The sequence below is a fragment of the Kogia breviceps genome, chromosome 10, assembly GCF_026419965.1.
Source record: "Kogia breviceps isolate mKogBre1 chromosome 10, mKogBre1 haplotype 1, whole genome shotgun sequence".
NCBI classification, from domain to species: domain Eukaryota; kingdom Metazoa; phylum Chordata; class Mammalia; order Artiodactyla; family Physeteridae; genus Kogia; species Kogia breviceps.
Window position 1 is genome coordinate 79,382,585 of NC_081319.1, and position 288,358 is coordinate 79,670,942.

A 288,358-nucleotide genomic window follows, 5' to 3' on the forward strand; every position below is an offset into this window, starting at 1 on the left:
TTTTTACAATTTTGAATTCTGTTGCTTATTTTAGGATCTTCTTGGCAAAGAGCAGTGGCTGAACTATGTGTCTTGCAGTTGAGCAGAAAACCAGCATTTATTGTATTTCTCCAATGTTTTGTTTGTATAGCTTTCCTGGAATTTGGATCCGGCTCTGTGACTTGAAAGGTGGGAGGTACATGCACACGTGTGTGTGTGTGTGTGTGTGTGTGTGTGTGTTGGGGGTAAGTGAACGTGCCCCCCCCACCATGTTAATGAACGTGGGCAGAGAGCCAGATCCACATCCTGGGGAGCCCTGCTGAAGGTTCCTGTCATTACAGAGGTCCCCTTCACAAAGTCAAACACAATGATTCCCAAAGGATCCCTACAGAAGTGGGTGGAAGGTCAGCGTTTCTTGTCACTTTGTGGTTTTGAACATGAGACCCACAGCCTCCAGTGTGCTGTACTTTCCTTGGCCGATCATATCAAGGTGGCCGTGCTAACATACTGTCTAACCCTGCCTCAGTCCCCACTGATACAACCCCAGAGACCAAATCAGTAACGCCGTTTTTCCCCTAATAGCTAAATCTAATTCCGTTGATTCTCCAACCTAACCTCTGGGCCTGTCTTCTAAGTACCAAACTCTGCTCAAAGGTGATCATTCCCTGAAAAATGTTAAGCCTGACAATCATTTCCTTTAGGGACTTTAAATAATGAACTGTTGGGCTTCCCTGGCGGCGCAGTGGTTGAGAATCCGCCTGCCGATGCAGGGGACACGGGTTCGTGCCCCGGTCCGGGAGGATCCCACATGCCGCGGAGCGGCTGGGCCCGTGAGCCATGGCCGCTGAGCCTGCGCGTCCGGAGCCTGTGCTCCGCAATGGGAGAGGCCACAACAGTGAGAGGCCCGTGTACCGAAACAAACAAACAAGAAATAATGAACTATTCAGCTGGGATAATGATGTGACAATTTGCAGGCAAATGTGGGCGTAGATGTCTGCCTCGTTTGTGAATAGGTATGAAAAAAAGAGTTCATTTCCTTGAAACATTACGACTTCTGTCTCACCTCCCCCTCTCCATATAGAAAAGAGAGATGAAAATAGAATTTAAAATTTAAAATAAACGGAAGAGATTTTAAAGCGTTAAAACATTTACAGAATATCCTTTCGAACCTCAATAAATAAATGGTTGCTGAATCTTGGACTCTTTTGCCCTTTCTTCCTGGTGGTTGGACATGTTTAAATTTGTCCTTATGAAGACCACACAAGCCACATTTTCAGAGAGGCCCCACATTTTTATTCTGTTTCACTGTCTCCCTGGGATCCGACTGTGATTTGGGATGTATGGTTGCTGTGGCTACAATACATGGTTAACATTTTTTTTTAATTAATTTATTTATTTTGGCTGCAGTGGGTCTTTGTTGCTGTGTACCGGCTTTCTCTAGTTGTGGCGAGCGGGGGCTACTCTTCGTTGCGGTGTGCGGGCTTCTCATTGCAGTGGCTTCTCTTGTTGTGGAGCACGGGCTGTAGGCACACGGGCTTCAGTAGTTGTGGCACGCGGGCTCAGTAGTTGTGGCATGCGGGCTTAGTTGCTCCATGGCATTACATGGTTAACTTTGATAAGGATGCTATTTTAATCTTTGCATTTTTATGAAATGCACACACACAAGCAAAATACACACATGCACATAATTCACAAACAATCTTCACCATCTGTTCATCAAGGTAAAGTGTCATCAGGAGCACAGACTAGCCTGTTATAAAATTTCTTTCTAGAAGATTTCCAGGTGGTCGGAATAAACACAAATTAGACAGTAGAAAACTCTTAATGTATATTGGTCTAGCAACTTAGGAACTGAACGAATTAATACATAGAGAGCTATACAACACACCAAGGGCCCCTAAATCCACAGTAACTACAACAATAATAATATACAATGCTGTAAGTTCATTAAAATCTATTCTATCATGCATAGAAAAGTACCTGGTTAAAGCTGTTAAATATATGACAGTTGAGGGGGGTTCTGTATTTCAGTGCAATATATCACATTTGGAAATGAATGGATATAAAAATATATATTTTTTGCTTTCAAAAAGTGGAACAAAGCAGAACATAAGGCTTTTCTGCTAAACTATAAAAGTGTAATCAGCAGTTGGTCTGCTGTGATCTAATGTATGTATGTATGTATGTGTTTAGCATCAGGAGAATCATGTCTTCTTCTATGAAATTCTTGTAAATATTATCATCCACTTGAAAGCATCTTTGTTATAATTTCCTCCCTAATTTTTTCATTGCCTTTGGTTTTTTTTTTGGTCCCTCTTAATTAAGGAAATACCAGGAAGATATTGAAGTTTCTCCACAGCTAATTTTCAATTTCTATTTTGGAGTCATTTTTGAATTTTCAGTGTTGCAGCACCTGAGAAGCAACTGTATTAGTTCATTAACATGGAAATCTTAAAATGTGGTCCTTATGTTGTTCTCTATTTTTTTCTTTTCCTTCTAGTTTCCTCCATCCCTCCCTTCTTTCTTCCTTTCTTCTTGCCTTCCTTCCTTCCTTCCTAGAATTCACTGAAGTATTTTCTAGGTCCTAGCCTTTCACTTATTATTTTAATCAAAGCTTATCTTTGGGCCCAGGGTGTGAAAAGTAAAAATGTCTCTGAAATTCTATTTTACAATATAGACAGAGAAGTTGGCTTGAGTTTCACTTAAATACTATACACATTCTGTATCACACAAGGGGTGGGGGTAGGGCTGCAATATGAATGTAACAATTCCTTTTAGTCTGTATTTACAAAAGAAAGCCCCTTCCCTAATGAAAAAGTCTCTTCAGCATCTGCTTCCTGAAGCCTGTGGAGAAAACATTTTATCCATGGCTTGGAAACAATCTCTTTTTCAGAGAACGTCCAGTGTTCCCCAAGAGGTTCCATGGGCTGGATCTTCCTGTTCTTAGTTGAGCAATGAATAAGCACTGGATGTGTTTTCCAGGGATGAACTGGTTATTTCCGGGGTGGAAACATTGTATGTTCCTGAAAAACAGAACAGCAGCTCAGCTGAAAGCCAAGTCTTCAAGATTACTGGGGTGTGAACCTCTGCCAATGGCCCAGGGGGCGCTCTGCTCCAGGAGCCAGGTAAGCTCAGGCCATGCCTGGATAGGAACACATGCCTGCCCTCCTCCCCAGACCCAGAAGTCCTGGAGAACAAACAAAGCTGTTCTCAAGCATGCGTGGCAGCCGACAAGACAAGCACTAACTATTTCACATCATACCAGCAGCCAGATTTCTACAAAAGACAGGGAGACGGCGACAGGGGCAGCCCTCTGCATGCTACCACATGCACTGGCCTGGGAGCATCCGTGGGAGGGAATATCCCTGGTCCCTTTGGGTTGGTGTGACTTTGGGAATCTCTTGGGAGGGGCCTGGGGGCTGAGCCGAGGAAAGGGAGAAAAGGAAAGAAAAGAGAAAGTTACAGGAGAAGAAAAGGCAGGACCGAAAAAGCAGCAGGAGTCAGAGAATGCCAGCAAAAGTGCTGAGGATAAGTGTAGCAGGGCGGGTGGCCCGCGAGCTACTGCACAGGCTTGTGTCAGCAGGTGAGTGGGGACTGAACACAGGGACAGTAGGGGCTGTGTGTTGGGCAGGGGGAGCGACACAGTGCCCACCCTACCATCAGATGGGTGGACTGCCACGGCTAACAAGGTTTCCATCATTGCCTGGGGGGCCCTTTGTCGCTGCTGACAACACAAACCAAAGTTACAGTGATTATGGAACCCTCAAACAGGCCAACCTGGATCTGCATTAATGACCCTGAAAAGCTGAGTGGCAATGGCCAGGGCTCTCAGGCCCCAGGACCTCGGCAACAGGACCCCAACTCTTGATCTGACTGGTTCAGAAACAATGAACACATTTTATTGACCTTACATATTGCATCATTCTGATTCTGTGGAATCGTTTCATAGAGTTTTCACTGTTCTTGCTTTAATGCAAATGGTAAACATGATCCAGGGCCAGTGCTGGCCAAAGGGAATAGTTCTAACATACCCTGGAGATTTGATCATTTCACAACAGGTTCAATCAAAAGTGAAGGTCCTCCAGTTTCATGAGGAATGCATCAAAATGAAGCTCAAAACACCAAGTTCTCCGGAGTTTCAATAATTAATAGGCATTCTCAAAATTTGCTTTATATGAAAAGCTTTAGTCAGGAAGGCTTTTGATACATTTCTTCATTTGTGAGATTTGTTCAGTTTTGAGGAGCTAAAAGGAAGTCTGGTGCCTATTTTCCTAAGGGGAGGAGGTGGTGGTGACATGGGACAGGAGTTTCAGCTTGCCAGAAGAGCTGAGACCCACTGCCCAAAGTCCTTAACATTCTTTATCTTATGTCTACAAGGAGGAAATGTTCACTGCGCCATGCCCCTAATAGAACAGCTAACTTGGGTGATCCCTCATATGTATGCACAGTTTTATAAATGTCGATGTGTAAAAGAAGCACACTCCAAAAAAAGAAAAGGCAAAAAAAAGGGAAATGAAACTCACAGCATGGGATCCTATGGTAGGATTCTCTAAATATATTCTTCACTGCCCTGTAACCCATAAACATGACCTACCTATTCTTATATAACAGGAAGAGAAGAAAACTCCATGTTTGACCAAGCCAGCAATTTACAGTTCCCAGTTTTATGGTGGATGCAGTTTTTATGGAGAGCTCTCCACAGGTTGAAGGCAATTGCCCTCTGTACCAACCTCTTGGTTGTTTGGGAAAATATAAGCAAGTATTTAACCTCTGCCCCAAATAAGGCCATCATGGGTCAATGCCATGACGTGGGTAGTAGGACAGTAGGGCTGTGAGGTTCCCCCCAGGGCAAATATGTTTAGGTCAGCCCAGGAAACATCTAGAGGTCAGCACGTACCTGTTTTACCAAACAAATTGTTAAATCTTCTTGATATTGGAGAACTCATAGAAAATATGGGAGTAGATGAACCTAGGGATGTTGACTAGAAAAGAAAAAAAGAATTACAAAGCAAGCGTGTTAGACCAAGGCCCAGTTTTGATCTGTAGGATGACTCGTTTGCTGCCTGCTAGTGGTCGCTGACTGCTATCTTTCATCTCACTTTAAGGAGAGATCCTGGATGAGCGTGAATTTCTATTTCAGACAAATTAAGCAGGGGAGCCACTTTCTGAAATACTGTAATATCACCACCCGTATTAGGGAAATAGCTTCCAAATACATTTTTCACTGTTTGATACGGTTTATTATCTTTTGACATAGGAAAACAAATATATTTAAGTGCAATCGTTATTTTCCAAGATGAACTACAGAAAATTCTATTCATCATTATTCTTCAAATTTTGTTCTTTACGGCCTTGAGTTTCCCCAGAAGAGTGCTTCTCATCGAAATTTGGTTTTAACCTCCAGTTATCTGTGCTATTTGTAACCTCTATTTAAAGATTTGGGGACAGCATCTTAATGCTAGTTCCGTTCCATGACTATGTTTAATAGGCAGAATCAGGTAAGTAGCAAACACAGTGGAATAATCTATGTTATAATTGGTGGAGAGAGAGGGGTTTGTGAAAGTCTCTACAAAGGAAGTACTTACCTTTGAGTGCTGTGAAGACCATCTCGACAGTGAGAACTTATTCAGCAAGGCTTCCTGTACCTGCATCATTTAAAAGAAGCCATTGTCAACTCAACGTGTCACTGCAGTTTAGACTTTTCTAGGATCATGAATATCACTGTTCTTACCTTCTGATCCCAGAGGCATCCAAAGAGTAAAATGAATAATCCCTGAAAAAAGAATTGGGAAGAAGTGCATTTTAATCATATTAATTAGAGTAATCATATTCTAGTCTAGCAAAATAGGAAGTATTGTTCACCTGCCATAGAATTTGTACTACCTCTTTCCACATCTGCATTTATGGTCCAGTAGATGACAATGATGTAGTAGGTCCACACCAAGGGACCTTTGATGTTATAATGTCATAAGGATATTTTCAATTTCCCTATTTCCACCCAGTTGTGCACTGGAGATCCTGCTGGTTATGTTATTAAACATACCTCTTATGTCTACAGTAACCTTCATGTAGTTGTGATGAGAACATAAGGCGTGAGGTGGAATAATCAGTCCCTTCTAGTCAAGGCATATTATAAACATCATGAGACATGAGCCTTAGAGTTTGGAGCCGTGGACCCAGGAGCAGAAGTTAGGATTTGCATGGTCTTGGCATAGCATCTAGGGCAATGTCTTGGCATCACCTCCAGATGCCCCGGATCCTCACCAGCTCATGGGGACCTAGGCCTACCACTGATGTACTGGTTGAATCAGAATGAAGCCTCCCCTTCCCTGTGCTCCAAAGGCTTGCTGTCTGTACCTCTGCTAAAGCCCACCTAACAATGTGGCTTGTATTATAGTTACGTGCTGCTGGAGAGCAAAGAGAATGTCTTTTTCATTTTCACATAATGGAGCAAAATGTCTACCTTACATAGAGCAGTCATTCTTTCATCCTTCAGATAAATGTTTCCTGAGAACCCACTATGTGGTACAGAGCCTTCATTTCATTTGCCAAATGGTTACTGAGCACCTAGTCTGTGCCAAGGTCTTTGCAGGCACTAGGAATGTACTGATAAATAAGACAGATGCTGCCCCTGACCTCACCAAGGCAGAGCGCTCATTTAATGCTTGTGGAAATTAACTGGAGAGATTGTTTGGTTTAATGGTGGTATTTTCATTTAGGAGATAATAAACAGCATCAAGATAATGTTAGACAAATAGCAAAATCCAGTGTAGGGAAGGGACTTTCCTCCTATTTGTATCATCAGGGCATTTAGAAGAGAGGTGCATATGCAACTAAATTATAATGCAGGTGATAAGAGGCGTGAGGTTCCATGGGAGCAGAGGAATGTGCCCTTTCTATTTCATTGAGTTCTCGTCATTACCGTTCTTTAGGGCTAGGGCCTCCTATGAACAAAAGTCCTTCCCCGTTCCTACCCCTGTTTGTGTTTCTATCATTATAGATCCTTCCTGAGAGCGCTGCCCTGCAGAACGTACCTGGAAGGCATTGAGGAGGGTAAATACAATATGGAACACAGCATTGCTCCCCTGGAACACGGTGGCGAGACCGAAACCCCAGGTGAGCCCCAAGAGAGGTGTGAGGACCCCAATGCTCTTGGTGATCTGGAACAGGCTGCTTTTTTCCTGCTTGCTTGGCTTGTCCCCGATGGAAGGTCTCAGGATCTTGGTGATGACCACGACCGTGACGGTCACGTTGACCACCACAATGATCAGTGCTGGGATAACGAACGCCAGCAGGGCCTTGGTGTCCTCCCAGTTGAGCCAACAGGCGTTTTTCCTTGTGTAGACCTCCCGGGGCTGGGTGGCCCCCACCGTGATGACGGAGATGACCAGAGGACAACCGTAGCCGAGAGAAAACGCAATAGCCTTCTGAATGGACTTGCTCGTGTCATGCAGGATGAAAACCAAGCGGTAGAAGAGCATGAGGCCCAGAGTCAGCATCCAGAAGAAGACGCTGAGGTAGGAGAAGTGGATGAAGAAGGTGGCGGCCACACAGGCCGTCTGGTTGAGTGGGTAGCGGTAGTTGTGGATGGCGGCGGCCACGATGAACCAGACGTCGGCGACCAGAAGGGAGGCGGCAATGTTCACGATGCAGATGTGGCGCATGGAGGAAGTCCGGTTCTTCGTGACCGATTTCCACACCACGGCTTCCACAGCGAGGCAGGCTGCCAAGCTCAAGATGGAAAAGCACAGCCCGATGTAGGAAATGATATCCAGTAGTATTTTCAGGAGAGAATCATGGTCTGGAGAATCAGGCGACATGAGGATGGAGAATGATGTGAGGTGGTCACAGCTGCAGGACACACTGTCCTCGGTGACTTCTTTAACGTAACACCCACTGCTGTCCCAACCCCCCGTGCGGTTGGCGAGGTTGAAGTTCCAGAAGACACACCTTGGTACCCCGCCCGAAGGGTTGTTGATTTTGAAAGTCATCGAAATTCTGAATGGCGTGGTTCTATTGTGGCTGACAGTGGTTGTCATGACCAAGCTGTTTGCAAAAGTCTTTCCTGGAAGGTCCTGGGCGAGGATGGCTTTGAGAGTTGGGAAAGCCACAGTGACGATAAATGAATCTGGTTGTACGTGTTCCAGCTGGCATTCATCAATGGTCACATTGCCCCAGAGGTCAGAGTCTAAGAAAACAAAGCTCTGTGTGTAGGATTTGGGGTGGCCAGATTTTATGACCATGCTCTTCATCTGAACATTAGGTTGGGAGATGGTGCTATCTTCTGACCGCAAGGCTCGGGAAAATCTTTCCACTGAATCCAGTAACTGTGAGCTCTGATTGGTCTTTTGCTGTTGTGACGTCATCCAGGTATTCAAAATGGGTTTGCCGAGGATGACGTTGACCGTGGAGAGGACGTGCTGTAATTGACAAGGCATGGGATCAAACCAACCGAATGTTTTCAATCATAAGAGAGAAAAAGAGAACATCTCCCTGGCAACTGGTTAAGTGGGTACAGGGAAGAAGAAAATAGAAGGCATGGGATCAAACCAACCAAATGTTTCCAATCATAAGAGAGAAAGAGAGAACGTCTCCCTGGAAACTGGTTAAGTGGGTACAGGGAAGAAGAAAATAGAAGAGAAAAATGCAGCATCACAGGCTGTGGAGGCCTGTGATCCACCTTCTTATGGAGGGAATTAGCAGGGGACGGGTCCTCACAACTGCAAGACTTACTAAACATTTAGCAGTCGTGACGGTGAGAACGGCCCCCACCTCTCACTAAGGTCGACTCAGCAGGCTGACAGAGCTCTTTATTAATTGTTTTATTTTATTTTAAATCTCAAGCCTGTAAAGGCTTTTGGGTGGGTGGTATCTCACGAGCAAGGGTGAGGTAGTCTCAGAAGACCCTCGCAAATGCTGAGCATCAAATAAGCCATGGGAGTGTCGTTAAAGGCATTTTTCTTTCTAGCTCAACATTTTGATTCTCTCTCCCATAAACTTGGAATTGTCATGTGTGGCTTCTCTCCATGGAGAGAAGTGGCTTTTTCTCTCTGCCCTTCTTTGCCTTGTTCTGTTATCTGAAATGATGAACCCTGCAGTTAGTTGAATGGTGGCCCTTATTTGGAGAAAACCTTATTTGGAGAAAGCGTCTTTGTAGATGTAATTAAGGATCTGGAGAGAAAAATCAACCTGGATTATCTAAATGGGCCCTAAATCCAAGTATCCTTATAAGAGACAGAAGAGGAGAAGGTAAATGGAGAAGAAGAGAAGGTCATGTGAAGACAAAGTCAGAGGTTAGAATGAGGCAATTTGCTACAGCAGCCCTGGGAAATCTGTATAAGCTCCTTGGACCCCTGGTACCCCAGATGCTTGCCAGTTACCTCTGGTTGGGTTTGGCCAATGAGAAGCATCGGCAGGAGATGAGAGGGTGAGAGAAGAAAGAAGCTGAGATATATTTTTCCTGCTACCCACTGCACCTTCATTTCACTCTCAGCACACCTTTGGTGATAGTTACGTACTTCCAATACTGTAGCTCCTGCTCGGTAATCCCTCCCCCCAGTGCTCTGGGTGTACTATGTCCTCTCCTTTCCACATTAATCCTCAGGGTAGTAAGGCCTTCTAAATGTAGCTGGTCTCTGGGTGCCTTATACCATTTTTAAAAAAAATTCCTGGTTTTACCTCTGTAAGTATCCCCTCATTAAAGTCTCTTCATTTGAACTCTGGTGGGTGAATTCTCTTTCCTCTCCGAATGCTGATTGCTTCAAAGATCATGTCTTGTGAGAGACCATTGAGAATCCCACCTTGCACATATTCTGAAAACCTTTCATTCCTAGTTTTCCTAGAAAGCAGGTAAGAATTCATTCTCTTTTAATGAAGAAACTAAAACAGACCTTCTCTAAAGAAATCTTCTTAAGATCCCAAAATGTACACTGAAAATATTCACTGACATGCTAAAAGCCAGAGCTGGCAGAGTGTTGCTCGGGAAAAGACAGAGAAGAAGTTGCAATGGAGAGAAGTTATGTTTCTTGACCCCAAGTCCTGAGGGATGAAAAGACAAGACCCCAAACTCCTGCAAGGCTTAAGCAAACTCACCATCATCATTTCTGAATTCACTTGGGTTGGAACTGTTGAGAGCAAATCAAGGATGTTAATAATGGCTCCCAGGCTCCCAGGAAATGAGTTGACTTCAAGTTTCACCTGGTTTGTGCTAATGGAAAGATTCTTTAGGTATGAAGGGAGTTTCTCATCCTGAGAAGGGCTCTTCATCAAAGCCTAGTAAAACAAAAGCCGACACAGACAGAAAAAAATCAAAAAACTTGCCCATCAGTCATCAAATACTGCTGATACATCCATGACAAAAATCTCTCACATCTGAGTTTCCTTTTTGATTCCTCCATTCTCATAAGTATATCCCATAAGGTAATGTACTTATCTCTTAAAACTGTGCTTGCTCTTCAGAGTGCAATATTACATGAGACCTCACACATAGAAGAGGAACAGTACAGCATATGTCAACCTGATGACTAGTTGAAAAGCAAAAGGAAGGGAAGTAGATATGATTGCTAGAGAACTAGATTAAAGTTGCATAAAATTGTCACTTGATTGTATGAAAGCACATTTGTCACTCTGTTTTTTCTCATCACTTACCTCGCTGACCATGAGAGTGGTTTCTATCCCAAATTCCCTGCGACACTTCTGGTTTATATCTGATGTCCCAGTGTAATTATAAATAGTGCCGTCTTTTATTTTCAAAAATGATACAAATCAACTTACATACAAAACAGAAATAGACCCATATACATAGAAATCAAACTTAAGGTTACCAAAGGGGAAAGGGGGGGAGGGAAAATTAAGACCAACAAGGACCTACTGTATAGCACAGGGAACTATACTCAATATTTTGTAATAACCTATAAGGGAAAAGAATCTGAAATATTCTTTTTTAGATTCTTTTCCCTAATACAACATTGTAAATTAACTATACTTCAGTAAAACAAACACACATGCACACAAACAAAAAAACCAAAAAGCAAAAAGTATCCTTGTTTGGATGATAAATTGTATAGTCACCTTATCTATAATGATCACATTTGCGTTTTCTAACTATCTGACTCCTCACTATAATTAAAGAATGAACTAAAAGTTGGTCTTCTCCATAAAGAACTTTGATGAGTGTTCTAACCCAGGGGAGTTTCTTCCTCTGAATGCAGAAGTATTTGTTTTACTTAACAGAATTTACATTTGTGACATCTCTACCAATGTCATCCTGTGTTTTAATTTCAATCTCTCTCCCATTAAATGATAAGCTCCTTAACAATGGGAACCATGAGTTGCATTTCTTTATATCCTTCTCATATCCCATAACCCCTAACATAGGCATTTAACTTCATATGTAGTAGGTATTCAATAACATATGTTGAACAGATAAATTAGACGGAGCATGATAGGTCAGCATGCCCCCTTTCCATTGAAAGGGTATGTATATCTAGAATTGGGACCAGGGCCTAATGTTGAGTTCAAATTATAATTTCTATCTTCCTCAATTGGGATAGTTTATATTCCCGATGCTTTACCCGTCAAGGTCTAACTCAGATGCCAAGTTTTTCAAGCAGAACTTCCTGATTATCCTAGCCCAAATTAATACATATATAATATCTATATTCTGTATCCAATCAGAGGTCAAGTTCTGATTTGGCCTCTTTACCCTGATGGCATCTATAATAATGCTTTATACATAGTCGGTATTTTAATGAATTTGATGTGAGACAAGAGATAACTAGATAAAATGCAAACCAATATCACCTTTTTTACTCAGTCCTTCTTCCCAGGATGCGAGGATTTGGAGCTAACCAGATGTTAGCTCCAAATATAGCTCACGGTCTGAAGATGTTACCATAAGCTATAACCCCAGTAATTGCCTCATTTATTGTAACTCATGGAATTTTAGGAGTCTCGAACTTTCAGCAACTTAAGTATGAGAGGTAATTTATATTTATTTTGATGAAGTGAAACATGTTTTTCCTACCACATGGCAGTATCTCTATTCTAGGTAAGAGAGGTCAGCTAGGCCCTTCTATAACTATAGGTTACCTCTAAGGATTAAGGAAATCTCAGACTTGTAAAAACGTAAAGCCCAACTATTTTTTTTGACTGATGAACCTTACTTTTTGTGTTGCTCCCCTTTCTGAAAAGATTAGCGCTATTAGCTTGATATAAAAAAATTTTTCAGGGCTTCCCTGGTGGTGCAGTGGTTGAGAGTCCACCTGCCGATGCAGGGGACACGGGTTCGTGCCCAGGTCCGGGAGGATCCCACATGCCACGGAGCGGCTGGGCCCGTGAGCCATGGCTGCTGAGCCTGTGCATCCGGAGCCTGTGCTCCGCAACTGGAGAGGCCCCAGCAGTGAGAGGCCCGCGTACCGCAAAAAAAAAAAAAAAAAAAAAAAAAAAAAAAAAAAAAAATTCTTCAAAGGAGAGCAGTTAGAGGAGATAACACGACTTCCATCTTGGAGGTAAAGGAAACAAGGTATTAAGAAGTCAAGGTGAAGCTATACAGCTGGTCCTAGGGCAGAACACGTATTTTGCTGCCTCCATATTCGGATTCAAGCAAAATATTCAGCATTTCTAGGGGTGCATCTTCTTTGGAATTAAATAAGTATAACTTTGAGAGCAACACAAAGCAGCTCAAAGCCCGTTTTCCTAAGTGCTGAGAAATAGGATCAGCTAGACACATCTCCCCACCAAGAGTTCAGAGTCAAGTGTTTAAGAATCACCTCAGCCAGCTGGAGCAGAGTATTTATTGGGGCAGAGATGCAGTCGTTTTTCTTGACCTTCCACTGGGAGCCCACACATCTGTAAGTTATGACCCCGCCAATGGGACTCCCAGGGACTCTGGGAACATTAGAGAACTGGCAAAGCTTCTGGATGACTTTTCCGGGTTCCCCAACACCTATGATAGGATCTTGGCATGTGATGTTCTCCCCTGCATTGGAAAAATGGGCATAAAAAGGACAATTGAAAAGAGGAGAAAAGATAGTGGAAATAGGGTCAGGCTTAGTTAGAGTTTTGATCTTTGAACTCCTCTTCTTTTTTCCTTTCAGTGACCTTTTCGGAGTTGCCCAAATTCCTTATTTTGCCCCTGATTTTCTAAAGCCCCTTAGGGCTTTCCATGCAAATCCCATTCTAATCTGCGCTGGCTTTTTCGAACAGAATTGATTTCCTCAATGCCTCATTCCCTCCTCTGACCTCCAGGAATCTTCTCTCTGATGCCTGTAAAATCTAAGCCGTGGAAAATAATGAGAGCTTGATGTGTACTCATCCAGATAAAAGATAGGCAGGTTAATAAGGGTCTTAGGGACATAATGAGTTAATCCAAGGGCTTCTCAACTCTGGTGTATTAGAATCTTCAGAGGAGCTTGGAAAATTCCAATGTCCAGGCTCACTCCAGCCCAAGTAGATCAAAACCTCTTGGGCCGGAATTCAGGCATCAGCAGTTTTTTAAGCTTCCCCAGTGATTCTAGGGTGCAGCCAAGTTTGAGAAGCACCATCTTAATCCAAGGATATAATTAGTAGTAGGAATTCCAGGCACCCATGACCTGAATATTCTGGGCAAAATTCCTAAGCATTTATTCCTTCTGGTGTCCCTAGAGGATGACTTTTCTTTACCTCTACTCAAGACAGACTTGAATGGGAAAATGGCATTTATTGCAGAATCTCTAGTCTCCAAGGGACCCTGACTCTCTGATGAGCAGACCCCCCTTTCATCATCTTTTAAATTTAGCATGAATTGAGTTCTTAGCCACTGTGTAAAATCTTAGAATACCTAAGTAATGTTCTATTAGGAAAAAGAAGAGGAATCAGACTTGGTATGAAGAAAGAAGAGCAGAACAAAGGTAAGTGAATAAAGCATGATGATGTTTTATCATCATGGAGGGACAGTGGAGAAATGACCTTGGCTGCCCCCTGGAAGAGGTGTGCTTGGTGGGGTCCAGAGGACAGTGACTCAGAGAGATAGGGAGCTCTAAACTGCTTCCTACTTTGTTGTCTAGGGCTCAGATACCAACAGACGTTGAGAAGGACCTCAAATCCCTCAGTAAACTCAAACAAGCTTGGTAATGGAGCCATGGATCCTACAGACATCACGGGTTCTATTAGAGAGAAGATTTCTGGGGGGAGGGGATTGCTTATGATGCAAGCCCAGAAGCATCCTTTATCCACTTGCCCCTCTGTTGATACTGAGGAGAGCTCTTCGGTATGGGTTATTACAGAGATGGCTCCACAAATCACGACCTTTTACCTTGAAAATAGTATTTAGGGGAATATTGGCTCAGTGGTGACAAAGGATGGGAAAGACAGTTTCTGATTCTTTTTACGTAGCCCTTTTTACATAGTTTCTGATACTTTTTACATACGGAAATATGGCTTCATCTGCAAGGCTTTCCTGATCAATTTCTCCCCACCTAATCACTAGCAGAGTTAAACCAGGCAGCCTCTTCTAGCCACCCACAACTGTCTCTAGTTTAGAATCTACCACATTATATGTGATAACATTTTAAAATCACATTTATCTCTCCCCGAGGCTTGAGGCCAAGAAACATAGCTTATTTCTTTTCAAAGCCCCATGCTTAGCTCAAGGCTTGCTACATGAACGTGATGAACATATATTTATTGATGGATGAATGAGGGAGTGAATGAATACATGAATCCCTGCTCGTGACTATACCATTTTAAAATAATTTAAAATGCTCTCACCAGGAACCAGATAAAGCTTCATAGATGGGCTCCGGACTGAATTATTAGCAGCATTGGTAATATGACAAAACACATCCATATTTTCTGGACAGGAAATTGAGTTTGCCACGAAATGGTGTTTGTAGCACACTTGCTTTCCATTAACTTCTTTTGCTAAGGTACAATGAAACAATGAAGTCACAGCATTAGTATTCAAAGCACAAATTTTGTTAAAATCATTCAATGTGGATAAACTGGTCCAAGCTTTTCCCAAGAATGTGCTGCATTCATTTTAACGTGGTTTTCAAACTGCCTCTAGCCTAGAAGTAAGTAAGCCCACATTGGCATGTGTGCTAGCCAAAACCTTACCTTCACCATTCATGGCTCCAAATCTGTGCCTACCCAGTTCTGGACAATCAGAATGCTTTCTCAACCTTCCTCTACCTATCAAAATGCCACCATGCTCCGTGCCTTTATTCTATCCTGCTTTTGCCACATAGGTTTAGAGGTCATCTTTTTACAGATGTCTCCTCCGTCAGACCCTAAGATCTTGGAGAGAAGGTACCTGGTCTTATTTATCTTTGCGTCTCCTAGTGCCTAGCTCAGTATTTGACACAAAGAAAGCAGTGAATGCATGCGTGTTGAACACAGAATGTTACAACGCTTCAATAGTTCGGTACCCAGATTGATTTCATATCCCCCCTACCATGCAGCCTTCTCTAAATTGTCCAGTCTTTATGGGATTCCCATTTTTCTGAACTTCCATTGTTCTTTCTATCTATAGTGCTCATTTTATATATTTAATGCTCTATGTATTGTCTTTTACGACATATGCCCTTCTAGATTTTGACATATATGGCCCACTTCTTTCGTCTCCTTTTCATTGCCTACTGTTATGTTTTGTATTAAGCATAGGTCCCGAAGAACGTTCTTGAAAGTATGAAAGAGCTTATAAATCCCTCGTGAATGTGTCCATGCATTACGATTTGTGGTTGTGAGTTCATATTTGGTTGACCTTAATCTACAGGAATCCTGAGTGATCTGGATGGAGGGTACATTCTACCAGAGAGGATTTAAATTTTTTGGCCAGGTACCACTGAGTGCTACCAACGGACTACTTTAAGTCAATTAGTCCTCAGCTTGGAGTTATTGGACCACATAGGTAGTATAAATTCAAGTCCCAAACCTGAATGAAGGCAGGACAGTTATATTTCTCAGGGGAAATTTTTGCCCACCCAGCACTGAGGCCAAGCTCTTAACTCTGGCAGATGAATTTTGTTTTTCTAGCTTCTTCTTTTATTGAGCATGTCATTGTCTGAGGGTCCTGACATTGTGCTGATGGGGTAGGTTGCCTTAGTTACTGTATTGGGAGCAAGGCCTTTTCTTTCATACACTTCAGAGCCTTAATATTCAAATTCAGGATTCTGAGGTTTCTGATATTGGCAGATGCCCTCAGGGAAACTCCAGCATTAGTTAAAGCATTACCTCTATTTTTCTTTTCTTCTGTTTTTGACCCTTGGTTATTTCTCTTACTCTCTTGCCTGCTCAACTGTGCATTTAAAAGGATTTTTGCCATACTTTTCTTTCATGCTGACTCATAGCATAGAGGGAGGGGTGATCAGAATATCGAGTCTACTATACTGAGTGCATAGAAGACTTGTGCCGGTAACTTAATGCTATGTTCAACAGCGGTCATTAAAAACAGTGGGCTCCACCTTCACAGACTCTCAAGATTTTGTCACAAACCAATGAGCCACTGGTCACATAGCAAAATAGAAGGCAATAAAGCCTCATGGGCTTCCCTCTGTTACATTATGTCTCTGAAGCAATTCCTCTGTTTCTTTACCCCTATTTTAAGAGTAAATTTTTAGACTCCACATGTATGGAATTATGTGTCCTTACAGTTCAGCAGTGGGCATCTTACCAGCCGGAAAGGACGCGGAACCAGCTTGGAAAATGACCTTGTAGTCTCTGTCCTCCTCAATGCAGCACTTGATGTGACGGGAGCTTGTGCATGGAATGACAGCTTCCAAAGGATCAACCATGATATCAGGCTCTAGGGGCAGCGGGTGGACGGTGACATCTTTGGCCATGACACTGTATGAATTCTTGTATCGAAATATGCAGTGATAGGTTCCTGAGGGGAAGGAAGCCAAGATGAGATGGAACGAAGTCATCCCTCCAAACAGACATTTGCTGAGAAAGTTGAGAAGAGGCTTGGTTTTCCTTGTCAAGCTGGGGCAGAGGCACAGCACCCGCTCCTGGACCCTGGACTGGAAAATGCTCCATTGGTTCCCCTCCTGGGTTCGCCATGCCTTTGAAGGACTAGCTCATCGCCACCTAAATATTCACTTACTTTCGAATAAAATCAAGTGGTGTGTCCAGAGTCATATAGCCTGTTGGGGGTGGAATTGAGTTTCAAATCTGGTTCACCATACCTACTCCAAAGCTCTTTCTTTAATCGGGGTTGCAGGGGGGACGGAATGCGAATTTTGGTGTGTGCTGGGCTGGGGAGTTCTTTGAAGACAGTTGCCAATAAGAGGGAGACAGCGCACCATGGTCTTGAGAGGCCCCCTCTCCCCATCTTTAAGGGAGTAGGTGCCTCTGGTCTGGGACCTCATGGCACCACTAAGGAATGTGGGGAGGGAGCGGGGAGGGAGGGAGAGAGGTTGACTGTGAGTTCTTGGGAGAGCTTGCTCTGTGGGCTCTGAGATTAGATGTCTGACTCTTATCTAGAAAAGTCTAAAGAGGAGAGCGGGCCGACTTTGCAGGAGTGAAAAGAGAAGGCTGCAGCAGGAGTTGCCTGCACGCCCAGTGCTTGGTGAAGCAGAGTGGACTGCGGACAGGGCTTGGGTTGAGCTTCATGAAAGGAACTTTTCCTATTGGACTTCACACCAGAGCCCATCAGAGGATGAACCACCATTGGATCAGCTGTTGTCGGGACAGTGGAAGATTATAACAGCATCTACAGTTAAGTAGGACCTTTCAATGTTCCTGACATTCCTTCTCTTTGCCCTGATTCTGGAGGAGCCAGAGTAGCTGCTAGCCAGAGGGAAAACACGTAGAATGAGAACAGAGAGGAAACGCTTTCTGATTCCTACTGGGAGGTGGGGGGGTGGGATTTACATTGAATATAAAATAAAAGTGTAGTTGATTTAGTTGAGAATAGATGATTTTTAGCACCTGAGTCTGGGACTGTTTAATAGTTCAGTGTGACCAGAACAGCCACAGCTCTTCCTAAGTTATTGCCTGATAGTAGGAACTCTCCTGTGTGAGTTCAGCACAGGAGAAAAAGACTCCCATTTCCTGATTGTATCTACCAAGTCCAGCCAGATGATAAGTAGTTATTTCTACAATATTGCCTAGGCCTTATATGAAAAAGTAAAGAACTCACAGGATCTGGACTGATTAAGCTTATAATGAATGAAAAGCTTTAGAACAGAGTAGTTAAGAGTTGGCCTCTGTAGCAACACAGTCTCTGTTTCCCTTTGACTTTGCTGTCTACTAGATGTATAACCTCAGGTAGTTTCCTTAACCTCACTGGGCCTCAGCTTCCTCATCTGTGAAATGGAGATAATAATAGCACTCTCGATTCCTGGAGTGGAGCAAACAAAGAAGCAGTGAAGCAAAGCCCTTGTCCTATTCCTGTGTTTTCCTGGGACAGCAAAAAGAATGACAAGGACTCGTGGAGTCAGCTTTTCACCGAGGATTCTCAGGGCCAGTGGGTCATTGCCCACAACTCTAGAGCTCCTTTCCGAGATGTAACCAATGACCGGAATCAGGGCTTAGGACAGCTTCCTAACAGCCCTTGGGCTCAGGGCCAGGATAGGACCACTCAGTTCAATCTGCAGCCTGATTTGCTCTTTACCCAGGACTCTGAAGGTAATCAAGTTATCAGGCACCAAGTCTCAATGTCTTTGCGAGGGTTTGGTTCTCGAAGTATCTTGAAATGACATATAACAAAGTATCTTCAGGGGGGTGAGTATATTGGAGTAGGGGAACGTAAGATCTTTGTTTTAGAAAGATCATTCAGGAGAAAGATCTTGGGTGGGAGGGAGGCATGGGGTGATGCTGTTATTATTGAGCATTTTCTTTGTGTAAATAAAGCAGGTGGTGGCGCTTGTTGAGACGGTATGATTGGCATCATGCTCCTCCCTGAGGAGGAGGTGGCTGGTATATTCCCTGCATGAGTCTATGGTGAACACTGAGGAGTCAGGGCAGGTGCTCATCTCCCCACTGAAGAGCCTGCTACTCAGCCTGCATAGAGCCACCTCTCTGCCCTTTCAGATGCCTGGCTGGGATACAGCTTCTTATGGTCTTTTAATCTCTGGCTGTAATCTTACCCAGGCGACCTAAGCTGTGACCATTATTCTTGACACTTTTTTGAGTGATAAGGCAAATCTCCCACACCCAGGTGTACAGGGGCAGGGAGGATAGAGAGAGAGGTAGAATGATTAGGTAGTTTTGTCATTTTATTTTTGTGGTAACTTTACAGCATTTTAAAGTTATATACTATATGTTTAAACATCTCCCTGAAAAATGCTGGCCTATATAACAATCTAATTGGGACTATATCATTCTTCTACTACAAGGTGGGAGAGAACGCCCTTTGTAAAACTATGAATCCAAATAAATGACTGTTTTCCAAAAAAAAATAAAAATAATAGCACTCTCCTCTAGGTTTATTGTTTTAAATTAATTCATACACTTAAATACATAAGACAATATCTATCAAATAGCAACAGCTCAAGAAATGTCAGCTATTATTGAAGCAATTCTATCAAATTCCCTCTTCTTTCAAAAATTTGCACTTCCTCCCAACCTGAACAATGTCTAGGGATAAGTAGAAAACAAAAATGTGTTTTTCCCCCCTTTGGAACAAGGCATATAAAATCTTTAGGCAGAATTTTTGTACCTCAGTTGGGTGAAACACAAGAGTCTGGTAAAAATACTTAAAAAAAACAATCCTCTTAAGACTTTGGAATTAACATATACAAATCACTAATACAGTAAGTCCCCTACGTACGAACCTTTAAGCTGTGAACTTTCAAAGATGTGAATGTGCCCCTGTATGCCAGCTGTTGTGCTGTACTACTGTACTTTTCAAGGTACTGTACTGTAAGATTAAAAATGTTTTCTTTATTTTTTGTGTTTTTTAATGTATTTTTTGTGTGAAAAGTATTATAAACCTATTACAGTACAGTACTATGTAACTGATTGTGTTAGTTGGGTACCTAGGCTTAACTTTGTTGGACTTATGAACAAATTGGACTTACGAACGCATTCTCAGAACGGAACTCGGTCATGTGTAGGGGACTTATTGTATATAAAATAGATGAACAGCAAGGACCTACTGTATAGCACAGGGTACTATACTCAATATCTTGTAATAACGTATAATGGAAAAGAATCTAAAAAAGTATGTGTGTGTGTGTGTGTGTGTAAAACTGAATCACTTTGCTGTACACTTGAAACTAACACAACATTGTAAATTAACTATGCTTCAATTAAAAAGAACAATCCTCTTAACTTAATGGCAAAGCACAGACTCTAGAATCAAAGAGACTAGTTCTAATCCTGGCTCTACAGCTTAAGTTGTGGAAACCGAGGCTCACTTTGCACATTGTAAAATGGGAATAGTGACATCTTCCCCCAGAAGGCTGTTGCATTTAGTGTGAGTATACAATGTCATATAGAGTGGCTGGCACAGGCACGGCCCAGGGCAGGCCCTCCATGGATGGTGATGATTACAGTGTGTTTCCAGGGGTCCAGGCAGCAGGGTCCAGAGTATCTGGGCTTTCACTCACCGTTCCACTCCCTGGTCGAGGTCTTGACTGTCAGCACCGACTCTGCTCCATTAGAATACCTCCTCGTGGTATAAAACCTTTTGTATATTTTAATTCCAGCAGAAGTGTTCCAGTACACCTCATCATAGCTACTCACATCACTGATGCACTTTATAGAAAAGCTTTGTCCCTCAGAAACAGAAATTGGGTCCGGGGTTATTTTTAGGTTGGCTAAAAGAATGCAAACAAAACAGACAAAAGAAAACCAATAACAAGTAAAATGTTTAGTCTTTCTGGTGACATCAACACCTGAGTGAAATTTCACATAGAGACAGAAAGCATGGGCTGTCCTGACTCTACTTGGGTCAATGTGGGGTTGGTACCTTGCTGCTCCGGAGCTTTACTTGTTTCTAGGCTGTTCTCGGTGGTGCTCTGAACTGTACCCATTTCCATCACATGCCTTGGGAACTCGCGCACTTCCCCTTTGTGTCTGGAATTATCTCCTAATGATCAGCAGGGCAAAAGGTTGTAAACTACAGTGTTGAGTTAACCCAAACTCCCCTCCAACCTTTTCCAGGTACCTCAAGGGGGACTAGATGGCTCAGATCTTATAACCACATCATTCTCTACTCTTTTAAAATAACTTCAAAAAATACTATACTGTATTTTAATTTCTTTCTTCTGTATCTCTTCTCCATAAAAATGTGAGCCTCTTAAGAGTAGGACCCTCTCATCTGCGTCTTCACATCCCCAGCATTAGCACTGGGTCCAGCACCCAGCCAGTGCTTTCTAAGCAGATGAGTGGTTTTTGGAATTACACGTTAAGTACAGGGATCACAGTGTTTGCTGCCCAAATAAATATACCTGGCCTGGGAAGTACAGGCACCCTAATTTAAGTCCCTATTTACTCTTATTTCTGAGAATTTCCTTGTAAGTTCATGAGGAACTAGTCGCTGAAACTGTTAACAAGACCCTTATTAATATAAAAGCTTCTATGAACATTCCACTGGTTTTGTCTCTGGTTCTCTTTCTACTCCTCTTTGAGTATAGCTGTCATTTCAAAATGCCACTCACCCTGTCTTCTCTACGTGAACAATGTCATACCTTGAGCCCACAGATGCTGGCCAGCTTCTCCAATCAGTGTGAAATCTTATTCTTAGTCATAAACAAAAGAAATCAAGGCTTTCCCTAGTACCTTCCAGAAGTTGGGATTCAAATGTTCAGATGCAGCCCCAAAGTAACAGAGAAGGGATTCATATGCCCTTCTTGTTGCCCTCCCTGGCTATAAGGATCTTGAGATGGTTTTCTAAGGCTGAGTTGTTTCTGAGGGTGGAAAGGAAAAGGTGCACGGAAGCCTCAATCTGGTTCTCTTGATTCTCAGATGAGAATCAAACTACCAGACCAGTGGTTTTCCGTGAAGACTAAGCATATCCCTGCGACAGCCAAAAGCCCACAGAATCAACACAACTCTCTGAGCTAAAACTTGCAGAGTATAACTGCTCTCATTCTAGAAAACCGCAAATACCTCAAAAGACCCTGAACTTTTCTACAGTAATAATGTTTCAGATAAATCTAATCTTGATCTTTGTAAAAGTGCTAAATCACGATAGTAGAAAATGGAAACAAGAGTAACAAGTACGTTTATCTCAGTCCTTTCTCCAAATTGTTCAGAAGGGGGCACTGAGGATTTATCTAAATATAATAGCTTGGTTTTGTATGATGGGTGGGTAGAAAAACACGTTTGTCTGCCCCACTTTGGCAGATAGGGATGAAGTTATAATGCTTTATGATATGAGCAGAAGAAATGATACTTTTAAAATATTTTTTAAAACCCACTTGTTACAACTGTAAAATAATCACAAAATACCGGACTCTTAAATCTTCCTGCAGCATTCTCTCTGGAAAAGATGAAATGGGAGAGAAAGAGGGGGTGAAGGATGGTGGGGAATGAGCCAGGCTATTGGAATTCAAGGGAGGGAGAATGGGATTATGGGAGGAAAAAGTGGGAAATTAGCGGTGTTATCCTCATTCAGTGACTACTCTGAGTGTGAAACCCTACTTCCCATCCACTTTCTGTCTTTCTAGTACAATGCAGGCTGTTCCTTCCCTGCAACCGCTGTTTCTTACCCCTACCCTTCGTGCTTTTAAAGACTTTGTAAGAATTTAAATGGCAGAGATGGAAATACCATTATGTGGTTGACCCCAGTCACACTCTCACTACCATGGAAGGCCCTGCTTCACTGCTCATGGATATTCCCAGTTGATTGGCAGCCCTTAGTTTGAAGTGCAAGGCAAAACATTCCAGTGAAAGAATCCTTACCCACAGAGATGAATGTCACTTTTATGTCTTTACTGCCTCTGGCTCCGTGGGCGCTGATGAACTCACACGTGTAGATCACTGTCGTTCCAGATAATCGGCTCGGACACTGAGTGCCATCGGCCATGAGGGTGTATCTGCTGCAGCCAGGGTCTGTGTCTGTTTCAGGGCTTCCTGCAACAACATAAGAGGTTCTTCTACTGTAACAGTTGGCTGACTGTCTGATTTGGTAGCAAAGAAGCCAAATCAGTGAAAAAGAATTCTTATTTCATTCAAGTTCTTCTCTTTGAATGGAGAGGCAGGATGGTGTCATTGTTAGCCCTGCCACCTCAGGATCCAGGTGGCCCGGCTGCAGATTCCAACTTTACTACTTACCAGTAGGGTGTTACTGGGAAAGTCACTAAACCACTCTGTGCCTCAGTTTCTCCAGATGTAAAATGAGAATGAAAAGAGGAAGCCCTCTTTTTCCTTTTTTAAGCCCAATTTTGTGTGCATTCCTACAAGTAGAGAAATCACTATTTAAAATCAGATTTGTCGGGCTTCCCTGGTGGCGCAGTGGTTGGGAGTCCGCCTGCCGATGCAGGGGACACGGGTTCGTGCCCTGGTCCGGGAAGATCCCACATGCCGCGGAGCAGCTGGGCCCGTGAGCCATGGCCGCTGAGCCTGCGCGTCCGGAGCCTGTGCTCCGCAACGGGAGACACCACAACGGTGAGAGGCCCGCATACCGCAAAAAAAAAAAAAAAAAAAATCAGATTTGTCTACGGCATCATTAGGAACACAGAGGGAGGCGTGGAGGGGGAGGAGAGAGAGTAGTGGGTGAGAAGGGGACCCCTTGGTGCTCTCGGGGAGATGGTGGGCAGCTCACAGAAAGCCTCAGTCTCCTCATGTGTAAAATGAGGGATGGGATGAAATCTGTGGTTCTCACAATAACATCTCCTGTGAAACTGAAGAAAATTAAATGTCCTGGAGCCCAAACGTGGAGACTGTGAAAGAGTCGCTCTCAGGTGGAACCTTGACAGCTGGTCTTTTTCAAAAACCAACTGTGGGCGCCCCGAGGGGCAGCCAGGCTGGAGGAGGCCGCCTCTGACGGGGCTGTTTGCCGCTTCTAGCTGCTTCTCTAGCCCTCGCCTCAGCCCCCGGGGCAGGCCTGTTTCTAGCGGCCCTTTCTAAGGTGACGTCAAGGCCACAAGACCGACTTCTACTCAATAAAGAAAATCAAAGTCTCACTTATCTCTTACTTAGGCCCTACTGGGCTACAAACATAACATTTCAGATGGCACAGAAGCATAAATAATAACACGCAATGAAAAATGTCAGTGGGGTCATGGGGAAGAAAAGACACAAGACGGGAGACCGTGGCGTTTGAGCCTGTCTCCCCAACCTGAGCCACTCAGGGGGCTGTTCCATATTGTCCTCTACACCCTGACAGTCGGCCAAGAGAGCTGACTTTACCCCCTCTTGTAAGGACTCAAATCTCTTATGAATACTGCGTGACCATGGGCCCAGGGGGCATGGTAGGCAGGGCAAAGAAGAAGTTGACGAACTCGGCTGGAAACTGTTCTGTCAAAGAGGGAATTAGACTGTTATCTTTTCATCATCACATAACAAGAGCTACGGCGAGAATACGAACGCTGTTGCCTTTAAATTTCCCCAAGTGGGAAATTTAAAGTACTTTCCCGTGCAGGCAAAGCCAGCGCTAAGTACAGGCGAACTAGAAGCTGCACTAATGACTATTAGTACCTCTGTTATTACTACTAGTAGTACTATTAATACTATTACTTCTGTTACCATTACTGTTTATAGCATCAACCCACGCCCCATGATTTGAAATAGCCTCAGAAAGCCCTCCCTATTCGAAAAAGAGCGCCTTCTTAAAGCTAGAAATTCTGTCACTGCAGATTACTTCCTTTCGGTCTTATCCTGTGCCAGAAGTGCTTTGAAAATCCAGTGCAACCGTTTCGGAGAAGATGTAATACGTTCACTCTTAGATGCTTTGGTGTGAATTATCTAGCTAGACTGCTTTCTGCTGAGCTGGAAAAACGGGTGATAAAGGAACTGGTGGAATTTGGAGAAAGACCGCCGCAGAGAGGGGACGGCAAGGGAGGCGGAAGGAGGGCAGGGTGTTGAAAGCAGGGGCTAAATTCATCAGAGAAACAACACTGCGGGCCCCCGGCGGCCAGCCCTGTGGCAGGAAATCCACTGTTCTGCGGTCGGTTCAGCCCACCCTGGGCATTACGAACGTCTGTAGCAGCGGTGGCCACAGCGAGGTTCCTGAGCATCTGCACAGCAGACTTCCTGGTTCTTCTGCCAGATGGCGAGGCTTTTCACCTCTCACAGTTGAAAGTGTCTAAGTCAGTACTCCGGGAACTGTGCAAGGTCCTTCTCCCATCTGGCAGCTCCTCCAGGATGCCCACACCTCCTCTTCCTTAAAAATTAGGGAAGTGACTAAATGGACCATATGTCAACATGTTCAACAGTTACCAGATGCTTTTCCTATTCTCTGGAGCACTTTAAGGTAGAAAACAAATGTGCTTTTCAAACTAGATGTGCTCAGAAAATATTACATCTAAATTGATCCTTATTTTATTTATGATTTAATAATGTCTGAGAGCAACGGCTTTGTAAAATAAAAGCTCCACCACACTGATGTATTCCATGGGTAAAGCCACATTTTCCTTTAAGGATTTTTTTACTAAAAAAGGTGAGCAGGGCTTCCCTGGTGGCGCAGTGGTGGAGAGTCCGCCTGCCGATGCAGGGGACGCGAGTCCGTGCCCAGGTCCGGGAAGATCCCACGTGCCGCGGAGCGGCTGGGCCCGTGAGCCATGGCCGCTGAGCCTGCGCGTCTGCAACGGGAAAGGTCACAACAGCGAGAGGCCCGCGTACCGCAAAAAAAAAAAAAAAAAAAAAAAAAAAAAAAAGGTGAGCAAATAATACTGTCATTTCTTAAGGGAAAGATTGGATCTTGTCATGTGAAGTTTCTAGGCAGAAAACAGCCATCTGTTTCAATACAAATTCTGCCGGACCAACTCACTCTAGTGCTGGCTCACCAGGCATGTGTGATACAGTTTGACCAAGGCAAAGGCTGTGAAACAAGCCTTTCTTTTCCTAATTATGACAACCTTGGATAAGTCATTTCATTTGAACCTCAATTTCCTTATTTGAAAATGGGAGGCAAAAAAAATGCCAGCTTCAAACTTGTGGTCAAGTTTAAATGGGATTAAAAGTGATAACATATCTTTTAAAAATTGGTTGATCATAAACTAGCATACAAAACAGAATCACCAATGCTATTTTAATTTCTTCTTCTTCTTATCATTCACCAGTATAAACTGGAAGGTGGGGAATTTCCAGTGATATCTCAGATCTGCAAATAGGATCGGAAATTGACATTGGTTGAGAGACACACAGGTTGACAGAGAAAGATATAAAACCAGAGGCATGGAGTCAGATAATACAGAAAGAGACGTGGTTACAAAGGCAGAGAAGTGGGAAGGACAGACACCAAGGGAAGAGACACAGGAATGAGACTCTCAGAGTCAGACCCCAAAGCAAAGCCAATGACCTCATCCTTGGCTCTTTGCTGAAGAGGGAAAGGAGAGGGCAGGGGGGACAAGCTTGTCTTGTCTCTAGGCAAGACACCATGGACCTCCATCATCCTGTCCCTCCCTCTTGGGTCTTCTCTGCCAGAATCTTGTCTACAACCCAAGCATGAAACTTGTGTGTATATATTTTGGGAATTTTGTTTTAGAATGGCTAAGCTGGAGCTGGTGTCAAACCTCATACTTTTTCAGTCTGGAAAGAAACCCAGATGCCTGACATGTGCTCTTTCACCGACCGCATCTCCCATTTTCACTTGGCCAAGAGGCAAAAACCTGTTTGCAAAAGGGCTTCTAACAGTCTCACCTGGAATGCTTATAGTTCCCTCTTGCTTCCATTCAACTTGACTCCAATTCACCGCCATCTCACTGCAGCAGCTCAAAGATACAGGATTGTTGTCACACATCACCTTCATGTCTTCATTTGCCAAAATCCGGATGGACGTAACATCTATTTTTTTTCTGGACCCATATTCAAAAATATCTAATGTCAGTTTGCAAATATATTCACCTGTATCGAATACACAAAGGCATTTATTATTACTATTACATATGTAATAGAAGAATGAGAGCCTCATCTCATGTGTCATGATGGTACTTCATGAAACATCACTTTCAAAAGCATCTGAGACTTGGTCTAAACAACCCTAAAGGAACATTCAGGAAGTGCAGAAGGTCAAGGCAGGTATTTCTGATGTCGTAAGGTAAAAGAGTAGAGAGCTGTTCTCAGGAAAGAGCAGAAATCTGAGTCCTTGCTAGTAAGAAAAAAAGTGTGGGGATGCTTCAGAGGTAGAAACGGAAAATGGGAAAACCTTGGAGAATTAGGAGATTATGGATAATTTTGGCATCCTATTTAACTCTGTGGCAGGTCAGAGTCAACAAACATATGATAGAACCCATGTGTCTGCAGCCCAGTTTCTCATTCAGAGAAAAAGAGATACTCCTGTTGACATCATGCTTATGATGGGGTTATTAAATTCTAGAATGTCAGGTATAAAACTTATGCTTCTGTGGTTGCTGGGGAGGGACAAGAGGGAGGGATTAAAACAGAGGACAAGAAAATGGAGAGGGAGAGAGCAGGGACCCCTATGTTCACTACCTTGATTGTGGTGATAGTTGTACGGGTGTACACACACGTCAAAACTTATTCAATTATACACTTCGCACATGTACAACTTATTATACGTCAATTCTACCTCCATGAGGCTCTTCTAAATTTTTTTAATGTTAAAAAAAGGAGTCTACTTTTTATCTTAGGTTCCAACTCATAAGCTTCAGTAAATGTGGCAAAGTATATGTCTCCCAAGGCTAAATTTGCTTGGCTCATTCATCCTGGGATTAATTTTCAGTTTTGCAAAGGTGAGCTCGGTGACTTCTTTTTGAAGAGGAAAAGGCTATCTACACACACCACCACGGTTTGATTCTTTCTTAGGCCTTCATTCCTTTCCTCGCCCTGGTTACAGGATGGCAACCCACCCGCGTCATCCTGAGTGATGTTGTAAATGGTGAGGCGAGACACGGAGGTCATGTTGTTGAGCACGTAGGTGTAGATGGAGAATCTGCTGCTGTTCTGGATGTCGAAGCCTGTTTCCACGTGCTGCCAGGATACGTTGGAGGACAAAACTTCGTTCTCACACATCAGAGTTACTGTATCCCCTTCGAGGATGATTTCTGGGGTGATGGAGAACTTCGTTTCATCTGGAAACCCAAACAAAAGATATTAGGGTCCCAAAGCAAATAAATGGAATGAATGCTACTCCCTGAATGCCACCACCACCGGGGTTTTCAAGAGGTCTCCATGGTGATGAATGTGGCATCGCATCTTCTTCATTCCACCCCTGGGCAGCTGGGATCTGAGGCCCCAGAGTGACAGTGTGTCAGCTACTAGGGACATGGTTCCCAGTTTGGGATCTTTGCACGCTTAACAGTCCTCAATGGTACTAATGGGGATCCCAAAGCTATTTTCAATATTTCAAATAATCTGCCACAGACATAGAGAACAGACTTGTGGTTGCCAAGGGGGAGGGGGGGGGCAGGGATGGACTGGGAGTTTGGGATTAGCAAATGCAAACTATTATATACAGGATGGATAAACATCAAGGTCTTACTGTATAGCACGGGGAACTCTATTCAATATCCTGTGATAAACCATAATGGAAAAGAATATGAAAAAGAATGTGGAATATATATGGATAACTGAACCACTTTGCTATACAGCAGAAGTTAACACATTGTAAATCAACTATACTTCAATAAAATTTACAAAATAAAAATGCAAAAAAATGTTTAAATAGTCTGGTAGAAAATTACACATTTGCTTATGAAAAAGCCACCCCAGCTAACCTAAACATCAAGTTTCTTTGCTACTGATTTGAAAGATATCAACTGCTTCTTACTGATAACTGGCACCTCATGCTGACTGAAAGCTCTGCCCTGTGTCTTTGATGAATTAAGAGTGGGAAAATAAATTAATTTTTTACAATAAAGTATGCTTGGGAAATAAGAATTTTTTTTTTTTTTTTTTTTTTTTTTTTTTTTTTTTTGTGGTATGCGGGCCTCTCACTGCTGCGGCCTCTCCCGTTGCGGAGCACAGGCTCCGGACGCGCAGGCCTAGCGGCCATGGCTCACGGGCTTAGTTGCTCCGTGGCATGTGGGATCTTCCCGGACCAGGGCACGAACCCGTGACCCCTGCATCGGCAGGCGGATTCTCAACCACTGCGCCACCAGGGAAGCCCAATAAGAATGTTTTGAAAGACCTAACACCCATGGGCCCATAAGAGTGGGAGCTTATTATATACACAGGTCTGTATTTGAATCCTGGTTCTGTACCAGGCATAGCTGTGTGGCCCTGGGGAACTTGCTTAGCATCTCTGAGCCTCAGCTCCCTTGTCTGGAAAATAGGAGCAGTGAGCACTACGACGGGAGGTGATTTGGAGGAATAGTAAGTATTCTTATTGTTTTCACAGTAAAATTCTGGGGAACCCTGGTATTAAGCCATTTCACAGAGAGAAATGAAAACACAGTATTTGCTATTTTTGTGTGTGCTTTTATGGCTGTCCCTTGTTTACACAACATGCAGATTTTTCCCTCTAATCTGTGCTGTGTCCTTCATGACCTCCATGTGTTGAGAAAAATCAGAGGAGCTGGGGAGGGAGGTTTGGCAACTCCTCTTCTGGATGGTTCTTTATACTCATGCCACACCCTGTTCATACTGTAAACGTGGGACTAAAATACCATACGATTAAGTTAGGGTGCTATGATGTTCTGGTCAAAATATCAAGGTATCTAAATATTTCTTATCTGGTTTTTTAGGCTCCTGGATAAAATAAGGTTTCAGAAAATTGCATTCAACTGTTAGGAAGCAAGGCCATCTGTGAATATTTCATGTAGTGAACTGACCAGGAAGGCACACAAACTTATGTTACTTACTATGTGGCCTTGAGCAAATGATTTAAATCTAAGCCTCCATTTCCTCACCTATAAAATGGTGATAATAGTATCTACCTCACAGGATGTAGGAAGATGAAAAATGTGTAACACACTGGGTTTAACATAGAAAAGATACAATAACAGCGCCTGCTTTTCATGAGTACCATTGCTAATTACAATGATCAGGAAAACTGCCGGTTTTCCATGGTTATATGGAATTGATCATAAATATATTGGGAGTGATTAAAGAAAGGGGTGTTCTGGTTAAGGGACCCTGCTGATTGATCAAACATCACCAGAAGATTAATATATGGCAAAATAAAAGGGACTATTCTGAAGATTGCCATGTGCCTTTCCTGTTTCATGAAGATAGACTTAAAAATAATTTCCTGATACCACCTCATTCATTCAGCATTTTTCTTTCTTTTTCTCTTCCTCTCCCCTGCACCCCACACTCCTGCCGCCAGATAAAATTATAATTTAAGAAAAACCCACCCAGGGACTTCCCTGGTGGTCCAGTGGTTAATACTCTGTGTTTCCAATGCAGGGGGCGTGGGTTCGATACCTGGTCGGGGAACTAGGATCCCACATGCTGCGCGGCCAAAAAAAAAAAAAAAAAAAAAAAAAATCCCTACTCAGCTACTTGACTTTTTTGGATACTTGTATTCTGGATAAACCCCACTAACCCTATGGAGAGCAGGCTGGTATTTAAGCTCCCAGGGGGTGGAGTTGCATGTGACATAGTTCATGGTCATTGGTCTAAGGCTGTGCATATCAGGGACAGAGATGAATGTAGATTCTCTTGCAAAAAGGGGCATCGAGTGTCATATACAACAATGTCGTGGCTCTTTGGAAGAATAAGCCACAGACACTAGAGCACTTTTGTGGTTTTGGACTGACTGTCAGCCGCCGGTCAGGAAAACTACTGGATACTTATTCCTGTAAATGGCTGACTATATTCAACACAATTGAAATTTGGGAGAAAGACTCATAATTGAAGCTCATATATGCTAGAGCTTGCTATTCTCCTGTGCCCTCAGAACCATAAAGAAAACAATTTTTTCAGGCCAAAGCATCTACCGGTTGGTGGGATGCGGTTAGGGGTCAGGAAGGGGTTGGCGATGCTGGGATTACTTCCACGTTGAGTCCGCACCTGGAGGCCACTTATTTCCCTGCCTTGAATTTTTCAGTTTTCATCTATGTGGTTGCTGCCTTATTCATTCTGAATTTTTATCTTGCCGTTTTTCTCTTTCTTATGTTATAGCACTTTCTTACCGTTGTGTATATTCCTTTCAATATTTTATTTTTAAAAATGATCCGATGTCTAAAAATATTAGCAGCGAATGTAAAGAGAAAGAGTATGAACCTGTTGTAAGGATGGTCTGACTCCTGAGAAGGGGCACTTTTCCTTCCAGCTGTGTCTCAGACAATCCCTTCGGTGCCCTCCTCATGGCGAACTGTGCCGTTCCAAAGAGGGGTCACCCTCACTCTGGAACCATGGACCTGAGTTAGACAGAACACCTACTGGCCGGTGCTGGTCCACCAAATCTCTGCTCAATTGGATCCCCTTTCTATCCCCCAAGAAACAATCGATCCACCCACCTAATTATACAACAGAGCTCAACTCTATACCCCATTTGTAAAATGAGGGAGAACATCTACAATACCAGGACTCTTACCACTGCCACGTCTGATCCAAAGCAGTGTTTCTCAAACTTTCCATGCATCAGAATCCCCTGGAGGGTTTGCCGAAACACAGATTGGCCCAGGTTGGTCTGGGGTGGCCCCAAGAATTTGCTTTTCTAACAAGCACCCAGATGCTGCTGATGCTGCTTGTCTGGGGGCCACACTTGGAGAACTACTGCTCTAAAGTATCAAGGGTCCCCCTAGTCAATATCAATGCATTTCATGAATATCCCCCACTTCCACCACCACAACGTTAGTTCTACTTTTTGGGATGTCTTGGGTTTGTTAATTTTTAAAAATCCATAAACCCAGGTGGCTCTGTGGCCCCCTTGTAAAATCTCTCCCTCCTGGGACCCCCCCCCCAACAAACCTTCCCCAGTCGCAGTGATATTAGCAGTGTAAGGAGTCTCTGAACGGGCCGAAGATGGGGAGAAGGCACCAAAACTCTATGCCAGGAACTGGAGAGTCTCTCTCCATGGAGGACACTGTAATGTGATTTCACAGGTTTAAGCATCATGATAAATGCCGTTACCATATCTAAGTAGAATCTACATATTGGAAAAATGTAGCGATGTTCTACTTACTGCTGTAAGTAACCTGGAAGGAATTGCTGTCCATCTTGTAGGTCTGATTGAGGTTCTGTGTTACTTGCTCGTTTGCTTTGCGCATTAATTCAGGTGATGCTGCTGCTGTCGTGACTTCATACACCACAACCACACTTCCAGGCCTGGATGGAGAACACTCAGTTCAGTAAAGCAGTAAGTGATCCAGAAGAGTCCTTATGGTTTATTTGCATAAGAAAACAAAATGGCAGGAAGAGCCTAGGGACTTTAACTTCAAGGGTCCACTGAAATCCAACCTGTTTCTAAGCTCTAGCTGAAAGCCTGAGGCAGGGCTCGAACACGCAAATGTCTGCAGATGGGTCACATCAGTGACTGGAAGAGCGAGATGAGGGCGGAGTGAATTGAATCCTGCAGGTGGGTCAACGGATATAAGCCACAAGGTAGAGACTGTTGTCACACAGTCTGCTGGCCCAGGTTACCAGCTATGCTGAATATCCAGTAAAGCCAAAATCCTCAATGTTTCTGTAAACATTCTTTTTTTTTTTTTTTTTTTTTTTTTTTTTGCTCCGGACGCGCAGGCTCAGCGGCCATGGCCCACGGGCCCAGCCGCTCCGGGGCATGTGGGATCTTCCCGGACCGGGGCACGAACCCGCGTCCCCTGCATCGGCAGGCGGACTCTCAACCACTGCGCCACCAGGGAAGCCCCTCTGTAAACATTCTTTTCGAAACACTGTGCAAACACACTTAGGGCTGCCCGGTGCCTAACTCCACAGGGATGCATTCACACGACAGTGTGCAACTCTGTGGCCATGGCTAGCTGGCTAACTTTTATTAATAAAGGCATCATTGCATGCATGACTTTATTTCATTTTTGTATTTCTGACTTCCCTAGATGGCAAACGTATCCCACATCTTTGTTTGCAAAATTCTTGCGTGCATAGAATGAACACAAGTCTTTTTCTCACCTTCCTTCTAAGTAGGTACATCTCTAAGGAGTGAGCTACTGTTCTCAGTATTTCCTTTCACTTCAAGCCCTGGGAATCTGACACTGTCTTCACCTTTACCCCACTGCTCCCATTGGGCATACCAGATGGTGCCCTTCTAACGGGGCCTTTGCTTTTTCACTAATGTTTTGGTATCTGCCATTGGATAAAAATGACCCAGTTATAGCATTCTTACCTGAACTCTGTCACTGTCACCAATTTGAAGCCTGGTAAAATACTATAACCCTTCCAGAACTGGAAAATAAAGCAAGACAAGTGTCACGGATCAAGGTCCACTGAGAGACGGGTCAACAATTTGAAACAGGGTAAAAAGTGTCTATTTCTTATGACCCTGGGTAAAATGCTCTCCTGTATATTTTGTTAGTGCTAGCACTGGCAGATCTTTGAAGAAGTAATTCCTATCTACCTAGGTCATTTTGGGTTCTCCAGGAAGCAAACACCAGAGCAAATGTGCAAAAAATTTACTTAGGGAAATGCCTAGGGGGAAAAAATGGGAAGGCAGGGAGAGCCATCAAACTCAAGTGAAATTGTACAGGAGGAGATGCTGAATGAAATCATCCTAGACTGAGCCTCGGGAGGTTCAGTACAGCCTTCAAAGGAGTCCCACGTTTGCTAGACAGCCCGGCCCTGCTCATTCACTAGCAGCAAGCAGCAAGCACTGCCATGCGGCAACAGCCGGGGCTCTCAATCAGTTGCGTTTCCTGTAGTTGGAAATATTCCAGGTGCCTTCTTGAAGCTGCTACACTGCCGGATCGGATCCCTCACTTAACATACCACAGCTTTGGTTGAGCCAATGTGGTTTTTTTTTTTTTTTTTTAAATATCTTTATTGGAGTATAATTGCTTTACAATGGTGTGTTAGTTTCTGCTTTATAACAAAGTGAATCAGTTATATATATACACATGTCCCCATATCTCTTCCCTCTTGTGTCTCCCTCCCTCCCACCCTCCCTATCCCACCCCTCTTGGTGGTCACAAAGCACGGAGCTGATCTCCCTGTGCTACGCGGCTGCTTCCCACTAGCTATCTATTTTACGTTTGGTAGTGTATATATGTCCACGCCACTCTCTCACTTTGTCACAGCTTACCCTTCCCCCTCCCCATATCCTCAAGTCCATGCTCTAGTAGGTCTGCGTCTTTATTCCCGTCTTGCCCCTAGGTTCTTCATGACCTTTTTTTTTTTTTTCTTAGATTCCATATATATGTGTTAGCATACAGTATTTGTTTTTCTCTTTCTGACTTTTTACTGGTGTTTTTACTTCATTTTGTTTCCCTGAATTCCAACCCCACAGGAAATTCAATTTGAATCAAGTCATGTTTACGGGGCGGATGCCATGTGCAAAGTGCTGTGTTAAGTAGCTGGATGGGTGGGATCCAAAGATTAATATGTAACTCTCCTTTTTTCCTCAAAAGTGTATAACTTAGTGTGTCATGTGTGTGCATGAGGATTCTCACGCTGTGCAGAACTATTACATGTTGGATATGCAAATCAGATATCCTACAGCTCTTCTGTATCAGAGTCTCATGCTGGCGCCCATGAACAATGGTAATATTTGACTGGGTAAGCAGGAGGCTGCTCCTGGCTTGAGGCAGAGGGTTGGCTGCCCAGAGAGTTAAGGGGAGTCACTACCTCAGCCCACCTGTAGCAATTTGTACCACACCAGTTGAGAAGCTCTATTCCAAATGAATTGACTCAAACAAAGCATTTAGGTTTAGATGAATTAATCCAATGTAAAGCACTTAGAATAGTGTCTGGCACACAGTTTACAATGAGAGAATAGCCTCTTTTTTTGCATGAGTAAATTTACATATGTATATATTCTTTTAAATATTCTTTTCATTATGGTTTATCACAGGATACTGAATATAGCTCCCTGTGCTGTACAGTAGGACCTTGTTGTTTATCCATTCTATATACAATAGTTTGCATCTGCTAACCCCAAACTCCCAATCCTTCCCTCCCCTTCCACCACTCCCCCCTGGTAACCACAAGTCTGTTCTCTATGTCTGTGAGTCTGTTTCTGTTATGTGGAATCTACAATATGACACAAATGAACCTATCTACATGAGTAAGTTGAAATCTGCCTTAAGTGTGAATGCCTTGGGACCTCCAGTGTAGAGTGGTGTGGAATCCTCTGTGCCAGACTTGGGCGGGTCTGCACAAAAGATCTTAGGGGGTTTCACCCATGTGATGTGCGAAGATGAATAGAAATGCACCGTCTGGTGCTTCTAGACCGGGTTCTTGGACCTTTTAATAGGTTTCTGTGAGTTGATGCCGCCAAATTTTATGTGAATCAATTCTATCCTGGGAGGAAGTTCCACCTATAGGTCAAGATGATGTCAAATCATTCCCTGAACACTGTCTGATTTGAGTGCTTCTTAATTCATCATCCCAGAGGTATAGAAATAATTTCAACATTCACATTCATAAATTCTGACAGATTCAAGCAAACGACCCACTGTAAATGCAACAGATTCAGTTCAGCTCAGAACTTGTTGGTTAAGAGCCTCCTGGGACCAGAACCCACCGCTATTTCCAAGTCAGTCTTGTAGGACCTATAGAGGGCAGAGGAAGAGTTCCTGAGTTCTTCTTGAAAGCCCACATTGAGTCTGACCGACATTCGCAGGGTAATATCTGCTGAAGAACACAGGGCAATATTTTAAAAATCCCATGTCAGCATTTGAGTACACACAGGACAGAGAAGCATTTGGTTGAGTTGATATCAAATAGCCACTCAACAAACAAACATTCAGTGAGCAGTTACTTACCTCCCTGGAGCTGGCAAAAAGGTCCCTTGGGAGGCAGTCCCTCAAGGCAACTGCGATGATGCCCTGAAGGGGAGCCATCATGCCCTTGACAAGTGAGATTGCGGAGGCACCTTTCCTGAGGCCACTTATAGCCTTTCTCACAGGAGCACCAGATTTCACTTCCAGTGGGTCTGCAGACTGTCGTCAACCAGAACAATGAGGAAAGAAAGGTCATTACCGCCTTTGTGCTTATAGATGACAAGTATTTATACTTGTAGGAAACCCTAACTCCACTCCATATTGCCCTTCCGGGAAGTTCAGTAGTACTGCGTGAGAATCTCATGATTCCCGTACATGTCACCTTGCTGTTAGGCACGGCCTGGGCTTCCCTGGTGGCGCAGTGGTTGAGAATCCGCCTGCCGATGCAGGAGACACGGGTTCGTGCCCCGGTCCGGGAAGATCCCACATGCCGCAGAGCAACTAAGCCCGTGAGCCACGGCCGCTAGGCCTGCGTGTCCGGAGCCTGTGCTCCGCAACGGGAGAGGCCACAACAGTGAGAGGCCCGTGTACCGCAAAATAAATAAATAAATAAATAAATAAAAATAAAAGATGACGGCTCTGACTATCCCAGGGGCTGCCTACAATGATAAAGTGCTAAACAGATTCCCGGACTAGAGGGTACGGCAGCCAGCCTCCAAGATGGCACGACCCATCCCTGCCTCTGGGTACTCACACCCTTTTATAACTCCCTCTCATGTTGTACTAGGGTTGGTTTGTGTGACCAAGAGAATGTAGAAAGAAGTGGTGGTGCATCACTTCTGAGATTAGGTTATAAAAGACACTGTGGCTTCCCTCTTGGTTATGTTCTCTCTCTCTCTCTCTCTGATCACTTGCTCTGGGGGAAGCCAGCTGCACTGCATGAGAACATGTCATAGAGAGGCCCACATGATTAGGAAATGAGGGCTCTAGCCAATAGCTAGTGAGGAGCTGAGGGCTGCCAACAACCGCCTGTGTGAGCCTGAAAGTGGGTTTTCCAGTCTCGGTTGAGCCTTCAGGTGATTGCAACTCTGGCTGACGGCTTGACTACCACCTCATGAGAGACCCCAGAGCCAGTGCCATCCAGCTAAGCTCTTTCTGGATTTTTGGCCCTCAGAAACTGTGCGACATAATAAACATTTGTTGCTTTTGGTTTGTTTTGGTTTGGTTTTTTTTTTTTTTTTTGGCCAATTGCTGTGCGGCTTGTGGGATCTTTGTTTCCCAACCTGGGATCAAATCCAGGCCCTCGGCAGTGAAAGCGCAGAGTCCTAACCACTGGATCGCCAGGGAACTCCGAGTTTGCTGTTTTAAGATGCTAAGTTTGGGGGTAATTTATTACGCAGCAATAGATAACAAATATAGAGTATAAGTAAAAATTCTAAACTTGTGCCTTTTACATTTCAAGTCAAATGTGAACAGCCCAAACAGACTCCAATCCCATTAAAAACTGACACTGAAAAATGCTCTGAAAACAGAGGGCTTGGAATTTATGTCTAAAACTGGACTAAAGTCACATCACCGTGAGCTGTTTTTTCTGCAGGTGGGCATCTAGGCAAAGGCCCCCAGAGTGACCACCCAAAGGAAAGCCGTCACATAATCGTTCCTGAAATAGGAGGGACAGGCGAGTCCCCTGGAATGCTCGGACACCGCTCCCGTCCTGTGCTCCAGCAGCAGGAGGGCGTGAGGCGGAAGGAACGGAGGAAGTCAAGGCTGCTCGTGCGTGTGGTGAACATTGGCCGGGGGTAATTCGAAGGGAGCCAACAGGACCCCCTTTGTCAAAATCTCTCTCCCGCTGACGTGAAAAGCATTTTTTTGGTTGTTTTATTTTTGTTGTTGTTGTTTTTCATTTACTTATTTTTGAGATGGATGTGGAGGTGATATTAGCAGAACTTCTGACTCCCACGTAAAATACAAATGTGCCTTAAGAGGATGGCAGAAGCGACCACCCCTGGACCACCTACCGCATTTAGTGCTTGACACACATTGGCCTTAAATATCCTCAGTTTTGTGTACTATGATTAAAAATGACTTTCAGATAACTAATAAGAACCTACTGAATAGCACAGGAAACTCTATTCAATGCTTTGTCATGAACGATATGGGGATAGAATCTAAAAAAAGAGTGGATATGTGTGTATGTATAACTGACTCACTTTGCTGTGCAGCGGAAACTCACATTGTAAATCAACTATACTCCAATTAAAACATGTGATTAAAAAACATGCCTTTCTTGAAAGGTTCATAAGGTAAGCTGTTGGGAGAGTGGGTGGGGGAGGCACAGGAAGAGGGGAAGGGAGAAAATTTGGTGCTTAGATATGAGCATCACGGTCAGTAAGTCTAATCTTCCTTACCCAGCCATCCTATTACCTCCTCTCTGAGGTCAACTCTCCCCAGGCCACCCCCCTCCACACCCCACATCCCCCTCTAACAGGAAGGAGCTCAGAGCAACGTTTCTCCTGATTGGCCCAATCCTCCTATTTCAAGCAATGGGTCTTTTACTCACCTGTAGCCACCTCAATGCTCAAAATGTTGGTAGCTGGGCCAGTGTCATCCCCTTGAACTGGAAAACTGAGGCTATTCAAGTAAGCTTTGCCAGGCTCCAGGAAGGAGGCATCTTCAAAACTGACCTCAACACCGACAGTGAATTCTTGGGCTGCAGGACTGCTCATGGCAACTAGAACGAAAGCATACGAAGGCTGTGAGAACTCCCCGTGGCGGGCAGAGAGAGAACACGATGGACCTTTCAGCACTTAAAGCCGATGACGTTTTAATTAAGTGGTTGGGATAAACAGACGCACACTACTTTATATAAGCTAGATAACCAACAAGGACCTACTGTGGAGCACAGGGAACTCTGCTCAGTATTCTGTGATAACCTATAGGGGAAAAGAATCTGAAAAAGAATAGATATATGTACATGTATAACTGAATCACTTTGCTGTACACCTGAAACCAACACAGCATTGTAAATCAACTAGACTCCAATATAAAACAAAAAGCAGAAGTTTCCTGGGAGTCCCCTGGGGTCCAGTGGTTAGGGCTCCGTGCTTCCACTGCAGGGGGCATGGGTTCGATGCCTGGTCGGGGAACTAAGATCCCCCGTGCCACGTGGTGCAGTTAAATAAATAAAAAAGTATAAAAATTAAAATTAAAAAAAAAAAAAAAAGCTAATGACGGTGACATGTGGATGCCAGACACATCAGCCTTTAAGAATTTCTAATGAACTTTTTTAGAGAAAAAGAAGTTTGTTTACTGATCACCACCAAGCCCTCCCTTCATGATTCTTCCTCTCTACTACTCTGCTATATTAGAGGAGAAAGGCAACAGATCTAGCTTGTATCAGTGCTGTGGTCTCTGGCCATTTGAGAGCTTCACAGGCCAAGCTCAGGACTTGTCCATCCTCTCCATTCCCACACCCTCCTTGGTGTCCAAGGCCAAGGGTGACTGTATGGAGAATGGACTCGAACGGGACACGAATAGAAGCAGGGAGACCCCGCAGGGAGGCTTGGCAAATGTCTGGACAATAAAAGCCATGGTCCTGACTCACCAGCATGAGTCAGTATGTTTCTGACATCATTCAATGGTCATGCATGTATTTTGAGAGCTGAAGGATGCATGCACTGCTTGAAGACCTCTGGGAAAAGTCATGTAGTTAATTCCCTTTGTTTTTAGCCTGTGTGCACAGCATGGGCTCTTTGTTCTTACTCTGTATCTCTGGTGTCCAGCACATGCTAGGTACTCAACAAAAGCAAAATTGGCAAATTGGAAATTAAAATAAAAGAGATCTTCAGCAATTCATTGTTCTTCCAAATTGTCTCAAGACTGGTTGCCCCGCTAGCATTCTAGATGAGTCTGCTTCCCAATCCAGGCAAGCCAGACAATAGATCTATTGGAATGTTCCTGCATAATTACCACTATTACATCATGTCTGGGCTGTTGGTTGTAAGTTCTCAAGGGCAGGAACTGATTCTTTCACTTCTCATGGCCTTAACCACTCCATCTGGCATGGAGCCCAGCACATAATAAATTCATGTCCAATCAATTCTTGATAAACCTGAGATTTTTGAATTGAGTCACAGATTCACCTTTCTGTCATGGCCAGAATCTTTGGCTCATTCCTGGTTGAAATATATAATTGGAACAGAAGCCATAGGCTTGGTTAGTAGCTAATGAAGAACCTTCAAAAAATAGGAGAATTTTTAATAGAGATGCCTTGAGAAGACCAGTTGTGGCTTATTTTATCTTGTCAGTCAAATAAGGAAAAGATTAGTGAATACCTGCAAGACTTCTACTTTAAAATATAAGTAAAATCTGGAAGTACGATACATATATATATATGTATGTATATATATAAAACCATAACATTAAAATTCTATGTCTGTTTTCTAAAAAGACAAAGAATTTCCCCCATAATATCACAAGATTTGTTTTAAATATTCCAAGGATTATTCATGAGAAACACTAAAATGGAGTAAGTTTACTATAGGAAACTCCAACTGATAAATGTTTATGGTAGAAAATGGTAATATTTGTCCACTTACAGCTGTAAACTATGTTTGTCTAGGAGTTTGGTTTTACTCATCAACCTTGTTGAGAATTATTTCATTTTGGCATCCTTCAACTTGCTGTAATTAACTCAAACTGTAAAAAATGTCTGTGCACATTTTCTTAAAATTAGGAATGCATCTTACGGTATGTTTCCTCCTTATAAAAATGTATTTACAAGTAGAACACAGTGACTTTTAAAACACAGTGCGGAATCTCAGTTTGTCACGATATTATGGCATTGCTTGAAATTTCCTGTTTTCTTTCTGATTTGCAAACGGTTCTGTGATGCAAACAAGCTTCCTGGAAGGACTGCTAATCTTAATCTGAGTGATCCTAACCCTAGACATAGTATGTGGCCTGCTGGGAACATTTGCAAGGAGGGTGGCTGCATGATATCTATAAACTCTGTTTTAGAGCATATTCTTTTTCCTGAAAAGTAATGCAGCAGTGTTTATACCCTCCGGAGGATTCAGAAGCTCCAGGATCCTCTTTGCTGTGGTCAGTCTACTCTCCTCCCAGGAATGAATGTAAACAGGATTTCCTGGACGGTAGCTGCTTTTGAGATGAGTGAGGTCAGTAACAATCCCGTATCACCCACTCCATCACCTGCATTATTGCCTCCCAGGGTCTGATCCCAGCATGATTTCAATACCAGCCTGAGGGCCGTTAGTATCACCCATCCCTGAGCCCACCTCTCTCTGCTCTTCACAGACGTCACTGGAGAACGAGCATGTGCCTGAAAAGCACGTGGTGCTTCCTGGATGTCATCATTCCCCACGGAAGCCAAGGTAGTTCCTCCGCTTAGATCCTACAAGGACCTGAGCCAAAAGCTTCAAATACCACGAAGAGGACAGTTCCTGTGACTTTAGCGAGGTCTAGTCTATGGCATTTGTGCAAATATTAATTAAAGCACCAGCCTCGGGCTTCCCTGGTGGCGCAGTGGTTGAGAGTCCGCCTGCCGATGCAGGGGACGCGGGTTCATGCCCCGGTCCGGGAAGATCCCACATGCCACGGAGCGGCTGGGCCCGTGAGCCGTGGCCGCTGAGCCTGCGCGTCCGGAGCCTGTGCTCCGCAACGGGAGAGGCCACAACAGTGAGAGGCCCGCGTACCGCAAAAAAAAAAAAAAAAAAAAAAAAAAAAAAAAAAGCACCAGTCCCTAAGACCCCCTTCCCCTCGGCCACCTTTTATGTTCTTGACAACTTCTACGGGAGTTTCAGAATAACCCTCAGCCTGAGTATCAGTTCTCCATAGAGACTGATAAGGATGGGGAACATTTAATAGAGAAAGAAATGTCTTCTTGAAAATGGTCAATGCTTCCAAACAGGCTCAAAAACACCATAGTAACTCAGAAGGCTACAGGCTTGCCCTTGGAAATCATCTATTCTAGGGGTTCCCACTCCTGACTGATGATTATCCACACGTAGGGGTTCTACACACAGAGATATTGTGGAGCCTCAACCCAGGTGAGTTAAAGTAGAATCTTTATAAGTTAGTCCCAGAAATCTCTGCTTTTAGGCATGAGAAAAATGATTCCCCCAAAGAGTAAATGACCTGCCCCAGTTCCTGCTGCTTCTTGGTGGCGTCCACAGGCCCAGAACTTGGGTCTCTGGACTTCTAGAACGGGGTTCTTTCCATTACCTCACTCTGACGGTGTGACTGGTAGAATCATTTCTCCCTTAATGGTGCCACGTGTTCCTCAGGAAAAGAGAATATAAAGGATGTTTTGGAGGTCGGGTGGGCGTGCAGTAATTAATAACTTCAAAGATAGAGAGAGCTTGGCTGGACCTACCAGTGACCGTTGGCTTGACCCTGAACCCAAAGCGTCATGGTGTTATGGGCAAGCAGAACACGGAAACGCCACTGGGCCTCCAGTCCCTGTAATGCCCAGGGAGAGCATCTGAGTTTAAGGGAAGAAGCCCGCATGCTCAGGATTAGTATGACTTGTGTAGGGTGGGGTCGGGGGCCCAAGATTTGGGGTCGAAAGGCCACGCCCTGTCCACCTCACCTCCTCCAGACCTGAGGACTTCAGAGCTTCCGAAAGTGATGCTGGAGGGCTTGCCCCAGCCTACAAGGGACCCGGGAGGAGCAGGAAGGTTCCTCCCACTCTGTGTAAGTGTGTATTTTAGAGGCCCTTCCATGCTTCTCTGCTGCCTCTGGACCACCTGATTCCAGACAGTTCAATGTGTTCTCTTTGCCTCGGGCTCCTTCGCCCTGGTGTTGTTTGTCTGAGTTCTTCTGACTCACCGATGCCCTAGTAGAAGGTAGCACATTCCAGGGGTCATCAGTGTCACAGATGCAGGCCTATCCCTGGCTTGGGAGGCACAAACCAACCAGGATTTCCCCCCTCCTTTCCCATTAATCACTGCCCACCACACAGCACTTATCTTAAAGAGACATTTCTGGAAAGTTGGCCACACACCGTGACAAGCAGTTCTGGGTCTTCATCACAGGTGTTTAAGCAAACAAGACTCTTTTTGCCTGGCCACTCTACTGGTAATTACAGCTTCTCAGAAGTCGGGGCCTAAGTCAATGTACAAGGGAATCTCTCACCTGCAAGAGAGTGAAGCCTGCTGACATCACTCAGGAGAAATGAGGTTCGTGTGGTTTTCTCTTGACCAAAGGGGCCCATGCGTCTTTATCACGGAAGATTTGGCTCTCCTTTCTCCCCCTTAGTCCTGTAGCAGGTAAATATTAAAAGCTACCTGCTCTGCTTTTTTCTTGACATGTTCTCGTAGGTACCAATTTGGCAGCGTCACCTGGATCTGCTGTACCTTTGTCAGGAGAGAGTCAAAGATCCTGTTCTCCCTTTAGGCTTTGAAAGGTTTGTTCACACAGGGGAAAACTGCCAGAACCCCAAGCTATGGTCTGGGGGGCAGGCATGGATGGGGGAGAGGGAGGCCAGCACTGTGGCATAAAACAATGGGCTGTGCAGCCTGGAGAAAAGAATCAATTCTACTAGCTCATCATACACCCAAATCATCAAAGTCAGCCCCATGTCAAGTGATGCTAGTGCCCCTCACTCAACAAATCTGCTCCGAGAATCACAGCTGCGTAAACTTCCTCTAAATGTGGTTAGAGAGAACGCGGTTTCCTTCTGCAATGTATGCATAAGAAAAAGCCCCAGACCGTCATTAATCTCCTCGTATCCCCTCTGCCTGGAGCTCCCCCCTCCCTCCCTTCTTCTGCCCCATTTCTGCTCCTTCTTTCATGCCTCAACCTCAATCAATTCTTTCCTGGTCACTCTCTGAGCCTATGTGTGCTCAGTGACCTGAGGGCTCACAGAATCAAGGCATCGTGAAGTTGTTTGAGTATTTTAAAGATCATCTTGGGTCACCACTCGTCCGATGCCATGATGCCCTCTATGAACACTCCTGCTAGGTGCTTATTCAGATTGGCTTAACTACCTGGCATGACATGAAACTCACCTCCACATAAGACGGTCCAACCCACCTTTAGTTAGTTCTGTTAGAAACTCACATTTAGCCCAGACCTACCTCTCGGTAGCTCCTACCATTTTCTAGGCAGTAGCTTTGCCTTTTTCTGGCTCCCAATATGGGATGATTCTGCTTCTGATATTACAAACTTGGAATTTAACTTATGGTGCGTGCATATCCTATCCTTACAACCAGATTAAATGTTGATAGCAGCAGTCAGCATGTTTTATGTTCTTTGTGCCCAATAGGTGCTTAATAAATGTATACTAATTAAATATTAAAAACGCTTCTTTGCTTAAAAAAAAAAAAAAAAATCATGGCACGGAATCTCACAGGCAGGATCCAGAAAGTTCATGTTGAAAACTCTGACTCTTAACTATGAGCTAGGACTTGGAGCCAGAGAGAGCTGGGGTAAATGCCCTCTCACCTGGGAGGCTACTGAACCCCTGTGAGCCACGCTTTGCTCATCTGTAAATTAGGAGCACTATTTTCTCTGCAGAATTTGTTGTTAAGGAGTTGGGGTATGAAGACCGCTAGCCAATTGCCTGGCATATAGTAGCCATTCTGAAACAGCGCTTAGAAATAATAATACTGACCTTAATAAGCATAAGGATTATCATCTATGCAGCCATCTGCTGGTAGGTCAAATAAACCTAATTCTCTTCCAATCAGGTCTCACTTTTGAGATAGGCAAGCAAAAAAAAAAAAAAAAAACCCACCAGGCAGAGAGCACCAGCTTCCTCTTCTTACTTTGCCACCACTACTGCCTGCTCAGAGCACAAAATGCCACAAGTTATCAAAAGAAAGATTAAAGCCAGGAAAATCCCCAAATCTGTTCCTCAACCTGAAGAATGCATAGCATTTCCTGAACACAGATCAAAAAGAGACAGCACATCCGGCCGGGCTGCAGGTCTTCAGAAAGGTCAGGATTTCCGAGCTGGCAGCTGGCAACCCAGTCTGGTAGGAACCTTGCTCTCACTGAATCTGTGAAGATGTGAGTGCCTCCAGCTCGGGCTTAGGGCATCCTGGGTCTCCCTTTCTCCTACCAACCATTCCTTTTGAAACCAAAGAAGAACCAGTGGGGACTCTTCAGCCCAGGACCCAAGACACATTCCCATTTAGGCTCAGAAATCTGACATGGGGAAGTTCATAATTGATGCTGAGGACACATTTGCATTACTTCCAACCTAAGAAGCCTCTTTTTAAAAAAAAAAAAAAAAAAAACAAACTTTAAAATCAGTCCATCCCGGCACTTTATTTATTTTTGGCCGCACCATGCAGCATGCGGGATCTTAATTCCCCAACCAGGGATCGAACCCGTGTCCCCCTGCAGTGGAAGCACAGAGCCTTAACCACTGGACCCCCAGGGAATTCCCAAGAAACTTCTGCTTTCAGTCCCCTGTGAAGATTGCCCTTAAGACTAAATTTCCCGCTGACTGTTGTACTTCCAAAATAAGATTTTCTTTCCAGCTCGGGCTTCTACCTGTGGCCTCCACCTCCCCAGTCACCGGGGTCTGTGCACTCCCAAGTATCATATAGATCATCCCTCCCTGTCACCCCCATGTCAAGTCTATCCCCAAGTCCTTTTGACCCAATTCTCCAAATGTCTCCCACAAGCATTTGCCATGTTCCCTTCCTAACGTCATTCCAGGTACCAGGGCTGATGGCGGTCCGCTCTGCTGAACGTCCTTGCTCGTCTCCCGGAACTAACCTCTTCATCTGATTCCTTCAACCGTAACCATCTGGCAAATTTTCACTTCAGATGGCTTCCACCAAAGCCTTCTCTGTGCCAGCCTCTCGGCTGGTCTAGAATCCACTTCCTGTTGGAATCAGGACAGAATTCTGGAGGCTTTGATGGGTGCTTATTTCCCTCTACTCCCCAAAAGCCACTAACAAGCAGGTTCATACTCTTCTGGCCTCTGGCCTCCGAGTTTTTGGTGAAGGTTTCTCTGCCCCCACAGAGTTTTGAGATAGTTTTCCTAAAACGCTAATATTGTGGCTTCCAACCTCCTGCCTTCAGTAGTTCTACAAAACCTTCTCTGTACCAGGTATATTTCAGGCTCTGTCAAATGCAATATTTTTATAAATAAGTCAATTAAATTTGTTTTTAATTTTAAAAACCATTAAAACAAAAACATCAAATACCCCCCCGATAACTATATTAACATTTAAAAAAGAAGTACATAATATTATTTAATCCTCTCAACAACCCTGTACAGTAAAAATATATTTGTATATTTGTATGTATGTATATATGTGTGTGTGTGTTTGGATGTGTGTGATACATGTGTGATACATAATATGTGGTAGAGGAAGAAGTCCATAGCTCTGAGAATAAATGTGAGTATTGATCCTACCTTTAAAGGATCAAACTTTAAAGCTCTAAAGAGTTGGTCCAGTGCCTCAAAAGGAAATTCCTTTTGAGAATTCTCTTTCTCTTGGAAACTTTGTTTGCCCCTTTCTGGCATGAAGGCTCCAGAACACAGACACTTCTGAGTGGCATGTGCCGAATGTAACCCTCCTATTGCTTGCTTTCCTAGTTTTCCCGGAGAGCGACGCTCTTAATTGCAACTTATATTCTGAGAATCTGCGGCCCAGTGCCTGGACCTTTCCATGACCAGTTCTTACTTCAGTGAATTTGTACAAGTACCAAGGCCAATCCTTCTTCTGCAGATGATGGGTTGAGTCATTGACACTTCCAAAATGACCCTAGAGGCCCAAACCATGTATAAAAAATGGAAAACATGTTTTCATGGTGATTTATCATTATCGTGATTTTTTTTAATGAAAGCACGTCTGGAAAAATTTTGGAATGTCAAATCCTTAGAAGTGGAAGTGGTTTCCTCTCTGAGGGCTAACCTCTCACGCTGTCACCAAGGATCACTAATAGCTAGGCCCGGAGGTGCCGGAAGATGTTACTTTTCCAGGTGTAGGGTCACCAACTGGTTCCAAGGCAGGTGGCAGCCTGAGCCCTAGAAGAAGCTGGCAGAACCTGGAGCTGGAGCTTAACTCAAGTGGTTTGATTTTAAGAAGAGAAGTCTTTCAAAATATTGAGTGGGGACATCTCTGGTCCTGTTCCTGTCATGGGAGTGGGAGGGTTCAAGGGGGTGTCGGGGGTGGGGGGTAGAGGTGATAATGCTTGTTTTAAAGCACAGGAAGTACAGTCTGTGCTATAGATCACTTTAGGGAAGGAGAGGAGGGCGAGTGAGGATCCATAGGAATATAAAACAAGGTTAAAATAGAAAAAAAAGGGAAGGAAGGGAAGGAGAGAGGACCAATGGTATGAACTTCCGGCGAGCATTTCAAGAGCTTAATACTATTGTATTAATAGTATTAAGTATTAATATTAAATATTAATTAATATTAATACTTAATAGTATTAAGTAGTAATACTATTGTATTTATTAATAGTATTAATAGTAATAATTACTATTATTGTATTGTAATGAATTCTCATTTCACGCACGGGACAGCATGCGGATCTTGTTATGGCCCTGTAAAGGGCTCTAGTGGACGCCTTTATCCTGCCCTCAGGGCAAGCCTCCTCCCTCCGGCAGCCTAAAGTCTCTTTTAGACCACCAGACTGAACAGATCAAGTCCCAGCATGCCTGGAAAAGGATTCAGTCCCAATGTTACAAGTGAAGAACTTTCTAGAAGGTTGGTGCAGCCACGAAGCCAGCAGACTCTTAGCAAAAAGGAACATATCCTCTGAACTCACACAGGGACAGCTATGACAGAGACACGCCTTCTCTTGATTCACTCATCTGTTGGGACACTGGGCTACATGCCAGGCTGCGGAGAGGAAGAGGGTTCAAGGCAGCTCATGTCTCCTGGGAGTGGCAAACAGGAAGCAAAAGAATTACAATGTATTGGGATAAATGTTGGGCTACGAGGATGTATTGTGGGTAATGGGAACCCAGGAAAACAGCCCCTCCCTGTCTGGGGAATCGATGGCAGACCTTCCAGGGCAGGAGCCTCTGTGAACTGAGTCCCCCCAGACAAGGAAAGAGGGGCGGTGGGTGAGATGCTGACTCTGTGAAAAGCAGCAGAGGAGAGGGAGTGGGCAAAGCACACAGGGTCCAGTGAGCGGATAATCAGATTTTATCTCCAAAGCAATTGGCAGCCCTTGAAGGATTTTCGGCAGGGAAATGAGAAAATCAGGTTGATGCTTTTGCAAGGTTGCTGTGGTGGAAGGAGGAGCTGGTCCTTGGGAAATGCAGCCTCCAGATGTATCCACCTGCTCAGGGTCCCACACGAGGGAGGGGACACTGCGGATCACCGTGCAGGTGTTCACAGCTCTCACCTGCCCCCAACCCTCCAAAGGGCAGAGCCCTGTGTTTTCCAGACAGCTTCTTGGGCATTCAGAGGGAAACCAGAGTGGCAGGCAGAAAAGGACTTGGGTCTAGCGATTCAACTGATCCACAGAATAAAGTGCTGAGTGAGAGGAGATGAGGTTAAAAGAAAAGAAAGGAAAGAAAAAAGGCAAGGCTGCTGGGTTGAGAAGAGAGTAGCAGGCTTTGTGGTGGTGGCGGAGGGCAGCTGAAGGAAGGGGCCTCGGGGAAATCTTCAGGCTCTGAGGAGAGGTGATGGGAGAGGACACGAGCCTTGAATGTGCTGATAAGACCCCTTTAATGTCATTTGATGGAGAATGGAGTTCCTTTGCAGTTACTTCCAGAAATTGAACACTGAGGTGCTCAGAGACTGAATTATGTGGATCCCAGTGTTTCAAAAAGTTACAACAAATGTCATTTGATAGGATTTACTAGAAAAATGGCTAAGCAAAAGGTTACATACCAGCTCGTTTTTGCCTTACTGGGTCCTCCCCTGATAGTTCATGTTCATGGAGAAGCTGAAAGAACATTTTAGAAAACAGTCAGTGAGTGTTAGAGACGTCTTTTCACAATGGTTCTCTGTTCACGTGCCCCGGGATGTTCGAGCTGAGGGTAGGGCTGCAGATTCTGGGTCAGCACCTTGTGCCCCGGGGATGGCGGGCAACCGGTGATTGAAGGGTCGGGAAAATGAAATGGATTCGTCTCTGTGGCATGATCTGGGCATCGACTTTTTATAGACCAGTCTCTAGATGCAGGAGCAGAAGAAATCAGCCTATCTGAGTTTCTCAGAGTTCCTGCAGCTTGAGGTCTGTCAAGAAATATAAATGATGCTGTCCTCCACTGTACTGAGACTTGAACCCTGGGTCATTCGCATGACCTTTTAGACGAGTCTCACGACCTCTCCTCCACACTCAGCCTGTCCCCACCCTAATATTTCTGCAGCATTAGGGTTGTTTAGATTGTGCATGCTTAGAAATTATTTTCTCCTCCTCTGGTCCTTTTTCTCCTAGATGGTTCGACGGTTGCCTTCTGAGGTGGGGGCTTTGAGAGACAGCTCTAGAGCCAGAATGCCTGGGTACAGGCTCTTACTAGCTATGCGACCTCGAGGAAGTTACTTGTCCTCTCTGAGCCTCAGTTTTCTTTTCTGTAAAATGGAATAATAATAGTGCTGACCTCATAGAATTGTTATGAGAAATAAGCCAACCGCAACGTGGAACATAGTAAGCTCCTAATAAATGTTAGTTAGATCATATAGTACAACAATTAAGCATAAGGACTCTGCAGAAATTGAATTCAAATCTTAACTCTGCCATAAAATGGCTGTGTGACCTTGGGCAAGTTACTTAACCTCTCAGTGCCTCAGTACTCACCTAAAGTAGAGCGATCAAAATAGCTTACCTCAAGAGATTGTTGCGAGGATTAAATGATTAATCAATGTAAAGCACTAGAATAGTTTTGATGACAGAGTAAGTGCTATTCTGGGGCAGGGCATCACGCTGTCCTGGGGGCACCATTCACATGGACCCCCCCCATCTGCATACTGCCCCTTGCTTCATCTCCATAAAGCTCATCTACTGTCATCATGTGGCTTCTTTGTTTAAGAACTGACATTGATTGGCTTTGCTGCTGGGTTCACTGCCAGCTCCGTAGCTTATAACCTTACCTTGACCTGATATGGGGCTCCTAGCTCATCCCTGCCTCCAAGTGAATTTTCCTATGATGTGTCTCCCAATCCAAACTTCCTTAAGTCTCAGGAGAAGAGCCAGATAACCCCTGCCCTCCAGGGTGTGTGCTTTACCATGAACCCCATGCACCAATGAACACCACCTGAGAGAGAGAGAGCTCTGCCATCTGTGGTCTCTACCATTTTTTTCCTAGTTATCTCACATCATAATGATAACAAAAATAATAATTCCTAAGACTTCTTCAACACCCTGTGCCAGGCACTGTTAAGTACTTGGTGTGTGCTTATTTATTTTATCCTCATGACAATCTAAGGCGTAGATACCGTTATTATCTGCATTTCACGGATGAGAAAACACAGGTGCAGAGAGGTCAAATAACTTGCCTAAGGTCACACAGCCTTGAAATGGCAGAATCAGGACTCAAACCCAGCTAGCCTGCATCCTAAGTTTGCGCCTATCCACATAGGTATGGCGTCGTCTTATCAGGAGATACCCCAGAAACTGTGGGGGAACTTGGTTCCTCTTGGTGACCCAGTATCTCTTAACTAGTGCCTTTTCTCTTTCTTTCTCTATTGTCTCCTCCACCCCCTCCTTCTTTTCAACGACTAGTATTCACGTCCACAGGAACTGTGGAAGGACCTGAGAGTTCACAAATGGTCTTGAAGAAACGAACAGAGGAATGATGGCTGATGATTGGAATTTCCAAAGCCCAGGGTGCTGCCTCGTTTGCAGTGAGATGATTTCAGGTCTACCGAAACGTGCGGAAACCAAGAAATAACAAAGTCAATGTATAGGGCTGGTTCCTGTGTGGCTTGCCCTGGAGCCTTCTCTGGCTCTCTGCCTGGGCAGAAGGGAAAAGTTCTTCCACTGCCTTGCTGTCTCCATCCTCCCTGGGGCTTGGGGGTGGGGAAAGGGAGCCACCAGGAAGCTTTCTCTGTCCACTCTTCATGGCTTGCTGCTGGGGAACTCTGCCCAGGAGATGATGACTACTGATGGTCACCTTTGGGAAGCTCTCCCAAGCTGAGATTTCATTTCTCCCGTTTTGCAGGGGTGCTAAAAAATTAAGGACTTGCTGCCGGCAGTTGTGGGTTAAAATCAAGGTACATTTCAATCCTCTCATGCAGAGCATTTCAAATCTTTGTGAGCATAAAGATCACCTCTCTCCCTCCCGTAATCCGATTTAGCAGGTCTAGAATCGGGTGAAGAAAACTGCTTTTTTAGGGGCTTCCCTGGTGGCGCAGTGGTTAAGAATCCACCTGCCAGTGCAGGGGACACAGGTTCGAGCCCTGCTCTGGGAAGATCCCACACGCCACGGAACAACGAAGCCCGTGCGCCACAACTACTGAGCCTGCGCTCTAGAGCCCACGGGCCACAGCTACTGAGCCCACGTGCTACAACGACTGAAGCCCGCTTGCCTAGAGCCCGTGCTCCGCAATAAGGAACCCATGTACTGCAACGAAGAGTAGCCCCCGCTTGCCACAATTAGAGAAAGCCCGCAAGCAGCAATGAAGACCCAACACGGCCAAAAATAAATACATAAATTAATTAATTAAAAAAAAAAACTACCATGCGATTCATTTGATGGATAAATGGATCAACGAAGTAGGATATACACACAATGGATCCATATTCAGACTTAAGAAAAGAAGGAAATTCTGATGCATACTACAACATAAATATATTTTTAGGACATCATTCTAAGTGAAATAAGGCAGTCATGAAAAGACAAATACTATATGATTCCACTTGTATGAGATACTTGGAGCATCCAAAATCATGGAGACAGAAAGTAGAACAGTGAGTTCCAGGAACGAGGGGGTGCAGAGCTAGGGAGGTATTGTTTACTGGATACAGAGTTTCAGTTTTGCAAGATGGTTCGGCAGATTGGCTGCACGAAAATGTGAATATATTTAACACTACCAAACTATACACTTAAAAATGGTGAAGATGGTAAATTTTGTATTTACCACAGTTTTTTTTTAAAGCTCATCATCCCATGTTGCTTTTAAAATGGTAGAAGTGGGAGCTGAGTGGCAGCTCAGGGCAGCATGAGCTGATAAGGCAGTTCAAGGGCACCTCTCCAGTGGAGGTCATCAGCCTCTAGGCTGGATGAAGATATTATATCTTTTATTATTATTTTTTATTTTTGGCTGTGTTGGGTCTTCATTTCTGTGCGAGGGCTTTCCCTAGTTGTGGCAGACGGGGGCCACTCTTCATCACGGTGCGCGGGCCTCTCACTATCATGGCCTCTCTCGTTGTGGAGCACAGGCTCCAGACGCGCAGCCTCAGTAGTTGTGGCTCACGGGCCTAGTTGCTCCAGGGTATGTGGGATCCTCCCAGACCAGAGCTCAAACCCGTGTCCCCTGCATTAGCAGGCAGATTCTCAACCACTGCGCCACCAGGGAAGCCCAAGATATTATATCTTGAAGGCAGATCTAAGGGGGCAATTGGGGCCTTTTGGCATGGTGGTGGGAGCTTTTAGGCAGACAAATTTAAAGTTCCGCCAGCAGTCCTGGGAGGACTATCCCCTGATCAGCCTGGGCCAGGAGGCAGATGGAGGGGCTTTGTTAAGGATGCTGTGATGAGGACCGAGCTGGCACAGTGGGAGGGCACTGCTGCAGCTAGGAACACTGGGAAACTCTGGAACAGAGGTAAGGCTGACCCCATTGCTGAGATCACTTCAGGCTCTGGCTTTCTCCCCACATGCTTGGGGTAAGTAGAGCTCTGTACTGACTGTGCAAACTCACAGGAAAAGTAATGTTTCCCTCCTCTATTTATAAGAGCAAGCTGCTGCATATGATTGCATGGCCTGTATCTCGCATATCGGAGTTTGGAAGAAGACATACAAAGTATACCTCCCAAGTCATGAGAGAAATAAAAAAGACAAAACCTGGGTCCAAACAAAGAAAGACACAAAAACAGAAGAGAGGAAGGAAATGCATAAACTCATAAAACAACATCCTGGGGGCTTCCCTGGTGGCGCAGTGGTTGAGAATCTGCCTGCCGATGCAGGGGACGCGGGTTCATGCACCGGTCTGGGAAGATCCCACGTGCCGCGGAGCGGCTGGGCCCGTGAGCCATGGCCGCTGAGCCTGCGCGTCCGGAGCCTGTGCTCCGCAACGGGAGAGGCCACAACAGTGAGAGGCCCGCGTACCGCAAAAAAAAAAAAAAAAAAAAAAAAAAAAAATCCTGAAAGTAAGAGCAAGCATTTTAAATATGACATCAAATGTGAATAAATTATACTCCCCAAATCACAGTCAGATTAACAAAAACGAACCTCAAACATTCCTTGTTTATAAGAGAACCAGTAAAACAAAAGAATATACTGAAAGCTAAACAAAAAATAAAGAACAAAGATCAGGCAAACACAAATAAAAAACAGAACTGACCACTGGAATATAAGACAAAGAATTAAAATTGAAAAGTTCCAAGCAGGGCAAAAAGAGACATTTTTTTCATGGTAAAATCTACCAGCGAAGCTCTAACAATAGTGACAGACTGGATAAAGTAGCGCTAAAGTATCTTTTTAAAAAGCCAGTAGAAAAAAATACTATTACAAGAGGAGAAATCATAATAGTAAACACCGATAGAGCCTTTTAAAAAAATGTATCAGGCACAGGGAGTTTACTGGGTCAGTAGATGGAGGGCTGTCAGGATTCATATTTCTTTTCTTTTTTTCCCGAATGCCTGTTGGAGAAAATCTCATGTAACCTGTGTGTGTCAGTCATGAGAGTTTCTGCTTCTGTAAGAATACATCTGTAACTATATTCAAGTGTATCAGATAAGGAGACCCTGCATTTTACCCTCTCCAGAGAATAAACTTCCAGACTACTGCCAGGGTGGAGGGAGGGCAGCTTGCCCAAGTTCATGGCATGGGAGAGGGGATATAGGGACCCAACCACTTTTCACACATCCTTCAACCAGTCTCCTTGTATCAGCACTTTCTTCATGCCCCACTTTCAGAGGGTTTCATCAATTCCTCAACATTTTGATGAATATTAAGCTAGCTTTCTCCACTGTTGGCTTAAGATTCAGCTTTCTTGAGTTTTCCAATTTGATTGCCAGTTGACTATTTTGTCTTTTTGTTTCCAAAATTTTGTTTTATAATTTCCTTTTCTGTTTCATCATTATAATTTTACTTTTATGGAGGCTGCAGTCAGATTTTAAGAGGACTGTGTTCAACATTATTTTGTTGACCAAGCATATTCCTGGCTCTGCTCACTACTGCTGAAAAGATTTATTGCAAAAATAAAAACTATATTATCAGGACTACAGGAGGGCTCACACCAAAGAGTACTTCCCAGAACTTCTGCTGCCAGTGTCTTGTCCCTGCATTGAGCCACAGCCACCCCCCGCCTCTGCAGGAGACCCTTCAACACTATCAGCTGTGCGACTGGCTGAAACACAGATGGGAAGTAGAGCTGTGGAAAATCAGAAGAATTAAAAACTGTGTGGCTGACAGGGTCTTGGTGCTCTGGCCAGGTGTCAGGCCTGTGCCTCTGAGGTGGGAGAGCCAAGTTCAGGACATTGGTCCACGAGGGACCTCTCGGCCCCACGTAATATCAATGTCGAGAGCTCTCCCAGAGATCTCCGTCTCAACGCTGAGACCCAGCTCCAATCAATGACCAGCAAGCTCCAGTGCTGGACTCCCCATGCCAAACAACTAGCAAGACAGGAACACAACCCCACCCATTAGGAGAGAGGCTGCCTAAAATCATACTCAGTTCACAAACACCCCAAAACACACCACCGGATATGGTCCTGCCCACCAGAAAGACAAGATCCACCTCATCCACCAGAACACAGGCACAAGTCCCCTCCACCAGGAAGCCTACACAAGTCACTGAACCAACCTTAGTCACTGGGGGCAGACACCAAAAACAATGGGAACTATGAACCTGCAGCCTGTGAAAAGGAGACCCCAAACACAGTAAGTTAAGCAAAATGAGAAGACACAGAAATATGCAGCAGATGAAGGAGCAAGGTAAAAACCCAATCTACCAAACAAGTGAAGGGGAAATAGGCAGTCTACCTGAAAAACAATTCAGAGTAATGACAGCAAACATGATCCAAAATCTTGGAAATAGAATGGAGAAAATACAAGAAATGTTTAACAAGGACCTAGAAGAACTAAAGAGCAAACAAACAATGATGAAAAACACAGTAAATGAAATATAAAATTCTCTAGAAGGAACCAATAGCAGAATAACTGAGGCAGAAGAACGGATAAGTAACCTGGAAGATAAAATAGTGGAAATAACTACCGCAGAGCAGAATAAAGAAAAAAGAATGAAAAGAATTGAGGACAGTCTCAGAGACCTCTGAGACAACATAAAATGCACCAACATTCAAATTATAGGAGTTTCAGAAAAAGAAGAGAAAAAGAAAGGGACTGAGAAAATATTTGAAGAGATTATAGTTGAAAATTTCCCTAACATGGGAAAGGAAATAAGTCCAGGAAGCTCAGAGAGTCCCATACAGGATAAATCCAAGGAGAAACACTCCAAGACACATATTAATCAAACTATCAAAAATTAATTACAAGGAAAAATATTAAAAGCAGCAAGGGAAAATCAACAAATAACATACAAGAGAATCCCCATAAGGTTAACAACTGATCTTTCAGCAGAAACTGCAAGCCAGAAGGGAATGGCAGGACATATTTAAAGTGATGAAAGGGAAGAACCTACAACCAAGATTACTCTACCCAGCAAGGATCTCATTCAGATTTAATGGATAAATTAAAACTTTTACAGACAAGCAAAAGTTAAGAGAATTCAGCACCACCAAACCAGCTTTACAACAATTGCTAAAGGAACTTCTCTAGGCAGGAAATACAAGAGGAGAAAAAGACCTACAATAACAAAAACAAAACAATTAAGAAAATGATAATAGGAACATACATATCGATAATTACCTTAAATATAAAGGGATTAAATGCTCCAACCAAACGACGTAGACTGGCTGAATGGATACAAAAACAAGACCCATATATATGCTGTCTACAAGAGACCCACTTCAGACCTAGGGGCGCATACAGATTGAAAGCAAGGGGACAGAAAAAGATATTCCATGCAAATGGAAATCAAAAGAAAGCTGGAGTAGCAATTATCATATCAGACAGAATAGACTTTAAAATAAAGACTATTACAAGAGACAAGAAGGACACTACATAATGATCAAGGGATCAATCCAAGTAGAAGATATACCAGTTGTAAATATTTATGAACCCAACGTAGGAATGCCTCAATACATAAGGCACACGCTAAGAGCCATAAAAGGGGAAATTGACAGAAACACAATAATAGTAGGGGACTTTAACACCCCACTTTTACCAATGGAAGGATCATCCAAAATAAAAATAAATAAGGAAACACAAGCTTTAAAATGATACATTAAACAAGATAGACTTAATTGATATTTATAGGACATTCCATCCAAAAACAACAGAATACACTTTCTTCTCAAGTGCTCATGGAACATTCTCCAGGATAGATCATATCTTGGGTCACAGATCAAGCCTTGGTAAATTTAAGAAAATTTAAATCGTATCAAGTATCTTTTCCGACCACAATGCTATGAGACTAGATATCAATAACAGGAAAAAAAACTGTAAAAAATACAAACTCATGGAAGCTAAACAATACATTATGAAATAACCAAGAGATCATTGAAGAAATCAAAGAGGAAACCAAAAAGTACCTAGAAACAAATGACAATGAAAACACTACAACCCAAAACTTATGGGATGCATCAAAAGCAGTTCTAAGAGGGAAGTTTATAGCATTACAATCCTACCTTAAGAAACAAGAAACATCCCAAATAAACAACCTAACATTACAACTAAAGCAATCAGAGAAAAAAGAACAACAACAAAAAAACCCCAAAGTTAGCAGAAGGAAAGAAATCATAAAGATCAGATCAGAAATAAATGAAAAAGAAATGAAGGAAACAATAGCAAAGATAAATAAAACTAAAAGCTTGTTCTTTGAGAAGATAAACAAAATTGATAAACCATTAGCCAGACTCATCAAGAAAAAAAGGGAGGACTCAAATCAACAGAATTAGAAATGAAAAAGAAGTAACAACTGACATTGCAGAAGTAAAAAGGATCATGAGAGATTACTGCAAGCAACTATATGCCAAAAAATTGGACAACCTGGAAGAAATGGACAAATTCTTAGAAAAGCACAACCTTCCAAGACTGAACCAGGAAGAAATAGAAAATATAAACAGACCAATCACAAGAAATTAAATTGAGACCATGATTAAAAATCTTCCAAAAAACAAAAGTCCAGGAGCAGATGGCATCACAGCTGAATTCTATCAAATATTTAGAGAAGAGCTAACACCTATTCTTTTCAAACTCTTCCAAAATATAGCAGAGGGAGGAACACTCCCAAACTCATTCTATGAGGCCACCATCACGCTGATACCAAAAGCAGACAAAGATGTCACAAAAAAAGAAAACTACAGGCCAATATCACTGATGAACATAGATGCAAAAATCCTCAACAAAATACTGGCAAACAGAATCCAACAGCACATTAAAAGGATCATACACTATGATCAAGTGGGGTTTATTCCAGGAATGCAAGGATTTTTCAATATATGCAAGTCAATCAATGTGATACACCATATTAACAAATTGAGGGAGAAAAACCATATGATCATCTCAATAGATGCAGAGAAAGCTTTCGACAAAATTCAACACCAATTTATGATAAAAGCCCTCCAGAAAGTAGGCATAGAGGGAACTTACCTCAACATAATAAAGGCCATATATGACAAACCCACAGTCAATATTGTCCTCAATGGTGAAAAAGTGAAACCATTCCCAGTAAGATCAAGAAAAAGACAAGGTCGCCCACTCTCACCACTATTATTCAACATACTTTTGGAAGTTTTAGCCCCAGCAATCAGAGAAGAAAAAGAAGTGAAAGGAATACAAACTGGAAAAGAAGAAGTAAAACTGTCGCTGTTTGAAGATGACATGATACTATACATAGAGAATTCTAAAGATGTTACCAGAAAACTACTAGAGCTAATCAATGAATCTGATAAAGTAGCAGGATACAAAATTAATGCACAGAAGTCTCTTGCATTCCTATACACTAATGATGAAAAATCTGAAAGAGAAATTAAGGAAACACGTCCATTTAATATTGCAACAACAACAACAAAATACCTAGGAATAAACCTACCTGAGAGACAAAAGACCTGTATGCAGAAAATTATAAGACACTGATGAAAGAAATTAAAGATGATAGAGGGCTTCCCTGGTGGGGCAGCGGTTAAGAATCCACCTGCCAATGCAGGGGACATGGGTTCGATCCCTGGTCCAGGAAGATACCACATGCCGCGTAGCAACAAAGCCTGTGTGCCACAACTACTGAGCCTGCGCTCTAGAGTCTGTGAGCCACAAATACTGAAGCCCACGTGCCTAGAGCCCATGCTCTGCAACAAGAGAAGCCACCGCAATTAGAAGCCCGTGCACCCCAAAATAAATAAATTTATAAAAATAAATAAATAAAGAAATAAGATAGAGACAGATGGAGAGATATACCATGTTCTTGGATTGGAAGAATCAACATTGTGAAAATGACTATACTACTCAAGCAATCTACAGATTCAATGCAATCCCTATCAAACTACCAATGGCATTTTTCACAGAACTAGAACAAAACATTTCACAATTTGTACGGAAACTCAAAAGACCCGGAATAGCCAAAGCAATCTTGAGAAAGAAAAACGGAGCTGGAGGAATCAGGCTTCCTGACTTCAGACTATACTACAAAGCTACAGTAATCAAGACTGTATGGTACTGGCACAAAAACAGAAATATAGATCAATGGAACAGGATAGAAAGCCCAGAGATAAAACCATGCACATATGGTCACCTTATCTTTGATAAAGGAGGCAAGATTATAAGATGGAGAAAAGACAGCCTCTTCAACAAGTGGTGTTGGAAAAACTGGATAGCTACATGTAAAAGAATGAAATTAGAACTCTTCCTAACACCATACACAAAAATAAACTCAAAATTGATTAAAGACCTAAATGTAAGGTTAGACACTATAAGACTCTTAGAGGAAAACATAGGCAGAACACTCTATGACATAAATCACAGCAAGATCCTTTTTGATCCACCTCCTAGAGAAATGGAAATAAAAACAAAAATAAACAAATGGGACCTAATGAAACTTCAAAGCTTTTGCACAGCAAAGAAAACCATAAACCAGACAAAAACACAACCCTCAGAATGGGAGAAAACATTTGCAAATGAAGCAACTGACAAAGGGTTAGTCTCCAAAATATACAAGCAGCTCATGCAGCTCAATATCAAAAAAAACAAACAACTCAATCCGAAAATGGGCTGAAGACCTAAATAGACATTTCTCCAAAGAAGATATACAGATTACCAACAAACACACGAAAGGACGCTCAACATCACTAACCATTAGAGAAATGCAAATCAAAATTACAATGAGGTATCACCTCACACTGGTCAGAATGGCCATCATCAAAAAATCTAGAAACAATAAATGCTGGAGAGGGTGTGGAGAAAAGGGAACCCTCTTGCATTGTTGGTGGGAATGTAAATTGATACAGCCACTACGGAGAACAGTATGGAGGTTCCTTAAAAAACTAAAAATAGAGCTACCATATGACCCAGAAATCCCACTACTGGGCATATAACCTGAGAAAACCATAATTCAAAAAGAGTCATGTACCACAATGTTCATTGCAGCACTATTTACAATAGCCAGGTCATGGAAGCAACCTAAGTGTCCATTGACAGATAAATGGATAAAGAAGATGTGGCATATATATACAATGGAATATTACTCAGCCATAAAAAGAAACAAAATTGAGTTATTTGTAGTGAGGTGGATGGACCTAGAGTCTGTCATACAGAGTGAAGTAAGTCAGACAGAGAAAAACAAATACCATATGCTAACACATATATACAGAATTTAAAAATAAATGGTTCTGTAGAAACTGGGGCAGGACAGGAATAAAGATGCAGACATAGAGAATGGACTTGAGGACACAGAGAGGGGGAAGGGTAAGCGGGGATGAAGTGAGAGAGTGGCATGAATGTAAAATAGATAGCTAGTGGGAAGCAGCCGCATAGCACAGGGAGATCAGCTCGGTGCTTTGTGACAACCTAGAAGGGTGGGATAGGGAGGGTGGGAGGGAGATGCAAGAGGGAGGGGATATGGGGGTATATGTGCACGTATAGCTGATTCACTTTGTTGTATGGCAGAAGCTAACACAATATTATAAAGCAATTATACTGCAATAAAGATGTGAAAAAATGTACCAGGCACAGTTCTAAGGCATCTTATAAATATTAACTAACTTAATTCTCATAGAGATCAGTAAATAAATACTCTTATTTTCATCATTTTACAGATGAGAAAACTGAGACACAGAGAGAGTCACATCAGTCTCGTGAGATTTCATAACCAGTAACATGCCCTGTCTCTGGTGCATGGAGTAGCCTAAGGAAAGAAGATCCCAAGGATTCCCACAAGGAACAAGGGGGTACTTATCACCCTCTTGAGTTAAGCTAAACTTCCATTAACTTCCAAAAGGTAAAGGACCTGGCTAATTTGTTAACAATAAGCTTGGATCATATCTATGGCCCTTTCAACTACATCAATCTGACAGACACAAATTAACACCTTTTGAAATGTGTTCTAGTCTGATGCTCCTGTTCAAGTGAATCCTTTGAGAACATAGGTCCTGCTCAGTCCTCAAAATCTGCTATATAGATGTTGTTGTCAGTTTCACAGGGTGGAGCTACAGGCCTAGAAGTGGCAAACTTTTAAGGAGGGAAGCCAGGAGGATGTTCCCTTGACACTACCCCTGATTTCAGTGTGGCAAGTTGTAGCCCAGTAGATACCCTAACATCCATTTATGTTCACCACCCCCTCCCACCATTTGTGACATTTTCTCAAAGTCCCTAAACATTTGTTTAAAGCAATTTCCGTCTGTGACATTCCCAGGAAATCAGGAAAATGTGACGGGGAAAATACAGCAGACATGGATTTACTCACCAAAGGATAAACAATAGACTCTAAATTCAAGTTCAGTGTAGCTTGGGAAGAAAAAATCACGATAATCATGAAGCACAAAGTGGTTCTCCTTGGGGATTTCATGTCTTCAAGTTTGAGTTGCCTTGCCTGAAATGGAAATAGTACGGTTTAGAGATACAGTAATTCATTTATCAGGCACAGAAAGAACTAGCAAACCCTGTCTCAAAGTTTGCACTACAAACGGACCTTTTCAGTGAAGAGGAGAAAGGAAAGAGCATAAATACATCAACTGTAGAGAACAGTGTCTGCTCCAGACCCCGGGTGAGGGAAGGATGATGTTAGGAAGGATAGGGGTTGGGAGGGCTGGGAATGGTACCTACAAACAGGAAAAAGATGGCAGATGTTGGGTACCTTTCCTAGAGACACAGAGAAGGAGAGAGAGAAGGAAAGAGAAAGAGGAAAGAGAGGGAAAGCAAGAAAAAGGGAAAGACTACTCAGTACAAAATACTTTTAACCTTGTGGTTCAGTACATAGCATGTGAACAAAAGGATTCAGAGAACAGTACTTTCCTTTGCTACGTGCAACACACTTTGATATTTTCAATTCAATTCTATCATCTTACACTATTTTTTCATTTTAATTCTGGCAGTAAACCATTACATTGACTTTATGACCCACATTAATGTGCTATGACCTATTAGTATGAAAAATCCTGGACTCAGTCATAAAAATACAAGTTGTATTTTAGAGATTTTTAGAGTGTATAATATGGAATATTGATATATAATATATCTCAAAATATTGATTTTTTCTAGCTATCTCTTGGCAATGCCGGTAATGGAAACAAAGTTTTTCAGCGACCAGATGAATCATTGTTGCATTTGAAAGTTAGAGTATCGTGTGGAATAATCCCACCTCTCATGGGTCTGAGGACCACGACAAACTACTTTGTGTAGATTCCTTTCCTTACTGACATTTTTATGTCCATGTGTTTTTGTGAAAAGAATACTTGACTAAGGAGATATGGGTTAGGATCCAGGATGAGTACAAACTAATTGCATCCTTGACACTTCTCTGCATCCAGTTTGCTTATCTATGAAATGGGGATACTTAGACCTCCTCTAATTCTCTCACAGACTTCTCTGAGGCTCGGATGTGACTAAAAGCCATGCAGAGCTCCAGGGGTGCTGGCTGCAATGGTTTCACCCTGACCTTAGTGGACTCCAGAGGGCCGCCATCAAGGACAGCCCTTGGTCCAGGCGTTGCCAGGGGCACCAGGGGACCTGGCCAGGATAACACACGGAGAGATAGCCAAGACTCACATGCCAGGGAGGATCGTGTTTCAATCACCAGCTGTCGCTGCCTCCTTCTCCTCTTCCCCAGTGGAAAAGAAGGAAGAATAAGGCCCTGGAAAACTGACCCAATTTGCAGATCTGGCAATCAAATACATTTAAAAAATTCTACAACTCAACGGCTTTTGGAAAATGCTTTGCAATTTAGGTTACAGGAATAGATATTTAAGACCAGATGCATCTACTGCAGGGAAAGCATAACCACTCATTCCAACCACTCATGTTGAAGGGAGTAGGCTTTTGTGAGTGTGGATGAGGCTGATCTAGCCTGGGGATGACACTCTTTTGGGGATGAATCGGGTATTGTGGAGGGAATTTAATCTTTTTAGGCATTGACTTAGTGCACTGTACTGGCTGGTTCCATTTTGAGGCAGTTGATCAAGGAGATGAGAGTTAGTAACTGAATAGTTAATGACCCTCCCTTAGTACGTGACAGCCATGGAGGGACTCAGGTATTAAAGGAATTCAAGCTGACTCCACATCTTTCTCTCACTTCCCAATGTTGGCCTTTGTCAGAGTTAGCAAGGATTATCTTGGTCATGATAATGACCAAACAAATGGTCACAACCTAAATGGTCATGTCTGTTCCTTTTGTATAATAGCCACTGGCCAATACTGTCCACTGTCCCCAACTTCCCCCAGCCTTCCTGGACATAGTTCTTTATGAAATTGACATCCTTTTCTCTGTTGACCTATTTTGTGGCCACAAAATCACAATTCAGTAGAAATACGGATGTAGGAAGGACTGCACTGTGGGGAGGGGATGTTCTCTGGATACAGAAGATAACAGCTACATACAGTCATCAGTTACACAGTAAGGGTGAAGGGCGGGTCCTCCACTTGAAGGAAGAAGGCCATCATTTTGAGGAAGAGGTAATGTTAAAAATATTTGACAACCAATATGGTGTGAGCCTGACCAATCTGAACAGTGATACCAGCTGAAGATCAGTTCAGTTTTTAGGGCTCCTGCTATGTTTGGGGAGAGCCTTCTGAAGACACACTATTCTCACCTGTATCAATAACGTCTCAGTGACCGTCCAGCTGTTCTCATCAGTGAGGAAGCTAGTGGAGGCTGTTTAACTTGGCTAACGGGGAAGAGAATCCAAATCCAACCAACGAAAAGCCCAGAGTAGCACCCCACGTCAAGGCAATATATCTTCAGTAGGGCCCCCTTAATTGTAAATCCCTGAGAAGTTTATATTTATTCCAAATTCCTGGAGTAAATGGCAGACCACACATCTAAGAAACTCAGAGACAAGCAGAGGCAGAAAGGGAAAGAAATATATCTGATGTCATTTCCAATTTCTTTCTCCTTTTAAATTATAAATTCTGGACACTGTCTACTCAAACTCACCAACCTATATGAGCCTGCTGTATCTTAGAAAAAGCTGGGAGATATGATCTCATGCTCAGTAGTAACCCTGGGGTGATGAGCAACTTCCTGGTTCCTCAGACTCTGTTTTCCTGTCTGTGAAGTTAGAAGAGAGGGGGAGGGAAATCAAGCACCCTGACATCATAAGCCTCCTATGCCGGGAAGGAGTCGCCAGGATTCTCAGCATCACTGCACTTGGAGGAGGAGGAGGGTCTGGGTTCCTTGGAGCAGTCTTTAACAACATTCTCTTTTGGAGGTATGTGCACCAGAAACATTCATGGTGAAACTGACCTGAAACACGTCAGGGAACCGTTCTCCCAAATCTTCTAAACAGCCAGAGCTTCAAATCAACTGGTCTCCAGGGAAACCCTTCCTCAGCCCTGAGCTGCCGCGATTTGATCGAGGGGGTGGGAACAGGAGTCAAGAGGCTTGTACACCTTGCAAGTTCAGAAGCCTGTTCTTGAAATGGCCACATCTGTGTGGTCTGATGACCCAATGTCATCATCAACTTATGATTCCAAGCTCCGTATAAATAGGGCAAGTGTGAGACTCGCTCTGGAAATGATTTCCTAAGCTCTACACAGCTCTGCCCTCCTGTGCTCTCTGGTGTTCTCGGCCCCTCTCCGCTGGGGACCCCAGCCTTGATACTCTCCTTGGCTCCCCCTGGGGAGAAGGAAGGCAAGAGGTGAAAGCAAGCCCACATTTGATCATCCTCTGCCCAGATGCCTCGTCCTTCGTCCAGTCCAGGGCTCTGCTCCTGGCTTGGTCCCTGAGCACAGCCCCTCCCCTTAACATTGTCTGGGTACCACCACCCTGGAAGGAAGTTCCCTGGAGTCTTTGAGCATCATCTGCTTAGATGGTTCTTATCCGTGGCTGCACATCAGAACAAGCATCTGGGGAATTTCTCTTTTTTTTTTCCCTCTTTTCATTTGTTTATTTGTTGTTTTAATATCATGCTAGACCAATTGAATTAGCATTTCTGGCAGGGAAGGGAGCTGAGCATCTGTATCTGTCCCAGCAGTTTCTGATGCAGAGGGAGGTTTGAGGTCTGCAGGTCCACGTTTTCAGCATCCCATTGCTCTATCCACACTCCTGTCACTTTCCATCACCAGCCTATAGTCCTCTGTCTACTAAAGAAACTACATAGAAACAGAATCTTAAGGGGGGTGCATTTAGGAGGCAGTCAATCAATGGTGGATGAATGAATGGTTTCATGGGAGTATGGACTCAAATGTGATCTACCCAGTAGTATTTATTTATTTATTTTTCTGTACGCGGGCCTCTCACTGTTGTGGCCTCTCCCATTGAGGAGCACAGGCTCCGGAGGCGCAGGCTCAGCGGCCATGGCTCACAGGCCCAGCCACTCCGCGGCACGTGGGATCTTCTCGGATCGGGGCACGAACCCGTGTCCCCTGCATCGGCAGGCGGACTCTCAACCACTGCGCCACCAGGGAAGCCCTATCCAGTAGCTTTTGATGCAATTAAGCAGCCAAGTCTGTTATTTGAGGTTGTATTATATATCTCAGATAGAATCAATCATGGTGCACAATTACGAACCAACAAATATTGAGAACTTTCTATGGGCCTAAATTCATGCTACGCATTCATGAATTGACATGAGTCATGGTCCTTGTCCCTAAGAAGTTCTCAATCTCATCGGGAAGGTATGAAACAGAGACTGGAAGAAAAAAATGTAAGTTTAAAAGATGCTGTTTACTAAATGCCTACTAGGTACCAGGCACAGCCCTCAGTGCAATTAATATGTTCATTCACATAATTTGCCTCTCACAATAAGCCTGTGAGGTAGGTGTTTTAATCCTAATTCATAGATGACAACGTGAAGGCTCTCAGAGAGGTTACCGAACAGACCCAGGCCGCCCAGCTAGTAAGCAACAGAGTGAGAATCGCCCCCAACTTGGCCTGTCTCCAAAGTGAGCTGCAGTGTGAAGGGATGAGATGACGGGAGGAAGTTGGACGGGGGGGAAGTTGGGTGAGTTTGGGAGTGACCGAGGTCGCCAGCCAGACCCTGAAGGATGGGTAATGTTTTAAGGTATAATGGGGCAAGAAAAGAGAATCCCAGGCAAAAGAGAAGAGTATAAGCAGAGGCCCTTGTCTCTGTTGAAAGGGAACAAAGCAGCCCAAAGGGCGATGTTTAGCTGTCCCTTGAACTCCTTGTGGACGTTGCCTTGGTCAGCTTGTCCAACCACGGTGATGAAGGCTCAGCCACGGTCCCTGGGAGTGCATTGTTCTCCTGAGCAATCACCATCAACAGAGAAGGCAGAGCTATGTTTCGCTCTGACTTGGAAAGAAAATGAATATAATGACATTAGGGGTCCAGTGATTCTCTCCTTCCTACAATAGACTGTAGTGGAAAGAGCACTAGCTTTGATGCAAAACAGGCCTATGTTATGATTCCAGCTCCATCACTTAGTAACTGTTGGTGAGACGCTTAACCTCATGGAGCCTCAGTTTCCTGATGTGAATAATGGGGATCACAGTACCCGCTTTGCAGCTTTGTTGTAAAGATTAGAGATCGTGCCCACAAAGCGCAAAAAAGCCTGGTCACAGCTGAATTTGTTAAGGGCTGAGTTGTGTCCTCCAAAATTAATATGTTGAATTCCAACCCCCCAGCAGCTCAGAATGTGACCTTATTTGGAGACAGGGTCTTTAAAGAGGTCATTGCATCAAAATGAGGTCATATGGGTGGGGCCCTAATCCAATATGATCAGTGACCATATAAGAGGAGATTAGGACACAGACCCAAGCAGAGGAATGACCACATGAAGACACCAGAGGAAGACAGCATCTACAAGCCAAGGGGAGAGGCTTCTGAAGAAACCAATTCTGCCAACACCTTGATTTCAGACCTCCAAGCTCCAGAATTGTGAGAAAATAAACTTCTGTTGTTTAAGCTACCCAATCTGCAGGACTCTATTACAGTGCTCCTAGCAAACTAATATAGAATTCAATAAAAATGATACCTTTTTAAATTTTTTATCACTCAAAAAGTGTGAGTGTGCCCCACTGGTCTGCTGCCCAGTATTTACTATTTATTCTGGGCATGTTTTTATGAAAATTGAAAAATGGATTATTGGTGTATCTGAATAGAGCATAAAACATACACAGTTTAAAACTGAAAGACAAATGAGAATTCATCTCTAGTTCAAGCACTCTTGCCAGCCCTCTACAAACACACACACACACACACACACACTAACACACACAAACACACATGCACACACACACACACACCTCTTAGTTTTTTAGATGAGAGAACTAGGGCCTGGCAAGGGCTATGTGTCTCAAGGGCAGCTAGGGGTTGAGTCAGTCAGGACAGAAGAGCTCAACCAAGGATTCTTAAAATTCTATCAATAGATAATAATGTTTTCCTACAGTCAGACAAGTTGTTTGGGATAGGATGGTGGAGAATAATTATCAGCAATGATGATGGTGATGATGATGGTGATGCTGATAGTGATAGATCCCTGTCATTTACTGGATCTGTTTCAGGCATGGTGCTAAGCTCTCTCCAAGGAATGCGTCATTTAACCCTCTCAATGATCCTATGATACCACTAAATTATCCCTAATTATTCCATATTCAAAAATGGAAATGGAAGGTTAGAAGGATGAGTAGCTCACCAAGATTGCACAGTTGCTAAGTGGTAGTGACAAAATTATAAATTTTGCAACCTATTCCATTGGGAAAAGGTACCATTTGACCTATGAGATCTTCTCAGCGGGATATGAATAAGAATAAATGGAAAACCTTCTCTATATGGACCTTAGACCAGGCAACTGAAATCTAGCCTCACTTTGGCACTGACTGGTTCGTGAACAGGGGCAAGTCACTTCACCTCTCTGAGTCTCAGTTTTCTGTTCAGCAAAGCCAGGGAGCTGATGGCCCCTGGTGATTTCAAATTTGGGGTAGAGGAATTGGCCTCGGAAGGTGCCAAAATTTCTCACAATTATTTCAAATCCATTGTAACCTCACTTAGGCTTCTGAGCCTAACCGTAACTATCTCTTGCACTTATCTCTCACATCTCTGGTTGACTACACAGTCCAGGCCTTCACTGCCCCTCACATGCACCACTGCGATGGCTGGATTCTTTTCCACTCTTCCCATCACCTATGTAGATGCGAGATTGACCCTCTGGAAGTTGTCTTCTCATGTGTTACCTCTGTTCAGCTCCCAGCTGCTTTCGGAACAAAGGCAATGGCTTTTGCTGATGCTGAAGGCCCTCATGACCTGGAGCTGGCTTATTTAATAAGCACCTATCATATTTTCACTACTGTAGCTGGTTGCTTTTTCATAATTTAGAATAGTGCAAGAGATTTCCCAATGTTCATGCAAAAGTAATAATATGAACATTAATCTTTGAGACTTAATCCTGCAAGTGCGGAAGGGTAGTTATTATGGTCAAACTATTTTTCAGTGTTTGGCAAAACCAAAGTAATCCTGCCATCATTTACTTGGTTCCTTGATCTCCCTTTTTTTCCTGCCCCTTTGCCTCAACATAATCACCACATATTCAAATTCTATCCACCTTTAATGCTCAGGCAAATGACTGCCTCCTGGTTGGAGATTCCCTGCTCTGTTCAGCTATAAATGGGAGGTCAGGACTTGTGAATATGGTGGGCACATAAAACTCAATATATTTGGTTAAAAAGTGGAGGAGAGAGAGTAGCAATTCTTCCTATAGGTAAACTGATTGGTTTCTGTGTCCTGCAGAGAAGGTGATGTTATATGCATGGCTTTCTTTTTAAGAAAGGAAGAATTGCATTGCATGCCAGGACACTAACAGGGGAAGCCATGCATCTTACTAATCTTTGGCCTGTGTGTGACTAACTAGACAGGTATTGTATCCTTTGAAAAAGCCAATGGTATATCTTCCTATGCCCTGTTCCCTATGTTCTGGGGCACATACTATATTCTACTACTACTAGAGAATAATTCAAAGCAGAGTTCCTCTTGATGGCAGATAATGAATGGTAGTACGAAATTTCAGGACTTCCATTGCAAATTTGACTGAGATTATTATTCTTTGCTCAGGGTTGCAATTAAGACAGGATGTCATCAATAACCTCCCTCCTGAATTCCAGAAGTGCAAATTAAACATCCTCAAGGACTACTTTAAGAGCTCACCTTCACAGATCTGTATTTTCAAACACAGAAGTGATAAAACTTACCTTTGCTGACCTTATCTAATGAGATGATTCATCCGTCACACATGCAGAACTATAAACTAAATATTTACTTAACACAAACACAATACCAATGAAAGAACTGCCTTGAAATTTTTTTTTTTCTATTTAATTTTCCTTTGCCTTAAAATAAAGTCCTGCAGTAGCATTGTGTCAGGGTAGATCAGTCCTATCAGATTACAGAGGAACATTTGTTTGTACACAATGGGGTCAAGTTTTCTAAAACACACTGCACATGTGTGTGGCATTGATAACCTTTTATCCTTCTTGTTGTAAATCACTGGAGGATTTTAACCTTTGAGCAAGAGATTGCCATCTCCATGAAAACATTAAGTTCCTAACTCTGCTCTTATCTCAACCATCTTGCTACTTTCATTTACCACATGGAGGTGTTTCCCTAAGCCCTGACAAGACAATGCATTTTGACTGCCATGGAGGGTGGCCCTGGGGTTGGCTGCCAGTCTGTATAGAGCCTCAGGGGCCTTGGGTGTTGGTCCAAACCTTTACCGTTCTGTGGTTCTACTCTTTACGAGGTGAGATTCAAAATAATACTGAGTATTGTAATAACAACAATAGTGGCCCAGTCAGAGCAGTCCCTGGTCGCTGCAAGAGCAGAGACCTCAGGGCCCTCATTGCCAGTTAGTGGGGAGGTCTGTGCAAGGGTCCAAGGAAAGCAACTGGGTGACCGAGGCAGAGGTGGGAAGGGGCACTCCAGACACTCCAGGGGCTCTGCGGCAGCAGTTATTTGTCTACCTTGTGGTTTCAATTATTCCAACATCTTAATATTCGACAGAGCCATCTTAGCCCTCTGTGTTCCCTCCTTTCCCAGCCCCCATTCACTCCATATCACTGACATCAGGCATTGGTGTCGTTAGCCAGTGACTTCACTTCTCTTAAATTTCCATTTTGTTAGACTTTAAGAATAATGTATGTATGTGTGCTGCTTAAAATGAAAAAAGTATTATTTTTCCCCCAAAATACAGTACCCTGAGAAGTCATGGCCATTCCAAAATTTCCTTAATCTGGATAGTCTGACTTTAGTCCTCACCTTATTATGAAAAGTATTTTCTAAAGGGTAAGCTGGGACAAAGTGAGAGAGTGGCATGGACATATATACACTACCAAATGTAAAATAGATAGCTGGTGGGAAGCAGCCGCATGGCACAGGGAGATCAGCTCGGTGCTTTGTGACCACCTAGAGGGGTGGGATAGGGAGGGTGGGAGGGAGGGAGACGCAAGAGGGAAGAGATATGGGAACATATGTATATGTATAACGGATCCACTTTGTTACACAGCAGAAACTAACACACCATTGTAAAGCAATGATACTCTAATAAAGATGTTTTTTTAAAAAAGTATTTTCTAAAGTGTGACATTCTTCACTAGTGCTCTCCTCCCTGGTTTCTTGTTGGTTTCTGACCACACTTCACACCTCCTCCTTCACAGCCCCCTCTTTTCCCCTGGGGTCTCTCCTCACTCCAGTCTTTGCTCCTTTCTCTCCTCCTATGATTCCATCCTCCTTATCCTACACTGTCTGACTGTAGGCCCTCCAAACCTCCCTTGGGTCCTTTAATGACCTCCCTTGACACCCTTTCTCTTAGGGAGCTTTTCCACATCTATAGTTTTAATTATCAGTTTCCATAAAAAGTCCCCAAACTTTATTTCCACCTTGATCTCTTTGCTAAATATTAGGAGCATCTTTCCAACTGGACTATTGCCACCTGGCTCTAAATTCAGCTCATCCAGAACGAATGTGTCTCTCCTCTCCTAACCCACCTCTTCTTCCCAGGTTTGCCAGCTGCTGGTTTCATTCTTCAGTTTCACAGACTCACAACCCCACAGGTATTCCTGGTTTCAAGAATCGAGGACAGGAGTGGGAGGACCGATTCAACCATTTGCTAAGTCCTGTAAATACCTCCACTGCCATGTTTTCTTTTCCTCAACCTCCATATTGGTGTGGACATTACCATCTCATCATTATCATTATCACTGGGATGACTGCAGCAATCTCCTGAATGCTTCCTCCTTTCCTCCCCGTCCAATATCCAATACCATCAGCTGATTCATTTGCCTAGAACACGATTTTTCATAGATTGCTACTTGTACTGTATTCAAGTACTCTGAACATTCTCAAATGCCCAGAGAATATTTGGGCTAATTCACCTGGCAAGCATGATCACTGCAACCTAAGGAAAACCCAGCCCTGCTACATTTTTCTTCCATGACACTTGGATAGAGAACAGGCTGACCTACTCACAAGCTTTTATTGTACCTTTTTTTTTTTGCAAAATGTGTCCTAAGTATTAACAACAAATATTGGTGGAATGGATTGCTACCTCTTAGCTTCTTCTCACACTATTCTTGGCAGCTGAAATGACCCATTGCTCCCTTCTGAGATTTACTCATTATTTCAGGTCTTGCTTATTCCCTTAGTAACAACAACTGCTATCATTTTTCAAGCCCTCGTTATATGCTGGCATTAGACTAAGCGCTCTCAATGTACTAGGCTCATTTAATCCTTAGATCCTATATTGTTTGAAGTAGCAATATCCCCATTTTACTGATGCAGAAACTGAGACGTCGGTAAATTAAATCACACACCCCAAGTCATACAGTATGTAGCCAACTCTGTTGCTGAATCTGAGCTCCTACCCTTTATAGCACATGCCTCTTTTCTTGTCCTTTTGAGAGATACATCATTCTTTGGAATGCACTGGATTTCTCTCCTCCGCTACTCTGCTGGCCCTGGCGTCTGTATTTTTTTGCAGCACTATTGTGGATTTTGGAGCACAGCATAGTAATTAGGCCTCTGGACTGGTAAGTCAGACTGCCTGAGCTGGAATCCCAACTTCACTACTTGCCAGCTTTGTGTGCCTCAGGCAACTTACTTAAAATTGTGTGTCCTTTTGTCTATAAAGTAGGTATTATGATAGTACCTGAGGTATTGGATTATTGGAATAACTATATGACTTAACAGTCTTTGTAAAGCACTGAACACAGTGCCTGGCACATAATAAGTACTCAGTAAATATTATTTGTTATTATTAAAATTCCCAAGGCCTGTGCCTTGCCTCCCATTCTGAGTATAAGCTGATTAAAGGAAAGGATTCTCTGTCTTTGTAATTCCACAGCCCTTTGCACACCTATCACCGTAAATGCTTCCACTAAGCTGTGACTTTAAAGGTTTCAGCTCCGTGGTTATCTTTTAGGAAATAGGCAAGACTCCAGTTATTTTAACCATCATCACTAGAATCAGACAAGTGAGTTGAAATGCTGAGCTGGTAAATAACGTGTGAGTTCATAGCGCCTCCACAGTCAGCAGATATTTAACCCAACAAGCCTTCCTGCAGCACCTACTCTGTGTTGAAACTCTCAGGACCTGGGGAAACTGAGGCTGAGAGGATCCCCCACCCAGTGCTCCTTATAAAGGAGACCAAGATTACAGAGATGAGTGATAATAATTTGGATTATACTGAGAAATGTCGGCGAGGAAGTTTTCTAGGGACACATCTTCTGATTAAAAAACAGCTCTGGGGATTCCCTGGTGGCACAGTGGTTAAGAATCCGCCTGCCAATGCAGGGGACACAGGTTTGATTCCTGGTCCAGAAAGATCCCACATGCCAGGAGCAACTAACCCCGTGAGCCACAACTGCTGAACCTGCGTGCCACAACTACTGAAACCCACGCACCTACAGCCCGTGCTCTGCAACAAGAGGAGCCACTGCAATGAGAATCCCAGGCACCGCCACGAAGAGTAGCACCCACTTGCCACAACTACAGAAAAGCCCGCACGCAGCAACGAAGACCCAACGCAGCCAAAAATAAATAAGTAAATAAATAAAATCTATTTTAAAAAAACCCAAACTGCTCTGAATTATTGTCTCTCCATCTATAGATCAATCCAGAAAGTGGCGGATCATGCAAAGGATAATTAGTATTTCTTTTTCTGGGAACTGAGACACATGTTAAAATGACATTGAGTAGAATAGATGACCCCCAGCCCCGTAGTCATTTGGGGGTAGAAGAGCACATCCTGTTTACCTAAAACATTTCATCTGGTTTTGTAAACTCTGCAAGTAACAGGGAGCCAGTGAATCTGCAGGGAAGCCAGTGGGGTTATGATTTAAACTCGAAAGGCAGTGCCATTGTCTGCGGAGTAGAGATGCCTCTTCATTCTCACCTGCAGACATGAGAGGGGGCTGTTCCTCTCCTAAATAGGAGCCGCCAGAATCCGAATACATGATGTTCGCAGCTGCTAGGACTTCTGGCCCCAACTTCTCGGCTCCATGAAGCGGTATCACTTCTGCTTCTCAATTTAGACTTTTTCTCTTACAGTTTGGACTCAGTGGTTCTCAACCCTCACTGCATAACAGAATCACTTTGGAGGTTTAAAAACAAACGAACCAAACAAAAAACCATGCCTGAGCCCTTTCCCCAGAGATTCTGACTCAGGTGTTCCAGGAAAGTGTCTGGGCATTGTTTTCTTTGTGTTAAGTTTCTGGGGGTGATACCGATGGACAGCAGGCATTAGAATCTGCTAAAATCTGGACCAGGCAATAGCTTACTCTGTCTACAGACTTCCAGCACAACTGGGAATCCATGCTTCTACCAAGTTGATAGAATCTAGCCAATCACATTCATTCTGTATTCCACATGACTTTTATCCTTCTGTTGGAACGGCAGAGATCTGGCCTTCTTCTTATTTCAGTGCCCCCAAAAGATTAATTGTGAGATGCTGAGCAAACAACGAAACCTCTGAGCCTCTCATTTTTGTATTCCATAAAATGGGAACAAGCTACCTGCTTTACCTATAACATGGTGAAAGATGAGGAGGTCTCTATCAGGGGCTAGCACTGTGCAGTAGGGTGAAATGATTAATTGAATTACCCTGAGAAAGAGTCAGGGCAGGCAAATTTAACAGGATGGTCAAGAAAGCACCAGAGAATGTCCAAAATCAGCAGGGCCAACTGGCCCTCTAGTTTGGGGTAGAGAAACCTTGGGAAGGGCAAGAAAATGCCAAATAGCAACTGAAAGTATTTTGTGATTATTCTTGGACTTGACATTGCTCATGCAACTTCATTCCAGATCCTCTCTCCATGACCCATACCGACTTGTTCACAGTGCTGTTTTCTTATTCACTTGTTTCATAATAATGTATAGAAGGAAAAAAAATAAAAGGCCACCTTTTTACAGAAAGCTAAAAGAAATAGAAAATGAACCCATCTGTTAAACCCAACTATTATCCATTAAATAAAAAGGGAATCTCTCCCACACTCTCCCCATTTTCCCAGAGCCAACCACTTAATCTAGCTGGCTAGCTATCATCTATCTATCTATCTATCCATCCATCCATCTATCTATCTAGTTAATTTTCTTTTCTTTTATTTTCCAGAACAGAATGCCTTTGATGGCCTTCAGGAGAGAAGCCCAAACTACTAGTTGAAAAATCTAGAATTTAATCCCTGGGAAATTGTTATGAATACTATTAGTTGCCAAAGCCAAAACCAATACAAAAATAATAATGCTGAAAATGAATAAAACTCTTTCAAACTTTTCTAAATATTAAAAGAGCTGTTCACATTCCCCATGTATTATTTTTTCTTTCCAGTGAGAGGAAGGTATTGTTTAAAGACCAATACATGGATCTGACAATGAGAATTTCTTGTACTCTTATGTGCCCTGACTTGTCCTAAGAGCTGGGAAGACAGAAAAATAAGTCATTTAACTGGTAATATACACAGCAAACAACTGATGGGATAACTTTGGGGAGGGAAAAAACTAATGCATATCCGGTGTGCGGGGCTTGAAAAATCATTAGACATAGTCTATTATAGTCTGAATATAGTCACGCATTACTTGTGTAATTCAAAAATGAAAGGTCCCAAACATTAGTCCTTTATGAAGGGAAAAACTGAGCTGCAGTGAAGTGGTGTGGCCTGGTTTTCTACAAAGTACAAGAAAACATGGTGTAAACCCAATCCAAAAATGGGCAGAAGACCTAAACAGACATTTCTCCAAAGGAGATATACAGATGGCCAACAAACACATGAAAGGACGCTCAACATCACTAACCATTAGAGAAATGCAAATCAAATCTACAATGAGGTATTACCTGACACCGGTCAGAATGGCCATCATCAAAAAATCTACAAACAACAAATGCTGGAGAGGGTGTGGAGAAAAGGGAACCCTCCTGCACTGTTGGTGGGAATGTAAATTGATACAGCCACTATGGAGAACAGTATGGAGGTTCCTTTAAAAACTAAAAATAAAACTACCATACAACCCAGCAATCCCACTACTTGGCATATACCCTGAGAAAACCATAATTCAAAAAGAGTCATGTACCACAATGTTCATTGCAGCACTATTTACAATAGCTGGGACATGGAAGCAACCTAAGTGTCCATCGACAGATGAATGGATAAAGAAGATGTGGTACATATATACAATGGAATATTACTCAGCCATAAAAAGAAACGAAATTGAGTTATTTGAGTGAGGTGGATGGACCTAGAGTCTGTCATACAGAGTGAAATGTCAGAAACAGAAAAACAAATACCATATGCTAACACATATATATGGAATCTAAAAGAAAAAAAGATTCTGAAGAACCTAGGGGCAGGACAGGAATAAAGACGCAGACACATAGAGAATGCACTTGAGGACACAGGGAGGGGGAAGGGTAAGCTGGGACTAAGTGAGAAAGTGGCATGAGTGTAAAATAGACAGCTAGTGAGAAGCAGCCTCATAGCACAGGGAGATCAGCTCGGTGCTTTGTGTCCACCTAGAGGGGTGGGAGCGAGACACAAGAGGGAGGGGATATGGGGGTATATGTGCACATATAGCTGATTCACTTTGTTGTACGGCAGAAACTAACACAACATTGTAAAGCAATTATACTCCAATAAAGATGTGAAAAAAAGTGGTTTAAGCAAACCACACATCATAGGACATTTCCTTCCTTCTAGAACACTCGAGACAAGCCTGCCTGCTGTTGATCCCAGCACTTTTCCTGATATCCTTCCCAGCGCTGACTTGCAAACCCCTTTCCCCTCAATCTGGGTGGGGCAGCATCTTACATTTCACATTCCCAGGACTGCCTGGGACCTGAGGATACCCGTGCCCCTCCTGCTACACTCGGGGTGGCCTCCCCCGCTGCCTGGCATGGAAACACTCACATAGCAATTCAAAAATGCTCTGGTCTTTACGGTATTTTCTGGCTCAGGGATGGGAAAACTCATTAAAAAGGAAGAAAAAGAAAAGGAAAGCTCTCTTTATTTTAGCGGAAATCCTAAAAGCTTCCCGGCTCACTGCCTGACACTCGGTCTCCCTAAACGCAGTCTCACCAACTTAACCAACAGCCTGCATGCAAAATGCCCTTGACCAGACATGCTTTGCGCTCCCAACATACATGTCACAGCTACAGAAAAGAAAATCAGGCAGAGGGTCGTAACAGAAAGATGCCTTAAAGGAGTGTCAGAGTGACCTAGCTGCCCCTGAGGTCTTGCTACAAAGGGAGACAGACCCCCATTAGGAGAAATGCCTGTTACCTGCCCGGCACCGTTGTCCCAGGCCGGCTCCTGCTCTGATCAGACGTCTAACAAACTTCCAGGTCTCCACTCCGAGGCCATTCACCCCACAGCCTCATGCTTGGTGAAGGGCGAGTCAAGCAGGACCCATCGGGAGGGCTCAGGCAGGTCCGGCAGCTCCAAGCCGAGCTTAGTCTCGCTGCTGACCAGTGCCTTCCTGCCGTGGTCCTCCGAGCCTCACACGGCCATCCCCGATGGCTAGCCGTTGTTTGAAAGCAAGAAGTGATTTCCTGGTCCTCTTCCCTGGATGGCGTATGCGATTTCCCTCACGCCCATGGGAGGTCCTTCAGGTCATTCTTATCTGGAAACCTATTCACTGAGTGGCCGGACTTGTTTGGCCAATGCCCTAGGTTTTTGCTCCCCTTTCTCCCAGAAAAAGTTCAGAAAATGAAACCAGAGAGAACCCCAAATATGTTCGAGCTCATGGCCGGTGTAGGAGGCCTGGTTTAAACCTTTGAAAGATGTGCACTAGATGAGATTGTGTTTTCAAAAAGGAAATTAAAGTTTTCAATGAGTTTCATTTCTAGTGGCACCAAGAAATCAGAGATTAAAAAAATCTTGAATATGAGAAGACCTAGTGAGGTTGTTTAGTCCTAGCCCTGGGCTTAAGGGAGGGTTGCATTTCAAATATGTCACAGTCAGGGGCATCCAGTTCTCCCAGATTTCCAGGGAAACTCTATGAATATTTGTGCATCTAACTACAAATACTGTAACACTTAAAATATCATCTCAATAATACTAATGTTTAAAGATAAGGAGATACCTGGAAAAAGGCTGGTTGGCAGGCTGCAGTCAGGTGGTTGGGTTTAAAATGAATTAGAATCACTATGTATAAAATAGATAGCCAGTGAGAACCTACTGCATAGCACAGGGAACTCTACTCAGTGCTCTGTGGTGACCTAAACGGGAAGGAAATCCAAGAAAGAGGGGATATACGTATACGTATAGCTGATTCACTTTGCTGTACAGCAGAAACTAACACAACATTGCAAAGCAACTGTACTCCAATAAAATTTTTTTTTTAATGAATGAGAATCAGAGTTTTTGAGCTGAAAGTGACTTTACTCATCCTCTTTTTACAAGGGAGGAAACTGAGGTTCAAAGAGAAACAGTGACTTGCCCAAGGTCAGAACACAGATGGGAAGTAATAGGTGGTCATCTAATTGTTCTTAAACTTCAGTGTGGGGAATGATTTTCAATTTCCTACTCTAAAACGCTGCCCACAGAAAGTCTGGTGAATGGCTCCTGTCCTAGAGCCCAGGAATATGCATTGTAAGTGCTACATTAAGTCTGACGCAGGCCGTCCCCAGACCTCATTGAGAGAAACCCTCCTAGTGTCAGGACTGTGTGTCAGTGCCAGGACCCCAGAGTCAGATTGTAGGGATTCAAACCATAGGGCCACTGATTCCTATTTCTGTGGCCTTGGGCACGTTACGAGACCTCACTGAGACTCAGTTTTATTATGTGTGAAAGTGAAATAATAATACTGCTGAGGCAGTATATTTTATAGGCTCTGGTAAAAGCCTGGCATAGAGGAAGAGCTCCAGAACTGGAGACCTGGGCTCGAATCCTCCAAGCTCATGGGCCTTCCCTGTCCCACACCGTCTCCCTCCCTCCTTGCTAGCCTTCCTTTCCAGCCAGAGCTATCACCCCGAAGGCAAGTCAGCAACCACCAGTCGTGCTCAGGCTGGGGACAATGGTGAAGTATTTTGGCAAAAAGAAGATGAAACTTCAAAATATTATTATTCTACTTCTCGGTACTGATTCTAAATTGTAGCCTCCAGGCCACTCCATGCCATTGTGGAAGATGTTGTTGGTTGCCCCCTGACAGCTGACCCTCCACTTCCTCCCTGCTGCCAGCCTGGGCCTGGCTGTGCTCAGGGGGTGCATTATGATAGGTTTAAAGCACAGTGATGTCATTCTCCTTGTTGGGCCCTGGGTGTGCTTGGACATGTGGCATGTTGTGGATGTACTTTACTTCTGGATTTACTGTCAGTGGCACAGTAAAGGGCCTTATTATTTAATCCAGTTCTAATGGCATTACCTATAGTAAAGTGTGAATCACTATAAAAAATAAATCTTTTGATTTATTGATGAATTGGGAGAATTGGATTGACATATACACACTACTACTATACACACACTACTATATATAAAATAGATAACTAATGAGAACCTACTGTATTGCACAGGGAACTCTCCTCAGTGCTCTATGGTGACCTAAATGGGAAGGAAATCCAAAAAAGGGGGGATATATGTATACATATAGCTGATTCACTTTGCTGTACAGCAGAAACTAACACAACGTTGTAAAGCAACTATACGCCAATAAAAATTTTTTAAAAAAAGAATAAGGAGCAAAATAACATCCCTACAGATAAGAAAACATTGCCTAATCTTACCCACAAACAAGAACTGTGAATTTCTATTTCAAAATAAATTTAAATACATTTTTTAAAACATAGTAATCAACTATACTTCAGTTTAAAAAATAATTCTATAAAAAAAATAAATAAAATACTACCCTTGACCAATGAGCAAATAAATAAATAAGACGATATTAAGACTCATACACACAGGACCAAATAACTTAAATCATATTTTAGAATACAGTTGATCCTTGAACAATGTGTGTTTGAAGTGCATGTGTCTACTTACACGCCGATTTTTTTCACTAACTACACACGACTGTATGACACGAGCCACAGTTAGCTGGTTGACTCCTTGTATGTGGAACCAGGATACGGAGCGCTGATTGTAAAGTTATACACAGATTTTCGAGTGCGTGGGGGGTGGGTGCCCCTTAACCCCTACGTTGTTCAAGGGTCAAATGTATTCCAAATTTCTTACACTAAATATTTGTGATATTGACTTTTTCTATACGAAATGGACAAAGACATTCCAGATTATTTTTTACACTAAAACCTATAATATTAAATTTAAGTAGTAGAAAACACCTGATTCTTGAAAACCCAAAGTAGCCTGGGCTTAAGCGTGTGGACATCAGATCTGCCCACTAGTAGCTCCTCAGAAACTTAACAGCTTATTTCATCTTTCTGTGCCTCAGTTTCCTCATCTGTAAAATCAGATTAATAATAAGACCTACCTCAGGGTTGTTGGGAAGATTAAATGAGATCCATACATGTATAAAGGCTTATAACAGTGCCTGGCACTTAGTGAGCATGTGTGCTAGCTATTGTTATTTCTGGAGAAAAGAGGGTTTTGTTGTAATATCATGTAAGGATTTGGTACTGTCTTTGCCTTTGTTTCCTGCTGGCTTTGCCTCTGGTTCCGTACAGACTGGCACTTTGAAGATGCCTCTAAAATATACCTTCTTGTGTTTGTCATGAGATGTGGTTCCTTTGGGGGTATCCTGAGTGGATTAGTATAGATGTAGATGAATGACACCAGCTGTGTTGGAAGGAATGAAGAAAACGTAGGAGGAACCTATACATTACCATGAGGGTGAAGGACACTAGAAGAACTTTGCAGGCTGACAGCTTTGGAAAGTAATTGTAAGAGAGAACTGAATGTCTGGTGGCAGAGTTTGCCCACTTCAGGAGAGGAAAGATCGCAGACCCTGATACTTCAAAAAAGAGTGACAACGTGGGAGACCTTGACTTAAAAAACACCCTGCTTGTCAGTCAGCTCCTGGGTGAACGCTTCTTTGAAAGAGCTGTCTTTTCCCTGTTTGCGCTGGTTTGTGGGACGCCATCAACTCTGACATGGGACAGGGCACTGTCAAGGTGGCTGTCCCTTTGCCTCACTGAAGAGCAATTCCTCTCCCATCCATAGTCCTGTTTGTTGCTAGGAATACTCCGTGCTCGTGGCACTCACTTAACAACGAAAACAAAGACAAATAGAAAATGGGACCACCATATGGTCTCAGCCGTAAACTCAGAATTCAGAAGACTTTGCCCTGTCGCAGCTAGAGTTGCCCTGCCATTGGCTGGGACGGAGCCCTCCTCCTGAGTTCTAAGATGTTGTAGTCGGTGGCAAATTGAACCCAGACTTCAACCAGACTGCAATGGTGCAGCCTGAGTAACTAACTCACTAGTCGTGTTAATCTATGTTTGCGTTAGTATGAGGCGTCTCTTAGGACTTGAGGGGATAACCTCACTGGAGACAGAGCTATTTGCTCAGGCAGAAATGTCAGCACCAAATAAACGTGTCTTTCCCAGCATGCTCCAGGCTGTGTCACGCCTCTGCCCTTTCCCCTTCCTCATCTGGCTAACTTTTAATGTCCAGTTAAATTGCAGATGTTATTTCTTCCAAAGACCCTCCTAGCTCTCCCCAGCTGGGCCATGTGTTTCTTCTCCCTCACCCCAAACTATCCAGTATGTGTCTTTCTGCAGGTACCAGACTGTACTCACATGATCCTTTTAATGCTTAATGCATTGACTGTAAGTGCCTTGAGGGCCGGGCCCCGTCTTATTCGTCGTATGCCCAGCTCCTCACTCGGTGCTGGCATGTCCTAGGTGATCCATAAAAGCAAACAAAAGGACTACCATATGGTCCAGCAATCCCACTCCTGGGCATATATCTGGAGACAACCATAATTTGAAAAGATACACGCACCCCAATGTTCACTGCAGCACTATTTGCAATAGCCAAGCCATGGAAACAACCTAAATGTACAGTGACAGAGGAACGAATAAAGAAGATGTGGTACGCATATACAATGGAATATTACTCAGCCATAAAAAAGAATGAAATGATGCCATTTACAGCAATATGGATGGACCTAGAGGTTATCATACTAAGTGAAGTAAGTCAAAGAAAGACAAATGTATGATATCACTCATATGTGGAATCTAATTTTAAAAATGATACAAAATGAACTTATTTACAAAACAGAAAAAGACTCACAGATTTCAAAAATAAACTTATGGTTACCAAAGGGGAAATGTGGGGAGGGAGGGATAAATTAGGAGCTTGGGATTAACATATGCACACTACTATATATAAGATAGATAACAAAAAAGGACCTACTGCATAGCACAGGGAACTCTACTCAATATTCTATAATAACCTATATGGGAAAATAACCTATCTGAAAAAGAATGAATATATGTATATGTACAACTGAATCACTCTGCTGTACACCTGAAGCTAACTCAACTATACTCCAATAAATTTTTTTTTAAGGCAAACAAAAGGAAACTGCTTCATCTCATTCCATTGCTGGGTTCTCCTCTTAACATTGGCATGTCCCATGACTCAGTCTTTGGGACTCTTCTCTGTTGACACTTATTCCCCACGTGATCTCCACCAGTTTTGTGGTTTAAATCTTTGTGCTGATGACTTCCAAACATCTACCTCAATCACAGACCTCACTCCTGCACCTCTGACCAGTATATCCTACTTCTCACTTGATAAATCCACTTGGATCTCCAATAGGCTCTCAAACTGAACATGTCCGAAACAAAACTCCTGATTCTCACTCCAAGCTAGCTTCTCCAACAGTCTCTCCCATCTCAGTAAAGGGCGTCTCCATCCTTCTAGGTTAGCCAGGCCAAAATTCTAAGACTCATCCTTGAGTCCTCCCTTGCACACTTTATATTTAATTTGTCAACAAATCCTCTCTACCTTCAAAATACACGCGTGGTTGGGTATTTCTTACCCCTTCCACGGCTATCACTCTCATCAAACCATCATTACCTCTTGCCTGGATGATCATCATTACCTCTAATTGGTCTCTGTGTAAGACTACAGTTAAAATGGTCTTCTTAATATATAAGCTATGTAATGTCCACCTGTGCTCAGCCGTGCTCTCGTCTCACACAGTCAAGGTGAAAGTCTTTTCAGTGGCCTGTAAGGTCTACACCATTGGCAGCCTTGCTCCTCCCACCATATCCTCCCTAATTCCTCTCCTTCTTTCCATGTTGCTCCAGCCATGCTGGCTTTCCTGTGAGCCAGCTTGTTCCATCCCAGAGTCTTGGCACTGGCCATTCTCTCTGCCTGGATGCTCTTAGCCCAGATATCCTCGTGTCTCACTCCCTCACCTCATTCCCACCTTTGCCCAAACATTGTTTCCTTAGTGAGACCTTCCCTGACCACCATATGTCACACTTCAGTCCTTCCAACCTCCTTTCCCAATGAATTTTTTCCATATCACATATCACCTCTAATACACTATAATGTCCTTATTTATTTTATTGGCTGTCTCCACCTTCTAACCCTCCAGTAGGGTGTAAGCTCCCTGAGGGGAGAGATGCCTATTTGGTTCATTAAAGAAGCATATTTGAAAGGGTAACATGCAAGCAAAGGTAAGAATGCCACGATGTTAGTAGATACACAGCAGAAGTATACACCAAAGTCCATAATTATTCTACTTGTAAAACACTCACACCTCCATGTCTTGGCAGGGTAGGGCCTGTTTGTTTTTTTTTAATCCACAACCAGATGTTGGTAACGCTTTTGACCCAGTGTGACTCAGGGTCAGCTCTCCTTTGTTATTTCTATAACGAGGCCAGGAAAATTCCCCTCTGGCACTGACCTGTCCTTATGCAAGGAAGAAACCGACAGAAAATTGGGCGGTTTTATGCTATACAAAGGGCCTTATTCTTATCTTTTGTGTGTATATCTTGGCAGAGACTCTGCTAATTGGAGCTGGTTATATTTGTACTCAGCTGCGGCCTCTCAGGTTTTATTTGCACTTGCTGTTACTGGATCCATTCCACCATTAGACAGATTTATTATGCCTTCTTGGCGTAAGTATCTTTCAGATACTTATATTATTTTGCTGTGGTAGATCCCAAAGCTTTCCATCTTTTGGACCAATTGGATACAGTTGACTGCCATATTCTACCCACCTTCTTATGTCTCCCGTAATGGTCCTAGCTTTGGTCAGAAATCTAAAGCACCCTCCAAGTGAAGCCCTATTTTGGACCATTGCCAAGACTACCTTCCCTGCCTTTTCTTGGAAGAGGGAGAGACAGCATATGGGAAAATGGAGAGAGATTCAGGACACAGATCTGTAGAGGTGTCATCAACAGCCTTCTCTTGGCGTTTGTTGACCTTTTCTTATGCAGGGTTGACCATCAATGGCCTGGCAAACATCCCTAGCCTTTAGATTCCACCTTTGGCTCTTACAGGTGACCCAGTATCCCATCCATGTAGCAGGAAGTGCATACTGTTGCCCATATGTCAGCCACATGCTGCAGCCTTGATGTGCATGGATGTCAGAGTTATTGATGGACCACACGTATCATTGACTCCTCCTCCTTTATTCCCACCCCCCTCCCCACTACCCTCACTTTCAGCAACATGGAGAAGAGCTAGGTATTTGAGGACATGGGCATTCCTTCTTGTCTCGGTCTGGGAAGGAAGCTATTTTGAAGGAAGCTGAATCTGGTCTCAAGTGTGCGAGTTCCTTTGTACATGAACATGGGTGGTCACTCCTCTTCTAACTTCTGCTTCTTCACTGTGTGTCCTGGGTGCAGGTGCTCCAAATCGTCAGGTATCATATGCCTCATGCAGCAGTGAGGGCATCTGCTAACATCCGGCAGACCCTAGTCCCCATAAGGGCACTTTCCACCTAGATTCCCTGGCTTTTAACTGTTTTCAGGGCCTCAACACTTCCTCTGCCACCAAAACAAAGGTTCCCCCATTTTTGCCTTTGATTGGAGAGGTGATTTCCTCAGAAATTATCAAGTCAATGAGTGAATAGCCATGACGCGAAAACCACCAGACAAATATGAGCTGAAGAGTCATACATGCCAAGAGAAAAATCAGAATCACAGGATTTGAGAGTCAAGGGGACCTGGTGATCATTCATTCCAGCAACCATGCTAGAGGGAGTTGAGAGGCTTCACCAAGGTCACAACACCCATTAGTGTCAGAGCCAGAATTAGAATTGATATCTCCTGTCTTCCCAGGCAGGACTCTTAATATTGTGTCTTGGCGCCTGCCCCAACCCCCTCTGGATACTCAGATACCCTTTTTTCTTACCTCTAAATTAAGACAATTCCCCAGGTACAGGTAAGGGGTTGATCCCTATACCTAATGCCTAAGATACAGTGATGATTTCTGAGTAGAGAGAGGCAGTATTAAACTCGTGTTAAACCTGTAGTCTTTTCTTTATGATGCTTGGCCCACAATTTAATTAGTGCCAGAAATGATGCTCTAAATAAATTATGCCAATGCCTATATTTGTTCAGGAATGTTAAATGATTCTTTCTATTGTATTAGGATACAGCTGAACTGAAAGCGTAGTGAAGGGCACCACAGTGGTCTGAAAAATATGGCACCAGGTAACATCAGCAGTATAGACTGTCACCTATGTGGGATGATTTGAGATGCAATACAAAAACCTATGTCCACCTGCTTCTAATTCCTAAACTTACACTTTAGAGACAAATTGCTTTAAGTGAAGGAACAACCTCTGCTCTGACTCAAATGCCTTTGAAAGGTGGACATATTGTCCATTTCCAGTGAGTTGCATATAAGTATGAATTAGTTTAAGTCATCAAAGAGGCTTTAATAACAAGAAGGCAATTGGGTAAGGGGGGGAGGGATAAATTGAGAGGCTGGGATTGACAATATACACACTACAATATATAAAATACATAACTAATAAGGATCAACTGCAGAGCACAGGGAACTCTGCTCAAAATTCTGTAGTGGCTTATATGGCAAAAGAATCTAAAAAAGAGTGGATATATGTATATGTAAATGTATAACAGATTCACTTCGCTGTACACCTGAAACTAACACAACATTGTAAATCAACTACACTCCAATAAAAATGTTTTTATAAAGAGGGCTATGGGGTTAGAGAGAAGTGGGGGATAGTGGAAAGGGGGGAGTATTTCAGAGAGCAGTTCTTATCTGTGTCTGAAAGCAGACAAACAGCTTATCTATTAAAATTACCCTGCTAATTGTTGGTGGAATTGCTACAATCATGTGGCCCGACAATACTCTTATTTTAGTTTTCTCGTTCCTCAGAGTCACCATTTCACATCTTCTCTTCTCTCCTCACTCTTGGCTGTAGTCTTGCCTCCTACTTCATTGAGAAAGCAGAATCAATCAAATGCTCATCTTCCTATGTGCAAGCTTCCCACACTCTCGCGTCTGAACTGCCCTTTCTGCCCTCTGGTTTGAGAGGATGACTCAGCCCTGCTCCTGCCGACGACCTGCCTCTTCCTCCATTCGGCTCTGGGTGCCATTTCCTCTTTCATCTTCAGCACTGGATCAGTCCCAGTAGCACACAAACCTGTTCTAGAATCTCTCTTGAAAAGCCTTTGACATCTGTCTCTTTCTTCATTGACTGCAATGTTTTTCTGCTCCCTTTTACAGCAACTCTTGACCAAAGAGCTGAATACATTGACTTTGCCCCCACTTCTTCACCCCTCTTCTTCGGCTCCCGAGTCAGTCAAATCCATCTTCCTTCCCTAGTTCTGCACTAGCAACTCTCATGACAGTCACCATGGTTTCCACATCACCATGGTCAATGGTCCATTTGCTGTTCTCATCCTCCTTGACTCTGCAGCACCATGTGACAGTGTTGGCTGCTCCTGCCTCCTTGAAATCCCATTTTTTTCAGGCTTCTGTGGCATCCAGTCTTCTGATGTTCCTCCTACCCCACGGGTTCCTCCCACCTCTCAATCCCCTTGGTGCCCTTTCTTTCTCTACCTGCCCTCTAAATTTAGCCTGCCCCAAGCCTTGTCCATGGTCCCACCTTCCTTTTCCACCTGTACTTTTTTCCAGGGTGGCCTCATCTGGTTCCACACTTGAAAAAACATTCATGGATGAGGACAAAGTAAAGATATTTCTAGACATATAAAGACTGAAAGAGTTTGTATCTCCCTGGCCCTGGATGAAAGGACTGTAGGATAAAAAAAAAAAAAAGATTTGGGGGCATGGACCCTTTTGGCCATCTGGTGAAGACTATGATTCTTTCTCAGAATAATGCTTTTAAATGTATAGAACAAAATACATAGGATTACAAGAGAAAATAATTATATTGAAATATAGTTATCAAAATATTAAAACAATGTGATTTAGTAATATATTTACTTCTTTCTTAATTTATTCAATTAAGAGATTTAATGAGGCAGCTTTAATAACTATCACACATTTCATGTGGTGATGGGAATAAACTAGATTTTTGAGGGTCTGCAACATAGTAATGTGATACCAAAATACCTGCGATTTCTATTGGTGACAAAGTCATAGGTACTGCTAATACTGCTGTGGCTTGTTACCTAGGTTCCTAATTAAAGGCAATCCTAAATTGCAATTAGAGGTTAGTAAAAATAAAGATATATTTTTCCCATTCAAGTTTGTGGACCCACTGCCAAATTTTATTCATGTGACGTCCATGAACTTAAGATAATGTAGTTAAGGAAAAATGGACACTCAAGAACTGATCACTTAAAACCTATTTTTTAACTATTAGTTTTTTAAATTATTAGTTAAAAATGACTAATTTGGAGGTGAGATTATAATAGAAAATATGAAAATACTAGTAGCTGTGACAAGGAACATAGTAGGTATTCAACGAATACATTTTTAATGACTGAATCAAGGGGAGATTTTGTTTTACGGCTCATCCCTTTTTCAGGGGCTAGGATGTCTATACTGTCAGGAGAATCCAGTGCTTCAAGGGCACAGTCATGGCGTGGTTTTGGCTGCTAACACACCATGCCCACCAAGTCCCCCCAGTAGGGTTGCAGGAGTCCCCCTACCTAGATGGGGAGGTATTCCACCATATTAGCCAAAGAGTGAAAATAACTTCTAAGGTAGAGCTAGAAATCCCCAGCACATAAGAGATGCTCAATAAATTTCCCAAGACCTACAATACAAAGGTAACTCTACTAGGTCAATATCACCTTCTGGTCAACCAGCGAAGGCCATCCCTGTGCTAAAGATGGCCACCCCCCATCCCCCAGGGACACATCCCAGCTCCCTCCTGAGCCCCTGCTCCATGGCTCCCGCTTCACGTCTTAACAGTGGGGTCCCTCCACCACCACTTCCCTCAGTTCTTCAGAGCCATGATGTATTCTTTTTAAAATGCTCTTTCAAGAATACGTACTATGTCAGGCACAATGACAACATTTGTTTGAGAAAGAACTCGGAAAAGGTTGGGCTGATGCCTGTGTCTGTGAACAACAATGGTTCTGAACTCCAGCCCCAAGAAGGGGCCTAAAATAAGCTCGTGGAGGAGAAGCATAAAGTTGGGAGAACAGTGGTGAGAATAGAAAATGAAGCACAAATGGAAATTAATCAACATTTCTGAAGTTCGGCTACTTGGGGAGCAGGAAGAATGTTCTTTTCAAAACCCAGAGATGTGGAATGCTGGAAAACCATATGGCTTGTGATTGAGCCCTGGGGAAACGAGCTATTCCATCATTAGCAAGACCTTGTTAGACCACGAGCACCACTTTTTATTTTACCTGATGTGAATCTCTTTTAAAGAAAATGGAAAGGCACACACTTTCCAGATACTACACATATTACTCAGTAAACTAGCTCCTGTTCAAAACAACTTGCTTGTTTTAATATTAGGAAAAGCATTAGTTGTTCACTTCGAGTGCCCTATCCATAGGTTTATGAAATTCTGTCTCCCAAAATCTAAGTTGTGCATAAGCCATCTCTTTGGAATCTCCTTTATTCACTGGTTTGTTCCCATTTCATACCATGATGGCAAACTCTTGAGACCCTGTCTGACCTTCCAGTGTGCTTGGTGATCAAGTTGGTAAACCCAAAGTTTAGTTGCCCTGCGTTCTAGCCTGTACTTTTTGAGTGTTTCAGGGACAGATGGAGTTAAGAGATGAAGGGAAAGGGGTTCACAGTGGCTGCTACAGCCCTTGGCAATGGCCCAGCACTGTGCAAACTGTCACTGTGCTGCATGGACGTTGCCCAGCTCCCCACAGTTCCACGACCTATTCCAGAACAATGAGTCCAGGTTTCCAAGTTCAAGACTGTTCCTAACTACATCACCACCTATAATTCAAAGCTGGCATCTTGGGACAACTGAGCTATTTTTAGACCTGATGCATAGTACACCAAACATAGTTACCTATTAACAATTACATGGTGATTCCAGGACCACACTCCTTCAGTTTACCTTGTCTGACCTGGAACACTAAGAGAGGGAAAACAACATATATTGATATTTTTAGTCTTTTCCTGAATTCCTCAAATGTTGTTCCATTTTCCATTTTACTTAGGGTCAATGAGATCTGGACTTTGTGCTTTACCCAGTGGGATATCCACACACATACCTCTTCCTGGGACTCTTTATTTGAACCAGCTGGACCCTCACTAAACAAGGGCACTCTTATGAATGAGCTCCAGCCTTTGGATCACTTACTGGTCTACATGAGAAATGTTCCTATATCATCCCTTCTTAAGTGCCAGAATCACCTTATACATCACATGCCTGATCAGGGATATTTATGTATACTAACAGCAGCAATATTTAAGTATACTTCTATGGTTGACATAATAAAATTTCCCAGGAATCACATAATGACAAAGAGTGAAAATTGGTTCCCTTAACCCATGAATACACACATGCACACGGGCACACACATGCACGTGTACACCTCCCTCTCTCTGTCTCTCTCTGTCTTTCTCTCTCTCTCCCTCTCTCTCACACACACTTCTCTGCATTGTAAAATCCGATTGAAGGAGGCAACAGCCCGCACTCATAATGGTGGACCATGGAAGCATCTAGTATATTTGACATCTGCACCAGATTTTTTATTAACTCTACCCTCTTTTATATGAGAACATTATTTTCAGTAATAGTCCTTATTTTCTTGATTAATTCTTTAGATTTAAAACAACTAAAAAAGAGAAAATTTTTTCACTTAAATATTAATTTTCGATAAAACATTGAGGTGTGAACCACAATGTGTAGTTGTCAAATAAAAAGAGTACACCATGCAGGCAGTACTCTCCTTCACAGTTTTCAATTTTAAACATAAATCAAAACTCTATGAAGTCCCATAGAATGACAGAATTGAAGCAACTCTCGTTCCGTTTATTTGTCTATACAATTACTGTGCTAATATTACTTATTTTTAGCCTACTGTTCAAATGCAGGAATATGTCATGCCCCAGGGGATAGAGTCACTTCAAGCAACCTAAGACAGTTCCAAACCATTGGGAACTTATTCTTGGAACAAGAACATGTAGTGGAGTTCCTCTGTGCCAGGAGCCAGTATATGACTGAGTTTTCTGAATCAACTTCTATGTAGAACACAATCTTTATTAAATATATGTGGAATCTAGAAAAATGATACAGATGAGCTTATTTTCAAAGGAGAAATAGAGACACAGACGTAGAGAACAGACATATGGATACGGGGTGGGGGGAAGGGGGTGATGAATTGGGAGATTGGGATTGACATATATACACTACTATGTATAGATAACTAATGAGAACCTACTGTATAGCACAGGGAACTTTACTCAGTGCTCTGTGGTGACCTAAATGGGAAGGAAATCCAAAAAAGAGGTGATATATGTTTAAGTATGGCTGATTCACTTTGTTGGACAGCAGAAATTAACACAACATTGTAAAGCAACTATACTCTGATAAAAACTAATAAAAATAAGTAATATAAATATGGTAACTAGCAGCTTAGATTCTATTACTGAAACTCACCCGTGATGACAGCAATTGTTTAGAACTTAGACCAACAAAAGTTGTTTTTGGAAGAGTATTTTGTCACTGACATTATTTGGAATTGTCACTGCATGGTGATCATTAAAAAAAAAAAAAGACTTTTAGTTGGTTTTATTATTGATTTTAAGTTCTCTCCAGACATGTATCACCTTATTGCCTGCACCTGGGGGGACATTTCCCCACCACCCACCCTCGTGCCCCGGATTCCAGAGTGTTTCTTGTAAGCTTGTCATACAACCACAGGAGACCTTGGTGTCAAAGGGTAGCTCGTTCTTTCTTTATCAGTCTCCTCGGTTTTAACTTGGAGCAGTCTTTTTTTTTTTCCATTGGGAAACTAGCTAAATTAATTATATTGCGTATACACAATAAAATACCATGAAGAAAGCAAATACATATATAGTCTTTGGTTGAACCATATACCATTCTAAGTGCTCTACATTACATATACTATCTCACATAATCTCCCAACAATACTACTACTATCCCATTTTACATATAAGACAAGAAGTTAAATAACATGCCCAAGATGACACGTATATATATACATTTTTTTTTCTATGTCATAATATTGACATTCAGTCCAGTAACCCTCCACTGTAACAGCTTGGAGCAGTCATTTGAACGATACAGACCCGAAGAGCGTGGAGGAAGGACTTGCCACCAGCAAATGTATGTGGAGGAGAGCCCTTGGCAAAGGAAGACCACGTGAACCCCTAGACTCTAAAGGCATTGCCCATCATCTCCAAGGGAAGCTCGTCTTCCCAGAGTCCCCTACCTGCTCCTCATCCCAGCTCCCTCTGGAAACATCTCCCTGACCCTGAGGAAGGAAGAACTGCACAGTCTCTTTCTCAGTACGCTTCTAAGCCACCCTAGGCCACCTGGAAAAAAAAAACAAAAAACGTGTGTGTGTGGTGCTGACTGGGGGTCAGAAGGGAAACCAGCTTTTGCTCCACTTAATCCTGAAGGAAGGAAGCAGGAAGTCCTGCTCTGGGGATTGGGCAAAGCCTCAGGACGGGCTATCCTGTTCCCTCCTGACCCTCTCCCTGATCAAGGATCCAGGGCAGAAAGCAGAGACTCTGCTGCATGTCCCACGCCTCTCCCAGGAGCAGAGACAAGAAACAATCCTTAAGGCTACTACTGTTTATATACTGCCAGGCAGTGTGTCAGGACCCAGCTGGGTCTCACATCTCTGAAAGGGGGGGATGATTGTCATCCCCATTTTACAGAAATTCTGTAAAGCTCAGCCTCAGAGCCTCTGAGTTGGAGAAGATAGACCCAGAGCAGCCCATGTCCTAGGCCTATCTGTCCTGCCTGGGGTAGGGTTGGCTACCCCAGGGTGAGCCCTCCCATGCCTCTAGCATCTGTAGAAACCAGAGCACAAACCTTCAGACCCCTGCTGTTGTGCTGTTGGATGTACAGCATTGGGGCCCATCTATTATATTACTGTGAATCAAGTCTGGCTGCTCACAGAGTAAGATTGAGAAGTGGGCATGAAACTAACACAACATTGTAAACCAACAATATAAAATATAAATATAAAAATTTTTTAAACATAAAAAATAGAAATGGGCAAAGTGAATTTCTTGATTAACCTATTAGTATAATATGTGTATAATCAGATGCCGGACATCTTCTCATTCTTACATCCAGGTCTTCCTGCTGTACCTGCCCCTCAAAATATCCCTTTGCATGAAAGTATTGTGAGCAAGGATGAATTGAGTTAAGTATCATAATAGACACAGCGTGGGGGGTTTGCATCACACATTCTGTGGAATTCTTTCAATATGCCTCTTCTTCCAAGTCATGCATCATTCATTCCTTCACCAAATGTTGTTGAAAACCTGTGTACCAGACACTGATGGAGACTTCGGAGATAAGCAGTAACTAACACAACTGTCCCCGAGGAGTTTCATTCCAGCTGGAGGAACGTGCTAACTGGCCTCTCGGTTCATCTCCACCCTTCTCTGCCCTGTTCTGTGCCCCGGGGGACCCACCCCACACCCTGCAGTGCCTTGTCATCTGGGAGAGCGGGAGATGTCAGCAGGAGATCGTAGGATGGGAGGAAAAGGGAACCAGGGATGTACACCCCCACTCCTTTTGGGGCTACACTTTGGCAATGGCCTTATTGTGTTGCTCCACCCTCAGCCATGGATTCTGGGGGACCCCCTCTCCCACATCCATAGGTCTTGCCAGGCTCCTCTTACACCCCACCCAAAACTTCTGGCCCCTTCCTGCCCCACGGGAGGTGATCAAGGGCTTCCTGGTGCTGCTGGTGGCTTGTTGACAAAATGCTTTCACCTTTTCAGTTAACCTTTGAGAATGATTTCCTTCCTGGTGTGGCCTTGACTGATACAGTAATATTGACAATAAACAAACAAATAGGTTATGTACCAGATGAGCAAAAATGCTGTGTAGAAACATAAAGGCAATAAGGAGTATGTGTGTGTGTTCACGTGTGTTGGTGGAGGTGGCATCACGTCCCTCTTTCTAACAAGTTACTGGAAATTCCCTTTCCAACCCTGCCCCATCCCTCCCCAGCCTCACTAGCTCAAATCTCACGTTATTGGGTGTTCCACTGGGTCCTCAATTTTTCTTATCTGTATTAACCAGAGCAGGTCAGCCTATGACAACACTAGCCTTCAAATGTGTATCCCAATTTCCCAAGCAAAGTGCCCTCCACCAGTTACCATCCTAGTTCTGAGGTGATAGTACGAATTATCGACAACCAGAAATGTTTTTTATGACATGTAGTTTGTGAGTCAACATGATTTATAGTTTAATTTTCTGTGTTTGGGAAGCCTGTACACTCTTCAACCATGGAAAGCCCGCAGAACGAATTCCAATACTTGCTCTGGAAACCTTTTGCTAGAAAAGGGACAACGCTCAGGGTGCCTTCAAAGTATCTTCCTCTCTTCCTGCCCTGCCTTTCTGCTGGCCTTAGACTCCATCACCTGTTGACTGCCAAGTCATGCTCATCTATTTCTCTATTATTTGTTACTCTCCTCCCCTGCACCTCAGATCCATGGGTGAGACTTTGGGGCCCACTGCTCTTCCCACCATATGAGGGAACCTCTTGATGGGTACCAATCAGCACCTGGACTGGATCCCAGTGATTCTCGTGGGTAGGATGCTTAACAAGACCACATGGTCCACTGACCGGGACTTCCTGGTCCTGCCTGCAACCTTCTCACCAGAATCTCAGGGTGGAGTCCAGAATCATTATGAACAAGCTCCCTGGGTGACTCCTGTGCAAACTAAACTCTGAGAAGTACTGTCCTAGAGACCACCCACCCTGTTCCACCACAAAGTGCTTCGCAGGGGCCCTTACCTCTCCTCCCAATTCACCTTATTTTTCCTTTTCTTCCCCCATTTTTCTTTTTTCTTTTTTTTTTTTTTGTGGTACGAGGTATGCGGGCCTCTCACTGTTGTGGCCTCTCCTGTTGTGGAGCACAGGCTCCGGACGCGCAGGCCCAGCGGCCATGGCTCATGGGACCAGCCGCTCCATGGCATGTGAGATCTTCCCGGACCGGAGCACAAACCCGTGTCCCCTGCATCGGCAGGCAGATTCTCAACCACTGCGCCACCAGGGAAGCCCCCAAACTACCATTTTTTTAAAAGGCATGGTCACAAACTAAATTTCTCACACCAACGATTTAGAAGAAAATATTCATGTGACCTAATTAACAATCTTTAGTACAAGTGAGTGGTGAATCAAAGCGAGGCTCCCAGGAACAGAAATAACTACAAATCATAAAAATCCAAGTTCCTCTGCGGGTTTTATTACCAGTCTGGTATCTTAAACTCCTCTATGTGGAGTATTGAAATGCAAATGCCATTCTGAATATATGAAAGCATCTCTTTCATCCAAAGTAGAATCAATTCTATTAACTATCTCTGTTTCAAAAAGAAGAAATGGGCTAAATATATGCTTTAAGATTTTTCAGTACTACACCATTTTTCACCTTCATTTACCAGGAAAATTAATTAGTGGAGTTCCACATTTTGTATCCTTACAATAAAATTCAACCTTTACTAGAAGTCACTTTGGAGTTTTGAAACAATGAGGTCAAAGGGAAGTTACTAAAAATAATCGGAATGAACTGTGATTGTATGAAAAGGAAATAAGCAGAAAACTTTCATTGAGTCCAAGAAACAATAAACTTTTATTAACTTGCTCTTTCCCCTCATTTGTTTAATTTTCACCTAGGGATTTTAGTGGAAGCCCCCCAAATACACCAGTTTGGTTGTCTAGTTACCCTGTGCCACCCCAAGCTCACAGGTGCCCAGTGCTCTCACATTTCCTGATGTCTCCCCCACACCTTTGAACTCACCTAGGTTCCAGCCCCAGCTTAGCCCTGCCCGCTTGTGTTCAGTCTAAATGCCTGGAGCTTAGCCACTCAGCTCACCGTGTTATGGCATGATTCCTACACATAGAAAAGAATCACTAGTTAAACGAGGAATGAGTGAGTCTCTCTTGCTTTGCAGTCATCTGAAAAACGGGGGAAGGGGCTTCCCTAGTTGGCACAGTGGTTGAGAATCCACCTGCCGATGCACGGGACACAGGTTCGTGCCCTGGACTGGGAAGATCTCACATGCCGCGGAGCATCTGGGCCTGTGAGCCATGACCGCTGAGCCTGTGTGTTCGGAGCCTGTGCTCCGCAACGGGAGAGGCAGGCCACAACAGTGAGAGGCCCACATACCGCAGGGAGAAGAAAAAAAAAAAAGGTAGTTTTGGGGAGTTCTGTTCTTTAGAGGCAAAGGGAAATATTAAACATCCAGGATTCTTTTTCCCCATCTATCCTTTCCCTCCTTTCTTGTTCTAGGTGACTTTGGGTTTCCCAGCCTCTTCCTGCCTTATCTATGAAGGAGGAAATAACAACCCTTGGGACACATGTTGGCCTTAGCCATGGCTACCCTCAAAGGCACCCACATTTCTACATTCCACATCTCACATTTCCACATTCACAGTCCATTCCATCAAGACTCAGATTCAAGTTGTTCTAAAAACATAGAGAGACCAGGCCCTCCCATAGGAAACTTGCATAAACTTAGATAGCCTCATCCACCAGAGGACAGACAGCAGAAGCAAGAAGAACTACAATCCTGCAGCCTGTGGAACAAAAACCACATTCACAGAAAGATAGACAAGATGAAAAGGCAGACGGCTATGTACCAGATGAAGGAACAAGATAAAACCTCAGAAAAACAACTAAATGAAGTGGAGATAGGCAACCTTCCAGAAAAAGAATTCAGAATAATGATAGTGAAGATGATCCAGGACCTCAGAAAAAGAATGGAGGCAATATCAAGAAGATGCAAAAAAATGTTTCAAAAAGACCTAGAAGAATTAAAGAACATACAAACAGAGATGAACAATACAATAACTGAAATGAAATATACCCTAAAAGGAATCACTAGCAGAATAACTGAGGCAGAAGAACAGATAAGTGACCTGGAAGACAGAATGGTGGAATTCACTGCTGCAGAGCAGAATAAAGAAAAGAATGAAAACAAATGAAGACAGTCTAAGAGACCTCTGGGACAACATTAAACTCAACAACATTCGCATTATACGAGTCCCAGAAGTAGAAGAGAAAGAGAAAGGACCCGAGAAAATATTTGAAGAGATTATAGTCGAAAACCTCCCTAACATGGGAAAGGAAATAGCCACCCAAGCCCAGGAAGCGCAGAGAGTCCCATATAGGATAAATCCAAGGAGAAACATGCCGAGACACATAGTACTCAAATTGGCAAAAATTAAAGACAAAGAAAAATTATTGAAAGCAGCAAGGGAAAAATGATGAATAACATACAAGGAAACTCTCATAAGGTTAACAGCTGATTTCTCAGCAGAAACTCTACAAGCCATGATATACTTAAAATAATGAAATGGAAGAACCTACAATAAAGATTACTCTAGAGGGCAAGGATCTCATTCAGATTCGATGGAGAAATCAAAAGCTTTACAGACAAACAAAAGCTAAGAGAATTCAGCACCACCAAACCAGTTCTACAACAAATGCTAAAGGAACTTCTCTAAGTGGGAAACACAAGAGAAGAAAAGGATCTACAAAAACAAACCCAAAACAATTAAGAAAATGGTCATAGGAACATACATATCGATAATTACCTTAAATGTGGATGGATTAAATTCTCCAACCAAAAGACACAGGCTTGCTGAATGGATACAAAAACAAGACCCACATATATGCTGTCTAAAAGAGACCCACTTCAGACCTAGGGACACATACAGACAGAGTGAAGGGATGGAAAAAGATATTCCATGCAAGTGGAAATCAAAAGAAAGCTAGGGTAGCAATACTCATATCAGATAAAATAGACTTTAAAATAAAGAATGTTACAAGAGACAAGGAAGGACACTACATAATGATCAAGGGATCAATCCAAGAAGAATATATAACAATTATAAATATATATGCATCCAACATAGGAGCACCTCAATACATAAGGCAACTGCTAACAGCTATAAAAGAGGACATCGACAGTAACACAATAATAGTGGGGGACTTTAACACCTCACTTACACCAGTGGACAGATCAACCAGACAGAAAATAAGGAGACATAAGCTTTAAATGACACAACAGACCAGATATATTTAATTGATATTTATAGGACATTCCATGCAAAAACAGCAGATTACACTTTCTTCTCAAGTGCGCATGGAACATTCTCCGGGATAGATCACATCCTGGGTCACAAATCAAGCCTCAGTAAATTTAAGAAAATTGAAATCATATCAAGCATGTTTTCTGACCACAATGCTATGAGATTAGAAATGAATTACAAGGAAAGAAACGTAAAAAACACAAACACATGGAGGCTAAACAATACGTTACTAAATAACCAAGAGATCACTGAAGAAATCAAAGAGGAAATCAAAAAATACCTCGAGACAAATGACAATGAAAACACGATGATGCAAAACCTATGGGATGCAGCAAAAGCAGTTCTAAGAGGGAAGTTTATAGCTATACAAGCCGACTTCAAGAAACAAGAAACATCTCAAATAAACAATCTAACCTTACACCTAAAGGAACTAGAGAAAGAAGAACAAACAAAACCCAAAGTTAGCTTAAGGAAAGAAATCATAAAGATCAGAGCAGAAATAAATGAAATAGAAACAAAGAAAACAATAGCAAAGATCAATAAAACTAAAAGCTGGTTCTTTGAGAAGATAAACAAAATTGATAAACCATTAGTCAGACTCATCAAGAAAAAGAGGGAGAGGACTCAAATCAATAAATTAGAAATGAAAAAGGAGAAGTTACAACGGACACCGCAGAAATACAAAGCATCCTAAGAGACTACTACAAGCAACTCTATGCCAATAAAATGGACAACCTGGAAGAAATGGACAAATTCTTAGAAAGGTATAACCTTCCAAGACTGAACCAGGAAGAAATAGAAAATATGAACAGACCAATCATGAGTAATGAAATTGAAACTGTGATTAAAAATCTTCCAACAAACAAAAGTCCAGGACTAGAGGGCTTCACAGGTGAATTCTATCAAACGTTTAGAGAAGAGCTAAAACCCATCCTTCTCAAACTCTTCCAAAAACTTGTGGAGGAAAGAACACTCCAAAACTAATTTTATGAGGCCACCTTCATCCTGATACCAAAACCAGACAAAGATACTACAAAAAAATAAAATTACAGACCAATATCACTGATGAATATAGATGCAAAAATCCTCAACAGAATACTAGCAAACAGAATCCAACAACACGTTAAAAGGATCATACACCATGGTCAAGTGGGATTTATCCCAGGGATGCAAGGATTCTTCAATTTAGGCAAAACAATCAACGTGATATAGCATATTAACAAATTGAAGAATAGAAACCATATGATCATCTCAATAGATGCCGATAAAGCTTTTGACAAAATTCAACACCCAATTATGATAAAAACTCTCCAGAAAGTGGGCATAGAGGAAACCTACCTCAGCATAATAAAGGCCATATATGACAAACCCACAGCAAACATCATTCTCAATGGTGAAAAATTGAATGCATTTCCTCTAACATCAGATACAAGACAAGGATGTCCACTCTCGCCACTATTATTCAACATAGTTTTGGAAGTCCTAGCCATGGCAATCAGAGCAGAAAAAGAAATAAATTAATACAAATTGGAAAAGAAGAAGTTAATCTGTCACTGTTTGCAGATGACATGATACTATACGTAGAGAATCCTAAAGATGCCACCAGAAAACTACTAGAGCTAATCAATGAATTTGATAAAGTTGCAGGAAACAAAATCAATGCACAGAAATCTTGCATTCCTATACACTAATGATGAAAAATCTGAAAGAGGAATTAAGGAAACACTCCCATTTACCATTGCAACAAAAAGAATAAAATACCTAGGAATAAACCTACCTAGGGAGACAAAAGACCTGTAGGCAGACAACTATACAACACTGATTAAAGAAATTAAAGATGATACCAACATATGGAGAGATATACCATGTTCTTCGATTGGAAGAATCAATACTGTGAAAATGACTATACTACCCAAAGCAATCTACAGATTCAATGCAATCCCTATCAAATTACCAATGGCATCTTTTATGGAACTAAAACAAAAAATCTTAAAATTTGTGTGGAGACACAAAAGACTCTGAATAGCCAAAGCAGTCTTGAGGGGAAAAAAAGGAGCTGGAGGAATCAGACTCCCTGACTTCAGACTATACTACAAAGCTACAGTAATAAAGACAATATGGTACTGGAACAAAAACAGAAACATAGATCAATGGAACAAGATAGAAAGCCCAGAGCTAAACCCACGCACCTATGGTCAGCTAATCTATGACAAAGGAGGCAAGGATATACAAGGGAGAAAAGACAGCCTCTTCAATAAGTGGTGCTGGGAAAACCACACAGCTACATGTAAAAGAATGAAATTAGAACAATTCCTAACACCATACACAAAAATAAACTCAAAATGGATTAGAGACCTAAATATAAGACCAGACAGTATAAAACTCTTAGAGGAAAACATAGGAAGAACATCCTTTGACATAAATCGCAGGAAGACCCTTTTTGACCCACTTCCTAGAGAAATGGAAATAAAAACAAAAATAAACAAATGTGACCTAATGAAACTTCAAAGCTTTTGCACAGCAAAGGAAATCATAAACCAGACGAAAAGGCAACCCTCAGAACGGGAGAAAATATTTGCAAACGAATCAATGGACAAAGGATTAATCTCCAAAATATATAAACAGCTCATGTAGCTCAATATTAAAAAAACAAACAACCCAATCCAAAAATGGGCAGAAGACCTAAATAGACATTTCTCCAAAGAAGACATACAGATGACCAAGAGGCACATGAAAAGCTGCTCAGCATCACTAATTATTAGAGAAATGCAAATCAAAACTACAATGAGGTATCACCTCACACCAGTTAGAATGGGCATCATCAGAAAATCTATAAACAACAAATGCTGGAGAGGGTGTGAAGAAAAGGGAACCCTCTTATATGTTGGTGGAAATGTAAATTGATATAGCCACTATGGAGAACAGTATGGAGGTTCATTAAAAAACTAAAAATAGAATTACCATATGATTCAGCAATCCCACTACTGGGCATATACCCTGAGAAAACCATAACTCAAAAAGACACATGCACCCCAATGTTAATTACAGCTCTATTTACAATAGCCAGGTCATGGAAGCAATGCCCATCAACAGATGAATGTATAAAGAAGTTGTGGTACATATATACAATGGAATATTACTCAGTCATAAAAAGGAATGAAATTAGGTCATTTGTTGAGACGTGGAAGGATCTAGAGACTGTCATACAGTGTGAAGTAAGTCAGAAAGAGAAAAACAAATATCGTATATTAACACGTATATGTGGAACCCAGAAAAATGGTATAGATGAACTGGTTTGCAGGGCAGAAGTTGAGACACAGATGTAGAGAACAAACGCATAGACACCAAGGGGGGAAAGCAGTGGTGGGGTGCGGATGGTGGTGTGATGAATTGGGCGATTGGGACTGACATGTATACACTGATGTGCATAAAATTGATGACTAATAAGAACCTGCTGTATAAAAAAAAAATTAAATTCCAAAATTAAAAAAAAATAAACATCATAAGAACTTTAAGGATTACCTTTTCCTCACTTATTTATAAATACAATCTAATAAATTAATTAAGATTATTGCTAATTTAAGGAAGTAACTATCCAGGGAATCAATAAAAATTTTTGAGTGTAGTGATTTTATTGTTTATTTGTTTTGTTTACTGTAATGCAAGTGCTGTCTCTACCTCAAGAACGTACCTAATGGCTCGGTCACTGGTGGCCAGGTACAGCACACGCACGGTGGCTTGCTGTTCCAAGATATCAAATTCAGATCACTAAATATTTCATATTTTAAGAGCAGCAGGCATTACTAGTATTCATTTATACAGTACACTTTTGGTCTCTCACTATAGATAGATAGATGATAGATAATAGATGCATATATATATATATATATATATATATATATACACACACACACACACACACACATAAAAAAACAGAAAACAAAAAACAACATAGGGAAACTTGATCAAAAGCTGCAGAGCGAAAGCCTCCAAAGGGACAAACCCTCCACTTGAGTGTTTGCCCTGGGTAGCAAGTGACTTCCTGCTTTGCAAACAAAGTTTCAAAGGGCTGATTTTTAAAATTCCAAAGAACCTTACATGTCACCATTTATGACCATTTACAGAGCAAAATGAACCAGAATATCAGGAATATTGGGGTTCGATGTTCTTTAACTACAGAAATATTTAAAAGTTAAAGGAGCATTACAGCAAAAAAGATAAGAGATTTCAATCACTCTTCCTCCCAGGAATTTTCAGATTTTATTGCAGCTTAAGAATCACCCAAATACTATGGCCTAAGTTCCTGGCTTCCTGGCTTCACATTTTGACATTCTGCTCTGTAAAGTGCCAAAGACCAGCAGCCTTAGCACCACCTGGGAACTTGCTAGAAATGCAAACTCTTTTTTTTTCTTTGGCCGTACCGCTCGGCTTGTGAGATTTTAATTCCTTGACCAGGGATTGATCCCCGGCCCTTGGCAGTGAAATCATGGAGTCCTAACCACTGGACCACCAGGGAATTCCCTAGAAATGCAAATTCTTGAGCCACTCCAGACCTCCAGAATCTAAAACTCTGGGGGTAGGATTCAGTCAGCAGTGTTTAAACAAATTCTCAGAGGTGATTCTGATGCACACAAAAGCTTACTAATCACTGAGATATAGCATGGCTATTTTTACCATGGTGGTTCTCACTTTGCAAAAGTACTGATGCCTCGTCTCCAGGTCCAGGCCAGTAGAATCAGAAGCTCTGCCTACATTTAGAGAAACACTGGCAGATAGATAGCTGCTGGATTAGTTTGTGGAAAGTCTCTCCTCTCTCTAAAATGATATACAACTATCTTCAGCTAAAACCTTGAATAAATATAGCTTCTGCCTACACACCCATCTTCAATTCTCTCCATCACTTTCTTCTCTTCCTACTCTCCCCTCTCTGCAGCCCCTCAGTGCCCTGCAAGCACTATGTCCTCCAGCCTCTGCCTAGAACTGCCACCTTGCCCCATTTTCATTGGTCTAATACCCATTGTCTTTCAAGGCCCCAGTCAAGGTCATTCCAGGCAAGAATCTGCTTTGATTCTGTCTAGTTGTGTGTTCATCTCTGGCCCTCACTTCCCTCCATCAAGGCATTTCCTGAACTGCACTAGAAAGGTTTATTTGTGAGCTCCTCCTCTATCCTCTGATTCTCCTAGTCCCCACCTTCACGGCCAAGGCAAGGCCTTGTTTGTCTACTGCTGTGTGCTTAGCGTCTAACACAGTGTACGTTGGTGTTCCATCACTGTTTGTTAGGAATGACTTCCCAGGTGGCACAATATTAGAGGTGCTATAAAATGTTAAGAGCATGGGCTTTAGCACCAGACTACTTGGGTTCTTGTCCTAGCTCTACCATTTACTAGCTATGTACGTTTGGACAAATTACTTCATCTCTGTTCCTCAGTGGCTGGTGTTGATGAAACTTTTGTTGTTATTTTTTTTATTGAAGTATAGTTGATTTATAATGTTGTGTTAATTTCTGCTGTACAGCAAAGTGATTCAGTTATACATTTATATATACATTCTTTTTTTATATTCTTTTCCATGATGGTTTATTATGGGTTATTGAATATAGTCCTCTGTGCTATACAGTGGGAGCTTGTTGTTTATTTGTTGTTGTTTTTAATTGCTCTCTCTTGCTGAGAAACTACTCTGTCACAGGGTCTGTGCTGAGTGCCTTTAAAAAAACTGTGTGTGCATGATGTCATTTACTTTTCACAACAATCTGGGAACTGGTTAGCTATTCCCACTCAAGGGATGGAGGCTTGGAAAGGTTAATCAACTTGCCAAGCCCCGTTTAAAAAACAGCATAGATTTGAGGTCACGTGGGATAATTTGAGGCAGAATCCAAACTCCAAACCCAGCTCTTGCCTCTATACTCTCTCGTGCTCTGAGACAAGCTGCCAAGATTTAAATACACAAAGAGTTAAACACACGAAGGTGAAGGATGGTACAAAGCGGTATGGGATTCTCTTCCAAACTTGTGGCCCAGAGAAGGGCTACAAATTCAGCAGGAAGGATGTCGCAGCAAAGATGAGCCCAGATGGCAAACTCATTAACCTACCCAGTGGGATGCACCGAGGGTAAGGAGGCCCAGTGTAGACACTTTTCTAAACAGAAGCTGGCAGGCATTTCCTAAATATTGTTACTGATGGGTAATAAAATGTCTTTCCCACCCCCAGCCTCACTTCCCCCCCACAGGCTTGATTTAATAGATCCAGGTAGAGCCTGGCAATTTGCATAATGATCAGTGCGCCAGTCTATTCACCTCTTGGTGATCTCTAGACCACACTTGGACAAACGATGCTTTGTATCTCTCATATTTTACATGACATTTTCTGTTGTTTTGTGCTAATATTTTACATGCATTATTACAAAAACCTAACATAGAGATTTTAAAGGGATGACCTTTTTCAACATAAATAGCGATTCTCATATTTTCTCCTCATAGCCCCAGGGAGGATGCAGAATACTGTCACCACCCAGGGTTGGGTGAGCCTCTGCCCTGCCTTCTGAGACCCATCCTGCCCTACGTGCTCCCGGGAGACAGGCCCTTGGATGGATTCAGCCCTGACTCAGTGATCAGGCTGATTCTCCTGGGGTCCCCCTGGTTCTCCTTCAAACAACTCGGCAAATCATCTCTGTGGCTTCAACAGAGCTGCAGGTGCAGCTTTGGAAAGTTTACATAATGCCAGCTGCACAGTGAAGTGGCAAAACCTTGACAAAATATTAGCTCTGTTCCACCTGGCAACCCCACTTCAGGTGCACGAAAATACGGTGTCATTCATGACACATTCAGACATTTTCCCTGAGGGGAAATTTAAGTGTAACATGAAATCAAGTTGTCATTCCTTTCGGCTTTTAAACAGAGATTGAACACTCAGATAGGAAGTGCTCGGAACTGTGATTTTGATTTTAAGGCAAAGTGAAATATTGTTCGTAGTCTGAATGTGAGTAATTTAACTTTAAAGATTATATTTAAATATAATTTTTACATTTTTAATTGAATTATATATTTAAATAAAAATTTACTAATAGTTCTACCCTCAAACAGTAAAGATGTTATTTAAGCTCAGGGATAAGTTCACCAAAATGTCTGTTTGTTAAATGACACTTTGATGTTCCCAACTCTTTATCAAACATTTATCAAAAACCCAATGTGCCAGGTGCTGTGCTGGGGGCTAGGAATAAAAAGATCGATAAGCTGGCATCTCTATGTCCTAGGAAAGAAGTGCATGGGAACAATTACTGAGAACACAAATACAAAAAGCACTATAACAAAGGACTGTGAGGGCTCCGAGAAGAGAGGTCAAATCTGCACGTGGATGGAGAGACTTGTAAAAAGAAAGTAATCTGGTGGCATTTCAAATAAGCTTTGAAGGCTTCCCTGGTGGCGCAGTGGTTGAGAGTCCGCCTGCCGATGCAGGGGACACGGGTTCGTGCCCCGGTCAGGGAAGATCCCACGTGCCGCGGAGCGGCTGGGCCCGTGAGCCATGGCCGCTGGGCCTGCGCGTCCGGAGCCTGTGCTCCGCAACGGGAGAGGCCACAACAGTGAGAGGCCCGCGTACCGCAAAAAGCTTTGAATAAGAACCTGCTGTATAAAAAAATAAAATAAAATAGGCTTTGGATGATCAATAGATTACTTAACAGAGAAGGGAGAAAAGAGGACTCTGGACAGAGAGATGAATTGCAGCAGGGTGGTGATGTAGATGGAGAAGGGAAGGTGGTCAGATCACGGCCATCAGGAAGTAGAGGGAACAGCAGAGGGCAAGGAACCTGCAAAGAAAACTGAGTAGTAGTTGGGAAGCCAGGAGACTGTGGAATTCCAGAAGACAGGACAAGAGCAGAGAAGGTGGTAGTCCATGAGGTCCCATGCTGTAGACGATGAAGTGAGAGTCTTGGCAAGACTAAGGTGCCAAGGTGCAACTAAGGTGCCCCGGCAGGTTGGGCAGATGAGGAGACAGAACAGAATGGTTTCCTGGGTGAATGGCTGATGCTGACACGAGGATGTCATCAGCAGTTCTTTCATGCATTTCCTGGTGCGGAGGAAAGGAAGATGGAAGAGTAACTGCATGGTCGGCAAAGGTTGTTTTGCCATGAGGAGGTCTTAAGCAGATTTAAATGACAGTGTAAAAAGCCAATCAGAGGGGAGTGTAGTGAGGCCACTGGGAGGGTGGGAGGCGGTGAGAGCCGAGCTTTGGATGCAGGGAAGGGCCGTCTCTTCCCTGGAGGCAGGAAAGGAGGAGGAAGAGATGGGTGTGGGAGGAGGTACTTTCGTGGAGCTGGTGGTGGGAGGCGATTTCCTCTGAGATGGCAAAGCTGTCTCCCGAGAGTGAGGTGTGTGTGCACGTGCTTACGTGTGTGTGTGTGTGTGTGTGTGTGTCCCATGCGTGGGTGGGGAAATGTATCTGGGAATCATTAGCGTCTCCAGCAGCACGAGGGCTCAGGTGCCTCTTCTGATATTTCTGGACTTAGATCACACTGTTCCCTGGCTGTTTTGTGCTCTCCCGTACAACGCATGAGTGTGTGTGTCTGGATTTAGGTATAAAAATTCAGATGTGCTTGCACTATCTTGCCGGCAGAATTTCTACTTTCCCTCGGTTCCTGGTGGAGCTCAGGTACGTAGCATGTGCTCCATAAAGAACTTGGTTCATGAAAGATCTTTCTACTCATCGTGCCCCTGCTTTAGCCCGACTCCAAAGGGAAAGAGCAAGTATCATTCTAGAGGGATCCCACCCTGGGGACAGGGAACTGAAATTGTGTCAGCGTTTTTAGTACAAAAGTCTATTATGATAAATAAAGCAGAAATTTTACCTGGTCTGAACAATGACTGTGTGTATACTGTGATATTGAATGAGAGCTTTTAAAAAAAAAAAAAAAGTAAATTTTATGCTTTATTGCCTATCTTCTCCACCAACACACACACACAGACACACACACACAGCGCCTGTTCTGCATATGCACTTGTGGGTGCCCACACACAACCCAAGTCTGAAATCTTTCTGCTCCTTCAAAGCCTGGCAGCAGGATTTGTCTGCAGTGTGGCAGGCAGACAGGAGAAAGGGTTAAGTAAGGATCTGGAGCAGTGCTTCCACTGTCCTTTGAGGAGTAACAAAGAGAGGAAGCACAGCCTTTGTGGAAGGAAATTCCCAGGCCCCACGTGACCTGCCCTGTGAACCCCTGAGGGGTGTCTGATAATAAACACTTGCAAACAAAACAATCCATAAAGGTGTTTTTTTTTTACTAACATTTGCGCATTTTTCACCAAAGGGCTAGAACAGCTTTTCCTGCATCGGCAGACCCCAGAGGGGGCCTGGCCATCCACCTGCTGGCAAAGCCCGACCATCTTGTCCAGGCTCAGGGATGGCGTTTCTATGTACAAGTCCCCTGATCCCTGGGGTCTCTGATTGTGCAGGGGCCCCATCCTCATAGCGGGCTGCTGGGATGCAGATGGTAGACCCCACACAGGGTGGGTATGGACCACTGTGTGCAGACCTGAGACCCACCTTTCCTCTTCCATAGTAACCCCGAGGCGCAAGCCTGAGCATTGCAACCTTGACTCATATAGTGCAGTGACCTTTCCAGGAATGGGGAGCGCTTGACAAAGGCATGAAACCTCTCCTAGTAAGTTACGTCCATTAAGTAACAAATTAGGCTTCCTCCTCTACAAGGAGGAAAAAAAAAAACAAACCTAACCAAAACCAAAACAAAACAGCAAACCCCCCAAACAACAACAAAACCCCCTGGAGACTTGATGGCAAATATTCTTACAAAAATTTCTTGGAAGGAGTTCAAAGCATATTAAGGCCAAAATGCAAAACTTTGAGCAAAATTCTAGTTTGGGTCAGTTTATTTGTAATATTGCACCTTTTTTCTCCCAAAACTAATAGGATGTGAGGTTTATTGCATCCATTTTGTAGATAAATAAATCAAGGATCAGAAACTGGTCTAGGAGAATAGGGAAGATCTAGGTGACTCAGGTGTCTTTTCTCCTCTGTGTGTGTGTGTGTGTTGGTGCTGTGTGTACATGCATCTATGCTTTTTCAAAACTATAATATGCTTTAAAACCCCTTTATTAATTGCAATCTAACCCAGGATCTTAGCATGACAACCCCGTTTCTGGGCTAGACCTGAATCCACTTCACGATAAGGGTGAGGGTTGAGTAGATCCTCAACTACAAATAGAAAGCTGAAACTTTATTTCCGAAATGCCATTACTGATCTCTGAGATATTTTTAGATGAGATAATCATACACGTCAACTCATTTGCATGTGCCCAGAGCTGCCGGACGACCTGCATGGTGACCCCAGCACCGAGGACCATGTAGACCGAGGGAACGATAAGTTCCAGATTTCATGGGGGCAGGGTTACCCGGAGCCTTGCACTCAGGCCCCCTGCTGCCCTTTGTACTGTGACAATGCGCGGAAGCGCAGCCTTGTTAGAGGAAATTCCCAGGGCCTTAGTTTGGACATTAGACCGCTGCTTTGCCGTGCTGGACCTGCATCTAAAAATAAACATGCGGGTCTGCACCGGTTTCTGTGATTTTGTACTGCATAGTTGATTATATTTCAAGGGATTTTTAAAAATTTTGTTTTCAAGAAAGTGAGCCTGGGCAAACCTGGAGAATAAAATATATTGTAGTTTTGTTTCAATTTGACAAAATGCAGCATTTGCTGACATCCACTTCTACTGAAAGAGCGGCAGCTTCTTTTCCCCGAGATTTCAAAACAAAGATGGAAGAAATGAAAAGCACGTGGAGATGCTGCCCAAGCAACTGCAGAAAAGATGTGAGGGTCCAAAACTGCAAGACCAGAAAGTTCTTCTGAGTCCTGGAAGGACGAAGTATTAGCAAAGTCTCCGAGGGGACCTGGAGCAGTGAGTGATGTGTGCAGGCCCCTCTCCCCCTTTAGCAAAGTCTCCGAGGGGACCTGGAGCAGTGAGTGATGTGTGCAGGCCCCTCTCCCCCTAAGCTAAATCATCCCTTTTGTAAAAGCCTCCGAGTCCTTAGCTGGCAGACAGGCTGTTATTACCACATTCACAGTCCCCGTCATTTAGAGGATGGTAGAACCATTTATTTCGCACTTTTTAAAAATAGATTTCGGGATGGCAAAGAATACATAGACATACCGTCGTGTTTTCATTTTACACATAGAGCAAAAATCAGGGACAAAGCTCCGAGTCTTGCTGTTAACTTGCTTGATCCCAGTTTGGCTGAAAATGTACCAAAATGTGGCAATTTTCCATCAGATAGGAATGTGCTTGCAGCACAGGAAGTAACCCACGAGCTAGTTAAAGAGTAACCCAAGAAGAGCGGTTTGGAGTGAACTTTTCCCATCTCATTGTTCTCGTTTCTTTTTTGCTTTTTCCCGGAAATCCAACCTTTTCACTGTTGCTGCAAAGACCCTATTTAGAAAGCATCTCAGCTGATGGGTAGGGCTAGCTAGTCAAAAGCCAGCCCCGACCACTCTGTAGTCTGATGCTTTTTTTTCTGCAGACTTTTATTTGGTTGGTGGCTTGGGCTGGAACCCCGACATCCCGAGACTCTTGGTAGCTTTGAGTGGGAAGGACTCGAGGTCATCACCCAGGCTCCACCCAGTGCGGGCTTCCCTTTGGGAACACCCTGGCCATGGTCTTCCAAGGTGCTGGAACACTGCCCAGGACAGGGTGTTCACCCCGCCACAAGGCAGCTCACCCAGTTTTAGACAATTCAAGTGGTGGGTAAATCCTTCCGTACATTGAGCTAGGAACTGTTACCCTATAATTGCCACGGATCCATCCTCTGTTGACCCCTTTTCCCACCTCGAGCAATATTTAAATATTTGAAGGCAACCTTTGTGGGCTGCAAGACTTACTTCTTACTTCAAATGTCCTCTGGTTCTTTCAGCTATTCTGCACATGACAATTTTCTCATTTTCACCATCTTGGTCAGCCTCCTTTTTTCAGATCTGTTTTCTCAGATCTATCTATTTCAGCCTCCTATTTTCAGATCAGATGTATTTTTTGAGGCAACATACCAGGTACTTGAGCTAATTAATCTTCTTTACAACCTTGCTTGGTAAATATCATCTGCCGTTTTTCAGAAACAAGTCTAAGACTTGATGAGATACAACCACTTATTGCAGGAGATGGCAGATGGAGGATACAAAAGTGGGTCTACCGCTTTCTAGCCCACGCCATGCCTCTGACAAAAAAACAAATGTTGGTCAGGTACAGGCAAGGTTGATCTCAGATACATCCCGAGATCTGCAGTAGGTCATTAGAAACCTCCCATGCAGGTGAGCCTCTTTTTTTTTGTTGCTACAAGGTGTGCTTACTGATAGAGATGAATGTTAACTTGAGGAGTTAGGAAATGGCCATCAGAAAACACTGCCTGCTGGGAGGCAACTATACACAAGGTGGGTGTGCAGGAAATTTGGAGGCAAAGAGATACACGAGGAACAGGAAGCAAGAAGGAACTCAGAAGGTTTGGAAGGCATTTCGTTCGGAAGCTTCACGCAATGATGAAGCAGGAAGAGAAGGCTCAGACAGGGAAAGGGTGAACCCTTGAGAGTGCCTAAGAGTTTGCTGCAGCCTAAGCCTGGTGGTTGTATCTGGAGAACAAACAGAAAGTATCTGTTTCCTCCCAGCTGTGCATGCACCCCATGGGGGTGCAAAGCTCGGGGCCCAAGGATACTATGCCTGCCCCCCCCACCTCTGATTCTAGGTGAGAGGAACACAAATTAGAAAGAACCCAAATGTATTCAGAAAGGGAGTCCTTACAACCATGCCACAGTGGGGGTCAGGGATCCCTTCTTTGCTCTATGTCTATAAGTTTCCAGATTTTTCCTGCACGACTTGGTGGAGCTACTTCCTTCTCTTCTCCTGACTGCTTTCCAAAGCAGAGACTGCCTGAGGATGACACTGCCTTCTTCCTCAGCTGCCCTCCTTCAAACCAGCTCTCCCCCCAACAATGAATACCAAGTGGATTCCTCTAAGCTGCAGGGCGCTGCTCCCTGGAAGCCATTGCCACATAGTGTTTGATGGTAGGTGCCAAAGGACAACATTAATGTCATAGCTGAGCCCATGGGCATAGTCAGGAAATGTCTCCCTTAAGATCTCCTCTTTGCCAGTTTGACCAAGAGAACGACAGAGCCCTGCCCTTCAAATCATCACGTAACATGACAGAAGTGAGTGCGGAGGCTCCCTGGATACTATCTTCTCTGTACACTCATGAAGGCAGGGGCCTCTTTTCCTTCTAATTCTCCATCTTGTTCACCACTTGAGAAAATCCAGGTCCAGCAAATGGATGTGGACCCACCCAGGGTCACCTGGCTACGGAATTGCAGGTGCTGGACTAAATCAAGGTGCTGAAACACAGCCCAACTTCCTTTCTATTAAATCACTCTGCCTTCAAGCTCCTGCTGTCTTTACTTGGATGTGCCAGCTTTGCTTAAAGATAAGGCTTTCAGTTTCCCTTCAGACTTTATAAGGAAAAGCAAGACAGAGGATGATAAAAGGCACATCTTCTCTATGGGGAGCTGCATGGAGGCAGGGCTCGCATTTGTGTCGTTGGTCATCGTATTTGTAGCAGGTAGCACAGTAACTGGTATGGGAAAGGTGTTCAGTACCTATTTGCTGAAAAATGAGTCAGCCTCTGACTTGGAGTGGTGGCGAATGAGGGGCACTGATAGAGAAACGCCTCCCGGGAGAGACTATTCACAGCGACATAAAGAAATAGATTCGAAAAGGTATGGCACAGGGTAGGTACTCAAAATACTTGGTGAAAACAATGAATCCAGCAAGTCTCATAAAGGAGAGTGTGGAAGAATATTATGGAGAGTGGGAATCTCCTTGGAAGACTTCAAACTATAGACCTCAATCTGGGGATGATTTGGGCCTCTTCAGACAATGTATCCATTCATTTGTTCATCCATTCATTCATTCATGAATTCAGAAACACTGAGCACAGGCTATGTACCTGGCATTGGTTCAAGTGCTATGGATTCAGAAGTCAATCTCCAGTAACTCCTCAAGGATGAAAATAATAAACCTAGCAACGATCATTTAATGTACTAAGGGCTATGGCAGAAGCGCCTCGCTAAGTTGCCATAAAATCGCAGACTTGATGGGCGTTTAGTTTAAGGTGGACTGGATGGGGGGAGGGGGGAGGAACAATGAGGCTGCCGTGGGTAGTTGGGTGGAGAAGATGAATGAAGTTATCGGGGACAGAGAGAACAGCACACACAGACATAGGTAGGCATCTCTCATAGTGGGGAAATGGAAGGTATTGGGTACAGCTGGAAAGTCAGAGGGTGAGAGGTAAGGCTGGCCAGATGATAAGGACCAGACCTTGAAGGTCTTGTCTACCTTCCTTAAGTTGGGGCTTCACAAACTTTAATGCATGTGAATCACCCAGGGACCTGGTTAAAATGCAGATTCAGTAAATCTGGGGAGCAGGCAGAGAACCTGCATCTCGAACAAGCTGCCCAATGACGCCTGATGGAGCTGGTCCCTGGACTACCCTTTAGGAAGCAAGGCTGTAAGTAATGGGGTGCAATGGAAATACCTCACTGAAGAGAGTGACATTAAGAGAATTGTATTTTCCCAAGAACCCTGTAGCAGGGTATGGAGGACGGAATGGAGGGAGACTCTGCTGAGGTAAAATACAGAAGTGGCAAGAAATTTTGAGCATCTGAACTCAATAAAGTTAGGAAAGAACAGTCAATGTTCAAATAAACAGGTGTAGACTGGAGTTCTATGAAGTCGCTATGAAATATTTCTCCCAGAGGAAAGGTTGCTTGTGAGGACAAAGATGAAACAATGAAAGCATAAGAGGCAAAAAAAAAAAAAAGGCAAAGAAGCATGTAGTGTTATTTGAATAAGTCTAGACCCCCCTCTGGGTCTCAGTGGACACGTCATATCTAGCCCCACTAATGACTGAAAAAGCAGCCAGCTAAGGGGAGCAGCATCCCTGCAGACAATTATCACAACAGAGCAAATAAAATCAGCCTTCTCAGCCGTCACTTGAGAGACACTTGCATCTAGTTTCAGGAAGCTTCAGGAAGAACAATTGTTTCATAGCAAATTCTGGAAAATAACATGGCAGTCCACCTGATCCTGAACACAGTGCTTGTTCATTTCTTATAACTCATAGGTACCCAAAATTAGAAACACCTATTTATATTCCTGTCAGAAAATACCCTATTAGCTCTAAGTCATCTTTAACTGAAAGGAAAAACTCAGAAAGGAGTAAAAAAAAAAAAAAAAAAAAAAATCAAGGGAAGGGTCTACATTGTTGAAAAGGACAGGCAGGTGGTAAACTTTTTTCTCACATACCGAAGCCCCCAAAATGCAACTTCTAATGGGATTTCCCTCCAAAGAAAAGAAGAATCAGCTTCGTGTTCTAGGTACTATTCTGGGTGGCATTCTGTATCCAAAGATGTACAAAAGCAAAACCCCCAAGAGCCATCTCCCCTCTCACTCTTTTTCCCCACATCCTGTAAATGAATAGACCTCAACCAGACACAGAGGTTGAAAACATGCAACCAACTGGAAAAGCGATATGGACACACACTTCAGAACAGCTTGGTTCACAGTACAAGGCAAAAGAAAAGCGTGCAGGAACCTACCTTTCTCGTCTGTGCTTTGCAGCCTCCTGAAATTTAACCCTGTACTGGAGAGCTTCCCAAGAACCTCTTTGGGGAGGTGAAACTGAAGGGCCAATCACAGCCGCGGAGAGGGTGGGGTTGCCCAAGACCAGACTTCAGCTTCTGGGCTTACGGGGACCTCAGGGAGCAGAGGTGAACTGCCGTCTAGTCTCTGCTGCAGGAAGAAACTGGGTGACTCTGTGTGGCTGGAGGTGGGGGGTGGAGGCTGGGGGAAGGGAAGTAATCTGGGAACCGTATTAAATAAGAGATCCTCTCCGCATGATTTCCTGTAGTAGGTGCCTGTTGCCTCTCTCCAGGCTCCCCAGAGGAAATAAGACATTTAAATGTGTCCTTTGACCACTGGCAAGAAAAGAATAAACATGCTAAGAATGGTGGAAATGAGAATTAGCAGAGGGCAGCAGGCAGGGGGCTGATGGGCCAGCTAGCTTTACCTTGTACCAAGTGCTTTCTTCCTGAAGTTTCTCCAAGTGTTTAACTCTGCAAAAGTCAAGCATGTCCTCATCCTCTTCCACCAAGCTGAAGAATTTTCTGGCCACACTCCAGATGCAGTGCTGCAGAGCCGTTGGTAAGAGGCAGGCCAGAACAGGCCTGAGAAGGGTCTGCTTGCCAGCCGAGGCAAAGACTCTCAGCTCTGTCTCTGGAAACGCTGACAGTCTGTGTCTAATTCTGGAACACTTCCTCAAGTTCTCGGACCATTTTACCCTAGGGTTTAAAGAATTCTCTGAAAGCAAACATCCATAGATTGCTAGAAGCAGGACTCCCTGCTACATAATTGGTGGGGCTCAGTGCAGAATGAAAATGTGAGGTCACTCCTTCAGAAATTAAGGATTTCTAGATGACAGGAGAACCTTAAACCAAGTGCGGGCCCTTCAGAGCACAGGGCTGTTTGTGGCTTCTGTAGGTGGTACATCTGTGAAGCCCGTCCTGCCAATGTGTCACCGAACGCAAGTTGTGTGCCCGACACACAGTGAGGCCAAACAAACCGAAACCTCGGAGTTTGGAGAAGGGAAAGGTTTTTTTGCAGGGCCATGCGAGAAGAACGAGGGGCTTATGTCCCCCAAACCCCACATTCCCCGAAGGGTTTCAGCAAAGCATTTTTAAAGGCCAGAGGAGGGGGTGGGGTCCCAGGGTATGTGATCAGCTTGCACAATTCTGTGATGGGCTGGTGTCACGGGGTGAACATTATGGACCCTTAAGTGCCAGAAGGTCCTGGGGGCTACATGCTCATGACCATCAAGTAGTTAATTTCTTCCATCTGGTGGTTGTTTTTAGCATCTGAAAACCTCAGGAAATATGCATGAAATACAATTACCTGGGTACTTCAGAGAGGAGGTAAAGCAGAGGACATGGGGGAGGGGTCCGCCCTGGGATGGCCCCATAGGGTCCTGCTTGATTCCAATAGGAAGAAGGCTGGACCTGTGGCCGTGTTGGTTTTAACAAGCTGTGTTATCAAGAGGCCTGGACTATTGCCACCTTGTTCTGAGGGGTGACAGTCAGCCTTTGAAGAGCAGTGTACTCAGAAACTGGTACAAAGTGGGGGGAAAGCTGGGTTGTGGGTGTGAGTGGGCACAGACCACAAACACATCCCTAGGTTAAAATCCCACCACTGGTCTCCTCGGTGCTTTTTGGTCCAACCCTCACACCCATCCATTCTCTTCCCTGAAGTCAGAGCAACCTCTCAGTTGCTGTCTTCATGAAATTATCATATGCTTAAACTCTTCCAGTAGCCTAAGGATAAAGGCCAAATGCTTGAGCATGGCTCACAGCCCCTTCAGGACCAGCACCGGCTATCCTCTTGCACCTGACCTCAAAGCCCACCTCCCCCTCTCTCTCCTCACCGCCCTTTTCCTTCTCTCCATCTCCACCTCTATCCTCTCCCGGAAATCGCTCTCTGAAGGATGCCCTCTACCAACCCCTAATCCTTTGAATCTCACATCTTCTAGAAAGTCCTTTTCTGATTCCTGGGCACCTTCTGTGTTCTTCCGTAGCCAACCATGCTTATCTCTCCCGGAACACACATAACTCGAAGTGGTGAAAGTCTGTTACTTGTCCATGCCTCCTGCTGGGCTATAAATTCCATAAAGTCATAGACGGCGTCTATTTCAGCATTACACCCCTAGACCTAGGACCCACGAGGGTGTTATTTGTGTAAGGTGAGCATTAGCAGGAAAAGCACTATTAATTACAGCTCTCCACTTTTTGAAAAAGGGAAAACATATGACTCAGAGGAAAACATAAGATTGTTGTTATGGTTTTACAGTGTACACTCTGGCAGACAAAGTGGAGCGATTTCACAGGCAATATGGCAGGGCCATTATTAAAACACCACAGTTTGTCATGTGCTGTCCGTCCCGGTTCTTACAGGGGCTGTATTATGAGTAGAAAATGACCTCTATTCAGAAACTGAAGCTCTGGACATGCCAAGAGGATGGAGGACTGAAGTTAAAAGAAAGAGTGAAGGAAAATGGGGAGTGTTTGGAGGTGAGAAGGTGGCGGGGGGATGCCAAACGGGAGAGAGGAAAGGAAAGAGGGAAAGAGGGGGGAGGAATGTAGGAGGAGGGAAGGGAAGACAGGTAAAGATGGAGAGGTGGGAAGAAACACAGGGTCCAGCAAAGGCTGGAAAACTGTGGGGTAGAGGTACAGAGGGATGGAGGGGGTGACTCTCCAGGTCACCGTTTCATGCAGAAGGATCTAGAAACTCCTTGTTCCCTCCATAACTCCCCAGTGCCTTTCCTGTGCTCCCCGATAAATCACACTGGTGTTTTCTAAAACCCAAAATGCAGAAGGGGGTCGAGGGTTGTGCCACAGAGCTCCTGTGAGGACACAGACATTAGCTTCTGTGTTTTGCTTGGATTTGGAAACATTTTGAAAGTCACTGAATTCGTTTTCTTTTCACGGTTGTAAATACTTTGTGACAATGTTCCTGCTAGAATTTCCGAGCCTGTATTCGTGTATTCTGGTCATTTCTCATAGTTCCTATGAACCAGAAGGTCCCTTCATGTATGTATAAGGGCTGTGTTTAACTGAGAGGCCTCAGCTGAGGCTGTCGGATTGGAGCACAAGCTTGTAGTAGTGGAGATGCATCATCTAACATCTATAAAGATACGGTAAAAGTGTGTTATTCTGAATATCTAGGTTTGTGCAGTTAATTGTAATTTAGTATATGCAGAGATCTATAATAAAGCAAAGATATTCCTTAAACCAACGGTTTAAATTTTCTTCATGGAGTCTCAATTTTGTTCCTACTTAATAGGCATTACTTCCACTGAAGATGGACTAGTCGAGAAACATAGTGAAAGACGTTAAAGTGGAAAAAGATGACTGGGTGTCCTGTCAACAGGATGTTGAGTATCGTCTGTAGACCCTTTGTGAGGCGCTGAATCTATAGAGGTCTATACCTTTGATTATGTTGGCCATTGTATAATTCTGAAAGATGTAGAAACTGATAAAAATGCAGATGATTCTTGTCCATAGAAACACAAATTACCTTTCTCCACTAGAGATACCGTTGATTTTTACATTGTAGAAATGACTATCCCAAACATGGCATTTTAATGCTCTATAGGCTATGAGTCAGTTTTGCATCTATGAGCCAATTCGGTTCAGCATTCCTGATTTACCTGCACCAATATGTCTGCTCTTGAGATCTGTCTCTGAATGAGCTTTAACGTCTTACCATCCCTTCATTAATAGATGAGTTAAATAAAAACTTTGTCACATGCTCATTTTATATTTGTATGAAAGTGAGGATTTCACTTTTTGATAATGATCTTTTAACAGAAGTCAGGTGACAATCAGTGAATACAGGAAGTCATGTTAGGAGTTTGCTGTAGCGAAACTCTTTTCCCTCAGGGAAAGAATGAAGCATGTTGATTACCAAAGTAAATAGATAAACTGCCTCAGCTGAACAATTAAGAGTGTACAGAGTTTCCAGAAGGGAAGAAGTATAGGCAAAGCCCAAAGTGGGATGTTACAAAATGTAACTGGGTGTGGATTTACCAGGTAAGGAAAAAGTGCCAAAGCTGGACTCATTGAAACTAGTAGCTTGGAGGAAAGAGGACCTTGATAAACAAAGGGCACACATTTCGGGTGTTTGATAATTCTTTAAAATGTTATTTTCAGAATCTGTAACCACATAGACAGCCATCCAGAAATATCTTACTATCAATATATTTGTGTGGTTTGGTTTTTCTTTAATTTGGGTATTTGTTGTGTTTTTAATTGATGTGACTTGCAAAATACATTTTTTAATAACAAAGATGTAAAGTGATTTATCTCTAAGGAATGTTCTGGTCAATCAATCCAATCTGCTCCTTAATGCTCTTGGATCCAGATAAGCAGGTCAACATAAGGGCTTTTATGTTTTGTTTTGTTTTTCACTTTGAAATTTTTTTTTTTTTTTTTTTGTGGTACGCGGGCCTCTCACTGTTGTGGCCTCTCCCGTTGCGGAGCACAAGCTCCGGACGCGCAGGCTCAGCGGCCACGGCTCACGGGCGCAGCCGCTCCACGGCATGTGGGATCCTCCCGGACCGGGGCACGAACCCGTGTCCCCTGCATCGGCAGGCGGACTCTCAACCACTGCGCTACCAGGGAAGCCCTCACTTTGAAATTAATTTGTCATTGATTCCATTATTTTGAGGGGAAAAAAAAAAAAAAAAAAACTTACCTAAGAGCTCAGTGTGGAAGTTTGGATGTTTTCCTGAGAAGAATGGTTCCTCATTTGGGAGTCATGGTGAGAAGTATGAACAGTTATGGTAAGTAACAGAACAAGTATGTCTGCTAGATGCTCAAAGATCACTTCCTGCAAACATGGGGCTCTTTCCGCACAAGCTGGAACTGTCTCCTGAAAAGAGAGTCAGTACTGCCAGCTTTGGCTCCACCTACATTGGAGGTGAAATTAGTCATGTTCCATTAGCCTTTTTTTCTCTTTGCCAAATACTAATATCACATTTATCATTGAAGACGGAGCACTGAGAGGCGACTACTAAGGAGTTCTATGACTTTCATTGTGTCACTGAGAGATAAAGAGGAAAGGTGTGTTTCATAGTATCAACCCTGTCAAGGAGACAACATACGCAAGAAACATCAGTAGGATTGTTCTTGGAAAATAAATGTTCACCTTAGGTAAAACCACTGTCATATGCTTCTCTGGAAAATTAAGGTGTTAGGAAAAATTAAGGCAGAAAGAAAGAAGGAGAGAGAGAGAAAGGGAGGGAGGGAGGGAGGAAGGAGGGAGAGCTAAGTCCAAGTATTTTGGGAACTAGGAATTCTCATACACAGCTGTTTGGGGGGGCAATTAGGAACTCACACCGCTGAGTGCGTGTTCCTTAAATCACTTGCAAGAGCAATTTTGCGTATCTAGGAGAGTTCAAAATTCTGGATATATACTACTATATATCTGAGAGAAATGCTTGCCTATATATACAAGGAGAAAATACAAGAGTGTTCAATTTCATTATTATTATTAATAGTTAGAATCTGAAGAAACCTATATGTGTGTCAGTAGGGAAATGGATAAAATAGTTTAGTATTATTATAGTAATAGTGAACTAGATCTATATGTGCCAACATGGATAGATATTTTTTTTAAGTGAAAAAAAAAAAGGCCAGAATGAAAAAAGCCAGCTTCAAAAATATATATACACAATGATATATAATGGAAAAAATGAACTATACAATCCAGGAAAAAGAAGGTATGGAATAGGACTAAGCAGACGATATAAGATTTTGCATTTTATTCTATGTCTTTGGTATTAAAAAAAAGAAAAATCACAAAATATTAATAGTTTAATTCTGTTTGGCATGTAATACAGATGCTGGTTTTTCTCTATAGTTTGTCTTTATAAAAAGAAAAAAGAAAAGTCACTAAAATATTATTTAAAAAAATAGAGACTTGTTGAGTCATAGACTAGATGCATTCTTTTCACATCCTCCACCTGCAACTGTGGTAGAAAAAAATTACGGGAAAAGAACTCTGGGAAAATGACAATTACCTCCAATCCTTGATGGAATTGCAGTACTATCCTTGGCTAGATCTCAGATTCTCTCACTTCTTCCACGTGAAACAAAACCTTGAGGGTCCTCAGGGCCCCCTTCAGGTACACAGTCACCTGCATGTTTACTGACACCTCAGCATTGTCTACCACCTGCTCTTTGATGTAGTTCACAAGAGAACCTGTAAAACCTGCACGAATACATGTAAAAATTTCCCAAAGACAACTACTTTAAAAATGTATCGGACTTCCCTGGTGGCGCAGTGGTTGCGAGTCCGCCTGCCGATTCAGGGGACGTGGGTTCGTGCCCCGGTCCGGGAAGATCCCACGTGCCGCGGAGCGGCTGGGCCCGTGAGCCATGGCTGCTGAGCCTGCGCGTCTGGAGCCTGTGCCCCGCAACGGGAGAGACCACAGCAGTGGGAGGCCCGCGTACTGAAAAAAAAAAAAAAAAAAAACCCCAAAATGTATGTATCTTAGGAAGTTTGAAAGAGCAACCATTTTATCTGGATGATGTAAAGAGAAACTTGTTTTTAAAAACTAAACTTAGGCATTTTGCTTCTGAGCATAAATCCTGTTTCGTTTGTTTGGTTGGTTTGGTCGATGGAGTTTTAGCAACAAACTAGTGTGGGTTGAAGAAAATTGGGGGGAGATGTGCAAAGGAAGAAGCTGTGGGTTTGTGAGATGTGTCCTAAATTTCTCTAAACTCTGAGTTTCCTACCTGGTAAGGAATGAGAGGTAAGTGAGTCTCAGACTCACCTCCATCCTTGCTAGTCAACATCTCCGATGTAAAAGTGAATAAACAGAGACCATGTCTCTTTAAAGATGTGAGTGGGAAATCACTCATCATCCAGGAGATATTACTGTGATGATGTTACAGCCCCTGGTGATGCAGGGCTTCCTGGGGCTCTGCACCCTAGATTGTTACCCTGAGGCATTTCCATGCCCCATCAGCACACACAATGTGGGTCTGGGTCTGGGTTTAAAGCCTTCTCCCTTCTCAGGGGCTTCTGCCCCCAGTTCCCTTTCAATCTCCCTGGGTGTCGAATCCTGGTCATCACACCTGCTCCACCCCATGCCCCTGGGCACAAATCCTTCCCCCTCCCTGTTCCCCTCCATCCCCCTCGTACTTACTCATCACCACTTGCTCTTCCACTGTTCCTTGATCGCTGACATCTAGCTCAAGCCTTGACTCTTTCCTCTGCAACCGTTCTCTGGGATTTCTGCATCCTCACATTCAAGACCCTGGTCTCTCACCTCCTTGATCTCCTCCATGCCAATGACCTGCATCTCACTTAGGTGAATTGCCATGTTCTGCCACAAAGTGACCATCAGGAACTGCTCCAATTTGAAAATACATGATTCTAAGTTTGAATATTTTTGGTGGGGAGCACACCCTTTACCGCCTCTTCCTCACTTTCATGGGACATCTGCCTTCATTGAGAGGCCCAGCTCTTCTACACCTCCTTCCTTAGCTTCCAACTATTCAAGCTACAACTACCTTCCTATTAAACCAGATGCCCTGCAAAGCTATTTAAATACTCTCTTTGTCAACCTTCCCTATATCTCTCCCGCTTGATGTTCCACTGTGCCACTGGCCACTCCTGGTCCTGGGGCACCTACCAATCCTCCCTGCTGTCTCTGTGACTGATGGGGAAGGCCACAAAACGTTAGTGAAGAGATATTCCCATTGAAAAATACAACTGGATCCTCATAGCTGCTTGACAAGGATGTACAGGACCCAGAGCTCTTGAGAGCTGACCTCTCACACGTTCTTTGTAACAATCCTCTTCTAGCATATTAATCTCTCCCTTTCTACTTGCTCTTTTATCCTTTTGCCTAAAAAGGTGTTCATACCTCTTACTCTAAAAACATTTCAACAACAAACTTTCTGTTAACTCCGCCTACTCTTGAATTACCATCCTATCTTTTCCCTTCCGTTTTCAATGAAACTTCCAAAAAAAAAAAAAATTGTTAATCACCCAGCCTCTTCCTCCTCTCTCTGAAGTGCTAGTAATTCATCCCTCTCTCTAAATCCGACTCTTAAAGTCACCAATGACTGTAGGCTAACAAGGGCTTTTCTCAAGTCTCCTATTTCTCAACTTGAAGCTTTTAACATGTCAATCAATTCTTTATTTTATTTTATTTATTTATTTTTTAACATCTTTATTGGAGTATAACTGTTTTACAATGGTGTGTTAGTTTCTGCTTTACAACAAAGTGAATCAGTTATACATATACATATGTTCCCATATCTCTTCCCTCTTGCATTTCCCTCCCTCCCACCCTCCCTATCCCACCCCTCTAGGGGGTCACAAAGCTTTGAAACTCCTCTCTCATCTTCCCTGCATCTGTACCGCCTGGGGTCTCTATCCTAGGACTTCCCATTTCCTCCCTCCTAATCTGGCTTTTCTTCATTCCTCTTTAAATGAGGGCGTTTCCCAAAATATCTCACATCCCTTGTCCTGCTTTTGGCACCACCATTCTTCTAGTTCTTCAGGTTCAGATCTGGGGTGTGATAATTAACTTTGCTTCTATCTTTACTTTTCCAGCCCCCCCCATCCTTTCCCCAACCCCAAATCAGTTTCCAAAACCTGCTGATGATGATTTAGACAGACAGCTCCCATATGTCTCTTTCTTTGCATATTCTCTGCCATCACTTCATGTTTTCATTTATCTCTTCCAGCCTGAATGACAAAAAAAAAAATTATCCTCAGTGGTTGCTCTCCTGGATTCCCTCCTCCCGGCCACTGACACTCTGCTGTCAGATGAATTTCCTTAAAGCAGTGCTGTGATTTTGATACTCCCTTCTCAAATATCTGTCCATGACATCTGTGTTGCATATACACGCTACCTATCAAGAGACTTTGCTCTTTGTATTGCTATTCAAAATGCTCCCAGTCTATGCCCAGTCTGCCTTTCCAGTGTAACTTCTGCTCTTCTGTAATTAGCCTTGGCTCCAGACCCAGATGAATCTCCTTCCTTCCCTCCAACAAGCTTTGTCTTTTCCTTTCTGCAATGAGCTGGGCTTTCAGGTGGAGTCATCCTTCAGTCTCACATAAGTCCACATGCACAGCATGAAGTCTGGCTCTTCCATAAACTTTTCCCTGATAAATGATGCCAGAGGTAATCTCTCCCATCACTAAAATGCGAGAACACATATTGTTTGTACCGTTTAGTAACTTTTCCCGGTCTTGTATATTATCTATTTATGATTTCATAACCCAGCTGTTCAAACAATAATAAAACGAATAATACTCCAAACCCACTGAGAGTTTACTATATGCCAAGCCCTTGACATATTAACCTACTTGATTCTCCCAACACACAATCTTTTGGTATGATTTCAGCCTTTCCTATAAGATAGCAAAAGGAATGGCTGGAGTTTCCGTCCCATGCACTGTGGGAAATCCACCACCAGTCTTCCCACCCTCCATTCCTCTGGGATCCTCAAAGAAGGAGGTGGGGGAGAGAGTTGAGTTCTGGTGAGCCATCCTCGCTGGAGGCTGTGCTGGAACCAGCACTAAATGGCTTGCTGCCAGCACATAGCGCTTGGTTCCTGCCTTTGAACCCTAAATCCTTCATTTCCCCAGAGTCTCATTAGCATAAGCCTGCTGGGTGGAACAGATTTTTTGTTGACAGTCTGAGAAAAGGAGGAGGGTGATTACATCCAAACCCAGAAAACAACTTACATTGATCACTGGAATAATTGTCCTACAGTCCCTCTGCAACACCCCACGCAGAATTTTCCTGGTTAATGTTCTCCTGGAGCCTGTATCTATCTCATATGTCTGGGCTCTTCTTCCTTCCCAGAGCCTCTGACATCTCCCTTTTCCCATCCTCTTGTTGCTGAATAAATTCCTAGGTCTTCTCACTCTCAAGATACAGAGTAACTCATCTCTCCTTTTGTTTTGCACTCACTCCTCCAAATGCCTAGTGGGTTTCAGCTTTCACCTCCAAAATGACCCAAGTGAAGTATCTTCTGAAATAAGCTTCCATCTTTATGCTACTCCCTTAGAAGGCTGCTGTACTTTTATCAATTTAAACAGCAACATTTTATTTTTCTTCCTCACCTATGTATATCCTATCTTCCTGGCATATGCATGGCTTATCTTTTATTCTATATTGTAAACATCTTGACTGCATCTTTTAATCAGCTCTGTACCCCTCTTTGTGCCACATACTTATTGAATAAATAAATTAATAAGAGAAAGAAAAAGCATGAGGACAGATGGGTTTTAAGATGGATAAAGAGAAGCGACGACTGGTTTCTCTCCATGGCTAGGAAAGCTTAGAAAGCCTCTTTTTCATGGTTGCAGATAACCCAAAGCTGGGAGATAGAAAATACACAGAAAAATTCAGCAAGGTCTTGAGAGTTCTGTACTATTTCCAGAATATACTGACTCTTACTAGAGCCAAGGTTACAAAAAATGTATTCTGTAAATACTGAGCATCTCAGGAAATGACATGAGGTATTCTCCCCCACTCCTTTTCTTTCTGGAATGAGAAATGGAGGGAAAACTAAGCTGCCATCAGGGTCTCCCTGGACTAAACCCTCACACCAAGGCGTGGGCAGCCCTGGGTTGAAATCACTTCCTCTGGTTTATCGTTGTTGAAATGGCCACAAAGCTAATGATTCAGTTCATTCCCAGGGGATAACTTTCTTCTCTCTCCCTCAATAAGCTGCCATTTCTTCTCACAGAAACAGCAATGTTCCCAGATCTTAATTCTTCACATCAACTGGAATTTATAAAAACATGTTCTTGATTCCTCTCTGAGAATCACAAAGAATCCTCTTCATTTAATGTTTGTTCCTAATCATTCCCAGCTACCTTAGGGAGAAAACCTGCCAACAGCACCAAAGATGTGACAATTCCAGCCCAGTCTCCCTCTGAGCAGGTTTTGTTCCCAAGGCTAGAGACCCAAGAAGCTCATAGTCTAAGCAATTAAGTAATTTCATAACTATTTAAGTTTAGAAACATTTTAACCTCAGAATGTTAATCATCCAGAGTCTGCATACAACTTTATTGTCATTTGGAAAAATTTACTATCTACTATTATTTCAGTTGTTCCCCTCATACTTCCATATCGGATGGAAATAGGATAGAAATGAGGATAAAGCAGTTTAGAAGTCACCAAAAAAAGCTCTACTCCAAAACATAGTCATTTATTTGGGAATGCAGAATGTATTTTTAACAAAAACAAAATTTCCAAGATAACAACAGCAACAAGAAAAAATGCTGTCATTTTCTGAGTACTTATCATGTACCAGATACTATACTAGGTTGAATGATATTTCACTCAATTCTGTTAACAACTCTGAAAAGTGGGTATGAGGCCTTCCATCTTTGCTAGGAAACTAAAGCTCAGAGAAGTTGTGTAACTTACTCATGGACACTTAGCTGTACTTTAAAAATATAGAGTTACTTTTTGACTCTCATAGTAAATACTGAATAAATAAGAAAAGAAATAAATGAACCAGTGGCTTCTTGAAACCATCCATGAAGCCTATGTAATTGTCCATATGCAAAGAAAAATAAGCACAAAAATTAAGTACAATCTTAGTAATAAGATTATGCAGAAAATCAATTATTTTGGATAAAAAAGATTTTAACATTGAATTCTGATGTTTGAGAGAAACTGGTCTAAATAGAGGAGGGAGATGAATATTTTGGGGAGAAAATTCTAATCACTTTGAATTGTACTCGAAAAATTTTGGCTTCACTTTTCTTTAATACATAAGTCCCCTACACATGAACTAGTTCAGTTCTGAGAGCGTGTTCTTAAGTCTAATTTGTTCATTAAGTCCAACAAAGTTAACCAAGGTACCCAACTAACACAATCGGCTATATAGCACTGTACTGTAATAGGTTTATAATACTTTTCGCACAAATAATACATAAAAAACAAACAAAAACAAACAAAAAAACATTTTTAATCTTACAGTATATTACCTTGAAAAGTACAGTAGTACAGTACAACAGCTGGCGCTTCTTAGTGTACCAGCTACATCATCGCTGATTTTATGCTTATTTCTGGACATCCTGGGCTTGAAATAAAGACTCTGTACTATGGTACTCTATAGAGTACTGTACAGTAAAGTACACAAAACACAACCACTTGTAGAGGATGCAAGCACATGACCATGTACACCACACACGTGAACTAACTTATGTGACTGGACATGCGAAATGCACGTTTGCATCTTTGAAAATTTGCAACTTGAAGGTTCGTATGTAGGGGACTTACTGTGCTAGTATTTCTCTTCACACTTTTGTATTTATCATCGTGAGAGGTTTTCTTTTACTGTCATACGGAACAAAATGAAACATACCTAGTTACAGGTGGCAGAAATCCGGGCAGTGACTCTTCCATATTTTATATCTTATGATCCTTTGTCATTATTAAAGACTCTGGATCAAATCCTGATATCAACAAAAATCCCAGGCATCCCCCTTCCCCCAACCCAAATAGAGAAATAAATCAGCTTTGTGGTTACCGAGGGGAAGGGAGAGGGGGGAGGGAGGAATTGGATGCAGACAGTCAAAAGGTACAAACTTCCAGTTATATGATAAATAAGTACTAGGGATATAATGCATAACATGATAAATATCATTAATCCTGATGTATGGATTATATAAAATTAAGAGAGTAAATCCTAAGGGTTCTTTTCACAGGAAAACATTTTTTTTCTATTTCTTTAATTTTGTATCTTTAGGAGATGATGGATGTTCACTAAACTTGTTGTGATCATCATTTCATGATGTATGGAAGTCACATCATTAGGCTGAACACTTTAAATGTATACAGTGCTGTATGTCAACAATATTTCAGTAAAACTGGAGGAAAACAAAACAACTACTTTACAAAAATATATATATATATATTCAGTGTCTGGAGAGTCACCAGAACTAAGGGAAGGTGTGGGCAAGACACTGAGAGAACAGGGACCCACACCAACCAGAGTCCCACACTCCTGGGGAAGGGTGGCCATTTGAGCTTCAAAAACCTTTACTTGCCTCACCCAATTCCATATGCAAGTGTCCTGGAGGTGTCAAAAGGAAGCTGCTGACAGCAAAGAAAAGACAAGGACGAATTCTTCTTGGGCCACCGGAAAAGAATTGGTAGCAAGGAAGGCAAAATAGTATTAGAAGCTGAATGGTCATGGGTGAAAAATAAGAGCCTAAGGAGTACCTAATTCACAAGTAAGGGTCAAAGATATTAGCTTATGAGGGGTTTTGCTGCCCCCCCAGCCCAACTCTCACATCTGAGGAGCATTTGTCCTGGACCATCAGCATCTGGGTTCGCGGGAATACTGGGTAAATCTAGAGAACAGAGGAGGTCAGAGAAGATATCTTGATTCTCAATGGAATGGTCAAAATCCTACTAATGCGCAAAACAGAACAGATACAGTAAAGAGAAGATAAGGAAAGAGAAAAGGTAGCTATTTCAGGTCAGATTTGGAGAAGACATTTCGGGGGGAGAAGTACCATGCATGTAGGCCTGTTCCTCCATCTAGAGGGCTGAGTAGTGGAAATGTGTTGACTCACACACTCTGTGTGCCAAGATTTAAAAAATTATCAATAAAGCTAATTGTATCATTCAGCATTCCACTGTTGAAACAGATCCTCATGGAGATGTATATTAGGAGATTTATTGGAAAAATTAGTTTATGCAGTTGGGTAGGCAGGTGAGCCCAGAAGCTGTAGGGCAGGCGATCAGGAAGCATAGGCTGAACACTAGGGCACCAGCTGAAGCCTCTGCCCACAGGCAAAATTTCTTCTTGCTCAGGAAAACTCAGTTCTGCTCTAAAGACTTTTCTACTGATAGAATCAAGTCCACCCAGATTATCTAGAATAATCTCTTTTACTTAAAGTCAACTCATTATAGATGTAAATCATAGCTACAAGATACCCTCAGGGCAATACCTCCATCAGTATTTGATTGAATATCTGTGGACTCTAGCCTGGCCACGTTGACACATAAAACTGATCAACACACTGACAAACTGTTCAGAAATAATGCAACAACTATCTACCTTGACAAATATGCATCACGATGATAATATTTAAAATATATATTGAGCAATGGTTTTTAAATGAGTGAAAAAGCAGCAAAATATCAAAGATGGTTGAAAGTTATTATTACCTATTTCTGGGTATTCTCTTGGACCAGTCAGGGATGTTTGCATGCTTCATAAAATAAAGATATATTATATGTAACTTTCCAATTATATATTTATTTCATAAAATCTATTTTTCTTGCCTTAATGTCCACAAAATTGCGAAATATGTTGTTATCAAGAGTTTGGTATGTTAATAATAATGTCACCTCACACAACTTTTCTTGAGTCACTATCATTTCTAGGTAGTTTTATAAATTGATTTAAATTTGGAAAATTTTGCTCTGTAGGGGAAGAGGCAACTAGAATTGCCAATAGATATCTTAACGAAATGCTTAGATTGAGAAATAATCAGGAATTTTATATATTTTGTTCAAATATTATAATAGAATCCCATATGATAAATTAGCATTATCATAGAAAATGCCTTTTTTATCATGTAAATTTCTATCATATATTGTGATTTTAACCATCTCAAGGCGAAATTTAGATCCATATGATGTTTTAAAATTGCCTTTTCTTTCAAGTTTTTCAAAGTTGGGATAGTATAAAGAAAACTGAAAATAGCACTATGTTGCTGCATTTGCCCAAACCTCTCTTTAATAGGAGTATGCCATGATCCACAAAGACCAGGAGATCATCCTTACAGAAATACGTTTTGGGATTATTTGTACATGAATCTTCTTTATATTCATGTACACATTTTTGCTTCCTTGTTCTAATATTTTATTGGAATGTCACTTTACTTGTACAGGCTATATGCAGTTTCGTTTGATTTATAAAAACAGTTTTTCCTTTAAAAATAATTGTAACCCTTTTAAAGTGAAATGGCCAAACTCTGATCTTTTCTTTTTGTAAGTTTTTGCTTAAACGCTTATACCAAATAAACAAAGTTCATTCCAAATAACAAAATAACGTGGGAAGCTCACGTTCAAAATGAATTTAATTTTCTGCTGAAGACCACAGTTGGCTGTTTATTTGAAACTCTTCTGTTATTTAACTTAAAACTCTGCTATACATCTGACATCTTGTCTAAATTAAATCTTACTGCTTTAACAGCATTCAGTTAGCATTGCCATGACGTATTTAAGGATAGCTGCATGGCTGAATTTGATATTGGTTTCTTCCATTTTCCCCCTTTGGGCAGGTATAGACAATAACATATATAATCTTTAAATTGGTTCATAGAATGCCGCTGTTATCCACAAGTTGAAATCTTGTCTCTTGGTAACAAATTCAAACTATGTTGAGTTCTCTTCTGGCTTAAACGTGTTTTTTCTTCATCTGAGCACAGTTCTCAGCAAACTTTAAATCAATGCCTAAAATTAAAAGGGTTTTTTTTTCAGCTTCTTATAAAAGCCAAAACTTAGCTTTACAAAGAATGTAAAAGCCAATGAAACATTTATAAATGTTCACTTCTTTATTTCTTCATCTAGTAGTTTTTAATAATTTGTATGATAAATGTAGGCATACAAGAAGACTTTTATTTTTTTTTTTTTGCGGTACGCGGGCCTCTCACTTTTGTGGCCTCTCCCGTTGCGGAGCACAGGCTCCGGACGCGCAGGCTCAGCGGCCATGACTCACGGGCCCAGCCGCTCCGCAGCATGTGGGATCTTCCCGGACCGGGGCACGAACCCGCGTCCCCTGCATCGGCAGGCGGACTCTAAACCACTGCGCCACCAGGGAAGCCCCAAGAAGACTTTTATTACTAATATAAGCCAGTTGACCTGAGATATGTATTCTTAGAAATTTTATATATTAAGTATTCTTATTTTACTACTGTTGATTAACAATCCCTTTTACAATTTTCCATTCTAGATACTGATCATTTGTTTCATTATTTTTTTTAATCTGTGTTTTTAATCTGTGTTTGGCTATTTTAGCATCAAATTTCGAAATCATTTCCGCTTAACCTAGAAATTTTCCATTGTTTTCTGTAAATATTGTCCTGTTATTGCCACAAAAACATCCTTATGCTTGGATAAATATTAGACACAATATTATTCTTTTAATAATTTCACCCAATGCCCAGTGGTCTATTTTAGTGATTAAATACTATGAATTGTTTTCCAGTTATTCAGCTTTTTTTTTTCAGTTCTAATAATTGCTATTTTTCCTGTGTATATCATTTTTGTTCCTCTTATTGAGAGCGTAAGAGTTTGCAGTCACAAATATCTTCATTGGCCAAAGCTGATCTTAAAAATGGATTACAGGGCTTCCCTGGTGGCACAGTAGTTGAGTCTGCCTGCCGATGCAGGGGACACGGGTTCGTGCCCCGGTCCGGGAAGATCCCACATGCCGTGGAGCGGCTGGGCCTGTGAGCCATGGCCGCTGAGCCTGCGCGTCCGGAGCCTGTGCTCTGCAACGGGAGAGGCCACAACAGTGAGAGGCCCGCGTACCTCAAAAAAAAAAAAAAAGATTATAAAACTTGCACCAGTAATATCAAAACACTCTGTTTTTGAATCTAAAATAAAAACCAATTACATAGTTAGAAGGCATAGGTTTTATTTGTTTTGTTAAAATGCAATCAATGAAACTTTTGAAACAATGAAAGTTTCATTGTATGAAACTTTCATACAAAGATGCTTGTGAATTTTAAAAAGAAAAATTTTTAAGAACATCTCTAATTAGGTGTTTTAGGATCCAGTCTAATATTTATATCTGTAAATAAATATGTTTGAAAGATAAGGCCATTTTGTCATACCATTCAAATTACCAAGAAGGACTAAGATGAAAGTTATAAGCTTTTTCAGTGGTAGTTCTAGTTATTTGCAAAGACCAAATTTTCTCCTTTCAAATTATTTTGCCTGCTATATTGGAATTTCAGCCTATTTCAAATGTGTTAATGAAGCCACTTCTTCCACGTTTAGCCTTTCTGATAATAGCATGGCTGTTCCTCCAGTCTCTTGGGCTGGACACCTCTTTCACCCCATGATCAATGGCAGTTGTTAAGCACCGACAGTTTTATCTTAGCAATGTCTCTCCTCTCTGTCCTCCACTTTCGGTTTCTACTAACACTTCCCTAGTTTGGGCCATCATTACAACATGTCTAGACTTTTAAATAGGTTTCTAAGTTGGGTGCTCTTCTCCCGCTCAAGTCAATCCGCCCACTGGTACACATTCATTCTCCACAATCTCAGCCTGATTTTCGTTTGTGGATATCCTATGCATTCTTCAAAATTAATCTCAGTTGCTTCCTCTTCCATGAAACTTTAGCTGATCCACCCAACCAGAGGATACCTCCCATTTGGAATCTCCTAGTCTCCTCTGGGAAGAACGTTCTTCTTGCTTTATTGTTGTCTGATTCCTTCTCTTATTCCCCTTATAAACTGTGAGCTTCCTGCAGTCAAAGTCTTTCTCTCTATTCCTTATCTCCCCCGTATCCCTAACATGATCCCATATATAAGTATCACTAAAAATTTGCTGAATTAAATAGTGTACGGGTGTTCCCTTTTCTTCACATCCTCTCCAGCATTTGTTACTTGTAGACTTTTTAATGATGGCCACTCTAACCCGTGTGAGGTGGTACCTCAATGTAGTTTTGATACAAGGGTAACAATCTAGTTGCCGATTCAGAAAAAGATATCTCAGTTTTCATAGGAATGAAAACACCTGTAGGAAAAGGAGTAAATACTGCTTTTCAGAGGTGGGAGACTGTGGAACACATTTGTTTTCAAAACTTCTGTTTGAAAAATGTCAACAGGAACCATAACATCAAACAAGCGAAACTCTCTCCAAGCATGTTTTTTCCTGTTTGTTTCACTGAGAATATGCTGTGATATTTTGGCTACCTGGTCTGCTTGTTTCCATGCTGAGGGACATTCTGTCCTCTGGAAGGAAAAAGGAAAGAACAAAACTTGAGCCTGGGAAAAGTGGAAGTAATCTCTTTCCCTAAAGCTAATCTTTTTGCAAAACCATAAATATGACACATTATTAATGGAGGATAATTAATCCATTCCTAATAAATGTCATTCTTATTTCATCAATGTGACTATTTTCTCCAGTGCTCTTATTTGACCCAAAAGTACAGACAACTCCTGATAAGATGTGGATTGCCTGATGAAATTAAGTCCCTCCCTCAAGAAAGCAAACATTTTGAGATTTACTAGGGCAATTCACATTGAAGGCAAATGATAACATTTATTTCAACCCTTTGCTCCTATCTCTCTGAAACTTTAAGGCAAACATGTAACCAGGCCATCAGGAAATAGGGCTGCCATCAACGCAAAATTGATTTTTCATATACATGTCAGTCTCAGAAAGGTAGGTTATAAAAGAATAGATTCATGGGTCCACAGGGGACTTAGTAAAAATTTGAAAAGGCAAGCTATTTTTCCTTATTTTGTTTGAGGGGAAGGGGCTTTTAAACAACATGATTTTAGCAGTATAATTTTAAATATAAAGTGAAAATCTTAAAGGTCTGCAGTCAATTATTAGCTTGTGTGATTTACACATGACTTTATCACACAAAGTCCTGATATAATACAAAATATTTGCAGAAACAACAGTATAACACACCTGTAAAAGGCAATGGAACAAAGTGAGAGCGTTACAACCTTGAACTGTTCTTCAGTCCTTGACACTTTGGGGACTACTGGTAATCCCCAGACCTGGCCTTGAGAACCCAGGGCTTAAGCCAAGCCAGGCTTTGTACATTTATCTCCAGAGTCCTTCTCTGAACTAGTGGATGCAGTGGCGATAAAGAGGAGGGGGCAGATGGGAGAAATATTTAGGAATTGCTAGTAGACTGGTTGATGGAGAGCATGGTGAGAAGTTGAAGGAGCTGAGACAATGCCCAAGGTGGCCAGCGGGACCGAGGAGATAAATGATGGGGACATTTTCTGAGACAGGGAATATAAGAGGAGGATCCTGTTTGGTCTTTAAGATCAGAAAGAATCATGGATGTCTGCCTTCACTACAAAAGACTTCCTACATAGGTGGAGGCATTAGCATAGAATCTGGAAATAAGAAGAATCTGGAAATCTCCCAGTTAGATTGTAAAGGCTCCCTACACCTCAGACTCCACCTGCATCACTTCTTGTGCCCTTAGCCTAGCCACATGGGTGTTCGCAGCACATTTAACGATCAAAGTTAAACTGATTCAACTATGCACCATCAGCACAGTTGGTGTGAATAGGTACATTTTAATTGAGGCTTGGAGAAGTTAAATACTTGCCCAAAGTCAGTCACACAGTTGGTAAGTGACGAAGCTAGTATTTGAAGCATGCTGTCACTCCTACGCAATGGGGGAACCACCAGGCTATACCACTTTCTCATTCAATGTCCTTATAGTCTGCACACAGCCTCATACAGCTATCACTTCTCAAATCCTTTGAAATATAGTCAAAAAGCGAGAGAGAGCTGAACATGAAAACGAGAGAGGAGACAGCCTTTTGCTGAGAGTGAGACCTTGGTTAAGGGACATACATGCTTGAAAAGAGAATATATTTCTCCCTGGTTACTTAGGAGCACAAAGTTGGCTCACTTTAGACTTGACCTTGGTTCCAAATGTAGCTCCAACTGTCTCTTCTTGGCACTCAGGGTTGCAACTTCCAGGAAGAATACAGTCTGCTGATGACATTTTTATTCCCTTCCCATGAAGTGAGGAAATATTTAATACGTCATCCAGATAGAAAACTCACTTGAATGAGCTTTTTCTCCCCCATAATGCTAACAGTGCAAAAACAAACGTCTAGCTATCCAAATGAAACAATGTGATAAAATACATTTTCTCCTAGCAAGTTTTGCTCAAAACATTTCTTTTGGTGAAACTAGCATTTCTCACACCAGTTAGTCTCAGGAACTCTTTACATTAAAATTAGAGCTTTTGTTGGTGTTTATGTTGTTATTGTGCTGTTAATGTTTATCAATATTAACCATATTGGGAATTAAATCAGAATTTAAAGTATATATATTTAGTAATTCATTTTACTTCTTTACAGTTATTTCAAAATATTGACTATGTATGTGCCCCATGTTGTACAGTACATCCTTGTAGCATATTTTACACTCAATAGCTTGTACCTCCCACTCCCCCACCCCTATATTTCCCTCCCCTGCACCACTGGTAGCCACTAGTTTGTTCTCTATATCTGTGAGTCTGCTTCTTTTTTGTTATATTTACTAGTTTGTTGTGTTTTTTAGATTCTGCATATAAGTGATATAATGCAGTATTTGTCTTTTTCTGTCTGACTTATTTCACTAAGTATAATGCCCTACAAGTCCATCCACATTGCTGCAAATGGCAACATTTTGTTCTTTTTTATGGTTGAGTAGTATTCCATTGTGTGTGTGTGTGTGTGTGTGTGTGTGTGTGTGTGTGTATCTATATGACACATCTTTTTTATCCCTTCATAAAGGATGGGCATTTAGGTTGCTTGCATATCTTGGCAATTGTAAATAATGCTGCTTGAACATTGGGGTTAGTAATTCATTTCAAATGGCAATGGTAAACCCATTACATGTTAACAAAAAGTTTTGTGTGTGAAAAATAATCGTGCTTTCCAAATAGAAAAACAAACTGAGTGACTAGTGACACTGTTTTATATTTTTGCAAACCTCTTTAATGTCTTTAATAGGAGACATGGACCCTCATGTTTGCTTCTGTATTCAGTCTGTGCTGTATCACACATCATGCAGCCTTTAGACAGACCCACATGTGGGAAAATGAGAGTAAAAAAAGGCAAGTTGTATTTTGATATTATTTTGAAAATAGTTCTGACCTCATGCTCTTCTCAGGGACTCTGATCACTGGCTTATCCTTTGCGAACTTCTGAATTAAGCTCTGCCAGTCTTTATACATCTGTCTGCAGGGTCCTTCTCTGAAGGACTTCTCCTTCAGAGAAGACTGAAGAGTTCTCCTAGTCTATCCTGTGGTAGGCTGAATTTTGAGAGGACACCATGGTCTCCACTCCCTGGTGTTACTCCTGTATTAGGTGATTTCATGTGGAAAAAGAGATTTTTGCAGATATAATTGAGGTCAATAATCAGTTGACCTTAGGATAGGAAGATTTTCCAGTGCATCTAACCTAATGACATGAGTCCCTTAAAAGCAGAGAGTTGTCTTCAGCTGGGAACGGAAGAGGATGTCAGAGATCTGAAATGTGAGATGGAGGGGTCCCTGGAGCAGGGAACTGAGACAGTCTCTAGTTACTGAAAGCAGCCCCAGCCAATAGCCAGCAAGAAAATGGGGACTTTTCCTTAGAAAAGGGCCCAAGTCCCAGATGAGAATGCATCCAGCCAATACCTTTATTTCACCCTGATCAGAGAGCCCAGCCATGCCAAGCCAGACCCTGACATACAGAATGTGAGTCAATAAATGGGCATTAGTTTAACCTGCAAATACACATTAACAGAAAAGTTTAGAACCATTTCCTTACTATCATTTTTCAGAAGGAAGCCTATCATTGTTTCAAGTTGTGTGTAAGAACTATAAGAATTTTGAGGTCTTAGTAATTACCCTTCTATTAAGAAGCCTCTGAGTCTAGACTCTATCCATGTGAAAAATGATCTGCTTGCTACCTATTTCCTCTGGATGCTCTGGAATGATCAACCTTTAAATAGGTTTTGATGGGAATTTCAGCTCCCTGGAATGAGGTTCAACAACAGCTAGCCTCTTGCAAGGCCTGAAAAGTCTTAATTTCTCCTGCCTTGCAGGCCTGTAAGCATCTTGGATGACTTCACTATCATAAGAAGATTTACCTTCTTAATACTTTTCCTCAAATACTCACCTGTCCAAGCCTTCATTCTGTTCAGCCCAGATCATTCTCTCACTGGCCTCCCTTGTCTCCATGCATCAGCCTCCTCTCTTTGACCCACACCACCTGGAAGGCTCTTCCCCTCCTTCCCCATCTCTTGCTGCACATTCAAAGCTCCACATCCTTCAAGCTTGAGGTCCAGGTCTTTCAACCAATTAATTCTACTTTTATGAATCTAATGTAAAGAAATGATCAAAGATACATATCCAAGTGCATACTATACATTACTATATTATATTATATCATAAAAAATTGAAACAATTTGCTTAATTTTCTTAATTCTAAGAGCCATATCTTCACACATTTAGCCTTTCTAATGCATATTACAAATGATGTATATGTAATATAAATTTTTCTTTATTCTACAAAGTGTTATTTTAAACTCACATTTCATTTAAAAATCATTGACACCTTAGAACAAAGGGAAATATTAATGCTCCTGTGAAGTTAGGGAGTACAGTCCACAAAACCACCCTCATGTCTGATGCCAACTGCAGAGTTGGGGGTTCTCAAGGTCACCCTCCGATTTGATCATTCGCTAGAAGGGTTCACGGAACTCACTGAAAGCTGTTATACTTATGGTTATGGTTTATTACAGTGAATGACTGCACGTTAAAATCAGCCAAGGGCAAATGTGCACAGGGCAGAAAATCCCAAAGGTGGAGTGTCCATTTGGCCTCTCCCAGTAGAGTCATGGACAGCGTGAAGTCCCTTTGCAACAATGTGTGACAATATGCCTAGAGTGTTGCCACCCAGAGAGGCCCACCTGATCCTTGGGTGTCCAGAGTGTTTACTGGGCTCAGTCGCGTAGACTTGAGCGGCTGCCTGTGTCACTGTGTGGTGCATCGGTCTCCTGCCCCTCTGCACGTGGGGCAAGTGCTGTGTGGCCTAAAGGGCCCACTATAAATCACACTGTTAGACTGTCTAGTTTAGCACAAGACCCCAAGTTAAACAAAGACATTCTTATCAGGCAGGACATTCCAACGGCCAAGAGAATACCTCCCCGTAGCTAAGGTCAAAGGCCAGATCTCTCTCTGGGTGAGATTAATTCTTTGCTACAGAGCCCGCCCAAATGAATTTAATTCGTTAAATTAAATATAGTCCAACATCGTGATGGAGGAGCATGCAGCTCACTAAAGATGTGTTTTGAAAGTTACTTATGACAGGGGGAAATTTACAGAGCATAGTCTTTGTACTTCTTTTAAAGTGTGTGTGTGTGGCTTCCCTGGTGGCACGGTGGTTGAGAATCCGCCTGCCGATACAGGGGACACAGGTTCGTGCCCTGGTCTGGGAAGATCCCACATGCCGTGGAGCGGCTGGGCCCATGGGCCATGGCCGCTGAGCCTGCGCATCCGGAGCCTGTGCTCCGCAACGGGAGAGGCCACAACAGTGAGAGGCCCGCGTACCGCAAAAAAAAATAATAAATAAAAATAAAAATAAAAAAAATAAAGTGTGTGTGTGTGAAGTCTTTCAGCTAACCAATGATATATTTACATTCTGCTTTAATGATTTTTCAAATGGTCCTCAAATTTAGTTTCTATGAAATGTATTTTTTATTCTGCAGTTCAAGTTCTGAATTTTCTGACAGAATAACAGAGGCCTCTTCTTCTTTCCTATTACGTTTAACCCCAAACCAGGACTCGTGGCAATGTTTAAAGTCAGAGAATGGAAAGTCACTTTGGAAAGTCAGTTGTAGAGAGCAGCGAATTTCTCAGCAAGAATTCTCTGTTTCTCCACCTATCGAATCTCTTCCTCATTCCCTCTTTCACTGAACAAACCCCATGGAATGTGTGCAAGGCTGGGGCTATAGAGATGCATGAGTCATGTGGTCTCACACTCAAAACACTGGGAATCTGGTGACAGAAGGAAACATATAAAGGCTAAGCTACCATATAGGACAGTGGTGTCCTCTCACCCCCTAAAACCCAAAGTGCCACAGCAAGTTCCAGTCTAGAAACTTACAAAATCAATGAGAGGTTACTCTAGCTGGAGCCATAGAAGTAGGGTATCCACAGTAGAACTCACCTGTCTCCATAGGTCCTATACCTTCCAGGCCACAGACAGATCCCAGAGTGCAGTATTAGGATGGTGACCTAGGCATCTGCCACCTTATGGACCCAGAATCCCAATTATCTTTCTTTTCTTCTATTTACTTTGGAGTTTGACCACTTGCTCCCCTTCCAAACCTCATACTCAAAAGGCATATTTCATTGCTATTTAAGACATTAGAATAGCATGACTGACACTTAAAGGAGGTGCTTCCAGTGACTCCAAGGTTTCCACACCCAATCTGTACTGATTTCACGGTCATTCACCTGGCACCATTTCTGGCTTTGCCATTTGTTGCAGAGCAAAACAAACAGACAAAATGAAACAAAATAAAATATAAAGCACACGTTTATTTCCCGTCAAAAGTTTGATTGAATGAAAAAATAAGTTATAAAAATATTCTTCAATATATTCAGGTATACACACACATTCACACAAAGTGGAAAATACCATAACATCTGAAAAAAGACTGTAAAAATACAGAAAATAAATTGGCATATCCTACTCAGGAAATAAGATGTTACTCCCCAGCCCCTCAAACACAGAATCTACCCCAATGTCATTTGGTCTGAGGACCCATAAAAATTGTCTTTGACCCGGTCTCTAATGACAGTCACCGCTGCTATGTGTCACATCTAAGTTAGCTGTTTTTGATGCAGCCTTAGGTATTTTCTCAATTGCTTCGTAACAGCATTGTTATTACTAAGTTAAAAAACAATCTCCACCTTTCTGCTCTATTCAAAGGCCAAGGGCGTGGGGGAAATCTGTCTACCTACCAGCTGGGCAGCGCACACACAAACACACGCACACACAGGTCTACAGACCAAACAATCACCGAGAAGGAAATACGTTTCATTTTGCCTCGTCCAGAAGGACTTGGCAAACAATGGGGAGACCTGAGATGGGAAAATACCAAAAAGCTGCTTGAAGTGCTTATTTGTGTGTTTAAAAAAAAGACAGGGAGCTGTGAAGGGCTCTGGATCGTGCTGTGTTGAGGTGAATATACAGTCATTAAATGAATGAGCTTTACTTTCTGCATCTCCTCCAGCCATATTTTCTCTCCGACACCCAGAGCCACTTTCCTCTTACTCCAAATTTACAAATGATTGATATAGAAGGCAAAATTGTTTTGACCAGAGTGATGCCCGTTTTTCAAATTGCATGAAGAGGGAGATGCCTGTGAACAACTGCTGACTTAGGACTAGCTCATGAATTAGTAGCTTAGTATTGAGAAGATGCAGGTCAATCTTCTGGTGGTTTCTTTTGTATGTTTTCAACATCTGGATAACCAATTAAATCTCTTTTAGCTTTTATCCGATCACCTCGCTTTCCTGTAGAAAATTGTAACGTGTATGTATACGTGTAGATGATTCACTTTGCTGTACAGCAGAAACTAACACAACATTGTAAAGCAACTATACTCCAATAAATTTTTTTTAATCTACTTTATTCAAGTATAGTTGATTTACAATGTTGTGAAAAGCTTTTTAATTTGCAAATGAAAATGTATACTTCAAAGGTATGCAATTCATTTCTTTATTTTTATTGAAGTACAGTGGATTTACAATATTGTGCTCGTTTTACATGTACAGGAAAGTGATTCAGTCATATATGTATTTTTTTCAGATTCTTTTCCATTATTGACATGATATTGAATATAGTTCGCTCTGCTATACAGTAGGCCCTTGTTTATTTTATATATAGTAGTGTGTATCTATTAATCCAATACTCCTAATTTATCTCTCCCCCCCTTTCCTCTTTGGTAACCATAAGTTTGTTTTCTATGTCTGTGAATCTGTTTCTGTTTTGTAAATAAGTTCATTTGTATTGTTTTTTAGATTCCACATAGAAATGATTATCATATAATAGTTGTCTTTCTCTGTCTGACTTACTTCACTCAGTATGATAATCTCTAGGTCCATCCATGTTGCTACCAGTGGCATTATTTCATTCTTTTTTATGGCTGAGTAATATTCCATTGTGTGTATCAAATATATGTAATTGATATTCAAGTCTAATACCAATGAGTCAGCTATCATCAAAGTATAAAGCACAGTCTTCACTGGTGAGAAATGCATAATCCAGCAGGTGAAACAAAGTTAATAGGGATAAAAAACAGCAAATGATAGAAAAACTATACAATCTTTACCTCCTGTAACATCTTGGTGGCTACTTGAGTATGATAAGATTCAGAGGAGAAGGGAGTCGATTCAGGCAGGAGCAGGCAGAAATGTTTTCAAGCAGGACGTAGGCTGCCATCTGAACCTTGAAGAGCCAAGGAGGTTTGCAAAGGTACAAGGGAGAGTGGGTGGGCTTTCTAGGTTGAATGAAACAATGTGGGGAGTGGTAAGTTTTTCCTCTGGAAGTAGAGCATAAAAGTAGATGAATATCAGATTATTTATTGACAGGGCCCAAGTATTCCAAATCAATAAAAAATAACCTCTCGAAAAAGTAGCAGAGCCTAGGAGAGGCTGACCAGACAAGCTGAAAAGTTGTAGACTTGTGATGGGTTTGTACCCACATGGATGGTGAGAGGCACATAGGAACCTCATCTCTTCATCTTGTTCACCACTGTATCCCCAATACCTAGAACAGTGTCTGGCCCATAGTAGGTGCCCAATAGATTTTTGCCAAATGGATGAATGAATCTTGGAAAGACTCAAAGTGAGACCTGGGCTCATACACTTCCAAGCAGAACCATTTCAGACCTACAGAGCTACTGTTACGTTTGTTCTCCTGAATGGGTTGGTCTTCAGTGGCATTTGCTAAGAATGCAAGCTCATTTGCCCATTGGAGTAAAGGTGAAAGAACTCAAGGAATGTTCTCTTCCCTTCAGAAGTATGTGAGAGTAAATGTCCTTTTCTTTTTTGTTGTTTGTTTTTGTGTGTGTGTGTGTGGTATGCGGGCCTCACTGTTGTGGCCTCTCCCGTTGCGGAGCACAGTCTCCGGACGCGCAGGCTCAGCGGCCATGGCTCACGGGCCCAGCCGCTCCGCGGCATGTGGGATCCTCCCAGACCGGGGCAAGAACCCGTGTCCCCTGCATCGGCAGGCAGATTCTCAACCACTGCGCCACCAGGGATGCCCTAAATGTCCTTTTCTAAGCTGACCTGTTCCCTGCCCAGGCCTGGAAGCTTGAAGTTTGACTGCTCCCTCTAAAGTCTGCATGACTACTAATGTTAATAAAGGTCACACAAGTGTTCAGTCCTTTACAAACAACTCAGTTATTAATTTTGCTGGAATCCTCTGCACACTCTGAGGGTTGAATATGTATGGTAGATTCTATTGTGCATAATGGCTCCAAATCGAGTCAAATCCCCTGACTGAGCTTCAACTAAATACAAAGGAAAGATCTGTCCCAAGATTTACAGTATATATTTGGAAGGAGGAAATGCTCCAACTAAGAAAACATGGCAAGTTCAGGTGCCCCTTCATAAGATAATAATAAAAAGGAGACCATGTTTTATTCCTTATCCTAGAACTAAAAGTAACTGTGATATTTCAGGGTTGTTGTTGTTGTTTCTGAAAATGGCCCTTTCCTCTCCTTTCCACCTCTTCCACCTTGATATTTTACTTCTGACAAATGGAAGAAAGTAAAGAGATTCTCCCAGCACAAATCTCCTTTTCCTTGTGTGGTCCCATAAGCTCTTCAGGAAAAGAGGAAGGTCATTGTCCTCCGTACAGTAAACCTCAGTGTCTGCAGCTTGTTTTCCTTCTAGGAATATAGAACCCTTTGCAATTTCTCCACAACATGCTCTCAGTAGCAGTAGAAATAGAAGTAATTGCTTTTGTCCCTCCTTTTTACTTTTTTTCCTCCCCCTCATGCCTTCAACATCCTATAAAGGTTTTTTTGGTTGTTTTGTTTTGCTTTGTTTTACATATTTGATTGTTTGTCGGACAGCTCTCCCCTGTCCCTGTCTCCCTTGGAGATGAGCTGAGAATGAAACTGGAAGATTTCCTAGGGGCTTCTCAATGCCTGTCTTTGACTTTTCCACTGTGGGAGAAAGAACAACAGTTACCTTCTCATTCAAGAAATTCAGCCTGGAAGTGTGACTTCCTGAGAGCGGGTCCTCATGCAATTCAAACTTCTTGACCTTCTTGCCTCTCCATTGATTGTGGGCCCTAAGGTTGGGGAAGTGAGGATGGAGTTTTGATGCCTGAAATGGCTACACAGACCGTGAAGGATGTAGGTAGACCCACCAGTAGAACCGTCAACCATGAAGTCCATGGCCAGTATGTTAGTGGCTAAGTGATGACATTTCTTGCTGAGGCTGAATGAACAGGTTGATAGGAAGACATTCACCAAAGTAGACTAATGTGACAGATACCAGAAAGCATCTTGGTAATCCCTCCCTCACCAGCCTTTTGGCGAGTCTTGAGTCTTGAATAGTTCTGGGAGCAGGAAGAACATGGGTTTTGAGGTGAGAGAGTCCCTGGGTTTAAATCTCACTTTTGTCACTTTCTAGGTGAGCTTGGTCTCTGTTTCCTCATCTACAGTACCGAAAGGGTAACTATAAGGAGGATTAAGTGACATTTTCTAGGTAAAGAAACTAGTATTGGCAATTGTACCTGGAACACAGAAGATGTGCAATAGAAGTCTTGTTGACTCTGAAAGCAGTGATTTTTAATAAGATGTGCTCTGAGACGACTGGACGAGGTGGAGGTGGTAACTATGAACGTCACTAAGTGATGGCACAAGAAAAATGTACTTGTATCTAGGCAACTGTTCAACCAGGAGCCAGAGCCGTGTCTTAAAGTGATCCATACGGACCCTAACGCCTGGCCTGCTTGCTCTCCCTCCTCTCCCTGGGAATCTTGTAAGATAAATGAGCACATGTAGGAACCATATGCTATCATGTACTGTTGTTTATCTGAAAGAAACGTTTGCAAAGGAAGAGCTGGACTTCAATAGTGAAGTCTCACCTCTTGGCAGTAGAAGCTGCTGGTCCCTGCCAAGATAATGTCAGATCTTGAACAAAATTACTCATTGCCCATTTCTGTGTCGACAGTGTATTTTTGCACACGACCATGGGTTTATCAGCTGCGTTGGAGGGAGAATCCGAGTTCACACTTTGATTTGGGGCTTTACAGCACTATTGGGCTGGCAGGGAGATGGGAGAAGAAGGGCATGTGTGTGCAGAATTAACATTTCCCCACTTTCAGGGCCAGTATCACAATCTTCTAAATATCTGCTATGATGACAATATCAGCAACTTTGAGAAAGGTATGAATTTTTGAGAAACTCACATGTATCCAGAGCCAATTTTTTGTGAATAATTCAGTAGCCATTAGAACAAGGCAGTTTTTATTTTGAAAATTAGGTATAACTCCAAAGCTCTAATGTTATGAGATCTATTCCTTCTGTATTTCATACCTGGTTCAGTCTCATAGAAATTTTCCAAATCTCTTCTGTGAGTTTTTTGAAGTAAACATCAAATACGAGCTGACAAGGGAGAACACATGCACATATAAAGTGGATCCCATTTGTGTGGAAGGATAAAGTCTTGAAAGATATAGTCCAGAAACAATGATTATTTACTGTGTGTGGCGGGGTACTGGGGAGGCAAAAGTAAAATAAGGAAACGGATTTTTATATCCTATCTTATGCATTTTTTTATTTATAATAAAATAAAAGCTAAAAGTGATTATAGCTAACATATACTAAGCACATACTATGTTCCAGGAATTTTGCTACATGCGTTATTTCATTTATCGATACTTCTCACAACAGCCATATAGGCAATTCCTATCACTGTCTCAATTTTACCATTGAGCAAATTGAGGCCTTGGAGGGACTAAATCACTTGCCAGAGGACACAGGGTTAAGTGCAAGAGCTATGCTACAGTGCAAACTCGGAGTCCAGATTCCATACTTCCTGCCACAGTACTCAACTTCCTCAAATGAATAAAGTTAAAATTCCTTTCTGGGAAATAAAGAATCAATCTCACTCGCTCATAGTCACACCTGTTATATACAGCTTATGCTCTATACTTGGAATGTGCACTTTGTTTCATTTAGACACTCAACCAAATGTCTATGACTGTACTACAGAACCCCTCCCAGCCCCTGCAATGCCAGGATGAGGAAAATGTATACACATTGGGCTGGGGAGAGGCAGAAGGGAAGAGAGGCCAGAAAAAGACATCTGAGGCTGGTGACCAGTCTTCGTTAAAGTTAAAAAAGAAAAAGCAAAGAGAGATGGGCTAGAAAGGCATTGTAATTTAGGAACCTGAGAGTCCTGTACATTTGGAAATGTCCTAAGCAGAAGCTGTAGCAATGCTTTTGATATCCTTAAAGTCTATTTTTTATTAACAAGGGAAAAATAATTAGACATTTCTTTTGGTTGTGAGTGTTCAGGATTCTTCCCTGTAAAGCCTTCTTTGGTCTGGACTATTTTTCTTTCTACTTGTCAAGGGTCATTAAACTTTTCTATAGGATAATGAACAAGAAAAAGAAATATACATCCAGGGTCCTTCTCTCCTTCACAGCTGCCCATAGCCTTTCTCCTCAGCTTTAAACAAGTATTTTGTAAGCCACCTCGACAGAATGCTCCGATATGAATGTTCTGCATGATTAAATCGCTGACACACTGACCTTCATACCCTTGAAAACTGGGTTTGTTTTCCCACTGAAAGAAGAAGAAGAAAAAAGAAAATGTATTGAACTCCTATAGTATTCAGGCATTAAACAAGCCTGCACATGGTGACAATAGATAATTGTCATATTTCCGATTTTTTAACAAATAACTAGAAATAAGATAGCCTGTCCAAGGTGGTCAATAGCAGGACTGATGTTTGAACCCTTGTCTCTGGACCTTGAAGATTGTATCTTTCCTCTAAATGTGCTACTTTGGGGCAGTGACAATATCATATAGAATTCATGCTGCTTTATTTTTTAATTTTTTTGCGGTACGCGGGCCTCTCACTGCTGTGGTCTCTCCCGTTGCGGAGCACAGGCTCCGGACGCACAGGCTCAGCGGCCATGGCTCACGGGCCCAGCCGCTCCGCGGCACGTGGGATCCTCCCAGACCGGGGCACGAACCCGTGTCCCCTGCATCGGCAGGTGGACTCTCAACCACTGCGCCACCAGGGAAGCCCATGCTGCTTTATTAACATAAGCATTATTAATATTAGTAATAGCCGGTATTTGTTGGAGGCTTAGCAAATACCAGGCAGTATGCTGAGAATTTTCAGGCTTCTCTCATGAACTCCCAACAGTAATTTTACAAAGAGTTATTACCCTTAGCTTACAGATGAAGTTTACTGGGCTTTGGGAATGGAACCAAGTTAATACCTTTAGTAAGTGTTGGAGCCAGGCCTCAACTCCTTTTCTTTCTTATCAGTTCTGTTACATTACAGATCTATCATTAACATTTCTCTGCTCGCACCAGTACCAAGACTGTCTTGATTCCTGAGGCTCACGGAAGTGCTGTCATTAGAAAATGAAACAAAAAAGTCCTCAATCCCTGCCCTACCCTCCTGCACAGGGCAAGGTTTATTCAGATCTTAATCTCCTGCCCTCAGCCTGAAACATTCCCCCTTTGAGCTCTCTAAGTCGGTGGTTCCCAAATCTCTCCCCAGGAGAGCTTGTTAAAACAGCACTCCCTAGTCACCACTCCAGAGTTTCTGATTTAGGAGGTCTGGGGTGGGGTCCAGGAATTGGCATTTCTAACAAGTTCCAGTCATGCTGATGCTGCCGGTTGGAGATATAGTTTGGGAATCATTGCTCTAGTCTAAAAGAAAGCAGGGCAGGTGCACTGCATGTCTGCAGAATTCAACATGTAAAAAATTATCAACATAAATTTTGAAAGTGATTCCATGAATGTGGCTTCTTACACATTCTTTTGAAAGCTGATGGGGAGGGGGGCTGTATAACATTCCCCGCATCAGGTGACATAGAGGACAGGTGGGGCTGGCTCCCCACACCCAGCCTACTTCAGGAAAACAAAGTCACATTATCACCGGCACCAGGCAAAGCTTTCATGCCACAGAAAGTTGTCCTTGGCAGTGCCTGGCTGTGTGTTGTCATGGAATCCTCAACTGCCTTGCTGTGCCCTACTGGGGGACGTGGCTGAGATCTAAGAATCAGGAAACCTTATCCATAAAAGCAATGTATCCCTTGGCAACACATCACACTGGAGCACTCCTCTGCTCTGGTTTCAAGTGTCAGGTCAGAATTCCAGAGGGGTGTTACCTCCCATCTGGCTGGCATAAAAGTAGCTGTTGGCAATGCTTTATCTGTGATTCCTACCCAGCAAGATAAGGTCTTGCCAAACCCACGTGGTACTCTTTGGTGATAAATTTCTCTTCTCCCAGGGTGTTACCTATGAAGAGACACAGAATCAGAGAAAGTTAGGACTAGATGGGATCTCTGAGCTTATCTAATTAATGCAGATATGTGGTTTTACTGATGGGAAGTTGACTCACAGAGAAGTGATTGAGGCAAACTAGAGGTGGGCCTCCCAAGGACTCCATCCCAGAGAGAACCCTCTACATAAGCCCTATGGAGCCCATCAAGGAAATGTACATGGCACCTTTTTTTTTTTTTTTTTAGGATCAAGCCAGGTGAAATGGAGACAAATTACAGAAGAGTTTGTGGTCATCATGGACTCTTCCCCCATCCCTTGTCCTTTTCTCAAGTTCTAACCCTTCCCTGACCTTGCCCGGGTTATCAGGAGAATCTGGAGTCAAGTGTCTGGATAAATTACTTCATGGTGCCACCTGAGGGTCCAATATTTATCCCAAAGCAATAAATCTCTATTCACAAAATATTAGGAATTGTTGCTGCTTGCATAGAGTGAAGCAAGGAGGCTTTCTGAACAAGGGAAGTGAGGCGGAGTGAAGTGCTCTGGACCCTTCCTGCTGTGTGCAGCTTACCCAAACTCCCCGAGTCCCAGCTTCCTTATCTATAGAAGGGGGAAAATAATATGCAACTTACTGTGTTGTTTTGAGGATTCAAGGGCATGATCTATGCTGAGTCTAGCACAAAAACTGGAATCCTGAGGACTTTGGTCACCTCTGTTCCCTTTCCTCCCCTTTCTTTCAATAATGTAATAGGGAAGAACAAATCTGATCCAATAGGATCAGATCCAATAGGATCTGTCTCCTTTATTTTAATCTTTGTATTCTATTGCTTTTGCTACAGGTTAATCACTAAAGGGATGTTGCCTAAGGCTTAAAGTATGCATAATGGCCCATCCTGGGGAACCCTGCCTCCCATGCCTGAGGATTAAGCTCAAATACCTTTGATTAGCTCACAGGAAAAATCCCAATGGCTGCAGGAAAGAAGAAATCAATGCATCCCCTCTGGAGTCTGGCTGGAACCAGGAAATATTTGCAAAACGTAACACTTTTTTTACTTTACCTCCTCACCTTCCCCTCTTGGCTCTATAAAAGAAACTAGCACCCAAATCTGGGCAAGATAGTTCTTTGGGACACTAGTCCACCAACTTCTTGGTCTGCTGGCTTTCCAAATAAGGTCACTATTCCTTGTCCCAACACCTTGTCTCTTGATTTATTGGCCTGTGGTGCAGCAAGCAGTATGAATTTGGACTGCATAACACTAACGCAAGCCCTGGCAGCAAGGGGAGGGCTGAGGAATAAATTGCAAGCAGCCCTGATCTTTCCTGATTAATCTTTGAGGACCTAGTAAATCTTTGCTCTGAATGAAGTCACTATTTTATGTTTCTTTTGTTTTGTTCCCTCCACCCTAAAGAGTTAGGGTAATTCGTTCATGGAAGCTCATGTATGACAAAACTGTACAAAATCTGCCAAACCATTTTCCCCCAAAGTAAACAATGAATCCAAAAATCTAGGAATATCCCCAATCTATTTGGTGCCACATACTTGAATTAACTTGCATTTGCCCAAGTTACCCAAGGTATATCCTGTTAAGACAACCTACATTTTAAATAAAACACTGGTTTTCTAGCAGGCAAAAATCCCCTGCCAACCATGGCTAATTCCCGCTTTGCTTAAAAGCAGCCTTCCACTGTTCGTCAGTACCCTTGGGCTTAAACCCAGGAAACAGAAGTATTGTTTCCCAACCCCAGACAGAGTTATTATGTTCATAGCTCCCTAATCTCTTTTACTAGACAAAACACAGTAGCAACACTGTAAAGTGTTCCTAATTAGAGTAGTTGGATTACAACGCCTTTCACCTCGCCACATTCCAGGCTGGATCTCAGGTGTATTTAAGCTTTGAGCGAATTGTCCAGGATTTATTTATTGGTCAGAGCCCGCCCCCTGAAGTTTAATAAAGGTAAGTACAGCACAGTGTTACTGCCTTCTTTTAACAGAAGGCACATTGTCTTTCCTCATAAGAATCATTTAGAAAGAAATAGATTTGGGACTTTTACCAAAATCTGCATCAGCCTGGGAAACATTCTAGGTGCGACAAAATGACCATCACTCAGCCCCTCCATTTGTTCTGGAAGCATCCAAAAAACAGGGAGAAAATTAACCTTTCTAAAATAGCTAGTTGCAGATCTGGAAGAGCCTATCCAATATGAGGGGTGGCAACATCTAAACACGATTCCGTTCTCTGTATTCAATGTGAAACTTTCCACTAGTGGAATTTCTTACTCTGAGTGCCTATTATATTCATACATTGATGATCTTCACATTCAAACTGGAATGGGCAAGTCGGGCTCTTCATCTTTCTTGACTCTCAACAGTAGTTACCCCAGTTGCTGTCTTTGAACTCCTTGAAATGCTTTTCTTTGCTTCTGGGTCTCGTTGTCCTGGTTTCCCTCCTACTTCACAGGCTGCCCTTCTCCTTCCTCTTTACTGAATCCTCCTCCTCTCCCTACTTCTAAATGATAGGGTACCCTCAAAGCTCAATGCTTGGACCTACTCACTTTTTTCCCTGTACCTGCTAGGTGATTTCATCTGGTCCCATGGCTTTAACCATAATCTCCAGGGTGAAGACCCTAAGAGTGTATCTCTAGCCCAGATCTTCCCTCGAACAATAGATTGGTATGCCAAGTGGCCTACTGGATATTACAAATTGAAGGTTTCATAGGCATCTCCAAGACCTGAAGCAGCTGACCAAGGCTACATAAGCTTGTGGCCAATCAAATCAATCAAGGTGACTTCCTATTTAAGGATGTCCCATGCTGTCTCCAATTATACACACACACACACACACACACACACATTAAGACAAAGTCACATGGATATGATTTCAAGAGTTAAATAACTCTATAATTCCCTGCTTCTCAGAGACAAACTCTTTTAACTGATTTTGTTGATTCTTTTGATATTTGTTTCTATGTTTCTAAGTAACGTGGCTATAATGCTACTTCTTGGTTTCTCAGTTTTATTGATTTCCAAAAACAAAGAATGAGTATTTAGATCTCTTTTCCCATCCTCTCAAATATACTTCCCATTCTCCACCTTCCCGATACATTGTTATTATTTTGGTTATATCAAAAGCATTTCACATTATTGGCACTCTGTATGCTCTAGTCATAGCTGAGCCGGGTAGTATGCTTAATTGCTCTTCCTTTTCTGCACAACGTTTTATTTCTGTTAGGTGTAACTTTGTTTTTACTTGCTTAGATTTCTGTGTTCTTATGAAAAATCCATACCCAACCTACTTCAAAGTATGTAGGTCTCTTCTAAATGACACTCAAGTATATCAGGTATCCTATCATTTTCACCTTGTTGAGCAATCTCCCCTGTGGGTCCAGCCTGGACCTGCCGCACGGCTGCTGTCTGGCTAGCGACTCCCTTATTTCCAGCCTCGAGTTTCCCTCTCTCTCTCTCTCTCTTCTACTGCATCTTGTGTCCCAAGTCTTTCTGGGCTTATTGCTGCCTTTGGTGCAGTCTATTCCCCAGTAACCTTTGGGAAAGGAAGTACTGCAGGAGAACGTGTCAAGAATTTCTGCGTCTGAAACTACCTTTATTCTTCCTCACACTTAATTGCTTTTAGGTTGCAGTCTTTTCTTCTCAACATTTTGAAGACATTTTCCATTGTTTTCTAGCTTATACTGCTGCTGTGAAGAGTCCTGATAATATTCTGATTTGGACCCTTCAGGTAAATCCCACTTTTTCTCTCGAAAATATTTGCATCTTCTTTTTTTTTTCTTCTGTGACGTGAAATTTCACAATAATGTTGTCTCAGTCCATTGGGGCTGCTATAGAAAAATACTATAGACTGGATGCCATATAAACAACAAATACTTATTCATCACAGTTCTGGAGGTGGGAAGTACAAGATCTGGTGAAGGTTCTTCCGGGTTGCAGACGTCTGGCTTCTTGCTACATCCTCGGGTGGTGGGAAGGGCTGGGGAGCTCTGTGAGACCTCTTTTATAAGAACCCGAATCTCATTCATGCAACATCCACCCTCATGGCCCAAACACTTCCCAAAGGCCCCACTTCCTGCCACCATCACTTTGGGGACTAGGAACTAACCTATGAATTTGGGGGAGACACAAACATTCCGATGATAGCATGTCTAACTGTGGGTCTATTTTCACTTATCTTTTCAGTAGAGAAACTCATGACCCTAAGGGACCAAAAATTGTTCTCTATTTGTTACTTTAATGATGCCCTTTCTTTTGTTCCTCTAGTCTTTCTTTCTGAAAATCCTACTATTCAAATGGTGAAATTCTGGGTCTAGTTCTCTAATTTGTTTCTCTTTCATTTTACATCTTTTTCTTTTATTTCTATTTTCCAGGTCATTGCCCCAACTTTATCTTCCATCCCCCCTCAGTTGAAGTATTTTAGTGGTTATGTTACTCTATTTTTAGTTCCAAAGATTCTTTTTGCGGCCCCAGTATGCCTTTTTATAGCACACTGTTCATAAAGGCAATGTTCTGTTGGAGGTTAGTATTGACCCCTGCCCTTCCCCCTCTTTCTAGTCATGTCCCCCCACCCCCCTGCCCCTGCCCCAGCTGCCTTTCTCTGTTTTCTCCTTCATCTTCTAGTCGAGCTCATAGCACTGAATTCTAGGTGACACCATACTGGCTCTTTCTGTTTGTTTTGGCTTCTGCATTTAATACTGGGTGTTTTCCTAGAGAGCCTAGAGGGCTGTGACAGTTTGGCTATACTTTTCAGAGTAGGACATTGAAGAGTTGATTGGAAGGTCTGTGAACAAAGTGCGTATGATGGCTCTTGGCTTCACTGTAGGGTGAGCTGTGTGAACATCTCATTAGCAAACACCCAGAGTCAGTATCTTTCAGTGTTTTCTCCTTGTGATCAGATTCTCCAGAGAGGACCATCCCAGTCTCTTGCCAGGAGGAGGTAAGCCTCGCTGCTGGTGTTATATGTTAACTTTCACTGAATCTCTTTGTTTTGGAGATGGTAGACTCTCCCTCAAATGCTTCTGGAGTCTCTCAGTCCCCAGATCCCATTTTTTCCCCACATATCCATATATTCTATTGCTAGGATGGAGGAAGGGATGGTTACTTGGTTGCTTGGGGTGAGGGAGGCATCTGAGAGTTCGTTTCCTAAACTGACTTTGAACAACTGTACGGCTTAGTTCCACCTTCATTTCACTTCTTACAGACACTGGTGCTGCCAAGTCTCAAGTCTCTTGGGGGATACTGCAGGGTAAAGCAGCTTGCTTCTTGGCTTACCCCTGCTTCTGGCTTCATATTTGGCTTTCTTAGGCCAGCTAACTCAGTTTGCACTCACCCCACCTGCTTTCCAAACTTCTGTTGCTGTTGCTTCCTCTCTCTCTCCTTATCCTTGGTAGTTCAGGTCTGGTAATCCCTTCCTCCTCCTGTTCACACCTTTAGAAATCCCCTTCCCTTGAGTGTGGCCAGGACTTGTGACTCACTTCTAGCTAATAGAATATGGAAAAAGTTATAGGATGTCACTCCCCTGATTACCTTATATTGTACAAGACTCTGTCTTAAAAGCAGACTGAACTAAGAGACTCTCCTCTCAGGCTTAATGACATAGCTGCCATTTTGGAAAATCCCAGTGGCAGGGATGTGCAGGTGACCTCTAGTGTCCCAAGGTAGCCTCTGGCCAATAGTCAGCAAAAAACCAAGGTTCTCTTTACCACAGCTGCAAGGAAATAAATTCTGCCCATAAACTGAATGAGTTGGAGGTGGATTCTTCTCCAGTCGAGCCTCCAGATAAAGATGTAGACCAGCTAGCTCCTTCAGTCTTGTGAGACCCTGAGCAGAGGACCCAATTAAGCTGTGTCTGGACTCTTGACTCAGGGAAACTGTGAGAAAATAAATGCAGGTTGTTTTAAACCCCTAAGTTTGTGGCAGTTTTTTACACAGCCATAGAAAATATTCCAATGTCTTTCTCCTTTTTAAATTCTTTTATTGTTGTTTCAGTAGCATTCTGGAAGGGAGCTGAGCTGAATGTGTGTGTAGTCAGTGGGTTAGACAAGCATGATATATGGTATGTGATACAACACACTTTTAAAAGACCCTAATTTCAATTAAACAGGCAAATAAAAATTCTAGCTACTTGTTATGGACTGAATAGTGTCCCTGCAAAATTCATATGTCGAAGCTCTAACCACCAATGTGATTATTTGGAGACAGGGTCAGTAGGGAAGTAATTAAGGTGAGATGAGCTGATAAGGCTGGGGCCCTTATCTGATAGGATCAGTGTCCTTATAAGAAGAGGAGAAGACACCAGAGAGCTCTACTTGCATGTGCATGGAGAAGAGGCCATGTGAGGACACAGACAAGACAGAAGAGCAGTCTCACTAGAAAACAAGCCCAACAGCAGCTTCAACTTGGACTTCCTGGACTCCAGAACCACGAGAAAATAAATTTCTGTTGTCTAAACCACAGGTCTGTGATGTTCTGTTATGGCAGTCTGAGCTGCCTAATATACTCCTACAGATAGCAGTAAATGTGGACTTGACTTACTTTTGTAATCACAGGCTGCTGAGACTTAGGACATCAGGGCTACTTGTAAAATAGTAGCTAGATGATGCCTGAGCTCCCTTGCAGACCAAGGAGTCTAGGATTCTAATTACAATGAAATTAGCAGTTCCAATCCTGCTAGGCTGACTTATATAACCCTCTTCTTATAGTAATTCAACTTCCATAACTACTACCCTGGCATAGCCATTTGCCATCCACGTTGCCCTGCTCACATCTCACCTCTCTGTACCTTCGTTTCAGCAGCTGTAGAACAGGGATAATGTTATTCCCCCTTCACAAGCTTATTGTGAAGATTACATGAGTTAATAGATGCGAAGCGCTTAGAATAATGCCTGACACATAGTGAGCACTCGTTGCTTCTTCTTTTATGACTTCTTACCACCACCACCATCAGCGTCGTCATTGCAATTGTTATTAAAAGAAATCAACACTTGCTTTAAAAATGCCACAGCAGAGGGCTTCCCTGGTGGCGCAGTGGTTGAGAATCCGCCTGCTGATGCAGGGGACACGGGTTTGTGCCCCGGTCTGGGAGGATCCCACATGCCGCGGAGCGGCTGGGCCTCACAACAGTGAGAGGTCTGCATACCGCAAAAAAAAAAAAAAAAAAAAAAGCCACAGCAGATTTTTAGGAGACTCTGGAAGCAAGGATGAATCAAAGGGCTTAGTTCTTCTGGGCACTGTGGTCAGGACTGAAACTCAGGTGAGCCCAAAGTGACGGCAGCATGGAAGGGAAATGTTGTTTCCTACAGTGCCTTTACCTGCTGCTCTCTATCTCATCCAAAAGTAGGGTCGGCCATACATGGAAATAACTTCCAAAAGTGCCGACAGTGTATTATGAAAGAAAACCAGGTGCTTTAAGGTCTTTCTGGATGCTGACAACCAAATTCTCCCTCAATTTTCCTCTTACATAGAGAGAATTCTGGGAGTGATGAATCTCGTATCTAACCTCATAAGGCTTGCTTAGGATTGCAGGTGATTTTCAAGGCTGTTATGAGGCTGTAGAAATGGACTAGGAACCAAAAGTCCTAAAAGCGCCCTTTACTGGCTTCACTTTGGGAAGTCACTTCACCTGTCCAAGCCTCTATTTCATCATCTCTGCACTAGGTCTGCCTGGACACCTCATGTCATTGGATGGGGGCCCAGATGAAAGTGCCTTGTAAACTGAAAAATAATGCATTATACATATATAAAATACTGCATTACACTTCCTAAGTAACGGCTATGAAGCTATCTGAAATGGACACTTCCATTTTGTTTCTGATTAACTTTCAAAGTTCAGTGACTATACCTAAAAGACAAAAACAAGCGTAAAATCCAACTGGACATTTTTGGAGGAAAACGCTTTTTTTTCTAGGAAATTTCACCAGTGACTTTTTATAAGAAAGTGAACATGGTCCATCAATGTGTCTAAAGTGATTTCATGACATTTCCTTACTCCAGTTCAGATGATCAGAAATGTCACATGAATAATGCTATTTTATGAAAAAGGAAACCATAGTTTGTGGCAGTGAGAGGCTAGTACAACTGACATGATTTCTGACAAAAAGCTAATCTTCTACATTTATGAAGCGATTCCTTTGAATCAAACCCCATGGAAGTAAATCTCTCCATGTAATTGAAGATGAAGATGGCTGTCACGAAACTGCTGAGAGTTCCTTATTATAGTCTCAGACCCCGAAATCAGAAAAAGCCATTGAATATTGAGCATGATTTCTTCACTGACATTTAGCTCTAATGTCAATTTGCTTCCAAAACATTTTCCTTGATTTTAGGGTACCCGGCCTTATTCAGTTGATGAAAACTGAGTTAGCATGATGGAGTTTGAGGACTCTCCAGTATAAGAAAGTACAGAATTGCCTAAAAGAGGAAAAAGAGGATAAGAATTATTGCTACTATGTTGGAATCAAGCATAAGACCAAAATGAAAATAAGCCTATGCAATTGCTTACAATTCTGGACAGTGTTAGGAAGAGGTTAGGGTGTACAGCATTTTATTAAGGCCATAGAAGCTTACATTTGTCAGACATTTCTCATTCGAGAAGAGAAGCACCATATTTTCAGATGGTGGGGAATGAGACTGGTTTGAGATCACTGAATGTTACTGCTGGAAGGAAACTTAGTGATCTCTTAGTTTTTCCTTTTACTGATGAGGAACAGAGGTCCAAAAAGGTAAAGAGATTTATTAAAAGCCCTCAGGCTGGTTGGTGGCAGTGATAACAGGACCCAAAGCTACTGGATGAGCACGTCGGGTATTTGGGGAAGGAAATACGCTTTTTCAAGTTCAGACACTTGAACTTTATCTGAAATTCAAAGAATTTCGATTGGACTCTAATGTGAGTTGCCCATGATGGATTCGTGTTCTTTCTTCCTACCCCTTAGAACCTTTGGTTTGTTGTAACTCACGTTTGTGTTGGAATGGGTTGAAAGTCTTTTGGAATCTGGGTTTGACAGATGAATCTGGTGAGTTTTGCTGCACAAAAGAAAAGCAAGTCATTTAAGCGTTCAGAGTATTCTTTTAGGTGCCTGCTTTTTCATTCAAACTCCCTCAGATTACAAGTACTCATTTTTTCTTCTGCCAAATGAGCCTTTACTTCAAAGCAAATGAGCCACCTACCCAGAAAACAAAATCTCATTTTTGTCACCTAATTTGAAAATGAAACTGGAGAAGGGGTACAAATCCAGAAGATGCAAAGCCCTCACTGACCGCTGCTGCCTTCTGAAAAGGGTCAACAATTTACATTAAAAACAGGGAGATGAAACCACTATCAGGCATGTTTACTTTTGGGTTTTGGTGTATTTTACTTTTCAGTGTTTTTCTCTCTTTGGCCTTCCAATGAGAAAAATTCTGACTTCCTGCTTTGTAGGGTGGGGAGTGTCCTGTCTTGCTTTACACTAATGATTTGATTTTAATGCAGTCACACATGCTGTAACTCCCTCCTTTTCTTAAGAGTAGAGAATGATTCATGAGTTTCACATTTTCTGGTTCAAGGGATTTTAGTTCTTCAAGACATAAAATCAAAATCACAGAATATTAGAACTTCTGCTTTGAGTAACTAGTCTTAACACTTAATTTTTACAGCTTGAGAACATTGAAACCAAAAGGTACTAAGTGACTTTCCTGAGGTCACACAGTCAATTGGTTACTGAGTCAGAAATACAGGGCAGGTCTGCCAGCTCCTGGGTCACAGCTTCCTAACCCACAGCCCTCTCCTGTGAAATGCAGACCCAGGAAAATTATTTTATAAAAATGCCAGAGGTTAATTTCCTCACTGTTTTTTAAATTTCAAAACTCTATATTATCCCTTGTTAAAAATCTCTAAATATCCATGTAGTTTTTCATGCACTTAAATCAGCTGATTTTTATCACACACGGAAATTTCTGCTTTAGAACCCTTTCTGAAAGGCCCTCAGTGTCTTGCTAAAAGACAAAAGTCTGAGTTAACGTCAAAAATACAAAACCGAGGGCTCCTGGTGCCGCGGTGGTTGGGAGTCTGCCTGCCGATGCAGGGGACACGGGTTCGTGCCCCGGTCCGGGAAGATCCCACAAGCCGCGGAGCGGCTGGGCCCGTGAGCCGTGGCCGCTGGGCCTGCGCGTCCAGAGCCTGTGCTCCGCATCGGGGGAGGCCACAGCAGTGAGAGGCCCGCGTACCGCAAAAAAAAAAAAAAAAAAAAAAAAAAGGAAACCCGAGAGGCAAGTACTTTTGTTCCTAACTATACTGTTCCTTACACGGATTGCATTTTTGTGGCAAAGAATGAAAAAAAGAATCCTTTCTTTCCATACAAACTTGTCAGTTTGTAGACTGAAGAGCTAACATTGCAAGGGACAAAGTCAGGTACACCAGCATAAGAGAAAAGTCATAAAGATCATTTTACATATTAGAAGTTAATGAAGACTTCCCCCTCTGATTTTCTGGAGAAGGAAGAGGGGTCTGCAGGAGATCTAGACAGGCAGGCAGAGAAAAGGACCCTACTGATTCTGGATATTGGGAGACAAGTCAGACTACAACAAGCAACACTGTTGAAATGTATTTGCTCACAAGAGCACCACAGAGCCCCATGCCTGAGCATCCTTGAAGCTTTCCACACCTTCGCATCCATGCATCCATTCACTCATTCACTCATTCATTCAACAGCTCTTTAATGACTATTGACCACGTGCTGGACATCGTGCCAGATACCAGGAATATAACGTGACAGAAGCTCAAGGGGTTTACACAAAAGTGGGCTTGCTGTGGGACTGTGTAAAAAAGTGCCAAACTGGAACTTCACGAATTGCCTCCAAGGCCGCAGGAGATGATTACCTTTGATGCTTGGTTCCAAAAGCTTAAAGGAGACAACTTGTTGAGTAGCAGCTGTCGCAGCTACAGGGCAAAAAAGAAATAGTGAGGAACTACACATAGGCAGTCATACAGAGGCAAATCAAGAACAAAACTGCAGAGTGTAATTGTTATTTAGTAGTAGTATTTCCCGGAAGCATTTAATAGACTATAAGCATATGTGGGTCTGATGAAAGGATTTCTTTTCTTTTCTTTCCTTTCTTTACTTGTAAACAAATCTAGAATGAAACAAAGAGCAACAGTACCAAAAACCATAATAATTCAGATTCTAGACATTAGTAATTGGCAATAATGGCTAAATCGAAGTTTGTCTTTGAAGTGAAGAGTGTCCTCATCAAGTGAATGGTGCAAAGAGCAGACTTATTTAGTCCAATCAAGAAGGAGGCAAATTGCTTCTTTGTAAACAGGGGTTTGGAGGCATGTGCAACAATTATGATAATTATAAAATATCCTTATCTTCTTATTAAAACAGAGGCTACATTTATTAGCTTATTGTCTTTACCTCTCTCTGCAGAATTGCTCAAAGCTTGGAAAAAATAATGAAAGAAGTTTAAGTTTTTTTCTATTATCTTTTACTTACATTGGTCATCCTTCATTAGGAATTCTATTTAATGTTAGAGGCTATGTAATATTTACTATATAAAATTCTAGAAACATACAAATAGATGGGCCTTTCAGCATATTCTAAGTGAATGAATAAATTAAGTAAAGGAACAAAAAGGAATTCACCCCTAAGGAAAGTTTTTCTGCTGGTTAATTATGCCAAATCATAATTTAAAAGTAAAAACAAGTTTCCCCTTTTATTCTACAATGTTCACATTATATGTTGTGGTTAGTTCTCTACATCTCTATTATCAGCAATGAGTGTTTAGTTTGTTTGTCTCCTGACTGAACCTGCCTTTTGTGAAATTATAGAATTTTACTATGCAGGTACCCATGGTCTAACTTCTTACATATGAATAAGGGCCCTAGAACTGCAGGGGAGGGACTAGATGCCTGGGTTAAAGGAGAAAGAGAGAAATGAATACACATACCTTACTATCCAAGAGCATTCCAAAACATAAGATGAAAAAGCCCTTAAAAAAAGGAATAAGGCACATGTATTATCTTTTCCTTTTCCAGTAAAGAAAGCATTTATATGTATTACTATTCTATTATATCCCCCAACATTGAAATTATTTCCTTGTCTGTCCCCCTGTTGACTGTGGGTCCTTGAAGGTAAGGATACTGTGTAAACTCCACGATGCCTGGATTAACACAAAGTATGCAAACATTTATTTGTTTTTGTTGAACATATAATTAAATTATTGCATGAATAAAGTCTGAAGCACACGTGGAGCATCATTTTCCCCTTTGTGTCATCCTAAACCCAAAACAAAGAACTTCCATTTGCTTCTACGTCTTAGTCTTTCTTTAGGCATTAAACAAACGTTAACTAAGCATCTATGATGTCAGCAGTCACTGAAGTCCAACCCCAAGGCCAAGTAGAGGAAGTTGACTATAACAGCATCCTTTCCATCAGGTCCATCCAGCCCTTGGGTAACCCTTGGCAGAGTCTTTCTTGGACCTTGAAATCCTCCTCCCAGGCAGAGGACCCTCAGTTGTTGCCTGTTCAGACAGCATGTCACCAAGGGCCCTGGACAGAAGCTCCCTAAACCTGTCACCATTAGGTGTATGCTCTCCATGACTGCCCTCTGTGCCACCACCTAAATGTACCCGGGTTTGTTGCAGTAGGTGGAGAACCAACTGGATTCAGGAGATACTTACTGAGCACTTTCTCTGTGCCAGGCACTGCACTAAGTGCTAAATGATCTCATTTAATCTTCACATTTACTCTAAGATACAGGTAATAATATTATCCCTGTGTACCAAATGAGAGAATTAAGGTATAGAGAAATTAAATAATTTGTTAGTACTCACACAGTTGGATAGCATGATATATTTGAGCCCAGAGCTATTTAACTCCAGAGCTCAAACGTTTAACCACCACTACCCTGAGTCATTGTCCAGAGGAGACCCAGCAAATATTTCTTGAACCAGGACTGAAGGCTCTCTTCCAGATTCACCAAAACCTAAGGATTGCTTTGCCCACCTACTCTCTGAACACTCTCTGATCATGGCATGTAAAACCCATCCTTGGCAGCAGAGTTCAGCAAACTTTTTCTGTAAAGAGCCAGAGAGTAAATATTTCAGGTTTTGCAGGTCCTCCGGTCTCTTACAACTGCTCAGTTCTGCCTGTGTAAGGAAAACAGCCACAGACCCTATGTAGATGAATGGGCATGGCTGTGTTCCAATAAAACTTTATTTACAAAGACAGTGCTGCTTACAATTGGCCAGGCCCTGCTTTATGGCACATTAGGGACTTCCTTTGCACCATTCAGACTCAAAAAGCACTCTGGATTTATTTCCCTTTCCCTGTGTGCTTTAACAGACATCAGCACAAGACAAAGAGGACTGGGTCAACGGCAAGAGAGATTAGTGTTAGCTATGTGAACTCTAACAGATTTAAAACCCTGGAATGGATTACTGAAGGAGCCTAATATTCTGCTTCAGTATGAGAATAACCGTTGGGAAGACTGGATCCTTTTTTATTTTTATTTTTTCTATTCACTGTTGCCAGGCAATTTGGGTTATAATAGTCCTGCTAGAGGCAGGGAAATGAGATCGCCCGCAGAGTGGTCTTCCATCCTCAATTCTCTACAATTATTCCAATTACCCGATGATGTAATAGGTTGTTCTTATCGCTCTCACCTGGGATGCACTGAGTGATGCAAAAATAACATGCCAGGCCAGATTCCGGCTGTCAACCATTGTTCCTATGCCAAACCCCCAGGTGAGCCCTAGCAGGGGGGTCAGAACGAGGAGGCTCCTCCCCATGCGGACGACAGCGGCCTTGCTGTCCTGAGTCAGCCTTTCTCCAACAGCGGGGCCTCCAGAGCCTCGTGAGAAGTAACAGGACCCCCACCAAATTCACAGCCACAATAGTCAGGGCAGGACCCGCAAAGGCCAAGAGAGGTTTGCTCCCATCGGACCAGTTAAGCGAACACACATCTTTCCTTTCATAGCCACTGCTGGGTTGTGTGACCGCAATGGTGATGATGGATATAATGAGAGGACACCCGCAGTCCAGGCAGAACCCGATAGCCACCAACAAAGGCGTGGCCATGTGGTGGAACACGAGGATAACCCGATAAGCCAGCAGGAAGCCAAGCATAAGCATCCAAAAGAACAAGGACAGGTAGAAAAAGTGTGTAAAGAACACTGCAGCTGTGCAGACTCCAGAAGGGTGTGCCGCGGTGTCCACGGAGGCAGCGACGGTAAACCAGATGTCTGCGATCGGGAGGCACAGGGCCACGTTCACCATGCAAATGTGACGCGTGTGTGAGGTTTGGCTTTCGTTGACCTGCTTCCAAAACAGAGCTTCGATGGTTAGGCATAAGATGAGACTTCCCATGGAGACCCCCGGTCCCACAAAGGTGATCCATTTCACAACGGGAACGATGGCGGGGGGACAGAGGGTGACATCAGCATGGAGAAGGAGGTCAGGTGAGTACAGCGGCATGTCACCGAGGCTGGAGTTTCATTCACTAGGTGGCAGCCATTATCGTTCCACTGCGAATGGGTGAAATCCCAAAACACACAATGAGGCTGGCTCAGATTTGATTCTCTCTTGGAAAAAGTCAGGAAAATTTCATTGATGGAATAATTTGCGATAACCGTGGCTATCACGGGCCCACTGACCTGAGCATTTCCACTTTTGGTTACAGGTAGAATGTTCCCCAGGGTCAAGGAGGTCATGCTGATGATAGTTTCTGGAAGGGGCTCCTGGAATTGGTCTGACCTAATTAATGCATGGCCTCTGGTGGGAATGGAAGGGTTTTTGGGGAACATTTCAGTCCGATAGTTGTAACCCAAATTGCTTTGATTTGAGGATGCTGGAATCCCTTTCCGGTTAATGAATTCTCGAGAAAATTCCAGAGGCGGAGCTGTCGAAGGGACCAGAACGCTGATGTTTTCCAGTGACGCTAGTAACTAGGATCCGGCATTCTTTTCTTTCTGAAGTAACACTGTCCAGTTTGTTACCGAGGCAGGATTAAGGATGTGGTCAGATATACTGATGACATTCTGAAATACATGCGTGAAAGTCAGTTCGGATTTTGAGTAAACAGGTCAGAGGACTACAGGTTATCCACCTGTAGTGTCATTAGTCTTAAGCTCAGGAAAATTGCCCAGAGAAATTGGCTCAGTTGAGGACTACATTAAAACTCAGCAATGAAATTCAGCTCTGGTGCTCCACACAGCGGAAGCATTGGGTTAAGAAATGAGGGTCAACAGACTCATGTCAGTTCCAGGGTGACCACCTCCAGGAATTCATACTCCGACTGGGGCTTATTCACACTTAATGTCATCTCTGATGTTATGTTCACCTTATACAGTTAAGCAGGATTGTGTGATTATGTAATAATATACATTATATAACCCAATTTTGTAAAATATTATATGCTTTAACATATAGAATGCACACATCCAAAGTGTTTGAAAGGATATTTATTTAACAAATATTTATTGAGTACCTGCTATGTGTCTCTTGTCAATTTTCTAGGCACCGAGGTGACACGTAAAAGGTAAGCAGTGGCTATTCTAGGGTGGCAAGATTACATATCACTTATTTTTCTTTTTGTTTATTTGCATATCTTATACTGAGCATGTCTCATTTGAGTAATTTTTAAAGTTAATTTTTAAATATCCAAACTAAATCATGAATTCCCCAGTCAAAAAAATGGAGTTCTGGGCTTCCCTGATGGCGTACTGGTTGAGAGTCCGCTTGCCGATGCAAGGGACACGGGTTCGTGCCCCGGTCCGGGAAGATCCCACATGCCGCGGAACGGCTGGGCCCGTGAGCCGTGGCCGCTGAGCCTGCGCGTCTGGAGCCTGTGCTCTGCAACGGGAGAGGCCACAACAGTGAGAGGCACGTGTACCGCAAAAAAAAAAAAAAAAAAAAAATGGAGTTCTTAAAATATACTAAATAGGATATACTAAAGTCAGAGCTTATGGCCACGGGAAGGAACAACTGCCGACTCAATATTAAACATTAAAAAGGTGGCACCTGTGTCATTCAGCGTCATTCAGGGCAGAGGCTCACGCCTTGCCTTCAGCCCGATGCTGTCCAGGCAGTGTGCCTGGAGGCAGCTCCCTCTTACTTTGAACTCACATAATTGATCCCGGGGGTTGCTTATACACTGCTGAGGAAGCAGTGAAGCTCGCGGCAAGACTGTTACATGGCTCTTTGGTCCTTTTCAACAGCACCCCGTCAACTGGGGCTTCTGCCATCCCTCCTGCAAGATTGAGCATTTAAAGCTCAGGCAGACCTTGCCTCCATTGTTGAAATGGACACACCAAAATGTCTTTCTAGGGACAGGGACGAGATATTGCCCAGAATTGACACCACAGAAGCCAGATTGCCGGCTGTGGTTGATGGGTTTTGCTGAATGACCATTGAAAGGCTCTGCACCAAGGATGACACCGTTGCCTCAGTGGTGTTGCTGGCAATCACACTGAAATTCTAGAAATAGAAATGGTTATGTTCTAGAAAACAGTGAAATGCTTGTGCTTCATCAGACTTAAATCAGATTTCATGGCCATGAATAACCAGCGTTTGTATGGTGCATTATAACGTAGGATAAGCATATAACAATGATAACAACAATATAATGGCTGTCATTCAGTGCTTTTTATTTTACATACAGTGTGCTAAACGTTTTACCGGGGATTCACTAATTTCATCTTTACACTATCCTTTAAAGGAGGTACCATGATTATTTTCATTTGATGATTAAGGAAATTGAAACTTGAAGAGATTCACTAAGAAGCACTTTTATATAAATTGTTACCCTGATTATACAGAACCTGATGTTCAGTGAGATTCAGTGACTTTCCAAACAGTACCCAGCTAGGAAGTGGAAAGGTAGGGTCTACTTGGCACTAAATCCTATGTTATATACATTATACTATGCTGAGAAATCCCTATAGAGGATTTAGAGGGACATACGCGGAGATTTTGCTACACTTGGTCACTGGATTTGGGGTTTCACTTCTTCCTTGAGGGACCCATCTGCTTCCACAACACTGAGCTAATTTGGAAGGCAGCCAAGAGGGATATTGCCTTTGTTCAAAGCACATGAACCCAGGATCCCAGATCTCCCCCCCCACCCCGTTTTCCTTTTTACTCTTCTCAGCTGACAGAGCTATTTTCTGCCTAGGGCGCCTGGGATCTGGCTGTCCTCACACCCTGGGGAGACCTAGTCCCAGCTACGATTCATGTCCAGAAACTGGGCCAAAGAAGGCAAGCACGAGGATAAACCTCAGAAAACATCTGCTCCAATCTCCCTCCCCAGTTTACAGATGAGAAAACTGAGGTCCCGAAAGAGAGCAGTAAACCTTCCACAGTCCCTTGGTGAATATTGTGGGGTTCTCTGCTTCCAAAGCAGGGTCTCTGGCTGGGACTGAAGTTCTCCTCACTATGAACTATTTGCAGGATAGTGTCCGTGACCTGGTCTTGGAGTTCCTCTTCCATGACTTGAGTTTTAACTCCTCACCCCATTTGCTTCCATCTTTCTATCTACTACATCTTAAGTACTTGAAACTTCCTAAGAGAGCATCATGTGGAGGTCACAGCACTGGACTGGAAATCAAGTGACCATGTTTCTAGTTCAACATTACTGCTACCAGAGGGACCACCAGCCTCTCAGTCTCCCCTTTTCTGATCTATAGAAGGAAGTTGGTGAGGCGCATGGCCCTGGAGAGCCACTGAAGTGCTATCATTCTACACGGCTGACTCATTCCCTGCCCCGGTTTCTGACAAATGTACTAAGGTTATAGCTTCTGACTTATACCTTCACTTGGATCTTTGATTCCCAGGCTTTCTGAGGCCAGCTTAATTGCTGTTCTGCCATCTCCAGCTCTCTTCAGCATTGATTCACACCTCTGCAGCACCCTCCCCCCAAAACCACCCAATCTTACATTTCAGAGGTTCTCGGCTGCTACCTAGACTCACTACTCACGCCTACGCTCCCTGGGTTTCCCAGGGTCTGATGTCACTGACTTCTGACCAATGAGACAAATTGATACATTTTACCTTCCAGCCAGCCATGCTCACTGGGAGACACCCACTGTGAAACTCAAAACCAGGGCAAATCGGCAAGATGGAAATGCTGTTTTTTACCTTCTTCAGTTCTTCCAGCTCAGAGAGCACACATGTCTCCCTGAGGACATGCCACTCAGAGGGTTGGCACCTGGCCGTGATGCTTCCGGAGTAGCCGCTGCTACAGGGAAGAGTATACTCCTCATTCTTAGATCGAAATCCAAAGACTATGCTGTTACACTGGGCTGGGAAAGAATGGAAACGAAGAAGAAAAATGTCTCTGGATATTTTGACACTCTCTATAAACTATAAAGCAGTACTCTTTCAGTCGTGTTTTCAGACAAAACCCAGGCAAAATTCAGGAGTAGGAGAAGTTCGTCTTTGATGCCCACCCCATCAGCCTTTTTTCCTCTTTCCTGATGTCCTACCCTCCCCAAAGCTGGCCCCCTTTCCCTCCAGGTGTCTGATCTATGCCAACAATCTGAATTTAATGGGCTATCAAACAGTTAATATTTGGTGAAAATAAGACAAGGTGTGATCCCTCCCAGGAAATATTTTCACTCTTTAAGGGAATGCTAGAAAACCAGAAAATCTTCAAGACACTATGGGACAAAGCAGTCATGATAGGGTTAAAAGATAGGCAGTTGCCATTTGGGGGTGACATGTCCTACTTTGTACCCCTTTAAAGGCTTCTCACATCGTGATCAGCCACTAGTTCCTCTTGCAGCTGGCCCTTCACGATATATTCTTACCACGTTGGGACTGGGAAGAGGAAGCCTTGAAAGGAAGAACCACAAGGGCTATGAGTTTTGTTTCTTTTCCCCACTGCTGTGTCTTAAGTGCCTAATCACTTCGGATACTTAGTAAATATTTGTTGAATCAATGTTGAAAGTGGCACAAATCTTGGTAAGAGAGGTTTAAAACTGAATGTAAAGAATTTTTTAAATATCTGAAGAAAAGAAGTAGGGGGTGTGTGTGTCTATGTATACCTGTGTGTGTTTGTGTGTGAGGGTGTATGTGAATGATCTGGAAAAAATGCTTTCTTTCCTGGGTCCCCTGGATTATGATTTAGGAATTTCATCAACCCCAGGGCTCTTCCAGCATGTATACCAGGAAACTATTGCTGAATCATTTCCATCAGCGCCTGCAGTGAATCAGTCTTGTGTGATGTTTACACTGAGAATTGGAGGTCAGCTGACCCATGAGCAAGAGTCTGAAATAGTGAGATGAAATTGAGTTCCATCCTTGTTGGGAGGAGAAACAGCTGCTTGTTTCTACTAAAAGTCAGTCTTAGAACAATTCTGTTTTGGGAACACCTCCAATATATAATACAGTCTACCAATTAAGCTCCCCTAATCTACTTCCCTACAGAGGACAGGAATCCAGTGTTACCTTTTCCGAACACTCTGAAAGAATTGTCTTCTAGTGGAAACAGCTGATACAGGCCTGTTTTAGCCTTCTTAGCTGCCTGCCCAATGCCTGACAGCAATTCAGATGTGTTGCTGGAACCAAAAACTTCGTACCCAGCAATGATGCTTCCATTTCTATAATAATGACGTGGAAAGAAAAATGAGATTCCTTCATTCAGTCACTCAAGGCTTATTCTGTGTGGGGATGGCATCAGGTCCGTGAGAATAGATCAAACAGATTTGGTCTTTGCCTTCTTGGAGCTTACATGCCAGTGGAGAAGGCAAGGCAAATAAGAAACAAATAACCACCAAATATATATATATATATATATATATATAAAATCATAATTATGAATATATATATATAATTCCAAATTTTGTTAAGTGTTATGAGAGACAAGTTCAGGGATAGAGTTACAGATGTAGAAAACAAACTTATGGTTACCAGAGGGTAAGGTGGGGGGTAAGAGGGATAAATTGGGAGATTGGGCTGGACATATACACGCTACTGTATATAAAATAGATAATTAATAAGGACCTACTGTACAGCACAGGGAACTCTACTTAATACTTTGTAATGGCATATATGGGGAAAGAATCTAAAAAAGGGTGGATATATGTATATGTATAACTGATTCACTTTGCTGTACACCTGAAACTAAGACAACATTGTAAATCAACAACACACCAATAAAACTTTTAAAATAAAATAAAGTTTTCTTCATGTAGATCTTAAAAAATATATATATATATCAAGTAGACGTGAGGCCCACTTTAAATAAGACTGGTCAGGGAAGGCTTCTCTGTGCAGAGGGTCTTTGAAGCAGAGACCTGAAGGATGAAAAGAAACAGCCAGTGATGCAAAGAGAATTGGTACAGCATGGCCAGCACCTGAGAAGGGCTGGAGGCAAGAAAATGCCTGTGAGTCTGATAAACTTCAAGGCTAACGTGACTAAAATTCAATGAGCAAGTGAGAGATGGATAGGAGACGACCCTCAGGAGGTACCCAGGAGCCAGATGGAACAGGGCCTTTGAGTCTGAATTTCACCTTTTATTAAAAGGTTTTATTCTTTTTGAAAAGGCATGGCATGATCAGATTTATAATTTAAGATCATCACTCTGGCTGCTGTGTAGAAAATAGGTGAAGGGAGGAAGCAGAGAAGCAGGAAAACTAGTTAGGAAGGAGAGGGTGGTGCCCTGAACTGACTGAGTAGCAATGTGTGTGGGGAGAATTGAACTGGTCAGTTTCAGATTGTATTTGAAGATAGAGCCAGAAGACTTGCTAATGGAGCAGGTTTTGGGTGTGGAAGAAAGAAACCAGGCGAGAACGACCCCAAGGAATTGAAAAACAAATTGTAGTATATTCATACAATGGACTATTACTGGGCAATAAAAAGGAAGGAATCACTGATACACAAAAAGCCAAGGATAAGTAAGTCTGAAAGGCCTTAGGCTGAGTGAAAGAAGCCAGGCAGACAAAAAAACTATACACTAGATGCTTGCATTTAGGTAAAGTTCTAGCATAAGCAAAACCAGCCTATGGTGATAGAAATAAGATCAGTGGTTATTTCTGGTAGGGAGGTAGGAATGTGCATGGAGATTGGCTGGAAAGGGGCACAAGGGAACTTTGGGGATAATGGAAATGGTCTGTCTTGATAGGAGGTGGTATGTATTAGTATTTGTCAAAGCTAATAAAGCTGTACAATTAAGATTTGAGCATATCACTGTATGTAAATTATACTTCAATAATTAAGTATGATTTATTATAAAATAAATTAAGACAGGATAGCTCTTAGATTTGGGTCTGTGCAATTAGAAGAACAGCATCTCTGGAAATGAGATGGGGAAGACAGTGGGAGAAGGAGATGAAAGCTTATGACGGTGGGGGGAGTTGGAGGACTCCCATTTTGGACAGGTTACATTTGACATGCCTACTAGAAAATCACCTGGAGATGTTAATAGGCATTGGGTATTGGAGTCCAGAGTTTAGGGGAGAGGCTGACGTCAAGTAATAAATTTAGAACCCATCTGTATACAGATGGTATTTGAAGTTATGAAAGCAAGTGAGATAACATGGATTAATTTAATCCTGCAACTCCATGAGGGTTAGGGTTAGGGTTAGGGTTATTCTCATTTTATAGATAAGAGAACTGAGTCCTAAAGAAGTTGGGTCAAGTCATTAATTATTAATTGATGGATATGAACCTCTGGCTCTCTAAAGCTCAAATTCTTAATCACTACATTGAACTAACATTGAACTACATTGAACTCACACTAAATAAACCCAAATACCCTTTTATGCTGTGATGATCACAATGTCTTTTCATTGATACGGACCTCCTATAGTGTTTGAAAAGTATTTTTCTATTATTTCATTTTATGTAATGAGGTTAAATCAAATTCCACAGGTATTAACAGTCCTGTTTGACAGATAAATAAATTGAGACTGTGAGAGACTAAGATTTACTTTAGATCATGTATGTAAAGAGTAAAACCAAAATAGTTGTATTTTATAGACTTATGTCTACTTTTACTGTGATTTTGTCTACAAATTATTGGAGACAGTTTGTAAGATATATATATATATGAATATAAATTAGAAATATAAATAGAAAACCAGGACCAAGGAACAGAAACATGTGAATATTGAATACAAAACTGTTGATCGAGTTTCAATGCTGTCTATGAATTCAATGACGGCAAAGTCAAAAACAGAAGTTAGATTAATTATATAGACCTTGATATAAGAAAAAAGAAGCAGTGCTTTTCCTAGCACTGAATTTTAAAGAATATTATACATGTGAGCCTTTTTATAGGTACATGAGAGGGCTTAAAGGATAATGTCCAGGACAGTATATTTATAGCAAAAGTTACTGAAAATTTCCTATAGCTATTCTTTACCTGTGAGAAAAGTATTTAAGAAGTTAAGGTCTCTGACCTCTAAGTCACTTCCTCTATGAAGCAGACTATAAATAGCTGGTAATCAATACACACACGGGTAACTAACCAAATAACTTTTGAATTAAAGTATAAACAAAAGGCTAATTTACTAAATATCTCTTTATTTGCTGTAGACAATGACTCCTGGGCTTTGAACTATGGTGCATACATGATATCTACACAAAAATATAATATTTTACCCAAGGAGCCCCGTCTGGCCCCCAGTTATACAACGTCACACCCTCTGTGTTAATGGAAGGGGAAAACCCATCCCTCCGCAATCCACAACCCTTGTCACCACCACTCGCCCCTTCCCATGCATGCACACCACGTCCTCCTGCTTCCTTCCAAGCCATGAGGGTTTCCAATTCTAGTTTCTGATCCATAACTTCGAGAATGCCATTTAATATTTATATTCGCAAAGGCATTTAAATGAGAACGTAGGCTTTCTTCTTAAGATTTTTTTAAGGCACCACAGACTTTTGTCCAGTTTTAGCAAGAAGCCTACTTCAAAAAGCAGTTGACTTATTTTCTGTCAAGGTCACTTGGAAACAGCATGAGGCATCCTGCAGGACGGGTGCATGATTCCAGGGATATCCTTCTAAGACCATTGTATTACTTACCTAAACTGGGTGACTCGAACTGACTCAAAACCTTGGATACTTTTGTATGCTTCTTTAAGCTTTACAAAGAGAGCAAAGAGCAATATGTTGATCTTTGTCCCCACACAAGAAGGACATTTGAGCAAAAAATGGTCGCAGACAATAAATAACCAACGGAAGCACCAAGAAAAGGAAAGAGATATGGCGAGAGGTAGCTGCATGTTATAGAAATACATTTAAAATGATAGCAGAGAATGTACACACACACGCCTGCGCACACACATATAATTTAATTTTGAGGTTGCTAATAAAGAATGTAGAACCAACTGCTTAGACTAGAGGATGGGTCAGGTGCCAGATAATGTAATAAATTCACCCAAAATCTATTTTCTCCTTCCCCTAAATAAGCCATTGATTTCAATAGATGCTTAAACCGAATCTACCTGCGAAGTGTCTGTGCATGTCTTCAGTTAGAACCACATCTAAATCACCGTCCTAGGTAGAGGTAGTTTTATGTGACTTCATTATGAAGTCCAAAATTTTGGTCAGTAACCCTCTTTAGCCTCTAACAAGAGAAGCTTCTTTAAGGAACAAATCCCACATGTTAACAATTGAGCTTAGATCATGAAAACTTTCTTTTGACAAATAAAAATCAGAAAATAATCAAGAAGGCTTGATTCACTTATCTTGTTATGAGAATAAGGTGTAACTTTGTGGCAGAAGACTTGCAAAGAATGAAGATAATGGGAACTTTTATTCTCAAAATAGTGACATTATCTGCAGCCACAGATTCAATATCTGACCTGAGAATAAAGATCCTTAGTACTTGAAAAGAAAAGAAAAAAGAAAATAATCAAGATGGCTTGGTTTAATATTACCCTAACAAATGAGCAAAACTAAACACTAAAGAAATGGGAAGAAGTCAATTGCTTAATGCTCCTGAAAGAAAATGTTCAAAGTCCATCACTTGTGGGCAGAGTGATTAACTGCTATGTAATAACTCATTGAAAATGAATAATTAAGAATATGTGTTAAATAAATATGTTGAATTGGAAACATCTGAACTTATGTTTAGGCAACGATTTCTTTTGTAGTAAGTAGAAGGTGCTTACTTGAATTTCAATTCCAGTGGTATATTTGGAGTTTATAGCAGAAGATACATCCAAAGGTCTTCTGTAAATCTTTCATTAATTTTGAAAGTACCCCAAACCTCTATGGAAAATAAAAAGAAATTTACAGAGATAAAAATTACTCACTTGATATATTGTATCTTAAAATTACAGAAGTCTAATTCAGTCCATCTATTTGACAGTGGTAGTTCAACTCCTTTTTTTCTTCTTTTTTTTTGTGAATTTCTTTTTATGATGAATATCCTCCTAAAGTAATATAGGAAGCATCCATAAAACCGGAATTTTCTTTTGTGGATTTGGAAAATAATGGGAAAGTGCGATAATCAAGATGACCTTATAAGCAGGTAAATGAGTAGCCACTCACATGTGGTTATAAAAGGCAGTCACTTATCCCAGTCTAGGCCCTGAGCTTAAATGTTGTCCCTATTTAAAAATTAAAAAAAAAAAAAAAAATCACTACTTGCTAACTCCAACTTACTCCTTGCTTACCCATCACTGGTGCTTTTCTCCTCTGGGATAGGTTATTCCCCACCTCTGGATGGACAAATCCTGTGTATCTTTCATTCAGGACTTAGTTAAATGTGCCTCTTTAGCAAGACCTTCCCTGGGCCCCAGATGAAAAGAGTCTCCCTCTCCTTTAAATTCTTAAAGTACTTTATCCATAGCTCCCTTCCAGCCTCTTCACCTACACATCTATCTGTGAACACACCTCATGTATGTATGTCCCCACTCTACTTTGGGAAGCTCCTTGTGAGTGTAATCCCTGTCTGATCCATCTTTGTATCCCCCAAAGATGGATCAGACTTGGACCACTTTTCAAAGTGTAGGCTTTCATCAAAATTTGTTGAAGAGATCACATTGTCTTCTTTCATGTGTTAACAGCCTGGCCTCCCCAAGTAGCTTGCTAATTGATCAACAGCAAGAGAAATGCCTCATGGTGACCTCCCAGAATTTGCCCCAGATCTGGGTATAAAGATGGTGTTTAATAAATACGTGTTACTTGGGGCAGAAAGGATTAGGAGTCTGGGATTAGCAGATGCAAACTATTATATATAGGATGGATAATCAATAAGTCCTACTGCATAGCACGGGGAACTGTATTTGATATCCTTTGATAAGCCATAATGGAAAAGAATATGAAAAAGAATAGATAGATAGATAGATGTATATAAAACTGAGTCACTTTTCTGTACAGCAGAAATTAAACACAACATTGTAAATCAACTATACTTCAATCAAATTTTTAAAATAAATAAATAAATAAGTGTTACCTTAACCCGAACTGCTGTGGTTCTGGGAAAGGGACCCAGGGAGACCCAGGAAAGCTGGGCTATTTCAGGTCCTCCTTCACTCTTTGCTCCACTCTACCAAAATCTGGAGCTTCGAGATAACTGGACTGGTCTCTGGGGACGTTTCTTAAAGTCCTTCAAGCTGTTGGAGCCCACATATTCCAGCTCACCCCACCATCCACTGAACATCAACCTGAGTCAGCAGTAGCTCCCTCAGCGTCCACCGCTTCCTAAACCAGACTTTCAACTTTTGTTTGGTTTTGACAATTCATTCAACACACATATTTGTTGGCAATTTACAGAATTTCTTTCAATATAATCACTAGGTAACCCTCCCTGCTTGCACACCTCTAAATTTTTATTTTCTGGAAATTGATGCTGGCCAAAGAAGTAAACAGAAGGTGGGAAGAAAAACGTTATTGCCTCAAGCTGTTCCCCTACTTGGAATTTCAGGGAATCTCCCTAACTCTCAGAAGAATCGTAGAATTGTCGAGGTGAGCTGGATGTACCTCCAGGCTGAACTGGAGTCCAAATATCAGCTTGCATTTCTGAATTTTCTGCACTTACGAAGCTCTCTCTGTGTCCAGCCAAGCCTAGCAGGGTACGTCATCACTGCCCTTCCAACTCCCTGTACACACTGGCTCTTCTCTGGGAGGCAAAGAGAAACACTGGGGCACAGACCCAGTGGTCCTTCTCTCTCTGTCACATGTGGAGGTGGGAGGGGCCCCAGCTCCCCTCTTGGTATCCTTACACACTTGTTCTCTCACAGAAATGGACACTCTGGGTGAGGTTGTTGAGATGACAATCACAGCTCTGGAGAGATCCCTCCGTGTGAAGGCAGCATTTCTGGGGATCAAGGCACGAGGGAGGAAACCAGGAGTAGCCGTCGTCACAGGCACAGCGCAGGACCCCGTTCTGGATGCCACAGTCTGCACAAAAAACAGAGCTTGGTCTCATTGGACCTGGTTAATAAATTGGCTATGGCTGAGTTCTCACCTTTGGTTCTGATATAGAATCTGAACCAAAAGCTGGAGATATTTCTCTCCAAAAGCTATAAGGATGAAAACAAGATGGAAACAAGTATGGTTTAAGGTTAAGGAAACGTCCCACTCAATAGATACTGAGGTTGGATCAGAAACCCAGCTAACGTAACAATCAAATGCTTGGGGCTAGCATCCAAAAGAAGGATGTGTGTCCAGTCAGTAACACTTACATGGAGAAAGAAGCAGAAGAGGATGTGTCGACCTGAGAATTATTTAAAGGGTTCTAGAAGGTATTTGTCCACTGTCTTATCGGAGGCTCCCATCCACCTAGCATCACTCTCCCAGAGTCCCTGTTAGCAATATGGCAAAAGCAGAGAGACCTTTTTGTTGAGAGTCATGATGAAAAATTTTATTAACCAATCCTGTATGCTTGTATTGGACCTAAAACTCCCACTAAAAAACCTTTCCTTTTCAATAGACCAAAAAAAAAAGGGGGGCAAAATCACCACATACGATTGTGAAAATATGCACGATGGTGTGCAGTAAATGGTTCTCAAACGTGATCATACATCAGAATCTTCTGGGAGGGGTCTCATCCCAAAGTTTATGATTCAGTAAGTCTGGAATGGAGCCAGGGATTTGCATTTCTTGTAAGTTCCCTGATGCTCCTGCTACTGTCGGTCTGGGTGCCACACTCTGAGAACCCTTACTTTAGATAAATCATTTAACTTCTCCTAACCTCATTGTGGTGGTCACTAGTGCTGTTGGCCAGATGTTTTTTACAATCATTTATTCTTTTCAGACACAGATTTTGGGGGGATGATTGATTCCCCAGCATGACCTAACCTCTCCCGACTCACACACCACCTTCCCCATTTCTACTCCCAGTTACTAGAGACTGACTCACATGTGGTGGCTTTTGCTCTGATCATCTTCACTGGCCCAGGTAAAAAACAAGGGCAAGGCTCCAAAAGCTTCAGAAAGTTCTTCACGTCTCTTTTCTCCTTGGAATCTCGATAGGCTAGCTGAAGCAGCAGCTCGTATTCCTGGACTGGACCTAGAGAGAAAGAGAGACAGTCAAAGGCATCTTTTCTCAGGCTGGGAGGGAGATACTGCAGAGCAAGTGACCTCAGAGCACTTGTCAGATTCAGCCTGAGGGTCACGGACATGGCTTGGTCACTTGCATTCATCCAGACATGAAGCATCCCAAGCAAAGCATCAGACAGTCCACAGGTGCCTAAGACACCTCTCTCCTCTGACTTCGGCCAGGCCAGCTGCTCTGTGCTCTCTGACCCACGCCAGCGTCGCCCTCCTGACTTAACATACTTCTCAGGTCACATCCAGAGTCAAGTTTCAGGGTCAAGACTGAAGGGAGAAGAGGTGAGAAAGTCCTGGTCACTCTCCCCTCCTCCTCCCCTAGCTCTGGTCTCCTGGACATATCTGTGATATAAAACCCCCAGTCCCCTCTTTCCTCTCCAAAGAACCCTTCCTTCTCCTGTACAAATGTTCCACTAATTAGCTGAGTTTGATACTGAGATGAAATGCACGAGTAAAACCAAACCAAACCTTCCTTGAGCCTTGATGCACCCTCACCTCCACCTTATCGTTTCTGAGCAGTACCTTTTGTTTCCCTAAGAAAAGACCATTAGGTGTTTGGGGCTGGGAGAGAAGAGGAATCCCACCCAGAATTCACTTAGGCGCATTCACATGAAACTCTGTATGAAGTTCCATGGGGGTCTCAAGATCCTCCCAAGGTCCTCTGTGGACCCCAGGTTCAGAATGTGAAGGGCCTCAGAGAAATAGAGGCAAAAGGTGAACAACCTTTTTTCCTGGGTCTCATTTTGTTATCGTCGGCAGTGAAACCTCTTAGAATCCCTTAGATCTCTCAGGACGGGACCATGCTTTCTACAGGCACAGGTGAGATGGGGAGCTTCTATGAGACTATCTCATTTCTTAAGGGTCCGGGGGAGCTGGGAGATTTATAGGGAAGAAAAGCAGCTGGATCAATCCCTAGGCTTCTCAGAAGGAAATCCAGAAGCTGCAGCATGTCCCAGGACATTTACGGGAGACTCCTGCCTGCTGTAGTTGCCACCAACTCACCCCTCCCCGCATCTCCTTAAGGCCGGAAACTCTGTCCCGGCCTTGGGAATTACTCCAAGGGATGTAAGCTAAGGGGATATCCACTCCCGTGGCCCAAGCAGGTGGGGAAGCAGGGAAAGATGAAAGGCTCTGGTTCTGGAGCCAGACTGTCTGGGCATTGAATCCTGCCCGACCTACGCACCAGCCTTGTCAGTCCTCACTAGCTGTAACATAAAGATGGCGATTGTACCTAACTCTGAGGATCTTTGTGAAGATTTAATTCATCTAACACACTTAGAATAGCGCCTGGCACTGGTAACAGTTCAATGCATACTTGTGCTTTTACCTTCCCGTGGCATTCCAAGTTGAAATTCTGGTTTCATTTTCCCAAAGAACTGTAGCCTTGCTACAATGGGGCAAGGTCTATGGCCCTATTAGCACATTGTTGGATGGCAGATTCGTGGCACCGTAAAAAGGCTTTTGAGGACTGACCCAGGAATCTAACCACCATCTGTGTGTACCATTGTTTCCCTGAGGAAATATATACAATGCTTGAAACATCAGACCCGCAAATCAAATTTCAGACCACAACTCACTCCTAGACTGAAGTCTGTGCCATTCATTACATTATTGGGATCAAGATGAAGAAGGAAAGAAAGAGTACGGAGCAGCTACTGGCTGGTTATGGGACAGGATACTATGCCTTTATTATATTATTTCATCCTCACAAGGAATTATTATAATTATCGTTTTACAGATTTGAGGTATTTAACGATGTGCCAAAGATCATAAAACCCATCAGAAGCACTCCTGGGATTTGAACCCTGTTCTCTGGGCTCCAGTGTGTGCTGTACCATGCTATCTGAGGGAGTCTCACCTAGAGGCTTTTTCTTATTCAAAATGAGTTCTTGCTTTGTTTTGATGCCATCATCACTCTGTTAAGAGGAAAAGAAAAAAAAAAAAAGAAGAATTACAGCAAGGCTTGGTCATATTGTATTTCATAAGGCCTTGTTGGATTTCCCAGATAAATTGAAATCATGGATCTAAAATGCAAGCCAGGGATGGTGGGGGAGGGGGGCAGAAAAGGACATCGCTGAGGCACCTTTTGAACACAAACCTGAAGGAAGCAGGAAAGTGAGGATCCCTGAGAAAGAACTTCCCAGGAGGAGGGAAGAGCAAGTGCAAAGGCCCTGGGATAAGAATATGCCTGGCATGTGAAGGCCAGAGTAGCTAAGTGGAGTCGGGGAGGCGGGGCAGGAAGTGACGTCAGAGAGTATCTCTGGGGAGGCAGGTCCTGTAGATCCTTCTGGGCTGTGGCAAGGGCTTAGCTTTTGCCTGAGTGGGATGGGAGCCCACTGGAGAGTTCTGAACAGAGGAAAGATGTGCTCTGCTCCACTTTTTAGAAGGCTCAATCCTGCAGCCATTTTGGGAATAGACAAGCACTGAAGCAATGAGAGCATTTCAGGAGCTATCGAAACAATATAGGTGAGAGATGATGAAGGTGTGGATCAGGATGGTAGCCATGGAGTTGGTGAGAAGTGTTTGGAGTCTGGATATATTTTAAAGAGAAAACCAGAAAAAAAGATCTAATGGTTTAGACATGGATTATGAGAAGTGTCAAACGTAATAATAAGTTTTCTGCCTAAGCAGCTGGAGAGACAGTGATACCACTTGCTGAGATGGGCAAGGAGGAGCAGGTTTGGTGAGAAAAAACTGAGAGTTTAATTTTGGACATACTACCAAGTAGGTAGTAGAGAGGTGAGTGTGGAGTTCGGGGGACAGGTGTGAGGAGGAGACACAGATTTTGGAGTCATTGGCATGCAGAGAACATTAAAACCGTGACCCCAGATGAAAGCATCAAGAAAGTGAGTAGAGTGTGGAGAAAAAGGAACCCTTCTACACTGTTGCTGGGAATGTAAATTGGTGCAGCCACTATGGAGAGCAATAAGAGGTTCCTTAAAAAAACTAAAAATAGTGTTGCCATATCATCCTGCAATCCCACTCCTGGGCATATATCAAGAGAAAACTCTAATCTGAAAAGATACATACACCCCAATGTTCACAGCAGCACTATGTACAACAGCCAAGACATGGAAGCTAACTAAGTGTCCATTGACAGATGAATGGATAAAGAAGACGTGGCATAGATGTGGAATATTACTCAGGTATATAAAAGAATGAAATAATGCCATTTGCAGCAACATGGATGGACCTAGAGATTATCATACTAAGGGAAGTGTGTCAGAAAGAGAAGGACAAATATCATATGATATCACTTATATGGGGAATCTAAAACAATGATACAAACGAACTTACAAAACAGAAACAGACTCACAGACTTAGAGAATGGACTTATGGTCACCAGAGGGGACAGGGGCGGTGGGGGGAGGGATAAATTAGGAGTTTGGGATTAACAGATACACACTACTATGTATAAAACAGGTAAACAACAAGGACCTACTGTACAGCACAGGGAACTCTACTCAAAGTCTTATAATAACCTATAATGGAAAGGAATCTGAAAAAGAATATATATATGTATACATATATATATGTATAACTGAATCACTTTGCTGTACACCTGAAGCTAACACAACACTGTAAATTAACTATGTAAACTAAACTAAAATATGTAAATCATTACTTCAATTTGAAAAAAGGTTATTGGGAAAAAAAAAAAGAAAGTGAATATAGGTAGGGAAGAGGCCAAGGACTGCTAATGTCCATCTATATGCTTTTTCTCCATCAAAGAGGCCATAGGAGAGGATGTGCTGAGTTTGAAAAGATCTCCAGTATGGCTTAGTCCAAGATCCTGGTTTTTGCAGTCAGGTCATCTAAGCTCCAAGAGATGAAGTGACTCATCCAAGGCCACACAGCTAATGCTGGTAATGTTGAGACAAGAACCCAGCACTTCTGATGCCAAGTCTATGAAATTTTGTCATTGCAGTTGCATAGAGAGTGACAGACGCTCAAAGTGCCAGAAGGACAGAGGGGAGATGGTAGAGAAGAAAACGGGACATACACAAACTCACCCCCAGGAAGCCATTCCAGCCCTGGTGATCATGAGGAAGGAGAAGAGCCAGAGCGTAGGAACTCTCATCTTCCCCCCGCCCCTCCTGGTTCTGGACAGGACATGAACAGCTGGAGCCACAGTCTGTGACTAGACGTGTGCGCCATGCAAGGCTGAGGCACAAAAACAAGTCATTCAAGACAAAATTTTTAAATGCACACAGGGGTAAAGCCTAGCTGGGCTCATCAGAAGCCCTGAGCATTTGGTTATTTTTTTCCACCGGACACAACATCACTTCCACTCCCACTGCAGAACTAGTGAATTTTTCTTTTTACAAACCTACTAGAAAATTTCTCCAGAACTCTCTTCTAAGTTTAAGTTTGATCTAAGTGATCAAATTTGACTCAACACAGGCTATTTTAAAACCATGGCTTGCTTAACTTTGCAGCTGGGTGCATTTAACATCCAACCTTTTATATTTCACTGAGGTTTTCTTTTCATCTCAGTAAAGACAAGCATTCAAATAACCAAGGACCCTAGAACCATTAATATAAAGGTAGACTCTGAGTATTTCAGCATAAAAATAACAGTGAACCAATCCAGCAAACTTCCTTCTTCATAGTTCATGTAATTAGCAACCAACTGTGCTCAAGTTCATGGGTGTCTTAGAATAATTTAGACAAAACTCAGCCCATAGTCATGGTCACAAGATTTAATCATTTACACACAGGTTATTTGGTGGCAATGAAAAAAATTACAAGTTAGAACTGTTCTGTCCAATGTAGTAGCCACTAGCCACATGTGACAGTCTAATTTTAATTAGAATAAATTTAATTTTAATTAGAACAAAATGAAATGAAAAACTCAGTTTCTCAGTCATACTAGCCACATTTCAAGTGCTCAATAAACACATGTGGCTAGTGGTTACCATGTTAGGCGGTGTAGACACAGAACACTTCCATCATTGCCAAAAGTTTTATCGGGCATGGAATATTATTCAGTCTTGAAAAGAAAAAATTCTGTCACGTACTATGAACATGGATGAACCTTAAGGGCATTATGTTAAATGCCATAAGCCAATTACAAAATGGCAAGTACTACATGATTCCACTTATATGAGGAGCTAAAGAAGTCAGACTCATAGAAATAGACAGAAGAATGCGGTTGCCAGGGGCTGGGAGGAGGGGGTAGAGGGGAGTTATCATTCAGTGGGTATAGAGTTTCAATTTTGCCAAAAGGAAAAGTTCTAGAAATCTGTGTCACAACAGTGTGAATATGTTTAACACTGCTGAACTTTACACTTAAAAATGGCTAAGATGGGGCTTCCCTGGTGGCGCACTGGTTGGGAGCCCGCCTGCCGATGCAGCGGGACGTGGGTTCGTGCCCCGGTCCGGGAGGATCCCACATGCCGCGGAGCGCCTGGGCCCGTGAGCCATGGCCGCTGGGCCTGCGCGTCCGGGGCCTGTGCTCCGCGGAGGGAGGGGCCACGGCGGTGGGAGGCCCGCGTACCACAAAAAAAAAAAAAAAAAAAAAAAAAATGGCTACGATGGTACATTTTATGTTGTGTGGAGTTTTGTTAACAAAATTTTTAAAAAAGTTTTATCGGCCAGTATTGACAGAACATGAAGGACTACTTCTCTGTGACCCTTCTTCATAGTTGATGTTAGCAATAAATTGTCCTCAAGTTCATGGCTATCTCAGAATAATTTAGACAAAAGTCCGTAGTCATGGTCATAAAATTCCCTTTCTCTTTACATCTCCATAGGAAAAGATGAAGAGCTATGATTCCCGAGCTCAGTAACCCACCACTGGAAGCAGTGCCTGGGTTCAGCAGCACAGAAGTCCAGGGTTGGTTCTCCAGCCCTTACCTTGCTTCCTGGGTGCACTTTAAACTTCATACATTTCCTGCCATCCCAAGAGTGCGGCCTCAGGCTTTGCTCTCTGACCTATTAGAAAAGAGAACAGGTGGGGAAGGATGGAGGGAGAGGTGGGGGTTAGCAGATGTAAGCTTTTATATATAGAATGGATAACAACAAGGTCCTACTGTAGAGCACAGGGGACTGTATTCGATGTCCTGGGATAAACCATAATGGAAAAGAATATTTTTAAAAAGAATGTATATATACATATAACTGAATCACTTTGCTATACAGCAGAAATTAATACAACATTGTAAATCAACTATACTTCAACTTAAAAAAATATTGATTTAAAAAAAAAGAAAAGAGAAAAGGCATTAGAGACAGGGTAACGACTCCCACGGATGTGGCCTACATGTCAGCAGAGATTCTTTCTAGGGCTTTCTAGGGCAGCATGAAAAATAAACCATGAGACACATACCCGTTTTGTATTTGCCTTCTCCCCTTAGTGAATGGTCCTCACATGCTCCCATCCACCTGCCTGCCAAGACTCCCCCTAAATCGACTGCTTTAACTTTCTTTGGGCAGCTGTCCAGTCTCCAGATCATTCTTCCCCATCTTGCTTCCCAAAACCTGCTCTGAGTCCTATTTGCTCTGGTCTGTGCTTCCTGCTTTCCAAAAGTGATGGATGTTTGTCTCTGGAGTGGTGTTTTTCAAATATTTTTGACCCCATAGAAAGAAACATATTTTATAACATGAGGATATAGATACACACACATAATAAAATGTGTATATATCTGTATTATGTTTATATATACACTCACATATAATGAAAATTTTATATATATGTAATATAGCTGAACAGCTTTGTGAAATAGAACTTCTTTTTCTGTGCCCTTTGGATATTTTCTATTTGTTTTTATTTATATATTTGTTTGTTTGTTTATTTATTGGTGAATTGCCACGTCCTGCTAAATTTATTTCCCAGTACCTTCCTGGAGTGCAGCCACATTGCAGACGGAGCTTGTGCTCTTTCCAGCCCCTTTCCCAATTTTCTTCCACTTCCAGGGACAATTTTTAACACGATCTACCCTCTCTCTTGTGCCAGGGCCTGCTTCCAAACGGGAGGCCTGGCCCTCACATGGCTCTTTCTCTCCATCTCTCTCTGAAAAGTCTCTTTCTCGCATGTGGCATTCAGGCCTGAGGCTGCAAACCCAATGTGAGGAGGCCTGGGTGACAGCTCCAAGCGTTGTGAGGAAACTCTCTCATCCTCTCAGCCGGTTTATTGTCTCTTCTTCCCACACTGGAGGGTGGAGACTGGGCTGTCTCCTTGGACTGGCTAGAAATGGTAAACTGGAACTTATAATCAGGGTTTCAGACCAGTGATTCCCAGTCACTGGTCTATAGGCCAGTCATGAACAGGCGGACTGTGAAAAAGGAGAAGAAGCTGGGAAGGAGACAAGGAAACACTTAAGGGCTCATCTGAAAATAATGGTGCCCCTATCCCACAGGAAGCCTACTAAATCTTATGCAGATCGGGCACAGCCCTGTGCGTTATTAAAGCTTCCCAAGTGAGGCTTTGAGAGCTGTTATTCTAGACTGCTTCTAGGAGAGGGAAAAAGAGTTCTGCCCTGAGGCTAATACTGTGATTTGAATTCTCCTTTGGGGTTTGGGACCAAACATCAAATTTATCAAAATGTTTTCTTTGCTTCCTTGGTGCACTCAGCCCCCTCTAGGGTAGGGTTGGAGGACTGACATTCAGATAAATAACAAATAATTTTTTAGTGTAAGTAACAATTTAAGTGTAACAATATTTTGGACACTATTCATTGTCCAGAATTACAGCTGTTTTTCTGAAATTCAAATTTAACTGGGCTGTATTTGACAACTAATCGAAAGGAGGAAAATCGTTATCTCCAGGTCCATGGGTCAAAACAGGCTCTGTGGCTAGCCTGCAAAGGCTTCAGGGCCTGGAGTTTATCAACGAGACTCCTTTTGACATTTTTTTAGGCTTTCTATGCCTCGGTTTGCTCATCTATAAGATGGGGGAAGTCCTATCTAATTCAGAGGTTCTTCGGAGAATTGAATGAGTAATTGAATATAGAGGACTCAGAACAATGCCTGACAGGTGGTGAGCCTCAATGATTGATAGCTGCTAATATTAGTACAACTAGCATTTCAGTCTCACCACCAGTTTTTGTAGTTACTTGTTGGATTGTGTCAGAATTTGACTTCAATCTGAGTCAAATTAACTGATCAAATAAAAGGTGCTCCTGGGTTGATGGCCAGCTTGGAGGTAGTAAAAATACATTTTTACAGTAACTCAGTTATCTGACTGTAAAGAGGGTCAAGAAATATTGTGTGTGTGTGTGCGTGTGTGTTGAGGAGGTGTAATCTTAAATCCAACTTAACTTTGCCTTCACTAGAGGCAAACCCCATGCTATTTTCAGCACATCCCTTCTAAGCTGGAAGGGTCCTGATTATTATTATTATTTTTTTCTGTACGCGGGCCTCTCACTGCTGTGGCCTCTCCCATTGCGGAGCACAGGCTCCGGACGTGCAGGCTCAGCGGCCACGGCTCACGGGCCCAGCCGCTCCACGGCATGTGGGATCCTCCCGGACCGGGGCACGAACCCGTATCCCCTGCATCGGCAGGCGGACTCTCAACCATTGCGCCACCAGGGAAGCCCGGGTCCTGATTATTTAAAAAAAAATGATCAGAATCCATGTTCCCTTGCCATAGACGAGAAGCTGTTTTTGTCATCAGAGTGTGTGTGCTTGTTTACAACATACGTCTCTCTGTGCAGCTGGGGACCAGTGATGCCTGACCTACAGCTGTGTTGGCCCCGGCATCCATGGGAAGCCCTGGCATCCATGGGAAGGCTTGGCCGTGGTGGGACTCCCCTTACTTCCTTGAATTCATTTAAGTGAATTCATTCCTGATAATCCCTGTCCTTCAGTTTTTAGAGAACAATCATTAGAATTTGCTATTACGCCTCTGGAGACAGCTGCCCATTGTCTCCTCCGTCTTCCAGTTATATATTTATGGATCCAAATATCATTTATTTATAGCAACAGCTGTCTCCTTATCAACAGTGATGCTTAACTGGCACTGCTCTCACCTACATTTTCCAGCATTTTTAGCAACATTCTATTCTTAGGCAGAGTTAAACTCTTGGGCTGTTTTCCTGGCATCAATATTTATGGGATTATGTTTCTTCCTCTATAAATAGAATTCCCAGTAGAACTGTCACCCTCCTCTCTGCCTTGGACTCACATGTGCACATATGCATAACACAGACACACACACACACACACACATAAACACATAAATTGAAAGAACAGATCTCCAGCTGGGATCTGAAAGAAATCAGGATTCAAATAGAACTGATTAATAGGCAGAGGACCTTTAAAATCTTGGTTTTATTTTACCTCTTATTTTATAAGTTTATGGTCACATTTTCATTGGATCTGCCTTTGTATAGGAGCCTTTGGGCCATTTGCCTTTTATTTTTAATTTTTTGGTGTGGGGGGGTATTTTATTTACTTGAGCTCAGCTGCTCTGAGGCATGTGGGATCTTCCCGGACAGGGACACGAACCTGCGTCCCCTGCATCGGCAGGCGGACTCCCAACCACTGCGCCACCAGGGAAGCCCGGGCCATTTGCCTTTGAGAAGAGTTTCTTTGCATTCCTTTCAGTAGGCAGATATGGTAGAGAAGACAGGTGGGAATATAGGTGGGAGACAGAAAAGATAACCAATGTCATATATGGAAAAATGTTTTGTGGTTTGGTAATTTTTATGAGCTAGACCAACTTCTTTTGGAAGGACTATAAAGTTATTTAAAAGTTCAGTGAATGTCTGTATAAACATGTGTTCCCAGTAAAATTTTAAACACATATTTTATATTTCAGCATGTTTTTAGTGTGTTCATGTTGAGTAAACTTAGTGGGAAAAGACCTAGATGAATTAGACCCTAACTTCAGCAGTGTCCCTTATCTGCTAGAATTTGTGAAAGTTAAAAAGAAAACTTGCTGGACTCAGTTTCCTTTTCTATAAAGTAAGCAAGAAAATAGGGTGCACTCAGATCTGTTCACATTCAGATTCCATTAATATATGCCCATTTCCCAGTTTCTATTTGTATATGTCATTGTTCTTCTCATTAGTGTCTGTCAGTCATCAAATCTGAGTCTAGAAAGATTAAATTTTTTTTACAGGACTCTGTTCCCATGTCCTCCTCATACTGGTTATTATTATCATTCCTGAACATCTTTTGAGATGGACTGAGAACCTGATAAGAATTAAGCCCTTCGGTTGAGAATAGTGGTAGGTTTTTTTAAGAACTATGGAGTTATAAGGCTGGAAGAGACAAAAGGAATTACTTAGCTACGTTGTCCCTTTCCTTGTGACACTTTACCAATCTGCTAAACTTTGATTTGTCCAATCACTTGTGTATTGAGAGCCTTGTGTATTGAGCGCCTCCAATTTCCCAGGCAGGGTGTTTGTGTCACCCACATGGGGAAACTCCAAGAGCCATGATCAGACCTACTTTTGAAAACAGCTGCTGGGTTGCTGAGGTCTCTCTGTTCCAAAGTCCCTATTTAAACTCTCTGATGTTTCATTGAAAGGATCTCCCTTCAGAGTCCAGTGTGTGACCGTGCCTCTTACCTGATTCTTTTCCATCCCAAAATTGAGATACATTTTTGATGAGGCCTTCTGTCCTTTGCCACAAATTGGAACTTCAGCTGGAGAGCATTCCTCCTGTTGCTGGTGCTGTCAGCCTAGTTCAGCTTTCTGCTCCCTCCTCACAAGGATTCTGGTTTTTTTAAATTCATTTATCTCTGCTTTGTTTCTTAGAAGAGCTACAGAATGACTTGTCCTTCTTAGCTCGTCACCCAATACTGCTTTGGGTGTACTGGTTGAGTTTATCACTCACAGACAAGTCTAGCTCAATTCTGTTGTAAAAAGCCTGACTGCCAGCCTCAAGGGTGGGCTCTATTCCAACCCCCTGTAACTGAGGATTTGCTCCTGTCACTCAAGGTTCAGTAGAACACAAGTTACCACTAAGCCCTTAAAGCATGATTAAGGGCATTCCAGAAAAGGTGCCAAGCTCTTTCTTCAGCCAAGACTTCAGCTTAGCAACTGGGGACCCAGCCTTCCTGGAATCCCCAGGTCATTGTTTCCCATCTTCCCCTGACAATCAGTAAAGCCCAGAGAATTTGACCTTCCTCTTTGGACTTTTTGCTTGAAAAAAGTACCAGAACTGCACTCAAGGGTGGGGATATTTACATAAAAAGAAATAGGATAATTCTTTCTAATTGACAAAATGCTTTCATATGTATTGCTTTGATTATTTTGGCAATTAAGTGGGAATTATTTTGGTTTCACACTTGTGTAAAATGAGGAGGATAAACCTAAATTCTAAATAAAAAGAATGTATTGACTGTTGCCTTAAGTTTCTCTCCCCAAAGAACCTGTTATTTCTCTTGGACTCTGGGCCCAGTTCGCTTTGTTGCTTGGGCCATGATTTTAATAGAGGCATGATTATTAACATGATCCCCATCTGAGTTCCTGACAATGAAGCTTTCTTTATTCAGGAAAAAGAAGAATGTATGTTTCAAAGCTATCCTAACAATGTGAGTGTCACCAGCGTCCAAGGAAACTCAGCTCTTCAAGGGAGAAAACACAATTCATCAGGCCTACTGGAAAGAACCTACAGAACAGGCCTTGTGGGGTCTTCACGGGTGAAGGGTCAGATTAAAGATGTTACAAACTGTTCTTGCGTGATCTATTTTTAAATAAGAGTAAAACAATATCTGACTTTTCATTCAGTGCTCACACTGCTAAACCTCCATTGTTTCAGATCTTTCAAAACCAAAAAACACTCATTCTTTAAGCTTCCCTAAGCATATTAACAGTGTTTTCATCATAATTTCCTAATAAGTAAAAGCACATTTTCCAATCATATTTCCCAAATGATTTTTCTAGAAATAAAGCCAGTTGCCTGGCATTCTACCTATCCTGCAAATATCATGCCAATCCACACTCAGAAACCTTCTGGGCTTCACGTTATGTACAGGTGAAAATCTAACACGTTATCATGGCAAATTTGTTATTTAGACTCCTATAATCTGCCTCCAATGTTCCTTCTGTTAACCTTCTTCTTGTGCATCTTTAATTCCAGGTTATTACATTGTGAGTTTTGATAGACATGGCCAAATGGCCCTCCTAATTTGTACCCATTTACAGTCCCTGGTAAGGTGTAGAAATGCCTGTTTCATCACACTGGCCCCAACATCTTTTTAATATTTGCCAAACGGATAGGCAAATATTTATCTAATTGCTTTAATTTTTGTGCCTTTGATTATTAATAAAATTAAGCATTTTTTCAGAAGCTTATTGGTCATTTATATATATTTTTTTTCTGGCTTGACTATTTAAGTCATTGTCCAAAGTGTTTCTATTGGAATGTTCACCTATTTCTTAAGAACTGCTTCTAGGAGCTCATCATAGCATGGATATCAGCTCTTTGTCACTCGTGTTATAAATATATGCTCATCCAGGGAGATCAGCTCTGTGCTTTGTGACCACCTAGAGGGGTGGGATAGGGAGGGTGAGAGAGAGGGAGATGCAAGAGGGAAGGGATATGGGAACATATGTATATGTATAACTGATTCACTTTGTTGTAAAGCAGAAACTAACACACCATTGTAAAACAGTTATACTCCAATACAGATGTTAAAAATAAATAAATAAATAAAAATAAAAGAGCTTTTGGGGTACATGTATCCCCTTCTTAATGTCTGAGCAATTTAAATAAAGGACTTGAATTGTTAAATAAATAAATATATATATATATATATATATATATATATATATATGCTCATCATTTGTCTTTGGTCTTTAACTTTTTACGTTGTCCTGTTCGGCACAAAAGTTTAAGACATTCACCAATGAATGTCTCTGTGAATCCTTTCCATTATGGATTTTAAACTGGGGTCATGCTAAGAATATTTTTTCTATAACAAGATGGTAAACATATCCTCCTATATTATCTTCTAACACTTCTTTCAGTGAGTTAGTTCATTTGTTTGTTATATACTTTTAAATTCTCAGTCCTTCTGGAGTTATTTTAGATTTTGATATAAAATAGGGGTTTACTTTCATTTTCCTCCAAATGAATAACCAGTTACACTAACTACATTTCTTGACTAAACCATTCTTTATCAAGACCACCTGTAAAATTCTTTATCAATTTTAAAGGTACACATGGTCATATAATAAAATTCTAACCTAAATATTTTAAAAATTCTATGCGATCTGTGTCTTTTCTTCTGCTAGTTACTTGCTTAATTGGCAATTTGGTCGACAATGTAGAAGAGTGTTAAATACCTTAGAAATACATCGTTCTCTTCGTAGAAATAATTAGCCCGATTCTCTTAAGAGATTAAGCATAGGAATGTCTTTAAGCAAAATTAGGCTAACATACAAACCCAAGTGTGAAAGGTTGTCATGGAAAATATAATCTGCTTAATACAAAACCTCTTTACCCAAAACTTTGCAGGTGTGAATCTGTTCTGTTGTGACAAAGCTGTCCTAACACCACAAATGCAGAGTAAATGCCTGCTTATCTCTAACAATAAAAGAATTCTTATGATCAGGTTTTTAAAAATTTTGTCTTATGAGAAAGAAGCAAGTGATAAGGAAATTATCTTCAAGACTTTATTTAAAGTCTTTAGTTTAAAAGACTTTCTTTAAAACAAAACAAAACAAAACACTAGAGTTTCCATGGTTTGTGGGCCTCTGGGGCTTCAAGACTGACATTCTCACTGAGGACCCAGAGACACGATGAAGACCAGATAATCTTCATCAACAAGATTTAACTATATTTTGCACATTTTAGGGCTACATAACTCATGGCAAATGCCAGGGCACTTTCACACTTATTAATTCTTTTTAAATTATTGGCCTTTGGATTTTTTGGCCTCAACATGCCAGAGCCCAGGTTTTCATCTGCCGTTGAACTGGAGGCTTGATGAGATTATCTGTGTCTTGCTGGGCAGTGGGGGGGGGGGGGGGGAGGGGGAGGAACACCCACCGCCCACCCACACCACCCCCTCCCCGCCCAGTTCTGTGTACTACAGTGGTGGAATTCAGCAAGGCTAGAACCAGCTGGGCATGGGAGAGAGGATGATGTTCTAGATCTTTTGCACCATCCCTCCAGGTTTCTAAGATTATCTTCATAGCTATCAAGACCGTGTATCCAGTCCAGAACTATGGAGACCTTGACATCCTGTGAGCACATCTCTGCTCAAACACACTCTATGTAGCTATGGGTATTCCCTGCCAAAGACCTTTAGAAAGAGAACAAGGCAGACTATTTTGAAAGTGGCAGAGACATATGTTTAGATCGGGTAGAACGTGGTTTCTTAAGGAGCGGCCGTAAGCAAAACTGTGGATTCAGTGACATTGTCCTGGGGATGCCATCCCTCCACTTTCTGGGTCGTTCACCCTGGGGACACACGGCTGCCACTGCTCATGTCCTTCCGTACCCAGTACCCCCTTGCTTCATCCAGTTCACACTTGCTCCCAGCCAAGGTGCTAAAAAATGTCACCGACACCCTAGTTTGAATGAACGTGTTTATTTACTTTTCCTAGGAGGATATTTGTATCCCTTTAATTGTGGAATGAATGACACCAGAGGGCACATGGATGCCAAAGTATTGTGCTCGCCTCACCCTCAGCAACACAAGAGATAAACCCTGTGATGGGAACCCTGTCCTTGCTTTTAAAAAGGAACAAAGAAATACACTGTCTTTTTATTTTTTTGTGGTACGCGGGCCTCTCACTGTTGTGGCCTCTCCCTTTGCGGAGCGCAGGCTCCGGATGCACAGGCTCAGTGGCCATGGCTCACGGGCCCAGCTGCTCTGCGGTATGTGGGATCTTCCCAGACCGGGGCACGAACCCGTGTCTCCTGCATCGGCAGGCGGATTCTCAACCACTGCGCAACCAGGGAAGTCCTACACTGTCTTTTTAGAGAAGGAAGACATATGTACCTTTGAGGCCTGTCGGCAGCAATTTCCATCAACTCGTGGTCATGCACAGAATAGGAGTGTTTGAAAGTCAAGTTTCGAAGACTCAACACAGACAGGCTCTCATTTTAACACTTCATGCTCATGGCTATCATTTTGCAAATCAAGTGACCAGAATAAGAAAAGCTAAATAATTTGCTCAAGATTATGTTACTTGTTAATGGTTGAATAAAGTACTATATGTGGCTATATAACATACAATCCTTTTAAATTTGGGTTATGGTTGAATAATTAATAGTGGATTTATTAAGAACATAACAAAAGGCTTGTGCTAATACTCTGATAAATTATAGAATGTACTTTTATCTATTTTTGTTACTTCTCTTGTCTCTGTAATTTCCAGCCTGCGTGTGTTATTATCAGGTTTAGTTTAATGGATTTCTCCATGGAAATGCCAAAGTCACCATTTTTCCACATTTCTCCACCCTGACCTTCTTCCTATACCTCCTTTGGTAACTTCTCATTATTTAGTATCTGGCCTGGATGGATTACATAGAATATCAGGTTTTCATAAATTAATTCTTCATGAAAAAGAAGAAAAGGGAAAGGAAAATGACTGATTTTCAAGGACTGTCAGAAAATACAGTGTATCGCTTTATATTTATTTGGGGAGGAAACAGAGGAAAGGATTAAAAGGGTCAGTTTGTGGATTTTTTAGAGTCTAGGGAAGGAGTTAAATTGGGAAGCACTTCCTGGAAATATACCAATTAGGTCAAAGCTTAAACTAATTCATCCTAAAATGAAAATAAACTTGATCTTATCAAGGATAGTTTTATTTCAAGAGATGGTTAGGGGAAATTGATGACTAATTCATGGAAGCCGCGAGATTGACGTTTTTTAACAATTACCCTTGGCCGAGCCTTCTTTATTCCAGTCAATCCATCTCCCAGGCACACCCCCAAGAATAGGGGTTACCGTGTTGCAACCGACAGAGAGAAGGCTGTGCTTTGAGTCAGCAAATCTTTAGTCTGAGACTCACCAAACATCTCGATTTATATAATTACCAAGAAGCTGGACTCTGTTGTATCTGCTCAGTGTTTTTTCCGCTCTCTGTCCCTTTAGTTACCCTTCTTTAGGAAACGGGATATTGAAATCAGAGTTTTCCCCATGGGGAGGGGAAAAATCATCTCAGATTAACAGTTAGTAAGGAAGATAGTAAGACACATTCTAAGGAATCAAATCACCGCTTTGGGGCTTACCTGTGATTCCTCTCTTCACATCACAGCCCCAGGGAGCCCTTCCTCTGCTGTAACCGTGGCTCAATCACTTCTTGCTCTGTTTGGAAAGATAATCGTAATATGTGAGCCACAGGAGCTCGCTGGCAGGTGTACAGGCCACTGATTCACCAGCAACTCTTGCAGCACGCTGCTGCCCAGTAGGCAGACGAGCCCAGAACACACCCCCTTCACGAAGGAAGAGAGAAATACCTTTATGTTGACTCTCCCTCCCACTGAAGTCCCTATCAGGCCTGGTAAGAGGAAAGAGCTCAGAGCCCAAGACCTAATGAGACTCCCAGCACACAGAAATCACAGAAGGAAAATGGGAGAAAAACGCTCTAGGGGAAATGAAGGACACTTCTGTCGTAGACTCATGTGTCACACGATGCCACTCTGTCAAGCTTTCACATCCAGTCTCTGGACACCCAGGGCCATAGCCCATAAAGCAGAAGGAATGTAGCCTTTCATGAATAAATCTCAACTGGGGAGAGGTGGGTCTTTCCAGTGAGGTATGCGGAGAGGTAGATATTATTTTTCCTTTTCCCACTTTCTCACTCAAGGCTGAAGAATCAACCTGCTACTTTCCCAGACAAAGGCACCTCGGACTTCTGGGTGGAATACTATGGAATGGGGGTGGGCAAAAGAGAGCAAGGGCGTGCACGCCCAGGGCAAATGCTTTTGGTATGCTCTTTGTCCTTCAAAAACCTCGTGCTAAACCTTACTAACTTCTTTCATAAGTGTCTTTCTAAAGAGTCATCCGATTTGAAAGCTGACACTCCACATTTACCACTGACTTGAGGTAGTTGACACTTCAAACCACCCTATAACTTACAAATGATTTGAGGCAGCTTACAATACTAATGCATAAAATTACATTAGAATAGAAATACAGAAACATAAACTATAACAGTTCTGTACATAAACTATATGTATGTACATGAACTATTAAAAGGGGAAACTGTAAGAGTGGAGAGTCACAGGAATAGAGACGTAGACATAGAGAACAGACATGTGGACATGGTGCGGGGGAGAGGGTAGTGTGGGATGAACTGGGAGATTAGGTTTGACATAAATACACTACCATGTGTAAAATAGATAGCTAGTGGGAACCTGCCATATAGCACAGGGAGCTCAGCTCGGTGCTCTGTGATGACCTAGATGAGGGGAAGAAGGGAGGGAGGTCTAAGAGGGAGGGGATATAGGCATACATATAGCTGATTCACTTCATTGTACAGCAGAAATTAACACAACACTGTAAAGCAATTTTACTCCAATTAAAACAAAAAAGAGTAGGGAGTCAACTAAGAAAAAGAATGTAAATAAAAACCTATGAGGTAGTTACAGTGTTTTGTAAATTTAAAATGTAACTCTAGGGACAGAGCTTGCTAGCAATGAAAAGAGGAAGCTAGTCAGATACATTATTCTTATTATCAGAAAAGAGGAAGCATCCATTTTCTCAGGAAGGACAAAATGGTCTTCGGGGCACTAAAATCTAACAGAAGTCTCTCTCTCTCTCTCTCTCTCTTTTTTTTTTTTTTTTAAGAGTGAGCAATAATCCCAATATATTAGGGTCCATATTTTCATTTTGAATACCTTTAGTGCTGATCAGGCCTAAACTCAATGTGATCCTCTTGTTTCCAACACCATCTGGGCCACTTGGTCCTCACCCTGTCTCTTCATGACCAGGTCTGGATCTGGTCCAGTGGAAGAGCTGTCAAGAGAACAAAGCCATTCTGACAACCTCCAATAGTTCAAGGGCATCAACCATCTCTCCTGTGTCCCCCACCAGCCTGGGTGGAATAAAGCTGATCTCGTCATTTAGTCAAGTTAATTCCTTTCTCCTCATGTGCTTTTTCTGCAGGGTTCTGCCTGTTTTCGGGATCCACCAATGGTACGTGGAGACCAAATTTCCATACAATATGAAGGGTCGAGGACTTCTAGAACTATATACTCTTACTCATTTGATCCAATGTCTAACATTCTAGGATTAGATGCCATATTTTCAGTTCAGTGCTGCCCTTTTCCTATTGTCTGTATGAAAATTCAGGAGCTTGTAGGAACATATAAGTCACTGACATCTCAGTGGGAATGTGTGTATAAAATGGACTAATAATTTATTAATTACTTAGGGAGAAAGTAGCTATGGAATTGGGTGGTGGGCGAGGGCGAGGGGTAAGGAAACAGCAGAAGAGCAGACTAAGTAGCCGATCAGTGTGGAGCTCAGCGTGGTGAGGGCTGGCAGCTCGTATGGCAGCTCTGTTATTCACTTGCAGCTCTTTTTGTCATGAAGCCCAGCAGCTTCCTAGGGGCTGGTGTGTAGCCCTCAGAACCAAAGGGACCCCTACAGTTTCTAATTAGATCAAAACCATTTAGCAGATACTAGAAAATTAGGCAACCAATAAACATCAGTGATTTCATGAGTACATTGATTTTGGTGAAACCCTGAATTTAAATAAATGTATGTGTTTATAGCTAATTCCATATTTTATAGAAGGAGATCATATTATGCCCAATATTTAGGTTGTTTCACAAAGAGGGTTACCGATGACTCACCACCAAGCCATTTAATCACCCCTTCTAGCTTCCTCCTAATCATATGCTAACACACGTGACGCTGAATTTTTCAATTTTTCCTGGTTAGGGGATGGGGCTCCCCCATCCCTGCAGAGGACAAAGACCAAAAGGAAGAAGCGTGCTTTGAGCCTTGTGGTGGCACTGTGACATGTCTTTGTTATAAGCCCAAGAAGAGCCACCTTCTGCAAAGGCAGAGCTGAGGAAGTGTTGCTGTTCTGGTGTGATGGCAATGCTCTTTCTGTCCCCAAATCCCACACACTAACCTGTGAAGCAGAAACAAGGTTGTTCACCTGAGGGTACAAAGTCAGCTAAACCAATGGGTTTTGGTCCATCTGGTCAACTTGACATTTTTTCCTCTGGTGAACTTGACCACAGAGCTTCCTTGGAGAGTCTGGGTCCAACATCCTGCAAATGCCAACGAAGAACAAGAAGGAAGAGGGGGGGCTGAGGAAGAGCTTCAGGCCTCCTAACTCCATCTGTTTGTTTCGGTCTGATGGCTTGGTTTCCTAGCAAAAGAGTAGAGTCACAGGAATAAGCAGAAACAAGACTGAGACCTAGGAGAAAGGAAATAGCAAACAGAATCGTGTTACTGGAACTAGTTATCTAGCTCTTATGACCTCAACAATCTTTCCCTGAGTGATGGCTGTGGGTCTGAGACAATATCTGAATTTGATCAGCGGGTGAACCTACGAAGGACATGTACCCATGCTGAGGAGTGTCTTTAAATCAGAAGTGCTGGGTATCCTTTGCGTTTGGTCTTTGAGAAGCTCTGATCCAGAGGCTGCAAACACAAAAGGCCACCTTGAATGACATGGTGATTCAAGGGAGGGATAGAGCCTGAACTGTTTCCAGTGGCTTTATTCCATAATAGTGAAAGGGTTAAATGCAATTTTGAAAATTCAGGTATAATTAGAAAGAAAAACTGAAAGGAGAAGTAAAGAGGGGAAGAGTTGACTGTAAAATGTAAATTACAGTGAGTAATATGGTAAGTCTTACAAATATGGTAAAACAATCAAAATTAATGTAGTCTCAATGATGGGCCAGGACACTAACACAGCCTGACTTCAAAGTCTGTTTTCTGAACCTACACTCCATTGCTTCTCTAAGACAGATGAGAAATGCAAAGAGAAGTGTCAAACACTTGCAAAATAACCAAAGAAAAGATAAAGGCAAGGCTATGTCTCAGGTGCTAATGAGACACAGCATTCTTACCATCTGAACCTTCCATAATAAGTCAGAGAGCCACCAGAGCCCCATAGAATCCACAGTTCCATTTTATTCAAGTAGCTTCAAGTATCATTAAATTCAAGGCCCTGGGTGCATTTAACAGGGTTGGGCAATCTTCCATCCACTGCCCTTAATCAGTTCAGAATGTACTGTGTTTGAAAGCCAGAGGTAACACTGAGAAAAGAAAGCCATGGCCTATAAAAGTACTGAGCTTTTTTTTTACCCCTTACTCAGCCTGTCTTTAAAATGCGAATTATAGAGCACTAAAAAAAGAGAGGGATTGCTGAGTCGTGTGGTAGTTCTATTTGTAGTTTTTTAAGGAACCTCCATACTGTTCTCTATAGTGGCTGTATCAATTTACATTCCCACCAGCAGTGCAAGAATGTTCCCTTTTCTCCACACCCTCTCCAGCATTTATTGTTTCTAGATTTTTTGATGATGGCCATTCTGACCAGTGTGAGATGATATCTCATTGTAGTTTTCATTTGCATTTCTCTAATGATTAGTGATGTTGAGCATCCTTTCATGTGTTTGTTGGCAATCTGTATATCTTCTTTGGAGAAATGTCTATTTAGGTCTTCTGCCCATTTTTGGATGGGGTTGTTTGTTTTTTTGTTATTGAGCTGCATGAGTTGCTTATAAATTTTGGAGATTAATCCTTTGTCAGTTGCTTCATTTGCAACTATTTTCTCCCATTCTGAGGGTTGTCTTTTGGTCTTGTTTATGGTATCATTTGCTGTGCAAAAGCTTTTAAGTTTCATTAGGTCCCATTTGTTTATTTTTGTTTTTATTTCCATTTTTCTAGGAGGTGGGTCAAAAAGGATCTTGGTGTGATTTATGTCATAGAGTGTTCTGTCTATGTTTTCCTCTAAGGGTTTGATAGTGTCTGGCCTTATATTTAGGTCTTTAACCCATTTGAGTTTATTTTTGTGTATGGTGTTAGGGAGTGTTCTAATTTCATATACCCTGAGAAAACCGTAATTCAAAAAGAGTCATGTACCAAAATGTTCATTGCAGCTCTATTTACAATAGCCAGGACATGGAAGCAACCTAAGTGTCCATCATCGGATGAATGGATAAAGAAAATGTGGCACATATATACAATGGAATATTACTCAGCCATAAAAAGAAATGAAACTGAGTTATTTGTAGTGAGGTGGATGGACCTGGAGTCTGTCATACAGAGTGAAGTAAGTCAGAAGGAGAAAAACAAATACCGTATGCTAACACATATATATGATCTAAGAAAAAAAATGTCATGATGAGACTAGGGGTAGGATGGGAATAAAACACAGACCTACTAGAGAATGGACTTGAGGATATGGGGAGGGGGAAGGGTAAGCTGTGACGAAGTGAGAGAGTGGCATGGACATATATACACTACCAAACGTAGGGTGGATAGCTAGTGGGAAGCAGCTGCATAGCACAGGGAGATCAGCTAGGTGGTTTGTGACCACCTAGAGGGGTGGGATAGGGAGGGTGGGAGGGAGGGAGATGCAAGAGGGAAGGGATATGGGAACATATGTATATGTATAACTGATTCACTTTGTTGTAAAGCAGAAACTAACACACCATTGTAAAGCAATTATACTCCAATAAAGATGTTAAAAAAAAAAAAAAAGAAAGAAAGGGAATTCCATGGCAGTCCAGTCGTTAGGACTCGGTGCTTTTACTGCCAGGGCCCAGGTTTGATCCCTGGTCAGGGAACTAAGATTCTGCAGGCTGCGTGGGTGTGGCCAAAATAATAATAAGAAGATGAAAATAAGAATTATACAGCACCAAGCAGCCCGCCTTTCCAAGCTCAGCAGACCCTCACTGGGCACATGAAAGACACACCCACAGGCACCAACATATCCCCTGTGTTCACATGATGCTCAGGAATTCAGATGAGCATCTGGGCAGCCTCAGTGGAGAAGTTTGTCCTGATACAGCTTACAAGAATTCTGCTTTTACTACACAGGTTCTAGAGTCCCAGACCCTTAACAGTACGATGCATTTCTCCACCAGCCGAAAGCAGCAGAGAAAAGTAACACCAACGAGACTTCTGGAGAACGCTCATGAATCCGCTGGATTAGAGGCTAAAACCCAACAGACTGTCATTCAGTGCTCCCAAGGGTGCATTCCTGTGGATAAAAAATTCTCCCAGAACAAAATAAATCTGATTCCATCCCTAGGCACTTTTTCTTTGATATTGTGGCTGTCTTCAGCTTCTTCAAGAGGACAAACATATGTAGAAGATGTGGCCTGAGATTAAGGCATTCTTTTTTACTTAAGTATTGTCTCTTTTTAGCAAACCACAAGTTGAACCCAGGGCTCCAGAATGTCTTTTAAGCAAAGCGAGACATCTAGTGGCCAAGATTCACACGTGGAAGAGGCCACCTGTAAACAAAATCGGGTACAAACGTTCAGCTTTTGCCATGAGTGTACTGGGGGACTTGGGGGGTGGACGGGAGGTAACCTCTGAGAACCTGAGCTACTTTGTCCAGATATTTGGCAGGGATTCTATTTGCAGTGGAGTTCATTCATTCATCTACTTATTCATTCAGTATACATTCATATTAAATGTCTACTAGGTACAAGATACTGTGCTAGGCCCTGGGGATCTCAAATTCTATAAATATTTCTAACTTTATGACTTAATAGAAAGGCTTGAGCTTAATAGAAAAACTAGGCCACCAACAATCAATTAAAATTCTTTGTGATACAGGCTGGCCACACCATGGCTGCCCCTAGAAGAGGCACTTAAATGAATCTTTGAGGGTAAGAGGAAAACATGTCTAAACCACAGGTCTCAAACTGGCATCCTGAGGGCCCCATCTGGCTCACAGATGTGTTTGCTTGGCCCAGGCAATGTTTTTAAAACTCTGAATTAGTTGTTAACATTTAAACATCCGGGGATTTCACATGAAAATCCAGATTTCAGCTTCTTTTGAAAAATGGGCAGGTCTAACAATACTGTTTCCATATTTCTGCCTTGGTGACATTTAACTGAAGCTGAGCAGGGACTGTCCGTGTTCCTGTTGTTTTCTTTCATCACAGCAAAGAATTTAATCAGTTCAATGACTTTTTGGTAGCTTTTACATGAACGAGGTACAAAACTCAAAATTACAAAAATATATTCATTGAAAAATTAATCTTCTACAACTCTTGTTCCACAGCTCACAGATCATCGTCTACAAAAACACCCACCCTCACCAGTTAGGTGTTGTATAAATATGTATCCATCCCTAGCAACTTACACCAGAATCAATTTCATCTGGGTTAAAAATGTTAAAACAAAATATGGAACTATAAAGATACTAGAAGAAAACAAGGAGTTGTTGCTCTTATATCCATTAATTTGTTGATTTAATGAGAAAACCTTTCCAAAGTAAAACCATACCGGAGAATGACAAAGAGAAACAATTGGTATTTGACTATATAAAAAGGTGTGGGAGGGGATTCTTCACGGCAAAAACCACAAAAAACAGCATCCAAATATAAATAATTACTTGGAAAAATATTTTCAATGTATGTCATAAGTGAGTCTTTTATTGACTATGTAAATAGTTCTTATAAATCTATAAGAAAAAGTTATGTCTGTTGAAATAACTTTCTGGGCCCCAAATGGAGCCACTTCTTCCTGGAGTGCCACATCAGCAAACTCAAACTTGGGTGACTTCTGTGTCCTTGTAAATGCTCCACTTGATGTGAAATGCAGTCTATCCAGTTAGCCAAACACCAAGCCAGCTCTGGGCTCTACCCTTATTTCCTTGTTCTTTTTCACCCCAAACAGGGTAGACTCTGCAGTCCCAGTCAATCAGATAGTTTTTATTTTCTCTTCCTTATTCCTTATTCTTTACCTATAAAAGCTTCCTGCCTTCTGCCCCATTTTGCACCTCTCTGAATGGAGACTGTCTACTTCATGAAGTGTTAAATAAAGCTTGTTTGGATCAATTAAATTGTCTTCTTCAATCATTGTTAATACAACCACAGAGAGAAATGGACAAAGGGATATTTTTTAAAAAGAGGTAAAAAGACTTCTGAAATATATGAAAAGCAAGGAAAAGTTTAATCTAACTTGAAAAAATGAAAAATAAAACATTAATGAAATATTACATTTCACCTCTCAGGTGGGGCAAAGATCAAAAAGGTTAATACTATTGTTGCAGGTAGGAGGAAATAGGCAGTCTCATATATAGCTAGTGGGAGTATAAATTAATAAGTCTATGCCAAATTTTAAAATGTACATATCCTTTAACCTAGCAATTCTATTTTCTAGAAATAGAACCTACAGATATACTTGCCCACGTGCATAATGATATCTGTACAAATATGTCCAATGCAGAATTACTTGTGATATGTGACAATTGGAAGCAATATAAAAGTCCATTAATAGGTGTCATGGCTTCTATTTATTTAAAATATGTTATATGCACAAAATATAAACCTTTTTTGTTTTAACAACTGAAATTGTTACCATCATGAATCAATTTCACCTGAGTTAAAAATGTTAAAATATGAAACTATAAAGATACTAGAAGAAAACAAGGAGCTGTTGCTCTTATATCCCTTAATTTGTTGATTTAATGACAAAATCTTTTCAAAGTAAAACCATAACCCAGAATGACAAAGAGAACCAAACGGTATAAATATATAAAAAGGTGGGGGGGATTCTTCATGGCAAAACACCACAATAAATAGCATCCAAATATAAATAATTATTTGGGAAAATATTTTGTATGTATATTATAAGTGACTCACTCTTTTTCATTGTTACCACCATTGACTTAGTTGGCTCATACAGAAATTAGTTCCAAGAGTGGAGCAAAAACTTCCATAAGAGAAATTTGAAAATTAATGGCATTTGCTTCTGGTCTAGCTAGTGAGCAGCAAAGAAACTGTTACAGGAGACTAAATTGAAGGCAATCTATGTAGTGCAGTAAAACTTTTATGAGAACTTGTCTGGTAGATAATAATATGCTGAATAAGCTTGTGGTCTTAGATAAAGAAGTTAGAACCCCTTTTAGCACAGCTAGTGGCTCTCTTGACAGTGTAACTCTCTTGAAAACGTAGTTGGCTTTTTATCTATTTTATTCAATTAGCTTTATGTGCCAATCATTATGCCCCAGTTCTTTTCCAGGCAGGTATCTTGAGCATATCAGGCTTTGGTGGGAGAGCTGTATCTTTGGTCTATTTTCCCAGAGCAATTTTGTCCAACTGAAAGGATTTATTTAGAACCACCTTAATTATTCCAGATGTTTGAGCAAAAGGTTTTGATGGTCATACCCTTGACTTGCTCCTTGTCATGAGGCTTAGTAATAATTGGCTTTAATCACTCAAAGGCCATCTCGGTTTTATATTTTTCCAGTTAGAAATGGGAATTAGTTACATCTTCTGTCTGACAGATCCTGGAGTTTGGGGACTTATTTTTTTTGTCCTTTTATTCCTTTTTGAGAACAACCATCTTTTTCTTATAATACATAGTCTAAACCAGCCAAAGCAATTAAAGCTAGTAACTTTTTCTCCAGCTATTTACCCATTTGTTCCAATGCTGTTGATTGAATAATTCATCTTTTCCTTATTGATTTGAGGTACCACCTTTATTAAATATGAAATTCCCATGTTTCTTTGTGTCTATTTATGGACTTTACATTCTTTGCATTCATCTGTATGTACTCAAGAACCAGCTCAACACTATTTGCTGTAGCTTCATAATACACTTCTAGATATCTACCCAAGGGAAATGAAAATAATCTATCCACACAAAGAATTGTATGCAATGTTCATAGCGACTTTACTCATAATTGCTCAGATCTGGCAACAATTCAAATCTCCATCAATAGGCACAGGGACTAACAAATTCAGATACAGCCATACAATGGAATACTACTCAGAATATATATAACATTCTTAGCATGATATCTGAGCCTGTAAGGTATAACAGTGCTCTGTGCAAGAACAATGCTGTACAAATACAAGGTATGCCTTCCTTGGTTTTCATCTGTACTCTTCCTACTTTGAATTATAGTGTCTCCACGCCTGTCTGAATGGATGATAAACTCAATTCTATTCAACAAGGATATACCGAGATCCTCTATGCATGGAGCCTGGCACAAAGTACTAATATCTAAATACTGTTAGAGACACAATAAGAAATAAACCAGGTCCCAGGATGTAAGGAGCTGACAGTTTTGCATGGGAAAGAGCACTAATGCATTAAAAAAATTGAGAGGCTTCCCTGGTGGCGCAGTGGTTGAGAGTCCGCCTGCCGATGCAGGGGACACGGGTTCGTGCCCCGGTCCGGGAAGATCCCACATGCCGCAGAGCGGCTGGGCCCGTGAGCCATGGTCGCTGGGCCTGCGCGTCCGGAGCCTGTGCTCCGCAACGGGAGAGGCCACAACAGTGAGAGGCCCGCATACCGCAAAAAAAAAAAAAAATGAGAACAATTTTATACATTACAATGAATATTTCCAATGCCTGTTACCTGCTTACATTCAATAAAAGCAACAAGCAGAGTAATAACCTCAATATCATAAGAACTTAATCAAAACCTTAAGCTATGCCACACTTGCGGGTCCCCTCTCACTTCCACATGGTGGGACAGCCAATTTGCCCTGTGATGTCATCTTCCACAGATTGGAGCTCTAACTTTTGGTTTTCCTGCTTATTTTAGTAAACCATCACAGGGTTATCATATATTAAATTTTTAACCCTTTGCTGAACTTATTTTGTCTTCAGCATGTGGCAGCATCTCATGGAAGTAATTTTAACCCCTCTTAAAAGAGTTCCTTTAATTTGCCTTAACTTTAATTTTTAGACCTCAAAGCACACTCTTATGCAGAATAGTCTCCAATTTAGTGCTTCTTTCATATATTCTGTATGCCTTTATTCATAAATTGATTGGACACAGTCTCATGCTTACACTTTGCAAGCTGGCGACCTAATTTGTAACATGTCATATGCAAAACTTTGTAACAAAAACTTTAAAAAAAATCCACACAAATTTAGAAGCTTTTAGGAGGAGGTCTAAATTTATCTTTATAAATCCATATTCCCTTTCTTGGTTCCTTCACATAACAGCAGCTCACTGTTAGGCAGCAGGCCAGGGTTTGGGGTGCAGATACTTAAATGCAGAAAAGCAAATTTAAGTGACCCATTGAACGCCTGAAGATACTAACACAGCCAGACAAAAGCATGCATAATTTACCAAGTGTAATTAGTCAGGGGTCTCCACAGAAACAGGACCAACAGGAAATACGTATACATCTATATAGATACAAAGAAATTTATTATAAGGGCTTGGCTCACGTGATTATGGAGGCTGAGAAGTACAAAATGGGCTGTTGACAAGCCAGTGTCCCAGGAAAGCCAATGTGTAGCTGCAGGCTGAGTCCAAAGGCCTAAGAATCAGGAAAGCCAATGGTGTAAGTAACTTCCAGTCTAAAAGTTGGCTGTCTCAGGATCCCAGAAGAGCAGATGTTTCAGTCCAAGTCTGGAAAACACCAATGTCCCATCTCAATCAATCAGGCAGGTGATGTTCTCTCTATTCACAAGAGGGTCAGGCTTTTTGTTCTATTCGGATATTCAGTTGATCAAATGAGAGCCACACATCACGTTAGGGAGGGCAATCTGCTTTATTCAGTCTACCGATTCAAATGTTAATCCCATCCCAAAACACCCTCATCGACACAGCCAGGATAATGTTTGACCAAATATCTGGGGATGCTGTGTCCCATTTGACTTGACACATAAAATGAACTGTTGCACCAAGCTAACTAGCCATAGACTAATGGTCCAGCCCAGAGTCTACAGTTCCAGATTTTTCATGCTGCTCTTCCAGGGCTCCATGTGATTTTTACCACATTCTTTAAAAATCGTAAAATTATACTCTTTTGTTGAGACCCATCTAGTTAACCCACCAGAAATAGGTAAGAATCAAGGAGATACAGGCATAAAACAGAAGCCATCAATAGATCAAAGCCTGCTATCCTTTGTCAATCGTACAGAAAGTTTCCGGCACTTCACCTGCATCACCTTAGCCACCCTGATCCCACAGATGACTCCTATGACCTCAGTCAGAGGACACACAGCACAAGGAGAGCCCAACACTACGTCCAATTGCCCCCAACAACTCTTACTAGCTAAACAACATCTGGACCCTCCAGATTCACTCACCAAGCATCATCACTGTGTTCACCATGACCCAGCATCCCAGGAGGTCTCCAAGGGCAATGTCTTTTCAGAGGGACCATTTAGTCATGGAGAATACACTGAGAGGTACTCATATAAGTTCTAGTCATTAGGGCACTTTCAGGTGTTGGCTTGCATACAAGATGCCAGAAACAAAATCCAAGGAAAAGAAGCTTTTGGCTGAGGGTAGACCATCTTGGGTGGCCTTTGGGAAAGAGATGTAATGATTCACAGAACAGGTTCCTGTATTAAGGAACAAGGAGAATTGTCCTTCGGCGAAAATGTGAGGATTCTCCCTTTCTCTGGGGCGGGGGTTCGGGACGGGAGGCAGTGAATTTCTTCAGACGTAACAGCACCTGTGCACTTCCCCCACTGACTCATGCAACCTGTTAAAGTGGTTTTCCATGCCGTTGTCCCACAACAAACACACCACAACACTTCCTCCACCCACCCAGCCTCCTTTGCCACCTACCCCTTCCTAGGAGACGCAAATAGCCTCTGAATGAAAATAGCCAAGGCAGTACCACTAATTTATTTCACCTTCTAATTTCACATTTACGGGACACTGCCTAGTGCCAGGGAATCCTTTGGATATATTTTCTCAATTAAATTTCACAACAACAACCTATGATGGGTTCCGTTTTTTCTTCCCTTGAACAAGGATGAAACCAAGGCTTTGAAAGTTTAGCCAGCTCACCCAAGGTCACACAACTAGTGGCAAAGCTGACCCTGGAAGTCAGGTCTATCCACCTTGGGTTCCTAAGCTTTTCATGATTGATCCTGAAATCATGCCTTAGCGCCTCTCTGTCCAAATTTAGGAATCACAAGACCTTAAGTACATGGTTAAAAGCAAACTTTACAAGAAGTCTTGAGACATTTCAGTGGATGAAGTTCCTCTCCAATATGCACACTGCATAAAAGTTTGTGGACCTATTGGTTAAAAGAGATGTCACTTCAGAGGTTTTATTTGGGTCCCAGAATATAAATGTAAATTGCTAGATCCTTTAAGGATTTTAGATCCTTAAAAGACATTTAACCATTTGAGAAGGAGACAATGGAGGCTTTGAGTCTAACTTCTCTGTAACTCTACTCAAAATCATATATGGCTGAAAATAAATGTTTTCTTCTTTTTCCAGCTTTATTGAGATGTAATTGACATACAGCATTGTGTAAGTTGAAGGTGTATAATGGGATGAGTTGATATATTCATATATTGGGAAATTATTACCACTAAATAATCTGATTTAATTCATTCAACTTGAGAGCCCATGGAGAGTCCCTTCGATTACCGAGGGACTTACTGAGTTAAATACTAACAATCCTCATCCTCAGGGAACATACAAGTTTAAAAAGGGCATGAACAAATAGACAGAAGGGTGATACCACGTCACCTATAACAGGAATTCAGGTCTAATAGGACTGATGATGAGCAGATTCATCCAGGTCATTTCGTTAGCCTCCCAATGAACGGACCCTACATCATTTGAACCTGAATTTGGAGGATGTCATTTACATGGTTACAGCAGGATTTTCTATAGCATTAGTATAATGGCTAAGTGTTAGATCAGCAGCTGCCCAAGAGAGTACTGAGCACCTAACCCACGTCTGATCACAGACAATGTATGTCAATTGCACCCGCTCTGCCAATCAATCTCCACTCCCCATTTCATCTCAGGACACCCTCTTGTCTCTCCTGTTCCACCATGAGAAGCACTATAGGGCAGGGGTCAAGGGTAAGGGCTCATGGAGACATCCGTTGGGTTAATCCTCTGATGATGCTGAATGAAATATTTCACTGCCTCCCTCCCCCAGCCTCATTCATAAAACTAGAAAAATTCATGCCTACCTTACAGGGTTGTTGTGAAGATTAACTGAGATAATGGGTGTAGAGTGCTTTGCTAATGACTAACATTTAATAAATGCTTTTAAAAAGTAGCTTCCTGGAATTCCCATTTCCCTCTTCTCCATCTCCTCAAGTCCTACAGGAGACTTTGTGGATGAAGAATGTCGCCTGCCATATCAGTAAACAAAGGATATTGCAGCCATCGAGCCACCAGCCACTGCGGCGGCCTGGGCTGTATACCCTGAGGGGTTCAGGATGGAGAAAAACAGGATACCCGCCTTAGATAATTAAGGCTCACATCAAAGGAGTGATTTCAACAAGCCCAGACGCTGTATCTTCCCGTACATAGAAAAGTACTAAATTCATTAACTTGAGATGTCGGGTTTTCTTTCATTAACAGTAATCTTTTGATGTTCCAACAACCTGGTTTTTGTTGCAAAAATTCCTATATCCTGGCTTTTCCCTTACCTCTTCAGAGCAATCCCTCAGAGCTATCTGAGAGGCTGCCTCCTGGGCTTAAGTCCTCAGCAAGTCCAAGTCTGTGAATCAAACATAAGTCTCAACTTTTAGGGTATGCATTTTTTTCAGTCGACAACTTTAAAGCCTGAATCAAGTTCTCTACTCCCTGGCTACTTTCTCCCTGACTTCTCCAGCTCTTATGGGAATGACTTCCCCTAAGTAACCCACACTACACACTTAAACCTTGGATAATAGGCTTATTAGATGCTGGCAATGCCTGAAAAGGAAGTGGTGGCATCTGGATGGGTTGGGGTAAATATGGGGCAGACAGGCAAGCATTATTTCCCCAGTGTCCCTCATGCTGGTCCAGGGTGGCCAGGTTGCCAGAGTGTCCCCAGGAGGGGACAGAGGGGACCACAGACTGCATTTCTACTTTACCATCCTTCTCCCTCAATCTACTTTCTAGCTGTATATCCCAAGATAAGGCCAGGCCTTGGTTGCTTTATCTGTAAACTGGGCAAGCTCCCATTTTCCCAAGCTGAGGTCAGAGAGTTGAACCATATCCAAACGTAGGACCTCCTCCAGCTCCAGATCTGGGGTTCTCCTGGCACGTGTGGTCCTGGGTGTCAGAGGCTACATCACCCTGCAGCTGAGTGCCCTATACATACGACCACTCCAGAGGCCTCCATACCCTCTGAGTGAACAGGACATGTTGTTCTTGTTTCCCTCAACTCCCTCCAAAATCTGGAATCTCTTTCCAATCAGGCCATGAGCCAACAGCTACTAATACCTAGGCTGCCAGCAGGGCAGTGCCCAGAGCTCACTGATGTAAACACTGAGAAGGAATGATTGAAGTTTGGCTCTGCCTGTCCCTGTCTATGCTATCTTCAGCCAAAGGCCTGCAGGCTTTCATCTGCTGAGCTGGGCTGTGTTCAACAACATTTTTCTTCCTGCCTGCCTTGACTCCCACCCCTTCCTCTGGCTGCTGTCTCAAAGGAAATAACCAGCAAGGACAGGACAGCCCCAGCCATTTAGACTTCTTGTAAATTGGAAGGGTGCTGAGAGAGACAGCCAGCTCTCTGCTTCCTTTAATACAGACCTGGTGACAAATCTCAAGGAGGAATGAGACACAGACAGAAGAGGCGACTGGAGACTTACTTTGGCTGGAGAAGAGGGAGAGATTTGTGATCAAAGAGTCCTGACCCAATCTGTAACCAGGCAAGGCCTATGTGCTTCCAGGTCTCGCCTAGACACTGCAGGAGAAGGTCCCTAGTGACAGTGGCCAGCAGTCAAAAATTCATATTTTTATGGCAAGACAAGACAAATTTAAACAAAAATTCTTCTCTGCCCTTTGGTCTCCCCGCTCCCCTCTCTGTGCACCGTGTATCTGCATTTGGCATCGACCAAACCTCCCCCGTTGGCAGAAATACCTGCTCAACCATAAACAGCAACATTCTCCCAGCATCAGTAAGACAACTCCTTAAAGATAGCATGTCTTCTGGATCTCGTAAGGGGTCACATGACCCACCACAATGGCACTTAGATCTGGACGATATAAACTGTCAATAATAGGTGGTTTGAGGTACAGCCCTCTGTCTCAAAAAACTTATAGAACTGTGCCTTGACTTCTAAGGGGCAGAACAGTTCTCAGAGCTTTCTGAGATGCTCATCACTCTTTTTCAACATGGTGCCAGAACTTCTTGCCAACGTAAAAAGGCAAGAAAGGAAATAAAAGGTATACAGATCAGAAACTAAGAACTAAAACTGTGCCTCTTTGCAGATAATGTGATTATCTATATAAAAAAATCTCAAGGAAGCTAAAACTCACACACACACACACACACCCCTCCTCCAACTAATAAGTGAGTTTAGCAAAGTTGCAGGATCACCATGCAAAATCAGTTGTATTTCCGTATGAAAGCAGTTGTATTCCTGGGCATTTGTATAAACATATGGTCATACAAAGCACTGTATATGAATGTTCATAGCAGCTTTATTCATAACAGCTCCAAACTGGAAACAAGTCAAATGTTCTTCAACAGGTAACTGGTTAAACAAACTGTAGCACACCCATACCATGGACTACTATTCAGCAATGAAAAACTATTGATACATGCAACAACCCCTGGATGAATCTACAGAGAGTTATGCTGAGCAAAAATTTAAAAAGCCAATTAAAAAAATTACATACCGTATGACTCTATCTATATAACGTCCTTGAAATGACACAATTGCAGAAACAAAGAACAGATTAATGGTTTCCAGGGGTTAAGGAGGACGTGTGGATGGGGAGAAAGTGTATATGTCTATAAAAAGGCAACACTCGTGACCCTTGTAGCAATGGAAGTGTTTTATATTTTGACTGTATCCATGTCAATATCCTGGTTGTGATATTGAGCTATAGTTTTCCAAGATGTTACTCTAAGGGTTAACAGTACACTGGATTATTCTGTACTGTTTCTTGTAACCCATGTGATCCTATAATTATCTCAAAATAAAAAGGTTAATTTTTAAAATGTAAGGCAAATGTAGTATCAAGTTTTTAAGAAAACAAACAAAAAATAAAAGCCATGCAAACTCACTCTTACCCAGTTCTGTGGGTTCCAAGTGAGTCGTAACACCATTCCATGCTCAAGGAGAGGGGAATTAGATTCAACCTGTTGATGGGGTCAGAAACATCACAGTTTTCCCCTTTAATTGGTTCTAGGTCCTATAACACGTGGACAGGAACACATGACTCATCCATTGACTTGCCTTATTTCTTCCTTTGAATGTTTTCACTTCTACTTTATGCAGAGTCTTTAAGGTGGTGGCTTAATATTTGAAGTCATAGAACATTTGAGTTGGAAAGCACTTAAGAATTCATTGTGCCCTACCTCCTCTGACTCTAGAAATCCTCCCCTTCATACAGAGAGCAGTTGAAAACATTAAGAAAGTTTAACCTAAAGCACAAACTCAAGGATCACAAGGGCCTTAAGGTAGTTGAAAGATTCTCCTTCTCCTTTCTCTGAACTTGGGGGATCAGAGTCCAAAAACTTGCTAAAGGTCGAAACATCCCAATGTTGGAAAGTGCTGTTTTCTGTTACGGAATGTGCTTACCCATGGACAGAACAGACACTTCACCTGGATGCTCTATAGGGGTTTTTGAACCTCAAAGAATTGTAGGATTTAATGACTGAATCTTTTGTCTTCCCTGGGATTCTAGAGCTGTGCTATCTCATAGGATGGCCACTAACCATTGAGCACTTGAAATATGGCTCATCCAATGTATAAAATACATATTATTAGCTTTCAAAGACATAGTAGTAAAAAAATGTAAACTATCTCATAAATGTCTTTTGTGCTGATTATATGTTGCAATGACAATATTTTGAATTGATTAAGCTAAATAAAGTGTATTATTAAAATTTAGTTCACCTGGTTCTTTCTACGATTTTGCAATGTGGCTCCTAGAAAATTTTAAATTCCCTATGTGACTATGTGTCTGGCATGATATTTCTATTGGACAGCAGTGTTCTAGCTAATTTGAGGCACTTTCTCACCTCCAGGCCTCTCACTTTCCTTACACTAGTGTATCTTCCGGCCAACTGTGACATGACCCTTTCCCACTTCATGCCTTGAAATTTACCCAAAGACTCATCCTTTGGTTAAATGCCACTGACACTGTGTGACATCGTTTCAAGAAGGCATTCAATACAAATTTTCTATATGAATGGGAAAGATAGAGATTCTCTAACCCTCCCCCATTACCCATTAACATAGATTAGTTTATAAGACTGGAAGATTAGTTTATTCGATCTTGAAAAGAACATCTGGCTCAAGTTGAATTTCAGAGGTGTTGAATTTCAGAGGATGAAACAAAGTGACATTTAAGTCATCAGGAAGCATGGAAACCAGTGGTGAAAGAAGCAGGGTAGAATGTCACAACCAGGTCTTTATGGTGGGTGGTTAGAGAAGGATGGAGGTCTCAAGGCAGAGAAATACCCAAGGTGATTGGCAGGTACCGAAGCCCATTGATTGACAAGGGTTCACAGATAAGCACCTTTGCCTCCTTACCACACTCTGTTCAAAGACATCACCAAAAGCAAAGCAGGCTCTTGATTAAAAACCCACTGCTGAACAGGAATCCTTCTACTGAACGGCACGTGTAAAGCCTCTCGTAAATGAACCCCTGCATCCCGAGGCTATTGAAATGATTGAATGAAAGTGCCTGGTACAGAGTATGTGCAGAATATATATGCTCAGTAAGTAGTCGCAGGTATGATGTGTCTTTCTGCTGCCACCCTTAGGTAAATATTTCACATGGATGAACCTGAAGATGCATTCCTCACAGCCTCACAGGCTTTCAGTGAGCCTGTGTTTATGAAAAATAAAAGAGCAGAACACACATGCAGATTAGTTGTGTTGCTAGTACATGACAGTCAAATACACATCCATTTGCAAAAGTCATAAATCCAAATTGCGAAAGTGTTCCCTGACCCAAAACTGTAATTTAATCTTCAAAATATCAAAGTGCATTAAAAGCACTTAACCATTTTAATGTTTGACTAACAGCAGGGAATGTTTTGTGCTAGCTAACATTCAGTAAACCCTCCACAAATGCTAAGGAGGAGAAAATTCATACTCTTGATTATTAAAAATATTGGGTAAGCCAAATGGCTTTATCTCCTTTCTCATAGCATACATCCTCTCAGGCAAAGCTCTTCAGTGGTTAATACTTCAGACTTGTAAGTTTCACCTGTCCAACTGGAAATGGTTGAGAGTCTATTCATTCATTCATTCCTTCCTTCATTTATTCACTCACTCAGAGAAACATTTATTCAGTTTTGGCACTGTGATAAATGCTGAAACAAAAATGAACAATGCTGGTAATAAAGGGCTATGAGTCCATGTGAAAGAGTGTACAGAGTGCCATGAGACTCAAAGGAAGGTACCCTTGGTGGCACCTGGAGGTAAGGGATGGGTTAGTATTCAGGAAAAGTCTCCTAGGGATTAGAGGTGAAATAACTCTGGAATTGGGTCTAAAACAGATATGTAGATAATGTGGCACTGCAGTGGGTTTAGGGTGGAGGGAAATGGACCGATAGCAAGTTGGGAAAGTCAGAAAAAGAACAGCATAATTCTGGGCAAAGTGAAAAGAGAATGCTTGTTTTTGTTTTGTTTTTTTTTAAATTTATTTATTTTAATTATTGATTTTTGGTTGCATTGGGTCTTTGTTGCTGCGTGCGGGCTTTCTCTAGTTGCGGAGAGCAGGGGCTACTCTTCGTTGAGGTGCACGAGCTTCTCATTGCGGTGACTTCTCTTGTTGCAGAGCACGGGCTCTAGAGCGCAGGCTCAGTAGTTGTGACGCATGGGCTTAGTCGCTCTACGGCATGTGGGATCCACCCGGACCAGGGCTCAAACCCATGTCCCCTGCAATGACAGGTGGATTCTTAACCACTGTGCCACCAGGGAAGCCCGAGAATGCATGTTTAGCCTGTCTCTGTGGGGAGTGGAGTGCAAGAGGTTTAGGTGAGAGATGAAACTAGAGAACTGAGTGGTAGGCGGGGGTTGCATGATTTCTTGGTCCCACTAAAGAGTAAGGGCCTCATATTAAAAGCAATAGAGAGCCACTGAAGGAAGTTCACCCCCAATGCTTTGTAGGAGGTAGACTGCAGACGAAAAAAAAAAAAAAAAAACGGAGGCAAGAAGAGCATTTTCATAATCCAGGGAAAAGTCAAGGACGGCAGAAAAGGAGGGCAGTGGATACATATCAGAGGTGCTGTGGAGGTTACGTCTACAAGATTTGGTGACCGACTAGCCGTAGGAGATGAGAGAAAGAGAGAAAGCCAGGATGAGCACCCAGGTGTCTGACTCGGGTGAGTAGATGAATGGTGGTGCTCCTTCCTGGATTGGTGTACAGGAGGGAGAACAGGCTTTACAGGAAAGATGAGTGCAATTTTGAGTATGATGAGTTTGAGCTGCCTGTATGGTATTCCAGGAGAAGCGATCTTGAAGGAAGCAGTTGGAACTTAGGGCAAAACGTGGGGTAGAGATACAAACATAGGGGTCGTCAGTACGCAGGTAGGAGGTGAACCATGGACATGGGAGAAATGACCAGGAGAGACTAAGAAGGGATAAGGTCCAAGGACCCTGAAGAACTTCAACAGTTGAGGGTTGACGTGGAAAGGAATCACCAGAGAGGGAAAAGGAGAATTAGGAGGTGGTGGTGTCTTAGAAATGGAGAGTAGAATTTCCAGGAGAAAGGAGTGACCATAGAGACAACTACTACATAAAATCGAACAAGCTGAGGGTAAAAGGAGCTCTTTGCCTCTGACAGTTAGGTCCTTAGTGTTTCTTCCAATCATTTTCGTGGCCTTGGGGGTTGGAAGTGGGAAGCTTGTTGTCAGGGAGTTTGAGGGTTTAAAGAGGAAACCATGGTCGTGAAGAGTGAAGCAGGCAAAATGAAGATAGAAGTGGAGGTGTTAAATATAAAGCATCCTTTGAAAGATCTTATCTGGGAAGGGAAGAGAAAGGGAAGCTATCAGGGGAGATGGGGAGAAAGACAGGTTAAGAGAGGGTGTTTTTAAAAGATGAGGGAGACTTGAGCATCTTCATAGGATATGAAAATGGAGCCAGGTGACTAAGAAAAGGGCACTACAGTGCAGAGCAGACATACCTTGGAACCAGCTCCTGGAGGATACATTTGGATGTGGAACGCAACAGGAGACACCAGCAGTAAATTGGAGAGAGGCTGCCTTTGTCTGAAACCGGAGGAAAAGAGCCAAGTGTAGGGTTCTGGGTGGCTTCATCTTCTCCCCCAGGCTAGAGGCCAGGAGGTTTGCTGGCAGAGGAGGCTTGAGGGGAGGGAGGAAGGCTTAGGAGAGCAGATGTAGAAGAGGCAACATGACCTTTGTCATGACGCTTGGAATTAAACTTCCTGAGAACACTGTGCTAAAAACTGTTTTGGCTACAGCACCTAGAGGAAGTTTTCCTCCGAAGAGATAACCAGCTTCCTTGGAACTTCTTTTGCCCTTTATTTTTTCACACTTCTGTGTTCGTCTTAATTAAATTGGCCTTTATTTTGGTGAGTCATCCAAGAATATTCTGGGATGGAGCATGTTACAGCATGCAAATCCGCTACACCCATTTCTCCCCATGGATCGAATTAGCGGCCACCCAAGGCTCATCTTCACCCGGCTAATTCAAGTGACATAGCTGTCCTTATGGTGGAGAATTACTGTAAGTCTGGTTTGGCAGCCCGCAGAGGTTGTCAAGGATCCTCGTGAAAGGGGCAAGGTTCGTGGTACCGAGGGGACAGATCTGCTCTGTGTAACATTATTGTGGCAGCAAAGCTCAGACCAAAAAGGGCACAACATCTCCTTTGGACACCAGATCATGGGGCCAAGCAAGATGCTATCTGGCCCTGTCAGCCTCAGAAAAAAAAAAAAAAAAAAAAAAAGATGGTCTTGAAACAATCTGGGCAGGGAGACAATAGAATTCTTTATTTCTTGGCACAGAAATGAATGAATCTTTATTCCAAATGCAAAGCAGGCATTAAATCCAAGGACAATAAATGGTGAGACCAGCATTCCAGGAAAAATCATGGGCTTTCTCTGTGCCTTCACAGTGAAAACAGCCCCATGGGACTTCAAAGAGCCGTGAACTTCTTTTCTCTTCTTAAGCAAAACAAAATTAAGAGGAAACAAGGGCTTCCTACAGCTGTGAATGCCCAGACTTTCTCCCTACCCTATCCCAACCCTGACCCCAATGCAAGGAGCTCTCATCCTCTCTGGTCTAAAGCAGCGTGGTACAGCGAGTGACCTTGAGGTTGAATGTGAAGCTTTCTGGGCACTGCTTTGAGATCAAGGTTGAAACATTCTCCAAAGCATAATGGACTTTCCTAACCCCCTGTGCTTCACGGCCTTTTCCCTATTCTTTAAAGATAAATTTATATGTCTTTGAAAAAGCCCCGACATTGATCACGTGATCACGTATGCTTGCAAAATAGATAAACTTGGAAAGTGCGGAAGGTGAGATGGTCCATGTTGGAACAGTGTGCACTGGGGTACTTTGACTTGCCAGCTCTTTGATGCATTTTAAAAATTAGTTTTTATTTATAGAGACACGTGAATTTGGTCTTGCAGGACGAAGAGACACAGCAGTATTCCTTGAGCTCAGGTTTTCCCCTCCTGAAGGAGAAACTTCATGCTAAAACTGATCCTACTGCCCAGAAGTCACTCCTGAGTCAGGGAATTACAAACAAAGTTTGCTCCACATCACATGGTCCCCTCCTCCCACAAACATCCCCCCCACTTGAATCTCACAGTTTACATATTCCCACAAGGTCAAGTCAAGGACATTCGGTCACATGCAGAGTTATGGAAACAGCACGCAACATGGGCCGACCACGCACCAAACTCAGAGATTAAAAATTTCTCTTATTTCCATGTAAGATTTCACATGGGACTGCTTCCCTTTGATAGAGAGCTGTCCTTTTCCCAGAGCAAGACCACAGTGTGACCCATCTTTAGGACAGACTGTTCTGGTTCAGTTCCATGAATATTTCTGTCCTGGTCCTACCATTTGCTAAACATGAGGGTCTTAAAAGAAACTGGAAACCGGGTCTGGGTCTTAAGGGCCTTACAATCCAGACCAGAAAAACAAGAAACATACACACACACATGAAATAGTTTGTTGATTCATTCATCCAATCAACAAATTTTTGTGAAGAATCTCCTTTGTGCCAGGCACTACAGGAGATACTGGAGAAACAGCAAAGAAGTCTCGATTCTGTCCTTAAAAGGCTTGCAGTCTAGCTGATGGAAACAGACCCATCTGTAAGCATAACCTTTGTTGAAAGGAAATATGCCAGTGGTGGCAGGAAATTGTTTGGGGCAGAAATGACATACAATAAAAGCTGTAGGAGTTTGTTAACTGAAGAGGTGAAGGACAGCAAGAGATCGGGAAAAACTACATGGGGAGATAAGGTTTGATGTTGCTCTTAAAGGACGGTTAGAGTCTGGATAATTAGAGAAGAGGTGAGGCCATTCCGGGAAGAGAGACCCATCTGAATATGAGCAGAGTACTTCCAGGACATGGAGGGGACAGTCACAGCTGGAGTGAATTACTATGCATACTTGAGTCCTTTAAAATGCAGCAAAATATCCAGCCTCACACTGAAGCAATCTGCCACAAAGAAGTAATCATTGAAATGATGATTAAAATATAATGTAGACATATACATCTCGTCCAACTCTGTCACTTATTTGCTGTGTATCCTTGGATCAGTTATTAAACTTCTCTGGGCCTCCGTTGCCTCGTTTTTCATGGTAATACCCACTAGATAGGATTGCTGTGTGACTAAGTGTGTTATACATGCAATATGTTAGAACCGTGCCTGGCACATAATATGTGCTCAATAAAAACGTGATTATTAAATATAGAAAAAAAGTACTGGGGGATATGATAATAATGGCTAGCATTTATTGAGGGCTTACTGTCTACCAGGGAATGTACTAAATGCCCTATCATTAGTATTAGATAATTTCGGGCTTCCCTGGTGGCGCAGTGGTTGAGAATCCGCCTGCCGATGCGGGAGACACGGGTTCGTGCCCTGGTCCGGGAAGATCCCAATGCCGCGGAGCAACTAAGCCCGTGAGCCATGGCCTCTAGGCCTGTGCGTCCGGAGCCTGTGCTCCGCAACGGGAGAGGCCACAACAGTGAGAGGCCCGCATACCGCAAAAAAAAAAAAAAGTATTAGATAATTTCATGTACACCAAAATATTAACATCTCTGGTAGTGGAGGCACCAGGAGACGGCATGGAAAGATTTCTCCCCTACACTACTTAAAACATCCATTAGTGCCTGTTCTTGGTCAGGTACCTAGATATAGAGCTTGAGACAGGGATTCTAACACAAGTGAAATATTGAGGGTGCTCTCAGGAGAAAGGTGGGGAGAGAAGGGGATGGGGCAGGGAAAGAGCTAGCCTAGGATGCGGCCTCACCGGGGATCTAGCTTTAGCTTAGTCCCACAGGGACCACCGGAGTGTTAATTGTACCAGAACCAATGCTGCCTTGAGGCAAGGGGACCACCTTTTGTGACAATCAGTCATTGGCTGCAGGGTGGTGGACATAACCTCCCCTGTGACCCCAGCCAGCCCAGGGCAAGTCTATGTGGAAGGGCGTGGCTGCAAGATCTCAGCAGCCCACACTCACAGTAGCTGGAAGATGGATACACGGGCTTGGGAAGAGGAGTTCAGGCTCCCCATAAAAAACCACCCCAAACTAAGTGGAGGAAAACATTTATTTTGCTTACAAATCTACAGTCTGAGCAAGGTTTCTCTGAGACATTTTGTGTCACATGGTATCAGCTGGGGTAGCCTGAAAACCGGAAGTGACCTGACTGGGGACCGGGACCATCTGAAGACTCATCCTGACTGGCAGTTTGTACTGGCTGTTGGCTGGAACTCCTACCCGTGGCTTCTCTGGGAGGCTGCTGGGCTTCCTCCCTACTCTGGATTCCAAGATTGAACATCCCAAGAGGAGAAGGAAAAAGTGCCTGGCATTTTTGTGATTTAGCAGTAATCTCTTGATGTTTGACTACATGGTGTATTTTTTGTTTTTTACCTGTTTTGTTTGTTTGTTTGTTTGTTTCAGCAAAAACTGCTATATACCCTAGTCCCTCCCTTACCTCTTTGGAACAGCTCCTCAGAGCTATCTGAGAGGCTGTCTCTTGGGCTATAGTCCTCAGTAAGGTCCCCGAATAAAGCATAACTCAAAACTTTTAGGTTGTACAAGTTTTGTTCAATCGATGGAGCTCACTACAGCTCTATTGGCACTTTATTTCCATTGTAGAACTAAGAAACTTGAAGCTCAGACAAGTTTTTAAAAACAGACAGAAATCACACAGCTAGCAAGAGGTAGACCTGTGGAGTTCCATCTTGGATCTGTCAGACCCTGAAGTTCCTTCTCTTTCTGCAGCCCTGTTGCCTCCCTGCCACCTGTGTTTTAAGAGAAGGCTGTTATGTCCTTGAAGATCCATAACAATTGAATAACAGCCACAGTAATCAAGAGGATAACAATTCTAATAAAGATGATAAGGACCTTGTTGTTGTTTTGAATACCACTAGAATTCATTCCCTTCCAGTCCTGGAATATTTACAGGTCTGGAATTGTCATATTTATCTGAAAGGAAGGCCCAGCTGACTGCCACTGGCTCTTGGCCATGTGTAGACAATGCCTGGTCACTTGTCAGTGTTCCCCAGGGATACCTGCTTCATGTTAAAATCCTGACAGCATGCCTCATTTCACTGTATAATTGTACTGGCCATGGCAAGGCTGACTAAATTCTCCTGATGCTTCTGCTAATTCCATGAGCCCTGCAGGTTTGAAGAGCCCAGAAACAGAACAGGGCACATCCAGGAGTGCGATCCAAAGGCTGGAGGCTCCTCTGGTTTTTTGATGTGAGTAAACTTTCATTGTCAAAATGTCAACATGAAAATACAGGTAGGGCTTTCTTCTCAGCTTGTATTGAATGCTAAGACTGGAATTGACATCAATGATCCCGTAATACAGTGTTTCAAACTGTACTCTGAAAAGCCCTGAGATGGTGGAGTCAGGAAAATCTGAACAGGTCAGGGTCTTGGTTTCACACCGCAAGTTCAACCAAATCACCCATACTTCTAACTACGGCTGTCACATTAAATTTATTTGGAGAAAGGGCCCCCAGCTGAAACAAGTCAGAAAACACTGTATTTTACTGGTGTAGAAACTGAGGCTTAGAAAGGGTTTGCCGTGGCCAGACCATGAGAAGTTAGAGGCAGGACTGAGATGAGTAGCTGATTCCTCGGCCAAAGCTCTCCCCACTATCTGGGCTCCATCACCACTCGGAGTCCACCTGTCTCCTTTGTTCTGGGCTCTTATTCTTATGAATTTGCAGCCAGTTATTCCCTGGCCCCTCAGCTGTGAATCAACTCATCCTGAATTCTCAAAAGCCCCTCTGTGAATCAAGGTTTCAGTCCAAGTGTTCTTGGCTTTTCCCTACTCAGTTCTACTCATGGCACATCTTGCTCAGTTGAGTGTCAGGCTGAGCCCTATTGGAACCTGAGGAGGCAAAGGAAAAGTGTGTGTACCTATATACACTTATTGAAACCTCCTCCCAGATTTTGAGCCAAGGGAAAACATTAGTGAAATCTCTACAATTTAAAAAAACGTATCTATATATAAAGCCCAGTGATATCCAATTCGTTTGCTCACTAGTATCAACCCTCATACACTCACCCAAGAGGATGCAATGTCAATGTGGACCCAGGAACCAAGGGTGGATTGGAAATGGCTGTATAACAGGATCATTAAAAAAAAATAGTAACAGCTTGTTTATATGTAAAATTTTGCTATTTTGTTCATCAGGGATTTTTACATGAGTTTTTATTAAGTATTGCATTCAAGGTTTATTTTTGATGAAAAAAATCTTGATTACTTGATTCTGGATTGCTGAGATGTTGTTGTTGTTGTTGTTTTTTTTTTTGGTGCTCCCTTAAATTTTGTGCTTCACTTGTCTGACCCTACTTCCAGTGCTGTCGTTCACTTGTGCAGTATGACAGCTCCTCCCCACTGCAGGGCTTCCCAGGCCCGTCTATGTAGAGAACCCAAGGATACAATAGCCCATATGGTCAGCCAGTATTGTACCTCTTGTGTCCCCCTTAAAAATCTTGGAGACCCACATTACTTTATTATTTATCTCAGCCCTCTCCTCCCACCCAGCTCCACATCAAGAATGCTCTCTCAAATCATAATTCCATTTGGAAAGGTATCTGCTCTTACTCCTTCTACCAATTCCTTTTCCTGTGAATGCTGAATCAGAACCGGCACAAGACTTGGTTATCATTAGAACTAAGTCAGGTATGTAGATTCCAGAAAACTATGTGAAGGCATTTCCAACATGTTCATAGATGGTTTGGCGTTTCCGGTTTAACTTGTATCCCTAAGGCTTCTTCAGTCTTTGTAATTCCTTGTTTAGACAAAAATAATATAGAATTGGGGGGCTGGCTTAGTATGGACTTCTCTGATACCTTCATTCCCCCACAGCTATTGATTTTGAAATAGCCAACACCTACTTGGAAACTGTATCCTAAGGGAGTATGTAGTATGGGAATAAACCAAGGGATGGATAGCAACTAGGTTATGCAACTGTCCCTACACTGTGACACACCAACACAGGTGCAAAAACACCAGGTTGAAGAGAGGCAAAATGTTGTTTTGCTCTCTTCCTTCCTCTGCAATATCTTGGAAGCATAATTCGCAATATACTTAGCCACTTGTTTACCCAAATTTATCCACAGTGTCAGCTGTGGTTGGCTGTCGCTGGTACTCACCTCCCTCTCTCAGGCCTGGGTCAACCAGCTGCAGGAAGCAGGCTCAAAATAAAAGCTCCCTGAGCTTCTTACACATTTCCCATCCTTCCATCCCAGTGACCCTGCACTTTTTTGTTTACATGCCCATAGTCTTGCTTGCGTTCCTAAATCTGGGATGTCCCTTCTGAATTCTATTTATTTCCTTCCTGTTCTCATTAAGGCTAGAGGGGGTCAGGTCTCTTGGGAGAGCCCTTTTATGTTGTGGTTATAATCTGAGGCTGCTGTCGGATGGGCCTGAAATTTTGCAGTGGGAAGCATATCTGTGAGGCATGAGTCAAATGAAAATAATTTGGAATTTTATTTTATTTATTGACTTCCTAGTTGTACCTATTGCATTATGTTTTTAGAGTTTGCTCTAGGGATTACCATATACATTCTTAACTTTTCACAGCCAGTCTAGAGGTAAAACTGTACTACTTTCATGTAAAATATAGAAACTCACATCATTTATGATAGTTTTAATATGTATTACATCCACATAAATTATAAACTCCATATGACAATGTTAAAATTTTTGCTTTTCCTTACGTATAGGTGAAGTTTTCCTGTTTCTTCATATGTCAGTCAATTTTGGATTATATCAATATTTCAGACATTATGAAAAATATGTTATAGAAACTCTGGATTCTGTTATGTTCCGCTGAAGAGTAGTGATTTTTTTTTTAAGTCAGTTTCTTGTGCACACACGATTCAGAGGTCATTTGGTGATTTAGGCAGAGCCTGGAAACAGAATTTGGGGATTTTCTCCTCTGATTCTTTCCTTTTCAGGATTTTCTCTTCACTTTCCAGCAGCTTTGGTTGTCCTTGATTCCATCTTTTGGTTCTCCAAGCCAGAAGGATACAATATTCCACTGGCTTTATTCACCTTCCCAGGCCACAGTTTGGGGCCTGTTCTCAGGCTGAAAGCTGTAAATTAAAAAACAAATAATTAAAAATAAAGGGAAGTGTACCCAGTGCTATCCACTTTGTGCATGAATCAACTCTCTTCCAGTATCTGCATGCTTTTATTCACTTTCTAGTGCCTTCAAGTAACTAGGTTTTTCAGTAGGTTTTGTCCACAGTTTATAGTTTTTTTATCTTCATGAGGGTTGGCTCAACAGAGGCTACTTAACCTTGCCAGAAGCAGAGCTGTCTCACATGCTGTTGGTCTGATTTCTTCTAATGTAAAAATGGGATAGGGGAGGCAAAGGGACAATCTGAAGTTTTATGAACAACCTGGTGATATTTTCAGCTTCATAAATACTTCTGGAGGGCTTCCAAGTTCTCTGTGACAGGGACAGAGGATACAAAGATAAACAAAGCCCAGTAGCCCTGCCTTTGAAGCAATTTACACTTTCATTCCAGTTAAGAGGGAAGTAAATCTTCCCTTCCTTCCTACCCGTAAAATGTAAGCTCTTTGTCGGCTTCTGCTGGGAAAAGAAAGGGGTTAAATTCAGGGATGGGGAGAGAGGACCACAGTTCTGTACCAGGTGTATCCTCACCTGTGCTAGTTCACTTTTCCCCCATACCAACCCCAGTGATGTCATTGTTGTTTTGTTCTTCGCCTTCCTCTTACAGATGAAAAAAAAAAAAACAGTGAGGTTCTGAAAGGTTCAGTGTAACTTGTCTGAAGTCACATCACTAGTCAAGGGAGGAATTGGCTCTAAACTCTGGTTTCTTTCCACTTCTCTTAACCAAAGTTGGAAATATCTGGTCTCTACCTCACCCTTTCTATCTGACTCTGAGCATATCAGGAGACTTCAGTTTCCTTGTCTGTATAAATAAAGCTCACATGTGCTCTTGGTACCAAACCCCACCCTTCAAAGATAGACCAGATGATTTAAGGACCCTTCAATTACTCAGAGCTACACTTCAAATACTATGAGCATGAATCATCCAAAGTGTTTGGTTTTAATCTAGAAATCTCTGAGTTCCAGGCAGCCTGCAAACATTACCCTTGGTGGTGTCATTCTTGGAATTCCTGTAGCTCTTGTTCTACCCCCTAACTCAACATTTTTCACCTAGGGCCTTTGAGCATGCATGATCATTCAGTCCTCTCTGCAAGGATTACAGCACATTAGATGCAGCAGTGGAGTCTAATAATAAAAAATAATAATAATAATAATAAACATAACAACAGTGCCTTATATCTAAAGCGTGTCTTTACTTTCCAAGGCTCTTTTTGAGTCATTATTTCATTTGATCTGCACAATGCTTTGGGGTCGCCCTCCCATTTCCCTTTCTCCTTTTCTAAAGGAAAGACTAATTACATTTTTAATGTCTTTTTTTAAAAAAAACAGAACATTATTTCTATTTTAGGAAGGCAATTTTTATGTGCCAAAGAACATAAGATCCCAAAGAGATTTTCAGTCCATCAATGTCAGGGATTGTTTTCTACTATTTTCTCTGTTTCCCAATCATCTAGCCCTGTATTTATAACATAATCAGCAATGACAAAAATGATAATAATAGTAATAAACCTCTTACTTATAAGTTTCAACACAATATCTCATTTTATAAATGGTGCATAAACAAATGTCAAAAATTCAGGCTCAAAATGCCAACTCTGCCATTTGCTAATATCAGGATTTGGGCCAAATTTCTTCACCTCTCTGGGGTTTCGTTTCCTTACGTGTCCAACCTGAGCAATAATCCAGTGTTGTGAAAAGTGAGGGTACATTTTTTTTTTTCTTTTTTGGCCGCGTTGGGTCTTTGTTGCTGCGCGTGGGCTTTCTCTAGTTGCGGCCAGCGGGGGCTACACTTCGTTGCGGTGCGTGGGCTTCTCATTGCGGTGGCTTCTCTTGTTGCAGAGCACAGGCTCTAGGTGCATGGGCTTCAGTAGTTGTGGCACAAAGGCTCAGTAGTTGTGGCTCGCGGGCTCTAGGGTGCAGGCTCAGTAGTTGTGTTGCACGGGCTTAGTTGCTCCATGGCATGTGGGATCTTCCCTGGCCAGGGATGGAACCCGTGTCCCCTGATTCTTAACCACTGCGCCAAGGATACATTTTAAGGAAAATCTAGTATAGTGTCTATGCACAGCATGCTCTTCAAAATACTAGTTCATTGGTTTTTAAGTGAGGAGAATAGCATTTCCCCCTATTTTTTAAGATGTAAAAGCTAAGGCCCACTTTGTCCAAGGAACACAAAACTTGGCAATGGCAAAGATGCCCACCCACCCCCACATCCGCTTCTGCTTCCTTTCCATGGGCTCTCAGTTAGACTGTGGCTGCCCTAATCTTGACCCACACAGTAGAAATTTAACAAATGATGGTAATAATATTCCCTGCCATGAAGACCCTGCGGTCTGCTGGGCACTGACAATTTCTCTACTCACATTCTCCAAGCATTAACAATAACCTTGCACCCTGTACCTGGTTTATAGATGAATACCAAAAAAAAAAAAAAAAAAAGGAGATTTTGAAAAGTTAGACCACTCACTCAAGGGCTTACAGTCAATTAATGGCAGATCTAGAATTTGAACCCACTTCCCCAAACCTGTGATCTTTCCATTGATTCTTTTCCCTTTATGCTATCTTTCCAAAGAAAAAAAAATAACATGGAAATATGACAAATTATTGGGACATTTTTACACTGTGCAATGTACTCAGGGACAAAAAAAGTTTTTAATTTCTTCCTAATTGCTGCAGTTCTCAAGTAGTTTATCAAACAGTGCTGTTTTTGTCTACCCCTGAGATGCAAAGAAGAGAGAGGATCTGCAAAGGCAGTTCACCCCAACAGTGATGGGCAAGGCAGGTCCCGTATAACAAATCCACCAAACGAAGTCCAAAGGCTCATGGGCTCCAATCCTGTTTTCAGGAGGAACACACTGAACTGAGTCATTTGGGTATAAACATGTGTTTCTTCTCAGTAGAACCAGACTCCTCCAACAAGCTGTTTCAGTGATATAAGCTGGACCAATCTGTTTGCTTGTGAGGGTCGACTCCCAGCTGATGTATTTTGGTTGTTCTTGGCTCTCTAAGCACACGGCCATAAGGAAGTGATTGCTGCGGCTTCCCCAGCTTGGCAACCAAAGCTCTTGGGTGGTTTACTGGGCATGTTCAATCCTAACACCTACTTTCAGCTCTTGGGAGGGACACAGGCAGAGAAGCAAAGAAGAAAGCCAAGTGGTAGGCAAAGGAGAAAACGTAGGTCAAGCCAAAGATGGATAAGAGATTGTCCAATGACCCTGAAAATACATAATCAAGACAAACAAGATCTCTTCTGAACTTCCATGGGGCTTCACCCTAGTACTGATTCAGATGTTCTGCTCAGAGCTTTAGACGTAAGTTCTTCCTGAGTAGAAACTTACATACATACATCTGAGCAGCCACGTGTAACTGTGGTCACGCTATTTCCTTATAGGTCATTTTGATAATACAGGTGGAATGGGCGTGGGGTGGGATGTAATTGTGCTGAGTTATGCCCAAAGTGCATTTCCAGACCCACGAACCAGGAGGCCAGTCAGCCACAATGGAAAAAGCAAGAGGGATGGTTTCAAACCTAAGTATTAACCTTTATGTATGGGGAAAAATCCTGAGCTTGCACATGGCAGCAAGAACAAGGCTGAGTAACTAAATTCCAGAAGCCCTGGGTTTTGGTGTGAGCGCCTCCATTTGCCCGCTTTGCAACTTTGTGGCCTCGGTTTCCTTGGATGTGGGCTTTTGGTTCTTGATACATGAAACAGAGGCAGCACAACATGATGAAAAGGGCATCAAATTTAGACTCAGAAGGCCGGCAGGAAGTTATTTAATCTCTCCTAGCTGACTCATTGCAAAAGTTATTTGTCAGCAATTATATATGGAGCATTAACCAGGTTCTGGGAATGTGGCAGGGAGCAAAACAGACTCAGTCCCTGTTCTGGTGGACCTTACTTGTTAGATGGGCAACTAGATAATAAGAAAATAAACAAATAGGAAGACGTGGGATACAATGCCAGAGAGTAATAAGCTCTATGGAAAAATAAATAAATAAAGCAGGATAGGGAGACAAGGAGGGTTTCCATTTTCATTAGAATGGCCAGAAGCAAATAATACCAACCTCAAAAAGCTGTGAGAAAAGTAAAAGAGAATGTATTTTAACATATGAAGCAAACATACCACAGCATTGTTATTTTTGAACATATCATAGCACTGTTATTATTATTATTTTCTTTGAATGGCAAAAAGGACTACTTTCCATAAGATAAGAGTGGAGTTCCCAGGTTCTGTCCATGGCTGAGAAATAAAGCTTAGCATGTCAGTTGCTCCCATCTCCTTTTCCCTGGTTTCTTTCAGTGCTGCCTCCTTAGATTTTGGGTTTCTTTTTCTTCCTTTCTTTCTTTTCTTTTTTTCCATTCCTGCAGGGGGAACTTGACCTCTGGTAGCAGGAACTTACTGAATGTAAAAACTTCTTGCAGCGCTGGTATTTGCTGCCGTCCATGGTTCATCTCTTCTGCCTGGAGTTCGGGGCTCAGCACAGAGCTCAAAGCTGGGAGGTGGGAGGCCTGTTTGTTTTGGAGAGATCTGTCTACCAGGTGGTAAAACCTTCCTGTTCAGGAAACAAGCCCTGAAGCAGTTGGGCCAGTGGATTCGCTCTGCCTGGAGCACACAACAAAGAGCTCCACTGTGCAGGCTTATCCTGGCCCAGAGAACACCGGCAAGTAGCCATACCCACACGGTGGCCCGGCCTGACTCTGGGAATTAAGGTTCTGACTTACATCTCTGAGAATTCGTGGATTTTAGGTTTTAGAAGAAAACCAGTCATCTGAGAGCTGACTCTTCCGCCTCAAAAGGAAAACTCTCTGTTGTGCTCAAGTGTGACTCCTTCTACACGTTTCCACCCCAATGTCAGAGCAACGCTTTACTGTGGGTTGTAGGATGTTTGACAAAAAGGTCACAGACCATTACCCATAGATAGCATTATGGGAAATTACAAAATAAGGAAAATGTTTTAAATGTGTCTGCTTGCCCAGTCAACTGGCGCTTCCCAATGCAATTTTAATCCATTGATGTTCCATGTGTTTCTCCTGTAAACCCTTATAGGGGATGAACTTTTCACTAGAAACCCACAGTAACCAGTCTCCAAGATGACCACCTCCTGCTATTCACTCCCTGTGTGGCCCCCTCCACACTGAATCAGGACTGATTTGTGTGACCAGTTAAATAAAGCAGAAATGACAGTGTGTAACTTCAGAGGCTAAGTCAGACAAAGCAGTACATCTTGGCCCCTTGGATGGCTCCCTCCAGCATAAGTCAGCAGCCATGCTGTAAGGATACTCAAGCAGCTCTGCAGAGAGGCTCACGTGAAGAGCAGCTGGGGCGTCTCACCCATAGCCGGGCATGTGAGTAAGCAACTTTGGAAATGGATCCTCAGCCCCAGTCAAGCCTTCCAATGACTGCAGCCCTGGTCAACCTCATGAGAGACCCTGAGCCACCACCCAGAGAAGCCAACCCTGAATTCCTGACCCACCTAACTGTGAGAGATAATACATGATTCTTGTTTTAAAGCACTGAGTTTGGAGCAATCTGCTACACAGCAAGAGATGACTAATATAAAACTTATTCCAAGGTACCAGGATTCAATGGAAGAGTCTGTGGTCTGCTAAACCCACCAGGCTGGAAGCTATTTAGACTGAGCAGTAAATTCCAGAGAATGTTGTACCATCTTTCCCAGCACCACACCAGTGATCTTTAGAGAATTATTGACTGAAATTGGCATTGGATTTTGGAATCCTAATAAAGACCCAATCTCTGCCTTTAAGACACTTGAGGGCATTCTAAAAGGAACAGCCTTCTAAGCATTGCCTCTGAGCATTATCTTACAGATGTCCTCGGTTTCACATTGTCCTTACGTTCTGTAGATGATATATTGAACTTCCTACAGTTATTGGTTGAAGGCTACTGGCAGGTGGACATCAATTCCCTGGCACTTCTGGATTGCTTTGTACATGGCCAGAGTAGGTCTCTGCTTCCGGAAGAAGCCAGCAGGCGGGTGGACACAGGTGCTGGTTGTTGCAAGTTGAACCAGTGAGCTCAGTAATGGTATGAGTTGACAGGATGTGGGTGGGTTACCAAGTCAAGGCCTCCGCCACAGCAAAAAGACACATCTAGGGCTTCCCTGGTGGCGCAGTGGTTGAGAATCCGCCTACCGATGCAGGGGATACGGGTTCGTGCCCCGGTCCGGGAAGATCCCACATGCCGCGGAGCGGCTGGGCCCGTGAGCCATGGCCGCTGAGCCTGCGCGTCCGGAGCCTGTGCCCCGCAATGGGAGAGGCCACAACAGTGAGAGGCCCGCATACCACAAAAAAAAAAAAAAAAGACACATCTAGTCATCAGAATTGTTACTACGAGATGTTACTGACACTTAGGAACACAATCAAAGCCCAGCTATCCAAACAGGTGTTGAAATCAGGTACAGACTAGTAGCAAAGGCTTTCTAGGCCTGAACTTCCTAAATCACACTTGTTGGGAAAAAAAAAAAAAAGGAAGCTTAGAGTCTGGGAATTCTCTCCCCTGCCCCTCAGCCCTAACTACAGGCATAAGATTCACCAAGCTCACCCTGTTGGGACTGTACTACCACCTCATTTCCTTGCTGCTGGCTCTCACCTGAGTAGCCCTACCATGGGCCATCCTATTTAAGGGACAAGTCTATCACTTAGAAATAAACTCAACCCAGAGCTTAAAAAGAACCAAAGGATAGGACTCCTCTTCTTAAGGAAACCACAGAGTTAAAGTAGGGCCCAGCATACAGTAGGTGCTTAACAAACATTAGGCCAGTTAGCTCCTGCCATCACTGGCTTTGGACTGCCAGGCAGGAACAGAGTGAATCTACATCTGCTCTCTGGGCCTTCTTGTATCTTAACAAAGAAAACACAGATAGTGACCCTCTGTCACTATCTGTGTACACACTCTGTGTGTAGTGATACTGCCTTCTCCCTGGGAATCCTTCCCCCTTGGTGAGGGGCTGCTGCCAGGGCCCCATTACCTTGAGACAGGTAAACAAGATAGAACATTCAGGAAGATCCATCACAGGGGACAAATCAGAAGCTTGGACATGGATTTGAGGAATCACTTGATTTCCTCATCACTACCCCAGTGGTCCCATGATATTTCACACTTGGGGTCACACTAGGAAAAACATTCCTCCAAAGTCCCCCGGCCTTTGTACTTGGAGGCAGGCACTTAGATAAGAAGGAGCAGGGACAGAGAACTCTGTGTCCTTCTCTCTTGCCTTTGCTTCTCTGAGTTCAACCTCCAGAGGGCACTGATATTCAAAAGACTAAAGCCAGACACGGACCCGGGCTGGGCTGTTCTCCCTGCAGGAAGGGAGAGCCTCAGCAGTGGTTAATTCTCTGTGAATAATTGATACTGGTGAAACTGAAATAGAGATTTCATTAGCACTTACAAATGGACTGTCTTCCCCCAACTAATATCAGGAAATTCCAAAGCCATGTTTGTTGCTACTCTTTGTGTGTTTCTTTTAGGGTCACTCACCTCCTCACTGTTAGCTCCAGGCATCTCGCAGCCTTTCTCTACAAAGAACTCAACATTTCCGGGTCACAATTAGTATCTGGGTAACATCAGAAACTGGAAGAAACCTGGTGGCCCAGGAGCCAGTCCAGAGATTTTCAGGGCCACCAGGAGGCAGCAGTGATGCTTCCAGGGCTACATGTCTGCAACCGAGGATGGAGGTTTTAAGAGTTTAGTGGACCTGGTTTCAGATCTGCCTCTCACGAGCTGTATGACTTTGGATAAGTTATGCAACCACATCTCAGCCTTACCTGTAAATGGAAATGATCATCTTGTAATATTTTGGCATGGAATAAATTCATCTGGACACGTAAAAAGCTAGCCATATGCCTGGCACAGAATAAGTACTTTGTAAGTATTAGTTCCTTTGCTACCATCCTTCTCTTTTCCTTAAATGATACCGTACAGGTGAGCCCTAAGTTTTCCTGTGGAAGCCTCAGTCACTTACTTGAACCCAACCTCTGTCCCCGTAAAAAATAAACTTTATTCATTTGTCTGGCGTCCCCCAGACAACAAGGAAGAGTGAAGGCCGTGTGAAAACCAGAAAGCCAGCTAACCTAGATGCCCTGGGGCTGTCTTTAGGTTTTGTTTTGTTTTGTTTGGGGTGGTGTGGGGGGGTGTTATAATTTTTTAATTTAATTTTCATTGGCGTCTAGTTGTTTTACAATGTTGTGTTAGTTTCAGGTGTACAGCAAAGTGGATCAGTTATACATATACATATATCCACTCTTTTTGTTTTTTTAGATTCTTTTCCCATATAGGCCATTACCGAGGATTGAGCAGAGTTCCCTGTGCTACACAGCAGGCTCTTATTGTCTTTGTTTCTGTGCCCTGACTCCTGTGGGCTTGGGAGGAGCTGGCAGAATCCCCAGGACAGATCAATCTTTAAGGAAACGGACTGGAAGCTTGCTTGGCAGGAAATTCTCCTATGATATGAGGCTCCCTGTTCCCCCTCCCTCAACTCAAGTGTCTTATATGTTTCAAGGATGACACCAAAGCCAAGTTTCATGACGAGTAGAGGAAGGTCAGAAACAAATCTTGTGTAAATATACCCCCCTTGTAGCCCAGATGCTCCCCAATGGGTCACCAAGCTGCTGCCATGGAACAGGCCCAGTTCTAAGTCCTGAGACTGCTGGGCCCTTGACCTCAGTGATCTTTTTGTCCACCAAGGGAAACAAGCAGTCACTCACCATCTTGGCCGCCACGGTGACTCGTCTGGGCCGAACCTTTTTTGAATTCCTTGTTCCTGTCCTATCATGTAACCTCTGTACCTCAGCTTATTTGTCTTAAGGAAGGGCCAAAAGCTAGACTTAGAATACTGCAGGAATAGATCAAACCAGGGCCTAAACAGGGAAAATGTGAAGAAAATTAGACTTCAAATATTTTTTTATAGGTGTTTTAAGAATTTATTGAGGCTCTCACTGTAAAACTGAAGCTATCTTTAAATAAGCTTGGCATTGGGGAGTTGGGGAGGGAAGGACTGGGAGTTTGGGGTCAGCAGATGCAAACTATTATATACAGGATGGATAAGCAACAAGGTCCTACTGTATAGCACAGGGAACTATATTCAATATCCTGTGAGAAACCATAATGGAAAAGAATATGAAAGAGAATATATATATGTAAAACTGAGTCACTCTGCTGTACAGCAGAAATTAACACAACATTATAAATCAACTTTACTTCAATTAAAAAAAAAAAAAAAAGAAAAGCCCGGCATTTACCAACCAGTCTGGTATATCTAGCACTGTCCTGGTTTTAGCACTGAAAGTTCCACGTCCTGGAAACCATTCAGCACAGGACACGTCGGGACAGTGGGTCATCTTAGTTCTGTTCTGAACACAGAACAGAACTAAGCAGCGCACAGAGAAAACGTACCACAGCCTCGTGCTTAAGCCTATGATTTATGAATGTATAAAATCATAAATAGTCAATCCACAAGGTCCAAGTTTCTTCCTGAGTATGAATGGGGAGATAACGTAATAGTTAACAAACACAAATATTTGATAAGTAATGAATGAATATGAGACTATATTCAGTAATACAAGGAACTGCAGTTTCTTGTTCTTGACAAAATTGCCTTGAGCATCATAGCCTTCCAAGTTACTGGGAGCGACTGGCATTTACATGTTCCTGGAGAAGCTTCACAAAACAGCCTAAAGTTTAACAGCAACGGGCATTGATATAAGACAGATCTGACCTCAAATCATGACTTTATGCTTACACACTGGGTGACCCATGGTAAATGTCTTAACCTCTCTGTGCATTCATTTTCTTTTCAGTAAAATAATAATTCCTACTTTGAAGTGCTGTTCTATAAATTTTTTTAAAAAATTATCACAGTACCCAGAATAATGATTACTTGATAAATATTAACTGCTATTGAAAAAACAAAAGCAAGAACAAAAAGCTGGTATTTTATTGGGGTACCAAGTAGAGTTAACAAGGGGCTAAGAGTTAGACCTCTCATGAAAAAAATTGTGCCATGAAATATTGGCAATATGGCTTTAGATCGCTTAGGGTACCATTATGTTTCCCTATGTTTCCACATTGAAAAAAGCCTCGGGCTGGATGTCTTCATTTGCCCCTCCAGTCACACTCTCCACCCTTTTCTCCATCCCTCTTTGCACCCTTAGAGGCTGGTCTGGGAGGTCTCCCTGCCCCTCTGGATTCCAGGTGGGTTTGGCTCGAACCAGTCGGTTGCTTCTCTCAACTGAAGGTCACAGCCCCTGTCAAGAGGTTCTCCACCCAGCCCTCTCTGCCTCCACTTTTGGGGGACCCCACTCCCCTCTCTTCCAGGCTTAGAGATGCTAACAGCTGCCCCCTGTGATCGGCCATCCTTTGGGGGTTTCCCGACAGCCCGACCACACATTTGTAAATCATCCCCTGTAAATTTTCCTTAATTTATCCCACTGAATGTGCCTCTTGTTTCCCGCCGGAATGGCAACAGATATGAACATCAAGAGAACAACTAGCTCAGTGATTTCTAAACATAAGTTTGGGAATAATTCTGCGTGGGACATATCAGAATTGCTCAGGGAGCTTTTTGAAAATACAGATTCCTGGACCTCACATCTGGAGAACTAACTCAGAGGTGTCTTGCGTGAGTCTTCATGCTCTGTACTTCTTTTTTTTTTTTCCCTAAATTTATAAATTATATTTTAATGAAATGTGTACATATATAAAAATATTTCCCAGGCTACCCTGGTGGCGCACTGGTTGGGAGTCCACCTGCCGATGCAGGGGACGCGGGTTCGTGCCCCGGTCCGGGAAGATCCCACGTGCCGCGGAGCAGCTGGGCCCGTGAGCCATGGCCGCTGAGCCTGCGCGTCTGGAGCCTGTGCTCTGCAACGGGAGAGGCCACAACAGTGAGAGGCCTATGTACTACAAAAGAAAAAAAAAAAAAAAAATTTCCCCTCTCTGTCTCTCTGTATCTCTCTCTCTGTCTCTGTCTCTCTTTCTCAGTCTCTTCCTGCCTCCGTTTGTCTCTCTCTCTCAGGCACTCTGTATTTCTAACAGCTCCCCTGCCAATTCTGCAGCACAGCCAGATCTGGGAAGGGCTCGTTGCTGAGGCCTCTGTGGCACCTGGGCCCTCTTTCCTCATCAGTAATTTTTGTTCTCACTTCTCATTTCACTCTTTTCTATTTCATTTTGGTGATAAACAAAAAATACAGCACATACAGAAACTATGTATAACCTCCGTAAAGGTGATTTCCATCAGGGTAGGAATTTTGGCCTACTTTCTTCATGTCTAGAGCATTGCCTGGCACAGAACTGGCACTTAGGAGATATCTGTCAAGTGAACATTGAATGAATAATTTATTAAGAACATTTACCCAACTTTGCAGGGCTTAGATACGTTCAAGTTTGCAACCTCGAGAAGGTTATGACCTAAGTGCGGTATTCGATTAATATCCAAGCAAACAAAAAAGTGATCCAGATAAAGATGAATTCATCATCAAAGCTGAGTAAGTTGCTGCAGATAGGTTTAATATCAAACTAGTAGCTTTCCTGGCATCTCCCCCCATCTGTCCTTTGAAGCCTGATGTGCACAGGGTGGCTTATGCTAAAAGCCAGGAGGCTGCTATAGGCATCAGTCAAGGCCATGAGGAGGTACTTAGAGTTGAAAGCCCAATTTATTCAGAGTACTCATGGTGCCCTTTCTGATGCAGAGGTTGCTGGGCATTTTCAAATTGAGTGTCCAAAATAAATTTCTATGCAGATAAAAGCCCATCTGCAGGCACATCTTTCCTACCCCTGACCAATCCCACCTGGTCCTGGGGCTTAGGATTGTTGCTAATTGCCTAAGGGGACTCGTCCCTTCCCTTTGTTCTTACTTTCCTTATCTTTTTGAGTTGCTAGCAGAAAAGTCTCTTGGCTTACATATTCCTGACACCAGTACACCAGTACCATTTCTAGCTCACTGACCTCTTTTCGTGCCAGGACTAACTTTATAGGGATAAGTTTGGTTGGAAAGCATTCTAGAGGAAGAAACACACTTCTCCAACTCTTTACGTGGATTCTATTGCTGATACCCTTTGTAGCGTCTTTTCTAAATGACCCGTGGTCGTCATTATGAAACTCAACGTTGATTTTTAACGTATTTTAAGCCATTGACTGCCCAGGGGCCAAGAAGATGTATAGAGCTGCTTGGTCCATTATAACTGGCCCCAGCCGGATGCACTGGCTTTGTCTACTGTCCACTCTTTACAGTTTTTCTGTCCTCTCCATTGCTGATTGTGTCTTGCTGTTGTCCAGATGCTTAATCCCAAAGGTCAAGTTGCCACAAGAGAGCTCTCTGGGTAGGTGAAGGGTCACTCAGGGCTTTTATGCAAATGTATGTTTCTGCTCTGAGCTATGCAGGAACTGACCTGAGAAGCATCTTCACCATTTGAAAGATGTTATGAAATGAGAAAGTTCTAGGAATTAGCAATAAACTGATCATTCATCAAATGTCTAAAAATAATTTTAAAGATTTGAAGAAAAGATGAAGAAATGTGTGCTATTTAACTTAGAAAATAAGTTTGATGAATGATTATATCTACTTTGTTACTTTTTGGAGACTGTGCAGCTCCAATTAGAGAGAAAGAGACTTAGAAAGGATACAGAAAAAAAAAAAAAAAAAAACCATGAAGGTTTCTTGAAATGCCCTTCTGAAGGGGTTATAGAATCACCAGGGCTGGCAATCTCTACAATTAGCGTGACCTATTTAATTTATATGTACTGCTGCCCTAGGACAGGGGGATGGACGCTATAGCTTCTCCAATTTCCTAAGAATTCAGAATTATTACTTCCCTAAGTTCTTCCTACAACTTTATGCATGTTTAAGGTATGTTGTCCCTGGATTCACAATTAGGTCTAATCTCTTTCATAGCTTGGTTTTTGTTAGAGTGTTACAGAGGAATGAAACCATCCACTGTCGAGGAGAAATGGAAAACAGAAGAAGTGGAGTTCAGGATTTTTAAAATGTAATATTATTTCTGATCCTTGGAAGGACTTGTGCCCTAAAGCATCCTGACTCAGTTAGCCCAGTACCAGTCTATTAGCAGCATCTGAGACACTTCTTTGGGTTACACAAGGAGAACCTATGAAATATTAGGAAGAAAACGTGCTGAAAACCAGCCTTTAGCAGAGTATCCAGCATCTTCTACAAGATACCAAGTGCATATATTTACATATAAAGAAGCATGGCATCTTGGATTCAGTTTGCATCCATGAGGTTCTAATCTTATCTCTCCTATCACAAACTCTAAGATGTTCCAGGCACATTACTCTACCTCTCAGCGTTGTATTTCCCTCCATAAGACATGGGGCCGTTATTCTCTGATTACATGTTTATATCTCAAGAACCAAAATTCAAGCAGTGGAACATGGAATGACTGGCCCCTGGCCACCTGGAATTGGTTTGGCAAGGTATTTGCTGTTCTAGAAAAAATGTCCTCGCATAACTATACATGTTACCGAGTCCAACCTTGCTCTACTGGTTGCCTGACAGGCCAATAAATCAGGAGACGAGGTGTTGAAGGAAGGAATAGGACTTTATTCAGAAAGCTGGCAGACCAAGAAGATGGCAGACTAATGTCTCCACAAAACCATCTTATCGGGGTTTCGATGCCAGCTTCTTTTATAGAACAGAGAAGGGGAGGAGATGAGGAAGTAAAGTAAAAAGGCCATAAGTTTGGCAAATATCCCCTGGAATGGCCAGCCTCATAGAGGGGATGTGTTAATTTCTACCTTCTTGCAGCTGTTCACAGATGGACAGGGTCAGGATGTTTCCCTGAACAAAGGCACTTTGGTTTAACATTCAGGCAGAGGGGCAGGGTTCCCCGAGGCAGGCCATTATGTACAGACAGTATCCTTTGAGTGAACAAAAGCAGCGGAAAACAAAGGTTAAAGTAAAAGAAACAGATCCAACATGTAGTCAGAGTTGGCTCTTCCCTGTTACATATGGAGACTTGGCTTTTGCCCTTCACTCCACCCAGTCCTAGGGAAGGAGTCATCAAACAAATGATTCAAAACATTTTCATTCAAAAATAATAAAACTGACAGTGCCTTCTTTCAGCCCACAACAGGAAAATCTCTACTGCCAGGGAAAGACACGGTTTGTGTTACCTGCATGAATTGGCAAAGGGGGCCCATTGCCATGGGAGAAGTTTGTCTGTGGTGCCATGGTGGCTGAAAAAGAGCAAATATATCCTTGGAGCAACTGTTTGGTTTAATTGCTGAGAAGTCAATCTAGCTAAAACTGCTTGCTTTTAGCAATTTTTGTTGATCATAGTTCTCTGAGCAAACTTCAAGTGACAGAAGACAGCAGGGAAGAGAAACAGCATTAGGGCCAAAGGAGACAAAAAAGCACAAAAAGAACCAACTCATCTGTCCATTTTCACAAATATACGGGTTTGGGATTGCTTGGCCAATTTCAGGTATAGCAGGCATTGAATATCCTTGGTCTGAGCCCTGATTAGAACATAAAAATCATGGAATTTTGGAGCTTCAAGGAGCTTTCAAGATCCTATAGGCTACCTCTTTTCCTTCTACAGATGAAGAAGCAAACTCAAGGTGTGTTTCTTTTCAATGTCTGTAAAGTGATTTATTGCATGTCTCAGAAACGGCGTCAGGATTAGAAGTCAGGTCTCCCAATGGCAAATCCAGTCCTTTTTCCATGTGTCATTCAAGGAGCTTTCCTGGCCCAAGGGCCCAAAATACGGAGCACAGGCTATAGGTTAGAAAAGAGGGGAGCTTGAGGAAAAGAGGGGAGCAGTAGAATACCAACCCTTAGAGGAACCTCCCAAGGAAGACTCAGAGTCCTTGTACCCATGGGGGTCCTGGTCCTTCCAGAGGCCATATTGGTCTTCCCTTGGGGACCCAGTATATATTTTAGGGGAAACTAAATGGACTTGCTTTTGATGGCAGCCCAGTCTTCCAATCCTCCAAGGACAACACACCTGCCAGCCATGGTACTGGTTTAGACACTCCCCACAGTTCCCTGTAGGCTTTGAGAAAGTCAATGCCCTGAGTCGTCACAGCCATCCTAGTTGGCCCAGGAGAAGAAGCCAAGCCTGCAGAACTAGCCCCCATGCACCAAGGAGCAGGAGAGGATTCATGTACAAGGAGAGTGAAATGGAGGAGCCCCCTTGAGCCCCCTCTGGTCATTGTTGCTGTTGCCTCCGGGCCATAAACACCTCAAGGTTTCAACCATCCCCCCTCTGTAACCTCTTTAGATCTCCAGCCCTAACTCTTCCCTCGAGGCACAGTTCTGTATCTCTGGTGCTCTGCTGATGTTTCCAGTAGGGTGTCCTCTATCACCTCTTTCCCATCAAACCTGAAACTGAACTCACTCTTCCCCTGAAAGATGGACTTCTCTATTTCTGTTTAAAAAAAAAAAAAAGAAAAAACTAAACACACTATTATTCTCCCAGTCATACCTCTGAGTTACTTTTGGATCCAGTCCCCCTTTCCCACTCCCACCTGGCATATCAATTGGTCCCAAAGCTTATTAAGTCTCCTTTTGTAAAGTTTTCTTTTACTGCCTACGTCTTGCTAGGAAAAAAAAAAAAAAAAAACCTACCCTGGGCTCCTTCTCACCTCTACCTCTAGCTTAATCCATGCTGCAGGCTCATTGCATTTGAGACAATACATTCCTGATGGCTAAGTCACCCAGGTGGTGGTGGTGTGTGACAGCAGCCTAGCAAACTAATACACTGCCTGGCCCTGCCTAGGTGGCTCCAGCGTGTCCCCCACGTGTCATCCCTCCATGCCTTGGCACTGGTTGATTTCTTGGCATGGAATGCACACCACCATGCGGTGTTTGTCTGGTTTGATAAACTTCCTCTTGTCCTTTAAGATGGAGCTGAAGCATCTCTCCTTCTGTGACTCTTTTACCCAGCATCACCTCCAGAGGAAAAATTGATCTCTTCCTCCACTGCCATGACCAACCCAACTCACACGTTCCTCTCCTAGCATGTAGAGTTGCACCCCCCTTCCTGCTCTGCCTTGGCTTTTAGACTATTGCTCTCAACCTTTGCTGCATATTAGAGCCACCTCGTGTGATTTTAAAAAATACTGACGCTCAGACCCTTACTGTTGAGATTCTCATTGTGTGGTCCAGGGTGGGGATCTGGCATGGCATTTTTCAATAGACCCCCCCAGGTGACTCTAATGTACTGCTGGGATGAGAAACATTGTATTAGGGCTCCTGGAAGATAGGGCTTCTGCACTATTCTTTGATCCGTTATCACCCCTCACATAAGCACACCCTAAATGTTCACTAAACTGGATGAAGGGTCCCAGGTCCTCTGTTCTCTGCTTTTCTCCTTATTTCTTCTCATTGAGCATCTTCACCTCTTCTCAAAAGAACACCTGAAACAAACCCCCTGTAAAATGCCAATTGGAGGTTTAGAGAGAAAGGTGGGGGGGGACATAAAAGTATGATCATAGTACTTCAAAATAAGGTAAAACAAAAATGCAGAAGGAGCTCATTTTAAATACACATTTCCCCAACTGCTAATGTTTCAAGCAAACTCTTCTCTCTTTCTGGACCCAGAACGTGGGAAAATGTCTCATCAAGCAACACTCTTGCTCCCCGTCCACGCCTTTTCCCTGAGAGATTTCAGAAAGGAAATGCGATGCTATATTTATGCTTTTCTAATGTTCTTATCCCACCATCTCTCAGTAAAAATGGAATCTGGGAAGATTTGGGATGCCCCAGCCTCCTCCTCCAGCACTCCCTTTAGCTCCTCTCAAATAGTCAGCGTTCAGTCTTTCTCTCTTTCTTCTCCCACTATATAAACACTTAGATGAAAATAGCTGATAAAGAGCCGTTTCCTTCATTTTTTCTGGGGATAAAATTAACACATGTTCCTTATGCAAAGTTCAGAAAATACCCCCAAAATTAAAATGAATAATAAAAATGGCTGGTACCCACCCCCCAGGAAGAATTAACAACTGTTAAGATTTTGGTGGTTTTGTTGTATACTGCATATCTATATAAGGAAAATGCATATAATGTATATATGACTAAAGGTGTACATGTAAGAAAGAGAATAAAGCACATATAAAGCACTTGTCTTGGTGGGGAGATCTGTCTTCACACTGCACTAATATGCTTCTTTATCTACCCAAAGAATAAAAACTCAATCCCACAATGCATTAGAGTGAAGTGTTCCTGAAGATTCCAAAGAGGAGATGGAAGAGGCTTGCCAGCTTGCTCACCCTTAGCCCTCACCACCACTGTCCCAACGTCAACCCCAGCCTTCCTCACAATACTCTGACCAAGTTCATTTCCCTTGGCACCAGCCTCCTCATGCCCAGATCTTTCTCCCAGCTTCTCCGTGTTGCCTTTCCTAGACTGAGCAATTTAGTTCACCATTCATTCCTTCGAGCTGATACCCTCACCTCCAACCTATAACTAGGTGGAGAAAGGACCTTCTGGTTCCTAGGATATATCATCCTAGAAAGTAGTAGGAGAGATTCGTTCAAGATGGCAGAGTAGAAAGACTTGTGCTCACTCCCTCTTGCGAGAGCACCAGAATCACAAATAACTGCTGAACAATCATCGACAGGAAGATACTGGAACTCACCAAAAAAGATAGCCCACATCCAAAGACAAAACAGAAGCCACAATGAGATGGTAGGAGGGGCACAATCACAATAAAATCAAATTCTGTAACTCCTGGGTGGATGACTCAAGAAGTGGAGAACACTTATACCACAGAGGTCCACCCACTGGAGTGAAGGCTCTGAGCCCCACATCAGGCTTCCCAACCTGGGGGTCCAGCAATGCAAGGAGAAATTCCTAGGGAATCAGACTTTGAGGGCTGGCGGGATTTGACTGGAGGACTTTGACAGGACTGGGGGAAACAGAGACTCCACTCTTGGAGGGTACACACAAAGTAGTGTGTGTATCAGGACCCCAGGGGAAGGAGCAGTGACCCCATAGGAGATTGAACCAGACCATCCTGCTAGAGTTGGAGGGTACCTGCAGAGGCAGGGCGTGGGTGTAGTTCACTTTGGGGACAAGGACACTGGCAACAGAAGTTCTGGGAAGTACTCCTTGGTGTGAGCCCACCCAGAAAAAAGCCTGTAGCCTCCAGTGCTGGGTCGCCTCAGGTCAAACAACCAACAGGGAGGAAACTCAGCCCCACCCATCAGCAGACAAGCAGATTAACGTTTTACTGGGCTCTGTCCACCAGAGCAACACCAAACTCTACCCACTACAAGTCCCTCCCATCAGGAAGCTTGAACAAGCCTCTTAGTTAGCCTCATCCACCAGAGAGCAGACAGCAGAAGCAAGAAGAACTACAGTCTGGCAGTCTGTGGAACAAAAACCGCATTCACAGACAGATAGACAAAATAAAAAGGCAGAGGACTATGTACCAGATGAAGGAACAAGATAAAAGCCCAGAAAAACAACTAAATGAAGTGTAGATAGGCAACCTTCAGAAAAAGAATTCAGAATAATGATAGTGAAGATGATCCAGAAACTCGGAAAAAGAATGGAGGCAAAGACTGAGAAGATGCAAGAAATGTTTAACAAAGACCTAGACGAATTAAAGAACAAACACCTAGAAGAATTAAAGGACAAACAGAGATGAATAATACAATAACTGAAATGCAAAATACACTACAAGGAATCAATAGAAGAATATCTGAGGCAGAAGAACAGATAAGTGACCTTGAAGACAAAATGGTGGAATTCACGGCTGCGGAACAGAATAAAGAAAAAAGAATGAAAAGAAATGAAGACAGCCTAAGAGACCTCTGGGACAACATTAAACACAACAACATTCGCATTATAGGGGTCCCAGGAGGAGAAGAGAGAGAGAAAGGACCCAAGAAAATACTTGAAGAGATTATAGAAGAAAACTTCCCCATCATGGGAAAAGAAATAGCCACCCAAGTCCAGGAAGCACACAGAGTCCCAGGCAGGATAAACCCAAGGAGAAACATGCCGAGACACATAGTGATCAAATTGACAAAAATTAAAGACAAAGAAAAATTATTAAAAGCAACAAGGGAGAAATGAAAAATGGATTAAAGACCTAAATGTAACACTGGGCACAATAAAACTCTCAGAGGAAAACATAGGAAGAACACTCTTTGACATAAATCACAGCAAGATTTTTTTGGCCCACCTCCTAGAGTAATGGAAATAAAAACGAAAATAAACAAATAGGACCTAAAGAAACTTAAACACTTTTGTACAGCAAAGGAAACTATAAACAAGACAAAAAGACAACCCTTAGAATGGGAGAAAATATTTGCAAATGAATCAATGGACAAAGGATTAATCTCCAAAATATATAAATAGCTCATGCAGCTCAATATTAAGTAAACAAACAACCCAATAAAAATTGGGCAGAAGACCTAAATAGACATTTCTCCAAAGAAGACATAGAGATGGCCAAGAGGCACATAAAAAGCTGCTCAACATCACTAATTATTAGAGAAATGCAAATCAAAACTACAATGAGGTATCACCTCACACTAGTTAGAATGGGCATCATCAGAAAATCTACAAGCAACAAATGCTGGAGAGGGTGTGGAGAAAAGGGAACCCTCTTGCACTGTTGGTGGGAATGTAAATTGATACAGCCACTATGGAGAACAGTATGGAGGTTCCTTAAAAAACTAAAAATAGAACTACCACACGACCCAGCAATCCCACTACTGGGCATCTACCCTGAGAAAACCATAATTCAAAAAGACACATGCACCCCAGTGTTCATTGCAGCACTATTTACAACAGCCAGGTCATGGAAGCAACCTAAATGCCCACTGAAAGACAAATGGATAAAGAAGATGTGGTTCATATATACAATGGAATATTACTCAGCCATAAAAAGGAACAAGATTGGTTCATTTGTAGAGACGTGGATGGACCAAGAGACTGTCATACAGAGTGAAGTGAATCAGAAAGAGAAAAACAAATATCGTATATTGATGCATATATGTGGAGTATAGAAAAATGGTACAGATGAACAGGGCTTGCAAGGCAGAAATAGAGACACAGATGGAGCGAACAAACGTATGGACACCAAGGGGGGAAAGGGAGGGTGGTATGAATTGGGAGATTGGGATTGGCATATATACACTAATATGTATAAAATAGATAACTAATAAGAACATGCTGTATAAAACAATAAATAAAATTTATTTAAAAAGGAAGTATTAGGAGATTGTTAACACAAAAAAGAGAGAGAATTGAGATGGAAGGGGAGGGGGAGGAGGAGGGGAGAAAGAGAGAAAGAAAGAAAGAAAGAAAGAAAGAAAGAAAGAAAGAAAGAAAGAAAGAAAGAAAGAAAGAAAGAAAGAAAGAAAGAAAGAAAGAAAGAAAGAAAGAAAAGAAAAGGAAAGGAAGGAAGGAAGGAGGGAAGGAAGAAAGAAAGAAAGAGAAAGAAAAAGAAAGAAAGAGAAAGGAGGAAGGAAGGAAGGAAGGGAGAGAGGGACAGAGGAAGAAAGGAATCCTGGAAGGAATATAAATATACATAATTTTAGGAAACCATTAGGTCACATTACTTACTATTTTGCACCATTATTTTCAAGCTCAACACTATGTTAGGATGGTTATCCTCTTTTTAATTAGAGGCTGAACTGAAAGCTAAAGGAATAGACTCACAGAGGGTGAAAAATGCAAACAGCAGCCCTCTGGTATGGGTGGGATGTGGGGTACAGAGGGCTTTCTCTTATTCAAGGAAAACTTCCTATGTGAGGACAACCGTGTTTAATACAGACTTTAGCCGCGATGTAAGCACGTGGGGTCATTTTTTGCTGCCAGTTATTTGTGGAAGATGTTGGCTTCGTTTGGTGAAAACTATTCTAAAATCCTGTTCTTGAGTAAAGGAGAGAGGAATCTTGAAGGACACAGTGCCTCACAGGGGTCCTTCTTTTGGAGCCGGATGGGGAGACCCTCCCACATCTCCACGCCTCAACATGATGACACGTGAACCTACCAACACAAGAGGATCTCGGGAACAAAATCCGGATACCCTCCATACTCCTCAGCTTCCTATGTCTTGGTGCAGGACTGCTGGTAAAAAGTTGTTTGAATATTGGAGGAGGATGACACACAGCAAAAAGGATTCCGGGGAATATAGAACTAAAAATTGAACAAAGTTATGCTTTTCTCCTCCCGAACTGGCCGTTAGAGAAGATTCCGTTTTAGGCTCTTGAACGGGGGTTGGCAAACCATAGCCCTGAGGCCAAATCCAGCCACATGCATTTAAGTGTTGCCCATACTGTTGTTCTCTGACTACAATGGCTAGATTGAAGCCTTCTGGCAGAGACCACATGGTTCTCAAAGTAAAAACTATTTACTATCTGGCCCTTTGTCGCCGAATAAGTTTGCTGATGTCTGACCCAGAGAAATTCATTCTAGTTCCAGGGAGTCCCAAACTGAGTATTCCTAGTATGTTTTGTTGCTGTTGTTCTCTGGCTGGGGAAGAAACTTCATTCTTGGCGGAAGCGAGGAATGAGGGAAATGCCTGCCGTTCAGTGAGAGGAGCCAGGTTTGCCTCAGAATCTAAGCCCTCAGGCCTGTTAGGACAGACTCTGTAGGCGGACGATGGAACAGGTTTCTTAGAATCAGATCAAGAATCAGCTCTCTCCAACATTACCCCACCCTCCACACCCATGACTGAAGAAACACTCTTTATCAACCTTCCGTGGGGACCAAAGGGGGTTGCCTCATCCTAGTGCTAACTGGGGAACATTTTTAAAGAGGCCACAAAAGAAGATTTACAAATGACAAAGCTTTCTGTGAGGGATTTGTTCTTTTTTATTTTTATTTTTTTAATTGGAGTATAGTTGCTTTACACTGCTGTGTCAGTTTCTGCTGTACAGCAAAGTGAATCAACCATACATATACATATATCCCCTCTTTTTTGGCTTTCCTTCCCATTTAGGTCACCACAGAGCACCGAGTAGAGCTCCCTGTGCTAGAGAGGATGTTCTCATGAGTCATCTGTTTTATACATAGTAGCGTATATATGTCAATCCCAATCTCCCAATTCATCCCACCCACCCCCTTCCCCCCTTGGTGTCCATACATTTGTTCTGACGTCTGTGTCTCTACTTCTGCTTTGCAAATAGGTTCTTCTGTACCATTTTTCTAGATTCCACGTATATGTGTTAACATATGATATTTGTTTTTCTCTTTCTGACTTAACTTCACTCGGTATAACAGTCTCTAGGTCCATCCACGTCTCTGCAAATGATACACTTTCAGAGACAAAGCCTTGTACAGCATACTGCATTGTTTTTCAAGAACAAAGCCCTTGTTGTGGAATATTACTCAGCCACAAAAAGGGATTTGTTCTTGAAAAACTGTGCAGTATGGTGGTGCAAGTCTTTGTCTCTGGAGTCAGACAGGCATGGGCTTGAGTTCTACTAACTGAGGGACCTGGGGCAAATTACTGTAATTCTGGAAACTTCTCTTGAATCATCTGAAAAATAAGAAGAATAATAGTAGCCTCCTCGTAGGGTTGTTATGAGAAGTAGATTAAATAATGGATGAAAAATATTTAGCATGATTCCCATCACACAAATAGTGTTCAGTGAATGTAAGCTGTTATCATCATGAAGACAGTCTTCTGGCTGACTCATAGACAGGGAGTGCGTCATTGTCATTTCCTAAAAAATTTTCTTAAGCATTGCTATTAATGGGGCTGGAAATATTTAGGCATTTAATAAATGGTAATAAAGATCTAGGTTGGAGATTACTTTTGTGAATGAACATCTTTGAAATTGTTTGATTGAATCTGTGAGGAGAAATATATTTTATAATAAAACCCATCATGTACACTTGTGTGCGTGTTTACAACTTAAAAAGAAATGCTCATGAAATGCATAACCTTCTTACACACAATGCACTTTGATATTTTCTACTGTATTTTTTATATGGTGGACAGAATCCACTCAATTTTACAACCCACTGAGGGGCTGAGACCCACAGTTTGAGAAATCATGCACCATGGAATAATCAAACTTTGAGTCCTAAGGCACGAATGTCTCTTGTCCCTAACACAACCATTTTTGGCGACCTATAACACCTCCCATTATGATTTGTTTTATGTTTCTATGTCTTGCATCCTTAATTATACCTTTTGAAGTCAAAACAAAGTTGTTTGCTTTCTTAGAATCTGGCTCCCAGAGAAGGGATATTGAACAAAATATATAAAATTGTTTTTAGGTGGAAATGAATTTATATTTGCTGCAAATTTAAGAAACAGATTTTCTGTCTTCCACAGGAAATTTCATAACACAAATTATAGAAAATAATCAGGTGCCACAGTTATCTGTCTATTATGGTCTACACTGGGATGTGAAAGTTTCTCAGAGAGGGGATTTTTCTTTTTTTTTAAATTATTGAAGTAGAGTTGATTTACAATGTTGTGTTAGTTTCAGGTGTACAGCAAAGTGATTCAGTTATATATATTTATTTATTTATTTATTCTTTTTCAGATTAGTTTCCCTTATAGTTTATTACAATATATTGAGAATAGTTCTCTGTGCTGTACAGTAGGTTTTTTTGGTTATCTATTTTATATATAGTAGTGTGTATCTGTTAATCCCAAACTCCTAATTTATCCCAGGCCCCAGAGAAGGGATACTGAACAAAATATATAAGAAAAAAAAAAAACACGACCAGTCCTACTGTTTCTTTTCTCCAACTACCCCCTCAATGCACTGCTAATGACAATTGCTGAAAGGCTGTATGCCAATGACTGTTCTGTCCTGACCTTTCTCCCTCTAAATACATTCTTCTGTTCTGTCTTGACTCTTCTCCCTCTAACTACACTCTCTCTAACTTTCTAAATTATGATCGCTCTGTCACAGAAACAGAAACACAGCCAATATCTACTGTTTTTGCCCAGGTGTCTTAATCAGAACTCTGCCGGTGAAGACCCTAGGAAGAGGCTCCAAGACTCAGAGGCAAACTCCAGCTACAGGACTCTACCTGCATTCCAGAGCCACCCTGTGCTTCCAGCACATTCTACCACCCACTGTCCTGAGCCAGATGAGACCAGCCTGTAGAATCCTCAGCCTCCTTTCCTGTCTATTTCACACACATTTTCTAATCTTAGTCCCTTATAATCTGTTGACCTTTGCCTGCACTGGAATTCCTAAATAAGCTATCCACTCTCAGCGAGTTTAGGAAAGCCATTTGAGTTTCAAGTTATTAAATTTTTACTTGAATCTTTATCCTTCAAACATTATGCCTGAGATAAATACTACAGAAAAAAACCCCTCAAAATATTAGTGGTATAGTGTCGACTCCTTTTCTTTCTTTCTTCTTCCATCTCTTTCTTTCCCTTTCTTCCTTCCTTCCCTCCCTCCTTCCTTCCTTCTTTATAATTTGCCGAATAACTTTTTTTTAATGAATTATGAAAGGATTTTTTAAAATTGCTTAAGAAAAACTATACTCTTCTCCCTCTAAAATTTCAAAGAGCTTGTGTAAGAGAATTCAGCATAGCTGATGTGTTCATAGCTGAATCCCAGAGGTGAGATAAGGAGAACAGGACATTTTTTTGTAGAGTAGTAATTAAAGGGAAGATAACCTGGTCCTTCCCTTTGTTACTTGGTAGCTGTGTGACTCTAGAAAGGTGTCTTATCCTAGATGCTTTCACAGCATCGTTGTGAAGATAACCACAGCACGCACTTAGCATACTCACTGGTCCCAGGCAAGCACACAATACATTATTATTATTATTATTATTATTATTGCCGTAAGACAAAATCGGGTTGCATCTCAGGACTAAAGATGAGATAAAGGTGACCCTGTGATGTCAAGCCTGAATGACAGAGGTGTAGTCTCTGATGGAATAATCAAATCAAGAAGTGGGAGAACGGTGAGGGTGAGGGGTTGACAAGAGAGCAGATTCATGGAGTCATTTTAGAGGGTGTTTAGACCTTCATTCTGAATCCAGAAAGGATGAATCTCATTAGATAAATGAAGCTATTTCTGAAGACTTAAAGTAGGGGAGATTGTGCTATTATTTGTCACAGGAGATAGCTAGAAGAATAGGAAGAAGATACTACAAGATAACACCAGGAATTACTTGACATTTATACATAAAATAATAGCCTTCTTGCATTTCCAGTAAAATTTCCAGGGAAAAGGGAAATTATAGGGGAAAGCATAGGGGAGCAAAGTCAGAACCCCTATGGGAGGAAACTCTGGCAATGACTGAATGTTTATTATCTTGATTGTGGTGACAATTTCACAGGTGTATGTATATGTTCAAACCCATCAAATTGTATATATTGAATATATACAATTTTTTAAAACATCGATTACATCTCAAAAAGGCTTAAAACAGTAGGGTCGGCATGCATGCAAAAATGGGTGAGGCACAAATAACATCTGTCTCTGCTAGAAACCAAGCATGTTATTAATAGCTCTGTTAAAAAATTTTTTTTTCTAATTAAACCGTAGAAATGGCAGAAAACAAACAAACAAAAAAACCAAAACCCCACAAAAGCCAGAGCCCATAATCTTGGATAGAAGGAGGACTCCAGCAACATAACAGGGGGAAAACTTTACTTCCGGTCCCATCAAGAATTTCCCACCAGTGAACAGCCAGTCCTGTGACCAGAAGTTATGGGAAGGACCCCCAAAAGAAAACGTGACCTCCTGAACGTCCTGTAACAGATCATCGAAACCTTCAGATGCAACTGGACTGCTGCTCCAAACAGACTCCCAGGCCGAGGGGTCCTAGGAGTTCATCTGCCCTTCCCGACAGTCCCTGAAAAGCACACTGTCATTTCAGTGATGGAATAGGGTTAAGTGGAGGTGCATCCCTGAAGATACCGCACATCAGCTGGGGAGAGGTTCCCACAACACGGTTATCAGGAGCAGATCATCTGAGGCAGCATGAGGAGGACGAGCTGCAGCTTGTGTTTTGCAACATTACCCAGAATTCCCCAGACTCCACAACTTTGACCCTACGTCCTAGAACCACAAGCTGGGAGCACGAAAACTGGGAATAAGGGGTCACACGTGTCCCCAGCTGCCACAGTTTCCTGCCAGGCTTCTTAGTGGTTGGAAACTCTTTACTGGCCCTTAAAGAGATGCAAAGGCTAGTCCCCAGTTCACCAGACCTATTGAAAAGTTAAGTTCCTGGCTGAGTTGCTCAAAGTAGGCCACCTATAACGGGAAGGAAGAGATCTATGGATGGCCCTGAGGCCAGCTCTCTGCTTTTTTCAATGCCCTGGGCTGTACCTCAGCCATTAGAGAGTATAATGAAGTACATGGTGACCTCTGGCTCCTCTCACAACCCACAGGATTAATCAAGGTAAACTTTTTTGTTGTTGTTAATTGGAGTATAGTTGCTTTACAATGTTTTGTTCGTTTCTGCTGTACAGTGAAGTGAATCAGCTATAGGTATGCATACATTCCCTCTTTTTTGGATTTCCTTTCCATTTAGGTCGCCACAGAGCACTGAGTTCCCTGTGCTATACAGCAGGTTCTCATTAGTTACGTTTTATACATACTAGTGTGTATATGTCAATCCCAATCTCCCAATTCATCCCACCCCACCTTTGCTCCCTTGGTGTCCATACGTTTGTTCTCTACGTCTGTGTCTCTATTAGAGTCTGATTATCTAAGTCTCCATCTGAAGAAATGAACTAAAGACATTCCTCTGCATTTCCCAGCCTCCAGCGTTTTGGCCCAGGGCCCTGGAGACCCAGGAGGCTGAGAAAAACAAAGACATTTCGCCTCATGCTGAATTCCCATCTCCTACCACATCCTGTCAAATCCTCAGCTGTTCTCCACTCCAGGGCCTCACAAGGAGTAAAGTCACATCCCTCTGACTGGGGAGGATTCTAGGGAGCATCCAGGCCATCCCCCTGCTTACTAGGAATTACACTCAAGTCATGAGATACGCTCGCGACTTTGTGCAGCGGATCGCCCTTAAACATCCGCCAGACCCTTTCCAGGATGAAGCTCTCAGGGTTGGCCGTCCTGATGCAGGGTCAGGAGCTGCTCCTTCAAGTTTCCCCAGCCTCCAGCCCATGTGCGGAATCTCTGATTTGCACTTAACAGGAGCCTTTGGTAACATATGTACCATTGCCACATGGGATAGAATCCACATATTTCTGTTCAGTGTCCCTGGGTTGGGCCAGGCCACTGTGTGATGGACAAAATCGGGTTGCATCTCAGGACTAAAGATGAGCTAAAGGTGACCCCATGGTTTTGAGCCTGAATGACAGAGGTGTAGTCTCTGATGGAATAATCAAATCAAGAATTGGAAGAACGGTGAGGGTGTGGGGTTGACAAGAGAGCAGATTCATGGAGTCATTTTAGAGGGTGTTTAGACCTTCATTTTGAATCCAGAAAGGATGAATCTTATTAGATAAATGAAGCTATTTCTGAAGACTTAAAGTGGGGGAGATTGTGCTATTATTTGTCACAGGAGATAGCTAGAAGAATAGGAAGAAGATACTACAAGATAACACCAGGAATTACTTGACATTTATACATAAAATAATAGCCTTCTTGCATTTCCAGTAAAATTTTCAGGGAAAAGGGAAATTATAAGGGAAAGCATAGGGGAGCAAATAATGTTCCCTCTTGCAAAGTCAACCCTGAGTTCTCAGCTCATCTCAAGATTTGAGAATAGTTCTCAAGTCTCCCCAAAGCCATCTACTTTTAGTAAAACAGTCCCCAGTTCATACATGACTGCTTCCAAAACCCTTGACACTTACTCTCCTCTGAATACGTTCTAGTGTGTCACTGGGCCTCTGAAGATGTAGCATCCAGAATTTTCGAAAAGTCTCTAAATGCAGTATGATCTCCAAAAAAAAAAAAAATTAACAGGCCTATCATCCACCTTATGCTGGCCGCGCCTTCCCCTTCATGCAGCCTAAGACCACATTGGGTTTTCAGCAGCAATGTGTCAGTCACAGTTGACTTTGTATTGCCTTTTGGTCAGTTAATTTCAGTTTATCTTTTTCAAACAAATTGTTTTTGTGTGTGTGTGTATGTGATACGCTGGCCTCTCACTGTTGTGGCCCCTCCCGTTGCGGAGCACAGGCTCCGGACGCGCAGGCTCAGCGGCCATGGCTCACGGGTCCAGCCGCTCCGCAGCATGCGGGATCCTCCCGGACAAGGGCACGAACCCGTGTCCCCTGCATTGGCAGGCGGACTCTCAACCACTGCGCCACCAGGGAAGCCCAAATTGGGTTTTTTTATACGTATTTAGCTGTTTGGATTGTTTTGTTTTGTTTCTGTCTGTCTAAAGGCAAACATTTACCCATGTTAAACTGTATTGCAGAGATGGTAGATGCCTACCAATCTCATTTACTGAGACCTTTTCGAATCTGAATTCTGACTTATTAACCATCCTTCCCAAATTTGTGTTATTCCCAGATCAATAATCAGGCTACTTAAGACTTCTTTCAAACGTTTGATTAAAATATTGAACTAGGGAGGAAGGAAACCAAGAACACTTGGCAGGTGATATAATTTTCCTTCTTCTTAACTGGGTTTTTCAGGATCATATTGGTTTTTTTTTTTTTTTTTTTTTTGTACGCGGGCCTCTCACTGTTGTGGCCTCTCCCGTTGCGGAGCACAGGCTCCGGACGCGCAGGCCCGGCGGCCATGGCTCACGGGCCCAGCCGCTCCACGGCATGTGGGATCTTCCCGGACCGGGGCACAAACCCGCGTCCCCCGCATCGGCAGGCGGACTCTCAACCACTGCGCCACCAGGGAAGCCCACTGTTTTTTTTTTTTAATTGAAGTATAGTTGATTTACAATATTGTGTTAGTTTCAGGTATACAGCAAAGTGATTCTGTTATATATATATGTGTGTGTGTATGTATATATATATATAATATATATGTTCTTTTTCAGATTCTTTTCCATTATAGTTTATTATAAGATTGAATATTGTTCCCTGTGCTATACAGTAGGTCCTTGTTGTTTATCTATTTGATATACAATAGCAGGTACCTGCTAATTCCAGCCTCCTAATTTATCCCTCCTCCCCCCACCTCCCCACTTCCCCTTCGGTAACCGTAAGTTTTTTTTTTTTATGTCTGTGAGTCTGTTTCTGTTTTGTTAATAAGTTTATGTGTATCATTTTTTAGATTCCACATATAAATGATATCACATGATATTTGTCTTAGCCTGACTTACTTCACTTGGTATGATAATCTCTAGGTCCATCCATCAAGACATTGTTAATGTAAGCTTCATTTACTTAGAAAGTAAGCCATTACATAAGTAATTGGAAATTTTAAAAACTCTTTTTGCGACGCCTGTGTCGTGAAGTTCGTTGGACTGAAGAAACATATAAGTAGCTATTTCATTATAAGAAAAAAGTATGTCTATGTTATTAACTTAGAATAAAAAAAGATAAGGTATTCAACTTGAGACTCCCATTTGATTTCATGACATAATAACTTTCTAGCCTGCGATCAAAGATGAAGGCTAAAGGGAGAGTTGAGAATCCATAAAATAGATGTTGACAATGTGCTAAAAGCGGTCACTCCCCCAGACCTCAGCAGTGTGGTGATGTCACAATTACTTTTTGGTTGCACAGGCATGTGAATCACTTAGGCTTGACACAAATAGAGTAATAAAGAAAGGTCATTTATTTTTATTTAAACATCTTTATTGAAGTATAATTGCTTTACAATGATGTGTTAGTTTCTGCTTTATAACAAAGTGAATCAGCTATACATAAACATATATCCCCATATCCCCATATCTCCTCCCTCTTTCGTCTCCCTCCCACCCCTCTAGGTGGTCACAAAGCACCGAGCTGATCTCCCTGTGCTATGTGGCTGCTTCCCACTAACTATCTATTTTACATTTGGTAGTGTACATATGTCCATGACATTCTCTCACTTCGTCCCAGCTTACCCTTCCCACTTCCTGTGTCCTCAAGTCCATTCTATACGTCTGTGTCTTTATTCCTGTCCTGCTCCTAGGTTCTTCAGAACCTTTTTTTTTTTTTTTTAGAAAGCCCATTTAAAATACCATTTCCCGGGCTTCCCTGGTGGCGCCTGCATCAGCAGGCGACACGGGTTCGTGCCTCGGTCTGGGAAGATCCCACATGCCGCGGAGCGGCTGGGCTCGTGAGCCATGGCCGCTGAGCCTGCACGTCCGGAGCCTGCGCTCCGCAACGGGGGAGGCCACAACAGTGAGAGGCCCGCGTACAGCAAAAAATAAATAAATAAATAAAATAAAATAAAATACCATTTCCCTCTTAAATAATGTTTCCCATTGAGTGTAAGCTAAAGAATTAGCATAACTGAGTGGCAGATTTTGACATAGTTATAAAAGGAGCAGAGGGAAACCTTTGCGAGTATGTTGACATTCGCCTAATAAAAATTTTGTAAGTGAATTAAATCGAGTTTCTTGCCAGCTATGAATCCCTAAAGGGTAATCACAGTTCCTCAGTGAAACAATCTCTAGCCTAGCCCACACTCTTATCTCCTCTGTTGTCCATAGAAGAAGTGGGTTTGTTCGCAATCAGAAGTTTTGATTGTTGAAACTGATGTTATCCTAGCTCTGCTATGACCTTCCCAGGCCAGTGGCCTTATGGGAAGGTCCTCTTACTGCCAGGGCATCAGAGGCCATGTGCCCTGAAAACGGAAGTGAGAAAGCTGGAAACCCACTGAAAGAGGGCCTAGAGCTGGGTGAGGAACCCACTGAAGGTCAGTGACTCTTCTCCCTTCTTGGGTCCACGTGGAACTGAATGTGGCAGGAGTGTTTCAGATTCAGGTGCAGAAACTTCACACTAGGGTGACTGACAAAGGTGGGGAGATCAGTGGTGGGAGCATTTCAGGCACAGGGAACAGACAGCATTTTCAACTGCTATAAAGTTTGGGAAACGTGCTGCTGAAACCTTAAATTCCGTGCCCTGGGAGTCCCACTGATAGACTGAGGGTCATGGCAAAGGCTAAGAGTTGTCCCCATTCTCCACTTCTTCCTTTTAGGAGAAGGACTCTGATCTGTTTGGGTTTTAGCTGAGCACATAGCCCCCCAGCTTCCCTTGAACCTAAGTGTTAGCCAATGTCCCAACTTCCAGGATACATTTTTTTAAAAAAAGCAATCTGCTTGCCCTCCACTTCCTCTGACCCTCTTCCTGTGGGCTGGACTGTGTGGATGTCGAATGAGCCAGCTTCAACCATGCAGATGAACCCTGTATCCTAGGAGACGGAAGAACCACATGAAGGAGGGAATCTGGACCTTCAAATGGCCTGATGGAGAACAACTGCCTCCTTGAACCACTGCTTCTGGACCAGTTCAGAAAGGGAAATAAATAAACTCTTTACCCTTTTTTACGCCACAAGATCTTGGGGGTCTTTTTGTTATAGCAGCTTATCATGTACTGTAACTAAGAGAAAGACAGGGGAAGAAGAGGGACAACACTGGAAGGGGAAGGGGAGTGGGAGAATAAGAATGAAGAAAGAAGACGTGAGAAAGCTGGGAGAGAAGGATAGAACTGAGAAGAAAACAGAAAAGCTGTTTAAGCTTCCTAGTGCTTAAGTGACTAAGGGTATTACTATTTCCAACTAGGCAAACCTGGTGATTGAGGGAAAGGGGACCTGAATCAGGTAAGAGAAAAAGAAGCATATTAGTGAGTGGGTCCAAGGGCTGGTCTCCATCCTCTTGGGCAGACCTGCCTCCACCTGTCCAATGCTGAAGTAAAACTTAATGATGAGTACTAACTCTTCTGGGTACTTACTATACCATGAGTACTTTACATGGTTGCTCCCACTTAATCCTACAATGACCCTAAGGGCCATTATCATCCTCACTTTACATTCTAGGACTAAGAAGTTAAATTATTTACCCAAAGTCACACAGGTAACAAGTGGATCCAAATGCAAGCACATGTCTCCATACCTATTTGTTTCACTGCTACATTATACTTCCTAGTACGTTGGAGTCTCAGGTGGACCCCCTGAAGAACATTGAGAAAGCCTACAAGTTTCAAAAGAAAGTGCAGTCTTGATCATAATGGGGTAAATTCTCAGCCACTGTAAAAAGAGCATTGAAGAAATACACTTTGTACTGGGTGCCCCACTCTACCACCCACAGCTAATGGGCTCTGAGGGACACCTGGCCCAAGGGCAGCTGGTCTTAGTGTCACCCATGAATATGCTATGATTGGCACTGCAATTTGACCAATTCGAGTTTTTCCCTTATAACTCTGGGCTTGAAAACATCAAGGGAATGTGCAGTTATCTACCGGAGTTAAAGGTAAAATGTCTTGCTATTGAGAGGGAGGCTAGTTTAAAGTTGACGGAGCAGAAAGAATGAGAAAGGAGAGGAAAGAATGGAGCTGGTAAGGTGTTCTGGGAAAAAGAATATGTAGTTCATGAAAGCCATCCTGAGAGAATGTACTTGTAGGGATCCAAGTCATCTCTAGCCATAAAATAAAGCCACCTCTTCTGATATAACCTGGAGCAAATCTTTATGCTATGCAACTAAAAGAGCCTAAGGGGGAAAAGAGAGAGAGAGAGAGGGAGATTATTTACCTGGGACAGTGGTTCTCAGAATGTGTTCTAGGAAGACCTAGGGGCCCCTCAGACCTTTTCAGGGTGTCTTGGAGGTCAAAACTATTCAATGAAGAAGTGGGAGGAAGGAGAGGAAGAGGAAGAGGAAGAAGAAGACGGAGAAGAGAAAGAAGGGGAGGGGGAGGAGGAAGGGGAGGAGGCATGATTTTCCCTTTTTACTCTCATTCTGTTGCATTTGTATAGAGTATGAAAAGTTCATTGATATAGCTTGAAATGTCACATTGCAACTGGTCTTTAAGAATCATAGGTGAAGGGGATTAAGAGTTACAAAGTACTAGGTATAAAGTAAATAGGTTACAAGAGTGTAATGTATAGCAGAGGGAATGTCAATATTTTATAGTAACTTTGTATGGAGTATTATAAAAATATACAATTACTATGTTGTACTCCTTAAAACTAATGCAGTATTGTAAGCCAACTATACTGCAATAAAAAAAGAAAAGATTTCCTTGGAAACAGTAGTAAAGACAAATGAAAAAAAAAAAAAAAAAAACCTGTCAAATTTTAGTGTATTATCAAAGAAGAAAAGCCATAATTTCCTGAAAGCCTATTAAAAATACTTCTCCCTTTTCCAACTAAATATGTGACAAGCTAGATTTTCAACAAAATGATATACAGACTGAACAAAAAAGTAGATATAACAATCAAGCTATTTATTAAAAAGCCAAACATTAAAGAGGTTTGCAAAAACTGTAAAGCAATAACCCTTTTTTGTTTTGGAAAATATAGCTATTTTTCATAAAAATGATGTTATTTATGCTATCCATACATAAGTTTCATTATTTTTAAGTTAATAAATACTTTTTAATGTCTTTAACGTCCAATGAGGTAAAAATAAGACAGAAACAGCCCATGCTCACAAAAGGTCTTTGAAGTCTGCAGTAATTTTTTTAAGAATGGAGGGATCCTGAAACTTAGAAGTGTGGAAATCGCTGCTCTAGTGTGTTTCATCCCCCTCCATCATTTTGTTTTTTATTCAGCTTGCTTCACACATTGGCCCCAAAGCCCCGGTCACTGCTTTTCCACCATTTAATCCACAGCCCTCTCGGGTTGCTTTAAGGAAAAACGGGAAGCCGAAAGCTAGCGTGCATGGCACGCTGCGAGGCCTGTCCCCACTACCTAACCTGCTGGCACTGTTTTTAATTCGCCCTTTAATTGTAGCCTTAAGTTATAGCTCTCCAACTGATTTCATTTAGCAGGACCTTGTTGGCAAATTCAAATGAACTCACTTCATATGCGAGGTTCACGGAGATTGCCTCCTATTGAAATCGGCCTCCCTCCTGTTAAATTATTTATTTCGCTCCAAAGGCGTGATGATTTCACATTGCGCTCTCTTTGGGGACACGAAAAACAAGTAGCCTTGATTAAGTCTTAGCATGGCTGGGCACAGTCTACAGGGCGTTGCATGCATAGCCTAATTGACTTCTATGGAGGATCCTTTGGGGTTGTTGTGGAAATTAAGGGCTTAGAAACAGAAAGGGTCCAATAAACAGGACATGCTCAGGAAATGATGACGATTGTTATAAAAGCCTCTCTACTGCCTTGTGAGTTACTGATTGTTATCATACCCATTTTGCAGATGAGAAAACAGACATTCAGCAACTCCTCCAAGGTCACTCTGGCAGCTCTGCCAGGCTTGGAACCCCGACACTCTTTCTTTGGAGCCCATGTTCCCTCTTTTTTTTTTTTTTTTTTAAATTAATTTATTTTTATTTTTGGCTGCATTTTTGGGTCTTCGTTGCTGAGAGCAGGCTTTCTCTAGTTGCATTGAGCAGTGGCTTCTCTTGTTGAGGAGCATGGGCTGTAGGTGCGTGGGCTCAGTAGTTGTGGCACATGGGCTCAGTAGTTGTGGCTCGTGGTCTCTAGAGCGCAGGCTCAGTAGTTGTGACACAGGCGCTTAGTTGCTCCTCGGCCTGTGGGATCTTCCCGGACCAGGGCTCAAACCCACGTCCCCTGCAATGGCAGGCAGATTCTTAACCACTGCGCCACCAGGGAAGTCCCTGGAGCCCGTATTCTTAATCCCTATACTTATGACTCTTATTTGCTAGAAATTTATGAAAGTTTCAAGTAAGACCGACTTTTTCAAAATTTTATTTTAGACTCCTAGTGGTCTCTACAAATGGCTAAATATTCTTCTTTCATTTAAATTCCTTTGCATGGTTTTTCAGAAGCAATTATAAATAAACTTACAGTTATACTTAGTGCTGGTCTTATCAATACTGTAAAAAAAAAGGAGTAATGAGTTGAAAATTACCTAATATTATAGAAGATATATGGATAATTGCCCCCAGGTCTTTCAAAAGATGACATTTCTTAGGGAATTCCCTGGCGGTCCAGTGGGTAGGACTCTGTTCTTTTACTGCCGAGGGCCCAGATTCAATCCCTGGTGGGGGAACTAAGATCCCACAAGTGGCATGGCATGGCAAAAAAAAAAAAAAAAAAAAAGACATTTCTCTACAGATAAAATTCTTCTATCTCTCTCTCTCTCTCTCTCTCTTTCTCTCTCTCTTTGGCCCTGGCTATCCATATCACTAATAACTCCCTTATTTTGGGTTCTGGCTTGTGGATCCTACAGGTTGCAAAATAAGTACTGCATTTGGTCGCTGCTCAGAAAGATTGTGCCATAAAACATTACAAGCAAAGTTAAACAACGGGCAGGGGAGAAGCTGTGTATCTGCATGTCAGTGATGCAATTTTCTGTTATTATTCATTATAATAACCATAGTGGTGCTTTCGCTTCACCAGGCCCTTTGTTCCAAGGGTCACAAATTCATACCTACCTTCTATTCAACACATACCCACTAAATCAGGGACACTTCCCATTTTACTTCCTGGGGTACTGAAAGGATTAATTGTAGAGTTAAGGTTAACAGCAGTAAGTTGGGGGAAGCAGAGACATATGCGGTCTAAGAGTTGGGTTATTAGAGTCAAACTCAGTTACGCCCAAGAGTGTAGTTCAACGTGTATCGTTGGATAAACGGAGGCAGTGTGAAAGGGTTCTGGGTTCTCAAACCAGCTTACTCTTTAGGGACAGAGTTTAATTTTAGTTTAATACAAGAGAAACATGCCCTCAGAATGGATGGGAGAAGGAACCAGCCGTTTGGTTTGTCTTAATGTTTACAAATAACAAGAAAAATAAATAAAAACGGAAGTAACATCCAAAGAGAGCTGAGGGATGTCTCATCACGCATAAGAGAACTTGGGGAATAGTTGCTTTTAGGGATTTGGCAACAGTTGTATTTGTATGTGCTGAAAGGAAAAAAGCGAAAACCAGTGCTCTTCTGTGGGTCTCAAGGACAACCAAGGGTGGGTGATACCAGCACTCTGTACCGTCAAGTCTGAAGACCCCCCAGCTCTGAGGATGTCAGACCCAATACTAGGACTGTCTTTGGAAAAGGCACCCAAGTATAAACAGCAGTCATTTACACTCATAGAAGGAGTGTTTTTAACTCATCACAGACTGAGCTTCTGCTCCTTGAGAAAAGGGTCAGGAACGCAGAGCGCCAGGGTGCCGAACGGGACCTGGATGAGGAACCCCTTGGCAGAGACCTGACAGAGGATGTCGACAGAATGGTATCTGGGACACTTTGGCCAATTTGATGGAGGCCAGGCAACACCTGACCAGGACAGTTGGTACCCGGGTCTTATGTGCCCCCATGCCTCGAAGAATCTTGGGCTTGTGGGGAAGTGATATTGAGCGTTTCATTCAAGTTTGCAATCAGCACAGAGAGCAAAGCACAGAGCAAAATCGGATACAAACATGCAGAAAGCCGAGATCTTTGCCTAGAAGACAAAGACCTTTGATCTCTAGAATTGCTGTTGCGAGACATTGGTGAGAGTAAGTCCTTCTCAGCAGACCTTTCTATGTTCTCCTTTCCAGGCCTCTGCGGTGAGGATTTGCAGGATTCTCTGGGCGGGTGACAACTATTTTGAAGCACATTGGAGATATTTTTAGGCAGAATGCGGAGTGCACCCGCCATCCCCACCCATGGACTAGGGTAAACAGAGGCTACAGAACTCCTTGCACGGGAGAAAGCATTCCTTCCTTTCACCATGATAATATTTCTGTGAGCCGAACAGGGATATGGGTGAAGGGCACATCCAGGACAAAGCCTCAGCTGTCTCCTGTGACTGTCATCTCTGCCTCCTGAGACCTGCAGTAGCTAAAAATGAAGGCAGAGAAAAGAAAAGAAAGAAATTTCAAGGAAAGGAAATGTTGGCAGCCTGCCCCGCCATCTCTTGGCTTAGAGGCTGGGGTACATCAAACTTCCTTTTTTTCTCTGTGCTAATGACACCAGATATTGAGAAGCAACTTGCATCCAGAGGCATAAAGCCACCCAAATTGCCGGAGGTGCTCTTCTGGGGTGCCCAGTGCCACCAGAGACAGCAGGAGTGTTCAGGGATGATATTTTTTTTCATTTGCGTTTAATATACGTGGAGCCAAAGGGTACACAGTATTCCCTGCAGCGCCAGAGCACCTGGCAGATGGTGAAAAAAACCAATGCAGACAGCCAAAGCTCTGCTTTTAGGATTGGGAAATGGGCCAGGGACACATCGCTGTGAGCCCCACCAATATTGAAAGGCAGGTGAGAGCAAGTCAAGGAGCATCGGGGGTACTCTTTTGACAAATAAGTTATTGGTTTTTGCTTTTAAACAGCAAAAAGCAACAGCGTGATTTACGACCTGCCAAACAACACTGAAATGTACACATCTAAAGCCAAGATCCTCCTCCCCTCCCATCCTTCCCTGCCCTCCAGGTAACTATTATTAACAGTTTGGTATGCATTCCATCGACCACTCTTCAGTATAATCAAGCAAGTATACATGTGCATATCATAGTGAGATTTTTTTTTTTTTTTTAACTCCAGCCCATCAGGAAATCCTATTAGAAATATTTTCACAAAGCATCTAGAATCTGACCGCTCACCCCCTCCATGGGGTCAGCACCCCAGTCTGAGCAGTGCCATCTCTGGCCTGGGTTACTGTCGTAGCCTCCTAAGTGGCCTTGCTGTTCCCTTTAGAATTTGTTAAAACAAAAGAGGCATGTCCCTTCTGGACCTAAATTCTCTAAACACTCCCATTCTCCTCAAAGTCAAAGCTAAGGGGCTTATCTGCCCACGACAAGCCCTGCCCCACTCCTTCATCTGAGCCCCGACTTCCTAGTCCTGTTCCAGTACCTTCTGTGCCCCATCCTGAGCCCCGGCCCCCTTCAAACACACCAGCTACATGCCCCCCAACCTTTCCACAGCGGGCTTCCCCTGTTCCGAATGCCCTTGCTCAGATTTCAGAATGGTTCTGTCCCCCTGGCCGAGTGTCGCCTTCTTGGTGCAACCCGGTCTGCAAACCCTATCTTAAAGTTAAAACGCTATGTTCCACTCTACCTCCCCCTTACCGCCACTTTATTTAGTTCACAGCATTTGTCACCTTCTAACAAAATTTCCGTAATTTATAGTGTCTAGTAGTTACTGTTCCTTCCCCAGCTAGAACGTCTGCAGAGGTTTCCATCTGTTTGCTTGGTTTTCCAAAGGCCTAGATCAGTGCCTGGAACAATCGGTGATGAACCAGCAAGGAAAATTACTTTTGCATAATTGTTGGAAATCATTGAGTGACACTCCATAGGGGTGTGTTCTATCACTGATACACTTGTGATGAGGAACTAAACAACGACACCAACAAAAGGATCTTGACAAAGAAATAAAGTGTAACCCGTGGAGTAGAACAAGGAAATTGTGGAAAAGTGGGACCGGATGCCTCAATTATGTCATATATTAAGACTGGACCTTTTTATAAAATAGATAAAGAACAAGGTCCTAAAAAAAAAAAGAACAAAGTCCTGCTGTATAGCACAGGGAACTCTATTCAATATCTTGTAATAACCCGTAATAGAAAAGAATCTGAAAAAGAATATATATATATGTATAACTGAATCACTTTGCTGTACACCTGAAACTAACACAACATTGTAAATCAACTATATTCCAATAATTAATAATAATAATAAAAGACTGGACCTTTTAAAACATAATACACGGCACTTTCTCTGGAGTGTTGCCTGGTACCAATAATCTCACTGGTGTCATCTGCATACTGGGACCAAAAAATAATAACAGAATAAAAATGCAAAGTTTCTAAAAATAATTTTGTTCAAACCTCATGATTTAGGAAAATTCACCCTTCACTCTTTGCTCTCCTTTGAGCTACCTTTCTGAAAACTGGAAATTATCAATGCTCAGCTCTGTCTGCCTGGTGCAGATGTGAGAACTAATACAGCCAAAGGATAGGGGGAGATGAAGATGAGAAACACAGATAAAGCCCACGGAAGGTCAACCCCTCCACCCTCTACTACACCAAGTCTCCCAGCCATACACCTTTGTTATAATTCATTTTGTGTACTGTGGCTCCTTTTATAGCCTCCCCATCCCTTTCCCCATGCTGTCAAGTTGCTAGGGAAACAGTAAAGGGCAGGGATATGGTTAGGGTGAGGAGGGATTAGAATGCCCAGGCTGGATGCAGTTTGTTTAGGTTATGGGAGAGGAGGAGGATATACACTCCAGGAATTATTGTGATTGATCTCATGTCTCGAATGGTCTGTAAATATACATGCCAGAGGTTCAAGCCTCTTTCTGATTGCTGGAGTTCACGAGCCTGACAAGACCATTGAGTCTGGCTAGTGGCGAAAAACTGGCAGGCATTCAACTGAGCCGTATGAAATTCAACTGAATTGTTAAACACCTAGCTGGTGTTTGAAATTTCTTCCCATCCATGCATATTTCTCTTCCTCCTGCCTCTTCCCTTCCCTCAGAAAAATCAAAGCTCCCTTTGATCTTTGCAAGATTACCACCCAGTTACCACAGTATTGGCCCTACGGAGCCAGTCATATTTGCAGCTAGATCCTCTGTTTTACCACGTAGCTAAGTACGAGCCCCGTGGCTCATATATTTTCAGATCCAGGCTTTGCCTTTTTCCACATGTTGTGGCCCAGAGGAGCGGGTGGGAATGGAGCACAGTGGCAGAGGATCCAGTCTGGCCGTTGCCGTGGCAACTTGCTGTTGGGTGAAATCCCAGTGTGGATGGTTGAGTGGTACCCATGTGTAGCAAATTTTGCACTCATCTGTTCCTTCACTCAACTCATCCAACAAATACTTATCCAACACCTGATATGTACCCCAAACTGTGCCACCGTGAGGAGAGTATTTATTTTCGTGTCTGCTGAAAGACGTTACTCAACCTTACAAAGTTCCATAGAGAAAAACCCTGTCCGTAATGATCATCTATTTTTAGAAGAGAAGTGGCGTTCCTCCATTTGTAACTACAACACAATGTAAAAATTAATCCTTGAGTAGGAGAAACGTGGACAAATGTCATGTGATGAAGTGGGGTCAGAGAATCCAGAGGATCAAGCCTTATGGCAGAGATAACACCTAAAGTATACTTAAAACATGCATTCACTTCAGGACAACAGGGAAAGAGAAGAGAAGGTGACACTGGCTTTCAGATCTGCAAGGAAGCTGCCAGAATCAAGGTCAGTCCATGGCAAACTAAAAACGGCATGAAGTTGGACCCCGCTCGCCTGCCCGCTTTCATGCCTACTGCATACCCAGGCCAGCCCCACCCCATCTTCATGCCCCTACTCTTCTGAAGGCAGAGGGGCTGTAAAGTCACACCCCTCACCTGGTCTTCAGTGTACTTTCACATTTTCCCTTTTTCCCCATCAAGGTCTGATAATCTGCTCTCAGGAAATGACTCATACTAAGGTGTAAGTTACCAGTATTGACACAGCACATTTCCCTGCAAGGAGATCAGCACTTAACGAGAGATAAGCCGCCTTTATCCACGAAAATGACGTTGGGCCTCAGGCTGCTGGTCGCTTGGAGGAGGAGGGAGAGAATTGCTAGAATTACTAGAAGGGGCAGCTCCCCCAGCAATACGCACCTCATCCGGATGCGGGGTCTACTCCCCCTTCTTTATGGGTTTATTTTAGGGCTTCCTTCCGCTCAAGTGTAAGCTCTTTGGGGGCAGCTTTGCCCATCTTGTGTACCTCTGCAACTGGTGTGTAGAACATTGCCTGGCCTAGAATGGATAAGTAAGGGTTATTTGTTAAGTGAGGGTTTAGGGAATGTTGTCTGTTTCTAGTGCCTGGCAGCAAAACTGACAAAGAGAATGGGAGGCAAGAAAGCCTGAAATTTTTCAAATAAATATAAAATTTTTTCACATAAACTACATGTTCATTGTTGGAAAAAACATTTTAAACAGATAAGCAAAAATGAGAAAGTTAAAAGCATTCATAATCCTGTCCACAGTCAATTATTGTTAACATAGTGACATAACCCCATTCAGATTTTTATCTATGTCTATATCTCTCTTGTATATATACACACTTAAAAAAAAATCAGCGTCCTTAATGCTTTATGATTTGCTTTTTAAAAATATAATAAACCACAAACATCTTACCATGTAGTAACATATTTTATAATCATTTAAATGACTGTCTAACAGTCTAGCACCTTGTGGTACCAGAAGGCCCTGTTTTACCAATTCCCTATTGCTGGACATAGGTTGTTTCCAACTTTTCACTCTTATTTACAAAAACACAGCTAAGAATGTCTTTATCGCTAAATCTTTGTGCTTGTTATTTCCTCATACAAGTGAAAATATCATGATTAAACACTGGCAATATTTATTGAATGCACTAGATATGTCGGGATATTTAACATTACTGTATTTAATCCTCTTCCAAACCCTATTTTTACCAGATGAAGAAATGACCTAGAAGATACTGAGTAATTTGCCCGAGACTATTGTGAGTCATATCTTTACTGTTTTGGATATGCATTGCCAAATTGTCTTCCGGAAACACACTTTGGAATGCTTCAGGGAATATCTAGGAACCTGCTTCATCAGGTAAACCCTCTACTAAGGGAAACGGTATACAATCTCCTTTAGTGAACAATTCGCATGTTTTATTGACCCATCAAAATTTGTTTTCCCCTTACACTTACCCAAAACCTTTGTGATAGTTTAATCACCTTGTACTTCCTGGCAGCAAGGTGTCTTTTGACTCGCTCTCTTAAGTGAACCACACTGCAGAGATGCAGTGTGGTCTTGGGTTCAGAGTCCTAAAACACAGACTTGACCCCTGAGTTCATCTCTTTTCCTGGGGCGGCGTCCTCAGGCATGTCAGTTCACTTACCGCAGCTTTGGTTTCCATATAAGATGACAAAAATAATATTGGCCTAACTCATCTCCTAGGTTGCAATGAGAGGAGAAAATGGAACTGAAGGAGCTTTGCACACTGGAAAGAACAATGGAATGAGAGGTAGTGTTATCAGTACCAACATCTTCATCTTTATCACGACCCTTAAATCTATTACCTGGTACTTTATTCAGGCCTTAGCCTTTTGAATAAGTAAAAGCAATCAGAAAGAGGAAAATTAAATATCGGAGGGAAAGGAAGATAGAAAAAAACAGAGGTCAGACGGAATGGACTGTGGGATTGGGGGACATTTGAGGGAACACCCTGTGAGAAGGAGCAATTAATTGAAATTCAGAACAGGCTGAATGAAACCGGATTATACCTTCCAGTGCCTGTATTCAGTGGGTAGCGCATTAGAGAAAGTACTCACGGGAAACCTAGCCAGACCTGCAAAAATCTGCGAGCCGCACCCATAATTAACGTTGCATCTCATTTTCTTAATCTTTAAAATGGAGTTAAATTATATACTTGGACTCATTTAGTCTTGAATTCTACAATGATTGGAAGTATTTCTTATCAAATTCCTTTGTCCTTGGGACTTTGAGAATTTCTTATCCTCTTTCCAAGACCCTGGACTTTAAGAAATCTGAAATCTCACCCTGCAGGGACAGAATAGATTAATAGTGCCCTGTATCTGTTATTCCAGATGTGGTCCAAAAGGTATTTTGTCTTTCTGGCAATCACAACCCAGCATGAAGTGATGGTTTTACAGAGGATCTCATTCCTATCGCTAGCAAGGTCTAGCGAGCTTGAGAAAATCCACTGTACAGAATTGAATTTTTAAATTTAATGTCTGCTTGTTAATCAGTCATTCCCAAAGGAAAGAAAAAGAGGTTAATCTAATACAGGCCTTGAAACAAAGCAGAAGATTAAAGTTAGCTTCTGAGTCAGGAAGTATTCAGAGGCGAGCATAAAGAGAAGGAAAATGGATAATTGATATAAAGCATGACATGTCAGAAAGAAACTTGAATGATTTCTAAATAGAACTATTCTCTCCCTTAAGTTCTTAAAGATGCACTTCCTGCCCACCCGCCACCCCCAAGGATGCATAGGAAACTAATGGCTTTCCTTCCCTACCTTATTTAAAACTGACTGTCATTTCACTGCCAAATTATTCTAACATTATTAACCTGGCTTTTAAAAGGCAAAATGGGATGTTCTTATGCATGGCTTCAGAAAGTAAAAATGCAAACGCAAATTTACAAAGCTCTTAGTGCAGGGAGGGGAGCTGAGCCCAGAAGAGTGGGTCCTGAGGTTCAGACATTGGTTTTCCCATTCTGTGAGAGCCAACCAAAGGGGTTCATCCCGGGTATCTCAGATTCTTTACGTGGAAAACGGGAAAGCCCATCATGTTAGATTAGAAAGCTTTGTCTTAAATCACTTAAAGAAGAAGTTGGGCAATGACTTCTGTGAAGAAATCCAATTCCTGGAACCAAACAGATGAAAAAAATGTTTTAAACTGATAGGTGACTACATGTCTTGTAAGTTGTAGTTTGGAAAGAAATTTATTGGAAATGCTGGGAAAGGAATGAAAGCTACTGAAGTGGATGGTCTCAGTTACAGAGGCTGACCCAGGTTTTAGGGGTTACCCTGAAGTTTTCTGTTGTGGGAAAATACCCAGGAAGTGACCGAGCCAAGCCCGTCACAATTGGAGGCACGTAGAAGGAAGTCAGGAATGGCTGTGAATCTCTTCTGGGAACACTCTGGAAAGGGGTAGTCAGGGTGCTGGGATCAGGCCAGCCCCGCATGGCCTCAGTTTGCAGGAATAGAGGGAAAAAAGGATGGTAGGTAGAAAGAGCAGAGTGGTCCTGAGAATTCAAGTGGAAGGGGACAAAGGAAGGAGTAGCATAGTAAGTGTGGTGGCATCAGTTGTAACAGTCCTGTTCTGTGCAGGATTGAGCCCAGGGGTCCCTGTCAACCTCCCCAACAAGCGGAGTGTACACACCTCTGAATAACACAATTTCCCCTTCAGCCTGCTCTGAAATCCCCACCTATTTCCCTAAGAGTAAAAATGTAGACCCCGGTGCAAAAGCAAATAAGCAGTTCTTGGGAATGTTGGAATAAATTAAACCTTGATTACTCATGAGTGTCTTGGAAAATTTGCATTTACCAGAAGTTATCCCTGTTGCAGGAATTCTGATGAAATAGGTACAGTTATTTCTGTATTAACAGTGGAGAGAAGGAGATAGGAAAACGCTTGCAAAGGTTTTCAGTCATGAATGTGTTTAACAAGTGTTTACTGCAGCAACATGGATGAACCTAGAGATTATCATACTGAGTGAAGTAAGTCACACAGAGAAAGACAAATATATGATATCACTTATATGTGGAACCTAAAAAAATGATACAAAGGAACTTATTTGCAAAACAGAAACAGACTCACAGAAAACAAACTTATAGTTACCAAAGGGCTAAGGTGGTGGAGAGGGATAAATTAGGAGTTGGTGATTAACAGATACACACTACTGTATATGAAATAGATAGCCAACAAGAACCTACTGTATAGCACAGGGAACTCTACTCAGTATTCTGTAATAACCTATATGGGAAAAAATCTGAAAAGGAATAGATAGATGGATAGATAGATAGATAGATAGATAGATGTATAGCTGAATCACTTTGCTGTACAACTGAAACTAACACAACATTGTAAATCAACTGTACTCCAATATAAAATAAAAATTTATTTAAAACCCCCAAACAAATGTTTACTGAGTACCCTCTCTGTGTAAAGTCCTAGACTTGAAGTGTAGTGGGGACTTTCAAAAAGGCTTAGGACAACAGGACTGCCCTCGGAATCTGATAGTACATCACAGGATCTAAGTAAGCCCTGAACTGTAGAAAAGGGAACACTTAACAGAAGGCAGGACATGGCGCCCTATGAAAAGTAGAGTCAATTCTAAGTGATGCAAGAAGTCAGAGGAGAGAGAAGACCTTTGAAGAGGTTCAAAGCTACCCCAAGAGAGGGTCCTGAATAAGACATTGCAAGAGGCACAGCCAATGCAAAAGGGATGGTGAGACTGGGGCCAATAAGGAGCTCCAAAGGTGGGTAGCTAGAAGATGAGGATGCACAACACAGGAAAATGAAACTTGCAGTGAGGAGGAGAGCTCCAAAAGAGGATTCACAGCTGGGAACCAGACTCCCACAAGCCCAACCACCATACCAATCAAGGCAGCTTGGTAAAGCAGAAACAGTGAGTTTGCCATCAGAACAGCCTTGAGTCAGATGACTAGCTGTCTTGTGTTGGGCTCCATGCAGTGCCATAGTGTCCTTGTTTGTAAAATTGGGATAAAAGCCCCTATCTCACAGGCTAAAAGACATGGCAGTGAGCCTGATGCATGGTGAGATTGTCACACAAGCTAAGTCCCTTCCCCTGACCTCCAGATCCTTACACACACACACGCACACACACACACACACACACACACACACACACACACACCTCCCCAAGAAGCTAGGTAGAGAAAGGACAGTCATCATATGTTCCTGTTTAACTTGATCCATAAGTCAGTGCTGTAAACTGTCTTTAGGAGAGTGGACTACAGGAGATGTAAAAGGATTCGGAATGTATAGGGGTAGAACATCTTTTAGGTTGTATCTCTTAAGAAAAACCACTATTGGGAGTAACAAAGAAAATAGATATTGTATATGTACCTAGAGTGGAGAACATCTCTGGTTGAAGTTAGCACTCTACAAATAGGAATGTTGTTACTAAATCAAGGTTCGTATAGCTGTGGTCACTCCCCTTCCTTAACCCCCAATATTCTATTTCATCTAATATCTGCATCAGCTTTGGTCTTTTCTTGAAGGTGAGTTATAGTAACTCCTCCTCCAAGTCTCACAATTTCTTCTCAATCTTGATCATTATTACTCAAAAATAGTGATGGTTTTAAGGCACATTCTCCTCCATATGGTTAGGATTCTCCACCAACTCTGCATTCTTATTTGTCTCCAAGAACAAATCCTAAAGGCCAGATGAAAGAGAGACAGTGATGGAAGAAGAAGAAAATTTCACGGTAAAAGTCAAATATTTGGCTATACACCCATCTGAAAGTACTGAGCACTGTACTTAGGTTTGGTGTCTTGCCCACGAGATTTTTGGACTAAGAACTGGTTTCTGCTCCCTGAGCTTTTTGGTACTTGTCTTCTCCCTCCTTTTATGACCACTTCTATTACCATTTAGCTGCTCTGGAAAAGATCAGTGTCAATACAGACTAAAATGTGTGACTAAGATTCTAGCACATACATTTAGAATATGCAATAAGGATTCATCACAATAGGCTTCATGTCACAAATACTTAGGAATGGTAAAGTAGCTCAAAAATTTGCCCCTCTTAGAATTCTGCCTGCAGTTTTGATAAACTGCTCTAAGATTTACTAGCTCAATATGGGTAAACTATCCAAAAATTATGTATCCCTTTCATATGGCTAATAGTACCTGTGTTTTCCTCCATTATACTTTTAAATAAAAATAGAATTTAAAATTTAAATAGTGCATTTGTTAGGAAAAAAATATCAAAAACTTTAAAATGGGCAAAAAAAAAAACCCACCCTGAATATTCTTTCAATGAAATATTATACATTTTCTAGTGGACCTTTCAGAGTAATCTGATGCCATAGGATAGGTGCCTTTCATTGTCTTTGAGCCATTTTACAACTTTATAAATTACAGAAAACTGATAGTAATGCAAATGAATCTTGTCAATAAAGATGCAAATAAATTGTGCCCAGCAGAAATTCAATTGATTTCTCCCAAGTGGAAGAGTCTGGTTTTGCATTTATTAGGAAATCCTCTTCAGTATTACCGATTGCCTGTTTAAACATCTGTTCTATGGATTCTCCTTTGAACTGGTTGTAACATCTTACTGGTTTCCTCATTAATTGATGGCTGAAATAAAATCTTTGACATGTGTTCACTTTATAGTTGTAGGAGAGTCATAATTTTACCATTTTGAAATTTTTTCTTTTAACATTGGAAAGGTATAAAAATTATTGATAACTAATTCCGTACTTAAAAGAATGAAAAAATTTAGAGCAAGACTTATCTAATACATGTAAGTAGATAAAATTACTGAGGATAATTCCCAGCAAGCCCTCCCAAAGAACTGTAAAACCCGTCTGAGTCTATTTCCTTGCAGTCATTTCCCTCAGAATAATCTATCAGTTCAATTTTTTTCATTTCCCTCAGAAAAATCTATCAGTTCAATTTTTTTCCTAAAGAAATCTCACCTGAGCCATCCTTCCTCCTCTCCCACTGAGGATGATTTGCTCCACTGTAGTCTTGGGACTTTCCCTTTCCTCTCTGAATTTCTGGCCCCATGTTTTCCTCCTTCTTTTTTTAACCCCTTGTTTTTGAGAGGCACATCCTACAGTATCATTTGAGGAAGAGTTTACGAGGAATACATTTTTGAGACATTACTAGTCTTAAAATATAGTCGTATTCTACTCTTACTCCTGTTTGGGTTTTTTTTTTATTAATTAATTTATTTTTGGCCACTTTGGGTCTTTGTTGCTGTGCGCAGGCTTTCTCTAGTTGCGGCGAGCAGGGGCTACTCTTTGTTGCAGTGTTTCGGCTTCTCATTGCAGTGGTTTCTCTTGTTGCAGAGCAAGGGCTCTAGGTGCTAGGGTTTCAGTAGTTGCAGCATGTGGGCTCAGTAGTTGTGGCTTGTGGGCTCTAGAGTACAGGCTCAGTCGTTGTGGCGCACGGGCTTAGTTGCTCCGTGGCATATGGGATCTTCCCGGACCAGGGCTCGAACCTGTGTCCCCTGCACTGGCAGGCGGATTCTTAACCACTGCACCACCAGAGAAGTCCCTTACTCCTGTTTTGTTTGGCTGGGTATAAAATTCAGCTCTCCCTCTACACACAAAAAAATAATAGTAATAATCGTTTCTTTAGAATTGTGAATATGTTTTTTCATTGTCTTTTTTGCTTCCCGTATGTATATTGAGAAGACAAATACCATTCTTATTCTTCCAGCAAGGATCTAATTTTCCTCTTAGAAACATTTATGTTTTTTTCTCTTTATTCCCAATTTATGGGTATTTCATGATGAGTCACATTGATATGAGTCACTTTTTTCTTTCATTGTACTGTGTCCTTGGTGTATTCTTTCTATCAGAAAACTCAAATTCTTCTCTTGTGAAATGTTTACTTGTATTATTTTAATACTCTTCTTCCTCCTCTCATTTTTTGGGGTTTTTAAAAAATTTTTATTTCTGGAATTCTTATTATTTACTAGGTTGATTCTCCAAGTTTCTTAATTTTTCTCTTTTCAGGGTTTTTTTTGTGTGGGTTTTGGGGGGTTTTTTTTGTTTTGTTTTTTTACTTTTTGCTCTATATCCAAGAAAACTTCCCTAACTTTATTTTCCAACCTTCCTTTATTTTCCTTCTCTCATATTTCAAACTTCCAAGAATTCTTCTTGTCTTGAACTGCTCCTTTCACTAAGATGTTAGTCTTATTCTATGGATGCAGTAACTTCTCTTGATCCTGTAAAGATTTTAATTATAGATTTAAAATTTTTTCTTCTATTCTCTGAATTATTGCTCTTTCCTAAAACAATTTCTTCAACTCAGGGAATCAGCTGAGTTCCACCTGGTTTCCTCTCCCTGAACCACTGGCTGGAAACTGTCTAAAGGCAGTTGGAAATTAGAAGACTCACATCATTTGCTTTCCGTGTTTCAGGAATCAGTGTGCTTCATTGCCTGATGACCATTGTTTCAAAAACTGTTGTTTTATATATTTCATCAGGTTTTGGGTTGTTTCCATTAGGAAGGTAAATTTAGTCCCTCTTATTCTATTTTAAGAAGAAACAAAAGTTCTGTGTATGTGTACTTATTACTTTTGTAAAAACAGTTACATTTTTGAGATCTCATTGTTCTCATAGTTTTTTCAATTTGTTCTCTTAGTTTTCTTGATATAGTATTTCTGTCACTTACTCCTACATTTATCTGACCCTAGTAGACTGTGCATAGCAAACAATGTCTCAAAATAGTCCTGAGAGTGGGGAGCCTTGTTTTAAAGTTTCTAGTGTCTTTTAAAGTCACATAATGTGCTGACTTAGGGCTTGAAATATATTTTTTATTGTTGTTTGGTGAAGAAAGTGTTCTTCTATTATAGTTTTCCTATGTGTTTGCATGTTTGTCTGTGTTTCTAAATCAGAACTAATTATAGAACTTCATTAAATGTCTTCTGACCATTGATTGAGATGAACATTTTTTTCCTTTGATCTATATTAGTAGAGTGCATTATCATAATATATGTCAAGTACGTAGCTTGCGAAATGAATTTCATTTGCTGTATTTTAATGTTTTGTTGAGTTATGTATTTTTAATATTTAATTTAAGATTTGTCAGCCCTATTCTTTTTTTTTTAATCTTTTTTTTTTTTTAATTTTTTGTGGTACACGGGCCTCTCACTGTTGTGGCCTCTCCCTTTGCGGAGCGCAGGCTCCGGATGCACAGGCTCAGCGGCCATGGCTCATGGGCCCAGCTGCTCTGCAGCAAGTGGGATCTTCCCAGACCGGGGCACGAACCCGTGTCTCCTGCATCGGCAGGCGGACTCTCAACCACTGCGCCACCAGGGAAGCCCCAGGGAAGCCCCTGTCAGCCCTATTCTTAAGTGAGATTGGATGTTAGGTTTCTTCTTTAGTGCTATCTTTGTAGATTTTGGTACAATGTTACTTTGGCTTTCTAAAAATAATTTGAAAGCTTTGTATATTTCTCAATGCTCTGGAACAGATTAAATAGCACTGGAATTACCTGTTACTTAAAGATTTTAAACAATTCATCCATGAAGGAATCTAGGCTATATTTTCAGCAGTGGCCAGCAGGTGTAGGAGTCAGGGAGGTGGGTAGTAGATCTTTAATAATCTTTTCCATTTCTATTGTGGTGGTCATTCTGTTTCATGTCTTTTTATCTTCTGAGGTTAATTTTGTTCCATAGAAAGTTATCTTCTCATCCAAGTCTCCAAATACATTTGCATACTGTCTTGCAAGGTGCTGTTTAACAGTGCTTTAAACATCCTCAGAATCTGTGGTTATTTCTAATTTCTCGTTCATAATTATATCGATGATTGGTGTTGGTTTTTACTTTTGTCTTCTTCATTAAGCTGGGTCAGGGTTAGCATATGGTTAAGATATAATGGGCTCCCAGGTAAAAATGCCTGGATTCAAATCGTATCTCAATTACCATTTGCCCTTGGAAATAAACAACGTCAACATCTCCCTGACTTGCCCTCCACCATGCTGTATGTTCACTGTAGGTCAGCCTCATCCCTTCTGTGTCACATTCTCTCTAGGACCTCAGCTAACAGAGCAGTCTCTTTTTGGAATCTTACCTCTTATCAGAGAGGGAAAATAAGAGAACACACAGAGGCTCAGATGCTGGTTCTTAAAACTTCTGTTCAGAAATGATATACATCACTTGTGCTGGGATTTCACCAGCCAAAGCAAGACATGGCCAAGCCTGCATCAATGAAGCAGATAAATTTAATCCTTCCTATGGAGGGACAGCAAATATCTTGAGGGATTCTACAGTCTACTGGAGTAGATGACATTAATAAGTTTGTCAGGATCAATCCACACAGCTTCCTATGCATGAGCTTAACCATAGTAAAGACTTCCTAAATTATTCCATTCAACAAATATCACAGAACCCCTGTTACATGCTATGCATTATTCCAGGGATAGAATGTAAGTACAGGGGTTCTTAGTTACAGATTCATTCTAGCCAGTTTACTCTGAAGAATTGAACAATTCCTGTGTATTAGCTATCTCCCGGAATCTGTGGGAGGCCCAGAGAATCTGTATGGAGGTTACCGATGCACAAACAGTTCCCAGTTGAACCTCAGACCTACTCCAGGCAGAGCTCACCACCCCACGACGGGCATGAACACGACAGACTGTGCCCACAGTGCTGGATGTCAGATGCCAGAACTTTCACCACTCCTGTCTTCTAAAAGCTTGCTGCCTTCACCACCATCCTGGCTAAAAGATGCATTCCTCATGGTACCTGCTTCTTCATATTGTCGCTCCTCAATCAGCCTCACACAGGTTAGTGTGACTGGTAGAGCCTGGGCCACCTGCCTGAACTAAAGTTGCAAGGAAAGATACATGAGTTCTGCATTCTGTCTTCAAGACACAGGACTCATAATGAAGAGAACTGGCCACATTTTTACAGGTGGGTCAGGGTTAGCATATAGTTAAGATATAATGGGGTCCCAGGTAAAAATGCCTGGATTCAAATCCTATCTCAATTACCATTTGTAATTACCACATGACCACATGCATGGTCAACGTCTACCACCCAGTATGAGGATAAAGGTATATGGACAAAGGCTCTCACCCTTGTGGAGCTTTGTAGTTCAACAGAGATACCGATATTAATTAGAATTTAATCAAACATAAACATATAAGGATTGTACACAGTTCTATGAGAGCTTAGCATGTTCAGGCCTAGAGAGATGGTCAAAGTTTCCCCGAGGAAATGGTAATTGAGTTGAGAGCTGAAGAAAATGCAGGATAGGGGTTTATTAGACTGAAGGTGAGGAAAAAGCACAAGAGGCAGGGGGAAGGATTCGGGCAAAGGCTCCTCTTAGGAAGGAGCTGGGAACCTCACGAGGGACTGAACGAGAAGTCCTCAAGTCAGGCGGGTGGAAATTCACTGGAGAGGTGGAACCCCTCGGAGTCCGCCTCAGGGCTCTGAGACTCTCTCCTTGCCTGGGGAGGGGGCGGCATCCCCACCCCTTGTGAGTCAGGTAGTGAACAAGGAAACAGGGACGTGTATAATTGTAAACTTTCCCCAGGGGCTCTCGTGCAAGGTCGGCATTTGGAAGCAGCAGTCTGGCCTAGCACTCCCCCTTCAAGTGACTTTTCCAAAGGTATCCGTAAGGGCAGCGAAAGAAAAGGAGTGATTGTTCTTTAAATATCTACCATTTGCCAAGCACTGTGCTTATGGGCTTTACAGAGATGACCTCATCGGTGGGTGTATTTACAGCAAGGAGGGAATTAATTCCCAGCAAGGTTAAGTAGCTTGCTCAAGGTCATGCTGGTAATGAGGAATAGGAAAAAGTTTGTGCTCATAGCTCTCCGGTTCCAAACTCCAAAGTCTTTCCATAATACTGTGCAACCAACAGCAGGTTGGGAGAATGAGGTTCCAGGCCAGTGGTTCCCCAAGTGTGGTCCTCAAACCAGCCACATCAGCGGATTTAACAGAAACTTGTTGTGACAACTTAAATGGGAAAAGAATTTGAAAAAGGATACATGTATATGTATGACTGAATCCCTTTGCTGTACACCTGAAACTGACACAACATCGTGAATCAACTAGACTCCAATAGAAAACAAAATTTTTTAAAAAACAGGAACTTTTTAGAAATGCAGATTCTATTACATGTAGGATGGATAAACAACAAGGTCCTGCTGTATAGTACAAGGAACTGTATTCAATATCCTGTGATAAACCATAATGGTAAAGAATATGAAGAAGAATGTATATATGTACAACGGAATCACTTTGCTGTACAGCAGAGATTAACACAACATGGTGAATCAACTACACTGCAATAAAATTTGAAAAAAAGAAAGAAAGAAATTCAGGTTCTCAGACCTCACCCCAGACCTACTGAATCAGACCCTCTGCGGGTGGCCCCAGAGAATGACCTGAGTCTTAGCCAGCTGTGCAGGTGGGTCTGAAACACACCAAATTTTGAGAACCAGTGCACAAGGCCAGTCGTTCTCAAGGGTATTTGATGAAGGGCCGCTAAACTTGCATCTACTACTTTCCTTGCCTCTATTCTCCTTCAGACCAGAACAGCCGTCTTAGCAGGGCTTTCAAGGAAGGATCTCGCATTGCTGCCATGATTCTGCTGTCAGCAGCAGCCCAGTGAGTTCACACCAGTCCACACAGAACTGGTGTGTTCACAGATGCGATTGCCTTCCTCTAAAAATAGTCCAATGGAGCCTGCTCCAAGGGCCTGTGAGTAACAGCATGTGCTTTCTCCCCTCCCCTGGAGAATAGAGAGCATAAGAAGAAAAGAAAGAGAGACTTCCTGTCCCTTTGTACTTGTAAGAATATAGAAGAATGGGGGGAGTAGGCTTAGTGCTCCAGAAAGAAGAGGGGCCCTAACTGGGCAGAGTTAGCCCAGGGAAGCAGGAATCTATCACTTGCTCGTGCATTTTTTTAATGATCTTAGCAGCTGAAATCTTGTTTAAAAGAGCACGGTAGGGGCTTCCCTGGTGGCGCAGTGGTTGAGAGTCCGCCTGCCGATGCAGGAGACACGGGTTCGTGCCCTGGTCCGGGAAGATCCCACATGCCACGGAGCAACTAAGCCCGTGAGCCATCACCGCTAGGCCTGCGCGTCCGGAGCCTGTGCTCTGCAACGGGAGAGGCCACAACAGTGAGAGGCCCGCATACCGCAAAAAAAAAAAAAAAAAAAGAGCACGGTAAAAATAATGCCATTTGCAGCAACATGGATGGACCTAGAGATTGTCCTGTTGAGTGAAGTAAGTCAGACACAGAAGGACGAATATCATATGATATCACTTATATGTGGAATCTAAAAAAAGGGGGGTACCAATGAACTTATTCACAAAACGGAAGTAGAGTCACGAAAGTAGAAAACAAACTTATGGTCACCAGGGGATGGGGGGGGAGGGATAAATTGGGAGATTGGGATTGACATATACACACTACTATATATAAAATAGATAACTAATAAGAACCTACCGTACAGCACAGGGAACTCTACTCAGTGCTCTGTAATGGCCTATATGGGAAAGGAATCTTAAAAGAGTGGATATATGTATACGCATAACGGATTCACTTTGCTGTACACCTGAAACTAACACAACATTGTAAATCAACTAGACTCCAATAAAAATGTTTTTTTAAAAAAAGCGCGGTGGCAGGGGAGTGGGCAGGAAAATCAAGGAAATGCGTTGCCGTCTGCAGGGCACCTGGAGGGAGCAGGATTGCCTGTCAGCCCACCTGGGTCTGCCTGACGGAGGGATTTGGGGCTTGGCAGTTTACCCATGAGATGCTGCTTTTTTCACACTGCTGGAAGAGCTTCCTCGCCTCTGTCCCCCTCCCCAACTTCAGCCATCACCCTCACCTGCCAGGGGCTCAAACAAGTTCAAGGTTTCCCCAGAGCATCCATCTCAGGAAGAGTGACCCAGTTTCCTGTCCCCTGAGAGGGCCTGGCATCTGGGAATTGCTGTGTCAGGTCACACTGCCTCTTTGTCACTTGCTCAAGACGTGTGTCAACTGTCAGCTCGGTGCCAAGACAGAGCCCAGATCCGAGGGTATGGTGGCGACACCAACCATACGATCTTTCCTTCGGGTTCAAGTCCTCGAGCAGAATTCTGCTGACCCGCGAATTTTCAATCAGGGCACTGGGCAGTTCAGAGGGTTGGTAGAGAGAAAAAAGGATGTTAAATAGGAACCAAAAACCATCGATTGCTTCAGTCAACAATGAGCAAGAAAAGGAAAACTCACTCAGTTATGCCCACAGGAATCGTCCTTGTCACTCTGCCCATGACAGAGCCCGGCCAGCTCGTGAAATCTCAGTAGCCTCTTTATATGGTAACAAAAGAAACAGTGAGAAGAAAAATATTTTGTTTTCACTAAGCAGACTCCCCTGGTGGGTGTCAGGTGTGTCTCTTTCTTTTCCTGGAGAATAGGTTTTCTGTTTGTTTATTTGTTTGGTTTGCTTGTTTTTACCAGGTTCTGGTTACACGGGAAGGGCCTGGATTCTCAATGAGTATTTTGCTATAGCAAGGCTTGTACAGCGATGTACCATTTATGAACTCTACTCTGATGTTCACAGCTGATGCTAAAGAGTGAGTCGAATTATTTAGTGGACTGAATCATATGGCTGCTTCTGCTTACCCTTAAAAACGAGTTCACCAGCCTCTCACAGGAGGAGGAAATTAACACTGAGGTGAAAGAATTTCATCAGCATGAATCCAACTCAACATCCCTCAATCAGTGGGGTCCAGAGACGCTGCTCCATTTTTAGTGGTTCTCCCAGCCCACAGCTCTGACTGGGGCCCCTTCAGCCTCCTCCTGTGCCTTCCTCACTGCCAAATTGAATGCCTTGCTCTCAAATGAATATGAACTGCAGACATATGTATGTAGTAAACATTTGTCATTTTCCTTCAGTCTCCAAGCATCTTCAACACCCTTCTCGTGACTGGGCAATTCCTCAATATAGACACCAGACATTCTCTTCTGGACTGCTTTGCAGCTGGGCCTGGCATATGACTTAGATTTTGACATCAAAACCACCTGCTTCAGACTTTGCTTTGAAACCTGTAGCTAAAAGAGTGGGTACCGTGCAGATTCCATTTTGGCGAGCATGTTGGCAGTCAGATCCAGTTTCCTAGGGCAACAGTGATGGGGGATTCTAGCAATAGCTCCCAGTGTCCCAGTACTAAGAGGGGGGCCAGTCCTCTGCCCCCCGCCCCAGACTAGATCCTCTACCAAATCTTAGCCATCTCTGACTACATAGCCCTTAAGGCCAGTTCGCTAGTCCTGACAGAGACTGTAGGTTACCCATTCTCCAATAAACTATTTTTCAGCCTAAACTTGTCCAAATTGGATTCTGTTGCCTGCAACTAAGAATCCTAAGTTATACAACATGCTCCATCTCATTCAATCCCCCATAACAGCCCTGTAAAACAGGGTTAACCTCATTTTACAGAGGGGAAAAACAGAGAATCTTAGCAGTCACTAAGCCTAATAAATGGGAAAGCTGAGATGGTTTCTTTTTCCGATTTCACGGACTCCCTATCTTCCAGTGAACTTGGAGTAATACTTTATATGATTTTTCTGCCTCTCGTATTCTACCCCAAACGCAACCGTTAATTAATGACCTTGGAAAAAGAGGAAGAAAGACCAGATTCCCTCTCCCCCCTGCATATGAGGACACAGTGAGAAGCCAGGAAGAGGGTCCTCACCAAGACCCCAATCTCCCAATACCTTGATCTTGCACCTTCCCAACCTCCAGAACTGTCAGAACTGTGAGAAATGAATGTCTGTTTAAGCTGCTCAGTCTATAGTATTTTGTTACAGCAGCTCAAGCAGACAGGCAGATGTTATCCCACTGTGGCCATTATTGATTCATTCTTCATAGAAACAATAAAAAGACGAGTGGAAAATAAGCAACTAATATTTCCCAAGTTTCCTGTATGTGCTATGCTCTATGCCAGATGATTTAAGTTTTTTCCTTAATTTTCACACCACCACCACAATATCACCTCTTTTGTTTCAGTTTTAGAAATAAGAAAATTGAGCCAACAAGAGAACAAGTAGTCAAAGTTATACAGGTAATATCTACCAGAAGAACAATTTGAACTCAGAACTTTAAAAAATTTTTGTTTAATTGAAATATAGTTGATTTACAATTTGTGTTAATTTCTGCTGTACAGCAAAGTGACTCATTTATAAATATATATACATTCTTTCTTATATTCTTTTCCATTATGGTTTACCCCAGGATATTGAAAATAATTCCCTGTGCTCTGCAGTAGGACTCTGTTGTTTATCTGTTTTATATGTAATAGTCTGCATCTACTAACCCCAACCTCCCACTCCATCCCTCCCTCACACCCCTCCCCCTTCATAAGCACAAGTCTGTTCTCTATGTCTGAGTATGTTTCTGCTTCATAGATATGTTCATTTGTGCCATATTTTAGATTCCACATATAAGTGATATCATACGGTATTTGTCTTTCTCTTTCTGACTTACTTCACTTAGTATGATAATCTCTAGTTGCATCCATATTGCTGCAAATGCCATTACTTCATTCTTTTTTATGGCTAAGTAGTATTACATTGTATATATGTACAACATCTTCTTTATTGAACTCAGAACTTTTGATCCCCAAATTTCTACCACAGTAAAATGAAACTTTTGAAAAAGACCTCCCTTCTTAGAGCACACACAGCATAATAAAATGCAGATAAACAAGTATTTTGTCTTTTAAAGTTCAGACTGCTTTTGCTTTGGGGTATTTTGAGAAATGTAGATGCTGGTTACTTCTTCCTTAAACCGGGTTATTTCATGCAATAGCTCATAAAAATTATTTCCTTAGCTGCCAAGTCTAGAAATTCAGGCACAGACATATCTCATTCATCTTAATATATCTCACAGTGACACTGCTAGCAAAATGCAACAGGAAAATAACATTAAGCCCCCTCTGGCCTTAAAATTGGAGGAAAATGAAGCTAGCGCAGTCTTCACACTGTCAGGCCTGTCTTTGAGGCAAATTTTTAATGGACTATAAATGAAAAGCCTACATCCAGAAAACACTGGGAATTCTAGAGTTCTGCCTCCAAAATTCCAAGTGTTCTCCCTATTTGCATAAACCAGGGATTTTTAAAACTACCACAACAACCCAATATTATGCACTGAATCAATTTCAAAGGTCTGTGAAGCAAAGAGAGAAGGAAGCCTTCCTTTTTACTTTTTTTAAATTTATTTTTTTATACAGCAGGTTCTTATTAGTTATCCATTTTATACATATTAGTGTATATATGTCGATCCCAATCTCCCAATTCATCGCATCCCTTTTTACTTTTTTCTTCTTTTTTTCTTTTCAGTTGAGCGTGTGCTGCCCAGATCTCAGTGTTTGAGGAATATGGAAGATGGTTCTGCTAAACAAACAACTAGAAACATTAATGCTGATTCACTCCAGATCTAGAAAAGCAACAAAGGAATCTTTTACTCCCTGGTGACAAAATTCAAAGAGAGAGATTGAAAGAAACAGAGAAGTATTCCACCTTTGGAATCACAGTGTTGTTTTTCTCCCCCCTTCATCTGTTACATCTTTCTCCCCCACTATCCTTCCGTATGACAGATACTCAGTAAATTATAGTGAAAACTGCTTTGCCACCATACTTGGAAACTTGGGGGTATAAACTGTACCCACTAGGTGGGTTTGAGGTCAAGTGATGGGCAAATATTCTTCTTCTAAGTGCTCAGTACTATGCCAAGTGCTAGAGAAAACAGAGTTGTTTACAAACTTGTCCTTATGCTGAAAGGGTGTATATACTTTTATGGAAGAAGATAATCATAATGAAACAAGAGTGAGCCAATTGAAATATTAAATTATTACACTCTCTGGTATATACTACAAGTGCTGTAAGGTTTCACAAGGAAGGGGAATTGATTTGAAGGCTGTGGGTAGGCAGAATCAAGTTCGCTAAACTCCTTGACCTCAACCTACCCCTTCCACAAGGCCAGCTCCGAGCCTGGAGACTTCCCTGCCAGGCCAGTTGGCACCTTGCTTTGGTATTAACCATAAAGACTTCAGACATTCATCCCTTACTAGCTTCCAGTTCAAATAAACAGACATGTATTAATAAACAACCATGTGCAAAGTGCTTCCTGTCTTTTGAGGACACAGGGATCACTAAGAAACCAGCATTCTTTGACATTCACCTTCAGTCTTTGGATGTGGGCTGCTGCAGAAAAGAGGGGTGTCGCCTTGGGCAAAGCAACTGTCTTTAGCCAAGGTGAATATTGCAAAGCGCTGACAGCTGAGGGCATCCGCACATAGCACTCCCAGCAGGTAGAGGAATAAGCCCTTCAAGTGCTGATGGGGAAGCTAGGCAGGGCATCAATGCATACACTAGTCTTTCCTTTATACCATTTAAATCCACTACTTTAAGTTCTGGAAACATCTCCTCTAGAATCCCAGGGTGGGCTGTGAGGGGTGAGGAGATGCTTTTGAGGGAAACTTAAAAGAGGAAGGTTAGCCCTGGGCACTACCTCTGGTTTCAGGGTCAAAAGCAACGGGCATTATTTCCTTCCTCTTCAACCATTGTAGATTCTTCTACCTCCTGGCCAGCACTTCCAGGGTCTTGGTGGCTTACTTCGTGGCATCACCCACATCCTCATCCCTGAAGAATCTCAGCCCTGGTCATCCTGCCTTTATCAGACTGTGGCTGCGGCACTCTTTCATCATCAAACAAGGGAATTTCGAGAGGAGCCCAGGTGAATTACTTAAGTGTCTCCATCGTATAACAGAAACCATGCTTGATCCTGATAATCAGGGTTAATTATCCCTGTTGGACTGTGACGTGAGCTCACAAATACAGCCACCTACCCTTGAATCAAGCTGAGGTTTTTGCCTCATCTATCAGCTGGTTGTTAGGGATCCTGCATATGGTCATAGGTGTGAGCTGAGGGAGAGGTTCTGTTGCAACAGTGATCCTCTTTATCACCTATCTGGGCTACTTGCTCAGATATTTTGCTTGTCCAGAAATCTTGCTTATCAAGAAATCTTGACACTTTTTTTTTTTTTTTTTTTTTTTTTGCGGTACGCGGGCCTCTCACTGTTGTGGACTCTCCCATTGCTGAGCACAGGCTCCGGACGCGCAGGCTCGGCGGCCATGGCTCACGGGCCCAGCCGCTCCGCGGCATGTGGGATCTTCCCGGACCGGGACACGAACCCGTGTCCCCTGCATCGGCAGGCGGACTCTCAACCACTGCGCTACCAGGGAAGCCCTTGACTACTTTTATTGCTCAAAAAAAAATCTCTATTTTCTATAGCACTGGCCCTGCCCATGCTCCATCCTACGCATGCTGCTTCTATCTTGCGATGGATGGCTGTCGGACCTGTCCAACTTTGTGACTAGGTGGATCCGAAAGGACTCTGCCCATGATGGACACTTTTGACTCCATGGTCATTGGTGTCTCCTGATCAGTCATTCCATCACTTCCATGGCTCAGTAGCATGACAGAGGCTGTTTTTCAAAAGGTATAAAATTATTTGTTAGAATTGCTATGGTCTTGCTCTAGAATCCTATGGTCTGTGTTGTGATTCTTCTTTGGTACTTAGTATAACTTCTATGAGGAGTCTTTTCCCACCACTGGGGAGACTTCTAATCTTATAAGTCTACTAGGTCATAAGGCCAAATAATGCATAGCAGCCTTGACCTGCTTCAGGGCTCTTTCCTGCCCCAGCCCCCAATCGAAATTAGTGAACTTCCATGTCACTAGGTATATCAGCTGGAGCGATATTCCAAGGTGTGGAATGTGCAGCTTCTAGAACAGCAAGAGGCCCATCAGGTGTTGAGCATCCTTCTTTGTGCCAGGAGGCACAAGATGAAATAATTTGCCCTGTTCTGATATACCCCCAAATAACTGGACACCTAAAATTTTTTGCTAATACGGGGCCCCCAAAATTTTCAGGGTTTTTTTCTGTCCTCTGAAGTATATGGGCTTCCAGTGAACTAGCCATTATTTTTTTCATCTGGTCCAATTAACATGATTCCATCCATATAGTGGACCAGTGGATGTTCTATGGAATGTCCAGCCAGTCCAGATCTCTGAAAGTTAACACAGCCTTAGAGCCAGACGATACATGTATATAGTGTCCAAGTAAATTTATAGTATTCCAGATATGTTTTTCTGATAGAGATACAAAAGAATGGATTGTCCAGATCAAGGATCACATTTCTTGAATCTGAGGCTATGCTTATCTGATCTAAAAAAATACTCTCAGGAATCAGCTGCAATTAGCACCAGTCCTTGCTTGAGCTTGTGGTATCTACAAGCATCCCACAGAAGCCATCTGGTTTTTTCAGGCTCATAGTGGTGAATGTAATGGAGACAGGATGGGAAAGAATTTCAAGGATGACACTCATTTCGTTTGTTCCCCAAGGATGTCGTATTCTTTTTCACTTACTACCCTGCTAGAGGAGCAGGGTGCAAGTTCAGAGGCTTCCTTCCACCCGGTCTTCCCCATTACAATAGCTCTTACTGCGCAGGCCAAGGAACCAATGTCAAGATTGTGCCTATTACTAAATATGTCTTCTTCAATTATATACCAGATACTGGAAGAAAGACTCCTGGCTGAGCCCATGCAGCTAGTGGGCATTGTGTTTAGCAAGAGCTACCCTATTCCACTATCCTTAGAGTTACATTTTCCATATTTCCCAAACATGGCACTTTCGAGAACATTGTCTCCCACAAGAATACTTTTCCAGTTCACCTCCAGTCTATGTGTTCACAAGTGCACAGCTGTCTTGTGCCAGGCACTGTCTGGTGGTGGGTGGAGGTCCCCATTGCCAACTGAGGGGCGAGTGGCCCAGCTCCAAAACCTCATCCTAGCATCTGGTTTCTCAAACCACTCCTGGCACCAACTGTCATGGGCTGAGTTCCGAGGAAGCAGACGCTGAGACAGAGGGTAGCATGTAGGAAATCTATTCCAGATTGCTCCTGAGCGTGATACCTGTAGAAGAAAAAGGGTTCAGAAGCAGGACTGTGCAGAGGGAGAAGCTGGGTTAGAAGGCACTTTTGACAAAGCATCAGTTGACTCATCAGGCAGCTCAGAATCTGGGATGACCTGGAGGGTTGTGCAGAGTTGCAGCAAGGGGCCAGGCATTGTGTCCACATCAACTTACGCATTAGATACAGGTTGACTCAGGAAGAGGGTCTTCAATTTGAGTAAGGTGACCCTTTTAAAATAATTCTGAAGAGGATAGACAGCTGAGGGCTCTGTGAACAATGCTTCCTGCAGCTGGGGGAAGAGGGTCCTTCAGTGTTACCGAGGGACCTAGGCAACACATTACAGCATCTACTCCAGCCACTCTCTTCATTGTGTAAGGAGATGGGATAACTAAAGTGGGCTAAGAAGATTCAGAGGACCAACTTTGAACAGCTGGCCCTGGAAGGCCATGTGCCCAGAAAAGGACTGTCTTGTCCAGAAAAATTGTGTGGATTAAAGTGAAGAAAGTTTGCTGAGTCAGCAAGGTAAAGGCACTGCATGAAGATTCAGGAGACAAAGATTTTGACCTTTCCTTCCTCAGCTACTAAGTTACCAGGAAAGTCACTCCACTTCTCTGTCGCTCACTTTCCTCATCAGAAAATAAAAAAGGTACCTAGAGGGTAATACAGGAGAAAACCTAAATGACCTTGGGTATGGCAATGACTTTTTAGATACAACACCAAAAGCAAGATCCAACAGTGAGATACGACCGCACACTTATTAGAAGGGTGTGAATTCAAACCACTGCTGACACCAAATTTTGGTTTGGAGGATGTGGAGCAACAGGAACTCTCACTCATTGCTGGTGGGAGTGCAAAATGGTACAATCACTTTGAAAGACAGTTTGGTGGTTTTTTACCAAACTAAACATATTCCTACTCTACAGTCCAATAATCATGCTCCGTGGTGATTAAACAAGGTGAAACCAAACAAGAACAGGAATTACTTAGGAGGAAATAGCCTGGAGCCTTGAGAGTGACAGGGGCAGGGGCAATGTGCAAGGGCCCAAATTTAGGTTGGAGGGGCATACAGTAGCTGGATCATATAAGCTTCCAAGGCATAGTAAAGGACTTTAACTCAAGAGCAATGGGAAGATGTGGAAGGGTTTCAAGCAGAGTAAGAGGTGATTGAAGCTGCACGAGAAATCTAAGCTATTTTAGGAAATTTGCAATTACAGTAGTAATTCAGCAATAGAATAGATTATCAACAGAGCTTGGGGGAACATTCTCCCAGAATAAATTGAGTTGACAGTTAAGGAAAATAAATAACCTCACGTGAGAAAGTTGCAGAAGAGAGTGCCATGGGGCTTCAAATTCGGTCAGAGTTAAGGGCAGGAAGGGTGGACAAAGCAAAGATTTCAGGCTCTTGTCCCTGAGATTGGAGTCTTCAAAGTGGGAAAAGGAAGGGTAGACACTTTCCTCCTTTTGTCACAAGCTGAAAATCTATTCTGAAGGGATATAGGAGCATTTTCCTTTTGTATCTTGGGCTCGCTAAGATGCAGGATAATAGGACAGTATTTCAAAAGGGTAGGAATGATTATGACAGCCAGAAGAACTGCTCCCGCATACATCTGCAATGACTTTTTCAGAGACTCCTCCATCCACATCAATGGATGATTATTTTTCCAGAGCACAGCCTGTCCCCAAGGTGGGCAACTTGTGAGAAAGAGAAATAGGAAAGGAGATGGTCTTCATTTTCAACAGATTCTCAGAGAACTTTTTCCTTTTTCTATCCAGTCTCCCTAATCTCAAAGTAAACTCTGTGACTCCTTTTATTTTATTTCACAATTTCTGCTACTTAAGGATGAATAGCTTCAATGCTGGAGTAGGGAAGCTTGTAAAATCCATGGTAACTAACAGGCCCACGGTGATCATTTTGAAGTACTTTCTAATTCCATTTGTGCTTGGTAATGACATGAACGTCTAATGAGCGAACATATTAAGTGCCATGCTACTATAAATTTTATGTTTTGTATATGTACTTTTTAGAAACGTTTTAGTGCAAATGTTTATTGAATGAGTGATTGAACAAAAATTGGTAGTCACCATTAGATAACCGGAAACTGACAAACTATATGAATGGATCAGCTAGCGGATGAGTGAAAGAGGGTCCTACTAAGTTAAGAAACAAAACAAAACCCTGATTGTGCACGTTTATCAGAGAATAAATCTGACTGAAAAAAAAAGGCAATAATCCTCTAATTAACTGTATTGAGAGATCTCTAAATTGGCTTGAACCCCTGAAAACTCAAGTATATTCTGGCTTGAGCCAGTTACTAATTTACTAGATGGGATTGTCAATGAAAAGTTAAACAAACTAGCAGAGACTCCTGCATAAGCTCAGATCTCGTGTAAAAGAGATTGGTTTGAATGCATTTAATGGGAACTACCAGTTAAGAATCCTTTAACTGAATATGACCAGAGCTAGAAATGCTGAATAAACTATGGAAATCATGACCGTAATGCATAGGAAAGGACATATATATGTATATGAATATTGTTGGAAATTGAAAATGCCATATCTAGTAGTATTTCAACCTAAGTCTTCCACTCTAATATTTCATTTGGTATTTAAGATTCTTCATCATTGCCCCTTCTTAACTCCTTTTTTTTCTATTCGTTGAACCCAAGGCTAGAAATTAAAGGAGAAAAAGCTGAGAAGCTGTAGAATGGTAATGAGATCAAAACACATAGTAATCACCAGTATTTTGGGATGTTTATTGTTCTATCAGCCTGGGTCCCTGAGCAAAGACCCTCTGTTGAGGGTCATTTTCTTGCTTTAAAAAAAATTAATCCATTTAATCATACATATATAGACTTAGGCAGTATTGTTTTGGCTTTTGAACTTTATAAAAAGTATATCAAAAAAAAAAAAAAGGGCTTCCCTGGTGGCACAGTGGTTAAGAATCCACCTGCCAATGCAGTGGACACGGGTTCGAGCCCTGGTCCGGGAAGATCCCACATGCCGCGAAGCAACTAGGCCCATGCGCCACAACTACTGAACTTGAGCTCTAGAGCCCACAAGGCACAACTAATGAGCCCACGTGCCACAACTACTGGATCCCGTGCGCCTAGTGCCCGTGCTCCACAACAAGAGTAGCCCCCGCTCGCAGCAACTAGAGAAAGCCCGCGCACAGCAACGAAGACCCAACGCAGCCAAAAATAAATAAATTATATATTTTTAAAAAAGTATATCATACTGTATACATTCTCCTGGAACTTGCTTTTTTACAATATAGTTCATCTATGTTCTTATTTATAGCAATGATTATTTAATTACTGTCTAATATTGTACTATATAAACATCTCAATATTTTATCCATTCTACTGTCATTGACATTTGAGTTGAGTTCAGGTTTTTTGCTACTATGAACTATGCTGCTATGGTCATTCTTGCACAGGTCTACTAGCATACATTTGCAAGAATGATGAGAGAAATAAAAATGAAAACAATAAGATATCATTAGGTATAGAATTATTTGAAATGTCAAAAATGAAAAGGTCTATCAAGATCAAGGTTTGGAGTGATGAGCAGCAATTAGGATCTTGTTTACATTGCTGATAGGAGTATAAGTACCAACACCATTTAATATAACTCCACATTATTGTTAAAGCTGAACATTGGCATACCCTGTAACACATCTCAATAAATGTTGAATGAATACCTGAATGGGTAAGTCATCACTCAGAGAGTTAGTTAAGATACTTTAAACCTCTTTTTCAAGTTTGCCCCTTTTCAGTCTTCTAGTGACTTTTCCATAATCATGGATTTTGATCCCTGGCCCACCATTTTCCTCTCTGCCTCATGTCCTGCACCATTTAGGTTACTTCAATTCCCAAATGGATGACCCATCCAACAGGCTAGCCTTCTCTTTACATGACATCAGTTATGAGGACTAAGCAAGCTAATAAGTCCAAAGTACTTAGAACAGTGCCGAGCACAAAGTGTTACATAAATGTTCATTATTGTTGTATTTCCTTCAGTGTTCTTCTAGAAAAATATGACAATGGTATATAATTTAGGTGTTCTTGGTTCCTTGGCCAAATATATTTGTATACCCATTTCCATTTCATTTTTATTTGGGGCCAAGATATTTGTCTTCCTAGCATACTTTTCCAGATTTTCCAGTGGAAGTCCCCCAGAGTGAAAGATCAAATGTCCATGAGTTCTGGATCTGCCCAAATCATCCATTATTCAAATAAGTCACACCTCCTTTTCCACTCCTTTGGAGGAATAGTTCCACTCTGATGTTACCTGCTCATGGTCATTACACCTAATGAAATCTGGACTTCACCCCTTGGAGCCATGTACCTGTACCTCCTTTAGTGAACTTCATCTCCCCTCAGAGTTCTGACTTTATAAATTGTCCAGGTGTATCAGTCATTTCTACATTCTCCCCTTCAATCACACTGCCACCTTGAAACTTACTGACCAGTGCTCAGAACAGCTTACTCTGATCTTGTTCTTTTCTTCCTCCAACCATCCAAAATTTCTCTACCGGCTTGTATAGCTGTCCCAGTCATCAAAGGCAAGTTCTTCTATTGAATTTACTATTGATTCCCTTTCTATAGCTTTAAGAGAGCTGCTGGAAACTTTCCTCCTTTGTCAGGATCAAACATGTGTTAGGCATTGCTATTTTGGGATTGAAAGCATGTGTAATTGGCCCTGGAGTTTACCAACTAGATTCTCTCTAAGCCAGGAAGGACTTGGAGAGCATAGCGAAGATTTAGATGAAATGGCTTCCATACTGATTATGTGAGCCATCAAGCACAGTCTTTCATTTTTATCTCCACCAGGCAGAGGTCATCAAAACAAGTCAACTTCCAGGGTCTGTGAGAGGACTGTGTCCCAAGCAGCCTGGATATATTGTTTACAGGCTTCTGGGAAAGGTTTGCAATGGGATATGGGGGGGTGGGGTTCTCATAACATTGCCAGAAGACAGCTTGCTCAGTCAGGAACTATAGCATAAACTGGTAAAAAGAGAACAGAAAGAAGGGTGGATGAGTAAGAAGAGTGGAAAACAAGAATCAGATAACAAGGGTTGGAAAGGAGTCACACACTAGACCATGCATGCCTTAGAATTATTGAATTTCAGAACTGAAAGTGACCTTAGAACTTGTCTACTTTAAACAGCTCACTTTATAGTTAGGAAAATTTAGCTCATAGGGGTGAATGGATTTGTCCAAGGTCTTAGAGCTGTCAGCTGGATGGAAAATCAGTTGTGGGAAATCAGATTTTTTGTTTATATCAAGAAGTTTATCCTAAGATACAAAAATGATTCCTATATTGAAAGTTAAAATAATATGATAATGTACTACGATAAGATCATAATAAAATAAAATTAAATTAACCAAGAGTTAATGTCGTTCCCCTGATCGAGATCCCATGATTATTATACGTAGGCTTTAATCATTAGTGACAGTTTTCTCTGGTACAAGGAATTAAAGGTAGTTTTTTCCTTCTACTCTTCTCTATTTTCATTATACTCACATATTCCTTTCACAGTCACTTAAAAAATGTTTTACCCATTTGATTTAGAGTTATTGGTCCCCATTGGGTTGTTCAGAAGGGAACAGTAAATTAGATAGTCTAACATCTCATTTTACGATATGGGAAGCTTGGCAAATTTCTTTTGCTTGCTATTCTTAGGAAGGTACCATTTTAACATTTTGTTTCACAAAGATTCTCAGATACCTGTTCTACTCTCCAGTTTCCAAAGCACTAATACACAGTAATCTAGGAGACAGAACAAATTCCCATGGGAAAAAAATTCCTCTATATGTCAGTCATGTCAAAAACACAGACCTGGAGGGGAGGGATAAATTGGGAATTGGGGATTAACAGATACACACTATTGTATGTAAAATAGATAAACAAGGATAGTACGGGGAACTATATTCAATATCTCGTAATAACCTATAATGGAAGAGAATCTGAAAAAGAGTTTTTTTCTTTTTTTTTTTGCAGTACGCGGGCCTCTCACTGTTGCTGCCTCTCCCGTTGCGGAGCACAGGCTCCGGACGCTCAGGCATGGCTCACCGGCCCAGGAGCTCCGCGGCATGTGGGATCCTCCCGGACCGGGGCACGAACCCGTGTCCCCTGCATCGGCAGGCGGACTCTCAACCACTGCGCCACCAGGGAAGCCCTGAAACAGATTTTATATGCATATATATAACTGAATCGCTTTGCTATACACCTGAAACTAACACAACATTGTAAATCAACTATACTTCAATTTAAAAAAAAATTTTAAAGACACAAACCTAGGAGGATTCTAGAAAGATGGTGTGTTCGGTTCCAGACCACCCCAACAGAGTGAGTTTCACGAATGTTTTGGTCTCCCAGAGCATTTTTTAAAGTTATGTTTATACTATACTGTAGTCTATTAAGTGTACAATAGTATTATGTGTAAACAAAGTACATAGCTTAATTCAAAAATACTTTATTGATAAAAAACACTAACCATCATGTGAGCCTTCAGCAAGTCATAATCTTTTTGCAGTAGTAGCATCAGAGATCACTGATCTCAGATCACCATCGCAAGTATAATAATAATGAAAGAATCTGAAATATTGAGAGAATTACCAAAATGTGACACAGACACATGAAGTGAGGAAACGCTTTTGGAAAAACACCAGTAGACTTGCTTGAGGCAGAGTTACCACAAATGTCCAATTTGTATAAAACACAATATCTGTGAAGCACAATAAGAAAACGAGGTGCACCTTTAACAAAATATATATAGTCTATATAATACAGTATATAATACATAGAATTATATATACATTTTTCTAGTTTAACTGTGATATTGACACGTAACGACTTTCAAGCATGCAGTACCGTATTGGCAACTGTACACACTAGGCTGTACATAACACCTCCAGGACTTACCTACCTTGTAACGAAGTTTGTAACTTCTGGCCACCTTCACCGATTTCCCCCACCACTCACCCCCCAACTCTGGCAACCACCAACCTGTCCTCTGTTTCCATGAGTTCGTTTTATTTTAGATTCCACATACAAGTGAGATCATATGGCATTGGTCTTCCTCTGTCCGACTTATTTCACTTAGCACGATTCTCTCAAGGGCAACAGCCATCACAATGCCCTTCCTCTCCCTTCCCTCTACCTGTTGCTAGAATTCCCATTGTCCTTTTGATCCATCCACTTGAAGGTGAGCTCTAATCCCAGCTTTCAAGACAGCCATGAAGCCTGTGAATGGAGTCTGTCTCCACACACTGACCCCAGGTTGCCCTCCTTACTCAGGCATTGTCGTGGTGATCCACCCTCTATTCCCGGCTAGAACCTTCCTTCTGTTCTGTGTTACCTGTCAACTCCTCCAGCATCGGGGTTAGACTCTCTTAAGTTTCCACAAACCCAAGTACTTCATACATCTTTCCCAGCGGGAAATCTCAGTACACTTTTCTGCACCTCTCCACTCCAACACGTGAGCATTTCCGTGACAATACCTGATAACAGTATTTTTGTTACACTGAGGCTCGAGTTAACATGTCAGACAAAAAAAAGTCATGATAAGTCACTAGAGACATTTAGGGGCAAATTACTCTGTTGAGCAGAGTAACACTGGATGTCAGACCAGGGCGTGGCGGACGGGGCACGAAGGCAGCAGGACTTAATTTTCTGTTTTCCTCCATGTTCTTGATGGAGGAGTGGGATTGCTCGCTCCATGTGGCTCTTGGTGACACCTGCTTGGTAGGGAAGAAAGAGTTGAATCTGGAGGGAGACCTGAATTCATCGCTAACTCACTCTGTGGCCCTGGACCCAGTTCTTAATGCATCTACCTGGACCTCGGTTTCCTCATCTGCAAAATGGGGAAGCGAATATCTACTCCATGAGATTGTTGTCTAAAGCACCTGGCATATAAAAGAGGCTCAGAAAATGGTTACTCACAACAGCCTCCTTGTTCTAAGACTCCATCCTTGCTGTCCCCTTCTGAAGCATGGGGGAGAAGTGAGCACACATGATTGGGAGGGCCTTGGACAGACTGGGTGCGGTGCCCACATTCAGAGAAACACCCTGGGGTGTGGCGAGCCTCTTGCTTTCCTTTCCCCAAATCACTACCCCCACCGGCTTCCTGCAGCTCACACCACTCTGGGGCCACCTCAAAGCTTCCTGCCAGTGTCTTCGCACCTCCCTGAGTTCTCCCAGGGCAAACATGTCAGCACTTGGTATTCAGAACCAAAGCCTTGAGGCCCATCCAGGTGCAGCCAATGGCCATAAAACTCCCTTGGCCTGGATCCACATTTGGCAGTCAGGGAGCATCAGAGTACCGAATGCTGCAGAGACATGCGATTCAGGGAAAGAAATCCCCTTTCTCCCTTTCCTTTTTAATTTGTTCTATTTGCAGAATGCCATCCATAATTGCTTAATAATTATATTCATGGACCAATCTCTTCCTGCCCCAGACCTCCTCATACTCATGCTTTCAACTTTTGATATTCCTGAGCAACAAAGATTTATGTCCCCACCCCATACATCCAAGTTAAGAAGGCAAGCCCTCCAGGTTCCATCATGCCTCTGGGGGTTATTCAAGCTGCTCATCTGGTTATATTCATGGACACAGGAAACCAGCCTCCCTTCTGTTGTGAGGACCAACACTGTGTCCAGCTGAGTCTTCCTTGGCCTCCCTCATTCAATCCCCTTGTGTCCCTCGTCTGCTGTGGTCAGCCCAGGCTGTGTGGTACTCAGCTGACCCCTCAGGCTGACCATGGGCCTCTACCACGTGGGTCGGCAAAGCTTTTCTGTAAAAAGCCAGATAGTGAATATTTTAGGCTTTAGGAACCAAGAGACAAAAATCAAATAAATCATGTAGGTACTTATGCAACCCTTTCAAACGTAATAATTTTTTACTTTTATTAATTTCAATTTTTGTTCCTGAAGGTTCTATTTGATTGTCCAGTTGGCCCAGTCATTTTCAATAATCTCTTATTCTTTACTCATCCATTTGACAGCATCTTTTCTTTTATAAGCGTATTAAATATACTTCAATTTATTCCATAATCGATAACCGAATAGCTGAAGTATGTGGCAGGCCGTACCTGTTGTCTGCTGTTTTTGCTGGTTCCCTCTCATGAGGCCTTGTTTCCTCAAGTGCCCTGTGATCCTTTTTTCAGTTGTAAACTCCAGTTCCGTGGAATTTTACATCTGGGCATCGGTAAGGTCTATGATAAAGGTTATTCCTTCAGTGTGGATTTGATTTGTTTCTAGACTGAGAAACTTGGCCCCATTAAAACAAACTATCAACTAGGGTTTTTCAAACTACAGGGTAAGTGTGAAGTTGGCTGCAAGCGGGTGAAAGGTTAACCGGTGGTCATAAATTCTCAGCTTCTTCCTCCTGTTATCCAGAGCCTGTTAAGGCAAGCAAGTTTCCTTTCTATCCTCTTCAGTGTGGAAATGGAGTTGCAGAAATTCCTGGTTTCAACTGTCACCGAGGAGATATCCTTTGGGTTTAAAGTACTTTATAAGAGGGTCTCTGATCTGACTTCTCAAGTTCCCTGGACTTTGTCTCATGTAGGCTGTGCAGATATTAAAACCAAGTCTCTGGGTCACTTGAGGGTAGATAGATACCCATGAGGGAGACGTCAGCTTCCTCATTCTCTTATATCTCTGCTTCCTCATCTGTTTGTTTATTTTGCCTCTTACTTTGCAGTCAGCATAATGATACATTTTGAAAGATTTTTTAAACAAATTTTTAAACAAATTTTTAATTGACGTATAAGATTAAAAATATATTTTAATTCAGAAATTGTAGGTATTTTAAAGAAGAAAACTTTTAGGATATCCAGGTTCCCCTATGACCTCTTGTATATTTTTGGAAAGCTCTAATCTCCCCAAAATATGAATTCATTGGTACCAACATTCCAGATGCTCCCTAGCAGTCCCACCTTCTGGTGTAATTCCCTTCCATGTTGTATCAAGGATGGTCTGTGTGACTGATAAAATACTGCAGAAGTGATGCTTTCAGAGACTCACAAAAGGCCACAAAATGCACTGAGCTTCCTGTTCACTCTTTCTTTCTTCCATCGTTTATTCTGGGGAAAGCCAGCTGCTGTGTTGTGAGAAAGAACACCCATACGTGGAGAGACCCGTGAAACTGAGGCCTCCTGCCAACAACCACGGCCCCAGTCAAGGCTTCAGAGGACACCACCCTGGCCAATATCTTGATGGCAACCTCATGAGAGACCTCCAGCCAGACCTACCCAGCTAAAGCAGCCCCTGAATTCCTGACCCTGAGGAACTCTGTGAGTTACATGTTTATTGTTTAAAGCTGCTAAGTTTGGGGAGAATTTACTGCATAGTAATAGATACCAAGCATAAGCTCTGTCCTACCTGTGATTCCAAAAGTTTAGAAATGTTTTATAGCAATAGGTCCAGAA

At 42.3% G+C, this 288,358-nt stretch overlaps 2 protein-coding genes across 22 annotated transcripts; both read right to left on the reverse strand.

Moving 5' to 3' along the window:
* Nucleotides 1-1,249: 1,249 nt before the first annotated feature.
* ADGRF5 (adhesion G protein-coupled receptor F5) lies at nucleotides 1,250-112,976 on the reverse strand. Of its 21 annotated transcripts, none has more exons than XM_067006349.1 (23): nucleotides 112,809-112,948; nucleotides 60,935-61,060; nucleotides 48,647-48,701; nucleotides 38,374-38,544; nucleotides 35,856-36,032; nucleotides 35,615-35,724; nucleotides 33,263-33,321; nucleotides 32,105-32,247; nucleotides 27,882-28,103; nucleotides 26,713-26,916; nucleotides 22,813-22,983; nucleotides 20,876-20,995; nucleotides 20,514-20,723; nucleotides 16,631-16,843; nucleotides 14,728-14,880; nucleotides 12,750-12,958; nucleotides 10,072-10,251; nucleotides 7,014-8,399; nucleotides 5,711-5,752; nucleotides 5,565-5,624; nucleotides 4,877-4,961; nucleotides 3,637-3,703; nucleotides 1,250-3,002 (listed from the first exon to the last, which is right to left on the reverse strand). In XM_067006349.1, exons 1-22 carry the CDS (start codon nucleotides 112,869-112,871, stop codon nucleotides 3,639-3,641), a joined length of 4,224 nt encoding a protein of 1,407 aa, XP_066862450.1. In that variant the 5' UTR covers nucleotides 112,872-112,948; the 3' UTR covers nucleotides 1,250-3,002; nucleotides 3,637-3,638. The 21 variants fall into 21 exon arrangements, with proteins under 21 accessions (XP_066862450.1, XP_066862456.1, XP_066862457.1 ...); XM_067006355.1 differs by lacking the exon at nucleotides 112,809-112,948 and adding an exon at nucleotides 112,339-112,548; XM_067006356.1 differs by lacking the exon at nucleotides 112,809-112,948 and adding an exon at nucleotides 76,397-76,668 and having other exon boundaries at nucleotides 35,615-35,721.
* Nucleotides 112,977-152,911: 39,935 nt separating this feature from the next.
* On the reverse strand, nucleotides 152,912-209,347 carry ADGRF1 (adhesion G protein-coupled receptor F1). Its single transcript, XM_059076595.2, is given in 23 exon segments — nucleotides 152,912-153,014; nucleotides 153,560-153,626; nucleotides 155,458-155,517; nucleotides 156,528-156,569; nucleotides 158,245-158,421; nucleotides 158,423-159,012; nucleotides 159,015-159,618; nucleotides 160,868-161,056; nucleotides 162,716-162,879; nucleotides 164,027-164,178; nucleotides 167,607-167,665; nucleotides 168,698-168,753; nucleotides 168,756-168,797; nucleotides 170,760-170,933; nucleotides 171,895-172,044; nucleotides 173,944-174,001; nucleotides 176,099-176,121; nucleotides 176,124-176,226; nucleotides 177,945-178,022; nucleotides 188,226-188,301; nucleotides 189,837-189,954; nucleotides 199,335-199,518; nucleotides 209,177-209,347. Coding segments are annotated over 19 exon segments (2,814 nt in total). The 5' UTR covers nucleotides 177,975-178,022; nucleotides 188,226-188,301; nucleotides 189,837-189,954; nucleotides 199,335-199,518; nucleotides 209,177-209,347; the 3' UTR covers nucleotides 152,912-152,940.
* Nucleotides 209,348-288,358: the final 79,011 nt, after the last annotated feature.

Bases quoted from the DNA above. Each gene is read 5' to 3' on its own strand.
- ADGRF5 (XM_067006347.1), bottom strand. From the start codon at position 112,871: ATGCTTGACTTTTGCAGAGTTAAACACTTGGAGAAACTTCAGGAAGAA. The intron at 20,724-20,875 runs GTACCAACCCCA...GCATTCTTTTAG, and splicing joins TAAAGCTCCGGAGCAGCAAG to CCAACCTAAAAATAACCCCG. The intron at 12,959-14,727 runs GTGAGAGCATTT...TTTCCAATGCAG, and splicing joins GAAGCTTTATCTGGTTCCTG to GGGAGAACATCACATGCCAA.